The sequence below is a fragment of the Perognathus longimembris genome, chromosome 3, assembly GCF_023159225.1.
Source record: "Perognathus longimembris pacificus isolate PPM17 chromosome 3, ASM2315922v1, whole genome shotgun sequence".
Lineage (NCBI taxonomy): Eukaryota > Metazoa > Chordata > Mammalia > Rodentia > Heteromyidae > Perognathus > Perognathus longimembris.
Genome location: NC_063163.1, coordinates 117,203,752 through 117,462,582, shown reverse-complemented (window position 1 = coordinate 117,462,582; position 258,831 = coordinate 117,203,752). Strand labels below are relative to the sequence as shown.

The 258,831-nt window shown below is 50.3% G+C and overlaps 8 protein-coding genes across 14 annotated transcripts; 3 read left to right on the top strand and 5 right to left on the bottom strand.

Annotated features, from left to right (window-relative positions):
• Positions 1-27,373: 27,373 nt before the first annotated feature.
• On the top strand, positions 27,374-63,355 carry Ddx6 (DEAD-box helicase 6). Of its 2 annotated transcripts, none has more exons than XM_048343945.1 (14): positions 27,374-27,526; positions 30,791-31,259; positions 35,992-36,055; positions 37,815-37,919; positions 45,145-45,274; positions 45,920-46,066; positions 48,479-48,573; positions 50,264-50,386; positions 50,884-51,012; positions 52,586-52,702; positions 53,840-53,903; positions 55,122-55,223; positions 56,540-56,722; positions 59,166-63,355. In XM_048343945.1, the coding sequence occupies exons 2-13, from the start codon at positions 31,060-31,062 to the stop codon at positions 56,713-56,715; spliced, it is 1,452 nt and encodes a 483-aa protein (XP_048199902.1). In that variant the 5' UTR covers positions 27,374-27,526; positions 30,791-31,059; the 3' UTR covers positions 56,716-56,722; positions 59,166-63,355. The 2 variants fall into 2 exon arrangements, with proteins under 2 accessions (XP_048199902.1, XP_048199903.1); XM_048343946.1 differs by lacking the exon at positions 27,374-27,526 and adding an exon at positions 28,055-28,148.
• A 10,298-nt stretch (positions 63,356-73,653) lies between these two features.
• Positions 73,654-85,518, top strand: Treh (trehalase). The gene is given in 16 exon segments (XM_048343944.1): positions 73,654-73,773; positions 77,460-77,560; positions 77,681-77,825; positions 77,917-78,004; positions 78,511-78,585; positions 78,587-78,612; positions 82,001-82,093; positions 82,170-82,286; positions 82,367-82,489; positions 82,818-82,867; positions 82,981-83,175; positions 83,917-84,134; positions 84,407-84,518; positions 84,817-84,929; positions 85,138-85,191; positions 85,281-85,518. Coding segments are annotated over 16 exon segments (1,749 nt in total). The 5' UTR covers positions 73,654-73,681; the 3' UTR covers positions 85,428-85,518.
• A 132-nt stretch (positions 85,519-85,650) lies between these two features.
• Positions 85,651-120,577, bottom strand: Phldb1 (pleckstrin homology like domain family B member 1). Its single transcript, XM_048343943.1, is given in 25 exon segments — positions 85,651-86,795; positions 87,264-87,296; positions 87,421-87,506; positions 91,028-91,130; positions 91,344-91,460; positions 92,080-92,226; positions 92,961-93,051; positions 93,185-93,464; positions 94,204-94,306; positions 94,415-94,555; positions 95,551-95,691; positions 98,190-98,279; positions 98,379-98,489; positions 100,594-100,749; positions 103,760-103,897; positions 103,990-104,130; positions 104,497-104,778; positions 107,106-107,987; positions 107,989-108,018; positions 108,020-108,462; positions 109,985-110,110; positions 117,893-118,016; positions 118,018-118,064; positions 118,884-119,007; positions 119,889-120,577. Coding segments are annotated over 25 exon segments (4,137 nt in total). The 5' UTR covers positions 119,949-120,577; the 3' UTR covers positions 85,651-86,654.
• Positions 120,578-130,435: 9,858 nt separating this feature from the next.
• Positions 130,436-156,342, bottom strand: Arcn1 (archain 1). Its single transcript, XM_048343942.1, has 10 exons — positions 156,169-156,342; positions 150,044-150,307; positions 148,553-148,732; positions 148,220-148,425; positions 146,667-146,831; positions 142,928-143,093; positions 140,722-140,869; positions 139,999-140,107; positions 134,804-135,008; positions 130,436-132,329 (listed from the first exon to the last, which is right to left on the bottom strand). The coding sequence occupies exons 1-10, from the start codon at positions 156,169-156,171 to the stop codon at positions 132,240-132,242; spliced, it is 1,536 nt and encodes a 511-aa protein (XP_048199899.1). The 5' UTR covers positions 156,172-156,342; the 3' UTR covers positions 130,436-132,239.
• Positions 156,343-158,719: 2,377 nt separating this feature from the next.
• Positions 158,720-173,355, top strand: Ift46 (intraflagellar transport 46). Of its 3 annotated transcripts, none has more exons than XM_048343938.1 (13): positions 158,720-158,938; positions 159,570-159,666; positions 161,375-161,454; positions 163,394-163,546; positions 164,200-164,339; positions 167,239-167,313; positions 167,430-167,523; positions 167,995-168,123; positions 169,118-169,239; positions 169,867-169,933; positions 171,896-171,956; positions 172,187-172,272; positions 172,990-173,355. In XM_048343938.1, the coding sequence occupies exons 3-13, from the start codon at positions 161,410-161,412 to the stop codon at positions 173,083-173,085; spliced, it is 1,068 nt and encodes a 355-aa protein (XP_048199895.1). In that variant the 5' UTR covers positions 158,720-158,938; positions 159,570-159,666; positions 161,375-161,409; the 3' UTR covers positions 173,086-173,355. The 3 variants fall into 3 exon arrangements, with proteins under 3 accessions (XP_048199895.1, XP_048199894.1, XP_048199898.1); XM_048343937.1 differs by lacking the exon at positions 158,720-158,938 and adding an exon at positions 159,072-159,130; XM_048343941.1 differs by lacking the exons at positions 158,720-158,938; positions 163,394-163,546 and adding an exon at positions 159,093-159,130.
• Positions 173,356-174,775: 1,420 nt separating this feature from the next.
• Tmem25 (transmembrane protein 25) lies at positions 174,776-178,843 on the bottom strand. 2 transcript variants are annotated; one of them, XM_048343934.1, is made up of 8 exons: positions 178,620-178,843; positions 178,050-178,361; positions 177,002-177,292; positions 176,670-176,801; positions 176,349-176,379; positions 176,126-176,226; positions 175,916-176,002; positions 174,776-175,792 (listed from the first exon to the last, which is right to left on the bottom strand). In XM_048343934.1, exons 1-8 carry the CDS (start codon positions 178,687-178,689, stop codon positions 175,719-175,721), a joined length of 1,098 nt encoding a protein of 365 aa, XP_048199891.1. In that variant the 5' UTR covers positions 178,690-178,843; the 3' UTR covers positions 174,776-175,718. The 2 variants fall into 2 exon arrangements, with proteins under 2 accessions (XP_048199891.1, XP_048199890.1); XM_048343933.1 differs by having other exon boundaries at positions 175,916-176,005; positions 178,620-178,841.
• A 413-nt stretch (positions 178,844-179,256) lies between these two features.
• Ttc36 (tetratricopeptide repeat domain 36) lies at positions 179,257-183,245 on the bottom strand. Its single transcript, XM_048343935.1, has 3 exons — positions 183,082-183,245; positions 181,990-182,178; positions 179,257-179,587 (listed from the first exon to the last, which is right to left on the bottom strand). The coding sequence occupies exons 1-3, from the start codon at positions 183,194-183,196 to the stop codon at positions 179,325-179,327; spliced, it is 567 nt and encodes a 188-aa protein (XP_048199892.1). The 5' UTR covers positions 183,197-183,245; the 3' UTR covers positions 179,257-179,324.
• A 4,328-nt stretch (positions 183,246-187,573) lies between these two features.
• Kmt2a (lysine methyltransferase 2A) lies at positions 187,574-255,205 on the bottom strand. Of its 3 annotated transcripts, XM_048343927.1 has the most exons (37): positions 254,711-255,205; positions 252,500-252,598; positions 229,113-229,182; positions 223,715-226,371; positions 221,995-222,172; positions 220,229-220,463; positions 218,693-218,757; positions 217,855-218,238; positions 217,387-217,460; positions 216,880-217,011; positions 216,017-216,130; positions 214,286-214,432; positions 213,864-213,959; positions 213,528-213,648; positions 211,877-211,999; positions 211,259-211,443; positions 209,803-209,976; positions 208,524-208,634; positions 207,977-208,050; positions 206,570-206,763; positions 206,298-206,404; positions 205,447-205,584; positions 204,502-204,660; positions 203,659-203,776; positions 203,464-203,542; positions 202,105-202,265; positions 201,471-201,656; positions 197,083-201,316; positions 196,460-196,552; positions 195,272-195,336; positions 194,220-194,390; positions 192,486-192,560; positions 190,275-190,449; positions 190,080-190,187; positions 189,610-189,693; positions 189,137-189,266; positions 187,574-188,773 (listed from the first exon to the last, which is right to left on the bottom strand). In XM_048343927.1, the coding sequence occupies exons 1-37, from the start codon at positions 255,170-255,172 to the stop codon at positions 188,498-188,500; spliced, it is 12,054 nt and encodes a 4,017-aa protein (XP_048199884.1). In that variant the 5' UTR covers positions 255,173-255,205; the 3' UTR covers positions 187,574-188,497. The 3 variants fall into 3 exon arrangements, with proteins under 3 accessions (XP_048199884.1, XP_048199885.1, XP_048199886.1); XM_048343928.1 differs by lacking the exon at positions 252,500-252,598; XM_048343929.1 differs by lacking the exon at positions 252,500-252,598 and having other exon boundaries at positions 211,886-211,999.
• Positions 255,206-258,831: the final 3,626 nt, after the last annotated feature.

The window sequence follows — 258,831 nt, the reverse complement described above, 5'->3', positions numbered from 1 at the left end:
AATATCTTTATGATCCATTCCATGCCTAAGATTTCCTGAGTTCTGCTAAGATGAATGCACATTTCAGAGATCTTGATGAATGGTATAGAGAATTGATTGCATTTGTTATTGGTCTTTTGGGTAAGTATGAAGTTATAGTGAAACAAAGCAGGGATGGATGGCCTTTGGCTCTTCTTTTGGTGGGCTTGATTTTCTTCATGGGTTGCACCGGGGCCTGCTGTGACTTGATCTGAAAGACCTGGGTGACAGCTGTCCCAGGAGACCTTGCCCCAAGGGAGACCCTCTAGGCTCTGCAGGTAAGGGAAGATCAGCCACTGAGTGAGGAAAAACATCACTTTGTTGTTGTTTTGGTTTTTTTTTTGGCCAGTCCTGGGCCTTGGACTCAGGGCCTGAGCACTGTCCCTGGCTTCTTCCCGCTCAAGGCTAGCACTCTGCCACTTGAGCCACAGCGCCGCTTCTGGCCGTTTTCTGTATATGTAGTGCTGGGGAATCGAACCTAGGGCCTCGTGTATCCGAGGCAGGCACTCTTGCCATATCCCCAGCCCTTTGTTGTTGTTTTTTTTAACAAAGGAGAATCAGTGGGATTTGAGATGTAAGGGTGTCAGTTTCATTGGAATCTATCCGTATGTCCTCATCTTCAGAATTTTGGGTCTTCCTCATTCCTCATTAATGTCTTTTTATAACCTAAAGAGACCCTACTAGGTTACAGACTCCATTCACATGGCAGTTCAGTCCTTTGCAAGCAGCAACCTAGGGTTTGGTTACCAGAAATCTTGTCCCTGAGGAGTAAGGAGTGAGATTATTTTAGGGCAGAAATTTTGTTTTTCTTGTCCCTTTCCCAGAACTTGAGATGAGAATTTAAAGCCCTCTATTCATCATTTCTCCAAACTTTCCCAGTATGTATACTCAACCAGCATTCTGTTTTTCTTTTCTTTTTCTTTCTTTTCCTTCCTTCCTTTTCTTTTTTTCTTTTGTTTGTTTTGTTTTTTTTTTTTTTTTTTGTTTTTTTTTTGTTTTGGCCAGTCTTGGGCCTTGGACTCAGGGCCTGAGCACTGTCCCTGGCTTCTTTTTGCTCAAGGCTAGCACTCTGCCACTTGAGCCACAGCGCCGCTTCTGGCCATTTTCTGTATATGTGGTGCTGGAGAATCAAACCCAGGGCCTCATGTATCCGAGGCAAGCTCTCTTGCCACTAGGCCATATCCCCAGCCCCTCTTTTTTTTTCTTTTTTGCCAGTCCTGGGGCTTGAACTGAGGGCCTGGACTGTCCCCAAGCTTCTTTTGCTCAAGGCTAGCACTCTACCACAAGAGCCACAGCGCCACTTCCAGCTCTTGCTGTTTATGTGGTACTAAGGAATCCAACCCTCATGGCTTCATCCATGCTAGGCAAGCACTCTACCACTAAACCCACATTCCCAGCCCATCCAACATTCTTCATTATATCTTTCTTCTTTCTTTCTTTTTTTCCTCCCTTCTTTCTTCTTTCCTTCTTTCTTCTCCTTCCTTCTTTTCCTCCTTTCCTTTTCTTATCTACCTCCCTTCCTTGACTCCTTGCTCTCTGTTTTTCTTTTGTGGTATTGGGGATCAAACCGAGGGGTCCTCTATTTTTTCTTTATCTTTTCTTTTTTAATTGGCAAGGTGGTGTACAGAGGGGTTACAGTTACATAAGTAAGGGAATGCGCACAATTCTTGTTGAACATTCTCAGCCCTCCCTTGTTTTCTCAGACTCCCCCCTCCACTATCTTTTTCATTTTTCTTTTGTGGTACTGAGGAATCAAACTCAGGGCCTTGTGTGTGCTAGGCAAATGCTTTAGTGTGGACCTATAGCTCCAGCCTTGCATTCTTGCATTCTTTTTTTTTTTTTTTTTTTGGCCAGTCCTGGGCCTTGGACTCAGGGCCTGAGCACTGTCCCTGGCTTCTTCCCGCTCAAGGCTAGCACTCTGCCACTTAAGCCACAGCGCCGCTTCTGGCCGTTTTCTGTATATGTGGTGCTGGGGAATCGAACCTAGGGCCTCGTGTATCCGAGGCAGGCACTCTTGCCACTAGGCTATATCCCCAGCCCCTCTTGCATTCTTATTTCCATCAAATATTTTTCTCTTCCTCCTCCTCCTCCTCCTCCTCCTCCTCCTCCTCCTCCTCCTCCTCCTCCTCCTCCTCCTCCTCCTCCTCCTCCTCCTCCCCCTCCCCCTTCCCCTCCCCCTCTTCCTCCTCCTTCTTCTTCTTCTTCTTCTTCTTCTTCTTCTTCTTCTTCTTCTTCTTCTTCTTCGCAGTCATGGGGCTTGAACTCAGGGCCGGGGTGCTTTCCTCAAGCTAGTACTCTACCACTTTGAGCCATAGCATCACTTTTGTTTTTGTGGTTGTGGTTAATTGGAGAGGAGAATCTTGTGGGCTTTCCTGCCCGGGCTGGCATCCTCAGATCTCGGCCTCCTGAATAGCTAGGATTACAGGCGTGAGCCACTGGCGCCCGGCTTCTACTAAAATATTCAGTGACAGCACAAGCGGGGCTATTCACAGCCCATCTTCAGCACAGGAGACTACAGGTGAAGACACTGTTTCCCATTGACAGTGACCAGAAATGCATTCAAATTTAATCAGACCAGAGAACAAGATACAGTTTCTCACCCTCAAGCCTGGGCCTGGGCACAGAAGAGAGAACCACTTGGAGTGAGGACGATGATGTAAGGAGTGTATTATATGCTACTTCCTGACATAATGTGGGAGGAGCTAGAAGTGAGGACCAGGAGAGCAGCAAGAGATCTTGAAAAGGAGTCAGCAACGTGGGCAGGCAAGCATGTGAGCTTCTGGCGGGAGCCTGTGGTTGGAAAGCTCTGGAAGGCCTGTGTGGCCACCAGCTCTGTGAGTATCCTCCCAACTGAGCATCCCATGGTAGACCTGGGGCACCTGGTGGACCCCACGGCCAGCAAGGGGGGAGAATTTCTAGACGATGACCAGAGCAAAGTGAGGAGAAGCTCATGAGCACTGTCACTGCCTCCAGCCATGGTGACCTTCAGAGGGGAATCTCGGATGCTTCGTTTCTGCCTTCCAGAGACTTGCCAGTTCTTCCTTTGGGCAACTCTCACACGAAACCATTCAGGAAAGGAGGATTTTGGGAAAGAATTCCCACGGAACCAGGCACATTTTCTCCCCCATAGCACAGTAATGGGAAAAACATAAAGCCAGGCTAGTGTTGTGCCAAGTCGCGAAACCACCACCAAGAAGACCACCGAGACTCAGACATTCCGAAATGCAAAAGCAAGGCAAGGCTTTATTTAAGCGAGCTGCAACTCGGGCCTCGTCCTACCCACCGACACAGCGGAGGTTAGGAGGGAGCCCCGAGCTGCGATTGCACAGGGCTTATAAAGGCAAAGAACAAGGTTACAACAATCAGCTGTTCAAGCAAGCAAGATTAGGACACAGGTACAAATCTGATTGGCTCAGGGTTCGATTCTTAAATGGGGTTCACATGGTAAAATGGGGTTCACGTGGTAAAATGGGGCCTGACTTCAAAGTCTGGCACTTCAGCTAGATCCTGGAGTGACTGAGAGAAAGCCTATGAGATCCTTTGAGGTTCAAAGGTGTGCTGGTTGGATTTTCTTGTTATGTGTGGGCGGTCTCTCTCAAACCTTGTTACCAAGTAGCATATTCTCTGTCCTGTGTGTGTGTGCAAAATTAATCAGTTAATTAATTTTTTGGTCCTGGGGCTTGAACTCAGAGCCTGAGCGCTGTCCCTGAGCCTCTTTGTACTCAAGGCTAGTGCTCTACCACATGAGCCACAGTGCCACTTCTGGGTTTTGAGTGGTCAATTGGAGATAAGAGTCTCACAGGGCCTTTTCTTTCTTACTTTTTTTTTTTTCAGATTGTACATTTTTTAAATTTAATTTAATTTAATTTTTTTTTACAGTTTCATACGTAAAGGCATGGGTACATTTCTTGTACTATTTGTTACCTCCTCCCTCATTCCCCCCCTCCCCCCCTCCCCCTTTCCCTCTTTCCCCACAAGTTGTTCAGTTGATTTACACCAAACGCTTTTGCAAGTATTGCTTTTGGAGTCATTTCTCTTTTTTTATCCTTTGTCTCTCGATTTTTAAAATAATTTATTTATTAATTAAACAAAAATTTTTGACAAGGTGTTGTGCACAAGGGGTACAGTTACATAGTAGGGCAGTGTGTAGATTTCTTTTTTTTTTTTGGCCAGTCCTGGGCCTTGGACCCTGGGGCCTGAGCACTGTCCCTGGCTTCTTTTTGCTCAAGGCTAGCACTCTGACACTTGAGCCACAGGGCCACTTCTGGCTGTTTTCTGTATATGTGGTGCTGGGGAATTGAACCCAGGGCCTCATGTATACAAGGCAAGCACTCTTGCCACTAGGCCACATCCCCAGCCCATTTCTTGTGATATCTTATACCTGTTTTTCTTTCCCTTCCCTAGGTCAGGTAGACATATATATATATATATATATATATGCATATATATATATATATATATAATACACAGTGTACCAAGAACATATACAGTAGCCACATGGCCTATGCCAAAGAAATTTCGCCTAGGGATTTAAATGTAATGTTGACAGTAGACAATATGTCAACAATAGTCTTATATGAACGTACATACATACATAGCTTTTGAGCTATTGTGATCCACTGAGAGGTCAATTTTTGACCTTTATATGTTGAGTAGTTGTTTGGTTTTGGATACATAATGTAGGGTCGCTGACCTACACCTGTGGGATATACCATTTAACAAGAAGTTTTTGGTTTCACAGACCTGGTCTCTACTGTCTCCCCCTCCCCCCTCCTTAACAGTCATATATCAAGGAGATCATGCCCCTTTGTTTTCTGTGTTCTAGGCTTGTCTCGCTCAACATTATTTGTTCAAGTTCTGACCATTTCCCTGCGAATACCAATATTTCACCATTTCTAATCACTATGCAGTATTCCATTGTGTATAGGTACCATATTTTTTGGATCCATTCATCTGTGGAGGGGCATCTGGGTTGTTTCCATATTTTGGCTATTGTGAATTGTGCAGCAATAAACATGGAAGTGCAAATGTCTTTTTGATATCTTGGGACCTGTTGTTCAGGATAGATGCCTAGGAGTGGTATGGCTGGGTCATAGGGTAGGTCTATGTTGAGCTTTTTGAGGAACCTCATACTGTTCTCCAAAGTGGTTGTACTAATTTGCACTCCCACCAACAATGGAGGAGGGTTCCTCTTTCCCCACAGCCCCTCCAGCATTTGTTGTTGCCTGAGTTCAGAGTATAGGCCATTCTAACTGGGTGAGGTGGTATCTCAGGGTTGTTTTTATTTGCATTTCCTTTACTGCCAGGGATGTTGAACATTTCCTCATATGTTTCTTTGCCATTTTTATCTCTTCTCTTGTGAAGTTTCTCTTTAACTCCTTTGCCCATTTCCTAATTGGTTTACTGGGCTTGGAGGGGCTTAGTTTTTTGAGTTCTCTGTAGATGACAGATATTAGGCCTTTGTCTGTTGCTGTGCTGGTAAAGATCCTTTCCCATATGGTTGGCTGTCTTTCTATTTTGGTGGCTATGTCCTTAGCTGTGCAGAAACTTTTTATTTTGTAGTAGTCCCATTTGTTGAGTCTCTCCCCTAACTGTTGTGCCCCTGGGACTCTATTCAGGAAGTTCCTTCTCACAGGGCCTTTTCTGCCCAGGGCTGGCTTTGTACCATGATCCTCAAATCTCAGCCTCCTGAGTAGCTAAGATTATAGGTGTGAGACACTGGCACCCAGCTAAGAATTAAGTTTATATTTAGCTGTTAGATGATTAAAATGTATTTATACTAATGTTTATAACTAATAGCAAGAGTGGTAAGAGCAAAGGCCTGGTTTGTCTTGGGGAGAAAGTCCCACTAATTTTCCCATGACAATAAAAAGTTACTCACACAAATGTCAGTGCAAACCCAGTGACTTAGGACACGGTAGTCTCCTTGTGGCTGGCCCGGTGTTCACTTGCCCCATCCTGTGCAAGCCCCTTTGCCCCGAGGCCTCCCTCCTTTCTGAAGGTCCTCACTCCCTTCAGCCACCAGTCTCAATTTCTAATACACATCTGTGTCCTGCTCAGATGGCCAATTAGAGAGATAGTGGGGGTTTGAACTCAGGGCATATACACGCTTGGCTGGCTCTCTACCATTGGATCCACACCCTAACCCTTTTAGCTATGTTGTTTTTTGAGATAGAGTCTTGCTTATTGCTTGGGCCAGCCTGGACAGTGATCCTCTGTTGGTACCTTCCACTGTAGCTGGAATGACAGGCCATGCCACTGCTTCCGGCTTTAGCTGTGGAGATGGGGTCTGGCAACCCCTCGTCTAGGCTGGAGTTGAGCCTTTGAGTCTTTGGCCTCTTGAGTGGTTAGAATTGAGGGTGTGAACACCTCACTCAGGATTGTGTTATCTTCATAGGTTCATGCATTCTCACTGGCATATCCAAAGTGTGTGTTCATAGCCCTGCCTGCTGCTATTTCTTTGCAAGGCAACAGGGAAGAGTCTGTATGTGCAGTTCACACACATAAATCTGAGGAGTTTACACACATAAAGCTTAAACAAATAAGTTTAAGAAAGACTTGAGTTGGCAATTCCAATGTGCTACCTTGTATAATATCAGGAAATCCAAATGTTATATCATTTGAATACTATTCAATGTTCATTGTCTTTTTTTTTTTTTTGCCGTCCTGGGGTTTGAACTCAGGGCCTGAGCACTGTCCTTTGGCTTCTTTTTGCTCAAGGCTAGCACTCTGCTACTTGAGTCACAGTGCCACTTCCAGCTTTTTCTATATATGTGGTGCTGAGGAATTGAACCCAGGTCTGCATGTATAGGAGGCATACCACTAGGCCATATTCCCAGCCCTCATTGTCTTATTTTTTTAAGTGTTACAGTATTTGTAAATACTTTAATAGAAAAAATGCAAACAGAGGAGATGAGAACACTGTTGGAAAAATTTATTCACACAAAATCTGAAACTCATCTAAAATCTGAAGTTCCAAAAGCAACTTCAACAGTAAAATCAATTTCAACAGTAACACCAGAATTAGGATAAGATAGATAGATAGATAGATAGATAGATAGATAGATAGATAGATAGATGCAGCTGGATGTCTGTAATCCTAGCTATTCAGGAGGCTGAGATCTGAGGATCGAGGTTCCAAGTCAGTCTGGGCAGGAAAAGTCTGTGAAAATTTTATCTCTGGAAGTGGTGCTGTGGCTCAAAGGGGTACAGCACTGGCCTTGAGCATAAAAAACTGAGGGACAGTACCCAGGCTCTGCGTTCAAGCCCCATGACTGAAGAGAGAGAGAGAGAGAGAGAGAGAGAGAGAGAGAGAGAGAGAGAGAGAAAGCAAGAAAGCTTGGATGAAGCTCTATTGCTCTATTGCTTGATTTGAAGATACATTGTATATATATTTAGCAATTGAACTGATATCAATACAAATGAAAGAATTCTTTTCCCTGATCCTGGGGTTTGAAGTCAGAATCTGGTCACTGTCCTTGAGCTGGTTTTGCTCAAGAATAGCTCTGTGCCACTTGAGCCAGAGCTCTACTTTGGCTTTTGTTTGTTTATTAGAGATAAGGGTCTCATGGACTTTGCTGCTCAGGCTGGCTTCAAACCATGAGCCTCATACCTCAGCCTCCTGAGAAACTAGAATTACAGGTGTGAGCCACCGGCCCCTGGACAAACAAACATTTCTTTTACATCTGAATTACCTACCAGGAAACGTTAAGGTTATTAGACAACACAATTCGTAATTTATGCTTAAGTTTAGTATTTTAAGAACATCAACTTTTTTGTGTTTGTTTGCTCAAGATAGAGTCTTACTATGTAACCCCAACTGGCTTTGAATTTAACTTACGATCCTCTTGCCCCTGTTTCCTAAGTGCTGGGATCATGGATGTATACCACCATGTGGGGCTTCGAAGAACAGTAATTTAGTCAGTCGTAGTAGAGTATGCCTAGAATCCTAGCATTCAGGAGCCAACAGCAAGAAAATGGTGAGTCTAAGGCCAAACAGAAATATAGCAAGATCCTGTCTCAAAAAAGAAAATAAAACAAAAAGTGCCATTTTTAAAGAGCTGAAGCTCAGTGGCAGAGTGAGTGTTTAACATAGACAAGGTCTTGAGTCAATACTTGGAATAAAAAATATGTGTATGTATATGTGTATATATATACATAACTATATGGTATACTTTATATTGTATAGTATCCATCATATAATATAGTGTATCTTACATAAGATGTATAACATATGTATTTGTATGTTATGTAGACATATGTTATATATCTTATATAAACATAGTTTAAATGTACACTATTATTTAAAACATGTAAAATGTTAATAAGATACAGACTATTGGGCTGGGGATATGGCCTAGTGGCAAGAGAGCTTGCCTCGTATACATGAGGCCCTGGGTTCGATTCCCCAGCACCACATATACCGAAAACGGCCAGAAGTGGCGCTGTGGCTCAAGTGGCAGAGTGCTAGCCTTGAGCAAAAGGAAGCCAGGGACAGTGCTCAGGCCCTGAGTCCAAGGCCCAGGACTGGCCCCCCCCCCCAAAAAAAAGATACAGACTATCTTATAATACCAAGAATTTCTAAGAATTTCATTGAGGGGCTGGGAATATGGCCTAGTGGTAGAGTGCTCGCCTCGTATACATGAAGCCCTGGGTTCAATTCCCCAGCACCACATATGCAGAAAATGGCCAGAAGTGGTGCTGTGGCTCAGGTGGTAGAGTGCTAACCTTGAGCAAAAAGAAGCCAGGAACAGTGCTCAGACCTTGAGTTCAAGGCCCAGGACTGGCCAAAAAACAAAAAACAACAACAACAAAAAAGAATTTAATTGAAAGTTCCTTTTTTTCTTCTTTTTGTCTTGTTTGTTCATTTATCTGAAATTTCTACTTTTTGATTCCCAAGTCCTGAAAATTGGCCAAAAATGAATAATTTTTGAAACCAGTGATGATCACATGACTCGTATAGTAGTGGTTGTCATATTTGTCTATATTTTCCCATAGTAACTTCCTTCCTCTAATTCTGTACCATTTCTCACAGATTAGGACAAATACTGATGACTCTTACAAGTCCTTTTTTTTTTTTTTTGCCAGTCCTGGGGCTTGAACTCAGGGCCTGAGCACTGACCCTGGCTTCTTTTTGCTCAAGGCTAGCACTCTACTATTTGAGCCACAGCGCCACTTCTAGCTTTTTTCTGTGTATGTGGTGCTGAGGAATGGAACCCAGGGCTTCATGCATACCAGGCAAGCACTCTACCATTAAGCCACATTGCCAGCCCCTGAAAGTTCTTTCAGTGGAGGTAATTTATCTGGACTCTGGCATCTTATATTCCTTGAAAATACACGCAATCACATTCCTGCTCAAATTCCTTTCACAACTTTCTAGCACACTCCAAATATAAGTCAGCCTCTCGTGCTGGGGTGTGGCTGTAGATCACTTGCCTACCATGCACAAGCTCCTGTGTGCCATTCCCAACACAGCAAACACAGAAGCCAAGCTCTTTGCCACACCCCTTAAATCTTACATAATTGAGATCCTTTCATTTTTCCAGACCTGGTCCCTTCTGGCAACATCAGCTTTCTTCCAGTTCCTCAAACTCACCACTCACTGGACAAAAGGTCTTTTGCCTGCACTCTTTATTCTGCTCAGAGTAACTTCCTTACACCAACTTCCCATCTGCTGCCACTACTGAACCTAAAGTAGATTTCCCTGCAATCTCCTCCCCCCCCACCCCAACAAGTTGAGATCCTTCACAGTGCTTGTCAAGGGTTTTCGTCATGCCGTTCCTCACGTAAGCAGTGCTTCCAGGGCCTCCTCCCTCACCGCTCAGGAAGGTTAGCAAGCCTGTGGTTTTCTGTCCTCACTCCTAGACCAGTGCTTGGTACAAGAGAGCTTTGCTAAATACCAGAGATAGATCCCATGGCAGAGAGAGAGAGAGAGAGAGAGGAAGGAAGGAAGGAAAAAAGAACTTGTAAGAATCATTAATATTTGTTCTAAGCTGTGAGAAATGGCACAGAATTAGGGGAAGAAAGTTACTTTCAACACAGTTGTTATCTTAGTGAATAATCCACACTGCTTAGCCTCACTAGGCTTTTTGTATTGGTCTTTTATAGTTTTTTTGTGTGTTTTTTTTTTTTTCCAGAGCTAAGGACCGAACTCAGGGCCTTGCGCTCACCAGGCAGGCGCTCTTCCACTGAGCTAAATCCCCACCCTCTAGGCTTTCTGTATTGGTACTCAGGAGGTTGAGATCTGGAAGATCTTGGTTTAAAGTCAATGTGGGCAGAAAAGTTCTTGAGACTCTCCATCTCTGAAACAAGCAGCACAAAGCAGGGCTAGAGGCATGGCTCAAGAGGTAGAGCATCAAGCCAACCGAGTACAAGGTCAAATCAGGACTACCAAAAACATATAAGTACAGTACATATAGGAAATATTTTTAAATTTATTCCCAGTGTTGTATATTATCACCACAATCACTTTTCGATCATGACGCCCCCCCAATGAGACTACGTATGCTTTGGGGGGGGGGATGGAGTTTGAACTCGGGGCTTGAGTACTGCCCTGAGCTCTTTTGCTCAGGGTTATTGCTCTACCACTTTAAGTCACAGTGCCACTTTCAGATTTCTGGTGGTTAGTTGGGGATAAGAGTCTCATGGACTTTCCTATCCCCCTGGCCTTGAACCACAATCCTCAGATCTCAGCCTCCTGAGTAAATAGGATTACACGCATGAGCCATCGGTTCCAGGTTCACTCACCCATTTGTAATCACTTTCCACTTTCACCCACATTGGACTTCTGACTTCCAGAACTGTCAGATAATAAAGTCGTATTGTTTTAAGCCACCCAATTTGTGCTAACAGGAAATTAATAATTGTTTATTGGACATCTGTATAACTTATTTGGAGAATTTTCTATTCACATTTTATTATAGAGACAATATAATTCCAGCACTCAAGGGTCATGAAAATTTGAATTCAAGGCTAGCCTGGGCTATATAATGAACTCTCAAAAAGAGAAAAAGAGCATATATTATTATTATTATTATTAAAAAAAATAGAAGGGATGACGGTATTGCTCAAGAGGTAGAGAGCTCCTGCCTATCAAGAATGAGGCCCTATGGGGCTGGGGATATAGCCTAGTGGCAAGAGTGCCTGCCTCGGATACACGAGGTCCTAGGTTCGATTCCCCAGCACCACATATACAGAAAACGGCCAGAAGCGGCGCTGTGGCTCAAGTGGCAGAGTGCTAGCCTTGAGCGGGAAGAAGCCAGGGACAGTGCTCAGGCCTTGAGTCCAAGGCCCAGGACTGGCAAAAAAAAAAAAAAAAAAAAAAAAAAAAAAGAATGAGGCCCTGGGGCTGGGGATATAGCCTAGTGGCAAGAGTGCCTGCCTCAGATACACGAGGCCCTAGGTTCGATTCCCCAGCACCACATATACAGAAAACGGCCAGAAGCGGCGCTGTGGCTCAAGTGGTAGAGTGCTAGCCTTGAGCGGGAGGAAGCCAGGGACAGTGCTCAGGCCCTGAGTCCAAGGCCCAGGACTGGCCAAAAAAAAAGAATGAGGCCCTGAGTTCAAATTTCAGTACTTCAAAAAAGTGGGAGGGGGGAGAGAAAAGAAAAAAACGCAACCAATTACTCCCAACTATTAACAATGAATAAATTAATATACCACATTTTATCCCCTCTTTTTATGTTTTGGAATTTTTTAACTGTACCTGAGATCAGCTATCTGCACCATTTTGTATTTTGCTGAATATTAAAATGAAAGCACTTCTATTCTTCATGCATCTTTTAGTGCAATCACTGTCCACCATGGGAATATGTTGTGCTTATTTAGGCAGAGTATTAAAACAATACTCTTGCTACTCAGTAGCTAATGGCTACTTATTGAAAGGAAAACATTTTTATCTGATCTAAGTTGTTGCCATTTTTTCTTTTACTCTTATACATGAAAGGGTGTCTTTGTGAGTCTTTGTGGATTGCTTGGGGCCTGTTTAGGACAATGTAACAGAGAAGGAGCAGTGCGCATCTCCAGGCTGGTTCCTGCGGTGGGTGGGTGGGTGGGTGGGGGCAGGGTGCCACGCACTCCGCCATGCTTGACATCACTTTTTGAAACTTTTCTAAGTTTTATAAGAAAAATGGTACCTGGCTTTTTTTGAATTTGCATTTTTTTTGTTATTAGTGAAGTTGAACATGTTCCCATGTGTCTTCTAGCCTAATTTATTTCCTCTTTTGCAAACTGTTCTTTTTATTTTTTTGCTTTAAGTTGGGTCCTTGGTTGATTCCCTAATTACTCTGGATCATGGCTTTTCTTTCACTCCCAACATTTAGCAGGCGTGGGTCTTTCACTGAGAGCATACGGAAATGCATACGTAAATAACAGGAAAAGGCTCTTCAAAATGTGGAGGGGTGGATAAATGGGGTGCGAGAAAAACTATTTAATTCTAAAAAGGATATTAGCCCTCTCTGACTAGTTTTCTCAGCTAGCAAAGTTGACAAATTTATACATCTTAGATTCTAAGGTCTAGAGAATTCCCAAACTAAAAATTCTCCAAGTTTGCGGGCTGGCAACGTGGCTTAGTGGTGGAGCGCTTGCCTGGCTCCCACGAAACCCTGGGTTCGATTCCTCAGCACCACATAAACAGAAAAAGCCAGAAGCAGCGCTGTAGCTCAAGTGGTAGAGAGTTAGCCTTGAGCAAAAGGAAGCCAGGGACAGTGCTCAGGCCCTGAGTCCAAGCCCCAGGACTGGCAAAAAAAAAACCAAACAACAACAAACCCCATACCAAACCAAAACTCTCCAAGTTCAGGTTCCCAAACTCTAACATACAACCTTGCAATGATCTTTCCTAGAATGAGGATAAAACTCTGTGTAGTCTTGGATTTGGGAAGTACTTCAAGAGGAAGAGAAATCACTACAAAGACAGAGGAAAAGCCATGATACAATGTTCAAGACAAGAAAAGAAGCACTAAATTTAAAAGTCAGAAGATCATATGAGTTAGACGTTGCCTTTTCTTTTTGTCTTTCTTTCTTTCCTTCTTTTTGTCTGAGACTGGGACTTGAACTCGGTATCTGACATTTTTGCTCATTGGTTGATGCTCTACCACCTGAACCATGCCTCCAACCCCAGAGTTAGACATTGATAAGGAGTAGCCAACTGTCAGAGGTTTGACAATTTGGAATAACTGTAAAAAATCTATACAGGCCTCTTTAGTTTCCCTGAAGGAAGAAGTGGAAATTTCTTTGGTGAGTCAGTGTCCTTAACAGGCATGTCCTAAGGGAGAATGGGATTTGAACTCACGTGGATTCCAACTAGACCATCAAAGGTGATAGAAGAAGAAGAATTCGGATGCCCGGGACTATGACATCACCACATCATCCAGCGATTCCTGAATCAGACAAGCCTCTTAGCATGCAGGGACACTGGCTGTCAGTGGGAATCCCACGGAAGTCAAGCCACAGGGCTGAAGATACGCAGGGGGAATACCAGACCGGAACCTGACATTTCACACCGATTCCCTAACAGATCCTTTTCAAAGAAACAAGAACTGAAATGCAGGCTGAACTGGCATGCAAATCAAGCTGCTATTTCAGTCTGAATCATGAGCAGGGCCCACCGTGAGCCCCCTAAAGCATGGGTGAAAGAGGACTGCACATGAGCCATGATTATTACATGGTAAAGAATGGATACTGGGGCTGGGAATATGGCCTACTGGCAAGAGTGCTTGCCTCGTATACATGAATGGAGCCCCAGGCATTAGCTAGGCAGGGGAGAAGCAGCCAGGCTAGAGTTGGAAAAGGTGATACATTCTCCTTCTCTCTCTTCTGCCCTTCCTCTTCCCCTTGCCCTCCCTTTGCCCCTCCCTTCCCTCCATCCCATCTTCCAGGACTCCCCCAGTCCCCTTGCCTACCATAGAACTGCACACACCACACCTAGGGTCCCAGCAGTTCACCTGGGGAGTGGAGGAGTTGCCATCAGGAAGCAAGTCCAGCCGCCTCACTATCACCCAGTGCTTCTTCACGCTGCGGGCCAGCAAGGCGGAGTTGGCTGAGGAACCTCGGGTTCATTCTGCCTTCCTTGGCCTTCAAGAACTCCCATAGCTCTCAATAAAGAAAACCTCTGGGGCTGGGAACATGGCCCAGTGGCAAGAGTGCTCGCCTCATATACAGGAAGCCCAGGGTTCACTTCCCCAGGACCACATATAAGGAAAAAGCCAGAAGTGGCGCTGTGGCTCAAGTGGCAGAGTGCTAGCCTTGAGCAAAGAGAAGCCAGGGACAGTGCTCAGGCCCTGAGTCCAAGGCCCAGGACTGGCCAAAAAAATAAAAAATAAAGGGGCTGGGGAGATAGCCTAGTGGCAAGAGTGCCTGCCTCGGATACACGAGGCCCTAGGTTCGATTCCCCAGCACCACATATACAGAAAAACGCCAGAAGCGGCGCTGTGGCTCAAGTGGCAGAGTGCTAGCCTTGAGCGGGAAGAAGCCAGGGACAGTGCTCAGGCCCTGAGTCCAAGGCCCAGGACTGGCCAAAAAAAAAAATAAATAAATAAAATAAATAAAAAATAAAAAATAAAGAAAAGAAAATCTCTGATGGAAAGAATGCTCAGGCTTCTCTCTTGAGAGGTCTTCCCTGCCTTCTCCTCTAAGCCTCCCCCACCCTCGTCTCTTTCTCTCTCCTACCTATGCTTCCCCCACCTGAAAAGCCCTCCCTAACCCTGTCAAGGGTCTATACACTCAGTTCATGTCTTCTACTGTCATTTAAAAAAAAAAAGTCTTCACTCAAGGCCAGCTGCCTCCTAATCAGGGAAACTAAAGGATTTTTTTTTGTCAGTCCCGGGGCTTGAACTTGGGGCCTGGGCACTGTCCCTGAGCTGAGCTTCTTTGTGTTCAAGGTTAGTACTCTACCACTTGAGCCACAGCGCCACTCCACCTTTTTTTTTTTTTTTTAGCAGTTTATTAGAGATAAGAGTCTCATAGACGTTCTTGCCCGAGCTGGCTTTGAACCACGATCCCCAGATCTCAGCCTCCCGAATAGCTAGCATTACAGGAGTAAGCCACCAGCACCGCACTGAAAGAAATGTTTTGAAAAAAAGTAAAATAATTTTAATATTAGCTTAAGTGATCCAAATGTCTTCAGCATGCAGTAGGCACCAAATGTATTTAACTTAGTTAAAATCAGAGGCAAATGCTCAAGATGTATTTGAGAGCCGGGGAAAATTTAACTTTGAAATGCTTGATGCACACATGATGAAAATATCAGGCTATTGGTGTAGACAGACCTAAGTTTGGACGTAGGATTTACTAATTACTGGTCATGACTTTGGGCTGCTCATTTCACTTCTCTGAACTGCCTTGTCTACAGAACAAGGAACATCATGACATGTCCCATAGGGTTTTTGGGGGTGTTGGATATGACATTTCATGTAAATGAACCACATTAGCTGCCCCGTTCAGACTGTGTGGGCCTATTATAGGTTTGTGTGTTCTCTCTGTGTGTCTTTGATTTTGGACCGTGATCTTTAGGGAGTTGGTGCCTGAATGACCATCTGACAGAGTGGGATTGCCAGAGTTGAGGCCGATTCAGGCAAAATCTTAGAAAAAAACCCTTTCTCAACCAATTAAAAAACATACAACTGGGGCATGATGATGTCTGCCTGTCATCCCAGATGCTCTGCCAGTGTAAACGGGAGGACTGCTGTCCAGCTCGAGCATAAAAGCAAGACCTATCTCCAAAGTAACTAAACCAAAAAAGGTCTGGGACATGACTCCTAGGTAGAGCACCTGCCTAGCAAGAGCAAGGCCCTGAATTCCATCTGCATACTACAAGAAAAAACAAACACCAACAACGGACCAAACACCAAGCCTCCAATGCTCAGCTCTTGGAAGAGAATATTCAGATAGGAAGCAGTCTCTGGCTGGCTGGTCTTGATGAATGTATTCTGCGTCCCTCCGTCAGGTGTTCTGTATTGTTGCTATTCCTCTCCAACACTCTGGCCTGTAAGTAGCTTTTAAATTTGGGTTGGGTTTTTTTTGGCAGTGCTGGGGATTGATCCCAGGGCCTTGCGTGTGCCAAGCAGGTACTCTACCAACTGAGTTACATCCCTTCCCTTCTAAAACACTTTTGTTTCTAGATAAAATAGGTTGGAATCTTCAATAGAGTATTTTACTAACTATGAGGGAGAACAAAAGGACACTTTTGAAAGCAATTTGAAAGATGAGTATGATGTCAAAACAATTATCTGATCATATCCACTACAACTGATCAAATCAAATATATTCTCTATGACCCAGCAATTTCATTCTTAGGGTCTTATTCAAGGTGCATGTCTGGGTACATTTGCTCACGGAAACCATGTTACTAGATTGTGAATAGCAACACTATTTGAAACAGCCAAATCCGGGAAATAATCTTCATGTTCACAGGTGATGCAAAGTGTAAATTAGGGTATTTACACCCAATGGAGAAGCATACAGCCCAAGACTGAACAAACTGCAATTAAACAATGAAAACATAAATTCCACCCACGTAATGTGTATGTGTGTGTGTACACGTGTGTGTTGGTACTAGGTACTGTCTCTTAGCTTATTCACTCATGACTGGCACTCTACAACTGAGTCACAGCTTCACTTCTGACATTTAGGTGGTTAATTAGAAATGAGTGTCTCGTGGATTTTCCTGCCCAGACTGGTTTTGAACTGTGATCCTCAGATCGCAGCCTCCTGAGTAGCTAGGATTACAGGTGTGAACTATTGATCCCCAGCTTTCACTACTGTAATATTGAGCAAAGGAAACCAGACACAAATGGGGATACCCTTTTCATGTGATTCCATTTTTTTCTAAGTGTTCTCAAGCCGTCAGAGCTAATCTGTGATGTTTTAAGTTAAGAAAGTGATCATCCTTGGTATTAGCAACTAAAGAGGGCACAAAAGACCTAGAAATGAGTGCCTGCCTAGAAAGCATGAGCTATGAGTTCAAACCTCAGTACTGCCAAAATAAATCAAATCAAATGAGATTCTTAGAAAATAGCATAAAACAATTTGATTCCCTGGTCACACTGTCACTAACTCACTCATGATTTGGTTCTCAGAGACTACACAAATACCCGAGCACTTTGCATGTCTTGGTCCCTTGAATACCTGTTGGGCACAGGTGTGGTCCTATTTCCTACCACACAAGAACTAATGTCTAGACAGCTCTGTCCCTTCAGTGGGCCGTCAGCTGTCTCTCTGGGTCTTCCCAGACTGGGGGATTTTCCAGTCCTCAGAAGACTGGTAAAACTATGGTACGTATGTATATGCAGTGAATAGACATATCTTTTGTGAAAAATCCTAGCTCTCATCTCTGAGAATGGCTGTATTCCTGATATAAACCTAACAATAAAACCATACAAAACAATTTTTGACTTCATAGCAGTAAGCCTCCACTCTCCCTTTACCATCTAGATCTGGGAGAGCAGGGATTTTTTTGATTCACAGCTTTGTCTTATTTTCCACATGGCTGCCAGGGCCCTCCGTACCTACCTAGTAAAGTCCCTGGCACGTGATAGGCACTCAATAAAAAATATCTTGAGCCAGGCGCCGGTGGCTCACACCTGTCATCCTAGCTACTCAAGAGGCTGAGATCTGAGGATCGTGATTCAAAGGCAGCCTGGGCAGGAAAGTCTGTGAGACTCTTATCTCCAATGAACCACCAGAAAACCAGAAGTGGCGCTGTGGCTCAAAGTGGTAGAACCCTAGCTTTGAGCTGAAGAGTTCAGGGACAGCACCCAGGTCCAGAATTCAAGCCCCACAACCGAAAAATACACACACACACACATATATATGCAGAATGTATATATAGAGAGAGAGAGATGAGAGAGAGAGAGAAATAATTGTATTGTAGAAATGATCTAGCACAAGAATGAGTGTGTGTTCAGAAGTTAGACTGCTTCATTTCAAAGCCTGGTTCTACTACTTGCTAGCATGAAACATTGGACAAGTTATTTAATCTATGTATGCCTCAGTTTCCTCATTGGGAAAATGGAGATACTACTAGTATATTCCTCGTAAGTTTACTATGAAGTTTAAATATCACAACCAGCTAGCTTTTCTTCAGGTCAGGTTAAGGATGTTGTAATTTGGGGTTTTGTCCTTCTCTTTTATTTCTCCACCCGACCTATTTCCTGTTTCTAAGGTATTTTGGCTGTCATGGGAACATAAATGTAAACAAATGTAACTCATTTCCTCTAGTCAGGCAAGAGGCCCTGCTAAGTTTCCCTGTGTATCTTTCTACTGACCCAACTACTGTTTCCCAATCTCCATGTTTTGGTGTGGTTGCACTGGGCTTCAGTGTGTGGATAGCCATGGGGATTTGCCTTCCAACTCAAAGCTTCTAGGCCCAAACATACCTCCCACCACTGGGAGTGACTCTGACAAAGGCCCTGGAGTTATTTTTTTTTAATAGATTTATATTGCTTGGTCATTGGAATTAAGAATCCTTTAAGGATTACCCTCTTATTTCTTATTAAGTAGGTGTGTAAGGAAACAGTCATTTTTTATATTGAATAGAAATATATATTTAAGAAAAATATAAACAGGAAGTCTTGGAAGTATACAAATGGATACAAAGTAGAAAACCAGTACTGAGTGGAATTCAACATTAGGTTACTTTGGAGCTTAAATACAAAGAAAGTGGATTATAGATGAACTATAACTTAGGTGCTCTGTCTTACCTTCTCCCATCTGCGTTCTTCCTAGTAAGGAATTATTTGAGGAAAGATTTCACCACTCACATTGCATGCAGTATGATTTTTTTTTTTTTTTTTTTTTTTTTTTTGCCAGTCCTGGGCCTTGGACTCAGGGCCTGAGCACTGTCCCTGGCTTCTTTTTGCTCAAGGGTAGCACTCTGCCACTTGAGCCACAGCGCCACTTCTGGCCGTTTCCTATATATGTGGTGCTGAGGAATCGAACCCAGGGCTTCATGTATACGAGGCAAGCACTCTTGCCACTAGGCCATATTCCCAGACCCATGACTTTTTTTTTTTTTTTTTAAGCAATACTGGGGTCTTTGAACTCAGGGCCTGGTGCTTGGTAGGCAGGTGTTTCGCCTTTTTACTTTAGTTATTTTTAGAATACAGTCTTGTGGGTTTTGCCTTGGCTGGCTGGGGCCACATTCCACTAAACCCAGTTTTATTGCTTAAGATGGGTGGAGGGGGGATGAAAGGGGGGGGTCTTACTAACTTTTTGTCTGGCTAGCTCAGAACTGCAATCCTCTAGATCTCTGTCTCCCAAATACCTGGGATTTATAGACATGAGTCTCCGTATTCAGCAGTATGGTGACATTCTTAATGGGATTTGGAAGAAGATTTGAGTCTGAAAAGAAGCTTCTGGAATGTCCTGAAGCAACAGGTGGATGTAAGGCCAGAGCTGATGTAAGATAGGAAAAGAGAGGAACACCTTTGGGATAAACACTGAAGAAGCAACATGGTGAGAACCTGCTTGTCCTTTTGGGGCTCCACCAACACAGGCCCCACAAAGGAGGAAATGATAAAAGAGAACTAAGAGATTAAACACACAGCTACCATGAAGGGCATGTTTACATCCTATACATGAGTACAGTGAAGATATTTTTAGAGTCGTATGTTCTGGCCAGACAACCTTAGCCTGAAAACAGGAGCATTACCCCTACTATCACGGACCCACCCAATTCCACCTTATGTCCTTTAGAGTGGAGCTGAAACAGCAGGATTATGAAGACCTCCATGTGCAAAATCCTCACTGGGGTCTCACCACATACTTTCTTGACATAAATCTGTATTTCCCCTAGTAGATCAGCCCTCTGTTAAGACAGGGTCCCTATTAAATTAACAGTCACGGGGCTGGGAATATGGCCTAGAGGCAAGAGTGCTGGCCTCATATACACGAAGCCCTAGGTTTGATTCTTCAGCACCATGTATATAGAAAAGGCCAGAAGTGGCGCTGTGGCTCAAGTGGCAGAGTGCTAGCCTTAAGCAAAAAGAAGCCAGGAACAGTGCTCAGGCCCTGAGTTCAAGCCCCAGGACTGGGAAAACAACAACAACAACAACAACAAAAAAAAAAACCCAGTCACTTGGGAACTTAAAAAAACCTCATTCTGCATAGAGAAACAAGAATATATTCTTTTCTCTAATAACTAACTTATTTTTTTTCCCAGACAGGGTCTTACTGTATAGTATAGGCTGGCCTTGAACTTGTAATTCTCTTATCTCTGTCCTCCCTCCCCTACCCCATTGTTAAGATTACAGCCATGTACAACCACATTCACTCTATTCACTAAGTCTGTAATGCATACAAAATGTTTATAAATCCAAAACAGTGCTAAGGGAGGGGTATAAAAATATTTGTAGAACCATTTGTCTACACAGCAAATGTTTTAAAAAGTTTTGTATTTTTTCAACTTTTCTTTTCAGTGCTGAGGTTTGGACACAGGTTTTCATGCCTGCTTAGGTGGGTACTGTACCACTTGAACCATACTCCCAGCCCATTTCTATATAGGGGGTGTGTGTGTGTGTGTGTGTGTGTGTGTGTGTGTGTGTGTGTGTGTGTGCTGGCGCAGGCACTTAAACTCAGGGCCTTACAATCTTGCTTGCTTTTTCACCCCAGGCTGTGCTCTACCACTTGAGCCATGCCTCTAGATCTGGCTCTGTGTCTGTGTGTATGTTGGTACTGAGGCTTGAACTCAGGGCCTGGGGACTATTTTACTCTAAGCTGATACTCTACCAATGGATCCATAGCTCCCCTTCTGGCTTCTTGCTAGTTAATTGGAGAGAAAAGTCTCATGGACTTTCATGCTTGGGCTGACTTCGAGTGCAGCTCCTCAGACCTCAGCCTCGCGAGTAAGTAGGGTTGCAGGCGTGAGCCAGGCCACTCCTGGTGACATTTGTCTTATGTGTATGTGGATGATCGTGTGGAGCCTGTGATTGGCTGGAGCTCAACTGCTCTAATTAGATGAACATCAACTATTACAAGTGGACTTGGGCTGAAGTGGTAGAGTACATGTGCAACAATCTCCAACTGTCCCCCATCCCCCTTAAGTCAGTTTGCAGTTGGTTTAGATATTTAATGTTAATAATTTATTTTTTAAACTTTCTTATTTTCTATTTTCTTTTTGTGTGTGTGTTGCCAGTCGTGGGGCTCGAACTCGGCCTGTGCACTCTCTGAGCTTTTATGCTCAAGGATAGTGTTCTAACACTTGAGCCATAGCTTTACTTCATGTTTGTGTGTGTGTGTGATTGGAGATAAGAGTCGCACTGACTTTCTTACCTGAACTGGCTTTGAATTGAGATCCTCAGGTGTCAGCCTCCTGAGAGGCTAGGATTACAGGTGTGAGCCACCACCACCAGACTTGCTTGCTTTTCTTTCTCTTCTTTTTCTTTCTTTCTTTCCTCTAGAGAGACTTATTTTCTTGTGCAAGTAGGTACTAGGGCTTGAACTTGGGTCCTGGGTGCTGTTTCTGAGCTTTTTTGCTTGCTTTCTTCCTTCCTTCTTTTCTCTCTCTCTATCCTCCTCTCTTTTTCTTTCTTTCTTCTTTCTTTTCCTTCCTTCCTTCCTTTCTCCTTCCTTCCTTTCCTTTCTTTTCAAAAACATTATCTCAGGCTGGGAATGTGGCTTAGCGGTAAAGTACTTGCCTAGTGTGCACAAAGCCCTGGGTTCCATTTCCCCAGCACCACATAAACAGAAAAAGCCAGAAATGGTGCTGTGGCTCAGGTGGTAGAGTGTCAGCCTTGAGCAAAAGAACCCAGGGACAGCGCTCAGGCCTTGAGTCCAAGCCCCAGGACTGGCAATACATAAATAAATGTCTCTTGGTAGTCGTAAGAAGGAGTTGCCATGTAACGAAGTGGTATTCTTAATCTGAATATGAAATGTCCCAGACAGTCATGCGTTGAAGGCTCAGTCCCCAGCTGGTGGCACTGTTGAGAGGTGATCGTAGCGGGAAGGCAGTGTGGAGTTCCCGCTGGACAGTGATTGGGTGGGGCTCACCTAATGGGAGTGGGTCTTTGGAGAAGTGTGCTTGGGGTGGCTGCTTTGGGGGCGGTATTTTCTTTCTTTTCTTCCCGGATCCTCCCTGGCCCGCCCTCTGGCTCCCCGCCGCTCTTGGGTGAGCTCTGTGCCCCTCCAAGATGCTCTGCTGCCACCAGGGGCCCACAGCAGCCGGCCACGTGACCACAGGCTGCATGAAAGCTCTGGAACGGTGCAGCCTGGCCGCCCTCCCCTCCTCCAAGCCGGTTTCCTCCAGTATTTCTTGACAGTGAGGAAAGGCTAACCCAGATTGTCCTTGGCTATGTAAGGAAGCAGTTCTGACTCAGGCCTAATCCATCCGTTTAAAAGTCAACTTGGGCAGGAAAGTCCTAAGACTCTTAACCTCCAATGAACCAGCAAAAAGCCGGAGGTAGAGGTGTGGTTCAAGGGATAGCACACTAACCTTGAGCAAAAAAGCTCAGGCACAGCACCCAGGCTCCAAGTTTAAGCCCCAGTACCTGCACAAAAAAATAAGTCTCTCTAGAATTAAGTCATTAAGATTATATAGTCAAGTGCAGGTGGCTCATGCCTGTTATCCTAGCTACTCAGGAGGCTGAGATGAGGACCATAGTTCAAAGCCAGCCTGGGCAGGAAATTCTGTGGGACTCTTATCTCCAATTAATTAGTAGAAAACCAGAAGTAGCACTGTGACTCAAGGTGGTAGAATGCTAGCCTTGAGCAAAAAAAGCTCAGCAACAGAGCCCAGGTCCTGAGACTATATGAATAGCATGCACAAATTAGTTATATACCATACTATAGTTATTTTCACTTCCTGAAAAACTTTTTGCTTCCTAAAAGAGTGCAATATTTACTGTGTTTATTTTTTATTTCCCAGTGACTAATATTCCTTCATCTTTCGGTGTATAAACTTCAATGAAATCAAAAGGAAAGAGGTCTTGATTCCTTTGACTTATTAGCGTGTGTGTGTGTGTGTGTGTGTGTGTGTGTGTGCGCGCGCGTGCTGGTATTGGGGCTTGAACTCTCAGGACTCTGGGCCTGGGTCTTGTCTCTTAGCTTTTTCATTCCAGGTCTGCACTGTACCACTTGAGTTTTGTTTTTTTTTTTTTTTTTGCCAGTCCTGGAGCTTGGACTGAGGGCCTGAGCACTGTCCCTGGCTTCTTTTTGCTGAAGGCTAGCACTCTGCCTCTTGAGCCACAGCACCACCTCTGGCCCTTTTCTATATATGTGGTGCTGGGGAATCGAACCCAGGGCTTCATGTATTCGAGCACTCTTGCCACTAGGCCATATTCCCAGCCCCACTTTTTTTTTTTTTTTGAGGGGGGAAGGTTAACTGGAGATAAGATTCTCAAGGACTTTCCTATCTGGGCTGATCTTGAACCATGATCTTTAGATCCCAGCCTCCTGAGTAGCTAGGATGACAGTATGAGCCACCAGCACCCAGCTTCATTAGCTTTTTAGTCTTGGGAAGTGACCATTAGATGTTTCTCAGGAATAATTGGAAAATAACTTTGTATATTGGACTTTCTATTAGGAAATCATATGATTACACTAGACATCATTAAAAAAAGAAAATGTTCATGGGGGACAGGGAAAGGGGGAGGGGGAGGGGGAATGAGGGAGGAGGTAACAAACACTACAAGAGATGTATCCAATGCCTAACAGTATGAAACTGTAACCTCTCTGAACATCACTTGGACAATAAATAAGAAGAAAAAAACCAGTGTCAGTATAAAAAAAAAAGGAAAATGTTGTGCTATAAACAGGTGATATAAGCATTTGTTGAAAATATGGTATGGCAAAATTTTTTTCTTATAGGTAATGGATATATTTGCTTGTGATTTGGGGCTAAACTATTATGTTCCCTTAAAAAAGATAGTTAAGGGCTGGGAATATAGCCTAGTGGTAAGAGTGCTTGCCTCGTATACATGAAGTCCTGGGTTCGATTCCCCAGCACCACATATTCAGAAAATGGCCAGAAGTGGCACTGTGGCTCAAGTGGCAGAGTGGTAGCCTTGAACAAAAAGGAACTCAGGGACAGTGCCCAGGCCCTGAGTTCAAACCTCAGGACTGTTAAAAAAAAAAAAGTTGGGCTGGGGATATAGCCTAGTGGCCAGAGTGCCTGCCTCGGATACACGAGGCCCTAGGTTCGATTCCCCAGCACCACATATACAGAAAACGGCCAGAAGCGGCGCTGTGGCTCAAGTGGCAGAGTGCTAGCCTTGAGTGGGAAGAAGCCAGGGACGGTGCTCCGGCCCTGAGTCCAAGGCCCAGGACTGGCCAAAAAAAAAAAAGTTAAGAATGTGAAATCCAGTTTTGCATGTTAAGAACATTGGGTGTTTTCGATATTATCACATGTATATTCCAGATCCAACCTACTTGGAATTTTAGAGTGAAAAAATATATATATATTTTTGCCAGTCGTGGGGCTTGGACTCAGGGCCTGAGCACTGCCCCTGGCTTCTTCTTGCTCAAGGCTAGCACTCTGCCACTTGAGCCACAGCGCCACTTCTGGCCATTTTCTGTATATGTGGTGCTGGGGAACCGAACCCAGGGCCTCATGTATATGAGGCAAGCACTCTTGGCACTAGGCCATATCCCCAGCCTGAGTGAAAATATTTTAAATTGGATATTTTAAATATTTCAAAATGAAATCAGGTACAAATTAACCTGTGATTTTCCCCCACTGCCTTCTTGTTATTTTAGGTAAATAAATGATGTCAAGTTGTAAGACTGGCAGATATTTATTTATTTATTTATTTGGCCAGTCCTGGGCCTTGGACTCAGGGCCTGAGCACTGTCCCTGGCTTCTTCCCGCTCAAGGCTAGCACTCTGCCACTTGAGCCACAGTGCCGCTTCTGGCCGTTTTCTGTATATGTGGTGCTGGGGAATCGAACCTAGGGCCTCGTGTATCTGAGGCAGGCACTCTTGCCACTAGGCTATATCCCCAGCCCCCAGATATTTATTTTGATTGGATTCCAAGTAGCATTCTAGTTTCATCTCAATTTTTTTTTGGTCTTTTCTTTTTTGGTACGGGGATCGAACCCAGGACGTTGTGCTTGCTAGGCAAGCGATTTGCCACTGAACTACATCCTAGCCCTCAACTTTTTTTGGAGGGGGGGGGGATTTGGAGGAGAGAATCTTGTTTTAAGGAGACACTTAAAACCTCAATTCGATTTGTATATCTTTTTCCTTTCAAAAATGTCTCTTTGGGGCTGGGAATATGGCCTAGTGGCAAGAGTGCTTGCCTCATATACATAAAGCCCTGGGTTTGATTCCCGAGCACCACATATATAGAAAATGGCCAGAAGGGGTGCTGTGGCTCAGGTGGTAGAGTGCTAGCCTTGAGCAAAAAGAAGCCAGGGACAGTGCTCAGGCCCTGAGTCCAAGCCCCAGGACTGGCAAAAAAAAAAAAAAAAAAAAAAAGTCTCTTTGGTAGAGTCTGCCTAACAACCTTAGGTTTTCAGTTCAAAGTCCAGAGCTGCCAAAAAACAAACACATTTTCCTACATATAAATTCTCTAGGGCCTACCACATCAGGTAACTTCATAACTCAAGGTCCTAGGTAGTGGGATGGGATAGTGAAACTGACCAAAAAAAAAAAAAAAAGTAAAAATGGTCACAGTATCTTGGGAATTTTTTTCTATGATGAATAGAAACCATACCTCCTACAGATCATCCACAAATATTAAATTCTATACTAAACCACCAAAGGAATGATTTCTATAACATTCTTCTTCTTTTTTTTTTTTTTTTGGCCAGTCCTGGGCCTTGGACTCAGGGCCTGAGCACTGTCTCTGGCTTCTTTTTGCTCAAGGCTAGCACTCTGCCACTTGAGCCACAGCGCCACTTCTGGCCGTTTTCTGTATATGTGGTGCTGGGGAATCGAACCCAGGGCCTCATGTATATGAGGCAAGCTCTCTTGCCACTAGGCCATATCCCCAGCCCTACTCTATAACATTCTTCTGAAAAAAGAGACAACTTATTAAAAGTAGATACTGCATTAGTAAACAATTCATTTGCAGTTTTCCAGTGTCATAATTTGTATGATTCTTGCTAATGTGAATCACAGAGAAAGAAACCATGTTTTGAGATAGTTAAACCCATCAACCATTGAAACCGAACCCAACAGAAAATGATCCAGAGTTCGGTTGTAAATTACTTATGCTTCTTACCAGAAAACCAAAAATAAATAGCTGAGCTAGGACAGAATTTGGCTCTCAAAAGAACATTGTGTCGAAACTTTTTATTAAACATCACTTGAGCCTAGTTTCTTTACAAAGTTAGTTTACTGATTGACTTTAACCCCTTTCCTTTTCTTGGCTCCACACCGACAAGGCCAGTCTCCCTCTCAGATTCTTGGTGCCTGGGATTACAACAGGGCAAACAAGTCCTCACACATCACCATCTCATTTAGAAACCACTTTGTCCTCATCTCTCCAGGATGGGAACAAGGTGCGGGAGTAATTCCTCTGCATGAGCAGGTGTTGACAAAAATCTAAGTGGGAAACAATACTCATTAAAGCATGGAACCGGAAAAAAAGCAAGTCAACTTTTGTCATCTCAAGAAAAGTCTTCACTGTTCTCCACCCCCTTTCCATTGGTCGTGTGGAAATAACGAGAAATACCAAATGACAATGAGCTGTTTTGGGCGGGGGGTGGTTAATTTGTTTCAGGACTTGAGAGAGCGACGCGGGGTTAGGTAGACTCAGGCAGGCTGGGAGTAGGAAAGCCCTTATGGTATAAATAAATAAATAAGGTGTGTGTGGGGGGGAGGGGGGAGGCTTCAGATCCGACTCCTCTGATTGGAGGTTGCTGGCCGGAGGTGGGCTAACTAGAGGCAGGTCCTCTTCTGTGATTGGCTTGGAGAGCAAATTTGGCTTTCTCTGATTGGCCCCGCGTTGGAAGTAGCGGATGGGCGGAATCGAAGCGGCCCGGCCCCGGCGCGACCCTGGGGGGCTTGTGGGCGCAGAGGTGGTCGGGCCGGCCGGTGTCGTGGCTGTCGCCGACGTCGGGCCCGCGGCCCGTTAGTGTTCCCAGCCTCTCAGCCGGGTGAGGCTGGGCGTCCACTTTCCCCCGACCTAGCCACCATCCCGCTCCCCGCCCCCCCTCCTCCGCCTTCCTGTTTGACGTGGAACCAGACCGCGTCTCCCCTGAGCATCCAGGGAGGCGCGAGGGTCAGAAACGGAGGGGAACACATACAAGCCTAGCTAACGTGCGGCGGGGGTCCGGCCGGAGGGGCGCCGCGGCCTCCGGCTTCCGGCCCCCCGGCCGGCTCGCAGATGACCTCCCGAGGGGCGTCCCCGCGCCTCCCCTCCGTCAGGGGCACCCTCCCGGCTGCCACCCCCCCCCCTTCCGCGTGCTCCCCGGGCCCTCCCACCCCCGGTGCCCTCCCGACCTCCCTTCCGGCCCCGCGGTAGCGCGCCGGCGCCTCGGGGCCGCTAGTTCCGCGCGTCCCTGCATGGAGGGAGGCGCGCCCGGACGCGTCCCCGGCCCGGCAGTGACCTCCCCGGCCCCGCGGCAGCTGTCAGGTCAGCCGCCCGTCCCCGGGCCTCCCCCCCCTCCCACACCGGGCTGGCCTCGGGACCGGGTCCCGGGCCGGGAGTGAGCCCGACCCTCCCGGGCCGCCGCGGGCCGGGCTCACTCGGGAAGGGGTGGGCGAGGCGGCTCTGGGCAGCCACCATGCCTCCGGCCGCCGTCCGTTCCGCGAGGGGGGCCCGTGCTTCCTCGCCGGGCCTCTCCCGCGGCCGGGCGCCGCGGTGCTGTGGCGGCGGCGGCGGCCGAGCCCTCGCCATCTTGCGCGGAGGAGGAGCCGCGGCGGCCGCCATGCGGGAGGGGGAGGGGACGCGGCAGGCGGCGGGCGCGGCGCGCAGTTAGCGCAGCCGGGCCGGGCCGCGACTTCGGCGGCGCCGGGCGAGCGGGCAGCGGCGGCGGCCGGAGGGAGAGGTGGGGAGCCGGGGCGCGCGGGGCGCGGGCTGCGGGCGGGCGGGCGGCGCCCGCGGCGGCCGGCCGGGCGGGGGCGGGGCGGGGGCCGCGGCGAGGCGGGGGGCGGGGGGGGGCGGAGGTTTCCGAGGAGGAAGGAGCCGCCGCCATTTTGGGAGCTTCGAGTCAACAATAAAGGACCGAGGGCGCCGAGCGGGAGTGGCCTCGGCGGTAGGACTCGGGCCGGCGGGGCGTGGGCTGAGGCGGCGGGGCCGAGGGCGGCGGGGCCCCGGGGGTCGCGGGGAGCCCCCCCCCACGGGCTGCGGGCGGGGAGGGGGGGCGTTCCGGGGCGGAGGCCTGAGGCCTGGCCGGGCCCCGGGAGGAGGGCGGGCGGCCGCTGTGGGGGTGGCGGCGCCTGAGGTAGGCAGGTGGGGGGGGGCGCCGCGGGGTCCAGCCGGGGGTTCGGGGTCGGCGGGGGGGGGCTTTGGACGGGGGAGGCGTCGGGGCCCGGCGGGACGGCGCGGCGCTGGGGTGCGCGGCGGCCCCTCAGCGCGGTCGGGCTGGCTCGGGCGGCCGCCGGGCTGCAGTAGGCCTCGTGGGCCGGGAAGGGGGGTTGGCGGAGCCCCCGAGCCGCGCGGGGCGGAGGGCGCGGGCGCCGCGGGCCCGGGGAGGGGTGCTCTCCGGGGCCCGGCGAGGCGAGCCCCTTTGTTTGCTACGGGAAGAGCCGGTTCCGGCCGCTGTGGCGCAGATAGGATTGCGGGGCCGCAGCCGTCGGCGGTGTCCGCGGTGCCCCGGGGCCGGGCGGGCGGGCGGGCGGGCGGCGGCCCCCGGCCCCCGAGCCACCCCGTCCACCCCAGAGCGTGGAGAACCCCGCGCCGCCTTGGCAAACAAAAGCTGTCGTGGGAGATGACGAGACTGTTTTCGGGCGTGAAGCTGTCAAGCGCTCACCCACTGGGACCTCGGAAGTGGCGGTAATGAGCTCCGCCGGGGGCTCCTCCTCCCCGCCGGCCCCGGTCCCTCCCGTGCGCTCGCTCCGCGGCGGACACGCGGCCCGGCCGCTCGGAGTGGGGAAGGGGCCGGAGCGGGGTTTCCTGCCCCGGGCACCCGCAGCTGCACTGCAGGTGTCAGCCGAAGGTGGGGCTGGGGGGAGGAGGAGGAGTGGCCGGGTTTGGACTTTAGGACCGGGGTTAGGTCGACGCCGCTGGGGTTACCCGTTAGTCCTTCAGAGGTCTAGGGTTTTGCAAACCAAGTCCTCCCGTGTGAAGTGTGTGTGTGTTACTAATGTCGGCCATAATGTAACCCCTCTTGAGTAGGGAAAAGTAGCTGTTTAGTCAGGTCTGCTTAGGAGGTGGGTGACAGAGGTCGAGAAACCGCTTCGCGTCCAAAATTGGATTCAAAATTGGATGCCTTTGTAGATGGCAGAATAATCACTGGTTACCTACAAGCTCTTGTATTTTGGGAAAGCAGTGTACAGGTCGATTAGATAATAATGGAGATGGGTTGGACGACCTTTTTCTGGTTGGTTGTAAATTTTTTGGTTTATGGAAGTTAAGTCGGTTTGGGAAACGACTTGTAAGATGAAAGCTGACCAGTTGTTTTAAGAAAACAACAATTGTTAACTAGGTTTCGTATTTTCGGGGCTTTGAAAGTTATATTAAAGCTACTAGGGTTTTTTGGTTTTGTGTGGCCAGTCCTGGAGCTTGGACTCAGGGCCTGAGCGCTGCCCCTGGCTGCCTTTTGCTCAAGGCTAGCACTGTGCCACTTGAGCCAGCGCCACTTCTGTCTGGCCTTTTCTGTTTATGCGATGCTGAGGTAGTATCGAACCTGGCTTCATGCTTGCTAGGCAAGCAAGCACTTTACTGTTAAGCAACATTCCCTGCCCCTAGTTATTTACTTGTTTATTTTGCCAGTCCTAAGGCTTGAACTCAGGGCCTGAGCACTGTCCCTGGCTTCTCTTTGCCCAGGGTTAGCACTCTACCACTTAACTTGCACAAGGCCACTTCTGGCCTTTTTCTATATATGTGGAGCTGAGGAATCGAACCCTGGGCTTCATGTATACATAGCAAGCACTGTACCACTAGACCATATTCCTAGCCCCTAGTTTTTTGTTTTTTTTCTCAATTGAGTAATGGTTTTTTAAGTATGTGTGTAGTTTTTGAAAAATAATGTTTAAAGGTGTCTAATAGTTGTGATATTCAAATTTAAAGGTGGCAAACGTTTTTGTCTGTTTTTCAAACAAGATTTTGGACAAGTCATTGCTATATGAAACTTATTGTTTTAACCGACAAAAATTTAAGGGGGAAAACAAAAATACATTTTTTTCTTTATAAAACTTAGGTAATGAAATAGGTTTTTTTTTTTAATAAGTACAATGTTTTCAAGTCAAAAGCTCATTTAACTAACGTCCACCAATTCTTGATTGAGCTCAATAATAGAAAAACATTAATAAATGTGTCCCACTTTGTCAAAATTTTGGTTTATATTAATAAGTTGAGTGATATTTCACTGAGTTGTAATGCAATTATAGTAAATTGTCTTTTAGACCTGGTAAGAGATCAGAGGATTCACCAGGGAGGAGACAGAAGGGAACAGATAGTTATTTGACCAAAAATGTTAATTTAGTGAAGAATCTTTCCACTTAATTGTCTCTAGGTTGCTTTCACCTAACAATTTTACATATTTGAGATTGGTTTTATTGTAGATTTGGTTTGTGTCTTTCTTAACTTGGCGAGTGTTTGTTTATCAATGTAAATGTAGCTGTATTCTTAATTAAAATAAAAAACGGGAGTTCTAAAAAAAGAGTTCTTTAGAGGAAAACATAATTTCCTCCTAACTTTCCTATGTTTGTTAATTCAATTTTTTCTTTGTTTCAGATTGAAGTGCGTGAACTCAGATATAACTCAAGCTTGTTAGAGGACTTTTAAAAAATAGGCTTATTCGGTGTATGAAAGCAAGTTACTGCTGCTTACCACCGTCCAGAGACTTACAGGTGCTTGCCTGCATTGCAATAAAGGACTCATCTATTGAGCAAGACTTCTATTTATCTCTTCGTTTTGGAGAGCCTAATAAACTGTTATTACAGTTTCTCTACTGACTTTCAAAGTTTTGAAGTTTGAAAGAGACACCTTTGCAATTACACAGCATGAGCACGGCCAGAACAGAGAACCCTGTTATAATGGGTCTGTCCAGTCAAAATGGTCAGCTGAGAGGCCCTGTGAAACCCAGTGGTGGCCCTGGAGGAGGGGGTACACCCACACAGCAACAGATGAACCCGTTGAAAAATACCAACACAATCAATAATGGCACTCAACAGCAAGCACAGAGCATGACCACCACTATTAAGTAAGTGTTAGACATATTTGAGGAACCAATAAGATTTTTTTATTTTTGTGTTGTTCGCAGTGAAAAGAAAAACCATTGGTTTCAAGGTTTGATTTTTGTTGTTAACTACTTACTGCACATTAATCATTCTGATGGTAAGAAGTCAGTCTTTGTAATAAAATAATGCATTTCTACCATAATTAATTCACTAAGTAATGAACCATAGGCACAGTTGATATATTAACTTTCTCTAGATTATTTATAGAAATAGTCTGGCTTTCATACCTCAGTCTAGAAGTTATTAGTTGAGTTTATTATAAATGAATGACATTATAAGACTCATCTTTTGTGTGTATATTTGCATGTGTGCTCATGGAGGTCCTGCTTGAACTCAGGGCCTGAGTGCTGTCCTGAGCTTTTGTGCTCTCTGCCACTTGAGCTACAGCTCCATTTCCTACTTTTTGGTGGTTAATTGAGGAATCTCTGAGACTTTCCTACCTAGGCTGGCTTCGAACCAGAAGCCTCAGATCTCAGCCTCTGGAGTTGTTAGGATTACAAATTTGAGCCACCAGCACCTAGTTTCATTTTTGTCAGTACATATTTTGTAGTTCCCACTATCTTTGGTTCCCCCCCACCCCCTTTATTTGTTTTTGTGTCAGTTGTAGGTTTGAACTCGGGGCCTTGGGTGCTATCCTTCCACAGTTCTACTCCTACTCTATTTGACAGTTAAAAACAACTTGAAACCTTAAAAGTTAAAAAGCAAGTGTAAAGACTCATTCATTAAATTAAAATCTGAACTTTAGTTTATGGAAATTCACTTCCTAGTTGTTATTACTTTTTCTTTTACAAGTAATCAAAATAAATCATAGGAACTTGAGATTTTCACTTCCTGGAAATACAGTTTTTATGAGTACCAAAATTAGTCTTAAAATTTAAGAGCTTCATCTTACTGCAGTTTATTTTCGGTTGGGGTTAGGGGAGGCAACCCAGTCTGCCCCAGAACTCACTGTCTACCTGCCACAGCTTCTCTGCGTGTACCACTGTTCCCAGTCCATTAGAAAATATTTTTGAAGCTGAGGCTTTTATTATCTTACTTAGTTAGAGAATAGATTAATAGGAAATTGACATTTAAGTCTCTTAACCCCAATTGAAGATTACCTTTTGTTAAAAATCGTGACTTTGTTTTGCAAAGTACGAATAGGCTAACAGAATTTAGGCTATTTTTAGTTTTTTTTTTTTTTTTTTTTTTTTTTTTTGGCCAGTCCTGGGCCTTGGACTCAGGGCCTGAGCACTGTCCCTGGCTTCTTCCCGCTCAAGGCTAGCACTCTGCCACTTGAGCCACAGCGCCGCTTCTGGCCGTTTTCTGTATATGTGGTGCTGGGGAATCGAACCTAAGGCCTCATGTATCCGAGGCAGGCACTCTTGCCACGAGGCTATATCCCCAGCCCCTATTTTTAGTTCTTAAGGACATAGACTAGATACTTTTATGGGAACATCTACTATTTAAAAAAATTAATTTGAGGGCCCAACGCATGGATCAAGTAGTAAAGCCACCTGTACACCAATCTCAAAGCCTTGAGTTCAAATCTCAGTCTTGCCAAAAAGAAAACATTCTGATTTGTTTCTTCTTTGTTGCTAGTCTTACCACCTTTTAAGATTATAAATCCAGCCAGGCGCTGGTGTTTCACGCCTATAATCCTAGATACTTAGGAGGCTGAGATCTGAGAATCACAGTTCAAAGCCAGCCATCAGTGAAAATCTTATCTCCAATTAACCTCTAGAAAAACCCAAAGTAGTGCTGTGACTCAGAGTGGTAGAGCCCTGGCCTTGAATGAAAGAACTCAGGGTGTTCAAGCTCCACAACCCACCAAAAAAAGAGAGATCATAAAACTCAGGTTTTGGTTTTGTTTCATATGTGTTTTAATTAACTTGGATTTGACAGTGTGGCAAGTTGTCCTGCTAGAATAGTGAGTGGACATTTTCACTTAGAAAGTTGGATGGCACCAGTGATTCAAGCCTGTAATCAGCTACTCAGGAGGCTGAGATCTAAGGATCATGGTTCAAAACCAGCCCAGGCCAGAAAGTCAGGCAACTCTTATCCCCAGTTACCCAGGAGAAAACTGGAAGTAGCTTGTGGCTTAGAGTGGTAGAGCACTAGCCTTGAGCTGAACTGCTCAGAGACAGTGCCCAGGCCCAGAATTTAAGCCCCATGACTGACAAAAAAAAGTTGGATGATGAAGCCTGAGGTAAACGCAGGTCCTGGAATTGGTAGCAAAGAGCTACCCGACTTAGTGGGTCCTAGGCTTACATGTCTCTAATCCCAGTGCTTTATGGCTAGAGCAGGAGGATTTTATGTTCAAGGCCAGTTTGGACTCATATAGCAAGACTGGAAAAAGGAGTTGCTTGTGCCAGAGTATTTATGTTATATAAGTTTTAGATGTATAAGTAAAATAAGTCTAGGTCTAAGATCTTGTAGGGATTCTGGTCATGTAAGAATGGCTATCATGAAATAAATGGAAATTGTTTAAAAGATGACACAGTTGAAATAATGGGAAATATTTTCTGGCAGTCTTTTTTTTTTTTTAATTAAAAACAACACAAGATGTTTTGACTTTGTCAGTTGTGGGGCCTGGGTCCTGTCCCTGAGGGTTTTAGTTTGTTTTTCCATTCTTCCCTCTCCCCTCTCAAGCCTAGCACTCCACTTCTGGTTTTTCAGTGGTTAATTGGAGATAAGAGTCTCACAGACTTTCCTGCCCTGGCTGACTTTAAGCCATCGTCCACAGATCTCAGCTTCCTGAATAGCTAGGGTTATAGACCTGAGCCACCCACACCCAGCTGTTTCTGTTTCTTGGGGTTTCTGTTTTTGGGTTTTTTTGTTTTGTTTTGTTTTGTTTTTTTCTGAGTGGAAGTCTGTTGATGGGCTGTCCTCAAACTCCTGCGTTCAAATGGTCCATTGGTTTTAACTAGTCACCAGAAATGATAAATTAAGGTGCCTAGAGGACCATTTTGTCAGACTGGGAGCTACTTGCCCTATGACCTCTAGCTGAAAGTAGTTTAGTGTTAGAGCACTTGCCAAGTATGTGAGTAGGCTCTGGGTTCAATCCCCAGGCACCACAACAAAGGGGGAAAGAAGAGTTTAAATTGTGTTACTAATCTCTACCAAGTGTTACCATTCAAAAATTTGGAACATTGTTGCAAATGTTTCCTTTTTTCTCTTTTTTTTTTTAAAGTTAAGTTTTATTGACAAGGTGTTGTGCAAAGGGGGTGCAGTTACATAATAAGGCAGTGAATACATTGCTTTTGATATCTTACACCTTCATTTTTCTTTCCCTTCCCTAGATCAGGTAGGCATATATACAATAGCCAGTGTACCAGAATCATATACAGTAACCACATAGGTTTTTTCTCTTCTTTTAAGAGTAAGGACAGTGCTTTAGTTGAACCCAGAATTGTTTACAGTTTTTTAAGAAAATCCATAATCTAAAGTTTTACATAAAATCTTAACATTTTAAAATTTTGGCTGCTGTTTTAAAGTATTCTGTCTAGGTCAAACCATGTTTTAATGAACAATTGCACTGTACTGTTGTTCTTAAGAAGGCCCTAAGAACCCATCTTATCCAGACTTTTTCTTTTTTTGCCAGTCCTGGACCTTGGACTCAGGGCCTGAGCACTGTCCTTGGCTTCTTTTTGCTCAAGGCTAGCACTCTACCTCTTGAACCACAGCTCCACTTCCAGCTTTTTCTGTTTATGTGGTGCTGAAGAATGGAACCCTGGGCTTCCTGCATGCAAGGGAAGCGCTACTATTAAGCTACCTTCCCAGCTCTCCTTCCCCTTTTTTCCTTTATTTCCTGGAGCTTGAGCTCTTGCTTGGCTTTATTTTGTGTGTGGGGTGAGGGGGTGCCAGTCCTGGGCCTTGGACTCAGGGCCTGTGAGCACTGTCCCTGGCTTCTTTTTGCTCAAGGCTAGCACTCAGCCACTTGAGATACAGTGCTACTTCTGGCCGTTTTCTATATATGTGGTGCTGCGGAATTGAACTTAGGTCTTCATGTATCCGAGGTAAGCACTCTTGCCACTAGGCCATGTTCGCAGCTCCTTGCTTGGCTTTTTTGTGTTGTTGTAGGTTAGTTAGGTGTTACCACTGAGCCACACATCCACTTCTGGCTTTTCTGATTCGTTGGAGATAAGTCTCATGGTTTGGGCTGGCTTGGAATTGTGACCCTCACATCTCAGCATCCTAAGTACCTAGGATCGTAGGCATGAGCCATTAGTGCCCAGCTGGTTAACTATATTCTTTTTTTTTTTTTTTTGGCCAGTCCTGGGCCTTGGACTCAGGGCCTGAGCACAGTCCCTGGCTTCTTCCCGCTCAAGGCTAGCACGCTGCCACCTGAGCCACAGCGCCCCTTCTGGCCGTTTTCCATATATGTGGTGCTGGGGAATCACTGAGAGCTTCATGTGTAGGAGGCAAACACTTGCCACTAGGCCATATTCCCAGCCCCAACTATATTCTTAAGTGTATGGCAAGATATAAACAAACCTACTATGGTTTTCTTGTTGTTGTTGTTTAATTTTTTATTATTACAGAAGTGATGTACAGGGGGCTACAGATAAGTGAGGAAATAGTACATTTCTTTTTGGACAATGCCACCCCTTCCTTCACTTTCTCCCAGGTTTTACTTTTAGAATTTAATTATATTGAACATAAAAATCATTTTGTGTTAAGTATAAATTATGGTATTTTATGTTTATTCTCTAGACCTGGTGATGACTGGAAAAAGACTTTAAAACTCCCTCCAAAGGATCTAAGAATCAAAACTTCGGTAAGTTAGTTATAGAATTGAAATCGAAAATAGAAAGTAATGTAAAGTAATCTATCATTATAGTAATGATAAACATTGTTACACTTTTTTTTATTCACTTGCTTGTTGCTTTTTGAGAACATCTTCCTATGTCTCTAACCTTCCCAAGCTTATATGTTTAATCTTTTACTTTTTTCTTTAAATTATTTTAAAGTAGTTGTACAGAGGGGTTTCAGTTAACATGTCTATCTTAAGTGTGTTAAAAATTGTATGTTGGAGGGCTGGAAATATGGCCTAGTGGTAAAGTGCTTGCCCTGTATACATGAAGTCCTGGGTTCGATTGCTCAGCACCACATATGTAGAAAAAGCCAGAAGTGGTGCTGTGGCTCAAGTGGTAGAGTGCTAGCCTTGAGCAAAAAGAAGCCAGGGACAGTGCTCAGGCCCTGAGTTCAAGCCCCAGGACTGGCAAAAAGAAAAAAGAAAAGAAAAATTGTATGTTGGATTGCCAAAACTTTCTGCTATTCTTTGGTGGAGTTATATAATAATGAAATGTTTTTATTAAATGTGTTTATATGTGTGCACATTTTGTTAAGCTTTTTGTTCTTAGAAACCTAGTGATACAGATATTCAGGTTAGGTATTACATTATGTCCAAATAGTAGAGAGAACCCAATATTTTCAACCTGGCTGGTTTTGTTTTGTCTCCCAGAATGTATTTAACAATAGCTAGAGACATGTTTGTTAAGCATTTTTGGGTGGATACTATACAGTGTTAGCCTCTTAAAACAGAACTTTCTGGCCCATATATCTCAATAGTATGATGAACCTGAGAAATCCAGGTTATCCAGGGTTTGATTTTGTATTTTAAGATTAAGTTCATAACAGGGCACTTGTATAAAAAATTAATCCCAGGTACAGCACTAGTGGTTCATAGCTGTAATCCTCACTACTCAGGAGGCAGAGATGAAAGGATCAAAGTTTGAAGCCAGCCTGGGCAGGAAAGCCCAATCAATCGTCAAAAAATATCAGAAGTGGAGCTGTGGTTCCAGCTGTAAAAGGAAGCCTTGAGTACAAAAGCTAAAGGACAGCATCCAGGCCCTCAGCGCCAGGACTGTGGTGCATATATTCATACCACCTCACAACAGTCCCATCCCCCAAGAAACATACACACACACACACAATATTCATACCACCTCACAACAGTCCCATCCCCCAAGAAACACACACACACACACACACACATCTCGCAACACTCCCACCCCTCAAGAAATAATATTCCACCAGACCGTAGAAAACCGACTATAGGATGTCTTTTCCCTAATGTGTAACTTTCAGTGGCTTGCATTTGTTGAAGGGAGAATAAGATTTCTCAGGAAAAGCTGAAGTACAGATTAAGTTAAAGTATAGATTTTTTAAAGGCAGTAGTAATCTTCATATATTTAAGGTTTTTTAGGTCTTAGACAAATTTTCTTTCTTTTTTTCTTTCGCAAATCCTGGGGCTTGAAATCAGGGCTTGGTCGCTGTCCCTGAGCTTCTTTGTGCTCAATAACGCTGTACTTGAGCCACAGCGCTGCTTCTGGCCTTTTCTAAGTACTTTGTTGTAGGTAAGAGTCTTAGGGACTTTCTTGCTCCAGCTAGCTTTGAACCACGATCCTCTCAGCCTCCTAAGAAGCTAAGATTACAGGTGTGAGCCACCAGTGCCCGGCTTATCCTAGACGAATTTTCTTAATCATTAAGCATGCTAAGAAGCTTGGTTATATTTTACTTTATTGGCTTATTAGGATGTGACATCCACAAAAGGAAATGAGTTTGAAGATTACTGTTTAAAACGGGAGTTACTGATGGGGATTTTTGAAATGGGCTGGGAAAAGCCATCTCCAATTCAGGTATGTTTGCTCTTTATTGCTTATATAAGTCTATGTTTGATGTATTACAGCCTTTTTGATTTGTGGGAGTGGCATAATGTGTCTTAATGTCTTATATTCTATATGCACACCTCTTCTGAATTTTTGAAGGTTAAGTTACAGAATTGTCTCGTATTTTAAGTCTCAATGTGTATTTCCTAAGAATAGGTTTAGTCTCAAAACAGTTCCCTTTAACCAATATAACATTGATCCCATGTTTATATCACATCTTTCACTTATATTATCTATTTTTCAGTTGCCTCCTTTGTAGTAGTAAGTATTTACCCATCTTAGGGGGATTTTGTAATAGGTGCCAGTCTGGGAACATGTATTCATATAATAGTTATTATGGTTTGTTAACTTATTTTATCATAAATATTTCTCATCTTTTTCTTTTATGACATTGACATATAACCTCCCCTCTTTTATAGACCATTTATTGTGGGATTGTCTTGATTCCATGTAATTAGATTCAAATTACAATTTCTCATTCAGAATACTGCAGTAGTCATGTTATGAGCTGCTTAAGATTTGAGGGTGTACATAGTGTCTAGTCTTGATTGGTAATGTTGTTAATTCTGATTACCTTGCAAGTTGTCTGACTTCTTTTTTTGCCTGTCTCATATGTATAGATATATGTATATATATCCATATCCATCCCTTTCCTGGAAACTAACAAGCAGTCTTGGGAACAATTGAATATTATGAAAATAGCCTATTCTTCATATTAACCATCTTTTTTCTTTTGATGATTCTTACTTGGTCTCCTCTGCTCTGGTGGGTTATGTATGATAAGTTTCCCACTCTGGCATACCCCTGTATTTGATGCCTATAAAGAAGAGTCCTCCCTTACATACTCCAACCTTACATATTGTCTGTATGGACTCATGAATTTCTTTAATTTTTTTGCCAGTCCTGGGCTTAAACTTGGGGCCTAGGCACTCATTGTCCCTGAGTTGCTTTTGCTTAAGGCTAGCACTCTACCACTTGAGCCACAGCACCCCTCTGGCCTTTTCTGTTTATGTGATACTGAGGAATCAAACCCAGGGCTTCATGAATGCTAGGCAAACACTCTACTACTAAGCCTTGGTGCTTAAATTATTCCAGATTTGGCTACTTTAGCCTTCTTGAAATTGGTTCCTGTGTTGTGGTATACTCCCTTCATTTTCTTGAGTGCTTTATTGTTACCTATTTTGGCAATACTAGAGTTTGAACTCAGACCTTGCACTTGCTGTGCAGGCACTCTTTTTTTTTTTTTTTTTTTTTTGCCAGTCCTGGGCCTTGGACTCAGGGCCTGAGCACTGTCCCTGGCTTCTTCCCGCTCAAGACTAGCACTCTGCCACTTGAGCCACAGCGCCGTTTCTGGCCGTTTTCTGTATATGTGGTGCTGGGGAATCGAACCTAGGGCCTCGTGTATCCGAGGCAGGCACTCTTGCCGCTAGGCTATATCCCCAGCCCCTGTGCAGGCACTCTTTAACCTGAGCCATAACCAAAACCAATACTTCTTTATTTTTTGGTACAACATAATGCCAAAATTATTTTCTTCTTTCAATACACCTCCCTTAGGATTCAGGGAGCCCTGATTCTGTTTAGTGGGGACCGAGAAAGAAGTAACAGGAAATGCATAGATGTGTACATAGATTGGTGCATTATACATATACCAGTTGTGCTAAGAACATACACATACAGATTGTGCTAAGGACAAATGCTGTGATATTCCTGAATGTGTTGTTATTGAATAAACATTGAATGTCTTAGAATGTGTTGCGTACTGGAGATTCTGTGATGAGAAAGGATTCCTGTATCACAGTCTGGTAGAAAAGGCAGTTGTACAAATAATTTCAACATAGTATGGCAGATACCTTTTTACTTGAAATTGGGTGTGTATTAGAGAAAGGTGGGATGACCTCGCAGAAAAGATCCTGTTTCAGGTAGAGAACTCAGGTAGTGATTTCACAGAGACAAATCTAGATTACAGGGATGCAGTTCATGTCAACCCACTTTATCTTCAGGAATGAAAAGTTTTATGAAAGTTCTTCTACCACACAAACTGTACTTTTTATTTCCATACTTAGCACAATGCCTGTGCTCATTTAGAATGTCTTGATGAAATGTAAATTTGGTCTAATGAGCTGCTGGTGATTCCCAAGTTGGTTTTTCAAAATAGCTTTTCTAAGCCTTGGTTTCCTGACCCATAAAATTGAAGGGAATAGTTTAGTTGTTGTTAAAGAATAAATGAGATAATTGATTTGCTTAGCACAGGGTATATTATGTGATAAATGCTCATTATATGGTATTACATGTAATGTTTTTACCAACAAGGAAATAAATTATCATACCTAATTTTTTTCACTCTGGGATCTTGGAGTTTTAAGTCAGGGCATTATGCTTGTTTGGCAAGGGCTGGAGCACAGAGTCATACCGCCAGCCCTTTTTTATACTGGTTAATTTTGAGGTAGAGTCATGCTTCCTGCCCTGGACTGTGTGATCTTTCTATTTTACGATTTTACATGTGTCAATTTCCTTACCTTGTTCCATTGAGATGGAATCTCATGGACTTTTCTGCCTAGACTGTCTTGGAACTTCAAATTCTTTGTCTTTGACTCCCAAGTAGTTAGGATTAGACTTCAGAGTATTGGGGCTTAAACTCAGGTCTTCAAGCTCTTGTTCATCTTTTCCCACTCATGGCTGGCACTCTATTACTTAAGCCATGCCTCCATTTCCAGCTTTTTTGCTTATCAATTAATTGGAGAAAAGAGACTTGGATGTGTCTGCTTATGCTGCCAAATCCTCAGCTCAGCTTCCTGAGTAGTTAGGATTACAGACATGAGGCTTTGGAACTTGGCAGACCTAATTCTTAATGAAAACTTTGCGACTTATGTTTTTCACTTTTCTTTTGGAGGGGAGGTGAGAGATTGGATCTCGAACTCTGTACCTGCTGCTTTTCACGCCTTGGCTAGCACTCTACCAACTGATCCATGCCTCCAACCTGTTTTTCACTTTCTATTAAAATGTAAAATTCACTGTTTCTTGTATTCTTAGTGTTGGTATGACATATAAGTAACAGAAAATAGAAATAAGTAATGTCCTTCACAGAGAATCTAATGTAATATATAACCAAAGTATTTTAAATAGTATAATTTTATACTAACACATATAATATAGCATATAAGATATACAAAATATATAGTATATTTGATAATATAGTTTTTTGTTTTTTGTTTTTTTTTTGGCCAGTCCTGGGGCTTGGACTCAGGGACTGAGCACTGTCCCTGGCTTCTTTTTGCTCAAGGCTAGCATAGCACTCTGCCACTTGAGTCACAGCGCCACTTCTGGCCATTTTCTATATATGTGGTGCTGGGGAATTGAACCCAGGGCCTCATGTATACGGGGCAAGCACTCTTGCCACTAGGCTATATCTCCAGCCCTGATAATATAGTTTTAAGATAATAAAATAAATACCAAGTATTGTCTTGTTTTGTCCTGAAAATGTATAGAAAACAAGATGATGTATTTTTTAGAATCACTTGGAATAACAAATCATAAATATTGGGAAGTTGGAGCTAAAAATATATTAACATAGCTGGGTGGGTGCTGGTGGCTCATGTCTGTAATTCTAGCCACTCCAGGGGACTGAGATCTGAGGATTATGGTTCAAAGTCAGCCCAGGCAGGAAAGTCCATGAGACTCTCACCTCCAGTTAAACAAAAAGCTGGAAGTAGAGTTGTGGCTTGCTCAAGTAGTAGAGCACTAACCTTGAGCAAAAAAGCTCAGGAACAGTACCCAGACCCCAAGTTCAAGTCCCAAGGCAAGCACAAAACAAGTATCTAAGTACCTAATATTGTGCCCAGTACATAATAAGTTGTAAAAACAATTTTTAGTTTTCATCCACCTTTCCCTCCTCTCTGGCAACCCCATGATTTCCGGTTAGGTTTCATAGCTGTTGTAATCTGACTTGAATTGTCTTGCTTCATTCTACTTAATTTTCTAGGAGACTAGTATGGATGTGCTCAATTCTCTGCTAAAACTTAATATGCCCATCATACTGGACAAAATACCAGTGCATCTTAAAGATTATTCTATGTACTGTGTGAAAACTTGGCCATGTGTTTCCATTAGGCTGTGTCTTTTAAAGATGGGGGAAGAATAAAATTCAGTGACTAAGCTGGCAATGAGGATTCACACACTCAATCCTGCGCCCGTTTCACTTCATTCAAAAGTTTTATCCTTTGAAGAACCTGGCCCAGCCTGCTGCTGCTGACGCTCATGCCTGTAATCGTAGCTACTCAGGAGACAGATCTGAGGATCCAGGTTCAAAGCCAGCCTGGGCAGGAAAGTTAGAAAAACCTGTCCACTTAACCACCAAAAAAAGTACAGCTGTGGCTCAAGTGGTAGGGTTCAACCTTAAGTGGAAAAGCTAAGTAAAGGACAGCACCCAGGCTCAAGAGCTTAAGTCCAAATATTGGCACATACACAAACCCAACAACAGGCTGGGAATATGGCCTACAGCAAGAGTGCTTGCCTCTTATACATGAAACCCTGGGTTCAATTCCCCAGCACCACATATACAGAAAACAGCCAGAAGTGGCGCTGTGGCTCAAGTGGCAGAGTGCTGGCCTTGAGCAAAAAGAAACCAGGAGCAGTGGTCAGGCCCTGAGTCCAAGCCCCCAGAACTGGCAAAAAAAACCCAACAACAAAGAACCTGGTCTCGTCATTGGGAGAGATTCTCAGAGACTACTCACCTCGACTTTTCATATAGAATCTTGTGTTTATGCCCACAATCTTCTGTTTACACTATCCATATATAGCTGGGATAATAGGTGTGTGCCACAGAGCTCAACTTTTTTTTTTTTGGCCAGTCCTGGGCCTTGGACTCAGGGCCTGAGCACTGTCCCTGGCTTCTTCCCGCTCAAGGCTAGCACTCTGCCACTTGAGCCACAGCGCCGCTTCTGGCCGTTTTTCTGTATATGTGGTGCTGGGGAATCGAACCTAGGGCCTCGTGTATCCGAGGCAGGCACTCTTGCCACTAGGCCATATCCCCAGCCCCCTTAGGCTAGGTATTAAACACTTGGCTGCATGAATGCTTGATGAGCATTCTACCACTGAGCTACATATATAAAGAGTAGTTTACAGGTCTCATGTAATGATGGAAGTTAACTTCAGTTGCTGCTTATATTATTAGTAACATTGTCTTTTTTAGTATTTTAAAAAGTATGGATTTTCAAAATGACTAATTTGGGTTAAAACCCAATACTTTATCAAACATTAACAGATTTATTTGAACTTTCGTAGAAGTTAGTTGTGGGGGTAGTGGTGTTACAGACAGAGGTTTCAAGTTCAGCCTTGGGCTTGCAGGCTTTTAGTAGTAGTAGTAGTAGTAGTAGTAGTAGTAGTAGTTTACTTTAGCTATTTTTTCAGGTAGTCTTTTTGCTCAGGCTAGTCTCAGATCATATTCCTTCTGCCTATGGTCTTCCTTGTACTTGGGATTACAGATGTGAGCCACCATACCTGGCTTGCATTTGTGTGTTACTGCCATTCATTTTTTTTAGTTTGGAGCCACTTAATGAAACATCCATGTAGTTTCAAGTAGCGACTGCCTTTGAAGTGTAATAATATCAATTAGTCATGAAATTTTATAATTAGAAATGAGAAGCCAATTTTTGCCTAGCTGACATAATTTTGTGTGGAAAGGTCTATTTTTAGCTGACATAATTTTGGGTGGAAAGGTATATTTTGATTTGATATTTGCCTTAAGATAAGAGAATTCAAAACCTGTTTAAAAAATACATACACACACAAACTTTAAGAAGTTTTAAAACTTTAGTTCATAGCCAGTCACTGGTGACTCATGCCTATATTTCTAGCTGCTCAGGAAGCTGAGATCTGAGGATCAAGGTTTAAAGCCAGCCCAAACAGAAAGTCCGTGAGACTCAACCTCTCTCTACTTAACCACCAAAAAGCCAGAAGTGGATTTGTGTCTCAAGTGATAGAGTGCTAGCCTTGAGCACAAAAGCTCAGGGATAGTAGTAGTCAGGCCCTGAATACAAAACCCATGGCCAACATACAAACATTCCAACATGAAACATGTATGTCTCAATGCCCTTATTGAGTGACTGATGTCTTTATAGAACCAGGTGGTGCTATTTGTAAAAGAAAAAATTTAACATGGCAGTGTTGTCTTCTTTCCTCAGATGTTTAAAACACAACAAAGTAAACTAAGAAAATGAGAAGTCATTTTCAGTGATGTGGCCATTAGGTTGAGATAACTGACAAGATTGAGGTCCCCACTGAGTGCACATTCAGGACAGAAATGTACTGTCATGTTCTAGTGGTGTGTAATTTCAGCCTAGCCTATAAGCTTGTAGTGTGATCAAATTGATCTGCTAGTCTGGAAAATACCATGTATCCGTATACCTTTATCTGGTATAATTTTTCCTTTTTTTTTTTTGGCCAGTCCTGGGCTTTGGACTCAGGGCCTGAGCACTGTCCCTGGCCTCATTTTGCTCAAGGCTAGCTCTCTGCCACTTGAGCCACAGCGCCACTTCTGGCCATTTTCTGTATATGTGGTGCTGGGGAATTGAACCTAGGACCTACTGTATACGAGGCGAGCACTCTTGCCACTAGGCCATATCCCCAGCCCTAATTTTTCCAATTTTTAATGGGAACATTCCTTTTTGTTTTTTTATCTGTATATTCAAATCCTATTTGTGGCCATTTAGAGAGGATGCTTATGTGGTGTTTTTTTTTTTCCATATACTGATAATACACACAACTTTTATTATGCTGAAGAACTTAAAAGTATGTCAAGCCTGGTACCCATGGCTCACACATGTAATTTTAGCTACTCAGGAGGCTGAGATCTGAGGATAGAGTTCAAACCAACCTAGGCTGGTGAGACTCTTTATCTCTAATTAACCAACAGAAACCTTGTATGAAGCTGTGGTCAAGTAGTAGAACACCAGTCTGGGGCAAAAAAGCTCTGGACAGTGCTTAGGCTCTTAGTTCAAGTCCCAGGAACACCCCTCCACCCCACCCCCCACACTTGGTCAGTTTGGTTAAACATGGTTGATAATGATGGTGATACTGTATGTTGAGTCTTTCCTATTCATGTAAATGCAAATGTAGGACATCCCTCAATGTATTTTAGAGAAGAATTTGCAGGTATATTATTCTTGTATTCACAAGTATTCATTGTCTTATCTCTTAGGAGGAGAGCATTCCCATTGCTTTATCTGGTAGGGATATCCTAGCTAGAGCAAAAAATGGAACAGGCAAGAGCGGTGCCTACCTCATTCCCTTACTTGAACGGCTAGACCTGAAGAAGGACAATATACAAGGTTAGTTGGAGGGAAAGTTCTTGTGTGCCTGTTTAAAGTAAAAAGGGTGGTTTAAAAGTTGGAGCCATATCTAGGTGCCGGTGGCTCATGTCTGTAACCCTTGATACTCTGGAGATCTAAGGATTATGGCTTGAAGGCAACCCGAGCAGGAAAGTCCGTGAGACTTTTATCTCCAATTAACTAATCAGAAAAGGCCAGAAGTGGCACTGTGGCTCAAGGAGAATTTCAACACCTAGGCCCAGAGTTCAAGCTCGGGGTGGGGGAGGGAGGTGTGTGTGGAGCCAAGTTGCTTCCCCCCCCCTTCCAGTAATTATTCTGTAGTTGTACCCCAAATTAGTAGAATTAGTAGAATTAAAATCTTTAAGGCTGTTCTTGCGGTTTCAACTTTCTTAATTTATAGTTTATATTCTTTTATGTGATATGTATAGAATCTATGCAGCAGGTGTTCTGGTAGTTTGATTAATTGAATTAGGGAACCCCTTAGTGTCAAATATACTTCAAGATTCTTTAAAAATGTTAATGTATCTGTGAGGTCTATAATACGTGGACCTCTCAATTTATCTTAGTATCTAGTTTACAAGGAAAAGTGTTTTGATAGCTTCTTGCATTTTTAAAATGTTTTCTCTATTTCTTGGTATTTTCCAGCAATGGTGATTGTTCCCACTAGAGAACTTGCTCTACAGGTCAGTCAAATTTGCATCCAGGTCAGCAAACACATGGGAGGGGCTAAAGTGATGGCAACCACAGGAGGAACCAATTTACGAGATGATATAATGAGGCTTGATGATACAGGTAGGAAATGATTAAAGTAGCATTTATCCATATGCTCTTCGCTTCTGTAAATTATAACAATTGTGTTTTTTTTAGGAATTATGGAGTACATCTGAATGGTAGGGCATTAGTCAAGCAAGCGAGAAGTCCTGAATGCAAACCCAGAACCTGTGCACATGCACACACGCGTGCGCACGTGCATACACACACACACACACACAGCCAGGTGCTGGTAGCTCATGCCTGTAATCGTAGCTCTTCAGGAGGCTGAGATCTGAGGATTGCAGTTTGAAGCCAGCCCAGGCAAGAAAGGCCATAAGACTCATAACCTCCAATTAACCATCAAAAAAACAGAAAGGGACCTGTAGCCCAAAGTGGTAGAGTGCTATCCTTGTGCAAAAAAGCTCAGACGGTGCTTAGGCCCCGAGTTCAAGCTCCATGACCCACCAAAAAACTTAAAAAAAGAATTAAGTAGTATAGGTTAATGTCTATTATCTTAGTCATTCAGGAAAGCAGATATTGGGAGAATCAGATGGGGGCTGGGAATATGGCTTAGTGGCAAGAGTGCTTGCCTCCCATACTTGAAGCCCTGGGTTCAATTCCTCAGCACCACATATATAGAAAACGACCAGAAGTGGCGCTGTGGCTCAAGTGGCAGAGTGGTAGCCTTGAGCAAAAAAGCCAGGGACAATGCTCAGGCCCTGAGTTCAAGCCCCAGGACTGGCCAATTAATTAATTAATTAATTAATATGGAAACTTGTTGAAAAAAGAAAGAAAAGACGAACTGGGACTGGAAATACGGCCTAATGGTAAAGTTTGCCTTGTATACATGAAGCCCTGGGTTCGATTGCTCAGCACCACATATATAGAAAAAGCCAGTAGTGGCACTGTGGCTCAAGTGCTAGAGTGGTAGAGTGCTAACCTTGAGCAGAAAGAAGCCAGGGACAGAGCTCAGGCCCTGAGTTCAAGCCCCAGGACTGGCTATAAAAAGAAAAGAAACATACACATAGAAGCTAGGCATGGTGAGGACCACTCTTACTCTAGCCACATCAGAGACAGAATCAGGATCAATGCTGTCATGGTGGCCTCTGTCAAAATAGAGACCGTATCTAAAAATACCCTAGAAGTGAGTCAGCGATAGTGGCTTACCTCTGTATTCCTAGCCACTCTGGAGGCTAAGATAGAGAATTGAAGAGCCAGCCTGGACAGGAAAGTTTGTGAGAATCCTGTCTACAATGAACCACCAAAAAGAAAGCCTGAAATCTAGTGTAGCTAAGGTAGTTGAGCCGCTAGCCTTGAGCAAAAGAACTTAGGGGCAGTGCTTAAGTACTGAGTTCATATGAATTCTAGTACCAGCCCAGGAAATAGAAAACCTAAGAGTGAAAAAAAAAATACTGTGCTTTAGCACAGAATGCTTTTTCTAGCATGTGTGAAGCGCAGAGTTAAACCCAGCACCGTTGGGAATATGGCCTAGTGGTAAAAATGTTTGCCTTGTATACATGAAGCCCTGGGTTCGATTCCTCAGCACCACATACACAGAAAAAGCTGGAAGTGGATCTGTGGCTCAGGAGGTAGAGTGCTAGCCTTGAGCAAAAAGAAGCCAGGGACAGTGCTCAGGCCTTGAATTTAAGCTCCACAACTGGCAACAAAACAAAACAAAATTAAAAAAAAAAACCAGCACCAAGTCCCCCTCACCAAATAAAATAATTAAGAACAAAACACTATAGTAGAAAAGTAAAGAACGAGAACGACCATTTCAGTCAAGGAAATAAAAAATGATTAGTATACTGCTAAAGCTAATACTACAAATATTTTAAGTAACTAAAAAAAGCAAATTTAATTTTCAAGGCTAATAAAATTAGTTAGAAACATGACTGGAAAATAAACTGTCTTAACAGTTGGGCAATGTGCTTTCAAGAATCTTGTTCAAAAAGTGATTTGGAAACCATGAGGCTGAATATACAAAGTCACTTCAGCATGGTTTAGATAAGTTTTACTTGGAATCTTACATAAAATGGTCATGTAGTTACCTCAGTTGATATACTTTGCATGCAGGTTTGGTTTTGTTGTTAATACTTTGTTGATCCTTATGACAATCCTCTACTGAATACTATTGCATTAGCTGAAGGCATGTCTCCTATTGTCAGAAGTATGGGGTGCCTTTTGCCATTTATTGCAGATTGTCCTAAGACAAGATGATTGGGGAAGCCCTAGCCCACTCATTGTAGAGGTGAAACAAGAATTCTAGCTGTTCAATGTGAAACGGAAATATATAGCCCAAAACACTTCATGCCTTTTGTATTATTATTTCTACCTCTACAATAGTATTTTCAATAAAAGAAACATAAACCTTCACAGTGTCTTTTTTTTTTTTACAGTGTCTTTTTTTTTGTCCAAGCTAAAATTAATGAATGTTTTCTAAATCTTGTGTAGTGCATGTGGTGATTGCTACCCCTGGCAGAATTCTGGATCTTATCAAGAAGGGAGTAGCGAAGGTCGATCATGTCCAGATGATAGTATTGGATGAGGTAATGTCTCTTCATTTGGAAAGATAATGTTCTACACTATTATATGCTTGTTGCTTTCTTTTTTCAGTGAAGAAAGCAAAAATTGTTTGAGTTTATAATCTCTTAGTAAGCACCCGGCAGTTAAATTTTTCTTTTCTTGCCAACACTTAGATTTTAAACTCAGCACCTGAAGCTTGCTTGGCTGGCACTTGACCAGTGTCTCACAGATTTTCCTGCCTGGGCTGGCTTTGAACTGCCATTTTCAAATATCAGCCTCCCAACAAGCTAGGATTACAGTGCCTGGCTGGATTTTACTTTTTTATTAAAGGAGTTATACTAAGTAACCTCAAAGCCAAGTCAATTCCAAGTCTCTTTAGTGGTGCTTTTTTTGGGGGGAGGGGGCAGTCCTGGGGCTTGAACTCACAGCCTGTCCCTGGCTTCTTTTTGCTCAAGGCTAGCACTTGAGCCACAGTGCCTCTTTTGGCCTTTTCTGTTTATGTGGTGCTGAGGAATTGAGCCTAGGGCTTCATGCATGCTAGCCAGCACTCTTCCACTAAACCACATTCCCAGCCCTAGTGGTACATTTTTAAAAATAAAATGTCTCATTCCTAATTTTGTATATAGTACTTAGTATCATTTGTTTTTCGGTCTTTGTTACCCATCTCTATACCTCTAGGATCTAGTAATTTTTTATATGTGTCGAATAGTAGTATTTTGACAGTTATTTCCTTATTTGGCTGTGTTTAGATAACTTAGTTCATTGATCATTATTTACTCATCCTTGAAATGATCTACCCCGTGAAAGGTAACACTTATTAACATGCTTCATTATTTAATTTTTACGAACAACCTAAGGTGTGAGTATCTTATAAAGTAGTTACTGTGTTGTATAGGTAACCTTGTTTCACAGTTCTGGAAATAGAAATACAGAATGGTTAACATCCCAACACAGTTAAGGAATAAAAGAGACAATATTTTAGCCAAATGGTTTGACTGCAGAGCATGTTAATTTTTACCTTCCACTATATACTACCTCTTTAATAAGAATCATTTAAATTCTGTTATGGAGCAAGGATCTTATCAGTCAAAGGTTTTTTGGTCTGGTTTGGTTTCTGGTGCCAATATTGGGGCCTGGTTTTGAACTTACTTGGCTTCAGGGCCTGGGTCTCTGTCCCTGAGTTTTTTTCATTCAAGACTATCAGTTTACCACTTGGAGCTACATTGCTACTTCTGGTTTTCTGGTGGTTAATTGGAGATAAAAGTCTCACTGACTTTACTACTTACTGGCTTTGAACCACAGTCCTTAGATCTCAGCCCTTAGCTTTCTTGCTCAGGGCTGGTGATCTACCACTGCTCTACTTCTGGTATTCTTAAAAGTTAATTTGAAACAAGTGTTTCGTGGACTTTTTCTGGCTTGGTCTACTTCGAACTTTGATTCTTAGATTTCAGCCTCCTGAGTAGTGAGGCTTACATACCTGAGCCACTGGTGCCTGCTTGATATATCTGCACATATAGGAGGGTAGGTAGGGAGAGAGTGTGTGTTCTTAACCCTACCTTTGATAAGCTTACCTTAGATGATGGGGATTATAGACATTTCCCCCTCTGAGTCATTAGGGTTTATCTCGCTGTGAGTGTTTTTATTGGCTTGTGCTTTGTCCTTTATATATTAGCCAAACACTTTTCATGGTTTTAAAAATTGTGTTTTCTACAGGCAGATAAATTGCTGTCACAAGATTTTGTGCAGATAATGGAGGATATTATTCTCACGCTACCTAAAAACAGGCAGATTTTACTCTATTCCGCTACTTTCCCTCTTAGTGTACAAAAGTTTATGGTGAGTATAAATCTGTACTTGGAATTAGTGCCGTTCTGTTGTTGTATGCTTTTGCCTGTAATTTTATCATTTCAGAGTATGTGTTTTATGTTGTTTTTTCAATTACAAGTTAAAAGTTGGTGCACTCAGTGCCCTGGGCTCTGTCCCTCAGCTTTTTCACTCAAGGCTAGCACTTTACCAACTTGAGCCACAGTGCCACTTCTGGTTTTCTGGTGGTTAATTGGAAATAAGAGTATCACTCACTGTCTTTACTGTCTTGGTTGGCTTTGAACCACAGTCCTTAGATTTCAGCCTCCTGATTAGCTAGGATTATAGGTGTGAAGCACCAGAGCCAGGCCTATTCCTAATATGAAGCCTCCCATTTTGTGATTCTTCATTTTTTTGTATGTACGTGAAGAGAGACACATCCCTTAGAGCAAAAGACAGAAATACGTGTATTTGGAATTTTAAGAGAACTGAGATCATTTATGACTGTTTTTGTTTGCTTGTTTTTGCAGAATTCCCATTTGCAGAAACCCTATGAGATTAACCTGATGGAGGAACTGACTCTGAAGGGAGTAACCCAGTACTATGCTTATGTAACTGAGCGCCAGAAAGTACACTGCCTCAACACACTTTTCTCCAGGGTAAGTAGGAGGCTTCTGCTGCAGACATTACCCATCACTCATTCCCAGTAAAGCAAAACAGTTTTACAACACCAACTCTTCCCTCATCTTCACTGTTACAAAAAAGTCATTGCTGGGTGCTGGTGGCTTATTCCTATAATCCTAGTGACTCAGGAGACTGAAATCTGAGGTTCGAGGTCAGCCTGGGCAGGAAAGTCCATGAGACTCTGATCTCTTCAATTAATTACAGAAAAACCTGAAAGTGGAACTGTGGCTAACCTTGAGCAAAGTTAACCTTAGTGTTAACCTTGAGCCATAGAAGCTCAGGGAGGCCAACCCAAGCAGAAAAGTCTGTGAGACTTATCTCCAATAAACTACTCAAAAAGCCAGAAGTGGTGCTGTGGTTTAGGTGGTAGAGTTCTAGCCTTGTGCAAAAGCAGCTTAGGAACAGTGCCCAGGCCCTGAGTTTTCAAGCCCCAGGACAGGCAAAAAAAAAAAAAAAAAAAGCTTAGAAATAGCTTCCAGGCTCCAGAGTTCAAGCCCCAGACCCAGCAGAAAAAGAAAAAGGTAGCTATAAGGCAGTTGTGGTTGATCTGAGGTTGAAACTCCCTGATATCGTATTTTAATTTTATTCTAGAATAATTTGATTCTCACATTTATAGGTATTGGATTTGTACATTTGCCTAGTTAAAATTTACTTGTGATTCCAAGTCAGTACTCTCTTACAGGCATTTTGTGGAGTAGTGCAAAAAATTTGACTCACCTAAGGCGCACATTCCTAGTTGAGGACAAAGAAGTTAACATTTTGACTTTTTTAGCTGTAATGCCCTTTTTTCATGCTCTTAATACCATATATTTTTCATTTTTGAACTTTGGTTATTTATTGTGAAAAGATCCCTACACTAGTGCTAAATGTTATCCAGTGTTCCTAATAAGCACAAGAAGACTGCCTTACAGAGAAAATGTTGATAAGCTTTGGACAAGCATGGCTATGGATGTATTAAATAAAAGGTTCTTAAAAATATGTAAAACAAGGGGCTGGGGATATGGCCTAGTGGCAAGAGTGCTTGCCTTGTATACTTGAGGCCTTGGGTTCAATTCCCCAGCACCACATATACAGAAAACGGCCAGAAGTGGCGCTGTGGCTCAAGTGGCAGAGTGCTAGCCTTGAGCAAAAAGAAGCCAGGGACGGTGCTCAGGCCCTGGGTTCACGGCCTAGGACTGGCAAAAAAAAATAATGTAAAACAAGCTACTATGTATTGATTTACTGATGAAAAAGCTGTGATCAGAGGCTCACAGGAACCTAATCTGCATTTTGCGTACTGTATTTGGTAATTCCAAGATAAAAAAAAAATCAACTGTTTCACTTGTTGGCAGTAGTGTGACCCTAACACATACTCTACTGCAAAAAAATAAACTACTATCTGCAATTATTGGTAAACAAAATGTGCAGTTTTTACAACTTTCCATCTCTCTTATAGCATAAGATTCTGAATTTTAACATTTGCTGTTTGCCAGCTACTACCTTCAAGATTTGACAAAACAAATGAAAGTGCTATTTTTCCTTCTCACGTGTATTTTTTCCTGTGCTTAGCTTCAGATAAACCAGTCAATCATTTTCTGCAACTCCTCTCAGCGAGTTGAATTGTTAGCCAAGAAGATTTCTCAGCTGGGTTATTCTTGCTTCTATATCCATGCTAAAATGAGGCAGGTGAGTATAAAACTAGAACTTACGCAGATTTGACAAAAAATATTTCCCTAAGTATTTTTTGGATTTTGCTTGCTTTTGTGCTCCTCCAAATTTCTGTGTTTAAGGATACATTATTCTTGGCAGCAAGTATATTATAGCTCAGTGGTTGAGAAGGCTGGGTTCAATCTTTTGTTACCACCAAGAGAGGGGTGGGGGATGTACTGTTATTATACTATATTTAGTACCTGTAAGATTCCTCATTTTAGCTAATTCTCTGAAGTTGAGTTCTCTAAAAATAAAATGAAGTTATAGTACATATTCATACCTTATAACGTGGTTAGGAATATTGAATTTACAATTTGTAAGATGTGAAGCATGATATAAAAGTAAAACTTGATTTTTTTTCCCCTCACGTAATCTCCAGCTGTGTACTGTTTATTAATTACCAGTAACCACATGTAGCAGTGTAAATTAGTTTAAATGAAATAAGGCTTATTAGTTCCTTAGTCCAACTGATCACATTTCATGGGTTCAGTCAGATACCTGTGGAGAGTATAGATATAGAACATTTGTTTAAATAAAATAAGGCTTATTAATAAGTTCCTTAGTCCAACTGACCACATTTCAAGTGTTCAGTTAGATACCTGTGGAGAGTATAGATATAGAACATTTACTTTATTATACAAAGCTTTTGGTTGTTTTTTTTTTTTAATTGTATTTTTTTGTGTTTTCTTTTTTGGTACTGGGGATCAAACCCAGGGCGTTGCACTTGCTAGGCAAGCGCTTTGCCACTGAGCTACATCCCAGCCCTATACAAAGCTTTTGAAGTTGGTTTACTGGTGGCTCACACCTGTAATCCTAGCTACTCAGGAGGTTGAGATCTGAGGATAGTGGTTCAAAGTCAACCTGGGCAGGAAACTTAATTTCCACTTAACCACAAAAAAGCTGGAAGTAGAGCTTTGGCTCAAATGCTAGATCACTAGCCTTAAGCACAAAAGCTCCAGGGATAGCACCTAGGCCTTGAGTTAAAACCCCATGGCCAAAAGAAGCTTAATGTCATAGACCATTTTGTTAGATTTGGGTTATGAATTATTGATTGGAATAGGAGAAAAATGATGAAAACGTTAATTAATGGAGCGCATCCTCTCCCCACCCCAGGAACATCGAAATCGTGTATTTCATGATTTCCGAAATGGCTTATGCCGCAATCTTGTTTGCACTGGTAAGTACTTTGTTTTATTTATATTCACTCTATTTATACTGTCCTTCCTAGTTCTAGATTTGCTTTCTCCATTTCACACAGATAAGATAGCCTGTGATAGTCTGGCATACCTTATTACCCCTTCAACGAATTCTGAATTAGAGAACTCTAGTTACGGATGAAATTGGGCACTTTATCTGAATCTTCAGATTTGTTCTGGCACTCATGTCATCTTGGGGTGTTAAACTAGTTTGGGGATTTTTGTCTTTTCTGAATGGTTTAAGCATATAGGAATTAGATAACAGAAAAGGAATTCGAAGAACTATGTTTTGGAAATCCACCAGCAGTGATGTTAATTCACAAGTGTGAGATACAGATATTAAGTAATCCCAAGTGTTGATCACAGTGCAGTGGGTTAGCTGTGAAGTGGTTTGGGGGATGGCTAGTGTTTTAATGGGCTAATTAATAAGTAAGTTTTAGCTATACAGCTAGTGCTCTACCCCTTGAGCCACAGTGCCACTTCTGGCTTTTCAGATTCGTTTATTGGAGATAAGTCTCACAGGGATTTTTCTACCCAGGCTGGCTTTAAACTGCGATCTTTATATTTCAGCCTCCTGAGTGGCTAAGATTACATGCTTGAGCCACCAACACCCAGCTGAGAAGAAGGAATTTGAAATGAAATAGTTATAATTTTTTAATGGTTCATATGGGTCTATGAAGATAGCTTTAACATAGAAAAAGGGAAGTTCATTTGGTATAAAGACTGGACATTTATTAGAGGAGTGAATTAGGACCAAGGTAGTATAGAGGGCTTTAAAGTATTGCACATTTAGAACCGTAAGTTAGAAGTCATTCTGACTGTCAAGAATTTTGGAGTAAAAAGCTACTAGGAGCAAGGAAACCTAGTTACACTTTTTTCAGAGTTTGAATTTGCATACTAATTGTGGGACTAGAAAGGAACAGGACATTTTACCTGTTAGCTTACTTCATATCACAAACCTGAACAAATTCTAAAGGCATAAATGATTCGTGAAATTACTTCTTTCTGAATTATCCTTGAATTTTCAAATCTTGAGTTAAATACTAGAAACTAGATGATAGGAAATTATTGGTTACATTTGGAAATCCTCTTATGAGTTTATAGTTTTAACAGTTATTACAATCTCCCCTGGAGTAATACAGTTATCTTAGAGACATGGCTAAATTGACTGGTAAAATTGGAAAACAATTTTTTTTTAGATCTGTTTACCCGAGGTATTGATATACAAGCTGTGAATGTGGTAATAAACTTCGACTTCCCAAAGTTGGCAGAGACCTATCTTCATCGTATTGGAAGATCAGGTAAGGAAAATGGGATGATTTTGATGGGAAAAGTTTCTTTTCTTTCTTTTTTTTTTTTTTTTTGCCAGTCCTGGGCCTTGGACTCAGGGCCTGAGCACCTTCCCTGGCTTCTTTTTGCTCAAGGTTAGCACTCTGCCACCTGAGCCACAGCGCCCCTTCTGGCCGTTTTCCATATATGTGGTGCTGGGGAATCGAACCGAGAGCTTCATGTGCAGGAGGCAAGCACTCTTGCCACTAGGCCATATTCCCAGCCCTGGAAAAAGTTTCTTAAGAACTCTAGTCATCACATTTTGATTCTTTGTGAAATAGAATGTAATAGGTATGAGAAACAGTTAATTAACACAATTCGGTTTGCTATTTATAGCTAATATTTTCCTTAAGAACTGTTAAGGCCTGGGAATGTGGCTTAGTGGTAGAGTAACTTGCCTGGCATGCATGAAGTCCTGGGTTCAATTCCTCATTACCACATAAACAGAAAAAGTCTGAAGTCGTGATGTGACTCAAGTAGTAGAGCACTAGCCTTGAGCAAAAGAAGCTCAGAGACCATATCCAGGCCCTGAGTTTTCACCCTCAGGACTGGCAAAAACAACAACAACAAAAACAGTTAACTGGGTTCTCAAGTTTAAGGCTAATCTGGAATACATAATGAGACTATAGCCTTGAACAAAAAGAAGCCAGGGACAGTGCTCAGGCCCTGAGTCCTAAGCCCCAGGATGGCAAGAAAAAAAAGGGGGGGAAAGAAAAGTTAGAGTAATTACTTCTACTTAGTTTGAGATTAAATTAATACGTGAAAACTTCATTAGATGGAACTGTTCAGTGATCTGGTAACTTTTGTCACAAATGAGCATCTATTTTGTTATTTGAAAAAGAAAAGTGCAGTAGTTCTTAGGATACTAGAGTAGTAAGTACCTTTCGTGGGCCTGGCCCAGGATTCTGGATGTATGTAACCAGTCATGTCTAGCATGCTTGTAATATTTAATACAATGTAAACAATGACTGAAAAAAAGACTGTGTTGGGTACAGTTCCTTTTTTCCCTTGAAGTGTTTTTTGTTGTTTTTTTTTTTCCCAATCTGGGATTGATTAAATCCATAAATAAGGAACTTGTTTTAGCCACCTATTCTGTTGTGGACTGTAAAACCTTAAGTTGTTGAATAATAAGTGTCCAAGAAGACCATAAATGTTTTCTTCTACTCAGAATGGCTTTGAATATGGACGGTATTAATCCTGTGGGGGGGTTTTGGTCTGTTTTTTTTTTTCAGTTAGAGACTTGTACATTTGTGTTTGATTTTTCATATTCAATTTAAACACATTTTAGGTCGCTTTGGTCATCTTGGCTTAGCCATCAACTTGATCACATATGATGATCGCTTCAACCTGAAAAGTATTGAGGAGCAGCTGGGAACCGAAATTAAACCCATCCCAAGCAACATCGACAAGAGCCTGTATGTGGCAGAATACCACAGCGAGCCTGTAGAAGATGAGAAACCTTAACAAGCATGTACGTATACATCTAAAATGAGCTGAGGGGGCTGGGAATATGGCCTAGTGGCAAGAGTGCTTGCCTCATACACGTGAAGCCCTGGGTTTGATTCCCCAGTACCACATATATAGAAAACGGCCAGAAGGGGCACTGTGGCTCAAGTGGCAGAGTGCTAGCCTTGAGCAAAAAGAAGCCAGGGACAGTGCTCAGGCCCTGAGTTCAAGGCCCAGGGCTGGCTAAATAAATAAAATAAATGGAGCTGAACCTTCAACTTAAGAAATTAAGATCCTCTTTTCTGATGTCCCACCATGCACAAAAGGCAATAACACAAATTGGCACAAATAAAATTAAGTAGCAAATATCTCTTATATGAGGCAATAGTATCATTACGGTGTGTGTGTATTAAGCCACTCTACCAAACTTGAAAAAAGTTATAATAATAGGTCAGATGGTCAGTGTAATTTGGAAACTATCATCTGTCCAATGTAGCCAGTTGCCAATGGCTCACACCTGTAATCTTAACTGCTGAGGATGCTAAGCTCTGAATATTGCAGTTAAAGCCAGCCTAGGCAGGAAATTCCACAAGAGTCTTTTCTCCAATCAACCACCAAAAAACCAGAAGTGGCACTGTTGCTCAAAGTGGTAGAGTGCTAACCCTGAGAAAAGAGACCTCAGGCTTCAAGTTCAAGTCCCACAACCAGCCCTCCCCCGATTTTTTTCCCCATTTTGCTAAAATAGCCTAAACTCTAAAACAGCCTACGTTGCTTAAAGTTGAGATTTGCTAATTGGATTCTAATCACAGCCAAAGTGTCATCAAAAATGAAAGGAGTTACAGGCATGCAACACCTCAATACTCCTAAACCACATAACACTACCTTGTCTTAAAAAACAAGGTCTAGGGCTGGGAATAGGGCCTAGTGGCAAGAGTGCTTGCCTTGTACGCATGAAGCCCTGGGTTCACGTTGCTCCCCAAAATAGTCTATTTTGGGAAACCAGATTTGTCTTTTAAGTATTGTTCACCTATTATTGCATTAAGCAGGAAGAAGGTGCTTCTATATTAGTATATTCTGTAATGAAACTAGGTACCGGTGACACACATGTAATCCTAGCTACTTGGCACACTAAAGTTGGCAGGATCACAGTTTAAATGAGACCCTGTCTCAAAAATATCCATATAAAAGAGCTAGAGTAGGTAGAGTACGTACCTGCTTAGCAAAGTGCAAGGCCCTGAATTCAAACCCCAGTACCACTGAAAAATAGAATTTTAATTTTGCGTGTCTGGGGATATGGCCTAGTGGCAAGAGTGCTTGCCTTGTATACTTGAAGCCCTGGGTTCGATTCCCCAGCACCACATATACAGAAAATGGCCAGAAGTGGAGCTGTGACTCAAGTGGCAGAGTGCTAACCTTGAGCAAAAAGAAGCCAGGGACAGTGCTCAGGCCCTGAGTCCAAGGCCCAGGACTGGCAAAAAAAAAAAAAAAAGAATTTTAATTTTGCATGCTGGAGATTGAGGAAGGAGTCCATCCTGGGATCATGGCAGGACCCTATCTTGATGATTGACTGGTCAGTCAAGTCTTGAGGCTTGAACTTCAGGCCTGTGCTCTGTCCCCTCATCTCTTTTGCTCAAGGTTAGCACACTACCACTTTGAGCCACAGCTTCACTTCCCATTTTCTGGAGCTTAATTGGAGACAGTTCCATAGACTTTCTTCTCCTGGCTGGCTTTGAACTTTGATCCTCAGCTCTTAGCCTCGTTGAGTAGCTAGGATTACAGACATGAGCCACGGGTACCCAGCTCTCAAAATAAATTTTTTAAAAAGAAAAGAAAAAAAGTAAGGGATCTGGAAGTGGCACTGTGGCTCAAGAGGCAGAGTGCTAGCCTTGAACAAAAGCCAGGGACAGTGCTCAGGCCCAGAGTCCAAGCCCCAGGACTGGCAAAAAATAAATAGTAAAGGGTTGATCGTGGTGGTGCAGGCCTCCAATCCCAGCTACTTAGGAGGCAGAGAATTTTGAGTATCAGGATTCAGGCTCAGTCCTGCTAAACTGTTAGTAAGACCAAGGCAGATGTGGTGATAGGCCTGTGTAATTTCAGCCACCCAGGAGACATAGATAAGAGGGAAATTGTGCAAAAAAGAGCTTACATGGTAGAACGCCCTGGCAAGTATGAGACCCTATGTTCAAACACCAGTACCTCCAGAATTTTCAAATTATTTTTTCTATGTTAAATATCAAACACAAAGTCTTGAACAAACAAAACTAGTCAGATTTGAAGGAGGGCCACCTGTTCCCAGTACTCAAAGGTCTGCCTCAGGGATTGCCTAGAAGACATTGTGTCATTTCCCCAGTGGACTCTGCTGAGGACAGGCTGGTAGACATTACTAGGGAGACTTGAAAACCTCTGAATGCAGGCTTTGTGCACACCTGCTTTGTATTGCTGATTGCGGATTTCTTTACTTCTTACAGGCATTGACAACAGAAGGCTCCTTTGGATCTGCGACTTAATGCTTTTTGGGTGGGATGCTCTTCTCTTGTGGGTTTTTCATCTTTTATTTTGGAACTATGAAGACTTAAACAGACGTTTTTCTTTTTGTTTTAACTGGTGAAGAGAAAGAAACGGAAAAGAAGAACTCTACCTTTTTGTTCCACTTGTTTGCACTGTGCCGACTGAACATTAGTTGCACTAACTGCTGGTTTTTAAAAAATGTTTCCTGGGGAACGGGGACAAGAAAGGAGGAAAGAAGAGAAAGGGAGAAACCCTAAAAAGAGAAGAATGTTGATGAACACACAAGCTTGTCTGCATCTTCAGAATTCTCCAACAGCTGTCTCTCGAGTGCATTTCAACTTCTCCCTGATTAGTCATCCGTTTTTAAGCCTGAAGAGCTTATTACTTATTTGTGCGAAGTGCCTTATGCTATGAGACCATTCAGAATATCATCCTTTAGACACAGCCCAAGGAATCAACAAAGTAATTTCTTTTCTCTTTAAAATTTTGTCTGTTCATTTGGTTTCAAGTTATAAAGTGTCTCTCTTCCTGTTCTACTCAAGCCCAGGGCTGGAAGATGAATCTTACTAGTAACGTTAACACCACTTTCTTTTTCTCTATGTGGAGGAGTTGATATGCAACTGCAGTTCATCCGCACTGTAAATACATGTATTTAAAAAAAAAATCAATCCCAAGTAAAGATTTCTTCTGGGCTGAGTAGATACAACATCATTGCTCCCAAAGGAAAGAGCAGTCTATCATTGCAGGAGCCATATGACAGGCCTTTGTGCTCTATAGCAGAACACTAAAGACTGGTTTACATACGTCTCCATTAGCAGTATGGCACTTGATGTGTAGACATGTCAGAGCCTTGACCCTCTTTCCTCTGTGGCAAAGCGTGTCCCATAGAAAATTGGGTGTGTATACTTGTATAAACTTTGTAAATAAGTTTTTTTCTGGGTTCATATATATATATATATACATATATATATATTATTTTTTTTTTGGATGAAGGTTGCTGGGATTAAGGGGATTAGAGTGATTATGGGAGCAGCTAAAGATGAGAGGGGCTCAGTTTCCTGCAACACTAAGTTCTAAAAAGTACTTTGGCCTCTTGCTGTAGAGAGCAGGCATCTGTTGTGAGGGCCCAGATGTCCGGGGTGCCCTGTTTGCTTGCTGTCCCAGTACATTTAAAATAAGTCTTAACCAGAAAGCAAGGAAGCTTCAAATAACTATGATTCGAGATTGTTCTTTACGAAGGTCTCTGATTTGGCTTCTCCTTTTCTAAGAGAAGAACTTTACAAACTCTGCCAAAGGATAATCTTGGAGTGCGGGGATTCTGTTGAGTGGCAGTGTCTGAACAGAGTGTACTGGAAGGGATGGGTTCAAGTTTGAGCTTACTAGCCAGAGTTGGCTTTGGTAAGGATAGCAGATTGGGGCTTAGTTTTCTGTGGCTCATCTGTAGTGTATACATGTGTTGCCCTCTGCCCATCTTTATAGAAAAACTTTGGCAGGAATGGGCAATCCCTAAGAGCTGGTAACTCATACTACAGAAAACTGCTTGCATCCTCTTGCATTTTGACAAGAACTGTTGCCTGTCATTTTGCATTGTAAATTGCTGGCAGATATTTTACAGTCAATAGTGTTGCTTTAAATTGTGCCCCTCCCAACATGCTTGATGTTTGGCCTGATCTCCAGGCAAAAGGAGTGAGATGAATCAAAACCAGTGAACTTTTTTTAAAAAAAAATGTTTTTAATTCCCTTTTAACCCAGTGTACTAGGTCAATCAGGAGGCATCTAGAGAACAAAAAAAGAAAAAGCAAAAAATAAATTTAAAAGGTTGATTTCTATATTCCCATTGTATTCAGAACCTTACTAGAAGAAAATTCCTGCATATGCTTTGTGCTTAACTCATCTGGATAAAGAAATCAGTTATTCAAAGTTGCTTTTTTGACTCTGCCTAGTTGTAAGCAAAACTTTGTGACTTGCCCAAAATTCCTTGAGGATCAAAATCCTGCAGATGCCTCCTGATCAGACATAGCCCTAACTCCTTAACTGTAGCCAGAGCTGCACAGTGCACATCCCCAAAAGAGCAAGTTCCTTTATCTGGAATCCCAAGTCATAGATGCTCTATCAGGTCAGCGTTGGTTACTAAATGCAAACCTAATTGAAGAAAAGGACCTTTTCGGGGCGGGAGGAGGGGGGGTTGTCAACTTTTGGCCAACAATCTTACCTTGTACTGATGCAGCTCTCTTGTGCCCCCCCCCCTCCCTGGCGAGATAGGAGAGAGATCGTTTATGTAGAACACAAAGTATAAATCCATTTTGTATCTCGCCTGGGAATGAGGGGAGACTAAACAAAAAGTGCAGTCATCTTTGCCAACCTTAGACTGCTCTGCCTGGTGCCACAGTGCTGTGGTCCCTCTTAAAGCACAGACTTGAAAGTATTACTGAAGTGTAGCCTCTGAGGAGGAGAGGCTCATCACTCAACTATCTGGGATACCGTGGTTGGTTGGAGGCAAGCTGCCCAGTTTGGTACTTGAGTCGGATAGGAACCGCTACGTGGAAAGATGCTCTGAAGACCGGGACCAAGCCTGGTCTTTTTTTTTTTTTTTTTTTTTTAATCCCTTACAATAAGGAACATTATTATTATTGGAAATCGTCCTCAGATTCTTTACAGCATTGGGTTTTTGTTTTTTCTTTTAAGTGATGGTTATATATGTTTCCAGTGGTTGATTTGGATGGAACTGCGTTCTGTTTTTAAAAGCTAGATCCAATCCAGAGTTTCGCCTCTGCCATGCAGCTGTTAGATACCTGCTGCCTCTAGAGGCCTGTTTTTTTTCTCTCCCCTAAGTTCTAAAGGTGAAAGCTTCACTGCCTTTCTCTTAGGAGGGGGATAAGTTCATGTTAATGTGATCTTTCATGAAAGGAAATATGGGAACGGAAAACCTAAGCTTATTTTTTCCAGTAGGCTCCAGCATCATAACATTGGGTTGACCCAAGGGTTGGGGAGGGGTGGGTGGGTGGCCATCATACTTGTTTTTATAAAGAATGAGATGGGAGCATCTTTCCTCTGCCACTGGCTTTGTGCTTGATACCATTATGTTGGGTTAGAACAAGACAGCTTGGCACAAAGCTTTGGGCACAAATTACTGAAACCAAAACATCTCATTCTGAATACTTGGTTTGATTTTCTTTTTTTTTTTTTTTTCAATAGGGGTGGGAGGGAGGATACTACAACCCAAAAGGGAGGGTGTCTGCACTAAGGATTTAGAAACACTTTGGAAGCTCATAACCTCATCAGAAACTGCCTTTAGCCACACTCCGACCTTCTAGATGAGTAACAGAAAGATTAAATGAGTTATTGGGAATTAAGCCATGTTATTTTAATTTGCTACATTTTTCACCTTTTCATGGATCTTTAAAATTTTTATCGTGGAATCATTTTTCTTGCCAAAATACATTGATAAGCAAAATTACTGGCCTCATGGGAGCTGAAGTAAATCAGCTTTTTGGTGAACTTACGTGGACTTTGGTGAGTTTATAGTTCTGCTTTATATTCATAAAGAAATTTTAAAACTCCCAGAGAAAATCAACTCTCTGATGTAGAAACTCATCTTGGGAGTAAAGAGTTAAGTGTCCAAAGGTTGTAACAGTTTATGAGGTCGAGGGAGCTAGCCTGGCGCCCGGACTCTGCCCTCCACAGCTGACAGATTCCAACAGAAGTGTATTTAAATTCTCCAGTAGACAATGCAGGGCAGGGCAGGGGTGGGGGTAGAGCCAGGCAATTGAGATACAGTCTGCTGTATTTTAACCAGTGGTTGTTGGGGAGGGGTGCGTGGATAAAACAAAATTACTTCCCTTTTTTGGAATAAACTTGAAAAATGTAATTTGTTCAGCAAAAATGGGAGAAAATTCTAATGTCCCTAGCCACAAGGGACCAGTTCCACTGGGGAGGGAGCAGTGGGAACTCAAAATTTTGAAACCATTTTGGGGAAAGGGAAAATTGGCTTTGTGTTAATTGGTAGATGTTCCAGTGGGCTCTGTTTTCGTTGGGATGTGTTATGTTTTATGTACACGTATATGGACCAGAGTCGATAAGGTTAAAAAAAGATGGTTGGTAAAATCTTGATTTCTTTTTTCAATCTCAATAAAAGCCCACTGGAACTCCACAATGTGTGTGTTGTATGTTCTTGCAGCAGGTTGTGTGCTTGAGGGCGTTTTACTGTAAGAATTGATGGTGAAGTCAGACCTTTTAAGCTGTACTGTGAGCCAGAGCTCATCATCTTATGCTTGCCCTAGCAAGATAAAGTGGGTACAACATGCTGAAAACTACACCGATGGAAGAAATCTAGTGTGCCTTGTTTATGGGTTAGGAGACTAGATCATTTCTAACATGGGAGTTGCATGCATTTGATCTTTAGTTTTCATACATTTCCAATTAATCCCAGCAAGCTTGTTTTGTAGATAGCCAAAGTTTATTCTAAACCCTGAATGGGACAGGAAATGAAGCTATGAGGTCCCATTATCTGATTTGAAGACACTGTAAGTACGGTGATATTACCAGAAGAATCGATTATGCACAGAACAGCATCAGAGTAGATGTTCACCATCCACTGGGGATGGGGAGGGGTGGGGTCTTGCTGTATAGCTCAGACTGGCCTTCCCTCAGCCTCCCAAGTGCTGGGATTGCACTTGCGTGCTAGCACATGCCCAGCTTCAGCTCACTTGGTTTTTGGCTTGAACTCAGGGCAAAGTACTGGCTTGTCTTTTGGGGGCTCATGATTGGTGCTTTATCACGTGAGCCACAGTTGCATTTCTGGCCCTTTGGTGGTGAACTGGAGATTTGTCTCACCCACTTCACTGCTGGGATGGCTTTGAACTGCGATCCTCAGCTCTCAGCCTCCATAGTAACCAGGAATATAGACATGAGCCACCAAGCACCCAACTCACAACTCATTTGTCACAGTGCAAAGGTTCTTGGAGAAAGAATAGTGCAACACCAACCAATTGGAACATTGGCGATATAGACCTCCACACAGCCCAACCTTTTGGCTGGTGTGTGTGTGTTAGGGTGTCTTGAACATACAAGTTCTGCATCCCATCTCCAGCATCACACAATGTTAATTTCTGTACTTTGCCCCCTTATTAACTCAAAACAGACCATGGAAAGCCAGGTGTGATGATGTGCGTGTGGTCCCAGCAAGTGTGGAGGCTCAAGTGGGAGGAGCCCTTGAACCTAAGGATTTGGAACCAGGTCGGGCAAGGTAACAAGACCCGCCCCCACTGTACATGCACGTGTGCACACATTAGAGAAAAAGTAGTGTGACACTGCTTGGATTCTGCTGAAGCCTGAAGGTGCTGTGAGAGTGTTGCGCAATTGATAAGCTTTTACCAATTTGGTGAGATGTGGCAAATCTAGAAGTGCCCTAGGATAACGGTTCAGTTCCAGTAACCAGAATTGAAGGAGATTGTCCAAGGCGTACAGAAAACCTGCCTCCCAAATTGAGTTGATGAGAGTCCACTCGCTCCGAAGTCCCGTGCGTACCGGGTGTCACCCTTAGCAAAGGAGAATGGAGACGGGATACAGATGCCTAGATCCTGAGCTGCATTCCCACTCTGGTACCTGACAGGCTAGAGAGAGTGCCCGCCAGCCACCTCCGAGCGTGTTGTCAGGGCCAGGAGTGCTTCCTCTACCGCCACTGGCTGTCAAGAAGCTGCTGGTGTGGAGGTCCCCTGGCCAGGAACTTCAGTGGAGTTCCTGGCTGTCAGCCAGCAGGCTGGACCTGGTCCTAATCCTGTGGCCACAGGAGATGAATTCTGGCAATGGTCCGAGGGGGCTTGGGAGTGAGCTCTCCAGTCAGGCTTCCTGGTGAGCCCACAGCCCCGGCCGGTGCCAACAGCGCCTCACACAGTGCTGAGATGGGAGCCCGGGTAAGCTGTGCTGGAATTTCTGACCTGCAGAAAGGCGATGTGTGTGTGCTAACTGCTAAAAACCATTGTACAGCAATAGAAAAGCAACACCCGAGCTCGAAACAGTGACTCAGTACGCCTGTAATCCTAGCCACTCAGAAGGCTGAGATCCCTCTAGCAGATTGTTCCTGGGAAGCCCAGGCAAAATAATCTCCAAGATGATCAGCAACGAAGCAGGGCTGGAGGTGGTGGCTCAAGTGGTCGAGTGCTTGTGTAGCAAATGCAATCTGCTAAATGAATTTAAACTCCCATACCATCAAATAAAGTAGGAGGACAAAGAGGGAGGAGGGTCGGGAAAGCCGGGGAAAGAAAGGATTGTGAGCTCAAGGTCAGCCTTGGTCACAGAGTCTGAGGTCAGCCTGGACCATGTAGCAAGACCTTGCCTCAATAAAGAAATAGAAGCCAGGCACTGGTGGTTCACGCCTGTAATCCCAGCTACTGGGGGGGGGGGGGGTGGCTGAGATCTGAGGGTTTGGGTTCCAAACCAGCCCAGGCAGGAAAGTGAGACTCATCTCTGATTTACCACCCAAAAAGTCAGAAGTGGAGCTGTGGCTCAAGTAATAGAGCACCATCCTTGGGAGAAAGCTGAAGAATCGTGCCCAGGCCCTGAGTTCAAACCCCAGGGCCAGCACAAAAATAAATCAATAGGGACATCTCTGGGGGCATCTACTCCTGAATAAAGCAGCCTCTGTCCTTGACTGACGGCCTGCCTAAAGGCATTGATTAACCAGTCACGGCAGCCTTGGAAAAGCTGTCTCCTCTGAAGAGCTATCTTCCCCCCTACCCCCCACTTGGCCAATGTGGAAACTGAGGCTCCAAGAAGTTAGAGCTGAACCCCAGGCTTGTGTTCCCGGGCCCCCCCGCTGCGGGCAGTTTTGGCTTCAGGGTTCCATGGCCAGGGACGGGGCGGGGAAGAGGGGGGGTCCGGCCCGAGCTCCGGGGATTTCATCTGCGCCCCACGCGGGAGGCGTGGGGAGGGGAGAACGGTGAAGGACACACGGGGCGACACTGGAGCGCCTCCTCCAAACACCCACCCCCGGGCTCCACTTCCGGGGTCCCCGGGGTCAGGGATGGTAACGGCCGCAGCCATGGAACCCCAGGACAAGGAGGCTCAGAGGCCCTGTGCCCTGCTCCCCGGGGGGACAGGAAGCCACAGTGGTTGGGGTGAGGACGGGAGCGGAGCTTGGGGGCGCAGAGGCAGCAGCCGCCGCCGCCGGTGAGAGCCGCGCTGCAAGAGCTGCTGCTCTGCGCGTGCGTGAGCACTCCGCGTGTGCGTGCGTGCGTGCGTACGTGCGCATGCGCGCGCGTGGGAACGCCTCAGCCCCGGCCTTTGCATCTTCCCGGCGGGAGTTGCTTTCTCTTCCCTGATGCGCCGGTGGCCGTGGGGTTTGGGGAGCCGCGCGGGAGTGGGGCCTGCCTCCGGGCCTCCGGGCCTCCGGGCCTTGCTCCAGATGTTGACCCAGGGGAAGGCCTTGCCCCGGAGCTGCAGGACAGGGCTAGAAACCAGCCCCGGGGCCCCGCGGGCTCACCCCGGACTCCCTCTCCATGGGGTCCAGGGGCAGCTCCCCCGCACCTCTCCCCTCCTTGCCCTCTGGGGTCTCTCCTGCCCGAGGGACAGCGCAGAGCAAGGGCTCGGCCTACGGGCGGGGCGGCCCCGCGCTTCTGCACCCGAGCCAGGGCCGGCCCCGCGAGATCCCCGCGAGATCCCCGCGAGATGGAGGCTCCGCCTCCACGAGCCTGCGGCCTCGGCTCCTTGGAAAGTTGGCCCCGGGGCGCCTCAGAGCCGCGGGACGGGCTCGGACGAGGCGCCTGCTGGGCCCACAGGCAACCGGCCGGTGAGGCAGGACGCGGAGCTGGCGCGAGGGCCGCCGAGGCAGCTGCTGTGGCGGCCGGCTCGGTCCTCAGGGAGCAGCAGGAGGACCCCAAGGGGTGCGGTGGCCCTGGCAGCCATGGGCGAACCCCCAACCCCAGCCAGCCTCTCTGAGGAGCCTCCGGGGAGCGAGATGCAGCCGGCCCTCGGGAGTGTGCTGAGTGCAGCTACCCACCGGAGACGGGGCAGGGGGAGGCCGGCGGAGGACGGCTCCGGCCCAGAGCAGAGAAGGCGGCCTGGTCACTGTGGGGAGGGATGGGCCCGGTCACGCGGGAGGCTCCCGGGCCAACCTTAGCCCGTAGTTCCCACGGCGACCAGAGGGGGGCAGCGGGGAGCCAAGGAGACCAGGGCCAGGAAGGCTTCCTCAGGACCCAGTCTCCTGGCTGACACTTAGAATATCTGGAACCTTCTAGGACAGCCAGGTCCTGACCTACCGGCACGGGATTCCAACCTCTCTCGTCAACACAGGCCAGCAGTGGGACTCCCCCAATGGCTGGGCCCCCCTGCAGGACCTGGTCATCAGAGGTAGGGAGGCAGGCTCGGGGCGGCTGCCAGGCCCTGGCCCCAGGAAGGAGGGGTCAAGCGGGGCCTCTGGGAGCTGTGAACAAAGGACCAGGCCGCCTCCTTCCCCTGCCCCCCTGCTCCTCCGGCCCCGCTCAGCACCCACGTCCACCGGTCCCTTCTTCCCTCCGCCCTGACGACCAGAAAGGCGGCCTGGGGCCAAGGCCTCTCCCCGCCCCGGGTGAAGCAAGTCCCCGGGCTCTGGCTGCCTGGGATGGAGGAGGCTCTGCAGACTCAGGCCCTGCCTGGGGCGGGGTTCTAGGCTTGGCCCAGTCAGCTTCCCCCCGGACTCAAGAAGTGGCTTTCCAGCTGGCCCAGAACTGGATCAGAACCAACTTTGACGTCTACTCCCACAAGTCAGCCATGTATGAGAAGGTGAGCCAGGGTGGGGGTCGCTCTGTCTCCCACAGGGAGTGGGGGGGAGGGGAAGGGGGGCAGGCTTTTCCGGGAGCAGGGCCGCCCAGCCAGGACGGTGGCGACACCCAGTGGCCATGGCTGGAAACTGCGGGAGTCAGAGCTGCAGGCCCTACTGGGGTGGGGGCTGGGGCCAGCGCCTGACCTGCAGCCCTGCTCTTGTCCCCAGTATGACGTCGTCAGTGGTGGACAGCCCGGCGGTGGAGGGGAGTATGACGTCCAGGTGAGCGGGGCGGGGCTGGCTGTGGTCACTGCCTGGGGCCCGGCTGCCTGCTTCTCTGCGCTGCCTCAAGCCCAGGTGGTTGGAGGCCTGGGCAGGAGATCTGGCAACGCCCCCCCCCCCACAGGCCCGGGTGCCCTGCCTGTCCCCACCGCCCCGCTGCTCTCTAGGAGGGGTTTGGCTGGACCAACGGTGTGGCCCTGATGTTCCTGGACTGCTATGGAATTTCTTGGGTTTGCCTGCCCAAGCTGGCAGATAAGTGTGACCCCAAAGCTCTCTTGGCTCCTGAGTGGCAAGGATTTTAGGGGGATCCACTCACGCCTAGCTGCAAAGGTTTACATATATTAAAGAAATTGAATCAATAATTAAATAACAGGAAGCAGGCCCATATTGGTTCACTGGTAAATTCTTCCAAACATTTGAGGAAGAAATTATACCCATTCTATACCATCTCATTCAGAAGAGCAGACACTACGTCCTTATTAGGAAATCAACATGACACGAATGCCCAAATCAGACCAAAAGTTATAACAGAACAACCAACATCTCTCATAAATCAGCATACATTTTTTTGAGCTAACACACTGTCACAGCAAGAGTACAGGGTACAAAGTTCATACACAAAAGTCAGGGGCTGGGAAGGGGGCTCAGTGGTAGAGTGCTTGCCTAGCATGCATGAAGCCCTGGGTTCGACTCCTCAGTACCACATACACAGAAAAAGCCTGGAGGAGAAGCCCCTGGGCGGGCAACTCGTGACATCCAGACCGCCCACGACCAGGGACCCAGAAACTGGACTTTGGGGAATGACAGACGAGAAACGCTTGCCCTTGGACCTCGGAGGGGACACCCCAAAACTTCAGAGACCTAGGTCCAACCTGTCTTCACTCAGTAGAGCCCTGGAGCACCCCAGAACCCCATGGAGCAAGGGGGGGCCTTCCGACGACGCTGGCGGGGGCGTTTCCCTTGGGCACACCCGCAAAGTGGGCACACACAGCTCTCCCCAAAGGCGAGACGGCTTCTCTGCCATCACAAGAGCCTTTCATGATCCCCTGCCCCCTGATCTTGATCCTTCCTCTATCACCGGGGACCCCCTGGCACACACTCTGGATAATAATAATAATAATAATAATAAACAGCATGCAGAAAGCCAAGCCAGTCCCTGGCTCCTCAGACTCCATTTTAGGGTACAGTAGACAGCCCCGGTGACGGCCAATGCTGGCTGCAGGGAAAGCCCACGCGCCCCGAACGTCTGTCGTGTGTGATCCCAGTTCAGAGATGTGGGAGGGGGCTGCCTCTCACCCCAGAGCCGGGCGGCAGAGCCGTCGAGACGGCGCCCCCTGCTGGGCACCGCGTGCTTTGCCTCGGTCCCGGCTCAGGCCGGAGGTGCCTGGCCACAGGGTGGGCAAGTTTGGCCCCCAGGGACGCGGAGGCTGCGGAGAGCTGCCCCGGTGCCCAGGTGCCAGGGGAGAGATGGCAGACCAGGCCGGGGCACGCCGGGCTCCACAGAGGACGGCAGCGGGGCTCAGAGCGCTCAGGGGAGGCTCCACTGAGGCACTGGGCCCTGAGGGGCGGCGGGGGGGGGGGGGGGGGAGGGCCGCCCTCCCCACCCCCTGAGCCAGAGCTGGGCCGGCTCGCCGGGAAGGCAGGGTCAGAGCCTCCTCACCCAGACTCTCAAACCACGTATGTGTGTGTACATGTCTATCACCTGCACATACACACGCATATAAATACATTCACAACTAGACAGTTATATAAACGTGCTTATGTGTTACATAGTATGCATACGTAGGAGTCAGTGTGAGTGCTGGTCATTAGGGATTGCTGCAAGGACAAGGTGGTTGGCTTATCAGCTGCGATACCTTTTACGCCCAGGCGTCCTCGCCCCAAAGGGAGAAGCGTTCTGTCCGCAGTGTCTTGAGTGTGGAGTGTTGGACCGCTGAGCCGCACCCTCCCATCTAGCGGCAGGAACCTGGCACGACCCCAGAGACGATCGCGGTTTGGTGTCATCTCAGAGGAATCCCCCACCGGAAGGACACAGAAGAGTGAAAGCTCCCCAAGAAACGAGGATGGGGTCTGTAACTCCCAGCGGGGAACGAACAAAACCAATTCGTGAATAAGACGGGGAGCAAGTCTCCACCCTCGGAAGCCAACAACTTCCAAACAAAGAACCAAAGTGAGAAGGCAGAGGGAGAAACTGCAGGCAACACGTCCAAAACACGGCGAATGAGCCACGAAATGAAGGCGCTGGCTAGCGGCTGGACGATTCAAAGGCGAGATAAACAACTGAGCGCAAAGAGAACTCAAAACACCTGAATGCAATGAAGGCCTTGCAGGACGGGAAAGAGGAATCCAATAAAGGTATAGGCATCTTGAAACACAGTCCAACTGAAATCTTGGAAATGAAGAGCTCAATAGCCCAAATAATTGTTGGTGGGTTGTCACTGTATTCAACCCAATGAGGTTCTCTCCCACTTAATGTGCTTGTGTGCCCTCCAGCATTCTCTTAAGAAGCCACAGTAATGCTGGGCACTGTGGCCTATGCCGGTAATCCTAGCTACTCAGGAAACTGAAATCTGAAGGCCGCAGTTCAAAGCCAGCTGGGCAGGCAAGTCCATGGGGCTTTTATCTCCAACTAACCACCAAAAAGCCAGAAGAGGAGAGCTGTGGATCAAGTGGTAGAGTGCCAGCCTTGAATGAAAAAGCTCAGAGTACCCAGGCCCTGAATTCATGCTTCAGTACTAGCACTTTAAAAAAAAGTTACCTCTTTAAATCAAGCCATCCAGTAACGAGCCCTCATCCTTAACCACAGCCACTCTGTAAACCAAGCCTGTGACCAATTTGGACTTGAGTACTATCTATTATTTGGACTTGAATACTACCTTTATTATTTGGACTTGAGTACTATCTTTATTATTTGAACTTTGAATTTTTTCACTGTGATTAGTTAGGCTCACAGAGAGAACGATTAAGTGTACTTCAGCCGGGCACCGGTGGCTCAAACACATAGTGCTAATAGGAGAGACTTTAGAATTTATAGGCACAGGCAGGAACTTCCTGAGCAAAGTTCTAGGGGCACAACAGATTGGCGAGACTTGACAAATGGGACTACATTATAATAAAAAGCTTCTACACAGCTAAAGACATAGCCACTAAACTAGAAAGACAGCCGATGAATTGGGAAAAGATCTTCACCAGCAGTGCAACAGACAAAGGCCCAAGATCCATCTTATAGAGGGAGCTCAAGAAATGAATTCCCCCCAAACCTAATAAACCAATCACTAAATGGGCAAGGGAGCTAAAGAGAGACTTCACAGAAGAAGAAATAAAAATGGCAAAGACACACATGAGGAAATGTTCGGAATTCCCAACAGTAAAGGAAATGTAAATAAAAACAGCCCTGAGATACCACCTTACCCCAGTCCGAATGGCCTATACTCTGAACTCAGGCAACAACAAATGCTGGAGCGGATGCGGAGAAAGAGGAACTGATTGCACTGCTGGTGGGAGTGTAAACTAGTACAACCACTCTGGAGGGTAGTCTGGAGGTTCCTCAAAAAACTCAGCATAGACCTACCCTATGACCCAGCCATACCACTCCTAGGCATCTATCCTGAACAACAGGATAGGACAAGGACACCTGCACCTCCATGTTCACTGCTGCACTGTTCACAATAACCAAGATATGGAAACAACCCAGATGCCCCACTAGAGATGCATGGATCCAAAAAACGTGGTACCTGTCCACAATGGAATTCTACACAGCCATTAGAAATTATTAAAATAATGGCATTGGCAGGGAAATGGACAGGACTAGAACAAATCATGTTGAGCCCCAGTACCAAGGCAATCCCCAGTACCAGCACACACACACACACGCACGCATGCACACGTGTACTTTCGTTTCTGGACCCCACCCTCCTGTTCCCATCACCACAGACCCCCAGGAGCTGCGTCCCCTGGGGTCCTTGGGCTGCGATGCAGCCGTCCTTTGCATGTTGTGTGGAAATAAGGATACGCCATTCGACCTCTCGAAACGTGGCTCCCGTGTACCTCACGATGGGACCCCCCATCTCTGTGAACTGGGAATTCCACACCGAGACTGAACGAATCCATTGCAGGCCGAGGCCTGGCGCTTCCTCTGCACCATTGCAAACGGTAACCAAACTTGATGGGCAAGTGGATGCGGCCTCACCGAGAGCTTATTTTCCTGACGAGTAGTCAAGCGTCAGCCAATCACAGCAGCTGTGCTCTCAGCCAGTCCTGAGCTGCGAACTGCTCAGTCAGTAAGGGAAATGCCGGGTCACCGATGAGGGCCCTCTGACGTCACTTCCTCTTGCTGTCTATAAATAACTCTCGCGTGTGGCTCAGGACGTACAGAGTGGTTACCGTTTCATCCCTCAGGCAGTGTGTCTATTTCTTATCCAACTTGTTACCTCCTCCCTCATTTCCCCCCCTGCCAGCGCCCCTCCACGCGGCCTGATTCTGGATTTGTGTCTTTGCTCAAGCAGATCCTGCTGATTTTGTTGGTCTGAAGTTTTCCCTTCAATGGTGACAACCACTGCCGGGATGCTCTAGCTGGCACCCTGAAGTGCCAATCTGGGTAGGACGGGAGAGGCCATGCCAGTCACTAAGGTCAGAGGTCAGCTGGCAGTAAGCTCCACCCCCCTCGCCCCCTCGCCCCCGCGGGGGGGGGGGGTATTTCCAGCAAGTCCTGGAGGCCTTGCATCGCTGGTCCCACCTCCAGCCTTCCAAAGGCACACCACCCCGCCCTCCGGCTCCTCTTCTACCAGGCAGAGGGAGAAGCTTCCAGAAGCAAACCTGTGCCTGCCACCTCCTTCAGCCCGCGGCCTTCCCTGCTGGCTCCTTGGCTCGGCAGAGGCCGTTTCCAGACGGGGGCCCTCGTGTCCCTCCATCTCGCCGCACGGCCTCCCCGGCCCCAAGGCCAGGGTCTGGGGAGCCGCTGAGCCGGCCGACCCCTCATGCACCGGGGCTTCCTCCTGCTGCTGCTGCTTCCCTCGGCCAACGCCGAAGCCATCCTCACCGTGGTGGGCGGCCCTGATCCCTTTCTTCCCAGCGTGGCCAGGCCGCTCCACAGAACTGCCCTCGAGGCCAGGGCCATGTGGCCACCCAGGAGCCGGCTGGATACCCAGCCCTCACTATGTCCCGGGCTCCCGGGTGCCCACTTCTCCCGTGCCACCCAGACAGCTCTGAGGGAGGGCCGCGACGGGCATCCGCTGAGACTAAGAAACAGAAGAGCCCCCCCTCCCCCCAAAAAATAGACAAATGGAGGGTGGCCACAGTGTCCCTGGAGCAGGACGGGTGAACAGGCCGCACAGACCGCACACCCCTCCTCGCGGAAGCCACGCCTCCAGTCCGGACTTTGTCTGATTTGGAAGGCCTCGCCCAGCCGGCCAGGTGTCAGGACGCTCATTCTGCCCGTCAGGGCCACCGACCGGCACCATGCCTGAGAGGCGCTGGGAGCTGCCGCTGCCGCTGCTTCTGCTGGGGCTGGGGCTGAGGGCCCAGGGGGCCCTGCCCCCGCCCTGCGAGAGGTAGGCGTGCGGGAAGGGGGGCGGGGGGGGGGAGCCCTCAGCAGAGCGTCGGACGCGGAGCGAAGGCAAGCAAGGCAGGTCTCCTGTGCAGCCAGCGCTAGTTAGTCTGGGATGATGCCTGCCAGCCAGAGTCAAACTGACTCGTGGCCAAAGGCCCACGTCGAGCGTGCGACCGTGCCCGGGACCCCGGCTCCTCGGGAGGCTGAGATCTGAGGATCGCGCGTCCAAGCCAGCCCCGCCGGGAAACTCTGTGAGACTCTTATCTCCAGTTAACTACTCAGAAAAGTAGAAAAGTACTCAGAAGTGGGGCTGTGGCTCCAGTGGGAAAGTGCTAGTCTTGAGCACAAAGAGGCTCATGGACAGAGCCCAGGCCCTGAGTCCAAGCAAGCCCCAGAACCACCACCAACAACAAAGAAGGAAAGAAATATGTTCTCTAGATTGTCCCCTACATCTGCCCGGCGCTCCAAGCCTGGGTGTGCAGGGCCTCATTGCCTGTCAAGAGAGCTTGGTTCAGCCCTGGCCTGACATGTTCTCTGTGCCGGGAGAGAGTAGGCCAGCCATCCTTCCCGAGCCCCCCCTTTCCATCAGCTAGCTCGTGGGGCACAGACAGCCACTCCTGATGTTTTTGTCTATGATAACTAGCAGCTGTATGTGGGGTGTGTGTGTGTGTGTGTGTGTGTGTTGCCTCTACCACTGAACTATATACCTCCAGACCCATAACCAGAAACTTTCTCTGTAAGCATTTGATTATCTAGGCTTACAGTTACTCAGTAATTAATCGGCCGCTCAGCAAATGACCTAGTCCAAAGGCTCAGTGGCGAGCAGTTCCTGCCAATCCCTTCCCCAGCTGGGCGCTGCTCTCCTCTGGGGCAGGTGGGACTGAACCCCTCGGTGGAGCCGCACCGCTCAGCAGAACCCCACTGTGCCCACTCTCGCGTGACTCCTCCTCTGGAGGAGTCCACACACTGCCATCCGACCCCGTCAGATTCCAAAAGCCAGCAGTGCTCTTGGTCACGCCTGGCCTCCCTGCTTCAGCTGCCTGGCGACATCGTGTTCTGATGCTACACGAGCCCCCGGCCCGGGACTCCCCAGCGGGAATGAGATGCTGGGCTTCCCTAGCCGCGTCACCCATCTGTTCATTTCTTGACTCTCGGCTGCAGCGTCTCCTGGCCCTTTGCGATCCATTTTTTGTGTGTACCGGTATTGGGACTTGAACTTGGAATCTGGGTCTTGTTCCTTAGCTATTTTGCCCAAAGCTGGTATTCTACCAACTGAACTACGCATCTGGCTTCTTGGTAGTTAATTGGAGATCAGAGTCTCATGAACTTGCATGCCCAGGCTGGCTTTGAACCATGATCCTCAAACCTCAGCCTCCTGAGTAGCTCGATGTGAGCCATTGAACCTGAAAGGTAGAAAACCTTAGGTTTGGCCTCTGTGCTGGTCCCAACTGCGGGCAGCGATGCTACCCTAGCAGGATTTTTTGTTTGTTTGTTTTGTTTTTGTTGCCAGTCCTGGGCCTTGGACTCAGGCCCTGAGCACTGTCCCTGGCTTCTTTGTGCTCAAGGCTAGCACTCTGCCACTGGAGCCACAGCGCCACTTCTGGCCATTTTCTATATATGTGGTGCTGGGGAATCGAACCCAGGGCTTCATGTACACAAGGCAAGCGCTCTTGCCACTAGGCCATATCCCCAGCCCCCTGCTCCTGTTTTTATTTTATGTGCCGATATTGGGGCTTGAGCTCAGGGCCTTGCACTGTCACTTGGCTTTTCTGTTCGAGGCTGCGGCTCTCTTGCTCCACTTCCGGCTTCTTGGTGGCTCATTGTGGTCAGGGTCTCAGGGATGCTCAGGATTCTCGGATCTCAGCCTCCTGAGGAGCCAGGATTACAGGTGTGAGCCATGGGTGCCACGCACCAAATGTGTCAGTACCAAAGCCCTGAATGCCTTTCCTCTACCGGGCCTCGGAGACTGTCAAGAGCACAGCTCCTGTGCCGCACGAAGCCCTCATCCGTCATCTCAGGCGTGTGTGTTACCAGCTCGCACATGTGTGCACACAGCTCACGCGTACACATGTGCACACAGCTCACGCGTACACACGTGCACACAGCTCACGCGTACACATGTGCACACAGCTCATGCACACACACGTGCACACAGCTCATGCACACACGTGCCCACAGCTCATGCACACACACGTGCACACAGCTCACGCGTACACACGTGCACACAGCTCATGCATACACACAGGCACACAGCTCATGCACACACACGTGCACACAGCTCATGCATACACACAGGCACACAGCTCATGCACACAGCTCATGCACACACACGTGCCCACAGCTCATGCACACACACGTGCACACAGCTCATGCGTACACACAGGCACACAGCTCATGCACACACACGTGCACACAGCTCATGCGTACACATGTGCACACAGCTCACGCGTACACACGTGCACACAGCTCACGCGTACACACGTGCACACAGCTCATGCATACACACAGGCACACAGCTCATGTGCACACAGCTCATGCACACACGTGCACACAGCTCATGCACACACAGGCACACAGCTCATGCGTACACACGTGCCCACAGCTCATGCACACACACGTGCACACAGCTCATGCACACACGTGCACACAGCTCATGCACACACAGGCACACAGCTCATGTGCACACAGCTCATGCACACACACGTGCACACAGCTCATGCGTACACACGTGCACACAGCTCATGCACACACGTGCACACAGCTCATGCACACACGTGCACACAGCTCATGCACACACGTGCACACAGCTCATGCATACACACAGGCACACAGCTCATGTGCACACAGCTCATGCACACACACGTGCACACAGCTCATGCACACACACGTGCACACAGCTCATGCGTACACACGTGCCCACAGCTCATGCACACACACGTGCACACAGCTCATGCACACACGTGCACACAGCTCATGCACACACACGTGCACACAGCTCATGTGCACACAGCTCATGCACACACACGTGCACACAGCTCATGCACACACACGTGCACACAGCTCATGCGTACACACGTGCCCACAGCTCATGCACACACACGTGCACACAGCTCATGCACACACGTGCACACAGCTCATGCACACACGTGCACACAGCTCATGCATACACACAGGCACACAGCTCATGTGCACACAGCTCATGCGCACACACGTGCACACAGCTCATGCACACACACGTGCACACAGCTCATGCACACACACGTGCACACAGCTCATGCGTACACACAGGCACACAGCTCATGCACACACACGTGCACACAGCTCATGCACACACACAGGCACACAGCTCATGCACACACACGTGCACACAGCTCATGCACACACGTGCACACAGCTCATGCACACACACAGGCACACAGCTCATGCACACACACGTGCACACAGCTCATGCACACACACGTGCACACAGCTCATGCACACACACGTGCACACAGCTCATGCATACACACAGGCACACAGCTCATGCGCACACACACAGGCACACATGCCCACAGCTCACACATGTACATACACAGCTCATGCACACGCACACACGCACGCACGCACGCAGGGAACACCCCAGCAGCGGGCCCCAGGGCGCAGCCCCGCCCCTCGGCGGCCCCCTCTGCTGACTGGCCGTGTCCGCAGCCGGGTGTACTGTCGCGGGGAGCTGCTGCACCAGGTTCAGATGGCCAAGCTCTACCCCGACGACAAGCAGTTCGTGGACATGTCCCTGTCCGCGGCTCCAGGTGACGCCCTCGCCCTTCTCCCGCAGCCCCCACCCCAGAAACCGCGGTGACCCGAGGCCCGCGGGGGGGCGGGGGGGCAGGGCGGGCGCCCCGCTGACCCGCCCGCGGCCTGGGGTCCAGAGCAAGTGCTCCGGAGCTTCGGGGAGCTGGCGGCGGCGCACAACCACAGCGTCCCGGGGCCGCGGCTGCGCGCCTTCGTGCAGCAGCACTTCCGGGCCGCGGGGCAGGAGCTGGAGCCGTGGGCGCCCGAGGACTGGCACGGCAGGTACGGCCCCGAGCGGGGTGGGGGGGGGTGGGGGGGTGGGGGGCCCTCCCCCTCCCCCCCCCCGGGCCTGGCGGGCACGGTGCTCTTGCAGCCCCCGGCTCCTGCAGAGGATCTCCGACGCCAGGCTGCGCGCGTGGGCCGGGCAGCTGCACCAGATCTGGAGGAAGCTGGGGAAGAAGGTAACGCCCCCCCCCCCCGCGCCCCCCTCCTGCAAGGCCTCCCGGCCGCTCCCTCCCCAGCCCCGGCCGCCCCCTCGGGGCGGCAGCCGCGCATGCGCGCTCTGGACCGGGTCCTCTCCTCTCTCGGGGGCTCGGGGAGGCTGGAGGTTTGCCCCGGGCGCTCGGGACCCCCCCCTAAAGCCACGGACGCCTACACCCCGGGCTCGAGGGCCCGCCGCAGGCCCCCCTCGGGGTCCCCACGGCCAGCAGAGGGCTGGGCTCCGGGCGGGGCGGGCGAGGGCTGGCCCTCGGGCCGGGGGTGGTGCAGCAGGGTTGTGCGGGCGAGGGGGGGCGCACCCCCTCACGAGCCCCACCCCAGTGGGGCGGCCGCTGGGGCCTCGATCTGCCGTCCCCGGCCCGCTCGGGGCTTCCGCGCACTCGGGGCGCGCGGAGGCGGAGGCGGCCCCTGGGGGAGCGCGCGGCCCCCCGCCAGGCCCTGCGCCCGGAGCCCCCTCTCCTCACTGCAGATCAAGCCAGAGGTGCTGAGCCGGCCCGAGCGGTTCTCACTCATCTACTCCCCGCACCCCTTCATCGTGCCGGGCGGGCCGCTTCCTAGAGTTCTACTACTGGTGAGCTCCCAGCCAGAGGGGGTGCAGGGGTGAGGCGTGTGTGTGCAGGGGTGAGGCGTGTGTGTGCAGGGGTGAGTGAGGCGTGTGTGCAGGGGTGAGACGAGGGGGTGCAGGGGTGAGGCGTGTGTGCAAGGGTATGATGAGGGGGTGCAGGGGTGAGATGAGGGGGTGCAGGGGTGAGACGAGGGAGTGCAGGGGTGAGGAGTGTGTGTGCAGGGGTGAGGTGTGTGTGCAGGGGTGAGGCGGGGCAGAGGTGAGGTGTGTGTGCAGGGGTGAGGCGTGTGTGTGCAGCGGTGAGGCGTGTGTGTGCAGGGGTATGATGCGGGGGTGCAGGGCTGAGGCGTGTGTGTGCAGGGGTGAGGCGGCGGCAGAGGTGAGGCATGTGTGCAGGGCTTTGATGCGGGGGTGCAGGGCTGAGGCGTGTGTGTGCAGGGGTGAGGCGGGGTGCAGGGTGACGCGTGTGTGTGCAGGGGTGAGGCGGGGGCAGAGGTGAGGCGTGTGTGTGCAGGGGTGAGGCGGGGGCAGAGGTGAGGCGTGTGTGTGCAGGGGTGAGGCGGGGTGCAGGGTGACGCGTGTGTGTGCAGGGGTATGATGCGGGGGTGCAGGGGGTGAGGTGTGTGTGTGCAGGGGTGAGGCGGGGGCAGAGGTGAGGCGTGTGTGTGCAAGGGTGAGGCGGGGTGCAGGGTGAGGCGTGTGTGTGCAGGGGTATGATGCGGGGGTGCAGGGGTGAGGCGTGTGTGTGCAGGGGTGAGGCGGGGGCAGAGGTGAGGCGTGTGTGTGCAAGGGTGAGGCGGGGGCAGAGGTGAGGCATGTGTGCAGGGGTATGATGCGGGGGTGCAGGGGTGAGGCGTGTGTGTGCAGGGGTGAGGCGGGGGCAGAGGTGAGGCGTGTGTGTGCAGGGGTGAGGCGGGGGCAGAGGTGAGGCGTGTGTGTGCAGGGGTGAGGCGGGGTGCAGGGTGAGGCGTGTGTGCAGGGGTATGATGCGGGGGTGCAGGGCTGAGGCGTGTGTGTGCAGGGGTGAGGCGGGGGCAGAGGTGAGGCATGTGTGTGCAGGGGTGAGGCGGGGGTGCAGGGTGAGGCGTGTGTGTGCAGGGGTATGATGAGGGGGTGCAGGGGTGAGGCGTGTGTGTGCAGGGGTGAGGCGGGGGCAGAGGTGAGGCGTGTGTGTGCAGGGGTGAGGCGGGGTGCAGGGTGACGCGTGTGTGTGCAGGGGTATGATGCGGGGGTGCAGGGGTGAGGTGTGTGTGTGCAGGGGTGAGGCGGGGGCAGAGGTGAGGCGTGTGTGTGCAAGGGTGAGGCGGGGTGCAGGGTGAGGCGTGTGTGTGCAGGGGTGAGGCGGGGTGCAGGGTGAGGCGTGTGTGTGCAGGGGTATGATGCGGGGGTGCAGGGCTGAGGCGTGTGTGTGCAGGGGTGAGGCGGGGGCAGAGGTGAGGCGTGTGTGTGCAGGGGTGAGGCAGGGTGCAGGGTGACGCGTGTGTGTGCAGGGGTATGATGCGGGGGTGCAGGGCTGAGGCGTGTGTGTGCAGGGGTGAGGCGGGGCAGAGGTGAGGCGTGTGTGCAAGCGTGAGGCGGGGTGCAGGGTGAGGCGTGTGTGTGCAGGGGTATGATGCGGGGGTGCAGGGGTGAGGTGTGTGTGTGCAGGGGTGAGGCGGGGGCAGAGGTGAGGCGTGTGTGTGCAGGGGTGAGGCGGGGTGCAGGGGTGACGCGTGTGTGTGCAGGGGTATGATGAGGGGGTGCAGGGGTGAGGTGTGTGTGTGCAGGGGTGAGGCGGGGGCAGAGGTGAGGTGTGTGTGCAGGGGTGAGGCGGGGTGCAGGGTGACGCGTGTGTGTGCAGGGGTATGATGAGGGGGTGCAGGGGTGAGGTGTGTGTGTGCAGGGGTGAGGCGGGGGCAGAGGTGAGGCGTGTGTGTGCAGGGGTGAGGCGGGGTGCAGGGGTGACGCGTGTGTGTGCAGGGGTGAGGCGGGGGCAGAGGTGAGGCGTGTGTGTGCAAGGGTGAGGCGGGGTGCAGGGTGAGGCGTGTGTGTGCAGGGGTGAGGCGGGGTGCAGGGTGAGGCGTGTGTGTGCAGGGGTATGATGCGGGGGTGCAGGGCTGAGGCGTGTGTGTGCAGGGGTGAGGCGGGGGCAGAGGTGAGGCGTGTGTGTGCAGGGGTGAGGCGGGGGCGGAGATGAGGCATGTGTGTGCAGGGGTGAGGCGGGGTGCAGGGTGAGGCGTGTGTGTGCAGGGGTATGATGCGGGGGTGCAGGGCTGAGGCGTGTGTGTGCAGGGGTGAGGCGGGGGCAGAGGTGAGGCGTGTGTGTGCAGGGGTGAGGCAGGGTGCAGGGTGACGCGTGTGTGTGCAGGGGTATGATGCGGGGGTGCAGGGCTGAGGCGTGTGTGTGCAGGGGTGAGGCGGGGCAGAGGTGAGGCGTGTGTGCAAGCGTGAGGCGGGGTGCAGGGTGAGGCGTGTGTGTGCAGGGGTATGATGCGGGGGTGCAGGGGTGAGGTGTGTGTGTGCAGGGGTGAGGCGGGGGCAGAGGTGAGGCGTGTGTGTGCAGGGGTGAGGCGGGGTGCAGGGGTGACGCGTGTGTGTGCAGGGGTATGATGAGGGGGTGCAGGGGTGAGGTGTGTGTGTGCAGGGGTGAGGCGGGGGCAGAGGTGAGGTGTGTGTGCAGGGGTGAGGCGGGGTGCAGGGTGACGCGTGTGTGTGCAGGGGTATGATGAGGGGGTGCAGGGGTGAGGTGTGTGTGTGCAGGGGTGAGGCGGGGGCAGAGGTGAGGCGTGTGTGTGCAGGGGTGAGGCGGGGTGCAGGGGTGACGCGTGTGTGTGCAGGGGTATGATGAGGGGGTGCAGGGGTGAGGTGTGTGTGTGCAGGGGTGAGGCGGGGGCAGAGGTGAGGCGTGTGTGTGCAGGGGTGAGGCGGGGTGCAGGGGTGACGCGTGTGTGTGCAGGGGTATGATGCGGGGGTGCAGGGGTGAGGTGTGTGTGTGCAGGGGTGAGGCGGGGGCAGAGGTGAGGCGTGTGTGTGCAGGGGTGAGGCGGGGTGCAGGGGTGACGCGTGTGTGTGCAGGGGTATGATGAGGGGGTGCAGGGGTGAGGTGTGTGTGTGCAGGGGTGAGGCGGGGGCAGAGGTGAGGTGTGTGTGCAGGGGTGAGGCGGGGTGCAGGGTGACGCGTGTGTGTGCAGGGGTATGATGAGGGGGTGCAGGGGTGAGGTGTGTGTGTGCAGGGGTGAGGCGGGGGCAGAGGTGAGGCGTGTGTGTGCAGGGGTGAGGCGGGGGCAGAGGTGAGGCGTGTGTGTGCAGGGGTGAGGCGGGGGGTCATTGGTGAGGCGGAGGGGGGGTGTCAGCAGGTAACCCAGGACCCGTGCCCTGGAGGGTGGGAGGTGATGCCGGTGGCCCCTCTCCCCAGGGACTCCTACTGGGTCATGGAGGGCCTGCTCCTCTCTGAGATGACCAGGACGGTGGAGGGCATGCTGCGGAACTTCCTGAGCCTGGTGAAGACGTGAGCGCGGGGGCGGGCGGCTGGGGCTGGGCCGCGTGGCCGCCCGCAGGGCCTCTGAGGCGGTGTCTCTTGGCAGCTACGGGCATGTCCCCAATGGCGGGCGCGTGTACTACCTGCAGCGGAGCCAGCCCCCGCTCCTGACCCTCATGATGGACCGGTACCTGAGCCACACCTACAACGTCAGCTTCCTGCGGTGAGTGGGGGGGGCGGCCTGGGCTGGGGGGGGGGCGGGGCCGGCCTGGACCCAGTGAGCGCCGTCTGGCTTCCCTCCAGGGAGAACATCGAGACCTTGGCCCTGGAACTGGACTTCTGGGCCGTCAACAGGACCGTCTCCGTGAGCGTGGGGGGGAAGAGCTACGCCCTGAACCGGTACCACGTTCCCTACGGGGGACCCAGGTGAGGACCCGCTCGGCGCCCTCTCCGATCTGTTCAGAACGCCTGCAGTCCCGCTGGCTACCCGGGGGGCTGAGGTTCCAGGATGGCGGTCGGAAGACGGCCTGGCAGGGAAGTCTGTGAGGCTCTCATCTCCAGTGAACTCTCAGGCGGTAGAGTGCTAGCTTGCCTTGAGTGACCAAAAGGTGAGGGACAGCTCCCAGGCCCTGAGGTGAAGCCCCAGGACTGTGTGTGTACACACGCACACACACACACACACACACACACACGGGAGGCTTGAGATGAGGGCCTCAGCGCCCGCTAGTCAGGCTCCCCCTCCTCCCTTTCTCAGGCCCGAGTCCTACAGCAAAGACACCGAGCTGGCAGACACGGTGCCCGCAGGTGAGAGCCGCCCGGCAGGGCCCGCGCCCCGGCCCCGCAGCTGGCAGGCAGCCGGCCTCCCGCGGCCTCTCCCCGCAGCCAGCCGGGCCGGGGCCCTTGCTTTCTCCTCGCAGGGCACCGAGAGGCCCTGTGGGCCGAGCTGAAGGCTGGGGCCGAGTCCGGCTGGGACTTCTCGTCACGCTGGCTTGTCGGAGGCCCAGACCCTGACCTGCTCAGTAGCATCCGAACCAGCAAACTGGTGCCTGTGGACCTGAACGCCTTCCTGTGCCAGGCAGAGGAGCTCATGAGCAAATTCTACTTGTTACTAGGTGAGCCCGGGCAGCGGCGGCCACCCTGGGTCCCCACATCCACTCGGCGTGGAGGTACAAAGAACCCTGAGAAGTTTTGGTTTGGTGCCGGTCGTGGGGCTTGAACCCGGCCCTCCGGTCTCCTGTTCCTGCTCTACCATTTGAACCGTTTACTTTTTGTTTCTGCTTTGGTCAGTCATGGGGCTCGAACTCAGAGCCTCGGTGCTGTCCCTGAGCTCTTCTGCTCTGCCACGTTGAGCCGCAGCTCCACTTCCAGCTGGTGGCTAAGTGGAGGCAGGTGCCTCGTGGACTTGCTGCCGGGCCTGGCTTCAAACAGTGATCCCAGGGCCTCAGCATCCCACGTAGCCAGGATTACAGCTGCGGTCACCTGGGACCTGTAGAAGCCCACCCCATCTTCACTCTCCAGCGCCTTTAAAGCTCTGAGGGCCTCTGGGCCTGGGGTGGGGGGTGTATATACCCCAGTCCATCTGCCCAAACGCTCAACACCCCAAAGCTGACCATTGACACCTATCCTTTAGAGCCTGGGAAACTCACCCAGGCAGGAGGAAGGGCCAGGGACAGGGCCCAGGGAGCAAGGCAGCGCCACTGGCCACAGACGCGAGGACCCAGACACAGGGACAGGCCTCCCAAAGCAGCCGGGATTGCTTCCTCCTGGGGACGAACGCGGGGGAAAGAGAGCAAAGCGGAGCCGCGCTGTGATGCTTGGTGCCAAGGGCGCCTCCTGAGACCCAATGTCCCCAGGGAACGCCTCCCAGGCCGCCAGGTACCGGAACTTGCGGGCCCAGCGCCTGGCCGCCATGCAGGCCGTCCTCTGGGATGAGCAGAAAGGAGCCTGGTTCGACTACGACTTGGAAAAGGGGAAGAACAACCTGGAGTTTTACCCATCCAACCTCACCCCGCTCTGGGCCGGCTGCTTCTCTGGCAACAGCATCCCAGACAAGGCTCTGAAATACCTGGAGGTGAGGGCATTAGGGAGGGTGGAGAAGGCTGGGGGTGGGCGGGTGGGTGGGAGGGAGGGGCAGGTCTGGGGCTCTAAACCAGCACCGCTTTGCTGACTGAGCAGAGACCTGGCAGGAGCAGCCATTCATTCCCTGCTCCCCGGGCCAACCTTAGCCCGTAGTTCCCACGGCGACCAGAGGGGGGCAGCGGGGAGCCAAGGAGACCAGGGCCAGGAAGGCTTCCTCAGGACCCAGTCTCCTGGCTGACACTTAGAATATCTGGAACCTTCTAGGACAGCCAGGTCCTGACCTACCGGCACGGGATTCCAACCTCTCTCGTCAACACAGGCCAGCAGTGGGACTCCCCCAATGGCTGGGCCCCCCTGCAGGACCTGGTCATCAGAGGTAGGGAGGCGGGCTCGGGGCGGCTGCCAGGCCCTGGCCCCAGGAAGGAGGGGTCAAGCGGGGCCTCTGGGAGGTGTGAACAAAGGACCAGGCCGCCTCCTTCCCCTGCCCCCCTGCTCCTCCGGCCCCGCTCAGCACCCACGTCCACCCGTCCCTTCTTCCCTCCGCCCTGACGACCAGAAAGGCGGCCTGGGGCCAAGGCCTCTCCCCGCCCCGGGTGAGGCAAGTCCCCGGGCTCTGGCTGCCTGGGATGGAGGAGGCTCTGCAGACTCAGGCCCTGCCTGGGGCGGGGTTCTAGGCTTGGCCCAGTCAAGTTCCCCCCGGACTCAAGAAGTGGCTTTCCAGCTGGCCCAGAACTGGATCAGAACCAACTTTGACGTCTACTCCCACAAGTCAGCCATGTATGAGAAGGTGAGCCAGGGTGGGGGTCGCTCTGTCTCCCACAGGGAGTGGGGGGGAGGGGAAGGGGGGCAGGCTTTTCCGGGAGCAGGGCCGCCCAGCCAGGACGGTGGCGACACCCAGTGGCCATGGCTGGAAACTGCGGGAGTCAGAGCTGCAGGCCCTACTGGGGTGGGGGCTGGGGCCAGCGCCTGACCTGCAGCCCTGCTCTTGTCCCCAGTATGACGTGGTCAGTGGTGGACAGCCCGGCGGTGGAGGGGAGTATGACGTCCAGGTGAGCGGGGCGGGGCCGGCTGGTGAGTCCCCCCACCCCCACCCACCCCCGCGGGCCCTGCCTGTCCCCACCGCCCCGCCTCTCTCTAGGAGGGCTTTGGCTGGACCAACGGTGTGGCCCTGATGCTCCTGGACCGCTACGGGGACCGGCTGAGCGCGGGAGCCCCGCGGGCGCGCCAGGTGCCCGGCTTTCTGCTGGCCACGCTTCTGCTCGGCTTCCTGCCTCAGTGTCCCTGAGGCGGAGGACACGGACAGCCTCCCTGCCACCTGCCTCCCTCCCCTCATTAAACTCCTCTCCCCGCCCTTCTCCCAGCTGCCTTCTGTTCTGAGGAACCGGGGCCGGGCCGTGAGCCGGAGCTCAGCGGCTGGGGGGGTAGAGGGGTCCCAGGGTCTCTCCTGCCATCTTTACTAGAGGGGGAGCCCCGCAGACGCCCCCACACGCTGGCCTGTCACGCGCCTCCATAGTCCAAATGTTTTTTATTGTTCTGCTGAAATGCTTAAAAATACTGCAACTCCCCCCCCAGCGAGGGTCCAGTGCTGGGAGCAGGGGGGGGAGGTGGCTTAGTGTTAAGGCGTGAAGGGCTGAGGCCCATCAGCTGGAGGCCTGGTCCTCCCCTCTCCTCTCTACCCCGTTCTGGAGGCTGGCCCAGCCCAGCCCCTCCCCCCCGCCATCCTCCGTGGGACCCCAGCACCCCCTTCCCTGCCGGGCATCCGCGTGGGAGGAGAGGACGGCGTCCTGGCTTCCTCTCCCGTCTGCATCGGTGCCATCCCTTCTGGCTCTAAGCAAAGGCACGAGTGGGAGGGAGAGGACCGGGCTGGGGGACCCGGGGAGGGGCGGGGAGGTGTCCAGCCCCCTCCCCCACGGAGATGCCCAGAAGGCTGGGCTGGAGAGATGGCGGCGCGTACCCTCACGTGCCCACAGCCGAAGTGGCGGCGGCGGCGGGCAGCCGCGCCCGTGGCAGTGAGGCGGTCTCCACGGGGAGGAGGCCAGGGCCACGGGTCCGCCTCGCGGGGCGGGACGGGGCCTCGAGGTGAGCTGACACGAGGGCTCTCCAGCCTTGAGCCAAGTACTGGAGTGTGACTGGAGGAGACGGGGGCCACGCGGGGCGGCCACGTAGGACGGCCACGCGGGGCGCGGCTCTCAGCCCCCGGAGCCCCTGAGGAGGGGCTGAGGTGGGAGGGGATCTTTGGCAGATTCTGGTACCATAATTTGTCAGAGAAAACGGGCTGGGGGGAGCAGGTGCCGGGTTCGAGGTGGTCAGCGGGCCCCGGGGGGACCGTGGACGCGTGGGCTCCCGGGGGCGGCGAAGCCCCTTCCCGACCGCTCCTCTCTGGCTGGTTCTTCAGCGCTGGAACCCAGAACCTCGCAGCCCCGAGCCGCTGACGCGACGCTGCTGGGGGCGGGGGGCCCGGGCGGCGCCTGGTGGAGGTTGGCATCTCGGGGGGTCCGGAAGGCCCGGCGGGTCAGTTCATGAACTGAGTGTAGCCCTCGGCGCCCGTGACGATGACGTCCATCCAGATGCGCATGGCCTCGGCCGAGGGGGCCACCATGTAGTAGAGCCGGTCGTGGGTCTTCACGCAGAAGGTGAGGGCTGGGTTTGGGCTCTGCCGGCGGAAGAGAGGACGGACTGAGGCGGGGTGGGGTGGGCCGAGCCCTCCTCTCCCCCCCCCCCCACACTGTGGTTGGCACCACCAGGTTCAAGAGTGGCTACAAGAAAATCTGCCCCCAAAGGCCCGAGAGGGGCAGTTAGTTCCCTGGGCAGAGAAGAGGCGGGAAGGCAGGAGAGCGGTGAGCGAGACCCCAGAGCCCGGACCCCAGGGGAGCGGAGGTCAGGGCTGGGGGGGGGGGGCTGCCGGCGGGAGCGAGGCTGGCGCCCCCTGCAGGGCTCCCTCCAGCCCTCACACAGCCCACAGCTTCCAAAGAGAGAAGCAGCCTCCACCCACCGGCTTCCTCTCCTCTCCGCCCCGGGCCTGGGGGCGTTAGAAGGGCTGAGATGGGGGGTGGGGGGGCCCGGGGTCAGGGGCTGGCGTGAATGGCGCAGTTCTGGTTAGAGGCAGGTGGGGAGGGGGTACCTCGGTCACCATAGTGAAGCGGAAAAGCCTCTTCTGGGAGGGGGAGGGAGAAAGGAAGAGACGGTTGACAAAGAGAAGGAGGACTTGGGGGAGCCCCTGCGCCGGGTGGCCAGTCCTTCCCCCCCCCCCGGCCCCCCGGGCCACCCCCGCGTCTGACCTTGGCCGCGCTGCGCAGGTGGTCGTAGTACACCTCCTCGATGGCCTGGAAGTAGATGACCCCCTTCAGTTTCGTCTCGTGCTTGTCTGCAAACGGACACGGGCGGGGTCAGGAGGGGGAGGGCGTGGCGTGCAGGACCCGGGCTTCCCACACAGAGGCCAGCGTGTCCCCCCCACCCCCACCTCGCCGTCAGCCTCGCGCCTCGTGACGGAATGCAAAACCATACCGAGTGGCCCAGCCGTCCCGGCGCGAGAACACACACCAGAACACACTCCATGGTTCCGGCCAAGCCATGGAGAAGCACACGGCGTAGCAGAGGGCGGGGGGGGTGGTGGGGGGGAGGAACACCTGGCAGAACTGTGGCTGGCCCCCTGGCCACAACCGTCAACAGTAGGAAGGAAAGCCGGGCGTCGGGGGCGCAAGCCTAGCTACTCAGGAGCCTCGAACCCCAGAACCATGGCTCAAAGCCAGACCGAGCAGGCACGGCTTTGAGACCCAGGAAAGTCCACGAGACTCGTATCTCCCGGTTAGCCACCTAAAAGGGGGAGTGGAGTTGTGGTTCAAGCAGGAAAGCACCAGTCTTGAGCAAAACGCTCAGGAGCAGCACCCAGGCCCTGAGTTCAAGCCCCAGCACCAGAACAACAGTAACCAGTGAGGAAGGTGCCAGGCACCTGTAATCCCTGGGAAGCAGGAGAGCGAAGCGTTCAGTCCGGCCTGAACTCATCAGTGGAGACGCTATCTCAAACAGATTTTTACGAATACAACCAAGTATCCATTAAGCACAGATGGTCCAATAAATTACGGTGATCCACGGGATAGAATACGGATGTCAACGGGTTTCCCATACAGTTTTTCCGTTTGTTTTAGGAAGCACAGGGGTGTGAACTGCTAGGCGGGGACTTGGCCGCTTGAGCCCCGCGATGGATTATCCCACAACTGATAAACACAATGATATCGAAACACCAGCTACAGACAGAGAGGCCTGTCGCTGAGTTTAGATTGAGAAATAAACCTGTACAATACACCCAGCTGCCGGGCACTGCTGGCTCACGCCTGTCATCCTAACTACTCAGGAGGCTGAGGTCTGAGGATCGCGGTTCAAAGCCAGCCTAGGTAGGAAAGTCTGTGAGACTCTTATCTCCGATAAACTACTCAGAAAAAGCCAAACGGGGTGCTGTGGACTTGCTCAAGTGATAGAGCGCTTAGCCTCGAGCACAAAAAGGCTCGGGGACCGCGCCGAGGCCCTGAATTCAAGCCCCAGGGCCAGAAAAAAAATACACCTAGTTATAAACACCTATCGATCTATTTGGTACAGAAAGACCACTAAGACGCACGAGGAGGCAGAGATGAGAACGTCCGAGTCACCGTAGCAGGTGGGGACGGACCTCCCAAACTTCTTCATCCATCTCGATTACTGAACCATCTGGACACGCTGACCTCACGTTGAGAAGAAAAAGGCACAACAGGGCCTCGGTGCCCGCGCGAGGCTCCGCCACACAGCGACGCTGAGCCCAGGGACGGCCGGAGGAAGGAGGGCCGAGTGGCAGAGCGGGGTGACCTCCTGGAATGGAGGGGCCGCGCACCACCAGGGAGAGCTGAGCCTGCGCCCCTCACCGGTGGCAAACCCGGTCTCAGAAGCGACGGCCAATACCCTTGACCATGAGCCGGAGTCCCACGGGAGAGGCCATGGCGGTCACTAGGGTCAGAGGTGACAGCTAGCAGCAGCGAGCCCCGCCCCGGGGTCTCGCCCAGCGAGTCCTGGATGGCCTGCATGGCTGCATCCCTGGTCCCGGCTCCAGCCTTCCAGGGGCCCTGCTTCACCATCCAGCTCCTCTTCTACCAGGCAGAGGGAGAAGCTTCCAGAAGCAAACCTGTGCCTGCCACCTCCTTCAGCCCGCGGCCTTCCCTGCTGGCTCCTTGGCTCGGCAAAGGCCGTTTCCAGACGGGGGCCCTCGTGTCCCTCCATCTCGCCGCATGGCCTCCCCGGCCCCAAGGCCAGGGTCTGGGGAGCCGCTGAGCCGGCCGACCCCTCATGCACCGGGACTTCTTCCTGCTGCTGCTGCTTCCCTCGGCCAACGCCGAAGCCATCCTCAAGACCCAGTGCAAAAACCACCCCTACAACACACGGTTGTGAATCCTGTGCAGCATTCACCGTGCTGAACCGGAGCCCTCCTCGATCCATAACTTCAGCTCTGCCAACACCGGCAGGCAGGGCACGGCATGGCACTGAGACAACTTGGCACTGGGACCCAGAGGGAAAGCAGAGCTCCTCCTCTTCTGGAACCGGGGTAGCTCAGCAGTAGATCGCCTGCCTGGCATGCGCAGGGCCCTGGGCTCCATCCCGTGGGGCAAAACCAACCCGACCCCCCTCCTAGAGTGGGGGGAAGATGCAGACGCCGCTCCCCATGAGCCGGGGGGGGGGGGTGAGGAACGGCAGGCCCGCAGCTTGCCAACGAGTATGAGATGCAAGAACACGTTCAAAGCACCCAGCACACAGCGCGGCCTCGGTCTCTTCGTCGCCGTGAGCTGGGACGATGTCCCACGACAGACAGACCCCGGGGAGCTGCTCCGAGGAGGGCGGGAGCCGGTGCGGGTGCAGGTGAGGCAGACCCTCCCGAGGCTTCAGATCCCACCAGACACCACCCTGTACCCGGGTGCCTGCCCCACGTGCAGGGCACACCCGCGTCCCGGTCCCAGCTCCAGTGCTGCTTTCTCCCGGGGACGTGGACCCTGGCTCCAGGCCTCCCCTCCCTGCCCCCATCCTCGGTCGGGCCCCCATCTTCTTCATTAGCTCTAATCCCGCAATTCCCAGTCTCGGCGCCTTTCTGCGCCACCCGTTGGCTCCGGTCTGCTTCTTTGCCTGGCTTCCTTCCCTGTCCCCCACCTGCCAGAACTCGGTCTCCTTTTGTCTCACGGACGCGAAGGAGGGTCACAGTCGGCGAGCACCTGCCCGGCCCGTGGTCAGCGCCGGCTTCCGGCCCCCTGCCTCCCCCCTCCTTCCCCACACAGGAAACGGCGCCCTCCCCACTTCCGCTCCGCCTCTCGGGACTTAGGACCCGACCTTTCACACGGGTGTGATGCGCTCGGTCCAGTTTGGCCCGGAGGACGCCCCGGCTGGCACGCGCTGGGCGGATGGCACACACGCGTGCGCCGGTCATCACGTTAGGACCACGGGGGCAGCTGTCCCTCCGCCTCTCACCCTCACCCCTCTGAACGAGAGGCCCCCTCGCCCCCGCTTCTGAGCCACGGGCCCCCAGTCATGATGCCCAGGCCGCGGCTCCCCCGCATCCCCTCGGCTCCCGGGCCCTCGAGGCGGGCGCTCTCCTACTTGAGCCACGCCCCCACTTCCGCCTCTTTGGCGTTAACTGGACTTTTCCTCCGGGGCCGGCCTCGGAGCGTGGCCATCTTGCGTGTCCCACGGCCTAGAGCTCCGCTCAGAAGCTTCTAGATGCTCGGTAATACTACAGAGTAAGCGCGCGGATTTGAATCGAGTTCACGTTGCACTTTGGCCAGCCAGAGCCTCTGGAGACGTCTAGAAGACTAGCTTTGGGGCTGTGGAGCCCAGGGGTCCCCCGCTCCGGCCCCAGGACTGCCCGGGGACACTCACCCACGTAGTAGGAGAGGGTGCGCTTGAGCCGGTCAAACACAAACCAGCGCTTCTTCCACGACTTAATCTTGCCGCCCATCTTGACCAAGTAGCCACGGCAGACCTGGTGGGAAGGGGCGGTGAGGAAGGAGCCGGATGGGCGGCACCCGGGCGTCCCCGGGCCATCCCCAGCACCCCCTCCGGCAGCCGCCAATCTAACCGCCTCACACTGGGTTAGGCTGGGGCAGGAGCGGAGGCCCCCATTCCATCCGCGGCCCGGAGGGGGGCCTCGGACCCAGGCCCTTCCCCAGCAGCCACGGCCGCGCAGGCCTGGTACCTTGCTGCTGAGCACCACATGCAGACACGTGTCCACTCCGTGGCCTGACGACTCAATGTGGGTCTTCAGGTCAAAGTCCTCCTTCCGGATTGGCAGGTAGCGGGTCAGGGGTCGGGCCTGGGGGCAAAGGGCAAGGTCAGCAATCTCCTCTCTTGTCCCATCATTCCTTTGTCCTGGCCTCTCACCTTCAGTCCTGAGTCCCCTCCAACCTAACACAAGCGTGTGCACACAGATGCACACACACACACACACCAGCTGGAGCAAACCTCAGTTTCTGGGCCAATAAGTCCCAGGTATAAGTCTGCTTGTGCAAAGCAAACGTGTGTTTGTGTGCCAGTACTGGGCCTTGAATTCAGAACCTGGGCACTGTCCCTTTGCGTTTCACTCCAAGTCGGCATGCTATTACTTGAGTCCCCGCTCTACTTCCGGCTTCTTAGTGGTTCATTGGAGTTAAGAGTCTCACGGAGCCAGGCACCAGTGGCTCACGCCTGTCATCCTAGCTACTCAGGAGGCTGAGATCTGAGGATCCTGGTTCAGAGCCAACCCAGGCAGGAAAGTCCATGAGACTCTTATCTCTGTAGCTAGGATCACCTACGGCGCGAGCCACAGGTGCCGGGCTGCCCCGCGGCAACTTTCTAGAAAGCAGGCTCGAGGGCCCAGGAGAGGGCCTGAGTCGCCCCAACCCGCTCCCCCCCCCCCCCGCCCTCACCCCCACGCCCAGCGCCCGCCCGCTAACCTGGGAAAACTGCTTCTCCCGCAACTTGACCTCCTTCTCGACCAGCTGCTGCCTCCGGGCGCTCTCGCTCTGCAGCCTGCGCTCCACCTGCTCGCGCCGGCGCCGCTCCTCCTCCAGGGCCTGCCGCCGCTGCTCGGCCTCCCGCTCCTGGCACGACGTGGCCCGCCCTCAGTGCCCGGTCAGCCCCGCTTCCCCCCCCCAGCTCGCCGGCTCTCTTCGGACCAATCAAATCATTCCAGGTCTCTAAGCCTCATGGGGGGGGGGGGGGACGGGACTCCGAATGTCTCCTCGGCGGCCAGGCACCGTGGCTCACACCCGCGAGCCCGGCTACTCCGGAGACTGGGATGTGAGGATCACGGTTGGAAGCCAGCCAGGGCAGGAGTTTCTGTGAGGCTCTTAGCCTCCATGACCCACCCAAAAGCAGGAAGTGGCGCTGCGGCTCCAAGTGCCAGAGCGCTAGCCTTGGGCAAAAGGGCTCTGAGTTCGAGCCCCATGGCCACCCAAAAAGAACAAAGGGATGCAGGGCGCCTCCAACGGGGGCCAGGCGCTGGGCAGCGCGTCCCGCGTCTCTCTAGCCACCGGCTCCCTCCTCCTCCATTCCCTACCGCAACCCCCAGGCTGCGTTTCCTAACCGCTCCCCAGAGGAATGACCACCGGGCAGTCGGGGATCCAAACCCCCGGGGCTCTGACAGGGTCCTCAGAGAGACGCCCAGGGACAGAGGGTCCCATACCAGACGCTCGGGACCGGACAGAGGTCGCCGTCCGGCCTTCTGCCCCGCCCCACCGGGGGGCCGCACACAGCCCTTCCTACCCCCAGGGCACGCCGGGCAGCCTGGCAGGCAGAGGGCCGCTCTCCTGCCTCCCGGCCGGGCCAGCCTCACCCTGGACTCCATGAGCCGGCTCTTCTCCGTGTGGGCCTCCCTCAGCATCTTCTCCATCTCTTCGATCTTGCCCAAGTCCAGGCCGCTGGTGCTGGGAAGGACAGGGGGAGGGGGGAGGCGTCAAGGAGCCCGCGGCGGTGGCGGGGGTGGGGGGAGGCGTCAAGAAGCCCGCGGCGGTGGCGGGGGGGGGGGGGGGGGGGATGGCGGGGCGGGGCGGGCGGCACCTGGACATGGTGTCGGGGGAGCAGGCCGAGTTGCCCCCCGTGGAGACGCTGGTCTCCATGCTGTCGGAGCTCTCCAGGCTCAGCGTGTCGTAGGCGTGCTCGTCCTCGCCGCGCTCCCGCCCCGCGGCCGGCAGGTGGTGCAGGATGGAGTGGTGCACGCCGGGCGGGAAGGGGGCCCCCGCCCCCCCGCGCAGGGCGTCCCACTGGCACTGCGCCTCCGCCGCCGCCTTCTGCTTCAGCTCGGCCAGCCGGCGGCGCTGCTCCTCGATCACCTGCTGCCCTGGGGGAGGCACGGCCGGGAGTCGCGGGGCGTCCCCCCCCCCCCGCCCCCGGGGCTCCCCGCAGCCCGCCGGGCCTCTTCCCACGTCCTGGGCCCAGCGAGGACCCCGGCCAGCTGCCGGGGAGCAGGGCCCATGCGGCGCCCCCTGGAGGAGAGGCGGGGGGCGGCGGGAGCCACAGACGCAGGTCCCCACGACGCAGAAGCGGGAGAGCGGGGGAGGGGGGGGTACGCAGAGAAGGCAAGCCAGAGCCGGGGGGAAGCTGGAGCCAAGCACCCCGACCCGGCCACAGCCCGGGAACCTGTCTGCGGGCCGCGCGTGCGGATGGACGCGGGCGGGCGGGGGCTGCCCGGCCAAAGCCACGCCCCCGTGACCTCTACCTGCTGGGTCGTCGGATGGGAGGGGCTGGGCAGGAAGCCACTCCACTGGCGTGGGGGACCCCAGGCAGAGGGTGCGGGAGAGAGACACAGCGGGGCGAGAGGAGAGAGGGGCACAGACACGGGCTTTCAGAACAACCAGGGGGCACGCGGGGTCCCTGCAGCCAGGGCCTCCCAGGGCCAGCGCCGGGGGGCACCGGACGGGGCGACCTGCAGCCGGACTGGGGCTCACAAGCACACCCCTCCCGGGGGCCCTTCATCCCAGCCCGGACTCGAGGGACGGAGCCGGGGGGGGGGGGGCGGGTGCGGACCAGGGCGGCGGGGACCCCCTCCCCCCCCCGCGGCGGGCATGGCGGTCACTCACCCTTCTGCTGCAAGGCCAGCTGGCGCTTGGTCTCGATGTCCTGCAGCGTGGCCGCCAGGTTGCGAGGGAGGCTGCCCGTGCCGTTCTGCGCGAGCAGAGCGCTCTGTGGAGGGAAGGGGGCGTCCCGGGGGGGCGGGGGGGGGCTCAGCTCACTCACGCCCACCCCACGGCCCGCCCCATCCCGCCACCACCCCCACGCGCTTCCTCACACCTTCGGGGAGGGGCTGCGGCCCAGGGTGGCCACGCTGAGCTGGGAGGAGGAGGAGGAGGAGCCGGAGGAAGAAGGCAGGGGGCCGCTTCGGGTGCGGGGCAAGGGGCTGGTGAGCTCAGCATCCATCTTGGAGCGGTAGACCTAGAGAGAAGAGACGGCGCCCAGTGAGCCCCGGCTGTGCTGGCACCAGGCCTCTGAGGCCTTCGGAGTCCAGCTGACGAGGAGGAGGTGGGGCCTCCTGGACTCGCCCAATGGGCAGCTGCCAGGTCTTTACTCCCTGAGCCCATCGGTGGCCCAACCAGCCTCTGAGACGGGCCCTGAACGCTGACCCTCACAGCGGTGCGTAGACCCGGGGGGGGGGGGGGGGCCGGGTCCTTCTGCCTGCAGCTCGGTCGCCCACCAGCCGGGTGACCTGGACCACAGGCCTCAGCCTCGGATGCCTGGTCTGCTGAGGGAGAGACCGGGCTGGACACGGCGTCTGGAGTCCGGCGCGCCGACGCCCCACGCCGGCCCCGCGACGCCCCGGCTGCACGCGGTCTGTGCCGGGTCGCCCGCCTGCCCCGTGGTGGCGACTAAACGAATCACACACGGCAGGGCCTCCGGCCAGCTGGGCATCAGTAGGGATGCCACGCGCAAAGGAACATGGGGTTTTAGCTGAGGCCCAGCCCCTTTGTTCAAGAGTGAAGGTCGAGGGGTGGAATCTCGGGCTCTAGAGCCGTCGGTGGGGAGGGAAACGGGCATCCCCGGGCCACCTCGGGAGGCAGGGAGGCCTTGAGGCTCCTCGTCCTTCCTCTGTTCTGCCTCCAAGTGCCACCCCTGGGAAGATCAGGGGGACGAAACATCGGCAGATCCTCCAGGACACCCTGGTTCCGGTGGCAGTGGACCCCAGGGTGGGCCCGGGACTCGGGGAGGAGCTCTGGGGAGAGCTCCTTTCTGTTGGTCAGTCAGCCTTGGGCTCAGGACAGAAGGATGGCTGCCCGCGGGGGAAGAGACCTGCCCTTCCCAGGCCCAGAAGGCCCCATCGCTCTGCTGGGCTGAGCCCAGCGGCCCGGGCGCACTGCGTGGTTGAGGGACGTGCAGCAGATTCTCAGAGCAGCAAGCGAGACCTGGAGAGGCCCGGCGCGGAGGAGGGTTACCTGAAGCTGGCGGAAAGCTTTGGCGGGCAGAGGTGGGGGGGAAGAGCGAGGGGAGGCGGCGGCAGCGCCCGTCCTCAGCCCGGCCATCAGCTCCTGGTACCACTGCTCTAAGTCTACAGCAGGGAGCAGCAGCTTCTCCATCTGGAGGAGGAGGGCAGGAGAGACAGGGAGGGCCAGGGCGGGAAGGGGAGGAAGAGGAAGGAGGAACGGGAGGATGAGAGGACAAAAGACAGCAAGGAGAGGGAAGGGAAAGGAGGAAGGGGGACGGGGTGAAGGCAGGAAGGGAGGGAGGAAGGCAGGAAGGCAGGAAGGCAGGAAGGCAGGAAGAAAGGAAGGAAGGAAGGAAGGAAGGAAGGAAGGAAGGAAGGAAGGAAGGAACACATAAAGAGAAGGGAAAGAAAAACAGTGAGATGACAGTTGCCCACAATGTGCTAGAGGCAAAGAGAAACAGTCTGAGTGCAACTCCCAGAGTGGCAGCCACATGCTACGCCAGCCAGCCAGCCAGCCAGGGTCTGCAGGTGCCAAATGCTCCCCTCGGATTGGCCTAGCGCAGGGGCCACACCCCCAGACAGAGCACGTCAGCTGTGGGCGCGGGTGGCAGGAACACACAGGCACCAACCCGGCGTGAAGGCGTGATGGAAGAGGAGGAGGAGGAGGAGGAGGAGGAGGAGGAGGAGGAGGAGGAGGAGGAGGAGGAGGAGGAGGAGGAGGAGGAGGAGGAGGACAGCACAGGAGGAAGGCAGGTGGTGGGAACCAGGTCCCGGGAAGCAGAGGCCCAAGGACACAGACCTGGAGTGGGGGGCGGGGGCATGGGCCAGGGACCCCCCATCACCTTTAGCTGCTCAAGCGACACGTACTTGGGAGGAGGCCAGATGGAGGAGGGAATACAAGAAGTTAATGGGATTGGAACCCAAGGGATGACCCTGCCCAGGGTGGGGGAGGGGGGGAGGGGAGGGGGCGGGAGGCACCGAGGGGGAAGCCCTGGACGGCACGGCCTGCCCTGCCCAGGCCACCAGAAGCTGAGGACAACTCCGGTCAACCCCTCGAGCCGGCGGCCCCGTGCCGCCCTCCCCCCGGGGCACCCCGAGGCACCGTGGAGGCCTGGGCGGCTGGTACCTCGCTCTCAGGCGGGGTCGGGGGGAGCCGGCCAGGGCAGGTGGCGGAAGCATGGGGGTCCCGGCGGGCGCACGGCTGGAAAGCCTCTGCCAGGCTCCCATACTCCCAGGGTGCCCGCGGCAGGGGCAGAGGGGAGGTGGGGGGGTTCCGCCCGGCACTCCACGTCCACACGCCAGCCCGAGCAGAGCCGAGGCCTCCGCCCCACCGCGGCCACAAGGGGCTGTAGGGGCCGAAGGGTGGCAGACCCAATGCCCCCTTGGCATTTCGCCACCGTCCCAAGCACACCCACCCCCGGGCTGGCCCAGCGAAAGCTTCCAAGCGTCCTCTGAGGGGCGGGTGCGCCTCGGCTCCTGAGAACTCTTGTCTCCAGCACCCCGAGAACCCCCCAGCGGGGCACACGCGCGACCGCAAACACCAGTCACAGCGTCCCCCGGGGGGCACCGCTGCGTTCTCCAAGCAGGGGCTGGGCCTGGGCACGGCGTGGAGGCGGCGCGGGGGCCCGGGCTGGAGAAGCTGGGAAAGCAGCCTTCCCGGGGGCAGCTGCACGCTCTGGCGGGAAGAGCAGCCCGCTGCCCAGGAGGAAGATGCCGGCCGTCCCTGAGGGGCTGAAGGACCTGGACCCTCGGCCCCGCCACACGTCCTCACACCCTGGGCCTGCGTGGGTGCCAGGCCAGGCGCCCAATCCAGCCTGCTCCACCCGAGCCCACACGAGCCGGAAGGCCCGGCGCGGGGTGCAAGCTAGCGAGGGGGCACGCGACGCGTATGCGGGCGGCGTGCGAGTCAGCACGCCCACTCGAGTCAGCACGCCCACTCGAGTCAGCACGCCCACACCAACTCCCGCACCCGGCTCAGCCGCGGGCCCGGAGGCCGGAGCTGGGCAGGGGGGCGGGCGGGCAGTGGGCGTTACCTCTTGGGCTTTGGGGAAGCGCGAAGTACGCGGAGGTGGGGTTAGGGGGACAGGGGAGCCCCCGGCCCGAGGAGACCCCGAGAGCGGGCACACGCTGAGCGGCCTCCTCCCTCGCCTTCGGCCCAGCCGCCCTCCCCAGGCCTGGGCGCCCTCCCACGAGACGGTGGGAGGGGAGAGAAGGGAGGAGGCGCGGCGGGACCCGACACACCGGCTCTCCAGACCCGGAAAGGCGCTGCCCCAAGGACCTCACTGCAGACGGCAGCCCGGAAAGCCCCAGGCTGAGGACCCCAGCTCTGTGCCCGCCTTCGCCCACACCTCCGCGCTCTCGCCACCCCCCACCCCCCCACCGGGGCCTCGGAGCACCTTACACATAGTCAGCCATCCAAAATGGCGCCATCCCGTGGGCACCTGAGAGCCCCAAGGCAGCCGGAAAGCCGCAGCCGGTACCCCCGAAGGGGCCGACCTCAGGGCGCGCCTCAAACTTCGTCAGTTCGGTGGGGAGCCCCGTGCTGGTTGGATCTTGGCCATTGGGGAGGAAGCAGGAGCTGCTCCCCAGCCTCCCAGGACTCCCCCAACCCCCGTGGACCCAAAGCTGGGGCTCGCGCCACCGCGTTACCTCTTTGAGGGTGGAGGTGGTCTTCGGGAAAGGCCTGCCTCCCGTGAGCGAGTAGTATTTCCTTTCCAGCACCGCCAATTTCTCCTTCTCCTGGGAGCCCAGAAGGATGGGATTGGAATTGGGAGTGAGGCCCCATGTCCCTCCCCTCCCCCACCAGTTCCCAAGAGCCCCCCGGGGGGGGGGGGCTACCTTCTGCAGCAGCTGCAGGGTGGCATTCTTGTCGCGAGCCAAGCGTTCCGACTCCTGCACCGCCTGTGCCCGGATCTGCCCGGCCTGACTGTCCAGGACGGCCAGGTGCTCCTACGGAAACGGGGGGCGGGGGGGGGGGCTTAGACAGGCAGGGCAGCCTGGGCTACACAAAGGAACCAACCAGCTCTTCTGCTTCGCCTCAACTTTCCCCAGGGAAACACGGGTCTCTCGGTCCTTCAACCAGTGACCCCCGTGCTAGCCATGACCCCAAGCCCCCCTTCCTTAATCCACTCTGGGCCAGCGAGTCCCAAAGCCTAACAACACGGAACAGTTCTGCTTGGCACCTTCCTCCCAGATCCTGACCTTCTGCTCCTGGATGGCTTCGCACACCCTCCTGCCTTCTCTCTCACAATTTCCTGACCCCCAGAATACCTTCCGAAAATGGCCTTTGGGCTGTTTTTGCTTATCTGAACTTTGTAATCTTCCTAAAACACACTACTTGAATAAGTTCTTTGTTTGGTTTTGAGATAGGATGGCCCTGAACTCCTGGACTCAAGCAATCCTCCTCCTGCCTCTGTCTCCTTAGATCCTGAGCTGTTGAGCCAACTGTGCACGCATGTGTGCGTCCGTGCATGCGTCTATCTATACTGGGCTTGAACTCAGAGCCTTGTGCTGTCCTTTAGGGTTTTTTTTTAACTCAAGGTTGGTGCTCTACCAATTGAGCCACAATTCTACATCTAGCTTTGTGCTGGTCAACTGAAGATAAGAGTCTCATGGGCTTTCCTGCTCAGGGTGGATTAAAATCTCAATCCTCCTATCTGATTCCGGGGCTCAGGGACAGTGCCCAGGTGTACACACACACACACACACACACACACACACACACCACCTAGAAGAAGCCAAAGATTTTACGTTTTTCCACTTCATCCACTTCACTTAACCCTATCAGGCAGGTGCCTGTGTGCTCATTTTACAGGGGAACAGTGACACGATGAAGAGCTAAGGTCTTTGCTGCTGACTGGTAGGGCTCGGGCGACACTGGATCTGCTGGATTCCAAGAACAGTCCTCTCAATCCCTCTGAGTCAGAGTGGACGGAGGAGCACCGAGGCTCAGGGCAGGCGGAGCCTGGGGTGAGAGGGCACTGGAGATGGAGGGCGAGGGCCGGGCGAGCGTCCACGGATGAGCGTGGGGATCAATGACACACACAGATTAAGGCTGGGAGGCTAAGCTTGCTCCCCAGGGCCTAGGGTAGGGTGGAGAAGGAAGTAGACTCCATCACTGCTGCGGACCCTCCCAAGTCCCTGGAGCTTGCGTCCAAGCGGCCCTCCACGGAATGGGATCAGCTGACCTAAGGCTCCTGGCTGCATTCCCTCCGGGAGAAGGGGCCCGAGAAGTGGCCAGCTGAGGCCCTGTGGTGGGAACGTGGGCTTTGGACTGGCGGGCCTGTGTTCCCGCCCACTTGGAAGCTGACATGCCCTGAAAACGGCCTTGCAAGGACAACCTACGGACAGCCTGAGATAGCCCCCTAACAGGGCACCCGGTGCCCAACCCCGCGCTTGGCGAATGGTCCTTTCCATCCTCGAGTCCCACAACGAGCCGGCACATGGGTTTATCTAAGCAGTGAAAGGCAGATCCACTCAGGGCAGGAGGACAGGATCTGAACTCGGGATGCACAGTAGCCCCTTACCGCCACCAAACCCAGGCCACAGACAGATTCCCCCATCTCCCCTTGGAGGCGCTGGCTGCGGTTTGTTTAAATCCAGGGCTCTGCGCTTGCCAGGCAGGGAGTCTACCATTTGAGCCTTGGTCCTGGCCCGGTTTGCTTTTGGATATTTTTATATAGGGTCCCATCTATCCTCCCAGGCTGGCCTGGTGTAGGATGGTGGTCACGCCTCCCGTGGGGTTGGGATGGCAGCGTGTGTGGAATCACCGTGACGGAGATGGAGGCTCACGTATTTTTTTTTTTTTTTGCCCCAGCTAGTGTCAAACTTCAGTCCCCCGCCCCATCTGAGCCTCCCCAGATGCTAAGATTACAGGTGTGAGCCGCTGAGCAGGCCTATCACATGTCTGTCCTGGCCACACAAGGGGTGCACGCACGCACGTGCCAGACAAGGGGTGCACGCACGCACGTGCCAGATAAGGGGTGCACACACACACATCCCGGCCACGGGCCTCGAGGAGGCCCACCCGGAACCCCGACCCCCGGGCGGGCACCTTGCGCTTGGCGATGCTGCGCAGCAGCTCGGCCTCGCTCCGCAGCAGGCCCTGGCCGGCCAGCTCGCGCTCCTCCTCGGCGCGGCTCTGCCGCTCCAGCTGCTGGAACTCCAGGTCCTCGAAGAGCTTGGTCTCCGTCTCCAGGGCCTCGGCCTCCTTCAACGACAGCGGCGCGGGGCGCGCGTTGGGCCGGCGGGGACGCGGGGCCGGCCCTCCCGCCGCCCCCCAGCCCGGCCCGGCCCGGCCCGGCCCGGGGCGCCGCCCGCCCCCGCGCTCGGCCCCGCCCCCCGCGCTCGGCCCCGCCCCGCGCTCGGCCCCGCCCCCGCGCTCGGCCCTCGCGCCCGCCCGGCCCCGCCCCCCGCGCTCGGCCCTCGCGCCCGCCCGGCCCCGCCCCCGCGCTCGGCCCTCGCGCCCGCCCGGCCCCGCCCCGCGCTCGGCCCCGCCCCCCGCGCTCGGCCCTCGCGCCCGCCCGGCCCCGCCCCGCGCTCGGCGGGCCCCGCGGCTCCCGGGGCGGGGCGGGGCGGGGCGGGGCGGGGCGGGCGCGGCGCGGGGCCCCCGGGCGGCGGGGGCGCGGGGCACTGACCCTTCTCAGCTGCTCCAGTAACTGTTCCCGCACTGACTCGGGGCAGTTATCGAGCTGCGTCTGGAGCTCGGCGTAGAGCGCCTGGCGGGCCTCCAGGTGCCGGCGTCCCGCGGCCAGCTCCGCCCTCTCCTGCTCGGGGGAGGGGAGAGGGGGGAGCGGGGCACGGGGAGAGAGAACACACACTCCTCAACTCCGGGCCGGCGGGGGGGGGGGGGGGGGGGGGCGGGGGGCGGGGCCGCGGGGGGGGGCGCGGGGGAGGGGAGCGTGCAGGGGAGGGGAGCGCGCAGGGGAGGGGAGGGGGCACAGGGAGAGGGAACACACTCCTCAACTCTGGCCTGGCCCCACTGGGCACAGGGGAGAGGAGGGGAGAGCTGGGGAAGGGAGGGGAGGGGAGGGGAGGGGAGGGCACAGGCAGGGGACAGGCAGGGGACAGGAGCTCCTCCTCCACTACTCCAGCCTGGCCAGAACCCCCAGGCACACAGTCGCTGAAGGGAGCAGGGGAGAGGAGGGGAGAGCTGGGGAAGGGAGGGGAGAGGGAGGAGGAAGGGAGGAGGGGAGATGGGAGGGGGAGGGGGAGGGAGAGAGCAGGCAGGGGAAGGTGGGCGTGGAGGGGGGAGGCGTGAGGCAGGGCCAAGGCCAGGGGCTGGGGGCTCAGGGTGGAAATGTTGGTCTCTGGGAGTCTAGAACTGGGGACCGGCGGTGACACGGCCTAACCAGAGCCTGGGGCTCCACTCCTGCCCAGAGACCAAAATTTAACCCTGGGGACAAGGGAACAGGGAAGGTTTAATGGGGGGGGGGGGGCTGGGTGTGAATGGGGGAGCCGAGGATGTTAGAGACACAGAGGCGCAGCAGAGACCCCAGGATCCCCCAACCCAACCCCCTGGTACGCTCCCCTTCCTGCCCCGGGAGAGGGTGGGGTGCTCGCACTGCGGGCTGAACTTCAGTAGGGATGAGGGCTGCAATTAGTTTGTCCGTTGCCATGGTAACAGGAGCCCCAGGAGTGGGGTATACAGGGGAGGTGGATGGTTGTCTGGGGTGAGATGACACCTCTGAGGGCGGCAGGGGGACGAAGGGAGGAGTTGGTGAGTCACCCCTCCGCCAAGGACAAAGGACAAGGCAGAGGAGACACTGATTACTGATTCCAGAGCCAGAGTAGGACCACGGGCTGGAGGCTGGGAAAGAGAAGCCAGGGAACCTTCCACTGCCGCGCCGCCACCACCATCACCACCACGGCTACCCGCTCTGCCTCCACCACCTCAGGAAAGGCAGGGCCCCGGCCTCTGGGCATCCCCAGGTCCCTCCCTTCCACTTCAGAGGCCCTGATCAGGCCAGTTCGGGGGGGGGGGGGGGGCGCCAGGTACTCCCTGATCCTTGGATGCTGCCTTTATAATACCCTATGTTCTGTAGTCTCCATCAGGTGGAAAGGGGACACCCAGTCTCCCCACTCCCTGGCGGGTCTCAGTTCAGGGGAGCTAAGGTGGGCAGCCAGTGGATGGGTGGAGGTACTGTCCACGCACTCCAAGGCCATGCCTCCAAGGCCATGCCTCCAGAGGGACCTCCTTAGCCCTCGGCTGGGGGGCGGGGCAGGGGGGCAGCCAAGCCTTCCGGGTGGGAGGAGCTGTCCAGGTAGAGCGGCTCTTAGGCCAAGCATCTCCCCATCCTTATACCCTTCCTGCCAGTGCACCACTGAGCACACTTGAGCCGGGTCCTCCTGCCGTTTCCTTTCTGGGGTCCCACACCAAGAAAAGGAGGAGGCAAATTAGTGGGGAGAAACCAGGGGCACAAGGGCACCCGTGAAGTTAGTGCAAAAGCAGGGATGGCTCAGCCCTTTCCGGGTGGCCGGGCAGTTAGGGGCGTGTGATTAGACGAGGCGTTAGTGCAGGCCTGGTTGGCAAGCATGGAGTTAATTCGCCACAGAATTTGGGAGTGTGGTTTTGGGGGCCAGAAAACCAAAGCTCCAAAAATAATAATAATAATTTATTTTTAGCTCCTCAGAAGCTGAGGGCGCGTGATAGATGCCCCCAAAAAAATAAATACGTAAAATCCAAAAGAGAAATTGAATTCTTAGAAAAACACTGTCAACTCCGGAAACAGATGATAACCCCTCTCTACTTCGGTGCTGTCGGCCCGGTGTTGGGCATCTTGGGGCGTGGCTGGCCCGGCCCCTGGGGGACGGAGGGGCCCCTGCGGGCTGGCACGAAATATTTGAAAGGGGCAGGGGCAGGAGCTGGGACCGTACTGGGCGGGAGCACAGGCCGGTGGGCCGCCTCCCCTGGGCCCTCATGGCAGGACCCGGGCCCTCGAGCTGGGCTCGCTGCTTCAGAAGGTGCTTTGGGATTTCCTAGAAAGGTCACGAAGGGCCCAGATCGAGGAGACCCCAAACACCAGCCCAGCCCCTGGCAGCACCCTCCACGCTGGTACCTTCCACAGAGGACTCGTCCTCTTGTCCCAGGACGGCCAGAGAGACCATCCGACGGGCGGGACGGATGGTGAGAAGCTAGGTAGAGGGCCCCAGGGAAGGCAAGGCTCCTTCCTTCCTGGCCACTGGTACCCAGCACCAGGCCGGGTCCAGGTATGGGTTACCTTGTCCCTCTCCTTCTGGACGCCCGTCTCCAGGGCCACCAGCTTCTCCTGCAGCTGTTCCACCGCCTTCTGCTCCTTCTGCAGCAGGGTCCGCTCTGCCTCCCTCTCCCCTTGCAGCAGAGCCCGCTCCATTTCCGCCTGGGGTGCAGTCAAGGTCCCGTCAAAGCAGTGGGCCCAGGCCCTACGGGGGCCCGGTACCCCGCGGGCCGGCTCACCCACCCGGAGCTCACCTCGCGAGCCGCCTCCTGCAGCTGCTGCTCCAGCTCCTTCACGCGGACCTTGAGCTGCTCCACGTGCCCCAACACCCGAGCCCGCTCTTCTTCCAGGGCCAGCACCTCTCCTTGGAGCTTCGTGCTAGGTGCATCTTCGTGCTGGAGGAGAGGGGAGCCATCAGCTGGGGAAGTCTAGAACCTTCCAAGATCAGACTACAGAGGCCTGACCACCACCCCATTCTTCAGGGCACAGAAGGGGTAAACTAGACTCAGACAGGAGGCTGGTCCCTCCCCGCTAGGGGAGCAATAAGGAGGGCTTAGCCACGGGGAGTTTACCAGAGTGCCAGTCCTGGGTGGGGCCCAGGAAAGGCAGGTCATAAAGCATTTACAGCCTGGGAAAGCCATCCACACCTCCCTTCTCCTCCTCGCTGCCTCCTTTCCACACTTCCACTCTCAGGTGTTTTCTTTCCCAACCGTGATCCGTCCATGACCTCCCCAACACTGGCCCCTGGTGCCCCCCCCCACCTCCTGCTGGGTGCTCTCGGTGCTGCTGCACTCCTCTTTGAGGTTCTCCTCATCCGAGCGCTCCAGACTCTCCCACAGGCGCTGGGCAGCACCTCCGGGCTCCTCAGCACTCCGCCCAGAGGCTACAATGGCCCCTGCCAGGCCTCGTGAGGGCCTCCGGCCTGCCAGCGCCAAGGCTGCGGTAGCCTCTCCAATGCTGGGCAGCTCCCCGGCCTCAGGACCCCCGTCAGCCCGGCTGTACTCAGCACACAGGTTCAAGATGGTCTCTAGACGCTGGCGTTCCTGGAGGAGGGGGAGCAGAGCAGGGCATGAGGGAGAGGAGGGGGCCGGCCTGTACCAGTCACCAGGGTAGAAGCTCGGTATCAAGTCAGGAGAGGCCCCCCCACCCCAAGATCTGTGGGAGACAGAGACGACTGACTGCCCCACGAGTGGGAAGGAGACACAATCACGCCGTGTGCCACCCGTCCACGTGGCCAGCCCTCCCACCTTCCTGAGTTCTTTCCCTTCTCATTGGAGCTCAGGATGGGCTTCCTCATGCACACAAGGACACACGCAAGTAGGCAGACTAAAAGACCACGACGAGACACAGGTCAACCCGGGTGCGTGTGCTGACACGGGTACAGGGCACCACGACACGCGGGCACTGCCACACAGCCACCGGCAGCCAGACACTCCACGGGCACCGGCAGGCACGCTGGTATTAACGGGCACCAGCCCCGACACGCACAAATGCACACTCGGAAGGATAAACACAGTCTGCAAACGGCTAGATGGGCACCTGCAGACAGACAGGGCTGGAAAGGAGACACACAGGCCCACGTCTGACACGCGGCCCAGACGCACACGGAGAAGAGCGGACCTGGAACACGTCCTCCTGTCCCACCCGCGGCTCCAAGGCACTCACTCTCAGGCAGCAAGCAGGACGGGCTGCTGCCAAGTCTGCGAATGCTCAGGCCCAGGGGAGCGCTCCGTGGACCAGGCCACTTAGCCCCCTGACTTATATCCCCCACACCCAGAAAGTCACCTCCCAGGGGCCTAGGGGTGAAGGACACACGGACGGCAGCCACGTTCCTGGTCTGAGCCTCTGTGTCCACCCACGGCACCTTCATTCGGCCCTAGCCCTGGCCCCTGAGCCTCCCATGGCTCTCTGGGGTCCCTCTACAACCTCAAGTGTCTCTCACCACCCAATCTGCCCGGGTTTGCCCCCTCAACACTTACCCAGCTTCCCTCCTGCTGCTTGCCCAGTTTCATGACAAAAATCCAGGAACTGAGCCTCAGCACCCGGGAGGCTGGGCCAGCGCCCCCTGCCTCCGCCCTCCCTCCAGCCCAGATAAGCAGCCCGGCTGAGGTGGGAGGGACGGGGCGGACAGCCTCCAAGACTTAAAGTGGCAGGTGGGGCAGGTCGGGGCTGGTGCGAGGTGTGTCTGGAGTGGGGGTGGGGACCAAGAGGCCAACTAGGGCAGCTGGGGAAGACTGGGCGCAGTACTGCCAGGCCCAGGGAACCGCCCCTCTTAGGATAAGACCCCGGGGTGACCAAGCATTCTGGGATAGCACGGGGGGGAAAAAGCGACAAAAAGACGTGACTGAGGAAGAGTGGGGAGACTGCCTCCCTCGAAACACAGCACACCCCAGGCTACGCAGCCCTGCCCAAAGGGTCTCCAGTTAAACCTCAGCTCTGCTGAGGCCCCCAGGAGTCCCAGGCTTCTGCTGGCAAGGGAAAGAGGGTGGAACCCGTTCTCCTGTGGGTGGCCTCACACGTGCACACATCAGCCAGAGGTCCTGAACCAGCGAGGGAGGCCTGGCCTCCACCCAGTTCAGATGCCATCTCCAAGACAGCTGCCCAGAGCCACCCCCACGCACACAGACACACACACACACACACACACACACACACACACACACACACACACACACACACGGGCTGGCCACCCTGGTCTTTCCCTCCTCCTTGCTAGCCACACCGGGGCCAAGGCGAGCAGCTCCTGTTCGTTTGTAGAGACCCAAGAGAAACAAGACCGGAGGACCAGGAGCTTCTCGAAAGAGCAAGCTTCAAAGATGGAGACAGAGGTTCTGATTCCGGCTTTGCCAGAACTTGCTACGTGACTCTTACTTCCAAGGCTAGGGATTTAGCTCAATGGTAGAGTGCTTGCCTAGTATGTGCAAGGTGCTGGGTTCCATCCCCAAGAGAGCAGGTGTACTTGCTCACATTCTCGTTCTTGCTCTCTCTTTCTGTGTGTGTGTCTCTGTCACACACACACACACACACACACACACACACACAGATCCATTTTCCTCCTGGGCGGCCTCGGTCTTTCCCTCCTCGCCATCTGTTCTGCGAAGGGAGAGCTGCACAGGCTCACACACACGCATGTTTTTTCCTAGAGCTCCGCTGTACTCAGGTAAATAACGCGAACCTTAACTCCGACGTTAAAACACACGCTGTTACAGAATACACGCAAAGTTAACAGGAAATGAGAATAAAAGCCTTTGAGGTGTGAAAGAAAGAAAGGGCTTCGGCGCCCCCCAGAACCCTAAGACACGGGTCACAGGGAGGAATCTGTGCGAGCGCCCCCCGCCTGGCCGGGCCCCGCCTCCTGGCCCCAGCTTACCAGCCTCTCCATCTCCTGCTCCCGCAGCCGCTCCTGGCGCTGGCGCCGGTGGTACTCCAGCAGGTCGTCCTCGTTGTCGCTGATCTCAGTGATGCTGTTCTTCCTCTCCCGAGTGACGGGCACCCGCAAGTCCCCGCTGGAGAGCTTCCTTTGGGCACGGGGGCTCTGCCGGGGCGAAGCTCCAGGAAGGGAGCCCAGGCTGTAGGCTGGACTCAGCCTGCCACTGAAGCTGCCCTTGAGGGGTGCCAGGGACTCCCCCAAGGTGGGCGAGGGGCTCCGTGTCCTGCGGCCCCGTGCCCCCAGAGTCAGAGAGAAGTCCTCGGGCGAAGCCCCATGGGCTGCCCAGCGCCGGGGCCGTGGACTCTCCGCCACTTCCCTGCTTAGCTTGGCATCCGGGGTGGTCCGGGCAGGGAGGGGGGAGAGAGCTCGGCGAGAGAGCGAGGGGCTCAAGGGGGGCAGTTCTCGCATGCTGTCCAGACCCCGCCGGCCGAGGCGGGGGCTCTCGGGGGGCTGCAGCGTGCGGGGGGCCGAGCCGTCGGAGAAGGTCCGGCCCACGAGCGCGCGAGAAGGGCTGGCGGTCGGGCCCCGCTCCGCGCCGCCGCCCGGGGGCTCCCGGAAGGGGCTGGGAGGCCGGTCCTGGAGGGCGGCGATCTTGCTGCGAGGCGCGGGGACCGGGGCCTGGAACTTGGGGCTTCCGGGAGTGCTGGCGGGTTGGCCGCGGGGAGCTGGGTATTCGCTCAGGCTGATGGCTACCACGGGCAGCTGCCCGCCCAGCCGGGGGCTCTCCGTGGCTCTCCGGGCCTCCGCCAAGACCGTGGCTGCGGGACTGTCCGTCAGCAGACCCCGGAGACCGGGGCTGGGGGGCCGCTCGTGACCCCCCTTTCCTGCCCAGACGGGGGCTGTCCGAGGAGCGGGGCACCCCCCGGGCGGGGCTGCGGGGGCTGCAGGGCCACGTGGTAGCTGGAGGAGCGGGCTGGCACGAGCGGGGGCACGGGCGGCCCCGGGTCCTGCCCGCCGGGCGAGTGGCTGGCGCAGCTCCCGCTGCTGGCGGGGGAGGAGAGCGGAGAGAAGGCTGGCGAGGTGTTCTCATAGCTGGAGCCCACGGACATGGCGCCGGGGCTGGTGGGGGGTGACAGCAGGTAGCGGCCGCCGCCGTTGGCCACCGGGGACAGGGGAGAGGTTGCCGCGGGCTTCTTGCTGGCTGCCCCCGGCTCCTCTAGCACCAGCGAGTCCATGATTTCCTGCAGGTCCTTCTCGATGGAACTCACCAGAGAGCTGTGGCTGGCACTGGCACAGGCGGAGGGCCCCCGGGGGGCGGGCTGGGGCGCGTGGTTGCCGTTCACCAGGCTTTCCGATTCTGCCGACCCAGAACACAAAGAGGCCTTGGGCGATCATCTTCAACTTTTTGTTGTTGTTTTTTTAAAATCAGGTACCAGGTTTGAACTTAGGGCCTCCTATGCATTCTGTGTGCTTGCTTGGCAGGCACCCTACCACTTGAGCCACGCCTCCAGCCCTGCCCACAGTTTTCCTTTCTGTAAAGAACGTATTAGAGCCCTCCTGGCTCGGCTATTTAATGGCTCAGGACGGAGTCAACAACAACATCATCTAAGTTTGGCTGTTGTCTCCTTGCCCCAACACTATATTCTTTCTTGCCTTGATATCCCCAACTTCCTATTCCTTTCTAAAAAAAAAAAAAAAGGCAGGGATGGGCATTCTGCGAAGAGGACAAGAAGCTCCAGAGCCTCTTGGTCTAACGGGACATTATATCTAACAGGACATTACAGTGGGCAGGGCCCAGGGGAACAAAGCCTCCAGGGCGCGGAGGGGGTGTGCTGCACCCTTAGGTCCAATCGGGGATAGGGGAGGGGCTGCTGCTAAAGGCAGGTTCCTGGAAGCCAGGCTGGACAGCCAGGAGGTGCCGCTTCCGAGCCTCCAATTATCCCTGGGAAGCCAGCTGGGGCCTGCCTTTGCGTGGCCCCAGCCCTTGTCAACCCACCAAGAGTTTGGAGTCCGTGGCAGCACTGCCCATGTAGTCCAGGCAGCAGAATGACAGCCTGTGGGTGAGCAGGGTGAAATTAGCTAGGGAGTGGACCGGGAATGTGGGCTTCGGGTCCTCTGGAGCAGGGGAGAGAAGAGAAAGCCTTTGCCACACTGAGTTTGGGTCCAAAATGATGTCCACTGTGTTGGACAGAGGGGAGTTGCCATGGATACCAGCGGCCCAGTGACCACACCTACCGATCGTCAGATTCCCCAGACCACACCTTGAGGCCGCTGACGACCCCCTCACCAGCTTTACCTGACCCCGGTGTCCACCTGGCCCATCATCCCACTGGCACCTGAATGTCCGGACTGCACGGCGCACCTGTTGCTGGCCTCCTGATCTGCATGCACCCCACCTCTGAAAGCAGCGAGCTGAGGGAGCCTGTGTTGGTTCTTAGAACAGCCACCAGTTCTCCTTGGGGGATCAATAATTCACACACAGACTGCAGCTGCTCCTCTGAGTCACTGGTGACATGGCCTGGCCGGAGGGTTGGGCAGGGCCTGAGGAGGCCAGCCCGGGCACTCGGGCTCCAGCAGAGCTCACCAGGGATTCAACGTAACGATCCCATCACCCTCAAGAGTGACGCAGAGGGCCAGGGTCTCAGACACTGAATGGCACCTTCCAGGAAGTCCACTCAGGCTGGCAGAACCTTCTAGCCCTCGAGGGACAAGGTTCCCCACTTGTAGCCAACAGCACCGCTTTGGACCTCTTCCAGCCGCCCCACTGCCCGGCCTACTCGGCGAGCCCACGGCAGGTGGCAGCAAGCCCAGACCACGGGTGGCTGGGGTGAGCAAGGACAATTGTGCAACCCAGCCCCGTGCCCCAACTGGATACCTACCGGAGCCAGGGCTGTAGGGGGGCCCGGGGGCCCGGCCCCCTGCCGGAATCATGCTCTTCATCCACTTGGCTTCCGCTGGGTGGTTGAAGCGGAGGAAGGTGGACTGACCCAGGCACAACATGCAGCCTGCCGAGAAAGCAGCGGCTCTGAAGGGGGAGGGGGCGTGGGAGCCTCCCCCAGCCTTACCCAAGTGGCACACCGGACCCTGGGCCAGGGCCTCCAGGGCTCCAGAGCACAGAGCAGGAAGAGCACTGGTGGGCCAGTACCTCCTCTTTTTATTTATTTATTTTTGGAGGAGGGTTTGAACTGGGGAGCTTGGGCTTTCTTAGGGTAGTGCTCTACCACTTGAGTCACATCCCCACTCCAGTCGTTTTTTTTTTTTTTTTTTGCTCTAGTTACTTTCCAGTTAGGGTCTCGAGATTTTGCACAGGGCTGGCCTCAACCTTGATCCTTATGTCTTTGCCTCTCCCATAGCCAGGACTATAGTTGTACCCGACCATGGCTTGATTCTGTTTCGGAGAGGGTCTGACTCTGTTACCCAGGCTGGCCTCAAACTTGATTCTCCTGCCTCAGGCTTATCACCCTCAGATCACAGGCACACGCCATCACACCTAACCCTTCTTCTTCTTACCAGCTGGGAGATCTTCCAGAGAAGTCACTTGCCTTCCGAGTCTAGTGTTCTCATCAGAAAAATGATCTCTCATAAGTAGAGACATCTTCAGAGAACACGAACAACTCCAACCCGGACTTATAATCCGTCTAATCACTCGGGGGAAGGAGGGCTAGCTTGAGAGGCAGCAACTTCCCAGGACACACACACACACACACACACACACACACACACACACACACACACACACACACACCCTCTGAGATGCTGGGACAAGGGAAAACCAGGAGCAGTCAGAAGCGCTAACGAATCCCACCCCCCATCTGAGGGTCTGGGGAGTCCTAGCCTGCTCCCCACTCTCTGCTCTCTCAGGCTGACACCACTGGGCTGAGACGTCAGCCAAGCACATTCCCAGGTGATAGACACAAGCCCAGTCCTGCCCAGGAAGTGTGAGTGCATGGAAGGGCAGGTGTGTGGGAGCCAGAAAACGTAGCCAGGGGCTGGGGAGCGTGCACAGCAGCAGGGGCGCCCACAGGCGCCCAAACCTGGCTGACAGAATGCCTGCCGCCTCCTGGCCACACCAGGTGCAGAAGATGCAGTGCCGGGAGAAGCCCGAGCCCTAGAGCTCCCTGCCACCCACCCTTCCCATCTGCCCGCACCCCTGGCCCCAGCCTCCTGTCTACCCAATCTGGTGCTGTTTGGCACCCCAAACTTCATGCCAGTCTGGGTTGAGGCTGGCAGGGAAGTCTGCATTCCTGGACGCTGAGACAGTACAGCTCAGTCAGTTGCATGGCCAAGGGGCATCCCAGGTCACGTGGGCACTCTGGGCAGACCCTCTTACAGAGAGGCTCAGGGGCCCATCTCTAGGACCCCGGGCATTGCTGCGAGGTGGGGGTGGGAGAGGACTAGCAGGCCGAGAAGGCTCTGCAGAAAACTACACACAACACAGCCACCCACTTCTCTGACACACCCACGGGCCCTCCCAGGCCGGCAGCACCCCACAGTTGTAAAGCTGACGGGTAGGAGGGGGCACACCTTCCCTGCCAAGCCACCAATCAAGAGAAGCTGCGATCCCACAGTCATCATAACTGCAATAATAATAGTCAACCGTGCCATCCACCTAATTACAACCACAGCTGTTTCAGAAAAAGCCAGGCCGCCCTCCTCCCCCCCACCCCCCTCCTCCAGGCCATTTAACAAGCCAATTAATGATGAGTTGGAAGGGGCTAGACAGACCCATTCAACCCTAGGTTTATGTGGGGTGGGGGGCAGTGGCTGCCACCAGGTGGGGGGGGAGAAGTCCGGGTGGATTCCACTCCAGTAGTGCCAGGCTCACCCAATGAGACTGTGGGCACCTCAGGACCCCCTCCGGCCCAGCCCGGAGCCCCAGGTCCTCCGTCCGCCCCTCCCCCGTGCAGGGGGTGTGGCCAGGCCGCCCTGAGCTATAAATAGCGATGCCAGCAGCAGGGCAGGGAGCTGTATTAATAGAGTGGGCAGGAGGGCGGCAGGACAGACGGCAGCCCAGCTCTTGCCCAAATTAACTTTCTATTTCTACTCAGGGGCCCCAGGCATCGCCCCAACTCTGGCCCCTGCTGGCCCCGGGGCTTGGCATGTTTGGGGGAGAAGGGCTTGGGCGAAGCCCCCTCTCTGCCCCAGTCCTGCCCTGCACCCCCCACGGCCCGCTCTCTCCAAACCTCCAGGACGCAGAGCGAGCCGGCGTCACGGTTCGGGTCCCGCCCCGCCCGCCCGGGGGGCCCAGCGGCGTGCAGGTGGGTGGGGGCGCCGCACATCTGGAGGGACGCGCGGCCGAGGACCGGGTGGACGCCGCCGCGTCTCCTCCGGGGCTCGGGGAGCAGCTCGCGCGGCCCCCACGCGCGGCCCCGCCCGCAGGCATGCCCACGGCAGCCCCGGCCCCCGCGCGCGCGCGTGCAAGGCGGGGTGCGGGGAGGATGGGAGGAGACCCCCACCCCGGGGGCGGCGGCAGGGGGGGGTGCAGATCCGCCCCAAGCCCGACCCCACCCCCCCCACCCCCCCCGCCCCGGCCCGCGCGCCCGGCCCGGGGACTCACCGCGGCACGCGGACCTCCGGATCGCGCGCCCCGCTAGCCGGGGCCCCCGCCGCGGTCCCCCGCAGGTCCCCGGCCCGCCCGGGGCCTCGGACGGGGCGGGCCGACCTCGGCTCCGGGCTCGGAGCGAGCAGCCTCGCAGCCGGCAGCCGCCAATGCCCGGGAGGGGCGGGCCGGGCACCGGCGGCGGGGGAAGGGGAGCCCGGGAGGGAGGGACAAAGGCGCGGAGGAGGGAAGAGGAAGTGATGGAGCCGGGGCGGGCGAGCGGCCGGGGCGGGCCGGGGCGGGCCGGAGGCGGGGCGGCGGGGAGGCGCGGCCGCGGGGACCCCGAACCGCAGGAGCCGGGCTGGGAGGGGGATGGGGCCCGCGGATCCCGGGAGGGAGCGCCCGGGGGCAGGTGCGCGGTCAGCGCGGAGGCCGGGGGGGGGGGGGGCGACCCCGGGGCCCCTCCGGGTGGATGGGGACCCCGAGACTCCGGGGACCCTCCGGGTGGATAGGGACCCCGAGGCCCCCCGGGTGGACAGAGACCCCGAGACCCTCCGGGTGGATGGAGACCCCGAGACCCCCCGGGTGGACAGAGACCCCGAGACCCTCCAGGTGACGGAGACCCCGAGCCCCTCCATGTGTCCGGGGATCCCGGGCCTTTCCGCTTGGAGACCCCGAGCCCCTCCGGGTGGTTGAAGCCTGAGGTCCCCCCACCACTGTCACCTTGGCTGGTCACATGCCCTTGGCCACAGAATGAGGAGAGCGGCCTTGGTGACTGCCCAGGGTCCATGGCTCCGTGCCTGAGATCTGGAGGAGAGGAGCTGCGGAGCCCCCTCGGCCTGGGTACCCGGTTTGCCCTCTGGCCACGGCCTGCCCTGTGACAAGGTCACCCTGGGCTGGGAGCTGGGGCCAAGACGGTGCTGTGTCCAGTGCAGCCGTTCTGAGCCTGGCTCCGTCTCCACCACAAATGCATCCGCTCCCACTGCCCCACCTCACCCCCCCACTGCCCCAAGCTGGACACCATCCCCCCAGCCAGCCTCAACCTCCAGCAGTGCCTGTCCCACCCAAGGCCCCTTGCCAGAAGGCATCCTTCCTGATGCTTGGCAGCGGCTCCTGTTCTCCCACCGTCAGGCTGAGATTCTGATCCCCCCCCCCCCCGCCCCCTCCCCGCAAGCTGGGGTCCCAAGGACCAAGGTCTGGACACCAACACCTTACACTCATGTCCTCCCTCACACACAAGGTGTGCTCAGCCACACACATGGCTGGAGCCAGTCTCTCACCAAGGCTTGTTCAGAGGACACAGCCTGAAGCACACCATCACCCGTGCTCTGTCTCCCACATCAGCACGGGCTGCCACAGCCCCTCCTGCTAGTTACACACTCACCCGCCTTTCACTCAGCCCCTGGAGAGACTGAGGAAGTCAGCCTCCTAGCTGGAGGCTGGCGACTCTCGCCTGTGATCCTAGCTACTCGGGAGGCTGAGGTCGGAGGGTCTCCGTTGAATCCAGTCCAGGCAGAAAAAATTCATGAGACTCTGATCTCCAATGAACCACCAAAAAGCTGGGAGTGGAGCTGTGGCTCAAGTGGTAGAACAGACAGCTTTAAGTGAAAAAGACAATGGAGAGTAAGCATGAGGCCCTGAGTTTAAGCCCCAGTACGGGCACAAGAAATAAAAATAAATCAAAAGTCACCCTCTTGAAGAGAAATAAAGAGGGAAATTTTCCAACAGTGCCCTACCCATTGCCTCAGTATATACACTCCATCACACAGGCAGGAAACTTACTGCCCTGCTGGAGGAAAACGGAAGAACCAAATAAGGCCAAATGTAAAATGAGGGGAGGCTTTAAAAATCAAAACAGTCCTCAGGAAGCGTGATTCACCGGTGTGAAACTGTGATGGCCAGCTGGGCAGACCCAGACAGAGAGAGAAAGACAGAGAGAGGACTGGAAGTCTAGCTACCAGGAAGCGGGAATGAGGGAGGCTTCAGCCCCTCACTACTTCCTTTGAGCTTTTAGCAATGGAGATCGTTATCCGTCACCACAGGACGCTTGCAGGCTTCCCTCCCAGGGCACAGAAGGGCTAACTGATCCCTGGCTGGGAGAAGAGGCCTGATGTCCTGTATCCCAGAGAGAGGAGCTTGCACCGCTCCCGCCGGCCCCACACCAAGGCCCTGCCCACCGGGAGGAGCTTTGGCAGTGATGGCACTTGGGAGACAGGGTAGGAGTGGACGGGGACCTACTGTCTAGACAGCCTGCTCCCTGAGCTCTGTGGCTGTTGAGGACCTCCTCTACTTACTTCCCTTCCAGATCTTTCATGTAGTTTGGCGCTGTGGTCCAGGGCGGGGCAGCTTAGACCCCAGATTGAGACACCACCCCATTTTTTTTTTTGTCATATTCCCAGCTCCCTCCTGGCTCCGTAGAGAAGGGAGCAGGGAACGTGCCAGGAAGCCCTGGCATGGGGCAGACCAAGGTCTCCCACACTCTGTGCTCCCGTAGCTCCAGGCGAGAGGCTGGCATCTGCTCTCTGCCAGCCTTCCCCCCTCCCTGGCCTGGGCATTTTCCTGCTAGAAGAGCCCTGTCACTGCCATCTCTGCTTGTCATGAAGCGTGTCTCTCCAAGCTGCCAACAGCTGGGCACAGTGCCCAGAATGATGCCTCTGGGCCAGCCGGAGCAGGCTCCTGTAATTCCCCAGATATCCCTCTTCATTTTTGATTTTACAAAGAAGAGGATCCCCCTCAGTAAGGGCAGATAAGGAGAGTAAGAAAAATGGTCTTTTTTTTCCTTCTTCTTTTTTTTCTGTGCTGGAGATCAAATCCAGGGCCTTGTGCACACTGGGCAACCAGCGCCGTGCCACTGAGCTAGACCCCCCAGCCCGAAGCGGTCCTTTTGCACACGTGCCCACAGGTAGGCACATAGCCAGTGAGCTCTTGTACACACGCCACAGCACACACGCAGACATTCTGGTGCCATCAGGCCGGGGTTCACCACCACCACCCGCCATTTGAACGTGCTGACCCCCATAAACATCAGACACGAATAAGCAGCGAGATACACAAGCCCCGAATCGCAAAAACATCGGACATAAACACACTCCAGCTTCACAGATGCACAGAGATAGCACACGCACCCTGAGCACCCAGTTTCCAAGGAAACGTACTCCCAAGAATGTCCGGAGGGAGGCCAGGCAGGGCCGGGCTCGGTGCCTTGCTCCAGAGAGGAGACAAGGAAACCCTCAGCTCCGGGAGCCTGGGAGGGGGCGGGCAGGGAGGAGAACACCCATTCCTTTGTGCCTCTGCCTACCCCTCCACAGGCTGCCAAGCTTGGGAGACAGGCCAGCCCAGACAAGAAGGCCGGGGGGGCAGGGCGGGGGGCAAAGGGAGTTTAGGGTCAGGAAAGAGTGGGAGGGTACCTACTTGGCAGGGTGGGCTTCTGGCTGGGGAAGGGGGGGGTTAACTGGGGCCACAGGAAGTAATTAAGAATTTCACGGTGGCCTCAGCCCTCCCTCAGGGAGCTAAGTGATGGGAAGATGGACAAGAGAGATATAAATGTCACTGGTTCCTGAACGGTGCACACAACACTCAGGGCGAGGTGCCCTTACCCCTGGAAGCCCGGGAGTACAGGCCGGGCCACCTCTGAACTTTGCCCAGCCTCTCTCTTTGCTGCTCTGTGTCCCCACCTGCAAGCACCGTGCTCTCTGAGGCTTCCAGGGAACGCATGGCGTTGCGGCCAAAGCCCCTGCTGCAAGGGGCCTTGCATCCCCTCAGAGACCGGGAGACCCCAGAGAAGGCAGGGCTCGCCTGCTGCTGTCGGCTGACCTGCCTTTCTCTAGCTGGCACCCACATTCCATCTCTCCCCGAAGGCCAGGAGGAAAGAGTAAGGCCTGCCGGCTCCTAGGCCAGCTGTGAAGGACATGGCGTTGAAAGAGTCGAAGGGGCTGGGCACCGGTGGCTCACACCTCCAGTCCTAGCTACTCAGAAGGCTGAAATCTGAGGGTCATGGTTCAAAGCCAGCCCAGACAGGAAAAGTCTGTGAGAATCTTATCTCCACCAAACTACCAAAAAAGACAGAAGTGGAGGGGCTGGGAATATGTCCTAGTGGTAGAGTGCTCGCCTTGTATACATGAAGCCCTGGGTTCGATTCCTCGGCACCACATATATAGAAAAAGCTGGAAGTGGTGCTGTGGCTCAAGTGGCAGAGTGCTAGCCTTGAGCAAAAAAAAAAGAAGCCAGGGACAGTGCCTTAGGCCCTGAGTTCAAGCCCCAGGACTGGCAAAAAACAAAAGACGGAAGTGGAGCTGTGGCTCAAATGGTTGATTGAGCATTAGCCTTGAGTAAAAGCAGCTCAGGGACAAGGACCAGGCCCTGAGTTCAAGCCCCAGACTAGCACCGAAAGAACAGCAAAGACTGTAAGGGACGTGAGAAGGATTTGGGGGACAATGGAGTGAGTGGCATTCACTCAGTAAGAGGAACACACACACACACACACACACACACACACACACACACACACACAGAGCCAGTGAGCCTCCAGAAAACAATGACACCTTCAGCCTTCCTGCTCAGAGCCAAGCTCCTGCCGCCAGGCCACGCCCACCTCCAGCCCCTGACAGGATGACCATTCGCTGCACGAGCTGGTGCCTGGACCCGTTTCCAGGGGAACACACCTGGCCTGTCTATCCTTTACCTGCCCGGTAACCATAGTAATCAGCGGCTCTTTCACAACAAGGCCTCCCTTCATAACAAAACGCCCTGATGCTTTAGGAAACAGAATGGCAGCCATATTCATGACCCCCAAAGCTACTGCCCGCAGTTTTGCAGCAGAGAGCGACATGTCCCTCCAATCTCGGCAGCAGAGAGTCTGCCCGTGCCCATCCCCTCCACAGCCTCTGCAAACACCTCCCTCTGGGCATCCTGGAACCCCGTGAATCCCCCCCCGCCCCCCAACTACGGCTCTACGGCTCCCAGGTCCTCTGCCAGCAGGGATGAGACCTGCTTCTTCCCCTGAGGTGTGGGGAGAAGGGGGAGAAGGGTGAGGACGGCAGAGAGAGGAAACACAGATGGCGGACAAACTGGGAGCTGGAGATTTCCGAGATGAGCTTCTATCCAGAAGCACCTGAGTGTGGCCACTCGGAGGGTTACTATGGCAACCGCCACCGGCTTCCCCCATACCCAACATGTACAGGCTTTGAAACAGTGACTCCCCCTTAGTGTGTGTGTGTGTGTGTGTGTTGGGGGGAGTACAGAATCTTACCCTGAGTCAGCCGGGTAGGCTGCCTGGCAGGAAGACCGTCAATAGTGCACACGTTGCCACAAGGGTAGAGGGTGAGGGTGCCCCGCACGTTCTCGATGTAACAGTGCTCTGGAGCCAGGCCGGGGGCCCTGTAGTGAGATATCCCGGGCTGCAGAGCCAATCACTGTCCGCCCTAGAGACGAGAGGCACAGGGCGTCGGAAGGGTCCTCCAGCCTGAGAGGACAACTCCAGAGCCAGGACCACAGAGAACCAACGTCCACCTCCACCTCCGGGGCTCTGCCTGCCCCCCACCTGGCCACCACCACCAGACTCACTGAAGAGAAAGAGGGGGGTCTCTTTTCTCAGCCCGCCATCGGTCTCCCAGCTACCTTTCCTTGGGCTCTTTATCCCCCTTGCTGGATACGCCCCCTCTTTTCTTCTAAATCAACCTCTCTTCTTTTTCTCTTGGGCCACTGATAACCCCTCCCTCCCTCCTCTTCCTCCCTCTCCCTGGGGTGCAGCTGGCAGAGACCCTGGGACTGGTATCTGGAGAATGTGGGGAATGTGAGTGTCACCCAGGCAACAGGTGCAGCCGGGACAGGAGGGGGGGCAGAGGGGCGGGCAGAAGCCGTGCCAGGCTCGCTCTCCTCTGGGGAGATGGCGCTCCCGCTCTGCTCCCATCTCTCCCTTCTTGGGGGCCGGTCCAGTCACCCCACGCCACGCCAGGCATGGTCCTCCAGGCGGGGGCCCCTCTCTTCTCGGCCACACAGGTCCCCTAAGAGCCATGCGCTCGCCTGTTTGTCTCTGCACTCCCCCTCCTGGCTTCTAAATTGATCTTTAATCCCGGTCCTGGAGCCAGATTAGACGCTGGAGGAGACAGGCAGCCAGGGAGGCAGAGAAGGTGTGCGCGGGTACTGCAAGAGGGGCCCCCCCACTGGCCGAGGAGGCCTCGCCTTGGGGGACGGGAACGCGTGGGGCTGGGGGGGGGGCGCGGCGTGCGTGTCCCCCTTACCTTCCTCCAGCGGCAGCAGGGTGATGGCCGTGCTCAGTCTCCCGCTGCCCAAGCTCACCAGATGGGGTTTGTCTGTCTGCACTTTCAGCCCTTTGCCCGTCTCAATCAGATCCAGGGGTCCTTTCTGCAGGGGGGGGGGAGGGGAGCAGGGAGGGATGAGCATCTTCAGAGACTGGGCCAGCACCCTCTCAGCCCTTGTCCCTCTCCAAAGGGTACTGACGGGGCTGAAAGGCTTAGCACAAAAATCTTAGCCAGAGCATTATTCCACTAAATTGTAATTAGATCTGAATCTAGGCCACTAACGCGCCCCGCTGGAATTATCTCAAGTCATGGCTCAAGTGCCCCTTTTGTCTAGTAAAACAGAAACACGGAGAGAGAAGAGAGGTAGCAGAAGCACTGGGCAGGGAGGAGGGGTACGGTAGAGAAGGGGGGGTGCCATCCAGGAGGGCCAGTCTGGCTCCTTGCAGTAGAGGACTACCTATTCGACCGTCTCTATCCAGGGTGCGCAGCCTGTCCTTGATAAACTAACTGTAAGAGTGGTGGGAGGGGGGCTGGGAATATGGCCTAGTGGGTAGAGTGCTTGCCTCGCATACATGAAGCTCTGGGTTTGATTCCTCAGCACCACATATATAGAAAACGGCCAGAAGTGGCGCTGTGGCTCAAGTGGTAGAGCGCTAGCCTTGAGCGCAAAAGCTTAAGGACAGCACCCAGGCCCTAAGTTGAAGCCCCAGGACTGGCACAAATAAAATAAAATAAAGGTGGAAGCATGGATCCAGGAGAGAGATGCCAGCAGGATAGTCTGTAAACCACTTTCTGACTCTCAAAGGAGAGTTTCTGGCTGAATCAATTAGCTTGATTCAAATTAAGCCTCATCTATTCCTAGGCTGAGGACTAGGACTGGGCAGAGAGGAGCTGGCTGCTCCCCTCCTTGGGCTGGCACCCCAGGGTGGAAGAACTGAATCCATCCCCAGCAGCACCTCACCCCAGGGCCCCGGCCCCACTCACCTGCACGACAGCCTGGGCCTTGCATCCAGGGCTTCCCTGGCTTCTGCCGAGGGTGTTCATGGTGCCAGGCCTCCAGGGCTCCTGGGGACACGATGTATATCGGGTGAGGTGGGGGGAGAGCAGGTGGAGGAGGGGGCGCCGCTGGGTCTTAGCACGATCATTCAAGGAAAAGTAGAGGCAGCTCAGGAGCTCGGGGGGATGGCGCCCCCATCTCTTGCCACAGTAGGGCAACCACACCACGCCAGTCCCGGCACTCGTACAAGCAACCCTACCTTTGCTTCTACCTGTGCTTTCTGCTCTATGCTATCCAGAACCCCAGGTTGTAGTTGAAGACCCTCCTCAGCCAGCTTGCCGGAGTCTTAATGGGGGGGGGGGGGAGGGAAACCGATTTTCATGGAGGGAACAAACTCCAGGCAAGCCCCTCTAAGAACACTGGTAGAGAGAACCCCCCCAGGGTTTAGCCAGAGCTTCCCCTCCCAATCTGTCCTTCTCTTCTCCTTTGTCTCTTTCCCCAGGGGCGTTAGCAGGATGCCTTCTTAAAGGAGACATGGAGGAAAAATCAGCTCTTCCTGCCTTCTCTTATTACTTTTTCTTCCCCACAAAGCAATCCAACACAATCAGACACAAAACAGACTGGTGGTGGTGGCTCAGGCCTCTACTCTTAGCTACTCAGGAGGCTGAGATCTGAGGATCATGTTCAAAGCCAGCCTGGGCAGAAAAGTCTATGATTCTTATCTCCAATTAGCCACCAGAAAGCCAGAAGTAGAGCTGTGGCTTAGGTGGTAGAGGGCTAGTTTTGAGCAAAAGAGCTCAGGGACAGTGCCCAGGCCTGCCCGGAGTTCAAGCCCCACGACCAACAATAAAAACAAACAACAAAAAAATCAGGGGGACAATCTCAGTGGTGACTGCCATCGGATTCTTGAGTTCTCCCCTGGCTTGGTGTTGGTGGAGGAAGCTTGGGCCCTTAGAGCCAGGGATGAGATTAGACCCTAAAGTCACAACCTGACCCTCTCCCCTAGCCACCTACCACGCTCTCATTCCTTGTTCCCTGCTCCCATTTTCTTTGAATGCAAGAAATGTAAGGGAAGAACTTTGTGTGCTCATGTGTGTCCCCTCGGCTCTCCCAGGCCTTGTGGAGGTGAGAAACACCCCACTGACTGCTGGAATGTTCTGGGAGTTGCTGAGGGCTAAGGAGGTAAATCCAAGGAAGGCAGGCTTCCCTCCACTTTCTCTTCCAGCTGCCCATCAAGTGACCTGCGGAGGAAGTTGTGGCAGGAGCCAGCATTCCAAGGGGTGTCTGACTCTGGCAGTGGATCCCCAAGGCCTCAGCCCTGGAATTACTAAATTTACCCTCCCTGCTTCCACCCTTCCGGGCAGGGGACTGGCTGCATCATCTCCGTCACCATTTCCACCCAAGCTGGAGGAAGAGAAGCCGGAATAGTACTTGGGACCCAACCCAAGACCGCCTGGGAAGAGAAAAGGGGAAAGGCCCTTAACCCATACCAAACCCCAAGCTGGCCTGGCAACTCCCAGGAACCCTGTCAGACTGAAGAAATCCCAGGGAGAACAGGCGACTGTGGCTCACACCTCTAATCCTAGCTACTCAGGAGGCTGACATCTGAGGATCAAAGTTCAAAGCCAGCTCAGGCAAGAAAATCCATGACACTCTTATCCCCAATTAACCAGCAAAAGGCTGGAAGTGGAGCTGTGCTCAAGTGGCCCTTGAGCACAAATGCCCCTGGCAGCCCCCCCCCCCCCCAAAAAAAAGGAACAGGCACCAAAAAAAAAAAAAGTTTCCAGGGAGGGTTGTTATACTGTTTCCTTAAGACTCAGGGAGACCCCTCAGCCTTTTCTAAAGGAGAAAGAGACAAGAGAGTGGGTTGGGATTGGGGAGTTTATATAAAAAGTGTGGGAAAGAAAAAAAAATCGTAATAATGGTGAAGGAAAGGTAGCTCCCATTAGTAGAAAGCGTTTGGGATATGGCGGGCCCCTGAATTCTATTTATTAGCTGTAATTATTATTTATTAGCTGTAATATTTTCGACAAGCTATTTCTCTCATTGTCAAGTCTAGCTCCAATAAAATTATTATAATAATGCTACTAATTTTAATTGGCTGACTCAGTGTTTGCCTGGGCGGGGCGGGAATGGGGACCCACTCTAGACACAAGATATCTGGGGGGGGGGGGGAATGTGTGTGGCGGAAATAGTCTAGAATTAAATTCTGGGCGGCTGCGATGGCTGCCCAGCTCTGCACGCTGCACACTTAAATGAGGTGGCCTCGATGGCCTCCGAGTTAGGCCTCCATAAGCCGGTGGTTGCAAGGATGCGGGGAGTGCAGCCAGTGTCTTCCCGTGGCGCGCAAAGCACCCTGCCGGTGCCGGGTGGCGTTGGGGACTTCTGTCTGGGGCTCGGAGTGTCCTTCACCTGTCACCCTGGGTTTGGGTCACGTCTTTGCACCGGAGTGGCGATCAAGACGGGGAGATAAGGCGTAAGGGTGATTCGAGGAGAAGAAAGAGGAGGAGGAGAGGCCGGGGAGAGATGCGGAGAGAGGTGCGGGGAGAAGACGGGAGAGGATAGACGGCTGGGGGGGGGGGGTGTGAGGCCGTGGCCCCCGCTCGGAAACCTAATCCCCGCAAAGCGAAAGGACAACCCGGCCGACCCGCCCCCGGCCCCCCGGCGGGGGCTGCCCGCCACCCAGGGCGCGCGCGGCCCCGGGGGTGGGCGGCCTCTGCTCAGCCCCAGCCCCGGCGGGGAGCGGGGCCGCCGCCCTCCACCCGCCCGCCCTGGCCTCCGAGGCCCCGCCCCGCGGCCGGAGAGCGGGCCGAGGCTCCCCGGGCGGGCGCGGGGGTGCGGAGCCCCGGGGGGGGGGGGGACGCCGTCCCCAGCCCCTCGGGCCGTCGTCGGGTAGGCAGCGAAGGCGACCCCCGGCCCCCAGCCGGACCCGGCGAGGAAAACCCCAAGCCAGCCCCGGGGCGAAAGGCCCGATCCCCCCGCGGGGCCGCGTCCCCCCCAGGCCTGCGGGGGCGCCCCGGCCCGCCCTCCACCTGGGACCCGGGGGGGCCAGCCGAGGCCTCGCCCCGGGCGTCGCATGTCGGCGTCGGGGGGGGGGGGCGGGAGGGGGACCCGCAGGGCCGAGCTGGGATCCTCTGGGCCGCCCCGGCTTTCCCGGCGCACATCCGCCCTCCCGGCGGGGCCGGAGGAAGGAGTCAGCACGGGAAGGAAACTGAGGCCGGGAGCCTGCGGGGGGGGGGGAGGGGGGCGGACGCCCGGGCAGGGCGAGGCCCGAGAGCCCAGGGGGCCTCGGGGAGGGCGAGCCCCTGGGGATGAGGACCCCCGGGAGCGGGGACGGGAAGGGCGAGCGCGGGAGGAGCGGGTCCCGCGTGGGGAGGGGACCCCGCCGCCGGGCGCGCGCCGGGAGCACCGAGGGAGAGGGGCGAGGCGAGGCGGGCGGCCGGGGCTCCGGGGGCAGGGCCCGGGGGGGGCAGGGCCCGGGGGGGGGTGCAGGCCCCGCGGGGTTCCGCGCGCGGAGCCCCCGCCGCCCCCCCCCCCCCGGCCGCCGGGCAGGACAAGGCCGCAGTGTTGGCCGCCCGGACGGCGGGACAAGCGGCCTTTCTTTCTCCGGCGGGGCCGGGGAGAAGGAGCCGCTTGTTTGCGCGGCCGGGGAAGGGGCGGCCCCGCGCCCCACCCCGCAGCTGCCGGAAGCGCGTGCGTGCGTGCGGGCGGGCGGGCCGCGGTGCGGGACCCGGCGCCCGGGCCGAGCTGCAGGTGCGAGCGGGAGCCGCGCGCGCGTGGGGCGGCGCGGGCCGGCGGGGGGGGCGGGAGGTCCGGGCGGGGGCCGCACGGGGCGAGGGCGTGCGACACGGGGGGGGGGGCGTGGGGCGGCGCGTGCGGCGTCGAGCGACGCCCGGCGGGGCGGGAGCCCCGCGTGTCTGCCGGCGGCGGCGGCGGGGAGCGGGGGGGGGGGGGGGGGTGAGTCAGCCCGGAGCCTCCGGGACCGCTGAGCTAACGGGCCCAGAATGCAGCTCCGCCCCGCCGCCCGGAGTCCCCCGCCGGGGCGGAAGCGTCCGGGGCGCCGGCCACCCGCGCCCCGCCCCGCCCCGCCCGCCGCCCACCCGCGCTGCCCCGTCCCGGGAGCCGGCGGGGGGACTCCGCCCGCCCCTCCGCGATGCCCCGGGCCGCCTCCCGCACCCCGACGGCGGGCGTGGGGTCTGGGAGGAGAGCCCGGGCGGGGGGGGGGGGACCCCTAGACGTGCCCGATCCCTTCCCTCCGGGCGCCGGCGTCCGGGCGCCGGGCTCTGCTTCCCGTCCAGGAGGCGGGCCCGGGATCCCCCGCCCCGGCGCCGCCGTTGGCGGGGCGGGCGAGGTCTGGAGACCGCGACGCCCCCGCCCGAGCCCCCGCGAGCGTCCCTCGGGCCGTCGAGGTGGCCGCGGGGCCGTGGGTGCCGCGGGAGGGCGCCCGTCCCGGGAGGGAGGGGGGCGGAGGGGACGCCAGGGCCCCCTCGGGCGGAGGTGCGGGCGACAGCCCGCGGCTCCCCGGAGAGGGGGGCAGGCGCCCCGGAGCCCCGCGGGCCCGCACCTGGGTGGCCGCTCCCCCCTCCCCACGGGCGCCCACCCCGCGCGCCCTGGCCCGGGGCGGATCGGCCGGCCGCCGGCAGGGCCGCCCCGTGCGCGGTCGCGAGCCCGGGGCCCGCGGGCGGGCGGGGCGGGCCGGGCCACGCTTACCTGGCAGGCCGGCGGCGGGGACGCGGGTCCTCGGGCTCGGGAGGACGCCGCCGCTTTCCCCTTCCCCGGGGCGCCCGCCCGCGCGCCCGCCGGGTAGGAGGAGGGCTGGGCCCGTCCCGCCCCCCTCCACGAGTCCCCGCCTCCAGCCCGGTCCGTCCGTCGGCCTGGCCAGCCAAGGAAGACGCCCTCGTGGGGCCGGAGCCCAAGGTCCCCCACCCACCCTCTCCCACCGCGGGCCCCCCCCCCACCCCACCCCACCCACGGCGCCCGCACAGCGCCCGCTTTGTTCGTCTCCGCAGCTGGGCGCTCCGCGGCCGCCACCGCTGGGCTCCGAGGGCCCGCCCCGACCTCGACCGCCTCCCTTCCCTCTCCGGATCTGCCCTCGGCCACCCTCCTCATCCAGCGCGAGGAACCCCGGGGGCCTCAGCATCGCATCCTCCCCGCCCCCCCCACAGACCTGCTGGATTCCACTGGGGGCCCCCTCCCCTCCAGCAGGCCACGCTGCACTGGGTGTCTCTGCGGGGTGGAGGTTCCTAAAAAGAAAAGCGGGTTCACCAAGTGCCCAGGAGCCTGGTGGAGGTCGCCCTCCCTCCACCACCAGGAAATCCAGGGCTGACAGAGGATCCTTGCCCGGCGAAGCCAGCTCCTGCCCCAGGAGACTGGCCAGGGGGCCCCGGGGAGCTGAACTCAGGCAGATGAACCTCTCTCACCTCCACTAGAGGGACAGCAGAGACTCTCACCGAAGGAGAAAGCAGAAAGCCCTGAAGTCTGGCCTACATTCCAGCTGGGGTGGGTGCTTCTTTGGGGCAGGCAAATCCAGTTCTGATCCAGTGCTTTAAATGCCTTCTCTTCCCAACCCAGAAACAGCAGGAGGGTGAACTGTAGGAATCCAGTCAGTCACTCATTGACAGGGCTTAGCTCTAGCAGGGGGCCCCTCAGAGCTGGTGACTGGGCTGGTGGGGAGCTCAGGGGGAGGAGCCAGGGTGCCCTTGGCTGCTACCTGCCTGTAGCTCATGGAGCGGGGACATTTGGGCTCCAGTGTATGCTGTGGGCCCAAGACAGCCCTAGGACCGGGACAGACTGTGTGTGTGTGTGTGTGTGTGTGTGTGTGTGTTCTTCCTCTCTTCTTTCTGCTTGAGACTCATGAAAGCATTTTAACTTCTGGTCAACCTTCACAAGGCAGATCACAACAGTAAAATTTTTTTTTCCCAGGCTATTCTGGTGTGCTAAAGGAAAAAAAATAAGAAGAAAGAAAAGAGACAAAACTCTTGTGTTCCATATGCCAAGACCTAGCATTTGAAAACAGAGGCTCAGATCGGGGTTCCACAGACTTTTCACTTCCTTCTCTCTCAGTCCTTCCCCCCCCACCCCCTTCTTTGCTGACTTGGTCAGGAGGAATGTCAGGCAATACTCAAGCCGGCCACGGAGGCCGACCATGCTGGCAGGCAGGGGGTTGAAACAGCACCTCGCTCCCCACTGTTCTCCCAACCCTGGGACCCGCTGACCCCATGATCAAGGCTCTCTGCAATGTCTCCCGTCTCCTTCTGTGTTCCCACAGTTAGAGCACTCAGGGGACTGAAGACCTACTGCCCCCACCCTCCACCCTCATCCCTCTCCACATCTGGAGCCCATCAGAAAAACTCAGTGCTCTCTTCCAGTTACGCAAGAGGTCGACACAGCTGGGAGCTCAGGAGAGGGGGAGGAAGGGAGAAGAAAGCAGAAAACAGCTTTCCAGGCCTGCTTCAGACTTTCCGAAATGGAAGCGAGGGGAGAGGGCAAAGGCTGGGTGTGGAAAGAACAGTGGTTTTTTTCAAGCCCTGGGAGTGGATTTTCACACTCCCCCGGCCTTGGCCTTGCCACAATTCCCAGTTTGTCCCTCAAATTGTTCTCCCTCGGGCCCCAGGAAGAGGTGAATGGTGCTCACACCCTCCCCCAGAAAGCTATCCCTTTCTGACCTCTCTGGTTCCTGAACCCAGGCATCTTGGGTATAGGTGTGGTGGCAATGAAGAGTCCAAGAAATTCCTCACTTATTCAACTTGGGAGAAAGCTCAGGCTTTGCCTCAGCAGTCACAGAGAAGCAGCAGCTGCTCTTTTCTCAGCTTGTTAAAAAAAAAAAAAAAAGATAGCACAATCCACACTTCTACCCAAATCTAACATATCCAAGCTGAGTGGGAAACTTGGGTAGGATGGAAGCCTAGCTCTGTGGACCTGTTTGTCCGTGCTGCTGAAAAGCAGAGGCTTCAGGGCTCAGGGCGTCTCAGTGTAGAGTGCAGGGTGTTGGTTAGCATGAAGCCCTGAAGCCAATCCCTACACCAAATAGTCATATGAAAAACAGAATAGCAAACAAGACCCGTTTCCATTTCCCTCACTGCCTTGGAGATCTCTCTCTTTGTCTCTCTCTCTTTGTCTCTCTCTCTCTCTCTCTCTCTCTCTCTCTCTTTCTCTCTCTCTCTCTCTTTCTCTCATACTGGGACTTGAACTCCAAGACTTTTTCTGCCTTCTCAGATCTTCGCCTCTTCAGTAGCTGGAATTACAGGTGTAAGCCAACCATCCCTGTTTCATTGCCTTGGGTTTGTAACAATTTCTTTTTCTTCCCCAAACAGCCTATGTAATGGTTGTTAATTTACCTGATTAACACCTAGGGAAGCTTTGGAGAATTGGATTAGTGCTCTTAGGGACTAACCATTTAGCCCCAGTCCCATGAGCTGCAGAGCAAAATACTTTCCCTCTTGCATGGGGTTTGGAGGAACGGTCCAATCTTCTAAAAGCTCTTTGCCTTATTTTGTTTGTGTGAGGGAAATAGCCTTTTTCTAAAGTCTTGCCTAATATCAATCACAGACTCCCTGGGGTAAGAAATGAGGCAACTTACATCGATGCTGTCTTTGTAGCCAATAATAATAGCAGTACATAGCGACCAACTAAAGGACCCGGGGCTTTAAAGAAACTCTGGAGCTGCAAATATATTTACTAGAGAGGGTAAGAGAAGGAAAGAAAGATAGGGATGTCTGTGCTAAGACAGATGTCTTAGTCAATCGACAGATGTGCAATCGAGTTGCCTGTGTGTGTGTGTGTGTGTGCGTGCGTGCACGTAAGCACTGGTACTGGGACTTGAACTCAAGACCAGGATACTTTTTTTGGTAGCTCTACCTATTGAGCCACACTTCTACTTCTGACCTTTTGGTGGTTAACTGGAGATACGAGTCTCATGGACTTTTCTGCCCAGGCTGGTTTTGAACTGGAATTCTCTGAGATGCTTCTTAAGCTTACATAACAAGAAACTAAGAAACTACTACTTTTTAACATCCATGTTGTAACTACTGTAACTACTGTAGTGATTTTTGTTAACAGTTACGGCTTCTAGCTATTTCACTATTGAGGATGAGGCCTTCCATTTTTCTCCTATCTTCTTCAGATGGGAACTTTTATTTATTTATTTATTTATTTAGCCTGTCTTGGGGTTTGAAATCTGGGGCTGGGCTTTGTCCCTGAGCTCCTTTTGGCTATCAGTCTACCACATGAGCCATAGCTCTACTTCTAGCTTTTTCTGTAATTGGAGACAAGAATCCCTCGTATTTTTCTGTTTGGAACTATGATCCTCAGATCTCAGTTTCCTGAGTAGCCACAGGCTTAAGCCACCAGCACCCAACTCCAGATGGGAACTTTTTTTAATTTTTTTATTTTTGGCCAGTCCTGGGCCTTGGACTCAGGGCCTGAGCACTGTCCTTGGCTTCTTTTTGCTCAAGGCTAGCACTCTGCCACTTGAGCCACAGCGCCACTTCTGGCCGTTTTCTGTATATGTGGTGCTGGGGAATCGAACCCAGGGCCTCGTGTATACAAGGCAAGCACTCTTGCCACTAGGCCATATCCCCAGCCCCACAGATGGGAACTTTTTTTTTTTGGCCAGTCCTGGGCCTTGGACTCAGGGCCTGAGCACTGTCCCTGGCTTCTTCCCGCTCAAGGCTAGCACTCTGCCACTTGAGCCACAGCGCCGCTTCTGGCTGTTTTCTGTATATGTGGTGCTGGGGAATCGAACCTAGGGCCTCGTGTATCCGAGGCAGGCACTCTTGCCACTAGGCTATATCCCCAGCCCCCGCAGATGGGAACTTTAATCAAAGGCTTTTCTGTACAAGTCCTGGTATTTCTCAGATCCTACAACTTTAGACAGAGGGCAAAGTTTCTGCCAGAGATGACAAGGTTCACAGCTAGTGAGTGCAGCAACAAAAAGTTTTTTTCATATTTTTTGTCAGTCCGTCATAGTTCTTGAACTCAGGGCCTGGGTGCTGTACCTGAGTGTTTTTGCTCCAGGCTAGCACTCTAACACTTTCAGCCACATCATCACTTCTGGTTTTCAGGTGGTTACTTGGAGGTTAAGGGTCTCACAGACTTCCCTGCCCCGGCTGGCTTCAATCCTCCATCCTTAGATTTCAGTCTCCTGAGTAGTTAGGATCACAGGCATGAGCCACTGGTGCCTGGCTGTAGATCTTTTCATTTCTAAGTATGTCCTGTGTGTTCCCTACTCCCTGTAGAAAATGTTAATTAACCCAGAGCAGGAAGCACAAGCCCCCTACATTAAACAGAATGCTCAGTCCAATCAATTTTCCCATCAAACAATTAATAAGAGGTCTACTCCATGCCACAGGGGACCAGCAACCAGTCAACGCATGTAGGATGATTTTGGCGTTCATTAATCACAGCCAGACAAGCCATACTCTAGCACCATTAAGTTCAGATACTGTTATTTCATTAAGGAAAAAGAAATTTTGACCTTCACCACTAATTTTATCATCCCATTCATCCAATCAGGAAGAATGATCTGCTTTCCAAACAATTTGTTGACAATCAATTGCCAAAATTAAATGATTATCTTTTCTAGAGAATAATCAATTCCTAAGGCATAAGCCCCACCCCCTTGTTTCTTTTGAAACAAGGGCCTGAAACTATGGTGTTTTTTTTGGGGGGGGGTGTAAGGTGAATAGGGGTTATATACATGTACATATGTAATATATATGTACATGCACATACACATACATACACACACACATACATACATGACCTGGGGCTTGAACTCAGGACCTGAGCAGTGTTCCTGAACTCTTCTGCTTAAGGTTAACTACAACTTTGAGCCATAGCGCCATTTCTGATTTTCGGGTGGTCAGACATCAGTCTCACTGGGATTTTTCAGCCCAGTTTAAGTTCAATTCAATCCTCAGATCTCAACCTCCTGAGCAGCTAGGAATACAGGCATGAGCCACCAGCTACTGGTTTGTCTTCTTTTTGAGGCCAGGCCTCAAATGGGAAATCTTCCTACCCTAGCCTTCCTAGTGCAGGGATTACAGATAATAGCCATCATACTTGAGCTGAAACATCTTTGAAGAGTAAAGTTATGGAGTATTATGGAGCCTTCTCCCCTTTATAATGATAGTAATTAAGTAAACTTGGACCTGATATGGTAGCATATATGTGTAATCCCAGTACTGGAGAATTCAAAGCCAGCCTGGACTACATAGTTATACTGTCCCTCCTCCTCCCAAACTATCTTCATTTTTCTTATACTACACTGTCCCTGACAAAACTGACAATCCCCTCAAAAGGCATAAGCAGCATCAAACTCAAAAAGCACTGTCAGGAATGTGTGTGTATACAAATGTACAAAATGCATGGGGCAGCACACTACGTATAAAGTAGAAAGTGCAATGGAATACTCTATAGATTATTTTCTCTTAAAAAATACATATCATTAATCTTTAATTTTAGATCCTATTACAGCACCCTGAGCCAGCAAACAGACACCCAAGTGTGAGTCAAGAGCACAATAAACATCTCATTTTATAATACTCTTTATTTGATTAAAGATTTGCCTTTCTTGTGTACATTGGAATGTTATATTCCCTACATATTTTACAGGGTTACAAAATGTCTCTCATTTTTAAATATTACCCCAAAAGTAATTCCAGAAAAAGGTTTTGCGAAATTAAACTTGACTGTTTAAAAATCATATGGACAAACAACTCTCAAACAAAGCTGGATTAAGATTTCTTGTCTACTTAACTACAAGACAGACTTCTTGTCCCAGTCCCATTCCTCAGGAAAACCTCACGTGGAAACCAAGCTAGAGATAAAGATGCTTCCCTGATGCAGCTGGTTAGGGGAAAAGGAAAGGCCAGAAATTTCTTTGGCAAGCAATTCCAGCCACGAGCGCCTTTCAGTGCTCTGCTTCACACTGTCTACTCTGTGAGGAAGATTCTCTCTGTGGGTATTCAGAGGGAGCGGTGGTGCTAAGAACGTGGAGGCCCTCCATAGTCCTGCCTCTTCCCACTGCCAGCGTCCCAGCCTCCAGCAACTTGTCACACCCCTGCAGCTCTGGGCTAAAAACCAAGGCCGAGTTGACTGTTGAGTCTCCACTCAAGAAATAATAGATGGTCTGGAGCTCACAAACCATTACTACATGATGACACTCAAAAGGCCTAGCGGGAAGTAAAGGAAGGACTTCGGAGACAGGGACAACCCAGGGAAATTCTGGGTTGGCCCGGAGAAAATGGGGTATATGAGGCCTTTCCTACATACCAATGTAATCAACTGCTTCTTGAAAGGCCAACACTCTGGTAGTAGGGACTCAGTCCCGATAATTCAGGGCCAATTGGTGTTGGCACGTGACTCACTGAACCCAGAGCCTCCAAAATCATAATCTGATTTCTGCTAGATGAGAGGAACGGTGACGGAGCAGCCAGGAAGAGGGAAGTGATGCACTGATGCACTTGAGGAATGTAAATGATTACAAACACTTTATATTTAGCTCAAGTACCCACATGCGGAGAACAGGAAGCTTGGGTAGCCCTAGCAGCACACATGATTAGTTTGAATGTGAAACCCCTAACTGGGCAGAAACCATTGTTCTTAGACATCTTCAAGAGGGGGCTGGGCATCTGAAAGTGCTTTTTAGCTACCTTAACACCAACACAAGTGGGATTCACAGTACTATTCTAAACTGGAAGGGCAAGCCTTAAAAGCAAAACAACTTGGCAAAGTAATGGAGGAATAGATGGACATGGGAAAAAGCAACCAACCGTATCTCCTAACTTCAAGACTCCACCCCCCCTAAACAGTTCACCTACATTGTCCAAAAAAAAAGTCAAGAATGGGTTAATCTTGTTCAGGAGTGCCAAACTCAATACCTAACAAAAGACGATCCCAGTACTTGATTCAGTGTATAGGGAGAAAAACTGAAGGTAAAGGAAAGGAGTATGAAAGATTAAAATCTACAGAGAAAACTTTTAAAAAATGAAGTATGAAATATAACTATATTTAGGGATTAAAATAAAGGTGCAACTTAGGCGAAGGCAAAGGAGGTGTTTAGTGGGGGCCTTATCTGGAGAGCTCGCTTTCCTGCTTGCCAGTAAAATCTGTGAAAGAAATCAGCCGCCTTTCCCTTTATGTCGATGTCAGTTTTTTGTCAAAGAACGTCTCTGTGGACTGAAGCACTGGGGTGAGTTGAGGGTCCCTGCGTGGAGATCGTGCACTGTATCAGAAAATAGGGGTCTCCAATGGCTTGTCAATTCGGAAAAACTCTCCAGCCACTGGTGGCGTCTTCATTAATTTGGGAGTTTCCCTCTTCCTTTCTCCCTCCTTGGTTACAGGATCTCGTACTTATCCACTAGGAAAGCGGTTTCTGTGGAGAACCTGACGGGGCTGTTTCCATCTACCTGGGTCACTTTGGTAACCTAGGAAAATAAACAGAAAGTATGGTTGAGACTTCAAGATGCTGATCCAATCTCATTACAAAATAGAGAAAATTATCTAAAAACAATAGTGAAAGTAGTTTAGGAATAATAAAAAGTGTTTAATTCACAGCTGCAGCCCGTGGCATCGCTCCTGCTCACCGACAGGACTAATGGTTCTTTAGACTGAGGACAACTTCTGGGATGAGATGTGGAGGAGTATTTTTTCCTTTTTTTGGACCAGGAGTGGGGCTTGAGCTCAGTGCCTGGGCACTGTCCCTGAGCTCTTTTTGCCCAAGGTTAGCGCTCTACCACTTTGAGTCACAGGTGTGCTTTTAGTTTCTGAGTGGCGAATTGGAGATAAGAGTCTCACAGGGACTTTTCTACCTCGGTTGGGTTTGAACTGTGATCCTCAGATCTCAGCCTTCTGAGTAGCTAGGATTACAAGTGTGAGCTCCCAACACCTGGCAGGAAGCTGTAAATTCTTGAGCACTTACTGGGGAGACCAAAACTATCTGGGAAGGTAAGAAAGTGTCAAAGTAACAAGTAAAAAAGAGAACAATATACACTGGGTCCCCTAGTAATACAATTAAAAAGACTAAGGGTTAACTAAAAAGAGTGGTCTAGGTCATGTTGGTGGCTTGGACCTGTAATCTTAGCTACTCAGAATGCTGAGATCTTAGGTTCTCAGTTCAAAGTCAGCTATAGCAGGTAAGTTCACAAGATTCCATCTCCAATTAACCAGCAAAAAGCTGGAACTGGAAGCATAGTTCAAGTGGATGAGCACTAATCTAGCAAGTATGAGGCCCCAGGTTCAAACTGTGATACCAAAAAAGTGAGTGAGGGGATGAGGATGTAACTCATTGGAGGAGTACTTGCCAGTATGCGTGAGGTCCTAGGTTCAATCTCTGACACTGTGTGTGTACTAACAGATGACACATTTCTTTTTTCTTTTTTTGCCAGTCCTGGGGCTTGAACTCAGGGCCTGAGCACTGTCCCTGGCTTCTTTTTGCTCAAGGCTAGCACTCTGCCACTTGAGCCACAGCGCCACTTCTGGCCATTTTCTGTATATGTGGTGCTGGGGAACTGAACCCAAGGCCTCAAGTATACAAGGCAAGCACTCTTGCCACTAGGCCATATCCCCAGCCCCAAGATGACACATTTCTTTTGTGTGTGGGTGTTGGTCCTGGGGCTTGAACTTGGGGGTTGGAATACTGTCTCTGAGCTTCTTTGGCTCAAGGCTAGTGCTCTACCACTTCAGCTACCGCTCCACTCCAATGTTTTTTTTGGTGATTAAGTGGAGATAAGAGCCTCACAGACGTTCTCCTGCCCAAGCTGTCTCAGACCTTAGCCTTCTGAGTAGCTAGGATTACAGGTGTGAGCGCCAGCGCCAGGCCAGATGACACATTTCTTTTGCTTTGCTTATCTAAAGGACAAACTTTGCAACACAAACAGTTACCGGCATCTGCCTGTCTGCAAACGGCTTTTAAAATGTATTAGGTTAAAAAATAGATAACTACTTGGGCACTAGTAGGCAGTGCACACCCTACCTACTAAGGAGGGTAAAATTTGAGGACCACAGTTCAAAGCCAACCAGGGCAGGAAAGTCTATGAGACTTTTATCTTCAACTAATCACCAGAAAACTGGAAGTGGAGCTGTGGCTCCACTAGCCCCGAGCAAAAAGAGCTTAGGGACAACATCCAGGCCCTGAGTTCAAGCCCCACGACCAACAAAGACAGGCAGAAAAGAAGAAAGAAATCTAACCAGGCACAGAAAGAAAGAGAGAGCGACACATGCATACACACAGACAGACACAGAGAGACAGAGTCAGAGAGACACACATACACACACAGAGCTAGCCAGGCACTGATAGCTTACCTCTATAATCCTAATTACTCAGGAGGATGAAAACAGATATTTGTCACCAATGAATTAGAAAAAAGCAGGAACTAGAAGTAGGCTTAAGTGGTAGAGTATTAGCCATGAGCAAAGAAGTTAAGCAAAAGCTCAAGACCCTGAGTTCAAGTCCTAACAGCACACACACACACCCCCGTCCCCATAATAAAATGCACTTGCACACCGCACAACACTCAAATAGACGGAGAGGTTGAGATTTAAATCCAGAGAGGAAATCTGAGATGAAGCAGTAAGGATTTTGGAGTCACTGTGGAATCTACTGGGGTCATCAGTGTTTCGGGTTTTTGCCCTGACAGGAATCCATGCCACCATGGGGCCTCTTCTCATATATGTAATTAAAATGAAGCACCTGGGGCTGGGACTGTGGCTTAGTGGTAGAGCGCTTGCCTAGCCTGCATGAACGTTTGGGTTCCATTCCTCAGTACCGCATACACAGAAAAGGCTGGAAGTGGAGCTGTGGCTCAAGTGCTAGCCTTGGGCAAAAGGAGCTTAGGGACAGTACCCAGGGCCCTGAGTTCAAGACCTAGAACTGGCAAATAAATAAAATAAAATGAAGTACCTGAATGTTGCAATAATTTTTTTTGGAGATGAAGGAAACTTGAACAGGAAAGAAGTCATTGGGCTGCCCAGCAATGCTAAACTCCAGACTGCCACTCTTATTTTTGGCATCAATCACTGGCAGGCACCACTCCAAGGTGTTTCGCCGACTGTCATGCCGATACTCTCCATCGATCTCACCAATCACAGGAGCACCAACGCCAGATCTGTTATGAGAAAAACAGGATTAGTTAGGTGTCCAGAGCTCGAGAAAGCCCAACAAGGAAGGAAAATCAACTCTAAATTGAACTATGTTCTTTTTTGTTGTTGTTAAATTTTTATTGTCAAACTGAGGTACAGAGAGGTTAGGCACTGGAGCATTGGATACATTTCTTGTACTGTTTGTTACCTCCCCCCTCATTCCCCGCTCCCCCCTCCCCCTTGAATTATGTTCTTCAGCCTTAATTTTTCTAGGCCTGTAATTGCCATACTGATCAAGAAAAAAATAGGCTCCCTAATGATTTCAGTAATCAAAACCCTAGCACTCTGGCGGAGAATCTTACTCTGTTCTCTTTGTAGACAGATATATTCAACAACAGGTACTTGGCAGTCCTGGGTATTCACATTTACGGCTTAGACCTAGGCTTAGTGGTAGAGTGCTTGCCTAGCATGCACAGAACCCTGGGTTCGATTCCTCAGCACCACATAAACAGAGAAAAGCCAGAAGTGGTGCTGTGACTCAAGAGGTACAACACCTTGTCAAAAAAAATTTAATTAATAAAAATAAATAAATAAAGAGGTAGAGTGCTATCTAGCCTTAAGCAAAAAGAAGCCAGGGACAGTGCTCAGGCCCTGAGTCCAAGCCCCAGGACTGGCAAAAAAGAAAGAAATAACAGAAAATAGGCAGATTGGTAACAGTGTACAGGACGGGGGGAGGAGGGGTGGGAGGGGAGGAAGATTTTTAAACAATAACCAAGATGAATCTGGATTTGAGACAGTACTATCCCTTAGCTTTTGTGCTCAAGACTAGCAATCTACCACTAGAGCCACAGCTCCACTTCTGGCTTTTTTGTTTTGTTTTTGTTGCTAGTCTTGGGGCTTGGACTCAGGGCCTGACCACTGTCCCTGGCTTCTTTTTGCTCAAGGCTACCACTCTACCTCTTGAGCCACAGCGCCACTTCTGGCTATTTTCTATATATGTGGTGCTGGGGAATCGAACCCAGGGCTTCATATATTCAAGGCGAGCACTTTACCACTAGGCCATATTCCCAGCCTCCACTTCTGGCTTTTTTGGTGACTAATTGCAAATTAGGTTCTCATAGACTTACCTACCTGGGCTGGCTTTGAACCAGGATCCTTAGATCTCAGTCTCACAAGTAGCCAGGATTAGAAGTGTGAACCTCAAGGGTTAGGAATATGGCCTAGGGGCAAGAGAGCTTGCTTCGTATTCATGAAGCCCTGGGTTTGATTCCCCAGCACCACATATACAGAAAATGGCCAGAAGTGGCGCTGTGGTTCAAGAGGTAGAGTGCTAGCCTTGAGCAAAAAGAAGCCAGGGACAGTGCTCAGGACTGGCAAAAAAAAGAAAGGAAGCCACGAAAGGAAATGGTGAGGCTCTCCATTTGGAGAGAGGCCCCAAAGAGGGATCCTGAGGAATATTTTTTTAAAAAGAGCTTAGAAGTTTCAAAACTTATTGAAACTGATGCCAGTGTGTTTATTTCAATTATTATCCAGCAACTGGAATTTGACTGGAAATACTTAGCTGTCTTGCAATACGTAGCTGTCTTGCAAGATAATCAGGGCTAGTTAGGATGTAGTTCGCACCCCACACACGGCCGACAGGCAGTGTCACCTACTCCTACACACTCTAAATTTAGCCGTTTTAATTCACTAGTGACACTCAGTGCTTACATTAGGGGAAGAGTAAATAAAGGAGACAAAGAAAAGTTTAGGTAGCATAAAACTATTAACTCTTTCCCGTCACTTTTGTGATCATGGCTTCTTTTACATTCCTCTTCAGTGCTCTTGCTCCAATTGTGTTGTTCTAAAGATGGGTACTGTACAGTGGCATAAAGTGTTGTCAAGATGTTCTCTTCTTCAAGCCTAAGACCAGCACAAAAAAAAACAACAAAAAAACAGGGGCAGGGAATATGGCCTAGTGGCAAGAATGCTTGATTTGGATACATGAAGCCCTGGGTTCAATTCCCCAGCAGCACTGCATGGCCAGAAGTGGCGCTGTGCCCCGATGGAAGAGTGCTAGCCTTGAGCAAAGAGAAGCCAGGGACAGTGCTCAGGCCCTGAGTCCAAGCCCAGGACTGGCCAAAAAAAAAAAAAGGGGTGGGGTGGGGTACTGACAATACAGAATATTTTAATTCTTTAGGTGATTTTATTGTTGAAGGGGGTGAGTGCGGGCCACTTCTGGGGCTTGAACTCAGGGCCTGGGTACTGTCCCTGAGCTTTACTGCTCAGGCTAGCATGAGCCAGGTGAGGTGGCATATGCTTAGAAACCTTGCAGTTGGGCCAGGCGCCGTAGCTCACGCCTGTAATCCTAGCTACTCAGGAGACTGAGATCTGAGGATCATGGTTTAAAGCTGGCTCAGCCCGGATAGGAAATTCCTGGGTAGGAAATTCTGTGAGACTCTTATCTCCAATTAAACACCAGAAAACCGAAGTGACATTGTGTTTCAAGTAGCAGAGCACTAGCCTTGACCTGAAGAGCTCAGGGATAGTGCCCAGGCCCAGAGTTCAAGCCCCATAACCGAAAAAAAGAAAGAAAAAGAATTTTCACAGTTGTGAGGCTGAGTCAGGAGAGCTCTGAGTTTGAAGCCATGTTTTGACTTAATCCAGGCCAACTGGCACATTTAAATAAAGCCCATCTAAGCCAAGGTGCCAGCAGCTCACACCTATAATCCTAGCTACTCAGGAGGCTGAGAGATCTGAGGATCACAGTTCAAAGCTAGTCTGGGCAGAAAAGTCCGTGAGACTTTTTATCTCTAACCACCAGAAAACTAGAAGTGGCTCTGTGGCTCAAAGGCATAGAGTGCTAGCCTTGAGTGAAAAAGCTGAGTTCAAGCTCCATGACAGACAACAACAAAAAGTTACATACATACATACACACACACACACACACAGATAAAATAAATAAAAAGCAATGTATTTTGACAAATGTATATGGAATTAGTTCAAGTCATAGAACATTTTCAAAGTTCCCTTTGTATCAAAGAACATTCCTCTCTACCTCCAAATTTATGTTGTTGTTCCTTTTTTTGCCAGTCCTAGGGCTTGGACTCAGGGCCTGAGCACTGTCCCTGGCTTCTTTTTTGCTCAAGGCTAGCACTCTGCCACTTGAGCCACAGCGCCCCTTCTGGCCATTTTCTATATATGTGGTGCTGGGGAATCGAACCCAGGGCTTCATGTATACGAGGCAAACACTCTTGACACTAGGCCATATTCCTAGCCCTCCAAACTTATGTTCTAACTCTTATGTTTTAACTTTTCCAGAAAGGTGCACACGTGAAACCATAAAGTTGGCAACCTTTTGAAGCTGGTTTAAGGTTTTGTTTTTTTGTCAGTCATGGGACTTAACTCAGGGCCTTGGTTCTGTCTGTGAGGTTCTGTACTCAAGGCTAGTGCTTTATCACTTTGAGCCAAAGTTCCACTTCTGATGGTTACTGATAGTTCTGATGTTTACTTGGAGATAGTCTCATGGACTTTCCTGCCGGGGCTGGATTTAAACTGCAATCCTCAGTTCTCAGCCTCTTGAGTAGCTAAGATGTGAGGTACTGGCGCCTAGCTTATAGATGGTTTCTTTCACAATCTGTCTTTGTGCACGCAAGTATGTTCATGTATGTGCATGAACATATGTGTCTTGGTACTAGGACCTGAAATAAAGGCCTTAAGCCTCTTTTTCATTCAAGACTGGTGCTCTACCACTTGAGCCACAGGTCCACTTTCAGGCGTCTCACTGATGTGTCTGCTCAGCCTGGCTTCAAACCTTGACCCTCAGATTTTATCCTACTCAGTGTCTAGGATTATAAGCATAAGCCACCAACCAGTGTGATAGCACAACTGGTCTGTCTGTATTGTGTATGGCGGTACTAGAGCTCAAACCTAGGGCTGGGAATGTGACTTAGTGGTAGAGTGCTCGCGTAGCATTCATGAAGCCCTCAGTTCAATTCCTCAGTACCACATAAACAGAAAAAGCTGGAAGTGGCACTGTAGCTCAAATGGTAGAGAGTTAGCTTTGAGCAAAAGAAGCTCAGGGACAGCACCCAGACCTTGAGTAGCCCCAGGACTGGCAAAAACAACAACAACAAAAACCCCAAGACAAACAAACAAATAACAACGAAAAAACAACCCTCAAACCTAGGGCCTAGGCACTGTCCTTGAGCTTTTTCACTCAAGGTTAGTGCTCAACCACTCAACCATAGCTTCAATACCTTTTTGGTGGTTAACTGGAGATAGGAGTCTCAGAGACTTTTCTGCCTGACTTCAAACTGAAGATCCTCAGATCTTAGCCCCCTGAATGGCCAGAATTGTAGGCATGAGCACCTGGTACCTCATGCTTGCAATCCTACCTACTCAGGAGGCTAAGACTGGAGGGTCGTGGTTCAAAGCCAGCCAGGACAGTCGAGACTCTTTTTTTTTTTTGGCAGTCCTGGGCCTTGGACTCAGGGCCTGAGCACTGTCCCTGGCTTCTTTTTGCTCAAGGCAAGCACTCTGCCACTTGAGCCACAGCGCCACTTCTGGCGGTTTTCTATATATGTGGTGCTGGGGAATTGAACCCAGGGCTTCATGTATACGAGGTAAGCGCTCTTGCCACTAGGCCACATTCCCAGCCCGTCTAGACTCTTGTCTCCAATTAACCACCAGAAAACAAGAAGTAGAGCTGTAGTTCAAAGTGGTAGAACACTAACTAGCGTTGAGCAGAAAAGCACAAGAACAGTGCCTAGGCCTTGAGTTTGAGCCCCATAACCAACCACAATGAAAAAAGTAAATATCAGGGCTGAATGCAGCTCATGGTAGATACTTGCACAAGAGTAAGCATAGGCCTCGGGATTAGTCTCCAGCATACAAACCAAAGAACAGAAAAGGGGAAAAAAGAAGCAAGTAGCTTAAAATAGATAGCTAGTGAAATGCTGCTTCCAAAATGTGTTACAAAAGGCCACTTCTCAAAGCCAATGGAGCGAACAGGATTATTTAAGGAACTCCACTTACGGGAGTGGGATGGTGATAACTACATCATTCAGTTCTAAATTATCTTCTTGTAGTTCATATTCTATGTTGACATCACAGCCATTTCCACTCTCTGAGGGCCAGCAATTAACTGAGAAAAATAAGACAGTCACATTAGAACATTAGAAAAAGAATAGAATCATTTCCCACCTAGCTAAATCAGGCACACAAAAGGAATGAAGAAAAAAGTCAAGATAGTAAAGCAAACTGACTGACAGTTGCAGGCCTGAGACATTCTAATGTAAACTACAGTTAAAAGAACAATTCTAGCCAGGTGCCTGTGGCTAACGCCTGTAATCCTTGCTACTCCGGAAGCTGATATCTGAGGGTCAGGATTTGAAGCCAGCCAGGGCTGAAAGTCCTTGTGAGACTCCTATCTCCAAAAAAGTACTCAAAAAAGTCAGAAGCGGCACTGTGGCTCAAGTGGTAGAACTCTAGCCTTGAACACAAAAGAGGCTTGGGAACAGAGCTCAGGCCCAGAGTTAAAAAAACAAACAAACAAAATAATAACAATTTCAAATTTAAAGCTATTAAAGCAAATGATGAAAATATATAAAATGCAGCACCAAGTCCATTTAGAAAAGATGGTCAGTTTTTAAAAAATGAACATTGCTATAGCTACGAAGAAGGTAAGAACCTGTAAGTCGGGGCTATTTCCAGTTCTCAGTGTCTATCAGCTGAGTGGAATTGGCCGGAGGCACTCACTTGTCAATGGAATAAAAGATTCCTCTGTGGTTTGTAGTCTCCATTTTAATACCCCTACGTCACTGTTGACTGGAAATGACTTCTCTGGATTCTTCAAGCCAATTAGAGATTCTGCAGTGAAAAGTTTTTTATCCACATTTGGATGGGTCTGGAATAAGAAGGGAAGGAAAACTGAAGTTGAGAAATGAAAAGAGAAGAAATCAACTTACATGGCACATCACCTAAATATCTAAAACAAGGTACCTCATAAATCCCAATTTTAGTTTCATTTGTGTGTGTGTGTGTGTGTGTGTGTGTGTGTCTGTGTGTGTGTCTGTGTGTGTGTCTGTCTGTCTGTCTGTCTTGGGGCTTGATCTCAGGGCCATTGTGGCATAAATCCCAACTGTTGATTCTGGTTTTAGTTTTGTGCCATCCTCGGGCTTGAACTCAGGGCCTGAGCACTCTCGTTGAGCTTTTTTTTTGCTCAAGGCTAAAGCTCTACCACTTAGGCCACAGCTCCACTTCTGGCTTTTCTGGAGATAAGCATCCTATGGGCTTTTTTGCCCAGGTTGGCTTCAAATTGTAATCTTCAGATTTCAGCCTCCTGAATAGACAGATGTGAGCCACTGGCACCCAGCCAAAGATGCTTTTGAAGAAAGATTTGCCTCCTCAAAGACAAGTTTAAAGACATTTATCCATATATAACAACTCTTTCAAACAAAAACACCCAAGACAAAACAAAACACCCGAATAAGACGATTAAACACCAATAACCTGCCAGCGGCTGGTAGCTTCTTTCTGTAATCCTAATCAGGAGTTCTAAAGATTGCAGTTCAAAACCAGCATGGAGGGCTGGGAATATGGCCTAGTGGCAAGAGTGCCTGCCTCATATACAGGAAGCCCTGGGTTCGATTCCTCAGCACCACATATATAGAAAGTGGCCAGAAGTGGCTCTGTGACTCAAGCGGCAGAGTGCTAGCCTTGAGCAAAAAGAAGCCAGGGACAGTGCTCAGGCCCTGAGTCCAAGCCCCAGGACTGGCCAAAAAAAAAAACACACACAAAAAAACCAGCATGGACAGAAAAGTCAATGAAACTCTTGCAAAAAGCCAGAGCATCAGCAAAAAGCCAAACAAACCATTATTCCTGTAAATGGTGGTCTAGCAGCCAGGTATGGGTAGCACTGCTACCAGATGAAGCTAACATCTTCACTTACTGGACCAGAATTTCGAAGCCTATCTTTAGAAAGATGTTATTTCCCACTTTACTTCAGACTGCATTTGCAGCATACCTTGGATCTAGACAATATAAGCTACTCATAAAGGCTCTTCAGTTACCTTAACCTGACCTAAAAATGACTTAAAACAAATAAATTATCTTTCATTTATTTTCAATGTTAAAATGCTGAAAGAGGATTACAAATTCAAAACTAACCTGGACTATACAGTGAGTTCTAGCTTAGCATTGGCTACACAGTGAGCTATCTGGGGGCTGGAATGTGGCTTAATGGTAAAGTGCTTGCCTAGCATGCATGAAGCCCCGGGTTCGGTTCCTCAGCACCACATTAATAGAAAAAGCCAGAAGTGGCTCTGTGGCTCAAGAGGTAGAGGGCTAGACTGGAGCAAAAAGAAGCCAGGGACAGTGCTCAGGCCCTGAGTCCAAGCCCCAGGACTGGCAAAACAAAACAAAATAAAACATATGAGATATCTGGTCTCAAAAAACAGCAACAATAAAACAAAACAGAATAACAAAAAGAAAAAATATTGGCTGGAAATGTGGCTTAATGGTAAAGTGCTTGCCTAGCATTCATGAAGCCCTGGGTTCTATTCCGCAGTACCACATAAAGAAAAAGCCAGAAGTGGTGTTGTGGCTCAAGTGATGGTGTGCTAGCCATGAGCACAACAAGGCTTAGGGACAGTGTCCAGGCCCTGAGTTCAAGCCCCAAGAGTGGCAAAAAGAACAACAGAGCAACAACAAAATACACAAAAATAAAATATTAGCGTATTTTCTATGTATCTAGAAGGGCATTAGTTATAAATCAAATAGATTTGTGGTTCACATGAATAAAAGCGGTTGCCTACTATGCTTGAGGCCTTCGGTTCATCCCTAGCACTGCAAAGAAAAAGAATAAGAATAAAGAAGGAAAAAGAGGACGAGGAAGAAGACAACAATAAAGACTGCGGTAGGTGGGTAAGGGTCCAAATGCTCGGTATCAAAAGCTTCTGCACACCTGTAGCTGCACCCCTTTCTTATCTTCATTTTCCACATGAAGACGAATTCGTCCAAATTTGTCATCTGAGATCCTAAGCATGATCATGCCGTGTAACTCCATATTCTGTAATCCTCCATCCCGCCCACAGGTTAACGTGATCTTTTCTTCAATCTTCATATGCACGCTGTAAAGACAAAGTGATCAATCTGTTTAGAAAGGTAGAAACCAGAACTTACCAACAACTTTGTTTTTTGAGTGCTACTGCTATATCAATTAAAGCATTATAATCCTTGATCCAGGTTCAAAGAATGGTACTTGTGTACTTCCTTTGTTGGTAGTGCTGGGCCCTGGACTTAAGTACTCCATCACCGAACTGTATCCCAGATCTCAAGGACACACAAAAACACTAGTTAATATCCATTTCTTCCACAATAAGAAAGTTGAAAGGCTGAGGTGGCAGAAGATTTTGTTTGTTTTCTATAGTAATGGGGTTTGAAATCAGGGTCTTACATTTGCCTAGCAGGTATTCTGCCATTGAGACATGCTCCCAACCTTTTTAGCTTTAGCTCTTTTTTTTTAGATAGTCTCTCTTGTTTTTGTTGGGGCTAGATTCCGACCATGATCCTTCTATCTATGTCTTCCACTTAACAGGAATTTGAGGTGCATGCTACCTTATCTAGCTTATTTGCTGAGATGGGGGACTGTGGTATTTGTTTCACTAGCTTTGTTCAGACTGCTGTACAACTGCAACTCACTCCATCTCCCCTGCTGAGTAAGTTCGACTACACATGCAAACCAGTGGTTTTTTTTTTATAATTTATTAATTAAACAAAAATTTTTTGACAAGGTGTGCAAAAGGGGTACAGTTATATAGTAGGGCAGTGTGTACATTTCTTGTGCTATCTTACACCCTGTTTTTCTTTCCCTTCCCTAGGTCAGGTAGACATATATACAATACACAATGTACCAAGAACATATACAGTAGCCATGTGGCCTACGCCAAAGAAAATTCGCCTAGGGCTTTAAATGTAATGTCTACAATAGACAATATGTCGACAATAGTCTTATATGAACGTACATACGTAGCTTTTGAGCTATCGTGATCCACTGAGAGGTCAATTTTTGACCTTTAAATGTTGAGTAGTTGAATACCATTTGATTGATAAGAGGTTTTTGGTTTCACAGACCTGGTCTCTACTGTCTCCCCCTCCCCCCACCTTAACAGTCATATATCAGGGAGATCATGCCCCTTTGTTTTCTGTGTTCTAGGCTTGTCTCGCTCAACATTATTTGTTCAAGTTCTGACCATTTCCCTGCGAATACCAATATTTCACCATTTCTAATTGCTATGTAGTATTCCATTGTGTATAGGTACCATATTTTTTGGATCCATTCATCTGTGGAGGGGCATATGGGTTGTTTCCATATTTTGGCTACTGTGAATTGTGCAGCGATAAACATAGAAGTGCAGATATCTTTTTGATATCTTGGGACCTGTTGTTCAGGATAGATGCCTAGGAATGGTATGGCTGGGTCATAGGGTAGGTCTATGTTGAGCTTTTTGAGGAACCTCCATACTGTTCTCCAAAGTAAACCAGTGGTTCTTGAAAGACTTTTTACATTAAAATTTCAGGCTAACACTCTGCCACAGTGCCACTTCTGGCATTTTCTGTCTATGTGGTGCTGAGAAATTGAACTCAGGGCTTTGTGCATGCTAGGCAAGCATTCTAGCACTAAGCCACATTCCCAGCTCCACTGAAACTTTTCAAGTCAGCTGGGATCCGTGGTTCACACCTGTAAATAACCTAGCTACTCAGGAGGCTGAGGTCTGAGGATTATGGCTCAAAGCCAGGCTGGCAGTAAAGTCTGTGAGATTTTTATCTTCAATTAACCAGCAGGAAAACAGAAGTGGTGCTGTGGCTCAAGTGGTAGAGCACTAGCCTTGAGCAAAAAAGCTCAGGGACGGCACCCAGCCACTGAGTTCAAGCTCCACAACTGATTAAAAAAAAAAAAAAAGAAGGGCTGGGAATGTGGCCTAGTGGCAAGAGTGCTTGCCTTGTATACATGAGGCCCGGGTTCGATTCCCCAGCACCACATATACAGAAAATGGCCGGAAGCGGCACTGTGGCTCAAGTGGCAGAGTGCTAGCCTTGAGCAAAAAGAAGCCAGGGACAGTGCTCAGGCCCTGAGTTCAAGGCCCAGGACTGGCAAAAAAAAAAAAAAAAAAGCCTTTGAAGTCTTTTTAATATTATTTAACTCAATTTAAAAATAAAATTATAGGGCTGGGAATATGGCTTAGTGGTAAAGTGCTTGCCTTGTATGAGTCCGATCCCTCAGCACCATATAAACAGAAAAAGCTGGAAGTGGCGCTATGGCTCAAGTGGTAGAGTGTTAGTTAGCCTTGAGCAAAAAAGAAGCCAGGGACAGTGCTCAGGCCCTGAGTTCAAGCCCCAGGACTAGCAAAAAAATAAAAACAAAATTATAAAGTGCTATAGGCAATTATTATATACAATCTACCCACATTTTGTAATACAAGTATTTTTAAATGGGTGAACTGCAGAGCCCACAAGTATTTTGGTCTCTAACTTCATTCTCTGTTCTAACCTCTTAGGTTGTCCCAAAAACAAAACCACCAGACTCAAAAGTCTGGTCCCATTCTTGCCTTCACAAGGGCTTACTCTCCACTTGAGAGGTATTTTACTTAGAAAGGAGTCTCAAGCTCTCATATGTGATGGTCTCCAACAGGTTTCAAAGTGTCCAAACTGTCGCTCTCAAAACTATCACTAGGAGTAGCAGAGGCACTCTAGTGACTCAAGAGATGCATCCAGATGTAATTTTGTTCATTTCATTAAGAACAGAACACATAAATAGTCAATTTTCTCCCTTTATGCAAGCTTGAAAGAGGTATCCTCACATACTCATCTTTCACTTGACCTTAAAACCATCAGCAACAGTAGAAGGTCTGGGCTCAAAACAAGAAATCGGAGCCATGAATAGGTGAACTCAATTAACCTATCCAACCACTAGTTCAGCCCCATGATTAAAGACAAATCAAAATATTCTATACTGGGGCTGGGGATATAACTCAGTGATAAGATGACTGTGGAGTATAACAAGTAGAGGCTCTGGGTTTGAAAAAGCCGGAACTGGCACTGTGTGCTCAAAGTAGAGTGCTAACCTTGAGCAAAAGAAGCTCAGGAACAGTGCCCAGGCCCTGATTTCAAGCCCCAGGACTGGCAAAAATAAGTAAATAAAAATAAAATATTTATGTTCTAGATGGAAACAAGCTTTTCTTTTCTTTGTTAAAAAAAAAAAAAAAGATTATTAGCTGGGTGCCTGTGGCTCATGCCTGGAATCCTAGCTACTCAGGAGGATGAGGTCTGAGGAACGTGGTTTGAAGCTAGCTTGGGCAAGAAAGTCTGCAAGATTCTTATCTCCAATTAACCACCAGAAAACTGCAAGTGGCACTGTGGCTGAAAGTGGTAGAACGTTATTAGCCTTGAGCAAAAAAAAGCTCAGTAAAGTGCCCAGGCCCGGAGTTCAAACACCATAACCAACCAAAAAAACCCCAAAAAACCCAAAAAACTATCTGAATTTACAGGTTACTAATGTTACTCCTTAGGGGGGAGGGGGGAATGAGGGAGGAGGTAACAAACAGTACAAGAAATGTATCCAATGCCTAACGTATGAAACTAACCGCTCTGTATATCAGTTTGACAATAAAAATTAAAAAAATAATAATAAAGTTACTCCTTACCTCTCCATATTAATAGGTGGAGTATGCACTTTGGTTGCCTCAGAGGTACGCTTGCCCATACTAGAGGACATAACAGTTTCTCCTTCAGATTTCAATTTGTCCACGAAGTTATCTACTTCCTTTCCTTTGGCTCCAAGTTTCAAAGCCTTGCTGGGACCTGAAGGCCTAAATGCAAAAACACAAAGTAAGAAAACATACATAATAAAACATACAAAGAGCACCAAACATTAATGACTCCACATCAACAAAGGTTTTCTTGAAGCTATTATTTAAAAGAAACGTAAAGACCTCAAGGGAAAAGCCCAAGCTTCTAGTATTGGTGGGTAACATTACTGATGGTCCAATATCTACCTGACCAAACTGCCAGCATTACTGTTATTATATTTTTGTCTTTTTTTTTTTTTGAAACGAGGCCTTGATACATAGCTTTATATATAGCCTTGAATTCATGATCTTCAGCCTCCCAAGTGCTGGAATTACAGGTGTGAGCTACATTGTTAGTTTTTCTATTTGGTCTTTTTTTGGTGTATGTGCTGAGACTGGGCTTTCACTCAGGGCTTTGTGCTCCAGCTTTCCTCCTCATAGCTGGTGTTCTACCACTTGGTCCATACTCCCAGTGCAACATTTTGCTAGATAACTGGACATATACAGTCTTGAGGATGTTTTTGCCCAAGCTGGCTTCAAACTGTGATCTACTAGATCTCATACTCCTAAGTAAGAGTATAGGTATGAGCCAAACACACTTAGCCCTTTTTATGTGTGTGCCAGCACCGGGATTAGTATTCGCTCCTTAGCTTTCTCTGTTCAAGGCTGGCAATTTATCACTTGAGCCACATATTTTTTGCCAGATAATTGGAGATGAGTCTCTGGGATTTGTCTGCCTGGGCTGGGAGTATCCTCACATCTAAGCCTCCTGAGTAGCTAGGATTACAGGCATGAACTACCAGTGACCAGCCTGGTAATTTTTTTAGTGTGTGTGTGTGCCAGTCCTGGGCATTTCTTGCTCAAGGCTAGTGCTATTCTACCACTTGAGCCACAACTCTACTTTCCATCCAGGCTGGCCAATCTTGAGATCCTCTTGCCTCTGCCTCTTGAGAAGTGGGATTACATAGATATACCACCAAACAAGGTGACAGTGATTATTAATATGGAACTTCTGAGATCAAAGTTATACTTTTACAAACATACATAATCTAGAAAACCTTTGTGCCTTCAGTCCAGATAAATGTAACTGTATATAACAAAACTTAAATACAATACAGGTAGTCCAAAGTCCTCTCAAACATTAAAATTAAAAAACCTATGTTCCATAAACAGTTAACTATCCCCTCCATTCACCAAGACAGACAACACTCATAAGAAATTGATGTAAAAGCATTCTTTTACACAAAAAGAAAAAACCTATTTGTCTCATTATTTCATACTTTATGCACCCTAAGTTTATATCACATTTTCCTCCCCATTTATAGCTTGTTTAGAAATCATTCCAAAGTTATACACCAACAGCCTTCCTCTGGCATATTAGGATTGCTGGTCATATATTCTGGATATACCTGGCGGGTGCAGGTGCCACTTTTGGTTTATCAGTTTCAATGATGGTCTCTGTGATCATGGCAGCTGTGCTTCCTCCAGATACTGCAGAGCTACCAAATCCACCAAATCCTGGTGCCTTTTTGCCCTGTCTCTCTGCATCTCTTCTCGCCTGTTGTAATTCCTTTGCTTTTCGCCGCATCTCAGCCTTTGCTTCACGTTCTTGAGTCTAGATAAAGACACGGGGATGTAGCTTTGAGTACAGTTCACATCAGGAAATAAAACTAGGAAAATCAGACTGGCAAAGCCTAAGAGACAGTCAAACAAGCATCCCAAATAAAGAGGACCTCACTTACCTCTCTGACTGCTCTGAAGACTTTTTCCTCATGAGAATCCATTTCTGTGAAGGTTCTAATCTGTGCCAGATTAACATTCTCCCGATATCCCAGGGCGACAATTTCATCAAAAGCAAAAATCAAATCAAAACAGTGCTCTGATATTTCATTCTCCTCTAAGGCTCGGCAGTATTCTGGAATCTAATGATGAACAGCAATGGAAAGGAAATTTAAATTCACCGGCAGCTACATTTCCAAACCTTATCCTTATCAAGTGGTAGTGTACCAGTCAAGCAAGCCAGCTGAGCAAAAGTTATGGTCTAGGTTCCAAACCTCCGTGGGGGGGGGGGGGGGAGGGAGTGGTACACGAATCTCAACAAACCAAAATGTCTCTCTTTTTTCCCTTTTCTTTCTTTTTTCTTTGGTACTGGGGAATTAACCCAAGATGTTGCACTTGCTAGGCAAGCGCACTGCTACTGAGCTACATCCCAGCCCCAAATCTCTTAGCGCTTAGTCTTTATATTAAGAAAGATTTTTGGCGGGCTGGGGATATGGCCTAGTGGCAAGAGCGCTTGCCTCATATACTTGAAGCCCTGGGTTCTATCCCCCAGCACCACATATACAGAAAATGGCCAGAAGTGGCGCTGTGACTCAAGTGGCAGAGTGCTAGCCTTGAGCAAAGAGAAGCCAGGGACAGTGCTCAGGCCCTGAGTTCAAGGCCCAGGACTGGCAAAAAAAAAAAAAAAAAAGAAAGACTTTTTGGCATAAAAGTCTTAGAAAGTATGCGTGTACGCGTCAATAAGTCTAATCTAAAAAAGATGGCTAAGGGCTGGAAATATGGCCTAGTGGTAGAATGCTCACCTTGTATACATGATTCGATTCCTCAGCACCACATATATAGAAAAAGCTGGAAGTGGTGCTGTGGCTCAAGAGGTAGAGTGCTAGCCTTGAGCAAAAAGAAGCCAGGGACAGTGCTCAGGCCCTGAGTTCAAGCCCCAGGACTGGCAAAACAACAACAACAAAACATGGCTAAGCAAGTTTTTGAAACAGGTATATTGGAATAACTACTTAAGAATTGGGGTATAAAAGAGTAATTCCCACATTGTCTTTGGGACACATAGCTTAGGAAGGCATCCAATAAGAGTCCACCAAATGAGGGCTGGAGGTGTGGCTCACTGACAGAGAGGTCTGTCTAGTAAGTGTGAAGCCCTGAGTTTAAGGCCCAGTATTAGAAGAAGGAAAAAAAAAAAAGCCTGCCAAATGAATAAGGAGCTGCAGAGGCTGAAGGTACAAGCTCAGCAACAAAGAATTTGTTTAGCATGTATAAGGCACATTCTATCCCAAGTGCACATACTTTCTCTCCCCCGAAAATAAGGAGCTGCAGTAAAAAGGCACTGGGCACTGTGCAGAGCCCACAAGTGAACACCACCAGCTGCTCTGGAAGAAAATTACTTTCACACACAAAAAATGTAACGTAATAAAAAGAACACAGTATTACAGAATAACTCTTACCACTCGTGAAAAGAGCCTAAGTGTCTCCAAATCTTCTAAAATGTTGCTGTTTTTGGTAGTGATCAGTACCATGTACAGTTTTTCCATAGGCTGGTAGACATATCTTACGCTCTCTGTTTCAACAAATGTATGTTGTTTTCCAGTGTTCATGAGTTTGGGGAAAGCTGCTAATAATCCCTCAATCCGAGTTCTGGTCATCTCCACAAACTGTCGAGAAACAATAGCTTTTCCTGCCTTTGTGCAGACTGCTGCTGCCAAGAGCACCTGCCAGGAACAAAGGTATAAGTGCTGATTACTTCTTCACATCTGTTTTCTCTTCTCAGAAGATCTTCCACAGAATGACAGTCAATGATATGGCTACAATTAGCATGCTTTAACTCTAGCTCATTAATTACAGTATGTAATTCATAAAACAAAGTTAAAGTAGAGGAAAATAAAGCCACTATTTCACGATATACCTAAGGAAAAATGTTAAGAAATCTGGAGCTGGGCACAGGTGGTTCACAACTGTAATCCTAGCTACTTGGATGCTGATATCTGAGGATCCTAGTTCAAAACCAGCCCGGGCTGGTTTTCCTGGCTGGACAGCCTGTGAGACTCATACATCCAATTAACCACCAAAAAGCCAGAAGTGGAGTTTTGGCTCAAGTGACAGGGCATTAGCCTTGACCACAGAAGCTCAGGGACAGCACCCAGGGCCTGAGTTCAAGGCCCAGGACTGGTGCGCGCACGCGCGTGCGCGTGCGCGCGCGCGCACACACACACACACACACACACACACACACACACAGAAAGAAAGAGAGAGGGAAATGAAATAGTATCTTTTGCTGGAAAACGGACAGAGCTGGAGATCCTGTGATCACGTTAAGTAAAATAAGCCAATTACACAAAGACAAGTTTGACACATTTTCTCCCATTTGTGGAAGCTAAGAGTAAATGAAATAAAACATAACCAAAGCCATTAAAGTAAAAGGAGGACCGCTAGGAATATGGAAGGGTTGTGAGAGAAGTGGGGACAATAGAGAGGACAAATATGACCAAAGTACATTATAGCCAGGTGCTAATAGTGGCTTATGCCAGTAATCCTAGCTACTCAAGAAGCTGAGATCTGAGGATCACGATATGAAACCAGTTTGGGAAGTAAAGTCTATGAGACTCATCTCCAATTAACCAGCAAAAAGCTGATTAGAGGTATTGCTCAAGTGGCAGAGCACCTGCCTTGAATAAAATGCTAAGGGAGAAAGCCGGGTGCCTAACTACTCAAGAGGCTGACACCTGAGGATCACAATTCGAAGTCAGCCTGGAAAAGAAAGTCTGTGACTCTTATTTCCAATTAACCAGCAAAAAGTTAGAAGAGATGTGGCTCAAGTGGTAAAACTGCAGACCAAGTGAGATCAGGAGGCCCCAAGTTCAAGCCCTAGTATAAGCACACATAAGTGCATGGGCATGCACACACATACACACACACACATACTCACATATCCTGGTCTTTCATCTTTCTGAATACCAAGCTGATACACCAAAAAATTAAATCTGCTTGGTGAGTATGTGAATATGATTCTCTTTAAATGATTTTTTTTTTTTTTGCCAGTCTTGAGGCTTGGACTCAAGATCTGGACACTATCACTGAGCTTCTTTTGCTTTAAGGCTAGCACTCTATCACTTGAGCCACAGCGCCACTTCTGCTTTTTTCTGTTTATGTGGTACTGAGGAATCAAACCCAGGGCTTCATGCATGCTACGCTAGCACTCTACCACTAAGCCACATTCCCAGCCCACTAAATTTGTTTTCTTTAAAAAAAAATTATTATTGAGTAGTTGCATCAAAGGGAATTCAATTCCAAAAGTCAGGTTATGAATAAATGCATCTTGGTCAATGTCACCCTTCCATCATTAAATTAAAAAAACAACCATTCTTTCATTTTTGGAAAAGGACATTTTAGATCCAAAAGGAACTTTTTTTTTTTTTGGCCAGTCCTGGGCTTTGGACTCCTGGCTTGTTTTTGCTCAAGGCTAGCAGCCTGCCACTTGAGCCACAGCGCCACTTCTGGCCCTTTTCTGTATATGTGGTGCTGGGGAATTGAACCCAGGGCCTCATGTATATGAGGCAAGCACTCTTGCCACTAGGCCAAATCCCCAGCCCCCAAAAGGAACTTTTAAAGTCCTTAACCTTACAGATGTAAAATCCAAAGGCTCAGAATCTTAATGATTTCTAGGACTGTTAAAACTTAACCTTGGCTGGAAATGTGGCTTAGGTAGAGTGCTTACCTAGCATGCATGAAGCACTGGGCTTGATTCCTCAGTATCACATAAACAGAAAAGGCTGGAAGTGGTGCTGTGGCTCAAGTGGTAGAGAGCTGACCTTGAGCAAAAGAGCTAGCTCAGGGATAACCCAGGCCATGAGTTCAAGCCCCAGGACTGGCAAAAAGAAAGAAAAAAAGAGAGGGTGAGAGAAAGAGAGAGAGAGAGAGAGAAAATATGAAAGAAATTTCACCTTGCCTAGAACTGGCAGCTCACGACTGTAATCCTAGCTATTTAGGAGGTAGAGATCTGAGAATTGTGGTTCAAAGGCCACCCAGGTGGGAAAGTCTATGAGACTCATTCCTTCATTCATAGGCTGTGGGGCTTGAACACAGGGCCTAGGCACTGTCCCTGAGCCTCTTTGTGCTCAAGGACAGTCAGTGCCCTACCAGTTGAACTACAGTGCCACATCCATTTTTTGAATAGTTTATTGGAGATAAGAATTTCTCGGGGGAAAAAAAATAACTTAAAAAAAAAAAAGAATTTCTTGGGGACTTTTTTCGCCCAGGCTGGCTTTGAACCATGATCCTTAGATCTCAGCCTCCCGAGTAGCTGGGATTACAGGCGTGAGCCACCAGTGCCTAGCCCCCATATTTACTTTTTTTTTTGGCCAGTCCTGGGTCTTGGACTCAGGGCCTGAGTACTGTCCCCGGCTTCTTCCCGCTCAAGGCTAGCACTCTGCCACCTGAGCCACAGTGCCCCTTCTGGCCGTTTTCCATATATGTGGTGCTGGGGAATCGAATTCATGTGTAGGAGGCAAGCGCTCTTGCCACTAGGCCATATTCCCAGCCCCTTTTTTTTAAAATTTAAAGACCAGTTGTACCCAGGTGCCAGTGACTCATGCCTATATTTCTAGCCATTCAGGGGGCTGAGATTTGAGGATCTTGATTTGAAGTCAGGTAGACAAGTCTATGAGACTCTTAATCTCCAACTAACCACCAGAAAAGTGGAGCTTTAGTTGGCTCATAGTGGTGGAGCGCTAGCCTTGAGAAAAAGAGCTCAGGGGCAGCACCCAGGCCCTAAGTTCAAGACTCAAGGCTGACAACAAAAAAAAAAAAAAAAGGAAAAAAATTGATGCCATTTGCTGGGTGCTGGTGGCTCATACTTGTAATCCTAGCTATTCAGGAGGTGGAGATCTGGAGATCACAGTTTGAAGCCAGCCTGGGAAAGACAATCTCTGAGACTCTTATCTCCTCTCCAATTGACTACCAAAGCACCAGAAGTGGAGCTGTGGTTCAAGTGGTAGAACAGTGGCCTTAAGCAAAAAAAGAAAAAAGGTCAGGACAACAGGACAGCGCCCAGGCCCAAGTTCAACCACCAGGCCAGTGCATACATGTGTGCACACACATGACTCTAAAAGCCTACGTTATCAGAGAATTTCACAGTAATAAAAATATACAGTATGCTTCCATTTCATACCCACTGCCCAAGTAGTAATTACATTGGAACCTAGTTTATACTGACATTAAACTGCTAGAAGTCAAATTGTCTACCCAGAACAAACTGTGTAAGTCTATGAAATATAGGTATAAAAAGAATCCCAGCACTCAGAAGTCTAATGCAGGAAAATTAGGAGGTAGGAGGCAAGCCTGAGCTACACAATGGGATCCAGTCTCAAACACATCCACCAATACCCACCCACACTTCCATCTATCAAGGTTACCTTCTATACCTATGACAGAAGTCTATCGTCTTCAATTTATACCATTTTAAATAAAATAAAAAGGAAAATTGCAATAGAATCTAACTCACATACAAAATATGAAACTTGAATAGTTTACTCAGGATTTTAGGTTCATTACTTTTGTGTTCTAAAAACAAAAGCTTGTACACAATAATAAAAAGACATGGGCCAGGTACAGGTGGGTCACACCTGTAATCCTACTCAGGAAGCTGAGATCTGAGAATCAAGGTTTGAAGGCAACCCCAGCAGGAAAGTCCGTGAGACTCTTCTAATTAATCACTGAAAAAGCCAGGAGAGGTGTGGTATGTGGTAGCTCAAGTGGTAGAATACTAAGTACTAGCCTTGAGCAAAAGACGCTTGGGGACAACCCAGACTGAGCCCAGACTCAAGGCCCAGGACTGGCAAAAAAAAAAAAAAAAAAAAAAGAAGAAAGAATACTGTGTCCTAACACTTGACAGAGCAGAATGTACTGAGATAAACTGTTCTCTGGAGTACACAATCTGTATCTGAAATGAGCTAAGCCCTTAATAATTCAGAAACATATGACATAAGTTTATGTACACATGTCAAAAGGAAAAGCAAACCATATATAACACTCAACATCTAGAGCTTTTACTATCTCTCAACTATCAATGAATTAAAAGTACTATAAGTACTAGCCGGGCACCATGGCTCCACGCAGGTAATCCTAGCTACTAAGGAGGCTGAGCTCTGAGAATCATGGTTCGAAGCCAGCCAGGGCAGGAAAAGTCCCTGAGACTCATATCACCAATTAAACACTAAGAAAGCTGAAAGTTTCAAGCAGTTTTATTAAGACATCTATGGCAAGTGGTAGAGCACTATCCTTGAAGGAAAAAAAGCTCAGGGACAATGCCCAGGCCCTGAGTTCTAAGCCCCAGGACTAATACATAAACTAATAAATTTAAAAACTGTAAGCCCTAAGAGGTACCATGCATACTTCCAGAGTATAAAAAGAAAAGCCTCTTCACACTACCCAAATACTAGGCTTGATGCAGTTCATAAACCTGAGGCTGTAATATCAAAAACCCACAAAATAATTCAGGAAAAAAAAATCTTTCAGGGTGTTCAAAGCCCAAGTTCACAAATTCTCCCGACCAGTCAAATTCTTCAATTACGTTTGTCCACTCTTAGGCACACGAGACGCTTTAGATCAAAACTATCGATCAAAAACGAACAACGTCAAAAAGCACCGTCTCCGAAAGCCTGGAGGAGGACAACACCAAGCATAACCAGAGAAGCCCGCAGCACCCGGGGCGCCCGCACGAATAAGCGAGTTGGCTTCCACCTCATGAATACGCAGGGCTCCCAGCGACAGCGCAGGGTTTGGCGGCGTCAGCAGTTGCGGGTTCTCCGTCCTTCCCCACTCAGGCTCCCCCCGTGTCTCTATAATCGAGGGGTACGCGGCGAGAATGCATCGCCAGGCAAGCGGGAGGCCCCGGGTGGGACCCCCCCCCGAGCTCCCCTCCCGGGATGGCCCGTTACCCTAGGCCGCGGTCCTACTTCACACCCCAACCCCAAGTTCCTGGAAGACACAACCGTCCGCCGCGCCCCCCCCCCCCCGCCTCCTCCCGCCGTGTTCCCAAGACAGGGCTCGCTCACACTTCCTCGGTGCCCGCCACGCACGCCCGCGGCCCCGGACGCGCGCGGTCTCAGGGACACGCGAGTCCCACGAACGAGGGGACCCCTTCCCGTCCCCCCCCCTTGGGGGATGAGAAGAACAACGACGATCACGGTCACACCGCAGGCGCCGGATCCCGGCCCCGGGCCCTCCGAGCCAGGCCCGGCCTGCGGGGCCCCGGGGCCCCGGGCGCCGCGACCCCCGCGAGTGCGCGCAGGCTCCGTGCCGGGGTCAGCGGCGGCGCGGCGTGCGGAGGAGGCCGGCGGGGGGGGGGCGCGGGTCACGGCGAGGGGCGCGGCCGTCAGTCCCCGGGTCTCCCCGGAGCCCCGGCCCCGGGCGAGGGCGGCCCCCCGCAGCGCTCGCGGGGGGCCGGGGCTCCTCGGTGCAGCCCCAGCCGGCGGGGCCCGGCGGAGTGGAGGGGGGGGAGCGGCGAGCGAGGCCCGGACGCCGGGTCTTCCCTTCCACCCCCCCCCCCGAGTTCGGGGTCCGGCTCGAGTCTTACCATGATGAGGGCGGTGGGGGGGGGGGCGCACCCCTCGATCCCGCTCCGCTGGGGTTGGGGCTCCGAGGGAAGGGGGAGCACCGGCCGCTCGGGACCTGCCGCCCCCCTGACAGGAGCCGCCGCCGCCGCCGCCGCCGCTTCGCCTTTCGCCAAGATGGCGGCCCCGAGCCACGTCTCCAACCGGAAGCCGCGCGGGTCAAAGGGCGGGGGGCGGGGCCGGCGGGGACGCAGGGGCCGTGGTCTCCCCGCTCGGGGCTTCCGCGGCCGCCCGCGGCCATCGACCCGACACGCGAGCCCCGAGCTCGTGTGCGCCCGCGGGACCCGCGCCCGGAGCACAGCGAGGACTCGAGGAGACGAGCCGGGCGCGGACGCGGGGGCGGACGCGGTGCGCCGGGGGTGCGCCGGGGAGGACGCGGCCCGACGCCCCGAGCGCCCGGGCCCGCGGGCCGGCGCCGCTGGGAGGGTACCGGGGTGCGGCCCGCCTCGGGAGGGAGTCACGGAGAGACCGAGTCCAGCCTGGGCCCGTGGCTGAGCGCTGGAGCGCTCGCCTTGCGGGCGGGAAGCCCTGGGTTCCCTTCCATCCCTCAGTGCCTCACACACGGCCAAAGCCAGAAGAAGGGGTGCTGTGGCTCCACTGGGAAAAGAAGCTCAGACTTATATCCAAAATAACTAGCAAAAAGCCGGTCAGGAGGCCTTGCTCAAGTGGCGGAGCACCAGCCAAGCAAACCAAGCAAGCTGTGAATTGTGGCTGTGGAAAGAAGTTTCAATTCAACATGGCAATTGATGACCATAATGTCTCCTGATCAGTATCACCGCTTGTATTATTCTCTCCCATCATTATTTTAAAAAAAAAAGTACAAATCATCCTTGGTGTTACTGTCTTGTAGCAGCTTTTAGGGCTAGGAATATGCATCTCAGGAGCTCAGTAAGGACACGTTTATGCTTATTCTTTGGAATCGTGACAGTCAGTGAAATTGCAGAAGAGTATACGCATCCTCGCAAACGTGTTTTCGCGAGGAGTTCCTCAGAAATGGTAGGTCATCATGGTTTAAAGAAGAGACAGAGCCAAGTGCTGGTGGCTCACTCCTGTAATCCTAGCTACTCAGGAGGCTGATATTCGAGAATTGCGGCGTGAAGCCAACCTGGGCAGAGACATCCCCAAGACCCGCATCTCCAAAGAACCTATCAAAAAGCCAGAAGTGGAGGTGTAGCTCAAGTGGTAGTGCCAACCTTGACCAAAAAAAAAAAGCCAAGCAAAGTGTTTATGCAGAGATTTAGATAAAGTTAGCGATAATAGTGCCATAAGCCTTATGGAGAATAAAAGCCATTTAGGGCTCTGAGAATGGCTACAATGAATTTTAATGTTGGGATGTATTTTTATAAGACATCACTACTAAGAGCCTAATAGCTATGCCCCTATGAATGCATAAGATGATGCTAAGTGAAATGAACTCCATGTTATGGAAATGAGTGATATATCACGGTTGTAATTACTTTCAACACGCCATGTGAAACCGTAGCTTCTATCGTTGATGATCCTCTTGTATCCCCTTCCTGTGGTTGTACCTGCACTATCTTTGTATCTCATCTGAGCACACTGGAAACTGTATATACTGGTATTAGAGCTAGGAAAGTGAAAGGGAATACCAAAATCGAGAGACACAGGGTAAAAAAAGACAAACGACTACAAAAGCAATACCTGCAAAACTGTTTGGTGTAAACCAACTGAACAACTCATGGGGGGGGGGGAGAGGAAAAGGGGGAGGGGGGAATGAGGGAGGAGGTAACAAACAGTACAAGAAATGTATCCAATGCCTAAGGTATGAAACTGTAACCTCTCTGGACATCACTTTGACAATAAATAAGAAAAAAAAAACATGAATAAAAGACCTCACTACTATCCATAATGCTAAGAACTTAAAGCTTCCAAATGTCAAATTGCATGTGAATAGAAGTAAGATTTAAGCTAAAGGAGAGCCCGAGGCCCCTGAGTTAAAACCCAGTACCAACACACACACACACACACACACACACACACACACACCCCTTGGGTATAGAACTCTAAAAAGTGTTGGATGGTCTTGTTATACTCGGTCATGCTATAAATTCAGTGCTTGTCAGGTACCATTGACATGCACGTTCTTAGGCTTGCCATCTCCATAGCTGTGTCAAGTACATTTTCCTTATTTTAAAAAACAAAAAGTAAGTATTGGGCTGGGTGGCTCGCGCCTGTCATCCTAGCTACTCAGGACGCTGAGTTCCGAGGATCGTGGTTCAAAGCCAGCCCCGAACCTGGCCCCAGGACGCGGGAAGTGGCGCTGTGGCTCAAGTGGTGTGGAGCGCCAGCCTTGAGCGAGAAAGCCGGGGACCGTCGGCGGGAGTCCAGTCGCCGTTTCAGACGGCAGGGAGGGCCGGATCTCGTCCGTGCTCCCCCTTCGGCCGCTAGGTGGCGCCACGAGACGGGCAACTCGGCTGCCCGGAGCGCCCCGCGGCGGCGCTACCGGAAGCTCCTCGCGCTCTCCTTCCGGCGCGCGAGGCGCCCCAGCTGCGAGCGGCGTGACGTGGGGCTGCGTGGGAGAGGGCTCGCGAGAGCGAGCCAAGTCTCGCGTGTTTTCCCCCCCTCGCTCGTAGTCTGCGCCTAGCGGCGGTCGGCGGTCCGCTGGCTCCTCGTAGCGCGCCTTGCGGTCGCCCGGTCCGAGGTTGGAGTGTGACCCCGGCCCTAGGCCGGGGCTCTTCCCCCAGCGAGGAGACGGATCCGGAGGGGCTGCAGGTAACGCGGACTCACCCCCCCCCCCGCCCCGCCGGAAGGAGGCCGGGCCTCTCCGGGAGCCCGCCTCCGCCCCGTCTCCATGGCAACGCGCCCCCCCCCCCAACCGCCGGGACTCCCCGGACTCCCCGAGAAGCTTTGGTTTCCGGTGGGATCAGACCTGCGGAACTGGCGGAGAGAGAAGCGATGCTCTTGGTAGTAGTATGAAGGCCGAGAAGCGGAGCTCGAGACACCCACCCACCCACACCCCACACGTACACACACGTGGGGAGCCCTTGGTAGAACCTCTGCAGCTCCCTCACTCCCTAATAAACCCCAAAAGCTTCGGGGGGGGGGGAAACAAACCCGGAAGACCCTCTGCCGTGGGTATCATACAGGTTTGGGGAGCTGCTGGAGAAATTGGCTGTTGTTTTCCCACACTACCAGCCAGACTACCAGCAGCCCCCCCAAAATGAGGGTCAGAGCTCGACCTGGGGTCAAGATGACGTTACGTGTGGATGGGGTGGAGGTTTCCTGCGAACCCGTGGCGTGGGTAAAGAAGAGGGACCTCGGCTGGCTTTGTCGTCTACCCGGCAGAGGCTTAGGGTTGGTGTCCCGCGGTAGGAGCTACGCAATCACGTTTTCTTTTGCCCAGACCAAGATTGTTGAGAACCAGACGTATGATGAACGTCTAGAGATTAAGGATTCCGAAGAGGTTGCAAGTAGTTGTACCCCAACCTCAGGAAACCAAGGTAAGAAGGAAGCGGGAAGAAGGGAAATGGTGCTTAAAAACCAAGGTAGAGCCACATTTGTATGCCAACAGATGTTGACTTTCAAAGTCAGTCAGTTGTCAAGCGCTTAGACGTGTGAGTCAAGCACGTGCCAATTTTCCCGCCCGCCCCCCGTCTTTTTTAGTAAGTAACTGTGTTTGAATCTAAGGCTTCAGATCTTTGCCTGCTTAGAGTTGGTGCTATACCGTTTGAATCATTCCTCCACTCCGGCTTTTTGCTGGTTGCTTTGGGATTGGAGTCTTGAGGACTTTTCCTCTGGATTTTCTGCATCGGTGCCTCACTGTGTTGTCTAGGCTGGGGTCATGAGCTCACTATCCTCCTGCCTTACCCTTGGAGGCTGGGATCTAGACTAGTGCCAAGACATCTGGCTTTGTTTTCAAACTAGTTCAGGAGAGAGAAATTACAGTTTAGCAGATTGTAGACTCTTTTTCAGTACAACTCTATGATCTTTTCCTTTTTATGACTGCTCAGTCTGCAGGGGTTGCTGTTTTGTCTTTGTTTTTCCTTATCCAAACTGATTTGCTCAGCTTTGAAGATACTTAACAGAATATTGTTAAAGGACTTGACACCATTCATTTATTTAATAACGTTTTTGAATGCCTTGTATTTATGTACCATGCCAGCTTTATGTCTGGGAATAGGTTTACACTAAAGACAGATTGTTCCTGTTGTCCAAGTGTTATAGGAGACAGAAGACCAATGAATAAACAAACATATATGCAAATGGATTTGATGATGGCAGAATGTTTGCTGTTTGAAATGTATTTGATGGAGGCAAAATGTTTGCTGTTTGAAAAATGGTGGCGAGGAAGATATTTTCTTTTCGGTCTTGGGGCTTGAACTCAGGGCCTGGATGCTGTTTCTGAATTCTTTTGCTGAAGGCTAGTGCTCTACAACTTTGAACCATAGCTTTACTTCCAATTTTCTGGTAGTTCATTGGAGATAAGAGTCTCATGGATTTTCCTGTTCAGGCTGGCTTTGAATAATGATCTTCAGGTCTCAGCTTCCTGAGTAACTAGGATTACTGGCCTCAGCTACCAGCGCCTGGATAGCATCTATTTTTGATAGAGTGGTCAATATGACTCAGGAAAACATGACATTAGTTTATGGGACAGTGAAATGTTATATGGTGAGATTAGAAAGACGGGCAAGAAGAATAAGAAGTAAAGGGTTTTGTGTGTATGTGTGTGTGCACGCACATGCACGCACTTGAGGCACACCTCCACTTCTGGCTTTTTGTTTGTTAGTTGTTGATAAGAGTCTCACAGACTTTCCTGCCTTGCCTGGCTTTGAACCTTGATCCTTAGATCTCAGCTTTCCAAATAGCTAGGATTACAGACGTGAGCTACCAGGGCTTCAGAAGCAGAGCTTTAGCAGCTATGTTGCTGTTAGGAGGGGGAAGGGGTGAGAAGCACAAAGGTAACGTTGAGTAGTAGATGGCAAGATGGTGGGAATGGCTGAGTTGAGGTGATCATGGTTTAGACTGCGATGATGCAGAAGTACAGACTGGAGATAAGATGCAATGCAGGACAGATTTCTATCCTTTACCTTGATGTTCTTAGGAACTCTGGTCCACGAAACGATGAAAACACAACATGTAATAAGCTAACAATACTAATCTTTAGAAATAACGTAAGCAGCAACCTAAAGGGAACACTTTTCTTTCAAGGATTTCCTCATTCTGCCCATCCTCCTAGTAACACCATGGCTGATAACAGCAGTGACGAGTATGAAGAGGAAAATAACAAGGTCGGTGTGCCCCGCAGCTTCTGGGAGAATTTCTGCTCTGGGTGTGCGGGAGTGATCTGGGAGTGACAGGGGGGCAGCCGGAAGCTTTTCCTCATCACTCCTCATGGCTAGGTACCTTGAGCTCACGGAAGACAAACAGGAACACAGGGTCTTGAGGTTTTGATTCTTCTTCAGAATAAAGCCTACTTTGTGCGTGTGTGTGTGTGTGTGTGTGTCTTTGTGTGTGGTGCTGGGGGTCAAACGCAGGGCCTCACATGTGCTAGGTAAGTGCTATATCACTGAGCCACATCCCTGACCCAGTCCTAACATTACAACTGACTTTTTGGTAAGGAATTGTATCTGAAGCAGGGTAGTATTTCATACCTCTCCCGATTATAACAAACAGCTGGGAAACTTACTTATTTATTTGCCAGTCCTGGGGCTTAGACTCAGGGCCTGAGCACTGTCCACTGTCCCTAGCTTCTTTTTTTTTTTTTTTTTTTGCTCAAGGCTAGCACTCTACCACTTGAGTCACAGCGCCACTTCTGGCCTTTTCTATATATGTGGTGCTGAGGAATCAAACCCAGGGCTTCATGTATACGAGGCATGTATACACTAGGCCATATTCCCAGCCCCCTCGGAAACTTATTTTTAAAAACACAGATTCTTAGTGCCCTCAGAATATCCAAAGTAAAAGTCAGCGTTTATATTTTTAGTAAGGTTAGTGGCTCTACCACTTGAGCCACAGAGCCACTTCGTTTTTGAGCGGGTTACTTTGAGATAAGAATCTCATGGGGACTTTTTTGCTTGGGCTGGCTTTGAACCTCGATCCTCAGATCTCAGCTTCCTGAGTAGCTAGGATGACAGGCGTGAGCCACTGCCGCCCAATAATTTGAAGTCTTAAGACATGCATTGTCAGGCACTGATGGCTCATCCCAACTACTCAGGAGGCTGAGGATTGTGGTTTGAAGCCAGCCCCAGCAGGAAAATGTATGGGAGGCTTGTCTCTAATTAATGACCAAAAAAGCCAGAAGTGGAACTGTGGCTATAATGGTAGAGTGCTGGCCCTCACCAAAAAAGCTAAGGGACAGCTTAGTTTAAGCCTCAGTACTAGTACAAAACAAATCAACCCCCCACCCCCACCCCTTGTTGTTCTGTGCACCTAGGGAATCCCCTGTTCCAGGCAGGAGTCTCACATGTACTCTGCTGGACTGCCGTTTGTGTGCATCCTTAGCACATGACCCGCTGTTAGAGTTCAGTGGTCCTTTCAGAACATGAGATTTGTGGAGTAGTTCATTGGTGCCATAAGGCTCTGTATTAAAACCTGGGCTTTGGGGGCTGGGGATATGGCCTTGTGGCAAGAGTGCTTGCCTCATATACATGAGGCCCTGGGTTCAATTCCCCAGCACCACATATACAGAAAACGGCCAGAAGTGGCGCTGTGGCTCAAGTGGCAGAGTGCTAGCCTTGAGCAAAGAGAAGCCAGGGACAGTGCTCAGCCCCTGAGTCCAAGCCCCAGGACTGGCCAGAAAAAAAAAACAAAAAAGAAACAAACAAAAAAAAAAAACAATCAAACCTGGGCTTTGTTCCCAAAACAAAAACCAGACACTTCGGAACCTCAAGGGAAGAATATTTAAAACAATGTAGGAATGTATAGTACTATTTTTTTTTTTTTTTTTTTTGCCAGTCCTGGGGCCTGAGCACTGTCCCTGGCTTCTTTTTGCTCAAGGCTAGCACTCTACCATTTGAGCCGCAGAGCCACTTCTGGCTTTTTCTGTGTATGTGGTGCTGAGGAATCGAACCTAGGGCTTCATGGATGCTAGGCAAGCACTCTACCGCTAAGCCACATTCCCCAGCCCAGCACTACTTTAAAGAACTAGAACTGACATAATCCATAAAGCATATGGAAAGCAAGCTTTCAAGACGTACTTTTAAAGGGGGCCAATTGGTCATCCTTCAGGTCCTAAGGGAGGGCATGCCACAGGCTCCAGGCCACAGAGTTAAAGACATGGACCCCATCCCAACTGCCTCTGCAAGTCCCAAGTGCCACCAGATTGCTTCCCATGGACTTGAGCGGGTGGGATGGTACAGAGACAGCCAGAAGCTCAGAAAGGTAGGTTCTCATGCCAAGGACACAGGGAGCCCCTCATCCCGAGCTAGAAGGTGTATTCATGACCTTTAGTTCATGGGAGAAGGGAAGGGAAATGCAGTTAGGTTAGAAACTCCACTGAGAGAACGATCACTCAGCACAAATGAAAAGAAAGCCCCAGTCGTAGAGCTGGAGCCAGAATTCAGGCTCAGGGTTCCTTATGTACCTTCTGTTTTTGGTGTTCTCAAGCTGTTTACTCAGCACATTAAATACTAGATTTCCCTATGATCCCTACATGAGTACTAAGCTCTCACAAACTAGAGTTTATCACTCTATTTTCCTCCATTTCCTCCCAAAGCAAAGTTACCATCCTTTTCCCAGAAAGTCCCTTCGTTTTAGGGTGGAAGCTGTCCAGATAATGTTCAGAGTCCCAAGGATCTCCTTAGCCACAGGTACCAATTGGGTAGAGTTTACCCCCAGCCTCTAGCAGAGGGATACAGTTTCAGAAAGTGGGTTCCACAGTGCAGCTGAGCAGAGCAGAAGGCTCGCCTTCTGGTGGTTAAGTGCCAGGTGTCTAGCGGGGAGGGTTCTGGCTAGAATACTGCAGAGCTAGCAGAGTACTTTGTGTTCCTCAGTCTACAAACCTTTCTCTGCCCTCCTGCCCTGCCCCATCCCAGGAGAAGAAGAAGGCCTCGCAGCTGACTCCTCAGCGCGGCTTCAGTGAGAACGAGGAGGAGGATGACGATGAAGACGACTCATCAGAAACAGATTCTGATGAAGACGATGATGACGACGAGCACGGAGCACCTCTGGAAGGGTAGGAGGGACCCATGCCGAGGCGGAAAGGCCTCCGTCCCACAGCAGTGGGCTAGGAGACATGTCCTGGGAGGATGCCAAAGTGAAAGAGGTCACCCTGCTCAGTGCTCATGCCAAATCAGTCACGATCCAGCCCTGAAGATTCTAATCCAAATAGATTCTAAAGACCATGCATCGAACATATGGTTACTGCTAAGCTGGGCACTGGTGGCTCAAGCCTGCAATCCTAGCCACTCAAGAGGCTGAGATCTGAGGAGCGCAGTTCAAAGCCACCTGGGGCAGGAAAGTCTGTGAGACTCCTTTATCTCAAATTAACCACAAGAAAACCTGAAGTGGCACTGTGGCTCAGTGTGGTAAAGCACTAGCCTTTAGTAAAAAAAAAAAAAAGGTCAAGGAAACGCCCTACAATTGACAAAAAACAAAAAACCCCCAAACCATACGGTTACTAGGCCTGGAAATGTAGCTCCATGGTAAGGCCCGTGCATAGTATTTGCAAGGCCCTAGGCTCTAATGAACATTTGCTAGCCCAGTGTGGTGGTATGTGCCTACGCTCCCAGCTGCTTAGGAAACTGAGGCAGGAGACTCAATCTCAGTGTTCAAGGCTGCATTGGCAACACAGAACTCTCAAAGCAGAGAAAGAGAGAGAGAGAGAACTAGCTGAAAAGAAGAAAAAACAGGAAGGGGGGGGAGAACTACCAGCTAAGTAAACGGTGGGCTAGCCCATTAGTAGAACTCTGCAGTCATTAGAAATTCCATATATGATGGCTCTCTATGCACTGGGAAGGAATAGTCTTCCAGAGACACTGTTGAGTGTTGAAGCAGTTTGGTGTCCTGCTGTGTGTGTGCAGCAGATGGTGGATGTGATGTGGTGTCTCTAGAAGGGTCTCAAGAAATGCGAAATCAGGGCTGGGGATAGGGCCTAGTGGCAAGAGAGCTTGCCTCATATACATGAGGCCCTGGGTTCGATTCCCCAGCACCACATATACAGAAAACGGCCAGAAGTGGTGCTGTGGCTCAAGTGGCAGAGTGCTAGCCTTGAGCAAAAAGGAAGCCAAGGACAGTGCTCAGTCCCTGAGTTCAAGCCCCAGGACTGGCCAAAAAAAAAAAAAGATGCGAAATCAGGCAGATTGCCTGGTTACCTTTGGGAGAACTTGGTGACAAGGGGATAGGGTGTGAGAGAAATAAGACTTCACTGCATATAATTTAATTAGTTAATGTATTCATTTATTTTAGTCTCAAGTATTAAACTCAGAGCCTTGGGTGTCAGTAGGCAAACACTCTACCACTGGTGTGTGTGTGTGTGTGTGTGTGTGTGTGTATTTTCTAAGATAGGTTGTGTATTCCTGGCTGGCCCACATTTAAGATCCTGGGCCCTGGCCCAAGACACCACACTTAGCTTCTATCTTTCATGTTTCAGTACAAGTACTTTGTTGTTTTAAGTTCAGCAGGTTGAACCCAGGGGCTCATGTATCCTGGGCAAGCTGCTTGCTACTGAGCCAATTGTTGAATCAATACAAATGCTCCTAACAACTGTACAATATTTGCTTTGACATAACTAGCCAGCTCCTAAATGTTAGATGTTTTGATTCTGATTTTTTTTTTTTTTTGGCCAGTCCTGGGCCTTGGACTCAGGGCCTGAGCACCATCCCTGGCTTCTTTTTGCTCAAGGCCAGCACTCTGCCACCTGAGCCACAGCGCCACTTCTGGCCGTTTTCTGTATATGTGGTGCTGGGGAATCGAACCTAGGGCTTCATGTATGGGAGGCAAGCTCTCTTGCCACTAGGCCCTATCCCCAGCCCCTTGATTCTGATTTTTAAAAACGTTTACAAATAATACTATTAAAAATACTGTTGGTGGCTCACACCTGTAATCCTAGCTACTCAGGAGGCTGAGATGTGAAGCCAGCCCAAAAAGCTGGAAGTAGAGCTGTCCCTCCACTTGAGGGACACAAGTTCCAGGATCAGCACAAACACACAAACAAAAATACTTTTGTAACAATTCCTTTTCTTCTTGGTGCAAACTATTTTTTATGTCAAAGTCTTGGAGTTGGAGGTGTAGTAAGCAAAAGCAGCCTGGGCAGCAGCGGCTCACACTACAACCCTAGCTGTTCAGGAGGCTCCTGCGGGAGAACGCCAGTCATGAGCTGAGAAAGCGGAGTGAGAGGCCCAGAGTTCAAGCCCCAGAATCAACAACCACAACAAAAAAAATCACATTTTTAAGGTAATTAATTTTTTCTTTGTCACTCATAGGGCTTGAATTTGGGACCTGGTTGCATTCCTGAGCTCTTTTGCTCAAGGGTAGCACGGTACCACCTTGAGCCACAGCACCACTTGTAGTTTTCTCATGGTTAATTGGAGATAAGTCTCATGGACTTCCCTGTGCAGGCTGGCTTTGAACTGTGATCCTCAGATCCCAGCCTCCTGAGTAGCTAGGATTATAGGCCTGAGCCACCAGCTCCTGGCTTACATTTTTTTGTTCTTTTTTTTGTTTTTGTTTTTTTGCCAGTCCTGGGGCTTGGACTCAGGGCCTGAGCACTGTCCCTGGCTTCTCTTTGCTCAAGGCTGGCACTCTGCCACTTGAGCCACAGCGCCACTTCTGGCCATTTTCTATATATGTGGTGCTGGGGAATCGAACGCAGGGCTTCATGTACACAAGGGCAATATTCCCAGCCCCTGGCTTACATTTTTAATCTTCAACAGCTTTGTCCTTCCAAGTCATACACAATTGGGAACTAATTATTGTGGGCTGTAAAGCTTCCTGCGAGCCATCAGGAAAGGCAGGGATGAGCCGGGCAGGCACTCGCTTCCGGTCGCTTTCCTGTGGTCAGCATAACCAGCCCAGGGCTCTGCCGCCCCGCTCTTCCCCGCCACCTTAACCGTTGTGTGTGTTCCTTTCCCCAGGGCCTACGACCCTGCAGATTATGAGCATCTGCCTGTTTCTGCTGAGATTAAGGAACTCTTCCAGTACATCAGTAGGTGAGCCCCGCCACCCCGCCTGGCCTTCCCTCCACTTGGGAGCAAGGAAGCAAGGTGGAGTCGAGTTGTGAAGCGGCTTCTCACGGCCTCCGCCCTCCCCTGGCACCATCTTGCAGGTACACACCCCAGCTGATCGACCTGGACCACAAACTGAAGCCCTTCATTCCTGACTTCATCCCAGCTGTCGGGGATATCGATGCATTCTTAAAGGTATGCTCATTACAGCTTTACAAATGATCCTTCTATCCTAACAACTCTGCTAACTCCCTCACTCATAGTGGCTGTCTCAATAAATTTCATAAATAAGTAAATTTCATCGGAGTTTCATTTTTTTGTGTTTGTGTGTGCCAGTGCTAGGAGTTGAACCCAGGGTGCCATCCCTGAGCATTGTCACTCAAAGCTAGTGCTGTCCCACTTGAAGCACAGCTCTACTTTGCTTGTTTCCTTTGTTTTGTTTTTGATTTTTTTGCTGGTTAATAGGTGGTAAGAATCTCCCAGACTTTTCTCCCCAGGCTGGCTTTGAACCACAGTTCTCAGATCTCAGCATCCGGAGTAGCTAGGATTACTAAGCGTGACCTGGCACCTGGCCAAGCATGCTCTTCTTTAATACGAGAGACCATGAGGAACCAGAAGACTTCCTTCTCAGGCCATTCGCTCTCTGCTTTCACTTTTTTCCTGCAGGTTCCGCGGCCGGATGGAAAGCCTGACAACCTTGGCCTGTTGGTCCTGGATGAGCCATCTATGAAGCAGTCGGACCCTACGGTGCTGTCGCTCTGGTTAACAGAGAACTCGAAGCAGCACAACATCACAGTAAGCCTGGCCCGGTGCAGGCCCAGCTGCAGGGAGCCGGCTGAGGCCCAGGCCGGCCTCGCCTTTGTATAGTTGACTGCTGCCAGCCCGGCTGCTCCGTGACAGCTTTATTGAGATGCAATTTCCAGACCACAAGATCTGTCCTTTTTAACTAAACGTTTTTTGGGGGATAGAGTTTTTGGGGGGTTGAGAGACTGGTACGTGGAGCCACACCTCAGCTGTTGCCACTTCCAATATTCATGCTACTGTGACCGGTGACATACAGGTTTTTGCACGGGAAGATGGCGTTATTTCTCTTGGATGTACATGCAGGGCCTACAAGAAGTCGGAACGTTCTGGGGAAGTGCCAAGCTGTTCCACAGTGACAGTACCATCTTACATTCCCGCCACTGGCGGGGATTCGTTTCAACCTGTCCATGTCCTCAGACACACTTGCTATTATCTACCTTTTTATTCCTAGTTATCCTCATAGTTGGGAACTGGGATTTCACATGGTGTTACCTTCCCATGGTTCCAAGCAGTTCTATGAGGATTTCTATGTCCGTCGGCGGTTTGTCACTGTAACAGATGGCTGGGTGATGAGCTTATGGAGAGAAAAGGTTGCTTTGGGCTCAGTTTTGCAGGGCGCAGTCCCTTGTCTTGGGCCTGTGGTGGAAGTGCATGGTGGAGCACATCCTCCCACCTCATGGCCAGGAGCAAACGAAAAGGAAGATGGCAGGTCCTACGTCTCCTTGGGGACAAGCCGGTGCCCTAAAGACCTCCCAGCCAAGGCCCCATCTCCCTCGTGTAGCCTTCCAGCTCTCACATGCTTCGCCAGCATCTAGCAGCACCTTTACAAACTCGTGCACTTAGCAGTTTCCACGCGTGGCCTCGGGTTGTTGAGGCTTTACTGCCATCAGCTGCCTCCTGTGCCTGCGGCAGCAGATGCGGCGGGCTGCTCTGTAACAAATGAGCCCCGTTTCAGTGCGGTCAGCCAGTGTTCTTATTTTTCTAGCAACATATGAAAGTAAAGAGCTTGGAAAATGCAGAAAAGAATCCCAAAGCCATCGACACCTGGATTGAGAGCATCTCTGAGCTCCACCGCTCTAAGCCCCCAGCGACGGTGCACTACACCCGGTGAGAGAAAGCACATTCTTTTCCTTTGAGAAAGGATCTTTCTGGATAGCCCAGGCTGCCCTCGAACGCTTCCTCTCCCGCCTCTGCCTCCTGGATGCTACGATTACCTACTTGCACCTCCATGCCCACATTCTCCACCTTCACCACCCATGAGCCCTTGCTCCTGAGGAGAAGGCCAAACCTGGAGGCAAATTTGATCAACTTAAGGTCTAGTGGCAAGAGTGCTTGCCTCGTATACATGAAGCCCTGGGTTCAACTCCCCAGCACCACATATATAGAAAACGTCCAGAAGTGGCGCTGTGGCTCAAGTGGCAGAGTACTAGCCTTGAGCAAAGAGAAGCCAGGGACAGTGCTCAGGCCCTGAGTCCAAGGCCCAGGACTGGCAACAAAACAAAAACCCAAACAACAACAATAGTACTTTTCCACTATGCTCTTTAGAAATTGAAAAGTTGGCAACTGCTGGCACTAATTGCAGCCATCCAGATTGAGTTTTCTCTGGCATCATGCCTGCGCCAGCCCCTGGGTAAATGAGTTTTGCCAGTTCAGGTTCTGAAGTCCTAATGCAGCTCACTGAAGACCTCGGAGCCTCCCAATAGGCTGAGCCTCTCATTTATCTCTGTACCTCAGGCCCATGCCCGACATTGACACCCTGATGCAGGAGTGGTCCCCAGACTTTGAAGAACTTTTGGGCCAGGTGAGTGCAAAGTGGCAGGAGGTAAGAAACTGCATCATTCATTCCATTGCCCAGGGCTTGGGCTTCTCTTCCCTACATTCACTGAGTATTCCTGCATTATCATTATTGACCTTGAAATGGGGGTGTAACAATGGTCAACAATGTACAGGTACCCTAAGTGAAAGTGATGATCGGTTTTTGCCAGTTGAGCACACTTTTGTGACTAGCGAACATTCCTAGCATGCTGTGTGCTCCTCCTGGGTGAACCACAGTTTTGATTTCTGTGTTTCCTTATTTTTACTTTCTCTAAATCTGAACATGTTCTTTTTGTCTTCTTTTTTCAGCGTTATTGGAGAATTCATCCTATTTAGTGTGGCTGTTTACTGGATTTGGGCAATCTATGGCATTTCATTTTCTTGTTATTGCTGTTGTTGTTTTCTTGGTCCCAGGATTAAACGCAGAGGCCTAATGCTTGCTCAGCTTGCTTGCTTATAGCTGGAGCGGTGCCACTTGAGACGTGCCTCCAGTCTGGCTTTCTGTTTAGAGATGAAGTCTCATGGACGTTTCTGCCCATGCCAATCTTGCACTGTGATCTACTAGATCTCAGAGTCCTCTGTAGCTAGGATTGCAAGCACGATGAGCCACTGGCCACCAGCCTGTTTGGCTTTTTTTGAGACATGGTATTGCTATAGCCCAGGCCGGCCTTGAATTTGTGATCTTGTGATCCTCTTGCCTCAGCCTCCTGTGTGTTGATATTATGGTATGAGCCACCATACCTGGAACTCATTCCATCATTTAACACATGTATGCCAATGAGCCCATCCATTTGATGACTGCAGTGGAGAACTTTCTCATAGTGCTACCACGAACATTCATTCTAATGTATCTTTGGTAAATGTATGCACTTCTTGAGCTATTATCTTAGATACCATCTCCTCCACCAGAGGTATTTATGCTATAAACTAGTTCCATTCATAATTACCATAATAATTATTTTTTCCTCCTCTATCTCCTCTTTCTTTGTTCTTTTTGGTGGTACAGGGAATGGGACCCAGGGCCTCATGTATGCTAGGCATATACGTTATCACTGAGCTGTACCTAGCCCTAGATTATGGATTGGATAATCCATTCATCCAGCAGAATAGTGTTCAGATGATATTCATAATAACATCAAATCTAGCATCGTTTTGCTCTTATGGGAAGAAATGGCAGTATTATATTGTTAAATTGGAAACAGCGAAGTTTTGTTGTTGTTGTTAAAAAAGAGAGAGAAGCCAACGTAACTTGTTTCAATTCCAAGCCCGTCATCTGAGCGAGACGCTGAATGCATTTTCTTTGTTCCTATGGTTTCTGGGGCCTTTGCGGCATTACAACATCAGGCCACTCGGTACCTGGACAGAAGCCTAGGACCAGTTTCTTCTTCAGAGGACTCACTGGGAGATGGCATATCAGTGCATTTTTTTTTTAACCTTTGGCGCCTTTTGGTCCTGATAGAGCATCCGCTGCTGCCGTTGTATGGCTGCCTCCCTATTAGTGAAGTGGGAGCATGTACTCATTTGCTAGCACTGCTGTAACAAAGCACTGAACACTGTAGCTCAAGAAACAGAATATTTTTTTCTTCCAGCCTGGAGTTCAGTAAGAAGTCAGGCCGGCAGGGCCGACTCCCTCTGGGGTCTCTCTGCCATCTTTTCTCTGGTGTCTCCCATGTCTGTCTGTCCTCATCTCTTGTCAAGATTCTGGCCATACTTAGGACCCACCTCAATGACCTCATTTCCACCTAGTCGTGTCTGCGAGGACCCTATCTCCATGTACAGTGGTATTCTTGGGTACCTGGCGTTCGAGCTTCACATTTGGGGAATTTGAGGGGAAGTAATTGATTCAGCCATCGTGCATCTTATGCTAGGAGCTCTCTTTCGGAGAGGGTGGAACTGGGCGCACGGTCACTTGAGCCTCCTGACTGTGGCCCTTCCCACACCCTTGCAGGTGAGCCTGCCCACAGCTGAGATCGACTGCAACCTGGCTGAGTACATAGACATGATCTGTGGTAAGCTCCCCCGCCCCCTGGTAGCTGCCTCCCTGCCCTAGTGTCTGCACTTAGCGCCTGCACTGTAGGCCAGCTGTGCTAGGGGTGGAATTCAAGCCTGCGTGACTAGTTTGCTGGTGGTGTTGAGCCCTCAAGTCCTAGGAACACATCCGATTTGGGAGGGGATTGGCTGGCCTGAGCAGAAGCAGAGCTTGTGTGGTTCTGTTTCTGGGAGTTGTTCTTCATTGCAGCCATCCTAGACATCCCTGTCTACAAGAGTCGGATCCAGTCCCTCCACCTCCTGTTCTCCCTCTACTCGGAATTCAAGAACTCCCAGGTAAGACTAGATCAGTGTACCCCGAGCCTCTGGGATGGCGTCGCTCGCTGGCAGTGGGTGTGTGGGGGGGGGCGGTCCCTGCCTGGAGGCAGCCATGCCTGCCCAGGGCTGAGCAGATGCAGAGCGGGCCTGGGAGGCGAGGGGCCTTGGCTGAGCTCACTGAGGATCTGGGGAGAGATGATGTCATGGAGGCAGGTGGCCTCATGGATGGACACAGGAAAGAACGGGGAGGCTCATTTTTGTTTTTTTGCCAGTCCTGGGGCTTGAACTCAGGGCCTGAGCACTGCCCCTGGCTTCTTTGTGCTCAAGGCTAGCACTCTGCCACTTGAGTCACAGCGCCACTTCTGGCTTTTTCCATATATGTGGTGCTGAGGAATCGAACCCAGGGCTTCATGTATATGAGGCAAGCACTCTTGCCACTAGGCCGTATTCCCAGCCCCGGAAAGCTAATTTTTGAAGAAACTGAGGCAAATTATGTATTTCTAACAGCTCTACTTTTGGCTTTTTACTGGCTAACTGGAGCTAAGAGTCTCGCAGCTTTTTCTGCTTTGAGATCCTCAGCCGTCAGCTTGAGTAGCTAGGATTACAGGTGTGAGCCATTCGAGTGTGCCCCCCCCCCCCCCCGAAAGGTTTATAGAGAGGTCAGGAAATGTCCCAAACAGAACCTAGTGAGGGAATTTATCCTCGAGCCGTCTGCTCCCTCTCCCCTTCCCACAGCATTTTAAAGCCCTGGCTGAAGGCAAGAAAGCATTCACCCCTCCATCCAACTCCACCTCCCAGGCGGGGGATGTGGAGACGCTGACGCTGAGCTGAGCCGCCAGGCTCCGCCTCACGCCCCCTGGTGCCCGCCAGCTCTGCACCTGGGCGCCAGCAGTGCCTTCCATCTTTGTACTAATGTTTGTAAATCCCATGGCCCTCCCCAGGACTTGCTTGCGCCCCCCCCCCCCAGGAGACCCACAGAGCATGGGGGGGAGGGGGGGAAATCGGAAGATGTTTTCTTAGGGATAGGGATAGCATTATTTTGTTTAATTCCTAAAGTTGGCAGTGGTTTTACAAATAAAAATGCTCTGTCAGGTTGTGATGGCATGTGTTTGGTTTGTTTCTGACTCTATTGCCCTTATTTCCTAAGTGACTACAATAATGTTTGAGGGGCTTTGCCTCTCAAAAGCAGGCCTCGGGGGGCTGGGGATATGGCCTAGTGGCAAGAGTGCCTGCTTCATATACATGAGGCCCTGGGTTCGATTCCCCAGCACCACATATATGGAAAATGGCCAGAAGCGGCGCTGTGGCTCAAGTGGCAGAGTGCTAGCCTTGAGCGGGAAGAAGCCAGGGACAGTGCTCAGGCCCTGAGTCCAAGGCCCAGGACTGGCCAAAAAAAAAAAAAAAAAAAGCAGGCCTCGGGCTGGGAGTGTGGTCTAGTGGTAGAGTGCTTGCCTCACATGCGTGAAGCCCTGGGTTCAATTCCTCAGCACCACATATACAGAAAACGGCCAGAAGGGGCGCTGTGGCTCAAGTGGCGGAGTGCTAGCCTTGAGCGGGAAGAAGCCAGGCACAGTGCTCAGGCCCTGAGTCCAAGGCCCAGGACTGGCAAAAAAAAAAAAAAGAGCAGGCCCTGGAGGTGGGCATGGTGAGGTGGTGTACCTGTAATCCCAGCACCCGGAAGGCTGAAGCAGTAGGATCATGAATTGGAGTCTCGCCTGGGTTACGTAGTGGGACCCTGTTCCAGAATAGATCTGTGGAAGCTCCTAGGAGAAGGTGGCAGGCCTGGAGAGGACATGGCGGCTTTCAGTTTTCCCCTGTGCGCCTCATCTCCCCCCCTCAACTTCTTCGCATCTCACGCTGTCACCCTGGGCGTCTGCATCCTCTGGAATATTGTTTGAGATAAACCAGTAGTAGCTTCTCAGCTCTTTGAGCCGCTCAAACCAATGAATGGAGCTCAAGGAGGCGCTAACGGGCGCTCCGTCGACTGCCGGTGGAGCAGCGCAGGTGAACCGGCAGGACCTTGAGGCGAACATCTGAAGTCAGAGCCAGGGCGGCAGCCTGAGACCTGCCTCTCCGCATCAGGCTTTCCAGCGGGGGAACTGATCGCTCCCTGCGTCACAGCTCACTTGTGCTGGGGTGGGAGGGGTCTCTGCCCACCAGCCTCAGCCTTCGTCAGGGCCCAGGGCCCGGCTGCTGCAGTCGTCCGAGTGGGAGGCGCCAGCGGCTTGGCACAGGTGGACGGATTCGAGGAATATCTTGGAGTGCATCAACCGCGCTCCCAACAGAAAACAGCAGCCGTGCTGGCTGTGTCTCAGTGTGGCAAAGTGGCTGCAGAGGTGCCGGAGAGCGCCACAGGCACATGCAGGCCAAGAGGGGCAGAGACGATAATCACCCAAAGCGCTGTCCTGTCAGCCTGACACATACGCCGCGAACACACACACAGAGGGGCTGTTCCTTACAAACAGTGATCTTAAAAGGAGAAATGTCAAGAAAGGTATTTGAAGAAATGAAGCAGAGATCATCATATTCACGTTTGAGTTTACTGTGCTCAGCACTGTCCTAGGCAGTTAACCTGAGAAAAATTACAAAACAAGATAGCAACGAGGGAAAAATATACTCTGCACTCTATTTTTCAAGCACTTCCGTGTTGCTTCTGAAAGCATTCTTAGGTCATCTGGGGGTGTCTGGCCTCCCTCTTTCTCCGTGCCCCCCTATGTGCTTGCTAGAGCCAGCCCCTAAGGACCAGGCTGCTCGGGGCTGGGGTCCCGTGGGAGGGAGGCCTGCGGAGAGGGAGGGAGTCCATGGATCCTGAGAACGGGGGACTGGGGAAGCCGGGGGGCTCCGGGCCCTAGGCCTCCATCCCCTTGGGGATGTGCTTAAAGTGCGAACAGCAGACCACGAAGCACAGTGCCATGCTACCCTGGAGGCCACCAGACATCACTTCTCCCCCTCGGCAGCACCGCGGGTGCGGGGCCAAGGGGGATGCCAGAGGAGGCACAGGGCGGAACCTATCATGCCCAAGAGGAGCGGGGCACAGGGGGGGCAGAGGGGTGCAGCCGCAGCAAGAGGGGCTCCTTGGTGCTTGGCCAAGGCCCCGGGGCCAGGGCCGGGGCAGCTAGTCGGGGACTGCATTTTCCCTGAGGGAACAAAGCTGCAGAGCAGAGGAAGGACATCCGGGGCATGCAGGGCCCTCCTTGCCCCCTGCACAGGGTGCCAAGGAGGAGGACCCCGGGGGCACCGCACAGGTGACACCGGGACACACCTGGCCAGTGTCCCCCGCTGGGGCCTGGGCACCACGCGCAGGTGCCCGGTCCAAGGAGGCGCCAGGGACTGAGTTCCGGCTGGCAGACCCGCCCAGGATCCCTGTGCCCGGCCCGTGGGGGGCGGGGGGGTGCTCTTTCCGGGAGTGGCGGCAGCGGCGTGGCCAGGTAGAAGATGGCTGGGGTGCTCAGGGTGCTCCCGGCTCACAGCCAGATCTCATCGCTGCTCCCGCTGGACACTCGGTAGATGTAGCCCAGCATGGGCAGGCGGATGAAGCCTGCGGGGTCAGAATTCCCCGGGGGCTCACCTTGGCGCCCCCCCCCCCCCCGTCTGTCCCCAGCCTCAGGCTGCTGGCACTGCACAGGGCTGGGCAGACACGCAGGCCCCTCCTCCCCCCTACCTCGGCTGGTGAGGAGGCCCCCGGTCTCCGCTTCCAGAAGCTCCGGCCGGCTGCTGTGGCGAGCCATGGGCTGCTCCGCTGGCTTCCCTGCCGGGCGACAGGGGGGTGGCGCCCAGTCCCTTCCTCCCATGCCCCAGGGCCTTTTCTTTTCCTCAGCAGCTCTCGTGGGGCTAACGGGCTTGGGGGCGAAGGGCGGGGTCCCGGACGTACCTCGGGGGTCCGGAGTGAGGTCGTTGAGCTGCAGGTTGGACGGGAGGGACATGTTCTCCCTCGGCAGGCGCACGTTGTTGAGCTTCAGGTTGTTGGAGTCACTGCGGGGCGGACAGAGGCGGACAGAGGCGGGGTGTGCTCAGGCTCCGCCCGACGCCCCAGGCCTCCCTCACCTCTGAAGCCCCAGGTTTGTGCCCATCCACCCAGCAGCGGGAAGAATTACCTAGAGACCAGAGAGGGGCGCCGGGAGGGGCCTGAGGACAAAGAAACCATGCTAGTGAGTCCCTGAGCCCACTCACCCTCGGCTCTGCCCCCCACGCCATTTCAGACCTGGGGTCCGCAGGCAAGGGGAGTCGCCCTAAGACTAGAGGTGGGCTCCCAGTGCCTTCTCCTGCCGGTAGCCTTACCACGGCTACACCCCGCAGATGCTCTGTCCCACGTCAGCTGGCATGTGGCACCCAGCTTCGCTTACCACCCTTGCTGTCACCGCCCCACCCCTCTGTCACTCCTCCAGCCCCCCTCGGCCCCAGTGCCCCGGCCCTACCTTTGGTCTTCTTCTCTTTCCGGCAGACCAGGCAGGCTACCAAGGTGCTGAAGCCCACGAGAGTGCCCAGGGCAAGCCCTCCAGCCACGACGATGCCCAGCAGAGGCACCTCCACCCGGGAGGCCCAGAGTCCTACAGGGGGCCCACCAGTTAGGCTCCAGATGTGCAGGACCCCCCCCCCCCCCCGCCCCATCGTGTGTCACAGGCTAGACGACTCGGCCCTCCCTGCCCAAGGAAGCTGGGACCGCTTATTCACAAGGAACCGCCCAGTGGGCGCCACGCTCTCCCACTCCTGTGCTGCGATCCCCGTGCCCGCTGCTGCTGCTGCTCACCGGGAGCTGGGAGCGAGGCGCTGGTGACACCCACATCATTGGTGGCCACCACCGAGAGGTTGTGTGGCAGGCTGCGGAGCTGCAGCTGCACAGTGTGGTTGGTGAGCCAGGGGTAATTCTGGGCATCCAGCACCAGGAAGTCAGAGGTATTGACAGTCACTCGCCCATCTTGGTCAATCCAGGTGACATTGGCAGGTGGGTTGGCGCGCACCAAAGCAAACAAGACAACCAGGAGGCCTGGGTCCTGAGCTTCCTGATACTTGGCCCCAACCTGGGCAATCTCTGGCTTAACTAGTACAGAGCAAAGGACAATCAGCTCTCAGCATAACTCCTCCTGCTCCGACGTTTCTTCCCAAACCTGGGTGGGAGCAGGGAGTCCTGAGCCTTTCACAAGGGGGCATCGCGGGACTGGATGGCTGCGCTTGCCACCGAGATGGCCTTTCACAGTGAGGAAGAGTATAAATCCAGGCAGGTGTCTGGATTTGCATTCTGGCCTGGTCTCCCGTCCTTGGGCAGACTGCTTAACCTCTTGGTGTCTTAAGTTTACTCCTTTGTAAAATAAGCTGATGCCTCACATATGTAAGCTTAGCTACTCAGGAGACTGAGATCTGAGCATTGAGGTTCAATGCCAGCCAGGACAGACAAATCCAAGAGTCTCATTATCTCCAATTTACAAGAAAAAAAAAAGTAGAGGCATAGCTCAAATGGGAGAATGCTAGAAAGCCAAGAGAGAGCTGGAGGGCCTGAGTTCAAGTCCCAATACCGGTGCGCGTGCGCGCGCACACACGTAATTCCTTCATAAGGTCATTAGGAGGGTAAAGTGAGTTATTCTTCACAAGGTGCTTTAAGTGTTTGCTAAATGTCCTGCTCAGGTTGGGAACGCGGGGGAGCCTGTAATCTGAGCCTGTGGGGAGGCAGAGGCAAAAGAGGATTGGGAGCTTGAGGCTAACTGGCCTAAATAGTGAGCCTACCTAACAAAACCAAACCAAACCAAACCAGTCCTGCTGAGCACCTGCCCAGTGGCTGGCGCGGTCCGGGCGGTACTCACATTGCACGTTGAGGATGACAGAGGCATTGGCTGGCCGGCCACTGTCTGCGTCCTGCAGGGAGCAGTTGAGCTCACGCTGGGCCCGCTGAGCAGTGACAGTAAAGGTGCTGGTCCCTCCAGAGAAGGCCTCCCCACCCGCACTGAGCAGTCTTGAGGTGGCGGCCTCCTGTAGCCGTCCGTCCAGGTACCAGGCCAGTCGAGGTGTGCCAGGGCCGCCCGCCACCCGGCAGGTGAAAGCATGGCGCTCATTCTCCCGAAGTGCCCTCTCTGCCCAGGTCTGCCCATCAATTTGTGGTGCCAACTCCCCCCAACCTGGAACATAGCAGGCGGCCTCTGGGAAGGGCTGGGAGAGGGCGGGGTCCCATTCTGAGACCAGGACCAGGTTGCTGCAGAAGGGCAGCGGGGTTCTCTCACCAAGGACTGGTTGGACCTAGACTAGGAGGGTGGGGAGGGGAACCCTGGCCCCCCGGGCCCGGAGGGGGTGGGTACCCGAGGGAAGATGCAGGCAGAAGGGACCAAAGGGACTCTGGCTCCCAGAAGCACTTAGCCAGGGAACAAACCGGGGTGTACCTGAGCTGAGCAGGCCTGGCAGGAGCAGCAGCGCGTGCGGGAGCACGGCGGGGCCTGGAGGCAGCCCCATGGTGCCGGGGCTCCAGGCTGCGGTGCTAGCCAGGTGCGGGCAGGCCGGCCGCGCGGTTCCTCAGGAGCTCATTCTCCAAGACCAAACGCTAAGTCACGCACGGAAGCGGGCATGGAGACCCGCCCGGGGCGGCCCAGGCGCGGGCCGGGGCAGCCGAGCCCGAGGAGGCCCAGGCCCGGGCTGCGGGCACTGCGGGCGCGGCGGATGCAGAACCCAGCCCCGGCCGCGGGGACCGAGCCGCGCCCGCGCGCACGCGCCCCGGCTCCCGGAGGCCGCCCGGCCCGCGCCCCGCCCGCCCTCGCCGCGGGGCAGGGGGAGCGGCGCGGAGACGTCCCCGCGGCTCACCCGGCTCCCTCGGGGCGGGCGCGACTGCTCAGGTCTGCGGGGCGCCGGGGTCCCCGCCAAGGGCGGGGTCGGCGCCAGGCAGCACCAATCGATGCCCGCCCGGCCGCGCCCGCGCCCGCCCGCGTGCCCGCTCTCCCGGCGGGGTCGCCTGCGTGCGCGCCGCGCCGCGCCGGGCCGAGCCGTGCGTGGGGCGCGAGGGCAGATACACACCCGACGCGGTCGGTGGCCTGGCGGCTTTATTTGCTCGGAGTCCCCCCCGGGTCCACACCGCCCCCCGCCCGTGGCCGCGCTCATCGTCCGTTGCGGGGTCCGCGCAGCTGCCCCATCATGTCGGCCAGCATGCGGTTGCACAGCGCGGCGTAAGGGTTGAGCAGCACCAGCTGGCGGCGCGCGAAGGGGCTGCCCAGCCGCGCCGCCCGCTCGAAGTCCGCGCGGGCATCTTCGTCCCGGCCCTGCAGCCGCGCCAACAGCCCGCGCTGCACGAAGCCCTGCCGGGCGGCGCGGCCGCGGCCGCCGCTCAGCACCAGAGCGCGCTCCAGGTCCTCCAGGGCGCCTGCGGGGCGGGGCGGGGCGGGGCGGGGCGGGGGGCGGGGTCAGCGGCGCGCTCCCGACGCCGGGGCCCCGCCCACCCCCGGCTCTCGCGAGATTCTCAGCCCTGTCTGCCCCACCCCCCAGCACCTGGCCGACCTTTGGGACTTGAGGCCGGGAGGGATGGAGGCGTGCATCTCCTGCCTGCCCCGAGTGCCAGCTCTTAGTACCCAGGTGTTTATGGCTCACACTTGGGCCCTGCGCACGCACACAGGAGCCTGAGGATGGGAGGACCGTGGTTTGAAGCCAGCCCAGGTGGCAAAGTCCAAGAGACTGTCGTCAAGTGACCAACAGAATACCAGACTGGAGGTAGCATGCTAGCCGTGAGCAGAGAGCTGGGCAAGAGTGCACGCAGTCCCTGAGTTCAAGCCCCACTACCAGAGCAAAAACAAAGTGAAGGTGGCTTGGAGGACTTTAGAGTGATCACGTTATTAATGATTCTGGCCCATTGCCCCTGCAGTTCCACAGAGAAGTTACTAAGTATAAATCCTGTGCAGGGCCCTGCTCTGAATCTGCCCCCCCCCCTCCTTCCATTGCATTCTTTAGAACAACTGCTCTTTGCTGTGCCCTGATCTCACTGCTGTTCCTCATTCTCTTATCACGTTCATTATTGTGTATCTCATTTCTTTGGGAGGGGGTCCTGGGCACCAGAGCTTGACTACAGCTTCATTTTTTTTTTTTTTTACGGTCATCATATAAAAGACTTGGGCTGGGCCCCTGAGCTCTGAACTCAGAACCTCAGGCAGCTTAGCTGGGGTCGAGCTGTTTTCTTTTGGGCTCTGCTCCACTTTCTAGGCTCCTGGAGAGCTTCACCGGGCCCTGGGCAGCTCAGCAAGGAGCAAGGCCAAGCTTCACAGTTCCAGGACTGGGTTCCCAGGACCGGCACCAACTGTGCACCAACTGCCCAGGCTGTTGATGGGGAAGCTCTCAGACTGCCGTGTTGCTCAGCTTTCCTCTGCAGAGCTGGTCTGGAGGAACTTTCCAGATGGAATCACCCGTTCCACTCTGGAGTTTTGCTTTGTAGGCTGACTTCATCAGCACAGGACAGAGAAGCCTGGAAAGAGCTTTTAGAGGATTCTCTGTTGTCCTCAGAATGGAAGCCAAACTCTCCGGCTGGCGCTTTTGGTCTTCAGAACCCCTTACCCTACGACTCCTGTCACCTCATTCCCCAGTAGGTCTCTCTAGTTTCCATCTTCCCATCAGCCTGGCTCATTGGACCATGGTTTCTTGTTCTGGCCAAATTATCTTCAATGCAGTAGGTTTGACCCAGTCACTCTACCTCTAAAGCCTCCAGGTACATGTTTTCAAGAATCCAACCTGAGGCTGGGGATATGGCCAAGTGGCAAGAGTGCTTGCCTCGAATACATGAAGCCCTGGGTTCAATTCCCCAGCACCACATATATAGAAAATGGCCAGAAGTGGCGCTGTGGCTCAAGTGGCAGAGTGCCAGCCTTGAGCAAAAAGAAGCCAGGGACAGTGCTCAGGCCCTGAGTCCAAGGCCCAGGACTGGCCAAAAAAAAAAAAAAAAAAATCCAACCTGAGCTGTGTGCTTTGTGGCTCATGCTTGTAATCCTAGCTACTGAGGAGGCTGTGATCTGAGGATCATGGTTTGAAGCCAGGCTGGACAGAAAACTCTGTAAGACTATCTCCAATTAACCAGCCAAAAGGGACCTGTGGCTCAAGTGGTAGAAACTAGCTTGAGTGAAAAAGCTGACCAAGAGTGTGAGATTCTGAGTTCAAGCCTCAGTACTGGCGCGTGTGCATGTGCGTGTGCACACACACGCACATGTACAGAATCCAATCTCATCTTGACACAGAGTTCATCTCTACCTGGCCCTGCTCACCTTTGTCAGTTCACTTCTCCATCCTTCCATGTTGCCTGCCTGCTCTAGGAGCAGGTCTGCCTCATGCCCATCCTAACTATGTTCTGCTCTGAACTATGAGCAACCCAAAGAGCAGGTGTGTGTGGATGAAGAGTCCTCCTCTCAGACCCCAGCTCTGTCACTCTGGGCTGGAGGAACATGAGCACACTTACCTTTGCATGCTTCAGTTTCTCCATCTTTCACATGGATGACACTATAAACCTTTTAGGCTTGTTTCTACAGCTTCTATGTAAAGTGTTTAGTACTCCGCACATAGGAACTACGATGTAAACGTCAGCTACAGCAGTGCACTTATCTTTGTGTCCTCTGCCCCTTGCCCACTGCTAGTCCACAGGCTTTCATCAGCTCTTCCTTAAATAAAGGAATGGACTGCGTGTCGCGCACGCGCGCTAGAGTGTACCCGTGACTCTCGCTCCCCGTGCCCCTGCTCCTGCCAGCTCCTCTCTGTCCCTCCATCTGCAGAGTTCCTCGCCATGCCCCTCACCTGCCACGTCTCCTTGGAGCCGCCTGGCCTGGGCCCGGTTGTTGTAGGCAGACGCTCTCTCCGGCAGCAGGCGGATGGCTTGGCCAAACTTCTCCAGGGCTGTGCTGAGGTCACCGGCCTCGGCCGCCATCACCCCCTGCAGCTCCAGGACTTTCGACTGCTCCAGCTGTGCTTGCGGGAAGACTGCATCTGCATCGGGACACGCGGACGGGACATGGGGACATGGGGACAAGGCTTTGGAATCCCCAGAGCTGAGCCGGCGGAGGGTGGGCCATCGCAGGGCCAAGTGGCAGCACAGCACGGGGGCAGGAGACACCGAGGGGCCAACGCTACCCAAGTCCCAAAGGGACCTGGGAAAGGGCCCTGGGGCTCCCATGGCCAAGAGTAGTCCAGACTCTAGTTTGTAGGTCCATAACTTAGTCAAGGTCACAGTCTTTTAAGTCCTAAGTTACAGAATTTGGGGGTGAACCTTTGTCTTCCTGGCTCGGAATTGAGCCTGCTCTCATTTTATTCTACTACTCTGCCCCGTAAAGGCCACCATGACATTCCTAGGGTGTGAAAAGCACCCCGGATGTATCCCCTCAGCCTTTCAGCCTGAAGTTTCAGGAAGGCTTGGGTGTCACCTGTCTAGAAACAAGGGCTTCCACTGCTAGCAGTCGCTACGAAGTGCACTTTGCAGAAGAGGTAATGCAGTGCCGGCCTTGTAATACAAGTGCTAAGTAAGTGGCAGCTCTGCGTGCTGGGTCGAGACCAGTCAACCAAGCCACTATGCCCTCACCATTTGTCTTCCATTCTGTGGGAGATAACTTTGTTTTGACAAAGATTTGAGAGTTTAACATCACCCAACACAGTTTAGCTTCGGTGCGTGCCAAGATTAGAGAGGCCTGAGGGTTAAAGGATGGAGACAAACCCCGGCCTTCTGTTGGCAGAATGTTTCTTGCCAACTCCCCCACTGCACACTAAACACGAGCCAGCCTCCAACTCTACTGTCAATATTCCAGCCGGGAGACACAAGACCCCCCCCCCCCACCCCCCCGTACCTTCCTCCTCTGTGCCTGCGTGTAAAGCTATAGGCCAAGGTCAAGGGCTCACCTTCATCTTCATCCTTCTCTGCTTCCTCTCCCAGGTCCAATCCAATTACGTCTCCAAAGGGGGTGTCAGGGTTGAAGATGGCCTGCAACACTGCCTGATCATTTGGAGTCCCCATGGTGCTCCACAACAAAGTCCCGAGAAGGGAACTCAGGACAAAAAAGGTCAGTCCTGGGGCCGGGGCCGCAGCTCCCGCAGGCAGCTGATGTTAAAGGAGGAGGTTCTGTTGGGGGACCTCCCCCAGCAGTGCCTCCGTTCCTTGGCTCTAGTGTAAGTTCAACCTCTGTGGTCTGGGGTTAGTGACCCTGGCTTAGCAGAATATTTGCAGTGATTTCCCAACTGAACCCATGCTCTTGAGAAAATAAACAGATCCAGTCTCAGCCTTAAGGTGGAATGGAGCAAAGAGGAGGTGGAATGCTTTTGTGAGTCACAGGTTAGAAGTCATGGCTTGACTTCCCCTGGGCAAAGTAGGGATGAAGGACGAAGGGAACTATTCCTGTCCTCTCGAGCCTTTCCTCCTATCCAGCGCACCAGGTCCTGAACACAGGTCACTGCTGAGGGAGGAGGGAAATCCAGGTGAAGGCATAAGGAAGCGGCGAGAATGAAAGGCGGCCACAGAGGGGATGTAGTGATTCCATCTTTTCACTGTTGTGGACATCAGGGCCGGCTCCTCCCTCAGCTTTTGTCACTCGCAATGAGGACTCTACCACTTGAGTCACGGCTGCACTTCCAGCTTCTGCTGGAAAGCAGGCCCGTGGACTTTCCTGCCTGGGTTGCCTTCAAACCTCGATCCTCAGATCCGTCTCCTGAGGTGTGAGCCCCAGAGCCTGGCTCCTAATTCCATCTTAAAAGCATGAACGGTGAGGTCGATGGAAACCGGGCCAGGGGCCATGTCCCTGTCCCTCCCCCCTCAGCCACCCCTGCCAAGGCCAGAAGGAAGCTCAAGCATTTGCAGCAATAAACTTGACATGTTTATTAATTAAACTATCACTTAAATAAAAAAAAGTGCATAGAAAATAAACATGTTTAAAAACTCCTTTTTTTTTTTACAACTATGTACACTTTTTACTTTTACATTCAGTCTTTCGTAGAGAGCTTTCAGCATTATTATTTTTTGAACTATTAAAGTATTTTCCTTCACCCCTGTCACAGGGAGTTAACACTGATGGACTTACAAACATTTTCCTTTTTTTTTTCTTTTTTTTTTCTTTCTCTTTTTCTCTAACCAGAAGCTTGGAAGAACACAAGGAAAAAAAACTCAAAAGATGTTATACATGATAAAGTTGTCGAGAAATGTCTTATTTCTAGAAAAGAAGCTTGTCATCTGTTGATTTTGAAACAATTATTCAACTACCTGTATTTACTAAAGAGACTGTTAAAAGTTCAATAAAAGAAACACCACAAATCTATTTTCTTGGTTGAAAGACAGAACTAGAGTACCTCAGAACAAGATACCAGGAAAGCACAGAGCACAAGTTTCCCCTAAATGCAGGTGGTAACCCCAACATTCATAACCAAAAAGTAGAGAAACAAAGAGTACAGGTACTGACTGGCAACATTCATGAGCAGGAAAAATCCAGGTGACACCACTTCTGCATTGCTCTGACTGGGAGAAGGGTGGATTCAGCCACCTCCCCCCGGGGCCGGGGGTCCCCGAGTGGAAACCAGAGGAATGCTAGCCTGACGTTTTCCTGCTCTGCTAGCAACTGTAACACAATCCTTATCTATAGTGTTAAGAGAATTAAAAGCCATGGACTGAACTAGGCTTTGTTACATGGTGCATTACTATATTAGTTCCTATATATATCGTATTTATATTTATTTGAAAACCAAAACAAACAAAAAAGTTGCAAGTTTTCAGAGTGTGAGACTTGACTGGTATTCATGATTCGGCACAAAACCATCTGCTCAATAACCTTGTATTGCTTTTAAAATGAAGGAAGTGAAAACACAAAATTACACCCAGCCCTTTGCAATGACCCGCTTTTCCTTAAAAAAAACAAGTTGATTTCTATGAAAAAGAATCCCAAATCAAACTGTTGAACATCGGACAAGGTTTTTGACCTTTAGTATTTTCAGATAACTGATTGAACGTCAGTCCTTTAGAAAGATACATTCATTAAAGATGGTGTGTGTGTGTGTGTATGTGTGTGTGTGTGGTTACATTTTTTTTAAATGTTTTTTTTCTTTTTTTTAAATCACGGTGACTGCACGGTGCTCTGCGTTGGCCAGGGGGCTCTCGGGGTGGTGGTAAGCGGGGTCCTGGCAAAGGACCCTGGTTCTGGTTCAAAGGCCAGCTGCCAGGGGTGTCCTGTCCACTGTTGTTGGCCTAAGAATGGGAGAGGGCCCGTGTGGGGCGAGTGGGCAGCCACGGGGAGGCCAGGGGTCGACGCCATGCAGCTGCACTGGCCGCACAGCCGCCACTGAGCCACCAGGAGATGCAGCCACGACAGGTTCTAGCAGCAAAGCGGTATGGGAGCTGGCTCTGAGAACGGACCAGGCTCGCAGCTGTTACTCCTTGGGATCTGGGGTGCCCCGAGGGGGATTTCTGGGAACGGCCCCCAATTCCTCAGTCTGCACTTTGGTGCGGAGGGTCCCTTGGTCACTTTCAAAACAAAGTCAGACATAGTTTTGGAGACAGCCAGGCCGTGTTTTTTTTTTTTTTGCCTTCTTCCCCTCTCCTAGGGAAACCTCAGTTTGTCCCCAAGTTGCTGGCAGGTGTGCTGATTTTGGCAATGGACTCAAGGCTGAGCTGCGAGAGGGAGTTTTCTCATCTCTGTGGTTGACAGTCGGGGTGAAAGGCAAGGCAAACCGTTCTGCAGCTGGCAGGGAAGGAAAGGTGTGGCTTCCTTCCCTGTCCTCGGGGCTTGGGTTCTAGAAAGAGGATGAGGAGGGGGCTCACAGTACAGCGAGGCCTAGCAGGGCAGTGACTAGGTCTATTTAGCTGCGTTCCCCCCACCCTCGGACTGGCCTTTGGGTCTTTCTCACGGTGAATTCAGGACCCATCAGTGCATTAATCATTTCAGTAACAAATGCAGCTTAAGTTTTTTTTTCATTAAAAAAAATAGGAATACAAGGATTTACAAAAAAAACCTCACACAGTGCAATAATAAAGTAAACGAGACACGAGTGGAACCCCTCGGGCCACCGCATCTAGTTCATGGGAAAAGGAGGATGGGAGGCGAGGTCTGGGTAGACGGCTTCCCCCCCCCGCCCCCCCAGCGCTTCTCCACGATGACCAGGAGGCCTCTGCCATGCTGGCCGCAGTGCCGGGCTTCCAGCACGACCGCGGCGACAGGGACAAGGGGCCGGCAAAGCCACCAGACCAGGTCCTTAAGGTCTCAGGAGAAAAGGGAGCCCAGGCTGGAAGGCACAGCAGAGCCGTGAGTCCTGGGCTGAGTCGTATTGCTTTGCTAGACTTCCAGAGGAACGGGCTCCTGTGGCGAGAAAAGGGCGCCCACCCTCTCCTGGCACGCGCGGGGGGCGGGCGGGGGGGGGGCTGCTGTATCGTGAGTGGTCACACTGTGCTTCAGTTTCAACAGGCTGCCCCCCAGAGAGGGCGCGGGGATCGGTGGGTTCTCTGCAGGTCTGAGGGCTGGGCGGGCAGAGGGGAGGAAAGAGAAAGGAAATGACCTATGAGACCGATGGCGATGGAGGATGTCGAGTTGGCTGCTGACTCTGAAGTAAGGCAAGATGAGAGAGATGCGCAGGCCGCTGCCCGCCGCTCCGGCTGCTGCCAGAGGCGGGGGGTGGCGTGGGAAAGGAGAGAAGACACTGGCCTGTGGCGAGCCTACTGTGGCCCTCGGAGGGGCTTCCCCGGGGCGGGCGGGAGGGGCCGTGGAGCGGGGCGGCCTTCCTTCTCCATCATGGTCACTGGGGCACAGACAAGCTACACTGAAACAACAACGAAAAGCACACCTTCCAGGGGGAAGCTGGGGGGGGAAACCAGACCGGGTGTGGACAGCTGAATAATTTCTCTAACTTCATCCTATGAAAATAAAAAATTATTAAAAACCGATTTTTCTTTTAAATTAGGATAATACCGCGGTTTAAAAAATAGCCTTGTCATAAGTGCTTCTCCCTATGAAGTGCTTCTCATAGAAAAATATACAAAATATATTTACATTTATAAAACCTTAAATAGTAAACTGTAAACAGAACAGAGTAAAATCCAATGACTTAATTTAACAGGGTCAAGACACTCACTGTCTCGGGGGAAGGAAGAGAAAAAACGTCATCTGTGCAGCGTCATCGACCTGGCGTCGGGCCAGCCCCTCCACGCCCAGTGGTCTGGCCCCCAAGTTCTGGGCCTTGAAAGGATTAGTGTTCTGCCTTCAACTAGACATCGAGCATTTCAAAACCAAGTCTTCCTATGTCTAAACGAGGGGAGAGAAAGTTACCACGGCCTAGGTAGGGGCCCGGGGTCATCCTGGCTATCGGTGCTCTGGTGGTTGCATGATTCAAATCCTACTGAAATAATCTGTATCCTCTTCTAAAAAAAAAAAAAATCATGCGACACATATTTCTTTAGGACTCTCAGGGGAGTTGCACAAAACCTTCAGGTCCTGTCTGGTTCTGGCCAGCGGCTCCTGTCCACTCCCCCCCACCCCCCCAGTGCTTCCTGTAGGCCCAGCCCAGGCCCACTGGGGAGAGAGAGCTCCCGGGGCAGAGGACCCAGGAAGCAGGGTGGGAAAGCGACGGGATGGAGGACGGGAAGGAAGGTGGAGTGAAGAGAAGAATGGCAGAGGGAAGCCGCTCCTACGGTCAAGGAGGTGACTGGCTGAGATAAGGCTCACAGGGATAGGACTTCCACTTCCGGCCCACGGGCTCAGTGTTTGGTAATTAGTTGGCACAACCCCAAGACAGCCTTTTGACCAGAGGTGCCAGGGATCCTGTCTCCCAGCTGGAAGTGAACTCTCTCAGGAGGGAGGAGTAGGGAAAACCACCAGACCTCTGTCTGTGCAACAGATGGCCACAGGCAGGGCGTGGCTGGCAGAGCAGCAGGTAGTCCAGCAGGCCCTGGGTCCCGTCCCGCCCGGGGAAGGGCTGGGGGAAGGGCTGAGGCGAGGAAGACAACAGCTCTGGGAGGAGACGCTCAGGCCCCACCTCCCAACAAAACCGAACCTCTCTAGGCTCCTTCCAGGCACACTGCCCAGGACCTAGCTCCCCAGCAATTTTAACAGCCGACCATCAAGAGGGGTCCCCCAAGAAAGCCTGTCACGGATCTTTTCTTTGAGGCCTCATTTCTCCCTAAGACTCTGACCACATGTATGACTTGAATACGAACATCAGGGCGCTCAGCCGCGGAGGCCCGTCCACCAGCCCGCGTGGTCCTGGAGCGCCTAATGCGGGAAAGGCCTTCGGCACTGCTCGGCGTGGCCCTGGGTCCTGGAACTCGGGCACAGGGGGGAGAGCAGCGTTAGTTCAGGAACTTGCGGCATTTCTTGGCGCCACAGTTGCAGGGCAGCTTGTTGCTGGCGTCCTCGATGGGGAACTTGTAGTCGTAGGTGAGCTCCTCGCCCCGGTAGATCTTGCGCATGGCGAAGATGACAATGTGCTTCTGCCCATCGATGTTGATGACGCGCGAGTAGCAGTTAGGCTCACAGGAGTGATTGATGAAGCGGGCGGCGTTCCCATGCATGGTGGCATCCACGACTTCCGAGTCATCGATGCGGAACATGTAGCAGCCGATGCCCTGCCCACGGAGAGGAAGCGCTGCCTGTTACTTAGTCACCTCTGCTGCCGGGGATGGAACCCAAAGCCAAGGGATGTACCACCGAGTCACACAGTGATGCACACAGCCAGTCACACCTTGAAATGCCTAGTACTGGGACTTGAACTCAGGGCGTGGCTACTATCTCTTGGCTTTTTTTTTTTTCTCAAGGCTGCTCCTCTGCCACCTCAGATCTCAGCCTCCTGAGTAGCTAGGATTACAGGCGGGAGCCACCGGCGCCCCGTAGTACATAGCATTTTTGGGGGACTGCAAGGATCAAGTGGACAGCAGTAGTCCTTTTCTAGGACAAAACTCAACAACTGGGGCAGCCAAAGGGAGCCTCACCTTGCTGTCATAATATTTCTCCCGCTTGTCGGTCTGGATGGAACGGATGACGTTGCCGGCGTACTCAATCACCATCTCACCTGCATCAATGTTTCTCTTGCAGAAAAGACCCCGTCCATGGATGGGCGACCTGGGCCAGAGAGATGGAAAAGAACAGCCCTAAGTTTTCCACTAGGGTGAATTGTGTGAATCCAGAAATACATCAGCGAGTGGATCCTCCAAGTCTGTTAGCTTCCCAACAGTCACTCAAAAGAGTAAAAGAAGGTGAACTCGTCTACTTTATGCGCATATGTTGTGCTGACAAATGGCCAAATATTAGTGATTTCTGCATTCCCGACCCTACTGAGAGTGGCAGTACTCTTGTGTGTCTACGGATGGGGAAGTCCGTGTTCAACACACCTCACTGCCTGGAGGAGGGTCACTCGGCATTTGGTCTCTTCATCTCATTGTTCTTTCTACAATCTTAGCCATACCTGTAGACACCAACCGCCTCCTTGGAAGTCTTTTTTAAGTGCCGGAAACGCATGGGCATCGGCAGGTCCATGCTAGTTGCTCTCCTAAGAGAGAAGGCAGATTATTAGCAAATTCTTTTTAGGAAATAATGTTTTGAGTCTTGAAGTGAAGATTCCTAGAGACTATGAATACACTCCTTCACTATATGGCATTTTTTAAACTAGACCCTTTTTAAATACAGTTCTTTCCGACCACACCTGTGGTTACACAGTATCAGCAAAGGTTTCCGTTAAAGAAAACGGGCATCTTGCATCTGCTCAAATCTCTTCTACCTTACATTCCTCTCTTTACTAGCCAGCTACAGGGGATGCAAACTAGATTTGGTTCTTCCGAAAGGGGGAGGCTGTGGCCAGCGCACGGCACAGCCCCCTGAACTGGAGCCGGGTGGAAGGGAAGGACGTTTGTAATGACTGGCTCACTGGGGGCTCACCGGGCCGACTTCAGCTGCACCTCCTCCTCTTCCTCGTCATGGGGGTTGTACTCAGGAGGCTGTCGGTGTTTAGAAGCCAGGAAGTTAAACATATCAAATGCCGACTTCCTGGAGCCAAAAGATGAAGGTTTACATTTAAAGAGTGGAGCAGCACGTCAGACGCTGGCCTCAGTGGGAAGGTCCGGGGGTACTTGCCTCAGGTGGACCTCGGCCCTGGCTGAGCCGTGAGGGTTCAAGGGGGGATCGTTGGCCTCCTCGGGTTTGTGGAAGCGGAATTTGTAATTCCGACAGTGCTTGGCACCTGACAGCTGCTCGATCAGGAACACAACCGCGTCATGGAGAATCCCCAGCATCCTCAAGCCGTTCACACCTGGAGGGTCAAAGGCACGCAGACGGTGAGGTGGCAGGCGGCAGGTGGCGCGGCGCGGACAAAGTGCCCAGAGTGCCCGGGCCACAGGGCGGCGGCCGGCGGCTGCTCGCGGGTGAGTGCTATGAACCACTGGCCGGAAATCAGCATCTGACAGCAGCCGCAACCACGCCGGTTCGCATGCACCGACACCGTACCTGCTCACATAGGGTGCTAGGTGAGAAGTGCACGCTGCAAAGCCACTGACTCTCAGCTAGATGCCGTGTGCATGCAAAATGCTACCGCACTACCTCATTACATGCTTATCTCGACTATTCCGAAGCAGAATGACTGCTTTTGCCTTGTCTGTTCTGTTTTTGAGGTTCTGGTGATGAAACCCAGGCCTCGCACATGCTAGCGCTCTACCACGGAGCTCTGTGCTCCTAGCCCAGTCACCTATTTTGTCGGTGGGGCTTGACTTCAGGGCCTTGATTTTGTGGGCCTCTTTGTGCTCAAGGATAGGGCTCTACAAATTGAGCCACAGCACCACTTCTGGGTTTGGAGTGGCTAATTGGAGTTAAGAGTCTCACGGGACTCTTCTGCCTGGGCTGGCTTCACACCATGACCCACAGATCTCAGTCTCCTGAGTAGCTGGGACAACAGGCAGGCGCTATCAGTACCTGGCTAGCCCATTCACTTTAACAAAAGGAAACCTAGTTTCAGAATTTAACACAATCAAAATCATAGCGCTATTACGGCAAGATCTGACCTTTGTATTATGTAATTCTACACACAATCCCAATTTTATTCGTAAAAGTCCTTGTGTTCCTCACTTGTGCGCTCATCGGTATGAGAGGAATTCCAGCATACTCCTAGCTTTCCCGTGTTGTTACAAGGTGAGCAAAGGCAGTCATGTATTTACTAGCTACTCTATTTTTACTCAGTCTCATACTATTAGTAGTATTTTAAATTTATTTATTTGATTATTATTATTTTTTTTTGCCAGTCCTGGGCCTTGGACTCAGGGCCTGAGCACTGTCCCTGGCTTCTTCCCGCTCAAGGCTAGCACTCTGCCACTTGAGCCACAGCACCGCTTCTGGCCGTTTTCTGTATATGTGGTGCTGGGGAATCAAACCCAGGGCCTCGTGTATCCGAGGCAGGCACTCTTGCCACTAGGCCATATCCCCAGCCCCCTGGCTTCTTTTTGCTCAAGGCTAGTACTCTACCACTTGAGCCACAGCGCCACTTCTGGCCATTTTCTATATATGTGGTGCTGGGGAATCAAACCCAGGGCTTCATGTATACAAGGCAAGCGCTCTTACCACTATGCCATATTCCCAGCCCCTTAAATTTAATTATTTTGCCAGTCCTGGGCCTTGGACTCAGGGCCTGAGCACTGTCCCTGGCTTCTTTGTGCTCAAGGCTAGCACTCTGCCACTTGAGCCACAGCACCACTTCTGGCTGTTTTCTATATATGTGGTGCTGGGGAATCGAACCCAGGGCTTCATGTATGTGAGGCAAGCACTCTTGCCACTAGGCCATATTCTCAGCCCCAAATTTATTTTTATATAGGAAAAATTTGTACAAACCTGTCGGCAGAGAGAATGAAAGGTTTCCCAAACGCATCAGCTTTCTTTAAAAAAATGTACAGGACACAATATGCTAGACTACTAAAGAAATAAACATTCAGGGATGTAGCTCAGTGGCAAAGCGCTTGCCTAGCAATGTCCTGAGTTTGAGTTTGATGCCCAGTACCAGAAAAGAACAGAGAGACAGAGAGAGAGAGAAGGAAATGAACATGCCAATATGGGGAACGCACAGATGGCTTATTTGTTAAGACAGGATCTCACTAATGTTCTGCCTAGGCTGGCCTTGAACCTTTTTCTTTCTGATCTCTGCCTCTGAATTAACTAGGATTACAGCTGTGAACCACTGTGCTTGGCTAAAAATTATTTTTTGAAAAGAAGGCTTACTTGTTGTCGTTGTGGTAGTGATATCTAAGACTAACAAGGTGCCAGAACATTCTGAGCCAGGAATAAACCAACAGCGCTAGCCATTACCTGCAAATGATAGCTGCTTCAGGCGGGCATTTGACCGAGCTTCCTGGACTTTATCTGTCAATGACTTCCAGGCATCTGGAGGGAAAAGAAGAAAAGGATAAGCTGGAAAACACTTATGCCAGTACCTCTTAATATGCAACAGGCATTGTGCTTAGGATCCTACTGCTCAAACACATATCTTGTTAGGACAGAACAGCTTGCTGTCTTTCTTTTGTTTTTAGTAGCACTGGGGCCTTGTGCTCAACTTTCTTCCTCATAGCTAGTGCTCTACCACTTGAGCCATGCCTCCACCCCAGCATTTTGATGATTAATAGGTGGTCTCAGATACTTTTTAGCTGGTACCCCAATCCTAATCTCAGCCTCCCATTTAGTTTAGGATGACGGGTGGGTATAGAACGAGTCTCTTCTGCCTGGGCTGGCCTCCAATCCTAACTCTCCTTGTCTCTGCTAGGCATGCGCCACCAGCGCCAAGCTTTTTCCATGCCTACGGTGTAACTCACTCTGGTTTTCCTGCCTTCATTTCTCAAGGGCTGAGATCAGAAGCGTGTGCCACCATTCCTCGTTTTCTCTGTGTCTGGTTCTGGGGAAGCAAACCCAATGCCTTGCCCTCGCTAAGCATGGGTGGGCATCAAAGTGAGAACTTTCACCACCACCGCTGCTGCTCCCTGAGGGAGCCCTCCGTGCTCCGGCGCACGGTCAGCTTGCTGCCTGACAAGTAGGTTCTATGAACTCGAATTGTGTGGGCTCGGAGTATCTTTGTATACCAACGTGTCAAAATAAAGACGAGGAATGGGTGTAAATAATCAGCTTCTGTTTTTAAATTGGTCAGTACTCAACGTAAAGCTTCTGTGGTATGTCTTAACTTTCTTTGTCAGTCCTGGGGCTTGAACTCAGGACCTAGGTGCTACCTCTGAGCTCTTTTGCTCAAGGCTAGTGCTCTCCCACTTTGACCCACAGCACCATTTCTGTTTTTTGAGTGGTTAATCGGAGGTAAGAATCCCTAGCTGGCACCGGTGGCTCACGCCTGTAGTCCTAGCTGCTCAGGAGGCTGAGGTCTGAGAACTGTGGTTTGAAGCCAGCCCAGGCAGGCCAGTCTGGAAGTGGCGCTGTGGCTCCAAGTGGCAGGATGCTAGCTTTGAGCAAAAGAGCTCAGAGACAGTGCCCAGGCCCCGAGTTCAAGCCCCACAACCGAGGGGGGGAAAAAGTACCTTAGGGATTTTTCTGCCTAGGATTACTAGGTGTGAGCCTCTAACACCCAACTTGTCTTAACTTTTACTTAAAACATACAAACTAAATGAAAATGAAAAAAAAAAAAAAGGAAAACAAGAGCTTTACAAACAACTCTGAAAGGAGGAAGTGGCCTTGATCATCAGGCTGGAGGGCAGAGAAGGCAAAGCTGAACTCACGAAGGGCAAAGGCAGGAGCGCCTTCCAGACACAGGAAGAGCTGCGGGTAGGGGCTGGCCTTGGTTGTGCGCTGTGTGAAGCTGTGTAATCTCTCTCGGGGGCGGTACTGGGGCCTGAGCTCAGGGCCTCACCAACTTGCTAGGAGCCACGCTACCAGCCGAGCGTATGCGATCTTAACCACATCCCATTACACTGTCCCCGGAAATCTAACAGAGAGAATGTGGGACACATTCTCCCCTGGGACTCCTCCGTGGGACCTGGCTCGAAGCCTCCAGCTGAGTGACAGCACGGAGGTGCCGCCAACGGAGGGCTGACTTAATCCGCTCACCTTCAATACTTTCCGCACAGATCTGAAAGCCATCATCGCTGGAAATTTCAAAAACAAGTCCTTTTTTGGGCTTTTTCTCGGCAATGCTTTCCTTGCGTTTTTGTTCTTGCTGGAGCCAAAGCATCAGAGGAGAACTGAAACTGCTTTCTTCTTCTTCCACTGCCTTAGGTTCTAGGCCGGAAAAAAAACCCCAGCAGCCATATGGTTACAACAGTAAATGCTTCCTGCAGTGGAGACGGCTCCCGGCGCCAGGCCACAGCTGCCCGCCCCAGCCCGGCCGCTGGCCCTGAGGCCCGGGGAGCTAGCTGGCCCCTTCCACAGGGTCAACGTGAAGACAGGGCGAGGCCCTGTGCCTCACTCTCCTGGAGCTTCCCCTGGACTCACGACCTGCACGGCCATGGGCAAAGCCAGGTGAGCAGAGGAGGCGGGAGCCGCGCACACGCCGCTGGGGTGGAGAACGGTGGCCACAGAGCCATCGGTCTCCCGAGGGAGCACTAAGGGCAATAATGTCCCAGGCCCGGAGGGACGGGCGCACCAGCAGCCTGCAGGGACGGCCTGCCCGTGGCGCCGCCTTTTCTCTGTGTGCCTCTCCTTGGGACTAGGCTCGGTCTTTATCTGGAGCTTTCTAGTTTTGAATACCCAGATGTTTCCTGACTGAATTCACTAGGCTGGATGGAAAGTGCGGAGACACACGTGTGTGTGGAAGTCAGAATCTGTCTAACAAAATGAAGATGGTCCTTGGTTTCCCTTTGTGATAACTAGGGAGGAACTCCAAGTTTCACTACTTAAATGTCACCGCTATAAAGACCAGTACAGCAGAAGAGGATTTCCAGGCGTTATTCTGTGCCACCCCCTCGCCGGCAGAAGATAAGACTACAGCACAGAACGATTAATAACTGCTCTGCTTTATGTGAGCAAGTACTTTACTTCTTTGAGGCTTACATGGATTAGCACTGCTTTGGAATCTAGAAAGTTAGGAGGTTAAAGTCAGTAATTGTACCAATCCCTCTAGCTGTAATTCCCTGAGTCAAATCCATCAACCACCCACATACCTGCATTTTCTTGCTCGCTTGCTGGGTTCGGGGTTGCCGGGACCTCCGGGAGAACAGCCACTTGTCTGAATAAAGAAAACCATAGGAGGCAAGATCAGCTAGTTCTTCAGAGAGAAAAGCAGTTCACAATCTGCCAGGAGGGTGCTAGTTATATACCAAACAATAGGGAAGTGAACCACAAGACGTTTCATGTAAAAATCTGCTGAACAAACTCCACCACCACACTCCACAATGGCACATTAAGAGCCACTCCTCTGAGATTCCTTCCCGAACATCAACAGTAGTACCTGCTTGTAGTAGACTGTGCCCTTGAAATTCTTCTCATATCCGTAGAAGAATGAAAGAACACTTGTCAGAGCAGTTCTGTAATTTACTTAAATAAGGCTACCTGGCTCAGCTAAAAATAAAGGGAAGTTGTACAAGCCAGGAAACCACTATCTACTTTCACCTTCTAAAATTAATCCTGAAACAATCTGAATGTATATATAGCGATATACATTAACTAGTTAAAAAAATCATTGCAGATTCACACAATAGTATTGGAGGTAGTCACTATAAAAAGTGAAGGGTGTTAGCTAGGCACTAGTGGCTCATGCCAGTAATCTCAGCTACTGAGGAGGCGGAGATCTGAGGATTGTGGTTCAAAGCCAGACTGGGCAGAAAAGTCTGAGAGACTGTTATCTCAAATTAACCAGCAAAAGCTAGTCTTGTACACAAAAGAACAGTTCAGGGATGACAGTGCCTGGGCCCTGAGTTTATCAAGCCAGTATGGTACAAACAGTGCACTGTGCTGTTATATTTTGCTTTGCAAACGACCAGCATCCTACGAAACAGTCCGTCCTTCCTTCCTTCCTTCCTTCCTTCCTTCCTTCCTTCCTTCCTTCCTTCTCTTATTTTTTGCCAGTCCTGGCACTTGGGACTCAGGGCCTGAGCACTATCTCTGGCTTCTTTTGGCTCAAGGTATACGAGGCAAGCACTCTTGCCACTAGGCCATGTTCCCAGCCCATGTATTTTTAAAAAAGAGATCACTGTGAACAAAACAAAACCCAATGCAAATCACAAAGAAGAGCTCTGATATGAGCAGACAGAGTGGCAGTTAGTCTTCATGGATACGAGGCAAGCTCTCTACCACTAGGCCCTATTCCCAGCCCTGGGGGTTAGTCTTAGAAAACTAATTCCGGGGCTCACCCTCCAGGCTGGCCACACTCGTTCTGCAGTGGCTTCGGTGCTGGCTGCTCCACCCTTGCAGTGTCCTGCTGCTCGGTCTCTGTTCCAGCAGCCCTAGAACACGGTCGTTTGTATAAAGAAATCACCAGTAAACATGGGCCAGAATGGACATGGAGGTCAGTCTACAGAAGTAACCATCAGGACTGCTGCAGGGCTGCAGCAGTGCTCAACGGTCCTAAGTTAGAATGATGGTCACCAAGAGAGGACACAAGGGGCCCTTCTGGGAGCACTAGAAGCGTTCATACAAATGAACACATGTACACACACACGTGGAAAGTTTTGGCATGCTTACACATCACATTGCAACGGCAGGTTTTATACCAGGACTCTGAGTCCCCACAGCGGGGACCTCTGCCCGCCATACAGGAGCTTTGTATCGTCCCCTAGCAGCCTAAACTCCCAGCCAGAAAGCAATGGGAGCAAAGAGCAGCACTGCTCGCCAAGACTAACGACAGACGTAGCACTCCCCAAGAGTCAACACCGGGAAATACAACGACCACCAGCCAAACCCCACAAAGCCTGGTGAGGCGACTGAGCCCCTGCACAGACTAGCACGCCCCAGCATGGACGCGTGGCTGGCTCACCCCGTGCCCGACGGCCTGGCTGTCGTGCTGCCTTCTTGGTCTGGAATGTGTGCTTCGGAACTGGTCCGCAAATGGGACACCTTGTGCTTCTTGCCGCTCCCTTTGTCTAGAGGCAGCTGCATCCGTTTGACTTTGGCTTTGGTTTTCGTGGGAGCGGGCACGGAAGGGCTCGAGGACTGCTGGGCGGGTGAGGGAGAGCCGCCTGGAGAGGCTGAGCTGGCTGGCACAGCCGGGGGCAAGGCCTTGCTCTGCTCCAACCCCACGCTGTTAGGGGCCTCGGCTGTTGGGGTAAAGTTGGGGGCCGGGGTCCCAGAAGCAGAATCCAGGTCCCGCTGGGAAGGGAGGCCCCCGGTTTTGCCAGTGAGGAGCTGGTTCATGTGCTGCAGCTGATAGTGCTCTTCTGCCTCCCTGGGAGGGGAGGCGGAGGCCAGGGCTGAGCTCTGTGGAGAAGGGAGCACACAGATGCTCGAGGCTGCCGCCATCGCCGCAGCAGAGGGAGTCTGCGTGCTCCCTAGTTGCCTAGTCGGGAACATTCCTGAACTTGGTGGTAAAGCCACGGGCTGTTCCTGAATGCCCAGGCTCTGCTGGCTGGCTTTGATTAGAAGATTGCTGATGGAGCCAATATCTGGGGACCCAAGCAGCCTCGGGTTGGTTAAGGTGACGTGTCCTGGAACTGGCGCGCTGCTCGTGGGGGTGGTGGTGGTTTGCATGGATACCACATTCAAGACAGAGGAGCTGGACGCCAGGCCGGAGCCAGGCCCAGTGGCGAGGTGGCTGGCATCTTGGCTCATGGTGGCCGTGCCTGCCGCCGGGCTGGGAGTTCCGCTCACACTCTGCGGTAACAACGGGGCCTGTTCAAAATACATCACGCCAGATTTAGACCTTTTGATGATGTTGGGGACAGTTCGGTGAGAGGAAGTATTAAGTGATCCTAAATCTAAGAGATTCGGGTGACTGGAAAGCTGGGAGGGGCTGAAGTTGATTAATGTCATATTGGAAACCACGTCGGAAGGGGCAATGTTGGAGGGGGTGCTAGAGGGAGCGAGTTTTTTGTTTTTCCGAGTGTGTAGACGTGATATGGGTCTTTTCTTGAGTCCAGAGGATGGAGTGGCTACTGTGGTACTGAGGTCTGTCCTCTGGCTGGCTTCTGAAACCAAAAGTTGGGGATCCGGAGGAGGCTGAACTCCAATGAGTAGGCCCGAAGGCGGACTGCTGATGTTGGGGGGGAAGCTACTCTGAGCAGCAGTGGGGAAGGAATGCAAGTGCTGGTGATGCGGCATGGAGAGCAGTCCTTTGCTAGCAGGAGGGAACAAGGGCTGAGAGGCTGGCAGGCTTGGGTTCAGTCCTGTGGTCAGGGTAAGACCGCTTCCCATGGGCCCCAATACTGAAGAATTTGTCTCCATCACACTGGGGGCAGAACTGACAGGAGAAGTCAGCTGGATTTTCTGGGTCACGCCGTTTGGAAGAGTTTGGAGAACGTAGAGCGGCTGCATGTTCTGATTCACCACAATGAGCTTCTCAGTGGCTGGCTTCAGGTGGGGTGGGGTGGTCTGGACAGCTGCGTTAGAAATCTGCGAAGGGCCGGGGCTGTCAGTAGAATTGGGCACATACTTCTGGTTCTGGATGGGCACGGTAGGGGAAACAGGTACCTGAAGGCCAGGGGTGCTACTGTTTCGAGGTAAGTCCTGGCTGGCGCCATGACTCTGTTCCACGGACCCACAAGGAGGGCTGGAGATGTGGTCTGCATCCATGTGTCCTTGGATAAAGTGGTCAGGAGTCATGTGGCCCTCGGGAGCAGGATCGACCCCTGGACTCAGCAGCGCCGGGTCGCCGTCACCAGAGGCGACCGACTTTTCTGTGATGGTCACTCGCTTCTCCCCTGAATCTGAGATTACCGTCAATCGACTGGGATTCTGGCTAGGGACAGTGGGACTCCGGGTGGTGAGGACAGACAGATCAGATGGCAACTCTAGAGGCAACTCAAACTGCTCCTCTGCTGAGATAGAGGAAGACACGCTACTGTCCACGGGCTCTGTGGTTGGCAGCTGCTGAGAAAATACTTCAAAGAGGCCCATGTCTTTCTCCCGATTACTGTCGAGGCCCAACCCTTCACCGAGGGTCAAGAGTTCCGAGGACGACGACTCTGGGCTCTCACCCAAGGCCTGCATGGATGGAGTATTCTTCAGCACGAAGTCCATGATGTCGGAGGGCAGGATGTTCCCACAGTCGTCGCTGTTGTTGTTGTCCGAGTCCGATTTCAGGAGCTCGGTGTTGTAGGTGTCCAGGAGGTTTTTGTCGGATGGGGTGCTCGTGTGGACTCTGCGGCTCGACTCCAACGAGCTGAGCTGGGCTTCCAAGGAATCCTGGCCCTGCGCTTTCACCCTGCTGACCGGGTGGCAGTTGTCCATCTTTGGCTCGTTTTTGTGGCCAACAGAACTCTTAATGACGTGTTCTTTTTCTCCAGCATCTTCCGGTCGATCCATCTTCAGGTTTTCGGTTCCGTTTTCTTTGCCGTTCCTCTTTGGAATCTGGCTGCTTTTCCTCGTCGTGGCTGTGACGCTGGTGTCACTCTCCGTCCCGTCATCGACACCGTCCAACTGTGAAATTTTGGGGAGGTCACACTGCTCCTCTTCCCGAAACAGGTTGTGGGAAGCGAGCCGCTCCTCTCCGCTGGAAGAAATCACTGTTCTAGTGAAGTTGTAATAGTACAGGTCGTCTTCATCTGAAGTGCTCAGGTCATCGGCCCCATCTACCTGTCCTTCCGCCGACCTCTTGCCTCGCTTCTTCCCAGGGGAGCTGCTGTAGAATGGAATGTCTTCTTCCCCGTAGGATCGGACGCCATAGAGCGGGGTCAGCCCAAAGAACATGTTAGACCGTGCGCGGGCGCTGCGGCGGGGGTATCTCCTCTTAAAAGAGCCGTCTTCCTGAGGTTTGGGGCCGTCCGGCAGCATGAGGTTTCTGTCCTGCACCGGAAGGTTCTGATAGTTGCTCCTCTGAGACTCCTGGGAGGAGGTGTTGTTGGGGCTTGGCTGGGTCACCGGACCATCCCCTGGACTTCTGGAGGCTGGAACTGGGTCTGCTGGCGATGCGGACTCTATTTGCACAGGGGATGCGGGACCACTCTCTTTCAGGGCATTTTTGGACTGAGTCTCGCTTTCCATTTTCAGGGGTGTCACCTTGACGCTGCACTTCCGGGGTGCCTGTGACTCCTTGCTAGATTCTTCTGCTTGCATGGGGGCAGCTTTAGGGACTCCTGAAAGAGAAAGGCCTTTATCCCCGATCTTCTCAGAAGGAATATTATTACATGGCCGCTGCCCCATAAACTCAGGAGTCAGAACCTCATCGACAAACTCTGGCTTTAGGTTTCCTTCCTCGTTAGTTGTCACTTGACCAGGTTCCAAAAAAGATTTACTGGAATGCTTTTCTTTGAAAGTTTCCTTGGAAGATTTTTTCCCTTTCTGCCTCCTCTCTCTGGAACTGGTTCCCACATGGTCGCTGATAATGGACGACCTACTGCTTACTCCAGAAAGCTTCAACGTTTTGACTTCAATGTCTTCGTCTGGAGAGAGGTTTGCTGGTTGGGCAGACTCTGTGTGTTGGTCTCGATCATTCCTTTGCCCCCTTACATGGAGTTGTGGGAATGGGAGGGCCTCTTTGGAAGGAAATGACACTGAAGACAGCTCAGAGAAAGTACCCGTTTTGCTAAGGCTTAATTCTCCAGCAGTGGTGTTATGGACCTGCGGGGCCAGTTTAGGAATTCCAGGGTAAGCCACGTTATGTGCAGTTCCCTCGGAACTCTTGGAACTCAGCATTTTAGTCTTCTCTCCCTTCAAAGTGGAGCTCTTGGATGCAGGGTCTGAAGCACTAGAATGCTTCACCTCTGAAGATGAAGAGCCTTCCAGGTGACTTGTTTTAGAGCCTCCAGCAGCCACTGTCCTTCCTGAAGGAGTGGGGGTGCCGTGGCCTGGGTTTGCGCTCGCACTCGGTGCCCCTAAGCTGTGATCCGCTTTGGCACTCGACTCGGCATCGGGAGTGGTCCCACTGGCAGAGGCTGGGGAGACGCTGTTCCTGGAGTAAGCACTTCCAGTTCTCATCGGAGACATTATCCGGAGCTTTGACCGGAGGGGTGACAGGGAAGAAGTACTGTGACGCCTAGAGCCAATGCTCCGCAGTCCAGAGGAGAGGAGAGGATCACCCACGGTGACGATCTCATGAGTGGTTGGGGTAGGACTTCCTGAATAAGAGAGAAAATCACAAAGCCTATCACTGACAGAAGGGATGTATGGAAGTCGCTGTCTTCAGTGACTTGGCTATAGCTATTTAATAGATAACTGAAAATAAAGTTGTTGCTTATCTTGGGGCTGCTCTCGTGGGGTCAAATGCTTTACCTGCAGAAGGCAGTGGCCGGCAGCCAGGGGATCTCTGTGTAGGAGAGTAGCTGGGTGTTCGGATCCTAGGACCCTTTGAGATGACATGATAATAACAGGAGCTAGAGGTTTGCACATGGGGAGGTCGGTCTGGTGATGGAGGACTTAGAACTGCAGCTGTATTTTGACTGTCTTTAGAAGAATTTTCTGTGGTAAGAAACAAAAAGCCTTTTAACTAAAAAAGCTTGGTTCAAATATCAAACAAATAGCCAGGTGCCGATGGCTCACACCTGTCATCCTAGCTACTCAAAAGGCTGAGATCTGAGGACTGTGGTTCAAAGCCAGCCCAGCCAGAAAAGTGCCCATGAGACTTATTTTCAATTAGTCATCAGAAAACCGGAAGTGGTACTGTGGCTCAAAAGGGTAGAACGCTAGCCTTGAACAAAAAGAGCTCAGAGGCAGAGCCTACGGCCTGAGTTCAAGCTCCACAACTGACAAAAAAAACAAAACAAAACAACAAACAAATGCTATTAGGTAAATGTCAAACTAGAAACAAAACAAGTGTCCTATGAAGGGGACTTTTCCCCTCTACCTTTTAATCTCAGTATGTACTCCCCAAACTCCAGTTCCGGTCTCGCTTGGAGTTCAGACTAACCTGTAAGCGATGACGGACTGTGCGCAATGGTCCTGTTTTCATCGTGTTGCACAGTGCTATTGATGTCTGGCTCTACAACTGGAGGCCGGCACTCCACTATCTTGCATGTGTACACACAGCGCTTGCGGGCGTCGGTGGTACTCCAGTATACCCGGGAGCACCTGACAATGGGGAAGAATCACCAATGAGAGGACAGAAGCCAAGTGGACACTAACCTTTGTCAAAACCTTTCCTTGGGCTGGGAATATGGCTTAGCGATAGAGCGTGTGCCTAGCATACATGAAGCCCTGGGTTGGATTCCTCAGCACCACATAAACAAAAAAAGTTGGAAGTAGTGCAGTGGTAGAGTGCTGGCCTTGAGCAAAAAGAAGCCAGGGACAGTGCTCAGGCCCGGAGTTCACACCCCAGGACTGGCAAACAAACACCTTTCCTCACTCTACGTTTCATGGATTTAGTCTATTTAGCTTTACTTCTTCATGAGTTCTTGGTTTACAGTTCCACTAGTTAAGTTGTTCCAAACTTTATGAAATCTTTGGCCTTTCCAAGCCTCTTAGAAAATTACCTAAGATTTTTTAAAAAATGATTCTCAAAATAATGAAATATCCTAAAACAGAGAAAAAGAAAAAGACTACTACAAGAAACAGTTACTGACTCCCCACAATGTGTACAAAGAGAGGCCCTAAAACATAACCAAGGGAAACCTAAGAGGAAATTCCCTTCGGGAGAAAAGCCCCACGAGGCAAGCAAGAAAAATATAATTGCTTCAAATTTGCTGAGTGCCAGTGGGGCCTTGTTTATACAAAGCGCTTCTCGCGGAATGCGAAGTACACACTGTTATTACAACTGGAATGCAGAACAAATCAGAGTATTTATTGCAAAACAAGACTCTAATGAGAAAGATCTAGGGGAAATTTGATCTTACATTGTCAGCGTGTTAGAGGCTTAAACAATTCGCATCATGTAAGATTACTAATCTTTTGTTTGCTTATTTGTTTGTTCTGAAACAGTTTCACCAGGTAGCAGGCTGGTTTCAAATTTTTTTTTTTTGGTGTATTTTATCATGAAAACATCTGGATTGTGGCATGAATAGAATTTAGAGGAATCTTGAGGCTGAACCTGTTTTTAATTTAGATTTTATTTTGAAGTGATTCTGAAGTGCCACAATGCTTTACTTCCCTATTTACCTGACACCGTGTTTTCATCCCAAACTAGAAGCTGATGAACAAGCAATGTAGCCACAAAGGTAATTTTTAGAATGTTCAACGCTAACAAGTACATGTCTATGTGAATGGCCTGCACACATTACCTCCAGTGCTTAAGTTGTAGAGGTAACTGTGTCCAGTTTGTGTTATTACTTACTGATATCCAATGGGAAAGAGTTTATCTTCACAGTCAGAGAGATCATTCAAAATTCCCAAGCAGTCAATTGTCATCGAGCCTGTCCGACGAAAAAGGAATGGAGACTGTGAGGGAGGGAGTGTCATTTTCTAGGCAGAGCCAGAAAGCGCCTAACTGGCAAGACAGCCTTCCCCAAGAACCAGGGCTAGGTCATACCAATCATCATGTGTATATTTTCTGGTTCCAAGCCATTGAGGAACTTCCTTCTCAAGCTGATTCCTTCGAAGTCCACAAAAACTCTTCTAAATACTTCAAATCCATTCTCAGGAACCACCTTAAATAAAAGCAGTGGTTGCGGTGAGTGGGAGACCCCCCTGTACTCACTCAGGGGAAGCACAGAGCCCACCACAAAAGCACCCTCTGTCTCACAAGCAGCCAGCACCTCTTGGTTTCCCACAAGACAAGCTGACTCTAAGAACACTTAGGAACACCTGGGGAGGAGGTAAGACTGGCTTGCCATCCTGCTACTTTCAGCATTTTCTCCCCTGAATTTCTAGGGAATTCAAAAAGCAATCTACACGAGTCATGAGAAGCCCTGCAGGAAACGTCAATAAACATTGCTAAGAGGAAGAAGCTGGTCTGAAAAGGGGCACTGTGCCCTATACGATTCCACATAGAGCCCTGGAAATAACAACACCATGGAGACAGAAAGATCGGTGGTTGTGCAGGGCTGGGGACAAACAGAAAAGCAGGCGGAATAGAAAGGGATGTTTAGACAGTGAAAACACTTGTATGATATACACTGGTGACTACACACCATGGGACGTTTGTCCAGGCTCACGGATGTATACTACCAAGGTGGGATAGTGACTCAGTGATGTAACTTCATTAGCTGTAACAAACATAGCACTCTGGAGGATGCTAATTATTCTGGGGAAGAGGGAAGCAGAGTGCATAGGCAATCTCTGACCTCCTACTGAAGTTGCAGTGAACTCTCTAAAAGAAAAAGCCTATTATTAAAACAAACAAAAAAAAACAACTAAAGCAAAGCCATCTCACCTCGCCTTTGATCAAGTCTCGGTGTCGTTGGCAGTACACCTTTTTATCATCCAGAAAGACACAGTTCTTGGCTCGGGAACACATGAAATGGTAGTTGCTGGTGCAGGAGGTGAGACAGCAACCCACAGTAGCTCCAGGCTTTTGGCAGAATTCGCATCTCTAAACAGCCAGAAACAAGAGCCCAGTGAAGCCTCCAGGAGTCTACAGAGCTATCCTGCTCGTGCTTCCTGTAACGCATCTGGCTCTGTGTCTACTGGAGTTAATTACTGAAACTTGGATTCATGACTGATTTACAGGACATGGAATTTGGAAGGTAAGTGCCAAGAACATCACCCTGCGAGGAAGTTACTATATCCCAATGTGACACAGCTTTACAAAGACATGTTTCTGTACTCACTAGACAGAACACACAACAACCAGAGCACAGGGTTCACAGTCCCTTTTCCTTTCCCCTGTGCATCACTCATTGTTATCACAACCCGCACCCCTCTCCCTCTTGTTGACAGTCCCTCCAATTCTAGATTTTATATTTTATAATTATACATAATTATACTACATATTCTCTATAAGTCTACGGTTATAGAATACAGATTTTATGTTTTCACTCCTTCAATGCCTTCTAATTCACCCACTTTCCACTGCACGCACACACACACGTATGCGTGTTTGTTCTGGAGCCTTAGAACGCTGCTTCAGTGTTGTCCGAGATCACTGGAGCCTTACATGCCTCTCACATACTTGAATTAGATCCCAAATTAAATGGTGCTTCATTTTCCATTTCCTTCTGCATCTGACGACCAAACATCACAATAGCAATCCACCTACAAGATGTCTGGATACTCACTGGCACACTGTGAATGGGCCACGTGGAAGCGCTGACCATGGAGAGAACACCCAGGAACTTACAGGGATGCCATTCACTGAATTAGCCCCCTAGATCCTTACCAGCTGCTTGCCCCGGACCACAGCCATGTGCACATTCTTTAGTGACCCATCATCATCTTCAAACACTTCCGCTGACCACAGAGCACAATTCACATGCGTCCACTCGTTCTGGCCGATGTACAGCAAACGACCAGCATCCTACGAAACAGAGGTTTCTTTTTTCTTAAAGAGTTCCATATAATGCTCAAGAAATTTTCCTTGACATTAGCTTTACCTTAGTTAAGACAACTTTAAGAAAGAATCTATTAATTCTTTACGGAGGCACACACAAAAATCACAATTCAATGTTTCCATTTTCTTTCTTGAACTCAGGGCCTAAGTGATATCTCTGAGTAGGGGCTGTCCCTGAGCTTCTTTTGCTCAGTGCTAGTGCTCTACCACTTGAATTCCACTTCCAGTGTTTTGGTGGTTAATTACAGATAAGTGTCTCATGGACTTTCCTTCCCAGGCTCGCTGAAAACCCCCTGAGTAGCTGGGATCATAGGGGTAAGCCACCAGCACCTAGCTTCATAAAATCTTTTTAAGGGATTCCCATGATAAATGATTAGATATCAATATATTATTTTAAAGCAATTCATCTTCTGAATTAATTTTTTCAGCTATAAGAAAACAAAACATAATCTTCAAGTCAGACATGACGGGGCATGCGTGTGACCCAGCTCCTGGGGAGGCTGAGGCCGGTGGGTTGCATGTGCCAGGCCAGCTCAAACAAAACAAAAGCATGACACAAGTGTACAGTCAGTACCACAAGCTGTCAACTAAGTGCTGCACAGCCCTCAGAATGGCCACGAGGGCAAAGCAGCTCACGAGAGGTGCCTCGTCACCAGGAGCTCACGTCCCCAGGTACTCACGTTTGCACCGTCGTCACCGTACATCAAGCACAATGCGCACTGTCTGTTGTCTTCTATGCCCGGGGGCGGGTTCAACTCGGGGCTGTCTTCTCGAGTCCTATCAGTACCTGGGAACCCACAAGACAGGCAGTTAAGTGAAGCAAAAAATGATGACTCCCATTACATTTACGGATGAGCTAAGAATTCCCTTTTCTGATTACCAGATGTACTGAATTTGGGCTTACAAAGTCAGTCATTTGCATCTAGAGAAATCATGCCTCTGGATGCCTTACTCAAAATCGGTGGTGTGGGAGGATGCAGAGGAGTTGGCGAGTCTGGTTCTCCAGGCCCTTTGGGTTTGGGAGCTGGAATGATTTTCTTCATTAGAGGAGGCTGTTCGGTGTGGCTGTTCTCCTCTCGCTCCTGCCACTGAGCATAATTATGGTCAAGTGAAGGTGGAAGCACTGCGTTTGGTAACATCCCACTGCTGAAAATAATCGATTCAACAAGTATTTATTGAGCTCCTACAGTATACCTAGAACAATACAGATAATCAAATTCTTGACATCACCAGGTCTGGACCCATCTGAGCCATTTACAGAATGTATGAGAAAGCCACAGAATTTGAAATTAGCTTATTCTAAAAACTGTACTAACCCCCCCAACCCCGGCATTTCCCAATGTCTCACTACATAGTCCAAGTTGGCCAAAATCTGGCCCAAATCCTCCATTCTCAGCTGGGATTACAGATATACCAACATACCTGGCTTAAAAAGATAATCTTAATAAATAACACTTGGCTAAACTTCCTGAAATAAGTAATAATGCTTACCAGAAACTAAAAGGATTTACTGGCATAAAAATCAAATTAAGAGTAGTAGAAAGCACTGAACTAAGTAAAATAGAACCCAACTATAATAACTAAGTTCCCTAAAATATAGCAATTTCTTAAGTGAAAAGAGGCAATAGCTTATAGCAAACATTAAGTGTTGTTTCTAAACTAGCACAAAAGGTACCTGAGCCGATTTTTGTTTTGGAGTGGAGGAGCGGGGGCGGGGGGTGGGACGGGGGGGACGGGGGTGGTTTGCTGGTCCTGGGGCTTGAAATCAGGGCCTGGGGAATGTCCCTGACACTTTTTGTTCAAGGCTAGTGCTATACCACTTTGACGCACAGCTCTACTTTCAGCTTCTTTGGTAGTTAATTGGTGATAAGTATCTCATGGACTTTTCTGCCTGAGCTGGCTTTAAACTGTGATCCTTGGATCTCAGCCTCTGATTAGCTAGGATTATAGAGGTGAAGCCACCAACGCTAGGCCTGACTTACTTCTAACATTAAAACAGACTGCTATGGTCGCTCACATCTGTAATCCCAGATACTCAGGAGGTGAAGACCAGGAGGAAGAGAGTTTGAGGCCAGCCTATGCAAAAAGTTAGCAAGGCCTTATCTATGCATGGTGATGTGGACCTTTGTTTTTAGATACTCAGAGGCTTAAATAGGAGGACTGTAGTCTGAGGCCACCGACATGCAAAAATAACAAGATCCCACCCAAAAAGCAATGAAAGCAAAAAGGGCTGGAGGTATGGTAGAACGCCTGCCTAATAATCATGAGACTTTTGAGTTCAAACCCCAATAGATCAAAAAATAAAAATGAGAAGATTTCTAAGTGACAGTGGGGAAAATGTAATGCTGAATTTACTTACTTGCTTGATACTTTATTTGGCTCCCAAAACCTGGACTTTTTGACACTAAACCATGGAAAAACTCTTTCCATTTGCTGAAAGAAAACAAACAAAAAGTAAACATGTGAAACAACTTCCCATTAGTATCTGTCAGTATCGGTGATTTTAGGCTGCCAAAGCCTAAAAGATCTAGCCACTCTGACAACTGACCAATTCCTACCAAAGAATAGGAGAAATGAATTAAAACAAAGATATTTTATACATGAGACAAAGCAAACAGCAGAAGAAAACAAGTCAGTGTATTCCTGGGGACATTGCTCATAAGAAAGCCTCAAAAAATATGAACTAAAGCCAGATACTCGTGGCTCACATTTATAATTCTAGCTACTCAGGAGGATCATGGTTCAAAGCCAGCCTGGGCAGGAAAGTCTGTGAGACTCTTATCTTTAATTAAGCAGCAAAAAAACAAAACAAAACAAAAAATGGAGCTGTGGCTCAAGTTGAGAGACAGCTCCCAGGCTCTGAAGTTCAAGCCCTAGGACCAAAGCAAGAGAGAAAAAAAATTCACCCGAATAAAGAAGGACTTGACCATGCTGTTGGCTTTTTTAATCTCTGGCTGCCCCCCATCAGAATTAATGGCTGCTTGAATGATCTTCACAATATCATCACTGAACTCCAACTGTGTGCAAAAACAAAAGTTAAATTATCCACAAAACAATCAAGATAATTCGTAAAACAATTCATGACATGTGACACTCTTCCCTTCTTAGTCATCCATCATATCATACCCTATTTTAAATATATATATATTTTTTTTTTGGCCAGTCCTGGGGCTTGGACTCAGGGCCTGAGCACTGTCCCTGGCTTCTTTTTGCTCAAGGCTAGCACTCTGCCACTTGAGCCACAGCGCCACTTCTGGCCATTTTCTATATATGTGGTGCTGGGGAATCGAACCCAGGGCCTCATGTATATGAGGGAGGCACTCTTGCCGCTAGGCCATATCCCCAGCCCCCTATTTTAAATAATGTAATTTCTCTTTGGCTGAGGCCTTTGGAATTCTGTTCATAATTAACTTGTGGCAACCAGGAAATGCAGGTTAATAAGGCAAAAATGCAAACAAATTAGCTTGATCATGGTAAGGTAGCCAAACAGGTTCTTAATTTTTCATTTGGACTAAAATAAACAATTGAATAGCAAATGCAGGTCACATATAGTAAACGACCAGTTCATTTACGTATGTATGTATGTATGTATGTATGTATGTATGTATGTATATACATATAATAAGTATATACACACACAAATTTTTTCATCTGTGCATTTTTAACATAAAATTAAAAAGCATCTAGTTACAAATGAATCAAGGAAGACACATTAGTCAGATCCAAGCTCAAAACAGGAGGATAAATTAACTACACATTCTCATTTACCCTAAAATTTTGCTAGTGCGCCTCCTCTTCATGTAAAAAGTTTTCAGAGAACACAGATAAAAGCCAAATAAAATATTGAGATATCATAACCCTTTCCTAAAATACAGAACTAAAATAATATATACATACTTAGTGTGTATCTCAGACTATGTGATACTTCTAAATATAATTCCAATTATTTTAAAAAATAATTTTAATGGTTATTTTTCCTTTTATTTTATTAATTTTAAGTTTATGTGGCAACGAGGAATCAAACCCCGGACCTCATGCATGCCAATAAGCACTCTACCACTAAGCCACATTCTTCTGCTCAATTCCAACCATTTTCAAATGTACTTATAAGCAGCTTCATTCCCCACAGATCCGAGGAAGTGAAAGGTGTGCCTGGAGCTTTGGTGGCTTGCTATAGAAACGTACCACGGATGTGTAGTTGCCCTGGTCCATCTTCCTCTTGACGCCTTCCAGGTCTAGAGGCTGCTGCTCATCCTGCTTGCTGACCTCAGTGAGCACGGGTGGATCTGGGCCCTCGGGGGAGCTCCGGGAAGGTATGCTCTCCTCTGTCTCAGGGTTTAAGTCTGGAGGCTTGGCAGCCTGTTGCCAAGAAAGATGTTCTTTTATCCAACACTAAAAATGCGGCCTCTACGCAACTCTATTAACATTGTAAAACTATAAAATGTAAGGAACATAACAACCAGAAATTTTTTTAGAAAGAAAAGCTAAAACAAGTCTGGTATCTAATAGCTGGCTTGGGTAGGTCGGAACTTAGAAACTCCGCTTGATAGTTTCTTTGTTTTGTTTTGTTTTTGCCAGTCTTGGGCCTTGGACTCAGGGCCTGAGCACTGTCCCTGGCTTCCTTTTGCTCAAGGCTAGCACTCTGCCACTTGAGCCACAGCGCCACTTCTGACCGTTTTCTGTATATGTGGTGCTGGGGAATCGAACCCAGGGCCTCATGTATACAAGGCAAGCTCTCTTGCCACTAGGCCATATCCCCAGCCCTCCGCTTGATAGTTTCTAAAACTAGTAAGAAAGGAAACTGTCCCGTTGGTTTTGAGTACAGCATAGCAGGCAACTAATTTTCCTATTAAAAAATGGAATTTTCCCCTTTGCACAACTGCATAAAGATAATTTTAAAAAGTAAAAAATAATAATAATAATAATAATAGAACTTTCTTGAAAGACAGAACCGCAGCTTAGTTCTATTCCAGGTAGTTCTGAGATTACGTATGCCTAGTATTCACAAGTTACATGTCAGGTAAGCAGTAGTTTTAAGGTGACCATTAGTAACTGCCAACCAATGACTGGTCCTGACTCCAGGCTCAGTTTCCTCTAGCCTTTGCAGTTCAGAGAAAAAGAGAGAGAACACGCTGGTCCTAAGGTTTGAACTCAGGGCCTAGATGCTGTCCCTGAGCTTTATGCTCAAGGCTAGCTCTATTTCTAACTTTTTGGTAATTTATTGGAGGTAAAGAGTTTCATCGACTTTCCTGCCTGGGCTGGCTTCAACCTGGGACCCTCAGAGCTCAGCTCCTTAAGTAGCTAGGATGACAGCCATGAGCGACTGGTACCTGGAAAGAGTCATTTTATTTCTAAGGAGCAACTCAAATCAGGGTACTCTCCAGTGAAGTCCGTCAATGGCTCCCCATCACTGTCGGGAGAGCATCAAGTTCCTATTTCTTATAATAGCAATCAATGCATCCTTTGACAATATGGTCCCTTCCTACTTCCTTGGCTCTGAAAAACTTTCCTAACATTTCTGAAATAAGCAACTGTATGAAGTTAAATAGAACAAACTACCAAAAATCAAACCCTGCTCCATTAGTAAAGCAAAAACTAAGAATGTACTCTTAGGAAACAAAAGGGAGTCAGTCCAGCTTACCTGCCGGTAGCGTAGCAAGTGGCTGGTAGTCCGGGAATTCAACAAGGCAGTCAAAACCTGCTTTAGAGAAAGCTGAAGCTCTTTTTCTAGGGCCAGCCGCCACTCTGCTGGGTGCCGCTCGGTACAGTTGACACACGTGTAGGCCACACTTTCTGGCAGGTTGGATAGAATCTCATACATCTCATCTAGAAAAGCAAAAACCTACAATGACAGGTCTTCTAGGAGCAGAGAGAGTGGGGGGGGGGGGGGGAAGAGAGCCGTTCCCAGCTCTGGCCATGACTGGGCTGGATGGGGTCCCCGGCCCTGCTCTCAAACAGGCAGCCACTAACCAGCGCTCAGCCGGGCTTTGGGGAAGGGAGACCCAGGGTTCCGGGGCCTTTCCACAAAGGGCAATGAATACAACAGGGGTGTGTTCAGGAGGAAGGAGCCCATGCCTACATGCTGCTTATTCTAGGCTTAAATAAACTAAACAAACGATATACGACAATGCATTAATATAAAGTATAAACTCAAAGTGACTTCAACAGCATTAGTCTGAGGGTGACAGTGCTCTGGGGGCTTTAAGTGCGACAATACCTAGGAAAAAAGAAATGGTGAAAAAAAAAAAAAGAGTCCAACCTTCTGTACCTGAAAGGTTCTCGCACTTGGAGTGCACCCAGCGATCGCACTTCCCACACTGCATCATCTTACTCTCGTAGTCGTCGTCGTCATAGCATTTGTCGCACAGAGGGCAGAAGTTTCCTGAAAGCAAGGCAAAGCTGATCAGGGCTGGGGCTCCACACAGGCCCTTGACGTTTTCCCTGCCAGTCCCGGGGCTTGAACTTAGGGCCTGGGCACTGTCCTGAGCTTCTTTTGCTCAAGGCTAGCGCTCTACCACTTGAGCCCATCTCCAGGCCGTTTTCTGTTTACGAGGTACTGAGGAATCGAACCCAGGGCGTCATGCATGCTAGGCAAGCGCTCTACCACTGACCCCCATTCTCGGCCCAGGCCCTTGACTTTTACGCGTACACCAGCCAACCTAACCACAAGCCGCACTCTTCTCGAGTCTTGTGTGAATGCTAACGCGGCCCCGTGCTTGCTTGCTTCACACGCTGCTGTCAAGCATACTCTGCACTCCTCGAATTCTCAGAGGAAAACTGCACACCACTCTTTACACACCAAGGTCAGGAGGCAGATTTTTTTTTTAATAACGTAATAGAAAAAGGTTGGAAAAGCAATCATGAATGTCTTCTAAACATTCAAAAGCAATATTTAACTTCTAAACAGCTCAGAGCACCACTTTACAAAATCCAGTCTACATCCTTCCATCTTGAGTTTGCCTTTTCCATGTACCCGCTCTATCTCTCTTTTTTTCCTTTGGTGCCAGTACTAGGGCTTGAACTCAAGGCCAAACACTCTCAGGGCCAAGCAAAGGGACTGGGGATATGGCCTAGTGGCAAGAGTGCTTGCCTCACATACATGAAGCCCTGGGTTCGAGTCATCAGTACCACATAAACAGAAAAGGCTGGAAGTGGTGCTGTGGCTCAACTGGTAGGGTGCTAGCCTTGAGCAAAAACAGGAGCTCAGGCCCTGAGTTCAAGCCCCAGGCCTGGCATAAAAAAAAAAAAAGGTCAGGAGCATGACTCAGATGGGAGAGCAAAGTGGAAACCCCTGATTGAAAGCTGAGTTCCAGTACTGGTGAAAAAAATCTAAGCTGTCGGGTGCTGGTGGCTCAGGCCTGTAATCCTAGCTACTCGGGAGACTGAGGTCTGAGGATCGCGATTCAAAGGCAGCTTGGGCAGAGAAATCCCCATGAGTCTCTCTCTGATCTACGGTTAACCACTCAAAAACCCAAGTGGGGCTCTGGCTCAAGTGGAAGAGTGCCAGAGGGCACACTCAGGCTTAGGGAGAGCGCCCCTTCCAGCCCCACATATGACCAATAAATAAATAAAACTAACAAAAAGTCTTCCTGGTGATTTCACATTATCATTGTCATTAAGGTAATGGGTACAATTTATGTTAGAACTTTTGGTGTAATTATTACAATGTCTGAGTGTCACCTGAAGTTATCTCTGAACCAAATGTGCGTGCGTCACATTTTGGCTTACTGGCTCAGAGCATTCATCTGCACTTAGCTGTAATGAGGATTTCCCAATTCTTCCCAGACAAGATAACCAAACATTCCCAGTTGCTAACAGTTTGGGCGAAGGAAAGAGCTGCTGGAGAAGTGTGTGTATGGCATCACTGGCAGCACAAGCGAGGCTTGGTCCTCCATTCCCCTGCAGAGTACCTTTAGCGAAGAGTTTGGCACAGTCGTGGCACAGGGAGAAGTCATGGGCCCATTGTGCATCCCATCCTTTGCCTGGAGTTGTAGAGCCACAGCTCTTGCAGCGGACACATTTTGTACAGATCTGCAAGGGAAGAAGAGAAATCCACAAGGAACTTCTTAGCTTTAATCCCTTTCCTTATTCAAAAAGATCTGACCGCTTTGCCGAAACCACTTTTGCTAACAATGAGGTAAAGTTGTGAATGCTGTCGCCCCGAAGCGAGGACCCTCCTCTGACGAGTTAAGCTGGCCCAGCCTACTCTGCGGCTCCCTTCAAACAGCACAATTCGTGTGGCTCACCCAAACTTTCTTTTTCTTCGTGGGTTTGGTGGGGTAGTTTGGTCCCAGGCACTCAGGGTGGTAGCTGTTTCGGCACTTATTACACTCCAACAGCTGCTGTAGGAAAATGGAAAGTGAGCGTATCACATCACATTCGCCTCCTCAGAACAGCATCAATCCCGTTATAATCCTCTTACTTCTAACCCATGCGGAGAGATTTACTTCCTGTCCAAGGGACTCGCTGTTAAGTAATTTTACCATATTTAGTCAGGTTTTCTGATACATGTTGGAAATTAAAAACAGAATCAGGCGAACAAGAGAGCACCCCCCACTTAAATAGTAGGGGGAAATAAAAGAAGTCAGCAAAGAAAATAACATATATAAACCCCAAGTTAGAAGGCTGAGAATGGAGAGACAGCTCCATTACTAAGTGCTGTATATACCTTTGTGGCCTGATGCTGCCTGCCACACACATGACAGAATTTGCAGCGACGACAACACCAGTTCTCCAGCTGATCCTCCAGAGGGCGCTCGTTTTCCTCTAAACAAAACTTGTGGAATGGCTCACAACACACTTGGCAATATACAAACTACAGCAAGAAAAGGAGAACACAGAAATGTGTCAAATAACACATAGAAAAAAATACTAACCATATATATACACTTTTGAGTTTTATGAGTCCTTTGCTTTACGCAAGCTGAGAATCTATCACGAAAATCTGAAATCCAAAATGCACCAAAATCTGAAACCTTTTAAGTGCTGACATGCCTCATGGTTCAATGTACACAAACTTTGCTCCTACACAAACTGTTCTCATACACAAACTGTATAAAATTATCCAAGCCATATGTGTAAATCATATATATGAAGGGCTGGGAATATGGCCTAGTGGCAAAGTGCTTGCCTAGCATGCATCAAGCTCTGGGTTCGATTCCTCAGCACCACATATACAGAAAAAGCTGGAAGTGGCGCTGTGGCTCAAGTGGTAGAGTGCTAGCCTTGAGGAGTCCAAGCCCCAGGACTGGCAAAAAAACAACAACAAAAAACAAACATATATAAATGAGTTTTGTAGTTACCCTTGGGTCCCATCCCCAAGGTATCTCATTATGCTCATTATGTCTGTAGGAATAGTACAAAGCCAAAAACAAAACAAAACACCCTAAAAATGCTCTCAAGCATTTCAGAGAAGGAAGGGATATTCAGGCTGTATTTACTCAACATGTTGAATTAAGCAGACATTGGGCAATGCAGGAGACTCAGGAGACTAAAGTAGTTAATACTAGTGCCAAAAAAGTAAGTACAGACGTAACAGAGTGGTACATGCCTATAATCGAGCACCCCAGAGGCTGAGGAAGGAGAGTAGAGTTCAAAGCCAGCTTGGATTATAGAGTGAGACCTCTGTTTCAAAAAAAAAAAAAAAATCAGGGCTGGGAATATGGCCTAGTGGCAAGAGTGCTTGTCTTGTATACATGAAGCCCTGGGTTCGATTCCTCAGCACCACATGAATAGAAAGCAGCCAGAAGTGGCGCTGTAGCTCAAGTGGCAGAGTGTAGCCTTGAGCAAAAAGAAGCCAGGGACAGTGCTCAGGCCCTGAGTCCAAGGCCCAAGACTGGCCCACCAAAAAAAAATACACAAAAAAAACCCAACACAACATGCTAAGTACCATAAGAGAGATTATAAACAAAAATGTAAATGGAAACAGAATATAAAAGAGTTAGGAAAGAAAAATCAGCAGGGATTTAAATGTTGCTTTTTTGTTTTGTGTTTTTACAATGTATTAACAATTATAGCTGAGGTCTATTCTTTATTTTAAAAGTTATTTTCAAACCGACGCAGGCTTCCATACTAATAACAACTAATAATGACAACTACCACTTTTGCATTGAATCCATTTCTAGTTTTGATCATAAGAAGGGCTAATCACTGCCTTACCACCATGCTTTTATTTCTCATTTTGTGGCTGATCTATTTCTGACTTTTACTCATTTTTCTCTGAGTCTTGTGCCTTCTTCTTATTAATTGCTTACAGTTTTTATATGTACAGGGTCTTCAGTATTCAATATAAAATAACCATCAAAAGCATCTCTTTTTAATAGAAGAATGCTACTGTGTCCTATGTTTGGTTGTTGAAAACAAAAATCAGAACTCTGTAGGAAGAAGCAGGGGCCCTTACCTCTACGTGCCCACTACTGGCACAGAGAAAGCAAACGACTCTGGGTGTTATGGGCACAGAGGTCAAGATTCCTAAGCCTCCCATCTCCCACACGTTTTCTGCTTCACAATCCTCCTATGAAGAGAGAAAAAGCACTTCATGAAAGCTTGACCCTGACAAAATGAGGATAAAAAGCAGAAAATCAGAACGAAACAATACCGTGAGTAGTTCATTTTAACAAGTCCAAAAAAAATTTACTCTCAGCCATACACTATTAAAAGGCTCAACTATGGGTTCAATTCCCACTACACATATGACAAAGATAAGAGTGGGATTCGATCTCCTGATCTCTGTGGGCCAGGGATGTCCTCTGAGGCCGCTCAGCCGGGCTGTGGCGTCCACTCTGCTCCCACAGGGAGCTCAGCACTAACCGCAGGCCTCGCCGCCCTGAGCCCACTCCTCCCACTGCTTGATGCGCACTGTGTGCTTCAACACCTTTAGTAGCACCTTTCCTTAAACAACAACAACAAAAAACCCCAAAACAAAAAGCTAGGCACCAGAGGTCAGTGACTCAAGCCTGTAATCCTAGCTATTTAAGAGGCTGAGATCCAAGGATCGCAGCTAAAAGCCATCCGGGCAGGAAAGTACGTGAGACTCTTATCTCCAATTATCACCAAAAATAAGCTGGAAGCAGAGCTGTGCCTCAAGTGGTGGGGCACTAATCTGGAGCTGAAAAAGCTCAGGGACAATGCCTACCTAGGCCCTGACTTCAAGCTCAAGACTGGCAGAACAAAACAAAAGAAACCCCCAGAAAACTCAAAAACCACATCTCGTTTAAAAGCCATTGACAGTCATTGAACAGCATAATCACTGAGCATTTTTACCTTAAAGTCCACTCTGATCCTGTGGACTCCGTCTGCTGGGACTTTCTGCTTAGAACTATTGCCATTGGAGAGGGCGCTGAGGATGTTCAAAGTGCCTGCACTCTCCTGCTTATTGACTGGAGGTGGTTTTTCCTAAGGAGACAAGATAGAGAAAGGGCCACCCTCTATCTGTCTTCATGTCTGAAAGGTCTTAAGTGCCCTGTCTCTGCCCATAATAAACAAAAACAATGGGCATAGGTAAGGGTGACTTTTAAAGTATATCGAGGGCAGAACATGGTTATACCACATGGCCTACAGAATAGCTAGGCTACAACACAAGGGTCCAGAAAGAAAGAGAAAAGCAACAGGGGAAGACATCAGAAAAGACAAAGGCTAAAGCCTAAACCTTCCATTGATTACTTTTAAGCAGTTCCACTGGCCTTCCCTGGACGGGGACGCAGCCAGGACAAGGCTTTCACCACAGATGCCACACACGTGAGAAATGGAGACAAGCACAGCACTCCTCACCTTTTCTTTTGGTTTTTGTTTTACAGGGATACTTGGGCGGGGAGCCACTTTTTTCTGCTTGCTTTGCTCTGGACCTAAAGAATTCAAAGTAGATCGCATCAGATGCTGGCAATTTTAGGACTGATTGGCCAGTGAAGAGAGGCACTAGGGAAAACAACACAACTCTAGTTTTGAGTAGGAAATTAAGGCAATAATCTGGCCTGGGGTGTCATTCAGTGGTACAGTGCATGCCAAACATTCACAGGCCCTGGGTTTGACCCCCAGCACCACAGAAACAAAAAAGAAACAAACAACTTAAAGCAGTGATCAAGTTTTTAGTTTTGTTCCTAGTTCTGTTATTCCGTAGGATTTAAGAAAGAGTTGGTTTTCTTGAACTGGAGACAACTGATTGCGGTTTCTGACGGGCATGTGGGGCCGCACGCGTCTTTCTAGCTCCTGTGGCTCGGCCATCCTGCTGTCCTCGCTCACCTGATTCTGGCGGTGGCGGCTGCTTTTTCTTGGGCTCACTTGGAGTGGTCTTGGGAGCCTCTTTTCTCGGTGGTGCCGGGGCGGGTGGCTGAGGGGGGACAGCTGGCGCTGGCTGGGAGACTTGTTTGCTGGACTTCCGGGAAGCGGGGGTGGTGGCCTGCTTGGGTTCGGGCGCCGGAGCAGGGGCAGGGCCCTCCTCGCTCTTCTCCTCCGCGGGCTTCCGGGCCGGAGGCTCGCTGCTGCTCTTCTTCGGGTTTGGGGCCGGGTCCTCGCGTGCTGCCGGGGCCGGTTTCTGACTGGAGTCCACCAAGTTCTTCACGGCACTGCTCTCCTTGCTCTCCTTCTTTTCACTGGTCTTTGACTTTTTCTCTTTCTTTTTCACAGCTTGGAGAAACAAAGCAAGAAGGCCATCGTTTTTAAGTGAGAAAAAATTTCAATTTAAAATTGAAGTATAGAAATGTATCAAAATCTTATTCTCCATTTCCTGCAACTATGGAAAACTAAGGCTGAGCTGATCGGGTGAGCAGGTATGGTCAACAAGTTGGACAGGTATACTTTTATGGCTCTAGGAAACAGAGTGAGTTATACATTTTACATGAGCTTTTAAAAAGTTTTAATATGGAAATTATTAAACATACCCCAAAATACAGGGAAGAGTCAAATGAACCCCATGTACCTATCATCCAGCTTCAACCACCACCAACTCCCTGGGAAAGAGCAGTACTTTAAAAGAAAAAAAAACAAATAAAAAACCCAGTATTCTCTTTACACGGGGTATGAACAAGTGAAAGACATGAAAGCAGGGATGATTTCTGGGGAGACCACTCTATACCGCTACCTTTAGCTTGCTTCTGAAGGTAGGCCTTGGAAGGCATCCACTGGAGATTCTGGCATTTTCTCATCCTAAGGTAACAAGGGGAAAACCTTAATGTCAGTTCATTTGAAAGAGAAGCAACCAAGACAAGCACTCATCTATCCGCACAATCATTTCGGGTTCACTTTGAGGGCTGAAACAAGGAAGGACAGTTTATTACAGCTGAGCCTTTGAAAACCTATGTCAGCAGTTATACCTACCTTTAGGCTAAAAGGAGCAAATATCAAATCATTTTTGAAATGAGACTCAAGTTTCTTGTAACTCCATATCAACCAGCAGCATACCCGGAATCATCAGTGAACATTTGCTGAAGCTAAATGAGCTGCTAGCTTTTAAGACTTAATATTTACCCCAAATAGACCAAAGTCGCCCCAGTCCTTTGTTACCACTATAGAGTCACAGGTGTATCTTGTGGCTTTGATGTGTTCCACCCCTCGGTTTAAACTTAATGAAACTCAAAATCAGAAGTCTAAAGTTGCACTGACTCTATTCTAGCCCCTGACCGGTAAAACTTTAGTTTGCTCTCACGTGCCTTTTGGAATTATGAGACTTCATTTACTTCTTGCCACGACTGGGCCTGAGACAAGATTCTGTCTACAGTTAGAGCAACCAACCACACAAGTACTTTTCTCCTAGAAACTGTCTCTCCTGAGGAACTCCAACATTTATCCTGATTATGCTTTATGTTATTGTCACGCCATTTATTCATTCATTCAGTAAGCATCTATTTCTTTTTTTGCCAGTCCTGGGGCTTGAACTCAGGGCCTGGGCACTGTCCCCGAGCTTCTTTTTGCTCAAGTCCAGTCTTCTACCACTTGAGCCACAGCGCCACTTCTGGCTTTTTCTGCTGATGTGGTGCTGAGGACTCCAACCTGGGGCTGCATGCACACGAGGCAGGCGCTCTACCACTGAGCCACATTCCCAGCCCCAGTATCTATTTCTTATACTACCAGGCACTTGGCAAGATGCTCGATTGCCAAAATTTCTGTTCACACAATTCAAAAACCAACATTCCCAAATGGCAGAAGTATACCTATGAGTTGACTGAAGAGGGAGAAAAGGCAGAGTAGTAAAAAGATTCTCTCTCAAAATTTCCTCATGCATGAAAACATTCCCAAAGAGTCAGAAAGTACAGATTTAGGAAAGATGCCTCTGAAGTTTCCTGCATGCACAAAGATAAAGGATTTCCAGAGACCCCATTAAACACCATGCCTAAATCTGTCAGGGCTTCACATACGCTAGGCAAACACTCTACCACTAAGCCACATCCCTAGCCCCAAAACACGCAATATCTTCACTACTGTAAAATGTGCTACTGGGGCAGCACTGCTCCGGGGTATTTCTTACTGAGGTACAGCCCACACCAAACTGTCACAAAACTCCCATCTACGGCTCATCTTGCAGCACAAGGAGGCTCCAGGCCACCCCGATCTCCTTATCCGTCCTAGAGCAAAGCAGAGGCGAAGCCGCGGCCTTCGCGCCTCCCAGCATGCCACTCACTTGCAGCACTGCTTCTTTATGTTGCGGCCACCAAACTTGGGCTTGTCTAAGCAATTAGTGCAAACGCCGCAGTCCTCAGGCACCTGGCAGCCGGGACACTGCCCGCACCGCCTCGACCGCCTTCCCTTCTTCACTGGGGGTTCCTGAGGTGCCTTGTTTCTGGTGACAGGCTTAATTGGTTTGATGGGGGGAGCAAGAGGTTCAGCATCTTCGGAGCCAGCAATTGATGATTTGTCTGTCAAAGAAAGGTATCATTAAGTTTCAAGGAAATAGCTAATCCCTTCCTGAGGATAGAGGGAGAAGGTCTCACAAGTCTTTCCATCAAATTTCATTTTAATTGGTAGTCCAAAATTAAAATGTTACAGTAAAATATTTCTACGTAGAACTCGGATTTTTTTCTTTTGTTGGAGCTAGGGTTTCATCCCTACCAGCTGAGCCATGTCTCCATTATTTTCCGTTATCTTTTCAGATAGGGCATTGTACTTTTTGCCCAGGCTAGCCTCACACCTACACCTATGCCCTCCTCCCTACACCTCACAAGTGCCTGGGATTTCAGACATGGGCCGCCACACTCCGCTTATTCTTTGAGATAAGAGTCTCCATACCTTTACACTTCACTGGCCTTAAACTGTAATCGTCCCATCCCCATCTCCCTAGTATAGGTATTATAGGTATTAGTACCACACCAGCCAGAACTTAAGAATTTTTTCTTTTTTTGGCCTGTCCTGGGGCTAGAACTCTGGGCCTGGCTGCTGTCCCTGAGCTCCTTTTGCTCAAGGCTGGTACTCTACCACTTGAGCCATAGCGCTACTTTCAGCTTTTTCTTAATTGGAGATAAAGAGTCTCACAGACTCTGGGCTGGCTTCAAACCACAATCCTCAGATCTCAACCTCTTAAGAAGCTAGATTACAGGGGTGAGCCACCAGTGCTCAGCTCAGAAATTGTTAAAGGAACTACTTAAATGCTTTTAAACTGTAAATTGCAGCCTAATGAAAATAAAAAATCTAGAAGCTGGAATGGAACGTGGCTTAGTGGTAGAGTGCTTGCCTAGCATGCACAAAGCCCCGGGTTTGATTCCTCAGCATCACATAAATAAAAAAGGCCAGAAGTGGTGCTGTGGCTCAAGTGGTAGAGAGCTAGCCTTGAGCAAAAAGAAGCCAGAGACAGTGCTCAGGCCTTGAGTTGTTCAAGCCCCAACACTGAAAAAAAAAAAAGCGAAACAAAAATCTAACCTAAAGAGTAGGTACCCGGCATCCTGGAACTACATGCCAGTCATGAGAAAGTACCTCATAGGCCTCCAAGGCGAAGGCCCCGCTCTGAATCTGCTGGTAGAGTACTTGCCCAGCTAGGGTAAGGCCCTAAGATCCAACCCAGTGCAAAGCAGTTCTGCCAAAAAAAAACCAAAAGTGAAACCCACTGGTGCAAAGAGGCTGGCTTGGTACAGTGAAACTCTAGGAGAGACTTGCTCCTGGGAGACCTGAGAGTCCTCCCACAGCCTTGAACTTCTATCCAAGAACTCCCTGACTGCCTTGCAGACCTTCCTTCCTTCCACTGCACTGTGGTGGTGTAAGAAGGTCGGCCTGCTTTCCCTGGCAACGTCCCCCTCTTGGGACTTTCCCCTCGTGACATCTTCACAAGTGTAATCTCTCCTAGCTATCTAGTTTTTGAAAGGCTCAAACCATGAAGAATCTACCAGGCATTCCTAGAATAGTTAGCAAGCACTTCGGAAGTCTGCTTGCTCTCCAAGATTGACCTTGCTGACCTACCATCATTCCCCATGGAAGACAAAATTTTTTCTCGTTCTTCCCACGGTAAGGCACTCAAGGTGGGCATGTCATCAGGAAACACAGCTCGTTTTCGGCCAAGGGCAACAGCAGCTCTTCTGCAGACATGTTTAATCCGGGGTCCTCGCACTGAGGTCTCTGATGAATCACTTTCTTGACCCTAAATGAGGCAGGCCAAAAACAACAAGAATCATACACATTGCAAATATAATGAAAGGAAACCAAGGAATACTTGATCGATTATGATTTAGTATCAAACATGCAACTCTAGTTATTCTCAGCTCAGCTAATACACCACAACCAATATACAGAAATAATCTACTTTGCACCCTAAAATTAGCAACCCCCCAAAGAAAAAGGCCTTCATTTAAAAGAAATCCATCCAATGTGGTGGCGCAGACCTGTAATCTTAGCCCTTAGGAAGTAGAGACAAGAGAACCAAGAGTTTGAGGCTAGCTATATAGTAAGCAAGACCATCTCAAAAAAACAAAACAGAAAACCCAAAATGAAAACAAAACACAAACAAAATAAACTAAAAACCAACTAAGCTTTTATCCCAACTGTACTGCTTCTTTCCAATTCCCCTCAAAATTCAAGCTACCAGTCTTCATTACCAAACCAATTTGGTGTCAATGGGGCTATTCTAACCACAGACTACTTCCTATTTCTTCAATCAACAGAGAAGTAGTGTAAATGCCTATAAATAGAAGTATATAAGGTGGTAGCTCCAAACTGAAGTATCTTACATTTTAAATAGCTTCTGCTCCTATCAGTAGGAGGCTAGCCCAAAATACCTCCAATAACCAGTATTTTTAGCATAAATGTGCATCTACTAGATGACAATATTTTTTTAAAGAACCCAAAGATTTACAGGCTTTCTCAGGAAAGGTCAGTATAGTTCCTATTTTTTTTTTTTTTTTTTTGGTACTGGGATCCCAGTTCTACTTCATTTAAAAAATGCTGCTACTGGGGCTGGGAATATGGTCTAGTGGTAGAGTGCTTGCCTCACACGAAGCCCTGGGTTCAATTCCTCAGCACCACATATATAGAAAAAGCTGGAAGTAGCACTGTGGCTCAAGAGGTAGAGTGCTAGCCTTGAGCAAAAAGAAGCCAGGGACAGAGCTCAGGCCTTGAGTCAAGCCCCAGGACTGCCAAAAAAAAAAAAAAATGCTGCTGTTGGTCAAAAACTGTTCAGCATCATCTTAATTAACTGAGCTTTTCAGGTTTCCGTCTCTCATTTGTATTCCCACAAATATCCACTGCCTTTCACTCTATAGTCACCCACTATTCAGAGGAAGAGTATTGCTTCAGTTTTCTCCCCTGTGAGGGACAGCAAAAAAAAAAAAAAGTGTTTAGCTACAAAAATATGCCTTCAAAATGAAATGAGAGATTGCATCACAGTAAACCATGGGGCACCAACCACGCTGCCCAGGGTGGCTCCAGCCTGTCTTCCAGCTTTCCTTAGCTCAGCACTTTCCCGTGTGTGCGTGTGGCCTCCGTAGCTGTTTGTGCTTCCTCATACGTGCCTCTGCCTTCTGCCTCTATGCACAATGTTAGGTCCCTGAAGGACACTGCACCTGCCCCCACCCCCCACCCCTCGCTATACGTTCCCTGATTTCCATGACTGAGTATAACTCAAACACCTGGCCGAACTAAAACCTGCCCACAGAAGGGGCTCGGAGGTTAAGGTGAAACTGAGTACCTGTGCTTTGGGCTGGTCAGTCTGTTTAAGACTCTTACTCTTCTCGATCTTGCAGAGCTGGGCCTTGGCCTTTTTTAGGAGGCTGGCAACCCTCTTGTCAGTCATTGGAAGCTTGTCTGCCTGAGCCAACATGGAGCCTATGGAGGAAGTGGAATGTTTAACAGTGCTAGATGAAGGAGTGGAAAGGCAGAGGGTTTTCTCCTTCTCCAGGGATGGGGCAGTTGGGCCGAGGTCCAAGTTGTTTTTTTCCAGATTTCCTCTCCCTTTCTTTATAAGTATTTTGGTTTTGACAGCTGTTGTATCCCCAAGAGTCACAGAAGCAAGATCAGTCCCAGAATCAAGTGATGAAGACTTCTTCCGCCCTGTTGCTTTTTTGGCAGAAGATGAAGTGGCAACATCTTCACCAACAACCTTCTCTTTGGAAACCCGACCCATAGGATACAAAGCCGAACTACTCTGAATTTCTGATCCCTTTTTCCTTTTCTCTTTCCTGGACTCCCGCTTATTCTCCTTCTCTCTCTCCCGGTCTCTCTCTCTACTCTTGTCCTTCTCCACGCTCTTGTCAGCATCTCGGTCTTTGGACAGCTCCTCCGGGGCCTTGTCTTTATTTCTCCCCCTCTCGGTCTGAGAGCCTGGCGTGAACCAAGGGAAGAGAGGAGTGGGACTACTTGATGAAAACGGCTCGGATGATGGAGCGCTAGTCTGCTTCCTTGCTCTCTGGTTTTTCTCTGTGGATTCCCCAGACTGAGTCAGGGAATGAGAAGGAAAAGTAAAAGTTGGGTTTAAGGCACTAGTGGCAAGAGGACTAACAGAAATGCTCAACGAAGAAGAGACAGAAGACGGGGGAGTGAGAGGTGACAGCTCAGAAGTGCTAAGCCTTCCGCTCCTTGTCCTCATGGAGTGAGAAGGAGATCTCGGTTCTGATCGAATAGGACTAAACACTTTCCTTTTTCTTTTCCTATTAGATACTCCGGAAGAGGATGTCCCAGCAGAAGTTCGATTACTAGGCAAGGTTACGGACTCAAATATTCTAGAGTGTGCCTCACTTGGAGTGAATCTTGGAGCTCTCAGAAGAGGGCTCCTTTTGTGCATATCAAACCTTGTTCCAGAATGGAGTGGGGAGAACAACCGGGCCGAAGCAGCAGTGCCGGATGCAGAAAACCCAGACGCAAAGCCAACATCCTCAGGAGTGAGGGGAGGGGGGCGGAAGTTATCAAATATTGGTTTGCGGATCAGACCTTCTTTGGCATACTTTGCTGAGGAAAAGTATTGTGGCTCTGACCTAGAATGCTTTAAGGAAGTCCACCTAAACGTAGGCTCTCGCAAAATGGACTTGCGCTTCCCTTGCATGGGAGCAGCAGAAGCAGGCAAAAACGGTGATGCTAAGGGGATGGTTGGAGGCATAAGCCAAGGTGTGTGGTCAGAGATACTGGAGGCGGGCTGCAGGGGTGGGGGGGGAGTGAGCAGAGGGGGAGGCGGGGAGGAGGAGGGCTGCTGCTGGGGAGCACTTGGCAGAGCTGACAATTTCTTAGTTGTTCTGGATCCAAAACTTCTCTCCGACACGGAATACCTTCTGCTTCTCCTCTCACTGCTCTCATGCTCTGGGGACTGGGAAACAGGCAGTGGGGTATGAACTTCGGGGGTGTCTCCGCGCTCTTCAGGGAGTGCCTGAGCCTCCTCGGAGGCCTGCGAGTCTGTGGTGGTGTCGATACTGGGGCTACTGGATCTGGAGGAGTCTGAAGACATCTGAGAGGAGTGCTGGGACGCTGCGCTGGACTTTTCCGAAGAGCCACAGGACGTGGCACCGAATCGACTATTTGGTGTCGACTCCAGCCGGGCAATTTTAATGGGCGGGTCGTAATCCTCATCCTCTATGAAGCGCCGGGGCGTCTTGATGATCCTCGAGGAGATAGCACTGACCACGGGCATGATGAACTGGCGGATGTTTTTCACCTGCGTCTTCACCTTTCTTCCTTGCAACTGAGCTGCTTCTTTCTCAATTTTCTTTTGAGCCCCCTTCTTGGCCCTCTGCAAGAGTTGCTTAGCAATGGTCGCATCTGTCCTTTTAGAAGAAGGAATAATCCGGACTGGCTTGATCCTTCGGGGGCTCTGCCTGACGACCGTCTTGTCTTCCTTCGGGAGCGGAGGCGTGCCTTCCTTGTCTCTCCGGACCTTCTGGGGCTTTTCCAGTTCAGAATTAGTGAGGAGACCTGAAGGGGTCTTTATCCGCTCTGTGGAGGGAGGCCGTCCTCGCCGCCGAACAATCTGTACCCCTTTCCTTCCTATTTGAAGCTTCCCTGTCTTAAACTTAGACTTGAGAGGAGAGAGTTTACCTGCTCTTAGTTTTTTAATCTTTGTGGCTTGCTGAAACATAGCAGAAGGTGTCCGTTTGATTTTTTTTAGGCTCTCTTCTTTGTTTCCCTTTGGTAACTCTGAAATGTCTTTGCCGTGTGTAATTTTGATTTTTACTCCAGGGAAGGTGGGTGGTCTTCCTCTCTTCTTCTCTATACTTTTAGAATCTTTCTTCTTGATCTTATCTCCAGATTTGGTCTCTGATTTACTTAGAGGGGAAAACACAGATGGGTCTGAGAGGAGAGCTGAATTTCGATCAGAGCCACTTCTAGGTCTCCCACGAGGTTTTCGAGGACTAGTTTTAACTGTGTATAGAAATTAAACAATGAAGAGCATATATTTAGCCGTGTAGTTAGGTCTTAGCTAAACTGAATATAATTTAGCACAGGCCATTCTGTACTGAACTCAACTTGGGTCTATTGAGTCAACATATCTTAATTGTGCTTAGTTTCTTTTCACCAAAATTTTTCTTCAAGAAAGCAAGTAAATAACATTCCACCTGAAAGAACATTTAATTACTTTTTTGATATAAAAACCAAGATAACAATAAAAGGTTTTCAACTGATGTCCTTACAACATTAACATTAGATCAAGAGTTTTTTTCTGAATCCAAAAATACTGAGGTTGTTGTTTAAAGCTATACTCCCTTATCCTAGCCACCAAGAGGAACATTTAAGAACATGCTTCTAGCAAGTCATCCCAACTTTTCAGTTTAGAATTCAGTTTAGAATCTGAATAAATTTGAACAACAACAATACTAACTTTCACAGAAAAATGCTCTTTGGCAGCTCAGCTATATCTTCAACCTGTTTTATCCAAGGAAACTGAGAACATTTTGTTGGACAGAAAAATGTTTACCTATGAGACAAGAGAATAAGCCTACTGACCATGCTGGCATGCGAAGTGTTTCGTAAAGGACACAATGATGGTATATGTATGTTAACCTGCTCTCCCATGTAGGGAATTCTTGAACTAGTCTGTCCCAACTTATGAGAAGATTTAACTTGTATGAATGACAAGAGCAAACCAGCAATTTATTAAATCCAATTTCTACTAATCTCAATAAAAGGAGTTTAGTTGAACATTTACACAGCAAGCTCAACATGCTACTCATCAACCTACTACATATCAAAGAGATTTACAAAAACAAGGCTATCTGCAATACTTTCATAAACCTGTAGGTTTGAAGTCTTAAGAGTTGTCTATACTATATTTTCTCTTTCCTCACTTTTCAGTATTTCACAGACAACATTCTAACACTAGACCTCCCCCTTCACAGGCACCACGAGAGAGATCGCAGCCATTACTAACACTTTTACTATGGAGTCCCTTTCTAACAGAACAGAAATCAACAAAGGTCTTACTGTTGAGCTTTCTAAATATAAATGCATTCCTCAAATAACCTATGAGACTTCTCTTAACAGAGGAAGGATTTACAAATCCATTCTCAATACATTCTAATCACAACAAAAGTCACAGATCAGGAGACATTTCTTAAATAATGAAGCATATCCAGATTGTTTACAAAAAAAGAAAGAAAAAGGAAACATTTGAGGTAAACTGACAGCCAAGAAAAAAAAGAAAAAAGAAAAACAAGAAGAAACCATCTTGAAAGAGTCATGAATTAAAACTGGAAGACACCTTACAACGTGGCAGAGTTGATGGAGCCTCTCAGAGAGCTTTATCAATTATGAAAATCTTTTCTACCCTACTTTTAAAAACAAGCTTTTGACAGACAAGTTGGAAGAGTAAGGTAGGTGCCGCAGGCTCACATTTTCAATCCTAGCTACTCAGGAGGCTAAGATCTGAGGATTGGTGGTTCAAATCCAGCCCAGGCAGCCAAGTCTGCAAGACTCTTAATTCCAATTAACCACTAAAAAAGCCAGAAGTAGAGCTATGGCTCAAGTGGTAGAGTGCTCAAGTACAGTGCCCAGGCTCTGAGTTCAACTGCCAGGTTGGAAAAAAAAAAAAAAGGAGAAAATAGTGAAACAGAGAAGGGTAACAGCTCTGCTGTTAGCAGTAACTAACTCACTTGATCCTCGCCCTATCCAAAGAACTTAACCATTGGTTATAAAGATATTTTGTTGGTGTGTCATTTTGTTATCTGTAGATAAAGAGTTAGATCAGAAGGTCCCTAAAATCCCTTTTCTATATTTATTTGTGGCTGTACTTTGTCATGAACTCAGGGCTTTATGCTTGCTAGTCATGTACTCTTACCACTTGAGTTCAGGTTTCATCACAAATTAAAAAGAGATTATTTCCACTGTCTAAAGAGCACAGATGCTCAAACACTACTAGCTAACTCCTCCCAACTAGAATAGCAAACTCTCACTACCATTTAGGAAACAAAAATGGTCAACTTGAGTGGCTGAAATGTATTACTACATAACAGTTTTTTTAAAATTAGATTATCTACCCACATAAAATCAAGCAAAACCACAAAAGAATCTAGACTGTCTTAAGATGGGGGCTGTTTCTTTCTATCCAAAGGTTTCTAGCCCTCTCCTACACAGAACTGAATCAGGTGAGCCATTAAATGTTATTTTCATTGAGGATCTTTGATTAGGAAGCTCGAGTTGTTCTACATGTTTTATTGCTGAGGACAATAACAAATATAAAACACCCATATAATTTTTATTTTCTTTATTTTAATACAGCATTTCAAGAGGCAGGCAAAATGTAGTACCAATACTTTCATATAATACCAATATTTTGCTTTTCTTTCACAATAGACCAAATTATTCCTAAATGCATAAATACTACCATATAATATATAGGATGTATAAATCTGAGGATCGTCTTATCTTCAGGCATATCAGGTTTCCCAATCATTCAATAGAAACCTCACTCCTATGCCCCGGTAGTACCCAGAGAAACATACTAAAGCAAACATGGTCTGAGAGAGAAGCCTATAAAAGACAGCTCGTTCATAAGCCATCTCCTATGCCAGGATGGGTAAGCTCCCTCCCTCCAACGCCCCCCCCCCACAACCCCAATCTCCTAACAAACAAAACTTAAAAGCACATCCTGTGCTCAGTTGCCATACCTGAAGGAGACCTTGTGGGACTTCGCACTCTGACTTCTTCATCGGAGCCAAACCCTAAGAACTGCTCATCCTACAACAAAGGAAAATTATTTTAAGATCAGAATCAAACACATGAATGTGAGCAAATCCCAAAGAAATGCCCAGAGAAGATAAATGAATTTGGAAACTTAGCTTATACATATTAACCATCATCCAAATGGGCACTATAAAATAACATACTGAAATACATAGACCCAGCCATACAGCTTCTGTACAAATAGAAGCTGTGTAGTAACGGAATAATAGTACATTGAAAATTCGTCCTTGGTGTATAATACAAAAGAATAGTCCTAAATTTTCAACTCTAGGTACAGCCCAAAACAAAGGACAACTTTAATTCAGATAAGCAAATCAATGCAATGGAAGAAATATACAGCCCCAATAAAACAAACGAATGCTTTTCAATAAGTACTTAAAAGCTAAAAATACATAGGGAATAATGTAATATACCTACTAAATATTTCAGAGACTGAAAGTGCCATAATTGTCAGTTCCTTAAGTCAGGAATTGACACTTCGATGTGATTTCTGTATATCTGAGATGCAGAGATTCTCAACATGCACTTTATGGCATCTTTTAAAATGCCCTGCGATGAGAGACTTAATGGTGGGCAGCAGCAAGGGTGAAAGGAATCGTGAACTGACCACACGGGGGGGGGGGGGGGGGGGCTTTCACCTCAGCAACAGGGAAGCATCTTACCAGTTCCCCTTGGGAAAGACAGAAAAGAAAAACATCTCCTTACCTCTAACTTTTAACCTGACTTTTACACAATACGAAAGATTCACTTAACCTTTTTTGGATAAGCACTCCAGAAAGATGTTCTACTAAAGCAAGCAGATTAACAGAAATTCACTATTCAGACAAAGTTCTCTCTATAGAGATATAGAAAGGTAATTTCAGACTCCAGAAACAAAGTCCACAAAAAATTAGAACAAAATAAGGAAGAACAAGCTTGCCTGAATCTCAGTTATAACTAAATTCCAGCATTTAAAGTCCCAGTTTTGCTCTTAGGTGCTAAACTCGAGTGTGGACAATGTCGGTGGATTTTCTGATGAAGTGTTCTTAGTTATTTTAAAGCTAAAATCAGGTACTCAAGTACTTAACTGCTTTTCAATAAGGAATATGGTGAAAGGTAAATTTAACAGTTTAGACAAATTGTCAAGTTCAGTCCTTAAACCTTAAATGTTTTTGATGGGCAAAGTAGCTAGCCTTTGAAAACAATGCAACTGAGACACGATTCTGTGTGTGTGTGTGTGCGTGCACGCACTGGGATTTGAACTAAGAGCCTTGAGTTCTCACTTAGCTCTTTCACTCAGGCTGGCCACACCTCTTTGCTGGTTAACTGGAGATAAGATTCTTGTACATTTGTCTGCCCTGGCAGACAAATCATCAAACCATTTCGGCCTTCAGAGTTGCTAGGACTTCAGGTGTGAGTGAGCCACTGACATTCAGTTGTAATTCTTCTTATACTCTCAAAATGACTGTTGGTTGGGTTTTTTTGGGGGGGAGGGGGGAGCGGCATCAGAGAAAGGAGCAGTAAGTCTGGGGCAGCCAATGAGGAGAGCAGTGTGTTTGGGGCAGCCAATGAGGAGAGCAGTGTGTTTGGGGCAGCCAATGAGGAGAGCAGTGTGTTTGGGGCAGCCAATGAGGAGAGCAGTGTGTTTGGGGCAGCCAATGAGGAGAGCAGTGTGTTTGGGGCAGCCAATGAGGAGAGCAGTGGTGTTGGAAAGCCAATGAGGAGAGCAGTGGTGCTGGAAAGCCGTGGGTCCTCAATGAGCAGAACACGGAATCAGATGCAGGAGGAGAGCCGTGAACATCAGTGGGAAGAGTCGGTTGAGAGAAGGCTGTTTTTAGTCTCAGCTCAAGTACCTTTGCTCTCTGTAATCTTAGAAAAGTTACTATCTTTCTCTCTTGATACCTTTATTTGAGTATTATACATAGTAAGGTTTGTAAATCGTCTGGAAAACTCAAAGGTGACGTATTTATAAGTGTGTAAAGTCATCAAATAAAGCATCTACAGTACAAAAATTGCTATTTGATTAAAGCAGTGTGATAGCCATTTTTCAGGTCATTCAAGTTTCTAATCAAGTCATTTCTTTCCTACATTATCTTCACAGAAAAACATCTCACATATTAACCAACAGGAAAAGTAACTAATGAACCATTTCTAATCTTTATAAGAAATGTAAGCGATCAAAAAGTTATGTTTATCATCAGCAACCTTAGAGGGTTACTTTGTAGATTTCTAACGTGCATAAAATCTACATACACAATCCTAATTGCAATGTGCTCTAAAACAACAGTATCATAAAGCTGTCAAGCAGTAATTTAACTGTCAACATTTAAAGTTTCTAAGTATTAAAAAAAAAAACAGGAGGAAGCATTATTTGTTTTCCTTCCAGTTGCAGTTGGAATAAGATTAGAAAAAGGGGCTAGGAATGTGGCTTAGCGGTAGAGTGCTTGCCTAGCATGCATGAAGTCCTGGGTTCAATTCCTCAGCACCACATAAATAGAAAAAGCTGGAAGTGGTGCTGTGCTAGCCTCGAGCAAAAAAGAAGCCAGGGACAGTGCTCAGGCCCTGAGTCCAAGGCCCAGGCCTGGCCAAAAGAAAAAAAAAGAAAAAAAGAAAAGATTAGAAAAAGAAGACAAAATGAGAGGAACACACTGGGGGGGGAAAAAAAAAAGGAACTATACTTCTGCCTTAGAAACTTCCTCTACACTGAGGAATAGGGTGATTTCTTCCTTCCTTCCTTCTTCTTCTTTTTTTTTTTTTTTTTTTTGCCAGTCCTGGAGCTTGGACTCAGGGCCTGAGCACTGTCCCTGACTTCTTTTTGCTCAAGGCTAGCACTCTGCCACTTGAGCCACAGCGCCACCTCTGGCTTTTTCTGTTTATGTGGTACTGAGGATTTGAACCCAGGGCTTCATGCATGTTAGGCAAGCCCCCTACCGCTAAGCCATACTCCCAGCCCTAGGGTGACTTCTTGAAGCATGCTTCTTGTTGTTGTTGTTGTTGTTAGTTGAAAGTAAGAGTCTCACCAACTGACTTGCCCCAGACTGGCTTCAATCTGATCTCCAGATCTTAGCCTCTTAAATAGCTAAGCCACTGGCACCCAGAATGAAGCATACTTTTTTTTTTTTAATCAATTTCCACTGTTTAAAAGATGCAAACAGCTTGGCCAAAATCAAAAGCTCTAGCCTTGTAACTCTGAAGTTCTATTTCTCCAGAAGAGTACTACATCTAAGGAATGCCCAGTTCCAAAAGAAGAACGCAGGAGTGTTCAAAACACCAGTTCTATCTGATGCACACACTGCACTACCATCAGCAACAAGCTTCTCCTCTGGCTCCATCACTTATTGTAAACATGTGGATCCCCAGAGAACGTTAACCAGGTAAAAGTCCTGCTTTCCAAAGGATTCAGCCTGGCCTGGAAATCTAATTTTGAGTACAGATATATCTATACATAAAAAAGAAACAAGTCCATGTTTGGCACTGCAGCGTCAGAAGCCTAGGTAGGCCTCAAGAGATAGGGACACGGCACCTGACCCAACAAGTCCTGGGAACTGGGCCCAGCCGGCCATTCTTCACACATATATTTCCTTTCAGTGATGAGCAGAGCAGTCCTAGACAGCACAGGAAAGAGCCATAAAACCCTAGTCCTCCAGGAACACAATGTTGTTCTTGGGACTAGATCGCCAAGATTTTGAAAATCACTCTTGCCAAGTTGAGCACTATAAAACACTATTAAATATTTCACTTCTAGTGATTATGAACAAAGTAAACGAATGCCACTTCTAGGTGAAACCTAATTATGAACATGATAAACATGTAGAATGTATGACTCCTCCTACCCAATTTCTAGGATAGCCAGTTCAAGAACTTGCACACATTCCTTTCTAGTAAATTCACTTTTAAAAGATTTCTTACAAATGCCCTCTTTAACCCTGACTGTCGTAACTGAGTATCACTCTAGGGCTAGAAATCAGAGACCCAGAGCATCTGCAGTGATTCGGTGAGACACAGTTCCCACTTAAACCAGTGATAACATTTCAACTGATAAGACTCCATGTTCCTTCCTCCGCACCTCACCTCCAGGTGCAATCGATAGCATGCAGCAGTCCCGCCATGCTTCCCACTTTACTACAGTCAGAGGAAAGCCCATCACCCATTTCACGTTCTTCGCCTCCCTGGCTAACCGTGGACGATCCAGAGCTACTTTGTAAATGTCTCCATTAAACAAGCTCTGTAGCTCTGGCCCCGTGGACAAGGCCTCGCGGGGCCCTGCTCACCTCCTCCTCCTCCTCTTCCTCCTCTCTCTGCTGTCAACAGGCTCCTTGGCACTCGAGCACTGGATTAAGCCGGAGGCTACTCAAACGCACGCTTCAAAAACCAACTGCATCTTAGCATTCTCCTAGCTCCAACATCTTTCAAGAGTCTGAAAACTCAAGTTCCTTCAATTACAAAATTAGCTTCAAGGAATCAACTGAAAGTAACAATAAATATAGAGAGCATCAAAAATACTTCTAGGGGCTCGGGGTGTGGCTCCGCTGGTAAAGCGCCAGGTGAAAGCATCAGGTACTGAGTCCCAAGCTCAGACAACAAAACAAAACAAACTTCTAACGTATAGATAGGTTGTTGTTTTTTTTGTCTAGTTTTTGCTGGTCCTGGAACTTGAACTCAGGGCCTGGGCACTGTCCCTGAGCTTTTTTGCTCAAAGCTAGTGCTCTACCACTTGACCCATAGCTCTGCTTTTGGCTTTTTGGTGGTTAATGAGAGATGAGAATCTTAAAGACTTTCCTGCCTGGGCTGGCTTCAAACCTTGATCCTCCAATCTCACTTTTCTAAATAACTAGGATAGCCACTGGTGCCAAGCTAATGCTGCTATATATGCTTCAACAAAAACCTTTTTATGGCGATGGGATTTGAACTAAGGGCTGCTTGAGGCATACCCCCAAGTCTTTAAAATTCTTTCCTTAAGGCTACTAGGTATTGGAATCATCATGTATGGTTCACTCAGATGAGAAAGCCAGGAATTACTACGAAGAACTAAAGATGAAGAGACACCCAGGGGGTAAATTGTACATCTTAGAAGCTGTAGTTTAAAGAGTAACACCTCTCCTGTGGGAATTTATTCCAGTTAGCTATCACTTCTGCTAGCATAGTTCCTTTTGTCTCCTGTTACACACTAAAAATTCTAAGGTTTTGGTGCTACATTTTAAGGACTCTTGCCCATAATTACTAGCTTTTAATTAGCAGAAAGGATATATATATATATATATATATTTTTTTTTTTTTTTTTTGGAGACAGGTTCTCATTACGCAGTCCAGACTGGACTGGAACTCAAGATCTTCCTATCTCAGCCTCCTGAATGCTGGAATTACAGACATGTACAAGAAGCCTGGCTACAGGAACTTTACAAATGTGCTTCTTACATGTGTGTCTCCTTTGCTGGAGTGTATATATTTTGAGATAGGGACAAATTTCCCAGTTCTCTTTTGTATTCCTACTATCTGGCACCTAATATAAGCTTGTAAAATGAAATTAACAGAACTGCAATGTACTAACTACTTAAAAACTCCTGGATACTATGATGACAATAATGCTAGACTATAAAATACTAGTGAACTCCAAAGAATTAAACATGATTTTACTTAAGGATAATGCAAAAGAACCTGAGATGGAGGGTTGCTAGAACAAGTATTTAGTATGCATCAGGCTCTGTGTTCAATTCCCCCCCCCTTGCATAATCAAACAAGTAAACCACAGAGGAATACCACTTTATACCTATTAGAATGGCTGTTATTAAATATAAATGAGGGGCTGGGAAGGTAGGTGGCTTAGTGGTAGAGTGCTTGCCTAGCATGCATGAAGCCCTGAGTTCGATTCCTCAGTACCATAAACAGAAAAAGCTGGAAGTGGCGCTGTGGCTCAAGTGGTGGAGTGCTAGCCTTGAGCAAAAGAAGCTCAGGGAGAACACCCAGGCCCTGAGTTCAAGACCCATGACTGGCCAATAAATAAATAGATAAATAAATAATAAAAATAAATGACAGGGGCTGGGAATATGGCCTAGTGGTAAAGTGCTCGCCTCGTATACATGAAGCCCTGGGTTCAATTCCTCAGCACCACATACACAGAAAAGGCTGGAAGTGGCACTGTGGCACAAGTGGTAGAGTGCTAGCCTTGAGCAAAAAGAATCCAGGGACAGCGCTCAGGCCCAGAGTTCAAACCCCAGGACTGGCAAAAAAACAAAACAAAAATAAATGGTAGAATATGTTGGAGACTATGTGAGGGAAATGAGTCTTTGTGCTAAACTAGTCCAGTCATTTTGGAAATACCATATAATCCAACACAGCTACTTCTGCGTATATTGCCAAAGAACTAAAATGGGTACACTGAAGAGACATTAACCAGATGGATGGAACTAGAGGGCAGTATGCAAAGTAAGGTCCTGCCCACGGTAAACACTGTGACTCTCACTCATGTGTGGAATCTAAAATGGCCATGCCACATAGGCACAGTAAAAAAGATGGTTAGCAGAGGTTGGAGGAGGGAGGAAAAAGGGGGAAGAAGAGAGATCTGATCACAAAATACAAAGTTTAAGTTCAACTAGAAGGATGAGCTTTAGTGATAAACTGGACTGCACCATGGCCAGTTCCTAACAACAATGTTGTTTATTTTAAAATTGCTTTAAAAAAAACTGCTCTTTTTAAGAGTCTTACCATAAAAAAAGTTCATTAGTTTGACCAAATCTCTCTCTCTCTCTTTCTCTCTCTCTCGTGTGTGTGTGTGTGTGTGTGTGTGTGTGTGTGTGTGTGTGTGTGTGTGTTGGTCCTGGGACTTGAACTCAGGGCCTGGGCACTGAGCTTTTTTTGCCTCAAGGCTAAGACTCTACTACTTGAGCCCAAGCTCCACTTCAGGTTTTTTGGTAGTTTAAGGACTGAAACTTTTACAGTGCAAAGTCACCTGTGGCATTCCTAAAGCCCATTTCAATGCAATGACAGAGGCAGGAGGAGCCAGCCTGTAGAGAGCTAAGGTGAGATTAGAAAGTGGAGAAATGGGCCCGACGCTTGTCATCTGTAATCCCACTCAGGAAGATGCGGATCTGAGGACTGCAGTTTGAGGCCAGCCCAAGCACACAAATCTGTAAGACTCTCACCTCCAATTAACCATCAAAAAGCTGAACTGAGTGGTGGCTCAAGAGGTAGAGAACTAGCCTGAGCTTTAGCTCAGGGACAGGACCTGATGTTCAAGCCTCAGGATTGGCAGCACTCACCCAGAGAATAATGGGGAAAGTTCAACAGCACCTGACTCCCAACTCCCCAAGGTCTAGCCCTGGAGGCTGAAACCTTGCTGGGGGCATAGCACAAACGGTAGAGCACCTGCCTAGTAAGTGGGAAGTCTTCCGTTCAAACCCAGTATAAGAGGAAGGGAGGCAGGAAGGAAAACAGGGAGTGGGGAGACAAGGGAGAGAGGGAGGTAATGAGAGAGGAAAAGAAAAATGGGGCACGGGGATTAGTAAAAACTGATTTGGTTGGTTAGTAGAACTGACAAAATTCCCACCCCATAAGGCTCTGAATTAGTAGAGGGACAGAAAGTAAACACAACAACTAAATAAAAGACACTAAGTCAGTAAGGATCAAGGACGTAGCTGTGGGGTGGCTGGGAAAGGCTTCTCTGAGGTGAGAATTTACCAAGGTCTGGTAAACTAAGAGTCACAGGCTAAATTAGTCTAATTTTGCTGGGTCCATGGTCTAAGATTAAAATAAAGTTTTGCTGTTTGGGTTTTCCACCCCTCTCCCATTTCTAAATAGTCGAAAAAAATCATATTTCATGCATATAAGGATTACATGCAATACAAATGTCAGAGTCCATAAAAAAAAAAAAAAGCGTAACTGGCACACAGCCATACTCATTCATTTATGTATCTTCTGTGGTTGTTTCTGCACAACAGAGAACATCTGGCTCCCTGCAGAAACAGAACTGCTGAACCTTGTTAGGCCTAAGGATGTGAATGGCCTTGGTGGATCCGTGTTCTAGCCAGACTGCAAATGCACAAGCCCAGAGACAGCAAGCACAACGTGTAGAGCAGATGGAGAAAAAGTCCGCACAGCTCTGTAGCAGAATGAAGGCCAGGCACAGTGGCTCACAGCTATAATCCCAGCTACTTAAGAAGGCAGAAATCAGAGGCTCATGATTCAAGGCCAGCACAGGCAGAAAGCTAGTAAGATTTCCATCTCAACCCAAGAACTGGGCACAGGTGACCTCTACCTATGACTCCGGCGTGGGGAGGTTATAGGCAGAAGGATGGTTGTCAGAGGCCAGACCTAGCAAAAATAACAATAAAATAAATACATCCATGAGACTTTACCAGAAATAACAAAACAAAAAACACAGAAGAGATACTTGTAAAAAGCAAGCTAGCCTCCAACAGCTTTGATGAATTTACTCTAGCAGTACGGCCCATTTTAATGTGAATAAACAATACGGTCTGATACTGGAGGTCAGAGGTGCCATGTGAACAAACGTCAGTGAGGGAAGAAGACCAACAAGGAAAGGGGAGAGGAGTCCAGCCAGGGCAGAAGAGGGGATGTGCTCAGGATCAACCTTGAGGGCATAAAACAGGAGAGGCGTATGACTGCAGAGGATGGAGTGGTACTGAGTTCCCATTTAACAGGGAGGAAAAGTCCAGGCAGTCCTCTGAGGGGATTTTTAATCTCTTTATTCATTTTCACACTGTGTAACACCAGTGACTCAGGAAGCCACCCAGGAGGGAGGAGTGGCTGCAGCCCTGTGCTGAGGACAAGCCTGTCAGTACCAGCTCGGAGACCTTCCGCCTCCCAATGACCAACTTCCAAAGAACCTGGCCACGGACTAGGATTTTAGTACTTTATATCCCTGTTTGTTTGTTTGCCAGTCCTGGGCCTTGGACTCAGGGCCGGAGCACTGTCCCTGGCTTCTTTTTGCTCAAGGCTAGCACTCTGCCACTTGAGCCACAGCGCCACTTCTGGCTTTTTCTATATATGAGGCGCTGAGGAATAGAACCCAGGGCTTCATGTATCCGAGGGGAGCACTCTACCACTAGGCCACATTCCCAGCCCTCCCTGTTACATTCTGTTACGTTTTAAATGAGCTTATTATCAAGAAATTAGAAAGTGCCGTGAAGGAAGGGGTGCGTGAAGGAAGGGGTGTGATCAGTGCTCAAGTCCCAGCACTTGGTCATCTGCCTGAAACATAAAAAAGGCATTCCTTTAAAAAATTGTGATTTTCCAAGCTCTCATTTTGCAGAGTTGTGAATACTTACAACTGTCATTTAGGAAAATGAGCCACTTTATTGTCATTTAATAGGACAAATGTAGAAACACCTGTAAATCGTCTCTCAAAGTAGAAAATAAAAATAATCCTGCTGAGTGGGAGGGAAAAGCTGGGAGAGAGTGAAGGAAGGCATGACATTGTCCAGAAAGAAAGAAACGTACTCACTACCTGACGTAGAAAATGGTAACCCCTCTGTACACTGCCATTATGGGAACAACTTAAAAATACTGCTAACTCAATAAGGGGATGTGGACTCGAGCATGGTCACATGCAAATACCAAGAAACTTTGGGGAGGGTTGGTAATGGCATCTGAACTCAGGGCTGCAAGACCGTCTGGCTTCAGCCATGGCCTCAGGCCAAGAAGCAAACTTTTTAAGCTCAGGTGCTACTGAATTTCCACTGGCCAGGAAATGCACGCAGTTATTGACCTGACACCACAGTCCCTTGTGAATACACAGAAAGGGACACGGCCAGCTTCCTCTGGTCATTAGTTCACGGAAGAGAACAGTGGTTGTCTTGAGTGCACACCAGAGAGGAAGAGACTTACAGCTGCCTGCCCCCTGCCCCCATGTGGTGAAATGTTAACACAAAAGGGTCAGCAGCATTAAACAATAATACACTATTCTTTGAAAATAAAGGAAGGTAAAAGAATGAAGTCCAGTTTTCAAATATTTAATTCAACTCTACCAGCAACTGTCACTCAATAAACACAGCGTTGCCCACTCTAGAATCCAAGAGCAAGGCAGGGTCCTCCTGCCCCTCCGTATAACCTAGGCCAAGAAACAGATGCTCACAACGCTCAAGCTAATGAGACAGGTGAACGCCAACAAGAGAGGGAGGCAGAAAACAGCCCATCTGTCTTTAAAAACAACACAAAACAAAAACAGCAACTTGTACATACTATTTAAGACAGAGTCTTAGCAATGTCCCAAATTACTTAGCAGAATTATCGAAAGAAGAAAAAAAAAATCAAGAGAAGTATATAATTTCAGACTCCTCAGTTCCCAGGTCTGAACTGCTTGTGGAGCTAGAAGAGATTCGCCCGCCTAACTGAAACTGATGTACTGAAGAGAAGCCACTCGTCAAAATGACGGGCCTGATTCTTCTCTAACCGAAAAGTACCACAGAGCAACCTGACCTATAAGCTGGAAAACTGAACACCAACTTTATTTTCATAGATAGTTCTTTTTTTTGGGGGGGGGGGGAGCGCAGTCTTGGGGCTTGAACTCAGGGCCTGAGCACTGTCCCTGGCTTCTTTTTGCTCAAGGCTAGCACTCTACCTCTTGAGCCACAGCGCCACTTCCGGCTTTTTCTGTGTATGTGGTGCTGTGGAATGGAACCCAGGGCTTTGTGCAAGCACTCTTACCGCTAAGCCACATTCCCAGCCCCAGAGATAGTGTCCCTCACACACCAACTTGAAGCAGTTAACCTCTCTGTAAGCCATATCAACAAGTGTCTACTGGAAGATTCCCCTTCTCCCTGGTGCAAAAGTCAAGCTGGGCTGCTCAATGACCAATAGCAACTGAGGTAACACAACTTCCAAAGCCACAACTTCCTTCCCTCTAAAAGGAAACAGGGCCCAGTGCCAAGGGTCAATTCTGTAATCCTGGCTACTGAGGAGGCTGAGAGATGAGCATTATGGTTCAAAGCCCACCTGTGAGACTGTCTCCAACTAACCACCCAAAAAGTTGAAAGTGAAATGGTACAACACCTTGAGCAAAACAGCTCAAGAACAGTGTCCAGGCCCTGAGTTCAAGCCCCAAACACAACATTAATTTTAAAACAATAAACAGGGCCATCGCTCCAGAAAGTTTGATGAAGGAACGAATGTGAAGTGAGAACAAGAGTGACAGGCAAAACCAAGTCAACAAGTCTGCAAAGGACCTATTCTTTGTGAAATTAATATCAAATACTGAAGCTGGGAAATTTCATGATTGGTTGTTGTTGCTAATCCTGGGGCTTGAACACAGGGCCTGGGAGCTGTCACTGAGCTTTTTGTGCTGAAAGCTAACTCTCTACCATAATGGAGCCACGGTCCCACTTTCCACTTTGTGGTGGTTAATGGGAGATACAAGTGTCACAAACTTTCTTGAGCAGGCTGGCTTCAAACTGTGAACCTCAGACCTCACTTGAGTAGCTGGGATTATTAGTGTGAGCTACTGGCACCTGACCCCTACATTCCTAATATTTTGAAAAAACACATTCTGAATAGCCTGTATGAGGTGGCATTAACATGTATGTGTGCATGTAAATTAAATTTCTTATTGCTCCAACAGTAGATTCCAAAATAAAGAAATCATGAGAGAATTATTTTTTGTTTATATTCTCTCCTTTCTAAATTTATATCAGTATGGCTAATAATTAAAAGTTATGGGAGCTGGGCGCTGGTGGCTCACGCCTGCAATCCTAGCTCCTTAGGAGGCTGAGATCTGAGGATTGCAGTTCAAAGCTAGCCTGGGCAGGAAAGTCCTTGAGACTCTTATCTGCAATTAACCACCAAAAAAACTGAAAGCAGAGCTGTGGCTCCAAGTGGTAGAGGGCTAGTCTTGAGCAAAAGAGCTCCAAGCCCCATGACCAACAACAGCAAAAAAGTAACAGGAATGACAGTCAACTATACAATCAGGTCACTGCCCTTTGCTATGTCACCACTTCAGACAATTCATGCATCTATCTAGTTTTCCCTTTAACCAGTCATTTTACAACAGTTATCATGTGAAACACACAAAATATTCCACATAAAACTACCTCTAAATAAATCTAATAATGAATTATCTACAAGTAGGAATTCATACACAATTCCAAGACTAAACACTTCAATAATCCAATCCAATTTTTGGAACTAAGTTGGTAGAAAAACTGGCTGGTATTAATATTAACTTTGCCCAGACTTTTTGGTGATCTATATGAACAATCCCAACTCACAGTTTTCACTCTGACTGTACAGGAAATGCTTTCTGCAACCCAACACATCTAAAAAGGTTTCATTCTGAGTGATGCAACCCTCCACATAGCCTCAAAAGCCAAGGGTCAGAGGCCTTTATAAAACTCCTAGCCAGGCACTGGTGACTCATGCCTATACTCAGGAGGCTAGGATCTGAGGATGGAGGTTCAAAGCCAACCTGAGCAAGAACATTCCTGAGACTCATCTCTAATTAAGCACAAAAAAAGCTGGAAGTAGGGCTGTGGCTCAAGTGGTAGGGCAGGAGCTTTGAGCAAACTCAGGGACAGCATGCAGGCCCTAAACTCAATTCAAGTTCCAGGACGGACGGACGGACGGACACACGAACGCGGACACACACAGGCTCTCCCCTCTCTCACTCACATGGAACAAACATGTTAGCTTAGAAGCAAGAATTTGTAATCCACCTACTATCTCTTTGAGCTTATAACTGAAAAAAAATGGACTCAAAAGCTACAGGCACTTATTTGTTTCCTACACAAATATGACATCGTTGATTATGTTTGGTTTATCTCCTCCCCTCCCCCCTAGTCCTGGGACTTGAATTCAGGGCCTGGGCACTGTCCCTGAGCTGCTTCTGCTCAACCACTTGAGCCCCAGTGCCACTTCCAGCCTATTCTGTTAATGTGGTACCGAGGCATCCAACCCAGGGCTTCATGCATGCTAGGCAAGCACTCTATCGCTAAGCCACATTCCCAGCCTGTTTGGTTTACCTTGATGTTTAAGGTTTCTCTCTTAGCTCCACTTAAAAATACTTTTAGTCTCCCATGAAACCATTACAAAAAACATTATTTCACAAAGGCAATTTATCTGGAAGCTTACTACTAAAAATTAATTATTACCATAAACTGACAATTCAGACCAAATGCTTCGTGGGAGGCCAATAAGGCTACAGAGTGCGTTAGGGAATATTAAAGTATAACCCAAGTCCTTAGTAAGAATGCACTTATAGATTCACAGACGTCACTTTGTACATATTGTACAAGTTTACGTCTAGAGAAGAGTATTTTGCTAACCTTTTCCCATCAATATAATGACAACCATTACTACCAACAAATTCTGTATACAACTAACCCTTACTTCTGCCTAAACTTATTTTCTGTTACTCTGGTATCAGTGGCGCTAGAAAACAGTTATTTTTCCTAATAATGGATCCATTCATGATTTGAAGAGTTATATGCTGCCTTTTAACCCTTCATTCTCTCAGACTTTCCTCATGACTGACTTTCAATCATATAATCATCTTTTGAATCTCCCCAGAACCATCTCCAAGGTTTCTTAATTCCTTTTAAGCTGAGAAACCTAGAAATGAAAACAACACTCAAGTAAGGGGATGACCATCTATATAAATGATAATACCGGGCTGGGAATATGGGCTAGTGGCAAGAGTGCTTGCCTCATATACATAAAGCCCTGGGTTCAAAATTCCCCAGCACCACATATACAGAAAATGGCCAGAAGTGGCACTGTGGCTCAAGTGGCAGAGAGCTAGCCTTGAGCAAAAAGAAGCCAGGGACAGTGCTCAGGCCCTGAGTTCAAGGCCCAGGACTGGCTAAATAAATAAATAAATAAATAATGCCATCCTATCCTAGTGCCTCCATATCACTTACCTATACTAAAATCAATACCTTTACAAAAATGTCCTGTGATGTTTCTGATTTAGTTTTCATATTTTCTTAAACTAAGCATATTTACACTGTGTTGTACAAGTTCTCTAAGCCTACGTAATGCCTTGCAAAGTGTTCCTAAAAGTTTATAAACGCCACATTTTCAGTTCAACAACAAAGTCACAGATGATGTTTGGTTTACATGAAGTCACCACTAAGAATATAAAACATAAATGATGACTTAGAAATGGTTTGTATCTTAAGGGCATTATAAACTCATGGAGGAAAGACTGATACTTTCAAATAGCCAGGAACTGCTGGCTCATGCTTGTAATCTTAGCTATTCAGAGGCTGAGATCTAAGGATCACGGTTCAAAGCCAGTTCGAGAAGACAAACGTAGGAATCACTTATCTCCAATTAACCAACAAAAGGCCAGAAGCAGACCTGTGGCTCAAATGGTAGGGCATAGCCTTGAGGGAAAAAAGCCAAGGAACAGTGTCCAGGCCTTGAAGTCAAGTCCAAGTACTAGGGTTGTAAAAATCTGTCAATTAAATAGTGTATTGTTCTATCAAACCTCTCCTTTAAAAAACAAAAAAAGAATTATACCAGCTGGATGCTGGTGATTCACACCTCTAATTCCAGCTACTTAGGAGGTTTGAAGCCAGCCCAGGCAGGGAAAAGTCCAGGAGACTCTCATCCCAATTAATCACTCAAAAAGCTGGAAGTGAAACTGTGGCTCAAGTTGTAGAGTGTCAGGAGCAAAACAACTCAGAGACTGCACTCACGCCCTGAGTTCAAGTCCCAGCATTGGCACTAAAAAGTTAGGACTAGTCAGAGACCAAAAGTACTGTATTGGTCTCCATGTAGCCACTTTAGCCTGATAATTTTGCAACTCATGGGGACATGTATTTTTTGTCCAGTCCTGGGACTTGAACTCAGGGCTGAGCACTGTCCCTGGCTTCTTTTTGCTCAAGGCTAGCACTCTACCACTTGAGCCACAGCGCCACTTCTGGCTGTTTTCTATATATGTTGTGCTGAGGAACTGAACCCAGGGCTTCATGTATATGAGGCTAGCTCTCTTCCAATAGGCCATATTCCCAGCCCTGGGGCTTGAACTCAGGGCCTGACCTACACCCCCACTTGAGCCACAGCACCACTTCCCCGGCCTTTTCTGTTTATGTGGTACTGAGGAGTCAAACCCAGGGTTTCATGCCTTCTAGGCAAGCACTCTGCCACCAAGCCACATTCCCAGCCCCTTACAAGTCTCCTTTTTTTTTTTTTTTTTTTTTTTTTTTTGCCAGTCCTGGGCCTTGGACTCAGGGCCTGAGCACTGTCCCTGGCTTCCTTTTGCTCAAGGCTAGCACTCTACCACTTGAGCCACAGTGCTACTTCTGGCTTTTTCTGTGTATGTAGTACGGAGGAATCGAACCCAGGGCTTCATGGATATGAGGCGAGCACTCTACCACTAAGCCAGATTCCCAACCCAGGGGCATGTATTTTTTAGTATCCTAACATTTACTATCTTGTTCGCTTCTCCCAATTTGTCTTACCTCAATTGTTTTAGTTGTACACCAATGGTACCGACTCTTACCCAGATGGGTGGCTACCCTTCAGTTTGGTTCCACGTAACTTAGTAATAAAACAACTTGATTGATAATAATCTAATGTCAGGATATCTATTTGTCTTGATTTATCATTAGGAGAGAGAGGCCTATGAATGCACATGTATATCTCAAAGTAATAGAAACCAATTATCCTGGTGGAGAAAAAAATATACAGAACTCAACTCCTTTCAATTTCTCTGTTCTAATAATAATTAAAGCTTTTTCATGTGTTAGATGTTTTGCATGCATGGTCTCAAAATCTTACAATAATCTAATTGAAAGCATGATCGTCCCTTATTTGCAAGAGAAATTAAGATATGGAGAAGTTAAGATTTGTAAGGTCATTCAGCTATTAAGTAGCTAAATTAAGCTTTGAACTCAGGTAGTCTAAATTCCAAGCCCAGTCTTAGCAGCTCCTAATTATAATGTCATACTAGCTCACAGTATTCCAGATTAAATTATGAGATTCTCCCTCTCAGTGGTAAAGGTATTTATGTATGCATGAGTAAAAACTCCTAGAGAGATTACAAAAGGATTTCCTCATTAACCAAGCTTAGAGATGTTATCCACAAGGTTTTACTGCTTATAATTAAAGGCAATAATCTAAGGATAGTGTTTTGTCTGATCTAAAAGTTACTCAATACTCATGGGTGGACAAAAGTTGAATATACACACATATAAATATTCATCCCAAGAGTAAGATATTCTCCCTACTTTTTAGAATATAAAGGAGTGCCTGATGAAAAAAATTTTCTCCAAAGACACCCATCACAAGTTAAAGAACTCCCCCCCTTTTTTAAATTAATTAAATTTTTTTGCCAGTCCTGGGGCTTACACTCAGGGCCTGAGCTCTGTCCCTGGCTTCCTTTTGCTCAAGGCTAGCACTCTACCACTTGAGCCACAGCGCCACTTCTGGCCTTTTCTGCATATGTGGTGCTGAGGAATCAAATCCAGGGCTTCATACGTGCAATGCAAGCACTCTACCACTAGGCCACATTCCTAGCCCCCAACCCTACCTTTTTTTTGCCAGTCTCAGGGCTTGAACTCTGGGCCTGGGCACTGTCCCAGAGTTCTCTACCACTTGACCCACTGCATCACTTCCAGCTTTTTCTGAGTAATTTATTGAAGATAAACATGTTATGGGGTTTCCTGCCCAGGCTGGTTTTCAACCATGATCCTCAGATCTCAGTCTCCTGAAGAGCTAGGATTATAGGCATGAGCCACTAGTGCCGGGCTCCATAACTCTCTTAATTCAAGATAAAAGCCACACTTACTTTGATGCTGGAAAATGAGAATTTAAAAAAAGGGTGCTTCAGCAAAGTATGGACAAGGTTAGATCTCTTAAATCAGATGTTAGAAGAGTTTACAGCTCTTGCTGCTGCAAGACATCAATGCATTTGTACCCAAACATTCCAACAAAGCCAGAAACGCAAGAAAACAGATAAGATATATGGAAGACACTCTAATTCCTGGCACAAAGTAAAAAGAGCTCACCCACTTGTCCCTTATAAAGTTGTGTAGCAGCAAAAACTAAAGGTAACATATCTGGGGAAATCCCTTCACCCTCTTAGTCAGACAGAAAAACAACTACTCATTTCAAGGAGAGGGGAATTTTCACCCTGTACAGAAAACTGCCAACTAACTATTGCATTCATTCCTTTGTTCAATCTTTTTATCTAAAGCTCACTAGCATAGCAGATTCAATGTCTAAAAAGTTAAACCAAGCTTAGCCTCTACAAGGAGAGGAGAAGCATTTACAACAACTACAAATCACACATCAAAATTCTTCTTTGAAATATCTGTCTTTAAAGCTAACATCAAACAGTAGCCTCAGCCTCATGGCTGGCTTCCCCTGAAGTGTAACCTGACAAGGTAAAAAGCTCATTGAAATATTTAACAGTGGTGGTATGGATTTCTTTGGATAGGTCAAGAAAAGCAGCTCATCCTTTTTAAAAACATAAAGGACCATTTTATGGGAAGTCATTCTCATAGTCCAAGAGGCTGTGCTTTTCCTCAGGGCTTTCTCAGAGACCTTATTGGGGAGGAAAATGAAAAGGCCAACAAAAGGACCTCTTTCCCCTCCCCAGCATCATCTACCTCAGCCACAGGGCCAGGAGCATCCACACTGTCATAAATGCCAGTAATTAGAGAATTAGGCCATAAAACCACCCACTCAGGTATAAGAGCCCAGGCCTCCAGCTTTATTTAATGCCTGCCATAAAAGATCCTGTACTTCCTTCTTTCAGGCCTTCACAACCAATGAAATGACAAGACCAACAGCCAAAAAAATAGCCCTTTGTCTGCCTGCTTCATACTGATGTGGTCAAGGAAACCATCTGGGTCCAGGTGAAGGATTTAAGATTCCTTTTTCTTAAGGAAAGATTCCCCATCTCCTCTAGCACCTAAGAAAGGATGTGCTGTATTGTGAGCACTAATATAATGCAAACTAAACTACTTCTTCCAGAAAAATCATTCTCATTCTCTAACTATTCCAGCCAATTCTTGACCTTAAGAAATATTAGTGTCTACAGAATGCTTTTTAAGTTTTAGCAAGGATATACTAGAGTGTAACAAGTTTAGAGTAGGGAGAAAGGGAGAAGAGAGATCTATCCTGCTCCCTATGCAGGAAATGAGAGTTAAAGACTTCACGAGGAATCTTTTTTTTTTTTGGCTAGCCAAAAGTTAAGTCAAATCTAAAAGCTAATTTTCATTCAGCTTATGTCTCAAAACCTAGAGCAATTTAGGAGCAATCAATAATTTCATTTGATTATCTGCTTTATAACAACCTACTCCAATCTACAAATAGCACAAGCCTCTCAGTTTTCTCAGTAAGACAGTTTATTCATTAAGCTTCATAAACCAGTCTAAGATAAGATCCAAGTAAGCACTTTATAACTGTGCACTCTTTAGCATCTTCTTTCCTACTAGTGCCTACAGGGTTAAGAATCTGATTCAAACTGTTGGTGCATCATGCCAGACTCATTAGTAATTTAACATTTCTTAATCCCTGAAAATAACATATACAAACAAAGAAGGGTTCCATCCCAACAATCCTCAGACAAGTTGCTCCTCAACTACGGTGATGGTCACAAAGCTTTCCCTTTCTCCAAGTCCCCATTTCTGGGCTAGCTCTCCACCTTGGCAGAAGAATGGAGACAAGATAGTCACAAAAGGTCTGATTGAAGGCCTTCAGTTAAGGGCTAGAAGGAAGCTGAAGTTTTGTGCCAACACCAGAGGAATGTGGGCAGGCACAAAGAGATCTTAATTAGGAGACCTACAATTAAAACCCAGCAAGTCTCCAAAAGAGAGAGAGGCTTTGCAGTGTGCTGTGCCTCAGAGCAAGCAAAGCTCGACCCACAGGGCAAGGGCAGAACCTGGGACAGACTCCAATACAGCTGTGCTCACAGACACACACACACACACACACCTGCCCCCAGGTGTGAAGTAGATCAAAATGTAAGTATTTTCACTTCCAATCAGAAGATGTCACTATTTTGTAAATTATTTCCTCCAGAACCAAGTTCCTTAAGATAAATTAGAAGAAAAGTGAGGCCATGGCATTTGGTTTTCAACGAGGGAGCAAAGTCCTGAAAGACTGCATTTCTTATGTTCAATAGAAACCAAAGCACTTCTTTTCAGAACATATTAACAACTACTTCGGATACAGTGGGACTATCCCTTCTGATTTAAAAATACATTGATGTAGGGCTGGGGATATGGCCTAGTGGCAAGAGTGCTTGCCTCCTATACATGAGGCCCTGGGTTCAATTCCCCAGCACCACATATACAGAAAACGGCCAGAAGTGGTGCTGTGGCTCAAGTGGCAGAGTATTAGCCTTGAGCAAAAAGAAGCCAGGGACAGTGCTCAGGCCCTGAGTCCAAGGCCCAGGACTGGCCAAAAAACACACACACACACAAAAAAAATTGATGTGGATTTTTCAGTTATTCAAAAGCACAGACACCTAAAGGAATATACCATCTAGATGAAAAATAATGAAAGACCTACAGCAAATAAAAATTATAGTAAAAAGGGCTTCTGGAGCCAGGAGCCAGTGGCTCACACTTGTAATCCTATCTACTCAGGGGGCTGAGATCTGAGGATCATGGTTCAAAGCCAGCCCAGGGAAACTTATTTCCAACTAACCACCAGAAAAAAACAGAGCTGGTGCCATGGCTCAAAGTGGTATAGCACTAGCCTTGAGCAAAAAGGCTCAGGGACAGCGTCCAGGCCCTGAGTTCAAGTCCCACAAATGACAATAAGGAAAGAAAGAAGGGCAGAAGGAAGGAAGGGAGGAAGGGAGGGAGGGAGGGAGGGAGGGAGGGAGGGAGGGAGGGAGGGAGAGAGGGAGGGAATAAGGAAGGAAGGAAGGAAGGAAGGAAGGAAGGAAGGAAAGAAGGGAGGGAGGGAGGGAGGGAGGGAGGGAGAAGGGGGGAGGGGGGAAGGAGAGAAAGGGGCTTCTAAACACAGATAATGCCTGGAGTTCCACAGGTCCTCAGAATTATGCTTAAAATCTTAGCCTTAAGCCAGGCACTGGTGGCACATGCCTGTAAGTAATCCTAGCTACTTGGGAGGCTTGAGAGTGGAAGGCTCAAGGTTCCAGATAGACTGGGCAGTAAAGTTCACAAGATCCTATCTTAAGCCAGGAGGAGGTAGCTCTAGCCTGTAATCTTAGCTACTCAAGAGGCTGAGATCAGAGGATCCAGGTTTGAAGTCAATCTGGGCAGGAAAGTCTGCAAGGCTCTCATCTCCAATTAACCACCAAAAAGCTCAAAGTAGAGCTGTGGCTCAAGTAGGAAAGCACTAGCCTTAAGCAGACAAGCTCAGGGATAGTGCCCAGACCAAGTTGAAACCCTAGATCCAGTACAAAAAAAAAAAAAAAAGACAAAAGATAGTATCAAAATTAAGGAGCTGAGCTAGGAATGTGGCTTAGCAGTAGAGTGTTTGCCTAGCATGCATGATTCCTCAGTACCACATAAACAGAAAAAACCAGAAGTGGTGCTGTGGCTCAAGTGGTAGAGTGCTAGCCTTGAGCAAAAAGCAACTCAGGGACAATGTTCAGGCCCTGAGTTCAAGCCCCAGGACTGGCAAGCTGAAAGTGTGGCTCAAGTAGTACAGCATCAGTCTAGCAGGTCCAAAGTCCTATGCACAAACCTCAGTACTGTTAAAAAAAAAAAAATCAGCTGGGCACTGGTGGCCCATGACTGTAATCCTAGCCACTCAGGAGGCTGAGATTTGAGGATCATGGTTCAAAGCCAACCTGGGCAGTTAAGTTCATAAGACTCATATCTCCATAAACTACCACCACAAAGCCAGAAGTAGAGCTGTGGCTCAAGTGGTAGAACACTAGCTTTGAGCAAAAGAAGCATAGGGATAGGAACCAGGCCCTCAGTTAAAGCCCCAGGACAGCCACCAAAATAATAGTAGTGGCAGTCGTAGTAGTAATAATAGTAATAATAATAACTCATCTTCAAGCCAATCACACTGGCATGTGCCAGTAGTCCCAGCAACTCAGGAAGCTGAGGCAGGATGGACTAAGGGTTTGAGACCAGCCTTGGCAACAAAGAGAAGTCTAGCCTTTGGACCAGGAACATGGCTTAGAGAGAGAGAACACCTAAGTGAAAGGCCCCGAGTTCACTACCCCGTACTGTGAAGAAAATAAAAATTTATCTTTCTTGTTGCTTGTTATGAAATCCATCAACTTTAGCCAAGTCCTTTCTTATACTTTTCTACACAATGAAACATTTCCCAAGTTGAAATTTCTCCTAATAATAATGTCAGTTAAGCAGACAAATGTACCATCTGATATTAATAATCCCCAGCAATATCACTGACTCCTGCTCTTGAAGTCAAGAGAAGTTCTGACATCAACAAAAAGTTAATAGGATAAAAAGGAATCAGGATAATGGAACAAAAGATTCACAACTAAATGAGTACACCTTTCTCATTTTACAGATGAGAAATGTAAGGTTACAAGTGAACTGCCCGAAGTGTCCTATCCAGCCAGTGACAGAGGTGAGATGAGAGACCACACAAACTGCCACCACTCCACCTGGGTTCCATGCTGCATTTTCCTTTTGACAAGCTCAGGATTTGCTGTGAGGGCAATGGAGGAAAAACTCTCTCTTGATACCTACGCCTGGTGAGCCTCCAAAAATTCACTCTCCAACTCCCTTCCAGCTAGAAGACTATACTCCTATCATTCCAACCCCAAAGCCTACTTCAGGCCATGAACTGAACTGAAACTCCAAATGAAAACAAATGCACACCAACACTGTAATTCAGTTTCAATTTATATCTAATTAAGGTCTGCAATGTTATGATCAGGAAGAAAATTATGCTTTTAACATTTTGAGGGGCGGAATGGAAGGTGATTGGATTATGAAATTCATACACAGGCTAGTAGTTGATGAACTATTTCTGAAGCTTACACTGAAACAGCCAACAGATGCTGTCTGCTGTTTATTTAGACGGCAAAGCACAGCAGTATGGGCATTCCTGAGACATCCTTAGGAAAATAGTTTGCTAACACTATGAAGAGAAGGGGAGAGGAAAGGCAAAACAGGACCTCTGTGATTGCTTACAGTGTGCAAGGAAATACAACTCTACTTCCTACTTGTCCCACAGAAAGCCCAAATAAAGAAACCAGACACACCTACATGTTAAAAAAAAAATTCCATTCTAACAACAATTTGGTCCTGAAGAACTGACATGTCAGTTGCTACCTAGAGATCATTCAGGGCAAGTGAAGTTAGGTACCAACAGCTACAGAGAACGAATCTCCAATGGCTGAGAGTTCCAACGGGGAAGTGATCGAAGTTCTTTCACCTAATCTTAGAAGTTATACAGGGAGCATTTGGTCAGTATTCACTTAAAACAAACTATAGTGGAAAGAGGTTAGACTCATATAACATCTCTTTGTGAATCTGGCTAATAAAACTTGATGTATGAGTATGAGCACACTCTGAGAAGCAATCTTTTAGAATTCAGTAAATTCTGCTAGCCAAGGGGGATCTCTAAACTTCCTTTAGAAACTTATCACTGATGCGTAAAGACTGTCTAACCCAATGTTTGGTGTCCACACTGAAAACTACCAGGTTGGAGAAGACCATCACTCTGGCTTACCACTTAACAACACATAGCATCAACAATACCATACAGCCTGAAACTACCACATCAAAGCTTACCGAGAGCTCATCCAAGGCCAATTCAGAAGAAATACTGACATTTAAGGCATAAGGCAGAGTCAACCACTCTTCTTGTAACAAAGTAGTAACTACTGTTCAGGCAAAAGTTTTCAGTAAAAAATACCTCTCTTTCCAATATGATTTTATTTGAAGTAACTACAATTCCTTGACAAGCTTTATGCTATAAACTAATGTTAGGTCGAATAAAAAGCTAGCTTAACAATCATCTTCTGATATCAGTAGGTAAGAAACTGTTCACACCTGATTAAAAGTTAAAAGGTGATTTGTCAAAGACCTACAGATAAAAATATTCTGGTGCCCAGACATTAGGTCCCTGAATCCAGGTTTCTCTCTTTCTAACCAGTCTCTTGAAAAGCTATGATTGGAAGCTGTCAATGTAAAACTTTGCTTTTGAATTATAATAATATTTGGAATATGAACACTTTGTCCTTCAATGCAAAATACAAAAGCATGCTAAACAAGAAGAAAATGCTTTAGAATCCCCTTAAAACAAACTTCTTTCTTATTTTACTCTTAACATACATACGGCTACAATTCTACTTATAACCAGGCAAGTTTCAATTTTGAAAATAAGCAGGTAAATGAAATGTCAGAAAGTCTATTCTTTTTTTTTTTTTTTTTTTGCTGCCGTATCTTTTAAAAAAGCAAAATCAACTCACATTTAGGCACCAACTCCATGCAAGTAACCTGACCGGTTCAGTCTTTTTGTCATGTATGAGGCCTTTGGTTCTCCAACTACATGGGATCTGTGTGGTTAGCTTAAAAAATACAGAATTGGCCTTTCAAAAAAAAAATCATCATCTAGAGCAACCAACAAATAGTCTCAAACAACCTTGCTGCCTGCAGCTGCCTTCTGAAGGCTGGGAAAAGGAGGTGGAGACAGAGCAGAGCGAGGTAGGGAGAGGGGATGCAGCAGCGAGCTACCCAGCGAGGAACACGCCCCCACCAAGTCCTCCGGGCTCTGTCAGAAGGCGGGCGGGCGTCAGTCTCCTGATCAGGCTGCCTTAGAAACGATTTTTAAAAGGGGGCAGGAAGATTAACAACTGAAAAATGTCAGCTTCTCGAAAGGAGGGGCCAGGGTCCCTGAGATCTCCGCCCTGCCCTTCTTCCCAGGGTCTCTCATAGATCTTAAGTGGCGTGGGGCACAACGGGCAACAAGGGGTTTGCCCAGGATATTTTGTGTGCACCAACGGCAGAGCACGCAGGAAACGGCTGGTGGTTATCTTTCCCTTTCTGTTTCAATCAAGAGCACTCCAGAGCAGCCAGCCCCTGCCCCCTCCCCTTTGCTTCAGCCCCTAGCAGCTGCTCTTCCTCTCCCACCCCCCCACCCCACCCCCCAGCCCTGCGATTCAAACTGCCCCCTTCTGCATCCAATGGAAAACAAATGCGCAACACCACGGGCTGAACCTGAACTCAACTTCCCCTCCCAGGGCAACTTTCCTTTTCGCTGAAGGAGGCTGAGGAACACTCACCAAAGCATCCCCCAACCTCACCCTCGTCCCAGCGGGAAGCGCCATGGCTCTGACCCTTCACCGGCCCCCCCCGACCCCCCCCTTAGAGGAATCAGACAACCCTAACTCCCAAGGACTAACTTTGCTTCCTAATCCTCCTCCTCCTCCCCATCCGAAGACCCACCATCACCACCACACTAAAGCAGAACTGTCCCTTCTCTCCTCCGCGCCCCAACCCGGCCTCCCCACCCTGGCCAAGTCGCAGGATTGGCCTAGGAAAAGGTGGATCAATAAAGAAATGACGAGAAAGGGAGCGAGGGCGGGAGGGAGCTAGCGCTGGAGAGACTTGCAAGCACTCAGGCGCAATGGGTGGGGTGGAGGAGAGCAGCTGCGTCCCTCGGGAGGATGCTGCCCCAATCCCACCCCCCCACCCCCGCCCACCAAACACCTCCCCTCACTGGGGGCCCCCTCCCCCCAGAACTGGAGGGTAAAGCCTGCCCCTCTCCTGGGGACCACTGGAAAGCTTCTCTCCTCCAAGCCTAGTTCCCCTCCAAGATGTCATTGATTTTTCATTCTGAAGGAGGGAAGGGAGGGAAGGGCGGGCGGGCGAGCCCCTGCCGCCAGCAGGCTGGGACTGTGGTCCTGGAGGATGGAGCAGAGCCTGCTGAGGGGACAGCACCGTTATCTCCGAGGGGGAGGAGGTGAGAGTGGCCAGGTGGAGGGGGGGGGAAAGGTTCCCGGGGGCGTGGAGGGGGGGGTGCCTGTCCGCCGGGGGTGGGCGTGGGGTGGGGTGGGAGCTGGAAGTGAGGGAAGGGGGAGTGGCCGCGAGGCAGGGGACCCGGCTGGGGATGGGGTGCAGGTGGCTGCGGGCTCAGGGAAGGCCAGGTGTGGGAGGGGGGAGGACCTGGATCCCCCAGGGGCCCCGGAGGAGGCCCCCCCCCACCCGAAAGATGTCCAGGGGGGAAGGCAGGCTGCCCCGGGAGCAGCACATCTGCCCGGAGAGGGAGGCGGGGATGTGGCGGGATCAGGTCTCTAGCAGGGAGGGAGGGAGGGAGCAATCTCGCTCGGATGAGGTAATCTGTGAAAGGAGGAGGGGTTCGGTCCCGGGATGGGAAGCCCCGGCGTGGGGGTCTGCGCCGCGGGGTTCGGGGAAGGGTCCCGAGGAGGAGGAGGAGGGGGCCGGGCGCCCTCGGCCGGAGAGGCGTGAGCCCCAGGCCCCCCGGGTGGGGGGGGGTCCCGGGGGTCCGCACCGGTGATGGTGAGGGGGGGATCCCCAGATGGGAGGGCCGGTCGCCCCGGGTCAGGGACCCCCAGGATGGAGGGTGCCCGCCTCGGGATGCTCCTCGCCCCGATGGGGGAGGGGAAGGGGCTCCGCCGAGGGTCGGGACCCCGGATCCGGGGGCTCCGCGCCCCCCTTACCTCTCCGCTGCCGCCTCCCCCGCCGCTCTCCCCAAACACGGCCCGGAACCGGCGCAGGTTGGTGCCGATGGCGGCCGAGACCTGCAGCGCCGCGTCGAAGCCCGGGCCCACCCGGAGCAGGGCCGGCCCCGAGGAGGCTGAGGACGATGACGAAGACGAAGACGAGGCGGACGACGAGGAGGCGGCCGAGGCGGCGGCCGCTCCCCCTGGAACCCCGGCCCCGCTGCTTCCCGCCGCCGCCGCCGCCGCCGCCGCCGCCGCCGCCGCCGCCGCCGCGGCCGCCGCCGCCGGGGGGGAGGGGGGCGCCCCGGGGCCGCCGCCGCCGGCCGGGGGCCCGGGGGGGAGCAGCAGGGCCGGGACGCGTTGCCGCGGGGCGCCCCCTAGGCCCCGGCGCCCCCCGCCGCCGCCGCCCCCGGTGGTCCCGGGCCGGGCGGGGAAGCGCCACCGACAGCTGTGCGCCATGTTCGCCCCGTGAAGTGAAGCAGCGAGAGGGAGAGGCGACAACACAGGGGGGCGGGGAGGCGGAGGGGGGGCGCGGGCCCCGGAACCTGCCTAACCCGCCCGGCGCCGCCCGGCCGCCCGCACCCCGCGGGCCGCTATGCCGAGCGCCGGGCCGCGCCCGCCCGCCCCGCAATCTGCATACGGGCCTCGGGCCTCCGCCTCCGCCGCCAGCCCGCGGCTCCGCTATGCCGAGGCCCGGGCCGCCGCCTCCTGCGCGCCCGCCCGCCCCGCAACCTGGATAACTGCACGCCCCGCCCTCCGGGAGCGGCTCGGCGCGGGCGGGGCGAGGAAGCCCAGGAGCCCCGAGCGGAGCGCGGGTTCCGGGGAGAGGGGGAGGGGAGGGGGCGCGGGCCGCGGGGCGGACGGGGGCGGAGGAGCCCGCCGGCCCGCCGGCCCGGGGAGCGGAGGCCGCCCGCCCGCCCTCCGGAGCGGCTTCCCGGGCCGCACCGCGCGGAGGCCGGGCCGGCAGGAAGGCGGCTTCTCCTCTCCTCCCCCCCCCGCCCCCCGGGGCACGGATGCCAGCGGGGTTCGCCCGGATCGCGCGCCTCCGGAGTCCGAGCGGCCTTATTGTGCGGCCGCCACACGGAAGCGCGGCCCGGCCCGCGGCTCGCGGCGTGCGGACCGCAAGGGCCGCGGCGGGGGCGCCTTCCCGAGATAAAGCGGAGCCCCTCCCTCCCCGCCCCGACGGAGCCCCCGGGGCCCGCGCCCGGGTGCGGGTCGCCGTGTGCTTTCTGTTCCCCCTTCCCCACCCCCCCCCCCCCCAGCCCGGGCTCCGGGCCCCGGCGTGCTCCGCGGAGGACGCGGCTTTGAGACCGAGCTGAAGTTGGGCGGCTAACGGGGCCTGGCGGGAGGCCCCCGCCCCTCTCCCAGTGCCCCGCGGACCCCGAGGCCTGCGCGGCGCGGGAGGCTGGGGGGGGGGGGTGGCGGCGGGCTCGCGCGCGTGGTCGGGAGCCGGGGGGCGGGGAGGGGAGGGCCCGGGAGGAGTGTCCGCCGGGCTCACTTTATTGCGGGTGAGAGGGGAGGGCGCCTCGCCCGCATGGCCGGGAAGGCCGAGAGGGGAGGGGTGCGGGGGGGGCCGTGCGTGGAGAACCTGGGGTGCGGTCGGGGAGGGGGGAGGTCGAGGCACCGGCAGCCCGGCCCTGGGGCAGCCTCCGTCTCCCCCCCCCCACACCCCACCCCACCCCCGTCCTCCGGTTCCCAGCCGGGCTGGAGTTCGCGGGAAGGTCACGCAGCCTCCCCGGACCCCCGCGCCCCGCGCGCGGCGAGCCCACCGCCGGCCGTGCCCGCCCGGGGCGGCGAACGGGAAGGAGAGGGAGGGTCGCGGGGAGCAGGTGGCCGTCGGCCCCCGGCCCTCGGGAGGGTGTGCACGCCTCCGGAGAAGGTCCACGGCCTCCTGGTGCTGAAACCCTCCGGTCCTCCCGACGGCGGCACGGGCGCGCGGGGAGGGGGGTGGTGGTGGGAGGGAGCGGGGAAGGGAGGGGACGCCCGGGCGGGCCCCCCCCCCAACTCCCCGAACTCGCCCGGGACCCGTCGCCCTTCCCGCCGCGCAGGAGGGGGGGGGGCGGCCCCCAGATGGTGGGCCGGGCGCACGCGCGCGCGCGCACCGCCCGATCCCCTCGGATCCCCGGGTCGCACCGCGTGGTGGGTGGGTGGGTTTACCCGGGGCCGGGGGTGGGGGGGTGGGGGGCACCCACCGCGGCGGGCCATTGTGGACCACCGCTCCGCGGCAGTCCATCCACTTAGCCTTGGGGGCCCCCGGGCTGGTGGTTTTTGTATTTCCTCCAGTGGAGCTGCTCTGATCAGTTACAGATTGGCGACCACGTGGATCCCCTCCAGCGTCCTGATTTGTTCCCTCGATCACTCTCTCTCGCTTATTTTTCTTTTGTATTTGCCGCCCCCCCTCCTCCTTTAATATGCATAACGGTCTGTAGAGGTGGTAGGCAGGGGGCTGAGTGACAGGCTTGATGGAACTGTGTCAACAACATTTCTTCCCGCCCTCCGCCCGGGCGCGGGGAAGGCCCGCCGGCCGGCGGGGCTCGGAGCAGCCCCGCTCGGGAGCGCACTTCGTGTAGCACAGGTGGGAGGTCTGCAGGGTGGGTGGCGGCCGAGAAGAAAGGACGCCTGCAGATTCAAGAATCCGGGCGGAAAACTCCGTGAGAAATCACCTAGTGTATCTCTGCACCTTCAGACTAAATGCAGAAGGAGCCCAGCGCAAATGGGAATTTGGTTTATTGTCAGAGGGGTTGGGTTGTTTTTGTTGGTGGGGGGGGGGGGGGGAAGGTAAGGGGAGGCCAGAAATAGTACCTAACATTTATTTATTGAGTGCTTTCTCTGAGACAGAATATTTTGTGTGCACTTAGTTCTCACCAGTCCTATGAGAATTCTGACTTTACAAATAGGGAAACTGAGTCCTAGAGTAAGGTCACAAGGCCACTCACAATAAGCAGTACAACCCAAACTCCCAGGGCCTGACGCTGATATGCTGGTATCATGAAAAAACATTCTTGGGGCCTGGAGCTGGAGCTCAGCGGTAGAGCACCTGCCTAGCATGCATGAGGCCCTGGGTTTTATTCCAGCAAAGGGTAGAGTTGAGAGAGGATTGTATGCTGTATTTGCTTCAGCTTTAGTTTTAATTAAAAAAAAAAAAAAAAAAACAACGGGCTGGGAATATGGCCTACTGGCAAGAGCGCTTGCCTCGTATACATGGGTTCGATTCCCAAGCATTACATATATAGAAAATGGCCAGAAGCGGCGCTGTGGCTCAAGTGGTAGAGTGCTAGCCTTGAGTAGGAAAAAGCCAAGGACAGTGCTCAGGCCCTGAGTCCAAGGTCCATGACTGGCAAAAAAAAATTTAAACCATTTTTTTTATTGGCCTGTGCTCTATCCTGAGCGTCTCTGCTCAGGGCTAGCACTCTACCACTGGCAAGCAGGGTCCTCAGACCTCGCCCTCCTGAGTAGCTAGGATTACAGCGGGAGCCACCCCCACCTGGCTCAGGCTTAACTCTTAAGTGCATTTTCCTTCTTCCTTCCTTTCTTTTTTTGTCCCAGACAGGGACTCATGCTGGGTACCTGATGCTCCTTGGCTAGCACTCTAAAGGAATTATAACATTTGTTACACTTGATATAAATCTTCTTTCCCTTGCCCCCAATCATATTTTACCATTTGTTAGGGGTAAATGTTATCAATTTATTGTACATGCTTCCATCGGTTAGCCTATAATTACATAAGCAGACATATAGAAGGTTCTCCATAAAGGAAAGCATATCAAATCCATTTTTTAAATCCCTATGACTTCATTTAATAGAACTTGAAAACCTTTTCATAGGTAGGAACTATCTATATATAGTTTCCTTATTCTTGAGGTTGTTTTGAACAGAGGTAGCTTCATTTAACCAGTCCTGTATTGGTGGGGACTTAAGTTTTTCTCAGTCTATTGGTTTTCAGAAACACTGTTGTGAATAACTTTGAACATATATCATCTTGTGTGGAATTGTGAGGTCAATTTGTAGTTCAGGTATACTAATCCATACTCCAATTAGCAAAGTTCAAGAATGTCTTCCTAAAAGGATTCTGGAACATTTTTTAATCTTTTCCAACCTAATAATGCACATATTTCAAT

Coding starts and splice junctions, on each gene's coding strand:
- Ddx6 (XM_048343945.1), top strand. CDS start 31,060: ATGAGCACGGCCAGAACAGAGAACCCTGTTATAATGGGTCTGTCCAGT. Junction 50,387..50,883: donor TTAGTGTACAAAAGTTTATG/GTGAGTATAAAT, acceptor TTGTTTTTGCAG/AATTCCCATTTGCAGAAACC. Junction 55,224..56,539: donor TCATCGTATTGGAAGATCAG/GTAAGGAAAATG, acceptor AACACATTTTAG/GTCGCTTTGGTCATCTTGGC.
- Arcn1 (XM_048343942.1), bottom strand. Junction 148,426..148,552: donor TCTTCAGAGCAGTCAGAGAG/GTAAGTGAGGTC, acceptor GTCTTTATCTAG/ACTCAAGAACGTGAAGCAAA. Junction 140,870..142,927: donor AGAAAGGGGTGCAGCTACAG/GTGTGCAGAAGC, acceptor TTCTTATTCCAG/ACCCATCCAAATGTGGATAA.
- Ift46 (XM_048343937.1), top strand. Junction 161,455..163,393: donor ATGAAGAGGAAAATAACAAG/GTCGGTGTGCCC, acceptor GTCATCCTTCAG/GTCCTAAGGGAGGGCATGCC. Junction 163,547..164,199: donor ACAGCCAGAAGCTCAGAAAG/GTAGGTTCTCAT, acceptor GCCCCATCCCAG/GAGAAGAAGAAGGCCTCGCA.
- Tmem25 (XM_048343933.1), bottom strand. CDS start 178,689: ATGGGGCTGCCTCCAGGCCCCGCCGTGCTCCCGCACGCGCTGCTGCTC. Junction 176,802..177,001: donor CGCCTCGCTCCCAGCTCCCG/GTGAGCAGCAGC, acceptor GGCCCCCTGTAG/GACTCTGGGCCTCCCGGGTG. Junction 176,380..176,669: donor GAAAGAGAAGAAGACCAAAG/GTAGGGCCGGGG, acceptor CTTTGTCCTCAG/GCCCCTCCCGGCGCCCCTCT.
- Ttc36 (XM_048343935.1), bottom strand. CDS start 183,196: ATGGGGACTCCAAATGATCAGGCAGTGTTGCAGGCCATCTTCAACCCT. Junction 182,179..183,081: donor AGAGAAGGATGAAGATGAAG/GTGAGCCCTTGA, acceptor GTCCCGATGCAG/ATGCAGTCTTCCCGCAAGCA. Junction 179,588..181,989: donor GCTCCAAGGAGACGTGGCAG/GTGAGGGGCATG, acceptor CCCGCCCCGCAG/GCGCCCTGGAGGACCTGGAG.
- Kmt2a (XM_048343927.1), bottom strand. CDS start 255,172: ATGGCGCACAGCTGTCGGTGGCGCTTCCCCGCCCGGCCCGGGACCACC. Junction 209,977..211,258: donor ACTTGCTACGCTACCGGCAG/GTAAGCTGGACT, acceptor TCTTGGCAACAG/GCTGCCAAGCCTCCAGACTT. Junction 190,188..190,274: donor AGGGCCGAGGTCCACCTGAG/GCAAGTACCCCC, acceptor TTTTGGCTCCAG/GAAGTCGGCATTTGATATGT.